This window comes from Macrosteles quadrilineatus, unplaced genomic scaffold (assembly GCF_028750875.1).
Source record: "Macrosteles quadrilineatus isolate MER2022 unplaced genomic scaffold, UCM_ALF_1.0 Scaffold_1__1_contigs__length_201487025, whole genome shotgun sequence".
NCBI lineage: Eukaryota > Metazoa > Arthropoda > Insecta > Hemiptera > Cicadellidae > Macrosteles > Macrosteles quadrilineatus.
In genome coordinates, this window is record NW_026542594.1 from 110,679,670 (window position 1) to 110,968,027 (window position 288,358).

Consider the following 288,358-nt stretch of genomic DNA (forward strand, 5'->3'; position numbering starts at 1 on the left):
AGCCTTAGTCCCTCCCGTGTGCCCATTCCGTCTTCCTTTTACGGGTCTGACTTAGGGGAGGTACGATTGGGGCATTAGTTCAAAATTCCTCCGTGAACAACGATATCACGGCCACCTTTAACTACAGGCCGCGGCCTGGTAGAATTGGCAACGTCGCAAGTGGTGTTGTTTAGTGACAAGACATCCCATAAGATAACATGGCAGACAGGTGACATATTGATTTAAACTTAAATTCATGAACATAAATTTATTAAAATATTGAAAATAAAACATACAGAATTGAAACCCGAAAGAATATGAATTAAAAATCTATATCTGTACATTTTAAGTGGAGTCAATATCGTCATAGTCCAGTAACCAATCTTTCGTAAATACAAAAATACCATTAGCTGCTTCCAAACAGCTGTTACAACACCACTTGCGACGTTGCCACTTCGAAGGCCGCGGCCTGGAGTTAAAGGCGGCCGTGGCGATAAATAGAAGAGAGCATTTTGGCAATGAATGTTTACTAATCGCAAAAATAGTTCTGTTCATAAAATGAAATTATAAATGCCTCAAATTCAATTTTATAATTTTGTATTATAAAACTACTATCATAACCTAACCGAACCAACCAAACTTTGCTGATAATGAAATAATATAAAAAAGTTTATTAATAGAAAAAATAATTCTGTTCATTAAATAAAACTAGAAATTGCTCAATTAAAATTTTTTAATGACTTAACTATAAAATTAAAATGTCATAACCAAACCAAACCAACCAAACTTGCTGATAATAAAAAATCTTAGTCAAAAAGTTAGTGTCATTAGCGGGATTCGAACCCGGAACTTTCAGCACATCAGCCACATCAGCCCGGCACGCTAATCCCTAGACCACCTAGGCCGATGGCTGCAATCCGTATTACGGTAGGGCCTAATGGTGGGGTACAGCTCACTTACTCTACAAATCATAGTCTATACGAGCTTTGTAAATAATGTTATAAATATTAATATGTAATTGAAGGTTCACTTGCACTACATAGAAAATATAACATAAATGAAGAGGGATTACTTACTCTACAGATCATAGTGCCTATGAGCCTCGCGTCATATATTAGCGAATTTCCCTATAGGGAAGTAGCTAATACCGTAGGTGGCACGGTAAGACCTAGACTCGGGACCGATTTACTTTTTCATTTTGATGTCCCCAGAGGCCAAAAACACCCTTCGTTCAAATTTTTATATATGTATATATATATATATATATAGATTTATATATATATATATACGTCCGTGAACGCGATAACTTGAGTAATTTTTGTCCGATTTTGATGAAATTTGGTTTAAAGGTGTAAAGCGGGATAAACTTGAATGAGTTCGCGAACCAGCACGATCGGACCATGGGAACGGGGCTTTACGGGGGGTTTTATGGGGTAAAAATTGGTTTTTCTCACTTTTGACCCTCAAAACACAAAATTTCCCAATTTATCTTTACACCTTTTTAAAGAGCTTAAAAAAACAAATAATTTAGTATATAAAAGTAATTTTGTTCGATTATTAGTAACGGAGAAAATTTTAAAAATTGTAAATTAAAAATTCCCATGTTATTCTCATGGAGAATATTGTCAAATGTTGTAGTTTGCTTGTTTATGGATATATTTTGATAAAACTTGGCAAATTTATTTATTTTGTACTAAGCTATCAATATTTTACTCAAAAACACACTTTATTAGTTTCCTTGTAGCAGCAAACCTAGGTACTCGTTAAACCTTATGTTATTAAAATATATTTAACTGAAAATAAATTCAGACAAATGGAAATTCACTTAGTCGGCAGGTTTGCTGCGGCGGGGGTATTTAAAAATACAGTAGGAAGGTTCACTTACTCTACAGATCATAGTGACTATGAACCACGAGCCTGCGGTAAAATATTAGATGGTTCACTTACACTACAGTTCATTTAGCTACACGTTGAGCGGTACTTGCGTTCGTGAAACTCTAGGCGCTATGCCCGGATTCGACTGCCTGCATAAGTGTATTGCATCACCTCAGTTATTTATAATCACGAAATAAATATGTAGGTCTACGCGCAAGCAAATTTATTACATTTTTGGACTGAATACTTTTAAAAATGGAGGGAGTGTGATTTGTATGTTAAATTGAATTAAACATTATAGAACACATTTTGAGAAATATTAGGTTATTAATATACACTTATGATCCAGATAAGATTAATATCATCTGGTAATTTTTCATTATCCATTGTACTGTGGATAATTAAGTTTGTTACGAAATGGATAGATAAACCGTTTAAAAAATACAAATATACGTATTTGTTGAATCTTTACTTTTACTTACTACTCACATAGTACCTACATAGATAAAACATACTCCCTATTTGAAATTATTGTTTTCGTCAAAATTTTCAAGTTTCAGTCATGGCGTAATAATTTTTGTTTTGGGCCCCCAGGGCACAATTTTTATTTCAGCTGCAGTTATTTTAATAACAATAAAATGAGAGCATTCTATTGGCTGAGGGAACACCATTAGCGCAATGAAACGATACGAAGCAATCGGCCTTGGTGGTCCAGTGGTTAGCGTGCTGGGCTATGAATCTTATGGTACCAGGTTCGAAACTCATAGGGGGCACAAACTTTTTGTCTAAGATTTTTGCATTATCAGCAAGTTTGGTTAGTTTTGTTAGGTTATAACAGTTAAATTTTATAATTAAAACATTATAAAATTGAATTTGAGCTATTTATAGTTTTATTTTATGAACAGAACTATTTTTTCGATTAGTAAACCTTCATTAAATTTTTTCATTATCAGCAAGTTTGGTTAGTTTGGTTAGGTTATGACAGTTTAATTTTATAATTAAAAAATATAAAATTTAATTTGAGGCATTTATAGTTTTATCTTATGAACAGAAATAGGTTTTCTATTAGTAAACCTTCATTCAATTTTGTCATTATCAGCAAGTTTGGTTGGTTAAGTTAGGTTATGACAGTTTAATTAAAAAAATAATTATATATTTTTTTTAGTTTTAGGCCTATGATAATTTTTTTAAAATTTCTAATTTTTAAACTCTCATTTTGTCCGTATTAAAAAACTGCAGCTGAAATAAAAATCGTGCGCCCCCAGGGCCCTATTGCATAAAACTACAATTTTACAATTTTACAAGTTTACAGCAGGGGCGGACTGGCCCGCCGGCCCACCGGCCGGTGGGCCGATACGCCTTCTCAACATTCCAATATTTGCGCCCTGGTTAAAGGAAAAATTCATAAAAAATTTTAAAAAATGAGTCGAGATGTGTTTTTAGAAATCAAGAGGAAAAACTTAGAGTAAAAGTTTCAGCAGTGAATAGCAAAACATAAAGTCGGGTGTGAGACCTGAATAGACACTGTCGACAAGCGAGAGCAAAGCAGCTCTTCTCTCTCGTACGTGTAAGCCTACTCCAAGTGGAAGGCACTTACTTTACTCTGTGGTCTGAGCTACTTAAAAACAGCTGTCCTCTTCCTGCGTCATTTTACGCCGAACCCGAAAAAAACTGCACTGCGACCACGAGTACTAGAAAAATGCCGGTATAATTCATAAACATAAACAAATGACGTTTTTGGCCCGAAAATAAACATTATTTAACATTGCTTAAATAATGGAACTGCCAAATCATATGTTCAATGCTCAGTATAGGATTCGGGCCAACAACGTCATTTGTTTATGTTTGTGATCCATACCGGTATTTTTCTAGTATTCGTGACTGCGACTGCATCCGACATCGGTCGGTGTCACGATGTCGTCTGTGGTAAACAACTAGTGAAGATAATTTAATATTATTCATATTTGTTATAATATTTAATTATTGCTCACACTATAACTATTTCAGTTTAAGTCACATTTAATTTTTATCAATGTCAACTCAACTCTCTTGTAAAATGGCGTTTGCCGTGCATGTAATAAATAAATAAAGAGTGTGAGCTGCCAATTAAAATGTGTCTCTCTTTAGTGAGTGTCTGATTTGTGTCTCTTTGTCGAAAGCTTCAATTTATTTTTATATTATTTACCTACACAGGAAACATGAACGAAAGCAGTATTGTAGAATCACTACTTTTACAAAATTTAAATTAGATTTAGTGACAGTGTATTTGTTAACTTAACCATTACACAGTAAAGGTTAAACAGTAAACATTATTTTAATACCGTATGTGGCTACCGCCTATTAATTAATTATTTCAATATGCACTATGGCACTAATTTGGTCAACTTTCCTATTTTACTTACAGATAGCCAGCTCAAAATACCTTCGTAGTTCTCTCTAGGCTATTTCGTTTGTAGAAATAGGTTAGGTAGGCCTACTTTAGGGTTACAGTTTTGACTTAATGTAATGCTAAAAAAGTTTAAGTCAATAAATTGGTTTTGTTCACAGTGAAAGCATATTGTTTGTGTTAAAATAATTTCATAAAAATCTAAAATATATAACTTCTGTTATTTACAGTGCCAAAAAATACAACAGTTGCAAGTTCAGGTTGTAAACAGGAAGCAAATGATTTATATTGTATGCATGCAGCCAAGTCATGCAAGGGAAAATAAAGAAAATACACAAATATAATACGAAAGAACCTAAGAAAATCATTTGTATTTTTATTTTTGTTAGGATATTTACTGTCAGAATAGCCCCAAGTCGTGTGGGTAAATAGTCTAAATTTTGTAAACCAAACATTGACCAATAGTGTCAGTTATCAGATTTCTGATTTTCCACTGTTAATGCCTCTAGATTGCCTAAAAATGCTAGTTTACAGGTATAATTTTTAAACAATTTCCCGGGGGAGGACCCCCGGACCCCCCTCTTTACAGGGGGGTATTCCATACCCCCCAGACCCCCCGGTTGGCGCCTTCGGGCTGGTCAAGGTTTACGCCCTAATAGAGTACCCAGTCCGCCCCTGGTTTACAGGCAAATTTCTGAAGAATTCTTCAGAAATTGTAATTACAGGTGTTGCAAGAACTACAAGTTACAGACTTGTAACAACTACTCAAAACCCCAAATTTACAGGCATTTTTTAACAATTTTACAGGTGTGTAAACTTGTATTTACAATAAAGTTATTACAATTTTACATATACCTGTAAAAATGTAAGAATTTTTTACCTAGCTTCTTTGGCTTGTAAAACTTTGTTGCTATCGTACAAGTTATTCTTTTTTAAGACAAAGATGTGGAATAGTGATGATTCTTCTGATCCACAACGCCGAAGGACCTTCAAACTGGAACTTAACACCTATAATATTTTTATAATGTTATAGTAAGTGAAGATGACATAGTCTAATAAGGAATATAGCATTGATCATCACTAAATTAATTAGTTAACTATTGATTAACATTAATTTAATAGACTATCCACTATCTATAAACACCCCCGCCGCAGCAACCCTGCCGACTAAGCGAATTTCCATTTGTCTGAATTGATTTTCAATTAACCTAAATCTATTTAAATAACATTTAAATAACGAGTACGTAGGTTTACAAGGCAACAAATAGTGTATTTTTCAGTAAAATAATAATAGCTTAGTATAAAATAAATAAATTTGCCAAGTTTGATCAAAATATATCAATAACCAAGCAAACTACAACATTTTACAATATTCTCCATAAGAATAACATGGGAGTTCGAAAAATTTACAGTTTTTTTTATTTTCTCCGTTACCAATAACTGTACAAAAATACTTTGATTTACTAAACTATTTGTTTTTTAATCTCTTTAAAAAGGTCTGAAGAGAAATTGGGAAATTTTGTGTTTTGAGGGTCAATAATTAGAAAACAATTTTTTACCCCATAAAACCCCGTTCCCTTGGTCCGATCATGCTGGTTCGCGAACTCGTACGGATAAACGTAGGTTACACGTTTGTACCAAATTTCATCAAAATCAAATCATTTTTGCTCAAGTTATCGCGCTAACGGACACACACACACACACACACACACACACACACACAAATATATACATATATGAATTTGGTCGGATGGTGTTTTTGGCATCAAATCGAAAAAGTAAATCGTTCCCGGGTCTAGGTCTTACCATAAGACCTGCGGTAATAGCTTATTCCCTATATGGGAAATTCGAAGACGTATGTGTAATTTTATTGTAAAATTATAATCAGCTGTTAACATTTTTTGTACTTGTTCTTACAAGTATACAAATTATTCTAGCAACACCTGTAACTGATAAATTGTAATTACAGGGACCTGTAAACTGTAAATATGTAAACTTGTACTTGTAGTTTTATGCAATAGGCCCCTGGACCCCTGGAAGTGGTTTTCGAAGTGATGACTGTGTGTGTGTCATAACAATTTCGGACTAGGCAAACCTTTTTCATAACAATTCATATTTGCCTAATCCGAAGATGACCCGAAATACTGTCGAAATGACGGCTCACTATATGAAATGAAGTACTAAATACGATTTAAATTGGCAATTTGTAACACACAGGCCACGAACTATTTATACATTAACAACGTAAAGCGTAAACAATTCACGATAGTTTGCTGTTTGCTCAACACATGTTTTACTCAAATGCGTTATCATTTTCTTAGCGTATACCACAAATACTAGGTTTTTTCTAGTATTCGTGGCATATAGTAACATTTTGGAATCCAGACAGAAAAAGCAAAACTTATACGGTAAGACATAAATTAAATTGAATATGACTGTAAGTTGCAACACCAACTATGACTTATTTGTAAAAATAGTAATGTGTTGGTACGTAAAAATTATTCTCGCTGCTACCACCGGTTCTAAGGAAAATAACCAGTACCAATAACCATCGTTAACAATTGAGAACTACAATAAAGACCAATTAAATGCGCTAATCAACTCCTGAGGTTATTAATCTCCCTTGGTTTTGGAATTACTCACAAAAAAGTCATCAGAATGTCGGAAATCAAAGTTATTTCCTATTAATTGCATTATTTGTAAACAACTCTTAATGTAAACATATCGGTGACAGTTTGAAATACCCCCGCCGCAGCAAATCTGCAGACTTAGCGAATTTCCATTTGCCTGTCTGGATTTACACTAAACTTTATCCTTAAAAATATCACATTTAATCCCTATTTTTAATAGAATAAGTTTAACGAGTACTTATCTGTGCTGCAGCAGGGAGTACAAGAAATTGTTTATTTGTTGTAATATGTTAATACTGTAGTTTAGTAAAAAAATGTATTTTCCAAATTTGATCAAAATATGTTCATAAACAAGCAAACTACAACGGTTGACTTATTCCCCATAAGAATAACATGGGAATTTTAAAATTACAATTTTTTGGAATTTCAAGTGGACGTCAAGTTGGAATCAAGTGTAACGTGCTGTGAAAGGAGGTAAGAAGGGCATGCTGAAATAAGAAGTCTTATTATTCCAGTAAAAATCCAATATAATGAAGCAAAATCTTAAAACTAACAAATGTTCAGTATGTTAAACCTTAGAAAATAAACCAAAACTATCTACTTCACATAAACTAAAATAAACTTTACAACCATTACTAACCCCCCTCCCCTTTTTATTTTACCCTCCCCTTTCTTTGATCGATCAAACCTTACATAAAAATTCCCCTAAAACTTCTTGTCCTCTCCAAAGTCCATACTTTTCTACTTTACAACTCATATATATAGGCCTAATCATAAAATTTGAAAATATTGATGTGTAACATGGTGAAGGGTACTCATCACTTCACGAACGCTGTCTTCAATCTTTGGTGGAGCTTCAGTGAGATGATCTGAGCCGGAGACAGTCTACTGGTGGGAAGACTTCCATGGTTTGCAAACAGATTGTCCACAGACGGTTGTCAGGCCTCCGAGAAGGTGATACTGGTCCCGACTCCTCCAGACAACAGATAGGCGATGGTGTACTCTCCGACGATGTTCAACTCTGGGACTTGAACCCTAGGACATGTTCCAAATTCGTACTATGGATCCCTTCTTTAATATCTTTATTTTAGTCTACTCACACATCTATCCAGCAAAGTCAATTTCCCCAAATTGTTCCTAAAGCCTAGTTTCTCCACAGTAAATTTAAACACAGAATACCAATAATTCTCATTCTGTTCTCATTGATAAACATTTGAAATAACCCCCTAAATAAAATCATTCGTAAGTACAAAATATAAAATATTTAAACATATTACCTCTTACTGAATTTACATAATAATAAAATTGACCACAAAGTAATTTTAAATCAGCTGTCTCAAACATGTGTTTAATACATCTTTATTCTTTAACGAATTACTAAATTTGTATACTGTGACATTTTAATAAAACACAAATAACCTCAATTAAACATATCCTTCTTCCATGTTGAAATAAATAACTGTTTAGACAAATCCTTAATAACTACCCCAAATTAAAACAATATTAAAATCCTGTCGGTTCAACTAGAACATGACTCTGAAACCAACCTAATTTTACCTTAAAAAAACAAATTTAATCGAAATATTCTCTCTGAACAGTTATTGATAGTTACAAAACTCATTTAGATTGACACAATGATATTTAAATTTAATCCCTTTTAAGATACAAAGCTAAAACAATTTTTTAACACTCGTTGAAACCTGAGCCAAAAACACGTGGTGTTCAATCTTCATGTCTATAAAAAATTAAGTAAAAATTATTAACTGGTTTACCAAAAAGCTTAGCTATATATTTACAAATTGAAGTTGTACTGATTTTTCCTGGAATAACCTTAAAACATAAATTGGTTAATTATTTGCATTACATACCTCCAAATCGAGGGAACAAGTTGACTGTCGGCCACAACTACGCAAAATGAGATTGAAACAACGTGGTTCTCTTCCAAACTATGAATCATCGCTACCCTAAGCATAGTCTCGAACACTTGCCACCAGACTGCGCGCTTGCAGTTATCAATGCTGGTATCGACTTGAACTAAGAAAACCGGTTTCTTCTAGTTTTCCAGGATTTGTATTAACATTCAATTCTATTTCCTTATAACATATGAAAATAAAATATAATTTCTGTCACAATCGTGACACACATACACACGGACGGGACGAAAACATTACGAAAAACGAATAATACTTTAAATAGGCCTATTAAATACACGGGCAGGACGCACGCACACCGTTGTCAAGGTCAGGATGCAGACTGGACTAGTTGTGTCGGTGTTGTCTTATCAGCTGATGTGGACTGCTGACCAATGGGCGTCGAACTCTGCCTTTGTTTTAATATGCTATTGAAAATGTGATGGGATTTGAATTTAAGTTTTTCGTTCAGAATTACGCTCTCAAAATTGTTGTTCTCATTAACCTGTGCCTTATAAATTTCGAATTCTTGGAGAGTGTTAAGTCTGCTTCCCTTTTGGCAAACATGTAGGATTTCAAGGCCTTTACTAATATCGTTCATATCATGGTTTTTATCGACCAAATGCTGAGCAAACGATGATTTTTGTTTTGTATTACGAGGATCTGGTCTATGCTCCTTGTATCTAGTATTGAAATCTCTACCTGTCTGCCCAGTATACGTGCTAGGACAACTGGCACAAGTTAATTTATATACCCCACATTTGTCAAATTTATCACCACATCTGGTTGAATTGTTTAAAATATTTACGGAACGATTAGTTGTTCTGAAGGATAGATTTATACCATGTTTTTTCAATTGTTTGGATAGGCCGTTATGCAGAATGTTACTGTATTCAACGCAAACATATTTCTCATTGTCCTTTCTTGTGAACTCAGATTTACTGGCTTTTGATATTGATAGTGACTCCTCCTGCTTCGTCCTTAAACTTTCCCAGGACTCTTGCGTTGCTTCCGTCATAGCAGATGTGATTGTTGGGGTAGTTGCTAGTGTCAAAGTCATCGAGGTGTTGTATCATGTCGCGGTAGACGTTTCTGGTACGGATAGCATAAATAATCCCATCAGTGTCAATATACGTCATTCGTATTCTATTCAATCCGTATCGTTCTACCATATCGTAGTGAAAACCGTACATCCATCTTTTACTATGGTCCAGAATAGACATTCCTGCATATACTGGCTTATTTAGTACAATTCGCACTTTTCCCATTTGCAGCAGGGCTAGGCTCTCGTTATACCAAACTCTGTCATTGAAATTTGCCTTGGCCACATACTTTGTGTAAATTTTGTGGGAGGCTACCAGTTTGAGATTTTGATGTTTCCTCACATTCTGGAGACTCATGCCGTAGACAGCGTTTACCATCAGCTTAAACATCTCAACTTCAAATTTATTGCTGGCACGCTGTCTGAGTTCAGTATTCAGTGTCACGTACGGTTTTAACCACGGCGACTGTTTGAATCGGAGTGCTCTGTGGGTATGACAAAGACGTAGTCCATTTTCCATAGCTTGTTGGAGGTAACGATAATGAATCACATATTCTTCCTTATCCGTTAGTGTGGCCATAAGTTTATTGGATCTTCCCGCACCGCTGTTGGTGATGTCATCCGATGAATATGGTAATTGATAAATTGGTGCCTTTCGCACCTCGGGACAGAATGGTAAGTCACGGTGCTTATCATGAATGGCATGATCCCTCGGGTCCACTTCCAGCACATAACCATACTCACCATCCGATGGAATTTCTGCAATGTTCAAGTCATCGCATTCCGCACGTGATAGCCACTCAAACTGGGCGTAAGGTAATGGCTGAGACATTGCCCATCCATACAAGTTATTGGCGTCATAGTACATTAAAAATGTATCATCATCATTCTCTTCATTATCTACTTCGCTTGTTGATGCACACTGACCGTTTCGATCACCTATTTTATTTTCCATTCTGGTAAACTTATTGTTTGCGGTGACGTGTCTAGTGACGCATTGGGTTAGTCCACCTCAAATACCCTTTTCAAAAAATAAATACTGATCTACATCTTGAAGAGTATCAAGTATCACGCCGGTCTTAAATAACATGACGTCCCACGCATATGAAGGTAATGTTAAATAATGTGCTGGGTCCAAGCCGTAGTGTGTTAAACACATCTCCCTGAACCCCTCAAACACATCTGCCAACAGTAGTACGTCTTTTTGTAGGTAGATGTCAGCATATTGTCCGAGTGTTGTGCAGTTGAACTTGGCCCAGACACGCTGAGCGTGCGCATAATCATCATCTGTCACATTATTTCCAAAAACCTGTTTTGGCGGTAGGACCTCTTCGTTCAGTACATCCTGTGATGAAATGTGCTCATAAGGGAAAATGCCTTTCCTACGTAGCATGTCAAACTCTTCTTGATCCGGGTAGCGAGCTCTTGTTATGCTCATTTTATCAGCTGGAAGAATTGATGCCAATATTGCTAATGATTTTGACATCAGTCGGTATGAATCGACAAACTGCAGTTTGATGCTTTTCCTCCGACCTGCTCCCGGATGTTTGAATCGCTTCGAAAAGGTAATGTATTTTTCCTCGGTGTTGGCGAGCACATCAATATCACCTTTATCCACTGCGAGCTCTCTGACAATGAAGTGTGCATCATAGTTGGATAGGTTATGCAGGTACATGTTCACTTGTTCTTGTTCCTTGTATCGGAGGTTACAAAACCGATGTGCCGCTCCTCGGAACCTGTACGGTGGTGAATGTTGATGATCCCTCATCTTATTGTCTTCATCAGCAGGGCCAAACTCTTTTTTGCAGATATGACATACTGTGGACTGCTGATATATCACCTGCTCTTGTGGTGTTAACTGTGGGGGATCATTTGGTATCCTATGTCCATAGAGGATGTCACCAATCTTCCGCACGTCATCCCGTACAGAGTTGATGAAGTGATTAGCGGCATCTTCACCTCGGTACAGTCGCAGCTTGGAGAAAGTAGTGCAGGCTGGGTCGTCATCATCTGCGTCACCATCGTTGACATCCCTCTGATCGTCATGAATGTAATAAGCATATGCGTACGGTGTATGGATATTCCTGACATTATTAGGCGCATTTGCATTTTGCTGACCCCCTCCTACTATTCTATTACCTGCTGGGTCCCAAGCAGGCGGTGCTATAGTCGGTGTAGGTTCGATAGGTTGGTCAGCTTCGTGTGGTACAAGTGCACACTCAAAGTCTGCGTATATCGTAAAACGACTACGCTGAGTTCGCTCATAGTTTTTAAATTTAATTTCCTTTTCTTCTGCAAGGTCAGTTCTCAGTGGTGTGTGTTTTGAGCAGTAGCGTTTATGTTCTTCTAATCGCTCCGCCCCTCTGAGCCCTAATTTAGTCGGTTGGTTGTCAAAATATGCAAAGCAGCGTTTACATATAAAAATCCTATGCTCACGACGAGTCAACTGATTAGTTACCAACCGCTCAAAATCCTTAATAAATGCAAAATGCGTTGTGCTTTGATTTGTCAGAAATAGTCAAATCAAATCAAATCAAATCATTTATTCAGCCAGAATTAACAATATACAATTTGTATTGGCTAAGTCAAAATCAAACAAAAGCTGGATTCATATACTCAAGAACTATTTACAAATCTAGGATGTACTGAACGACGAGGTCCTACCGCCAAAACAGGTTTTTGGAAATAATGTGACAGATGATGATTATGCGCACGCTCAGCGTGTCTGGGCCAAGTTCAACTGCACAACACTCGGACAATATGCTGACATCTAGGGTTCAAGTCCCAGAGTTGAACATCGTCGGAGAGTACACCATCGCCTATCTGTTGTCTGGAGGAGTCGGGACCAGTATCACCTTCTCGGAGGCCTGACAACCGTCTGTGGACAATCTGTTTGCAAACCATGGAAGTCTTCCCACCAGTAGACTGTCTCCGGCTTAGATCATCTCACTGAAGCTCCACCAAAGATTGAAGACAGCGTTCGTGAAGTGATGAGTACCCTTCACCATGTTACACATCAATATTTTCAAATTTTATGATTAGGCCTATATATATGAGTTGTAAAGTAGAAAAGTATGGACTTTGGAGAGGACAAGAAGTTTTAGGGGAATTTTTATGTAAGGTTTGATCGATCAAAGAAAGGGGAGGGTAAAATAAAAAGGGGAGGGGGGTTAGTAATGGTTGTAAAGTTTATTTTAGTTTATGTGAAGTAGATAGTTTTTGTTTATTTTCTAAGGTTTAACATACTGAACATTTGTTAGTTTTAAGATTTTGCTTCATTATATTGGATTTTTACTGGAATAATAAGACTTCTTATTTCAGCATGCCCTTCTTGCCTCCTTTCACAGCACGTTACACTTGATTTTAAATTTAAGACACTTAGGCGGGTCATGTGTTTGTGTATGTACTTTTAGTAGAATACAATGACAAGGATTTCACCATCCAACTGCGATGTTTTGACAATGGCCGATACAAGCCGAAACATGTAAACAACCTTCAATTAAAATGAGCTGTTTGTCGGATTTATAAGGTATGTAACCTATATATTATATTGAATACAACAGCTCAGGAGCTAGAATGGAAATGAATTTTGATTAAATTTAGATATTTGCATTCCTAAAATTCTATGGGAATGGAGGAAAACAGGTTTGCGACGTAGGAAGTGGTGAAAAATAGTCAAGGCGAGATGTCCGGAGTGTGGAAACGGTTTATGACTATTAGATTAAGGTATCTACAATCATAAAATGCTATGGGACATGAGGAAAACAGGTCCGCGATGTACGAAGTGGTGAAGGAAGTAGTCAAGGCGAGCTGTCCGGATTGTGGGATCTGTTTATGACCAATAGATAAAGGTATTTGCATCCCAATAATGCTAAGGGAAGGGAGGTAAACATGTCCGTCACGCAGGAAGAGATGAAGGAAGTAGTAAAGGCGAGTTTTTCGGAGTGTGGGAACTGTTTATGACGATTAGATTAAGGTATCTTGGTATCTACAATCTTAAAATTCAATGGGAAGAGAAGGAAACAGGTCTGCGACGTAAGAAGAGGTGAAGGAAGTAGGTACAGTAAGGTGAGCAGTGTGGAGTTTGGGAACTGGAAACCGTTTGTAGCAGTTAGATTAATGTATCTGCAATGCTGAAATGCTATGAGAAGGGATGGAAGCATGTCAACGACATATAAAATGGTGAAAGAAGTAGTAAAGGCTAGCAGTGCGGAGTGTGGCAATGTTTGTGGCAATTACTAAAAGGCTATGGAAAGTGATGAAAACAATTCCACGATGTAGGAAGTGGCTTAGGAAGTAGTAAAGTATGAACATATTGTGAGAACCGTCTGTGGCAGTTAGATTAATGTATCTTCAATCCTAAAATGCTATGAGAAGGGAAGGAATCAAGCCCCACGACGTAGGAAGTGGTGAAGGAAGTACAGTAGTAAAGGCTGGCAGTACAGAGTGAGGGAACCGTTTGGGCAGTTAGAAAAATGTATCTAATACTTAAATGCTATGAGAAGGGAAGGAAACAGGTCTATGACGTAGGAAATGGTGAAGGAAGTAGTAAGGCTTGCAGTGCAGAGTGTAGGAACTGTCTTTGGCAATTAAATTAATGTATCTGCAATCCAAAAATGCTATGGGAAGAGAGGGAAACAGCTCCACGACGTAGGGGGTGGTGAAGGAAGTAGTAAAGGTGGGCAGTGTTGAGTGTGGGAATGGATTAATGTATCTGCAATGCTGAAATGCTATGGGAAGAGACTGTAGACTGTAGGTTAAAATGATTTTGAAGCACGAATCGTTACATATTTTGATACGTATTCAATAGTTTACAATAGAAATTTACAACTCAGTTGACAACAGCTGAGTTTTACTCCATAGAGGCTAAAAACGAATTTTATCCCCTAAAGAGTAAAAATGCCACTTTAGACCAGCGAACACAGAATAAAAATAGCTTTAGACCCGCAACTAACACATGCACCAATGACGACTGTTTTTACTGCAGTATGACAAAAACAATATAATATGAACCCTTGATGACTTCGCTAAATTTTGTGGATGCATCTGCGAACGCCACCTAGTATATAATCACGGCCGCCTTTAACTACAGGCCGCGGCCTGGTAGAATTGGCAACATCGCAAGTGGTGTTGTTCGGTGACAGACGTCCCATAAGATAACATGGCAGACAGGTGACATCAGCTCATTAATTCACACTTTATTGATTTAATTTTTAATTTATGAACATAAGTTTATTAAAATATTGAAAATAAAACATACAGAATTGAAAACTGAAACAATATGAATTAAAATCTATATCTGTACATTTTTAAGCGGAGTCAATATTGTCATAGTCCAGTAACCAATCTTTCGTAAATACACAAATACCATTAGTTGCTTCCAAACAAAAACAGCTGTTACAACACCACTTGCGACGTTGCCAGTTCGAAGGCCGCGGCCTGGAGTTAAAGGCGGCCGTGATGATATAATTAGTGATGTGACGAGTCGGGTACTTTCCTGACTCGAGTGACTCGACTCGCCAACTGCCGTGAACTCGAGTTACGAGTCGAGTCAGACTCAACTCGAGACGTTCCGAGTTCGTGTGAGTTCGGCATTCTCCGTACGAGTTCGTTAGTTTTGCGAGTCGGCCGACTCGGTACCGGCCAATAGCGTGTCAGCTTTACGAGTCAACTCGACTCGACTTGAGACGTTCCGAGTTCGTGTGAGTTCGGCATTCTCCGTACGAGTTCGTTAGTTTTGCGAGTCGGCCGACTCGGTACCGGGAAATAGCGTTGAATCTATGCGAGTTGACTCGTAAAGCTGTGACGCTATTGGCCGAAAGCGAGTGCGAGTAAACTCGAGTCAACTCGTTACGTCCCGAGTTCGTTAAGGTTCGGCTTTCTCCGTATGAGTTCGGTTTCTTGACTCGGCTTTTGCGAGTCGGACTCGTAACGTTACGAGTTCGTGTAGATTCGGCAATCTCCGTACGAGTTCGTAAAAGAACTCGAGTTGGAATTGAGTTGACTCGAGTTGACTCGACTCGGGTCTTGACTCGACTCGGGTCTTGACTCGAGTCAACTCGACTCGCCAACTCAACTCGTCACATCACTAGATATAATACAACTATTTTAGAGATCTATCGGAGCTATACTCATGCCCTCCTTCCTTAAGTCTCCCTTCTCCTTCGATTTGGATTGGTTTGGTTTTGTGCCGTTCTTGTTCTTGTTTGCTTCGAGTTCGGTTTGGTCTTGGTGTTGGTTTGTTGAAGTGAAAGGTGGCGGTGGCGGTTCTGATTCTGACTCTGTTCTGGTCTGGCCTCTGGCTCTGGGACAGTCTCAGACCGCTCAGAAGCAGACCAGACCCAGTCAGGCTTGTGTTTTAGGCGTGTGTTGAAAAATCTAAAATCTTGTTGTTCTAATGTTCTGTTCAAGAAAAATGATAGGTGGTAGGGCCTAGGCCTAGATAAGTGTCCGTACGAAGATTTTATCAAGTTGGTCTATAAAAAGTCAACACTCAACAGGGCTTACCCTGAACGGCAATTACATTTTCACATAATTGCATTTACTAAGGTAGGCCTAAGTTAGCCATAACATAACTTAGTTATGTAGGCCTATTTATAAATCTTATCAAGGTTTTTAAGTGGCTTAGGCTGAGACACAATAAGGGTATAGCCTACACTAATTTCAACCTTGGAATATTAACTTAAATGTCTAAAGGTTTCATTGTGTGAAATCCAATAAAATAATTTAGGCAGCAAGTTTATTGTATACAAAATTTATTAAGGAATAGCCTATTGGGCCTAAGTTAATAGGCCTATGACGTTTAATATAGGTAGTGATGGGCGATACGGACGCGTATCGCGATACAGCGATACGATACGTATCGGAAAAAAATATCGTATCGCCGTATTGAATCGGGCGTCTGTATCGCGATACGCGAATCGTAGGTAAGTTATTGTCAAAAATATCGAAAAACGATACGTAGGCTATTGTATCGTTTCCCCCCTCCCCTACCTAACCTAGAAACGGCAAATTTATTTAAGTACCTGGGGACCGAGCTTTGCTAGAAGAAAATCATTAGTTTACTCTGAAAACAGTCTAAGTAAATATTGCAGATACATTAATCCATTCCCACACTGCTCGCCTTTACTACTTCCTTCACAACTCCCTACGTCTTGGACCTGTTTCCCTTTCCTTCCCATAGCATTTTAGGTAATGTAATGTAATTGCCACAGACAGTTGACAGTTCCCACACTCTGCACTGCACTGCTAGTGTTAGGCTAGATAGAACCATAGATAAAACGGTTAGTCTATGATAACGCTAGTGGAAATGGACTGGACTGGGATGGGACTGGTACATTATCATCAAGTAAAAACCAAAAATATAGACGCTAGATAGAACGCTAGTGAAAATGGACTGGAGGAGACTGGACTGGGATGGGACTGGTACATTATCAAGTAAAAACCAAAAATATAGACGTCACAAACTCCTATTTCAAACTACACATCCACAGAGTACAGATTTTGCAGTTTGCTCGGCCTGCGCAAAAAAAGCTTAAAAATATCGTTTTGACATGAATCGTATCGCTCTATGTGCCGATATAAATACAAATATCGTTTTAGGCGATACGATACGTATAGTTTTCTTAAATATCGTATCGTCCCTCGCGTATCGCGATATTCCGATACTATACGATACGTATCGCACATCACTATTTTAATACTTGGCACTCTCTTTTCAGCCTAACTTAAGTTTAGGTCTATCAGACTTTTTATCCTAGCCTAGGCTGTAATTTGTTGGAATTTCCAGCCTACCTAAATTTTGGGTTGTATGTGGGTAAGTTACACTTCCGCAGAGAACCTACAAGGTACCATTGCGACGAACGTGACCATGGGAACCTATATATAGATTTATATATCACCAGAAACTAGATTTTTAGCTGAAAATAACGGTGCAAAAATTTTTCTGCACTCACAAATATTAACGGAGTCATGGCTGCCTTAAGTTTTATTTACCTTTGTAAGTCTATTGACATGTCTATTTTAATTGACGATAAGCTAACTTATTTCGGGTACACTTCCATATCTGTTGGCACAAACAACCGAATGAAAATATTGATCGATATATTGATTATTCGATATATCGTTTGGTTAGTTAGGTACTGTCCGCGAGAGTAAAGAAGTCCCCTGAGCTCCGGCCTATTCGTAGTTTGAAGGCGTTACGCTTCAACATTTTGCGTGACAATTAGAGCCGTCTTCACTCTGCTCTGTTAGTTGTTAGGCTGTCCTAAGTATCATAATAGGCTACTACCGGTACATAATATAAATACCTACAAGAGTACAGCAGTTTTAATAGCATTCATAAATAAACAACTTATTATTAAAGTTCTTAATCCTATTACCATAAACCTAAGCAAACAATCAAGAAAACAATTTTCAATATAGTATTTTACTTACAAATGCTGATATTGTAAGAGTTTAAATGTAAAACCATTTAATTTTTACAGTGATCTTTGTCAAGAGCTTACCACGAATTTTAAAATATATTTAAGTATTGTATACACATTATTTAAAAACATTAAGTTTTATTCGTGATTAGTTCTTTCAAAATGTAAAATATTAAATAAAATAAGTAATTAATTAAAGAGTCCAGATAGAAAATTTCCCTTTTTTGTTCCCCTAGCTTTATTATCTCTCGCAAATACTTTAACGTCCAATTAAAAATGTCAGGCATTTCAAACAAACATTTTCTTTTGGAACTACATTTCTTATTTCTTACACTTGAACCACATATCTTTTAAGAGACGCTGAAGTGCCCATTCGCTCCATTTAAAATTTATTCTTTCTCTCAAAACAGGTAATAGGTAGTCTTTAACATGTAGGGACAATTTTTTTGTTCGTGTAAAAATCGCGTATTACATCTACGATTACACGCCTATCAAAGCTATTTGTTATTTATGGTGGTCAGACTTCTTGCGTTTTTTCCCCAGTGTACAGAGTTTTACATCCGGAGTTTGTTTGCCGGCTTTTCTAATTCGTTTAAATAGCTTGCGGCACGTTATGTTACCTTTTCTATCGGCACTAATAACTTTTTGTCTTTACATTCGTTGTCACAACACTCGATCACCCGTCTAATTAAATCCCTCTCTCCACTATGTATAGTAGCACCACGTTTTCTTAAATCAATAGCTACAAGGACCGTCCAAAACAAAACAGAACTCACGACGCAAACACACGAGACTACACTGAATCAAATGATGACGTGACCACATGATGATAATTAACTTACCAAAACAAAGATATGAGTAATTATGTTTACAACAGTTGTTTACAGACAGACATTGAGGCGGATGGGCGAGACGCTCAGATGCTTAGCGCCTGCCAATAGTGCGCGATACCCTCCGAACATAGCTGCGTATAGCTCTGCCTCAAGGGACTTTAGCGGACAGTAAGGTTAACCTAACCTAACTAACCAAACGATATATCAAATTAAACAATCGAAGGGTACAGTTTCTTAACTGGGCTATGCTAATATCGATTGGAACTATCGAATTGAAAATATTAATTAATAATTAATATTTTTCAATATATCTATTATAAAATTTAACTATCATAACCTAACCTAACCAACCAAACTTGCTGATGGTGAAAAAATCGCATGAAGGTTTACTAATCGAATCGATAGTTTCAATCGATATTAGCATAGCCCAGTTAAGAAACTGTACCCCAATCGAATAATCAATAATTACTCATTCGGTTGTTTGTGCCAACAGATATGGAAGTGCACCCCTTATTTCCTCACCAGAAACGGGATATAACTGTCAAATTTATGTAAATTGTAAGTGATTTTAAGTAAATATTAGACTCACACTAACAATTAATAAGTTAGGTTAATTAACGCAAACTTATTAATTTCAGCACAATGATCGTTCGGGAAACAAGATAGCTAACTTAAGTTAAACTTAAGCTGAACGCAGCTGGCGGCATGATAAATTTGACAAAATCCAGTTCCAGTAAGTTAATCCAATTCACTCCACAAAATAGGGCAACATTGTTACTTTAACCATTTACCTAGCTTTTATGTGTCACTTTTAAATCCTCATAGAACAATAAGGATTTTTACGTAAGCATAAGTTACTTCTTAAGCCTAATAACTACCTACTAAGTTATTAAACATACTTACACTAACCAACAAAGGTAGACCTCTCATTCCGTTCTAAAATCTGAAGTTTTTTCCATGTCTAACTTAGTTCATGTTGGTGACACTTGAGCGCTAGTTTAATAAAACTTTGTTAGGCTAAATATGGTTATATAACCAGGGGATGAGGGATTGTGTTATTGACTTAAATAAAAAGAAACAAAAATATAGTAAAAACATGCCCCTAAGTTAACAGCCCCGAACGTACTAAAATATTAAAGTTGCCTTCAGCCAGCTGATCCATAAAAATGACAAATGAATAAAGCTAGGCTAATTTTACGCAGGTTAAAAAATATGTACAATAATTATTAGTTACCTTATTGTTGAGGTGGATACAGCTTTGCTGCGGCGATCCAGAAGTGGTGGATTCTAACGTTTAAATTTGGGTATGTAGCCTTAAACAAATACTCTGCTAAACACCCCACAAAATGCACTCTCCGCCTTCCGTACCTTGGAATTCTGTCCTTCACACTCCTCCACGTTCTCTCAATAGTGTTGGTGTGGGCTTGATTGTGACTGTTGACAAACTCAATTGAATGGTTTACTGTTTCGTGAATATAGCCTTCGTGTTGCAAGCAATTATAAGAACGCCAACAGTCACTAATGATCTTTGTCACCGGTAATATGTGTTGTTTTATTACAGCCAACAGGGTGTCCCTCTCCCTGCTTTCAACTGGTACCAAAAATGTTTCTTTCGTTTCACGATCAATTCCACCAAACACCCACTGTCCCTCTACAAAACGCCCTCTATTATATTATCTCCTTCCGTACTTAGCCTCGTCAATCTCCACTATATGTCCAACACCACCAATTCGAATGTCTCGGTTCGCGACGTGGTTCATCGAAAACCTCCCTACAAAAAGAATACCAGTCTACTACTGTGTTTGAAGCTTCTAAGCCATAGTTTTGTTGAATAAAGTCTTGCGGCGGCAGGGGTTTGCAAAGCACGAGCTACAGAGTAAAATATGTCTGTTAAAGAAAGTATTGAATTTTCAAAAAACTTGCCTTTTTCCCCACTGGCGGTGAATCGACACTTAACCTTTTTTGCCCTTGCTCGTGGCTCATACCATTACCCGCACCTAAATATGAAATCTCCAAACTGGTCAATTAGCCTACAAGTTCATTGTTACACAAACGCTTACCACAACGTCTTGTACGTTGTGATAACTTGTGTTTGCAGCATTTTTGGAATCGTTATTTCGTTATGTTTAACACACTATTTTAATGGCACAACAACTGACTGTGTGTAATATAAATTATCAACTCGGTTCACTATATAACCTACACTGTACCTACCTAATCTTACATAACGTCAAAACACTTAATACAGCCACGAATCCGCATAAACCCGACTTGCCTTCCGCACATGTCTAAATAAAATAATTCTGAAATAAGTTATTCAGTGCCGTGTTGTTTCTTAGATGTTTGTAGCACATGTAGGTACTTTGAATGTCTTTGAAGGACTTATTTTTATTCTCTTCTCTTAAATTTCGTATTTTCATATCAGGTACAGTACAGTTCTATAAGTAACAGTTAGTCCGTAATTCCGTAATGCGGTAAGCAGTAGCAGACTAGAATAGAAGGTGGATAAAGGAAATCAAAACAACAAATTATCCTAAGTTACCTTAGTTAATATTCGTGGCCTCGGAGACATTTTTGCACTGTTATTTCCAGGTAAAAAGTGAGTCTTACTTTAATTACTTATAATTAACGTAATATATCAAGTACCTGGAGCGAAAATTTCGTAGGCTTACAAATAGGTCAGGTCAATAAAACAAAGTAGGCTAAATATAAAACTTAAAACAGCCGTAACTCCATTAATATTTGTGAGCGCGGAAAAATTTTTGCACCGTTATTTTCAGCAAAAAATCTAGTTTCTAGTGATATATAAATCTATAGGTTCCCATGGTCACGTTCGTCGCAATAAATACCAAATATTTATCTGGTTCGATATTAACATTGTCATTATTCAAATTTTACCATGATAAGTTATAGTTTACGTAAGCCTAACTTAACTAAAAATAATAACATTAATAAAGCTTTTTATTCCTTAGAACTTTAACACTTAAATATGTAGGTAATTATTGTGACAAACGTGACCATGGGAACCTAGGCTACACCATAGATTTATATATCAGCAGAAACTAGATTTTTTGCTGAAAATAACGGTGCAAAAATATTTTCGTGCCCTCAAATATTAACGGAGTTATGGCTGTTTTAAGTTTTATAAATTTACCTTTTTAAATTAACTGACTAGTCTATTTTAATTGACGATATTTCCTCACCAGAAACTTGATACAACTATTAAATTAATGTTAATTATTTAAGTGATTCTAAGTAAACCTATATATTAGACTCACACTAACAATTAATAGATAATTAAAGCAAACTTATTAATTTCAGCAAAATGATCGGTCAGAAAACAAGGTAGCTAAGCTGTACGCAGCTAACTAAAAGTGAGTGAACGAAAGTGGTTAGTTAGTGGCGGGGCAGCATGATGGATTTTGACAAAATCTAAGTTAGTTGCTAGTTCCAGTAATCAAAAACCCAATCCACTGGCACAACATAGGCATAGGCCTACATGGTTACTTTAACCAAGTAGCTTTTAATGCACTATTATAGGCTATCCTTTGTAGGATGTGTAATTATCACATGTGTTTACATACAGTATGTATGTATGTATGTAACAGTATGTAAACACATGTGATAATTTAGAGGTATTAATTTAGCTAATAGTAGGCCTAGGTGTTTGGATACATAACACATGGTTTATAAACAACTTGTATACAAATTCAAAAGTAAACAATGAGGATAATTTTGGAACATCTCACCTTTTAAAATAAGGGCAATTTTTACGATGTGAAAAGCATTAAAGTGAGATTTGCAGCCGATTCGCACAGACGCACACTGATTATAAGTAGCCTACAGTAGAGAGAGTAATAGTCAATTGAGAAGTGTATAGACCTAGTCAACGATACCACCTTCCATAGCATACCTGCCTCTTCCATAATTATTATCACCACAATTACAACAACTAAACACAATTTCCAGTAGGTCTGAATAGAAACGACCCAAAATAAAACGATAATATCCAATAAAATTCACAGTACACATAATTTAACTTTGGTGTCCTAACATATACAATATATTCATAGTTGAAATAAAAGTGATATTTTCATGTTTAGGGGTGCTGATATAGGCACCCCCAAACGTAACCGCAATTTAACACGATTTCATAAAAGGATGGTTTGTCTAATTGCAGTATCCTAGGTCATTGTTGGCGTTGTGTTCAATATGTGTCAACATTTATCTTTGTATAAAACCCGGCTGAGGTTGTGGTGGTAATTTAAAATCGTGATTCCTGATTGTTCTTGATCTTCTTTTTATGACATTAATATTTCCGGGCCTAATCCAAACAAAGTTAAAGCAGACAAACATTAATTGTAAACAAAAAGCTACCATGAAGAATTAAAATATGTAAACATTGTTATTTTTCTAATCTTTCCTTGAAAAGTGGAACGAAAAATAATTTGCATTTATCCTTTTTTATTAAGACTCGTGTACAGAGCCTCGATTTGTACTGTGGTTTAATTAATTTTGGTCTCAACTATTTTAAACTGTGGTCTAATTATCTCTACTAATCTTACTTATCCTTATATATAATACGTGAAGGCGATTTCTACAAAACACTACTCCTCCGTTAATAATGGACCGATTTTTACAAACGACGTGTCAAAATAAGGTATTTTTTGTGTAGACGCCCCCTTTCACCAATTCATGTAATAAAAATCCTCGGGCTTTGCCCCACAGGCCATCAAAGTTGGAGTTTCTCCCATAAGATTAACATGGGGGAATCCAAATATTTAATTGTCCCCACTTATTTGAGAGAACGGCTGGGCGTAGAAACTTGGTAGAGGTGTCCAAAGAAAGGTCTTGGTCTGTAGATGAGTTATCAAAAGAAAAACTAATCAAAATCCCTTAGGACTCTGCCCCAGAAGCCTTTAAAGATCCCTTTACAGAGTTGTTTACATTTTGGCCATGTGAATAATACTTTTTAATGAAACATCTGTTCATTTTTAAATTGTATTTCAAACAACACACATTTATTGGGAGTTACTGAATTCTACCAAATAAGTATTTGCAATGTTATTTTCTGATTGTAAAATTGATTTTCTTCTTTATCATGTCATGTTTTGCAATATAACGTTCCGTTACGTAAGCAGTGGAAAATCCTTTTATCACAGCAATTCTTAAATTATTTCTTATTGAATTATCTTATATCTATTGTACGGGTTGGTGTCTGCCTTTTTCACCACTTTTGCCTACATTTTATCATATTATTCTACACATATCAAATATTTATGAAGAAATATCTGCTCTTATCGTGTCTAATAAAATCCAAACATAGAAACTTTGTCTAAAATGGTACCCATCTTGACAAATTATTTGCACCTGCCTATATTACGGACTTTGGCACGGTTTGGTAACGTTATTGAAAATAACACGACATTTTGGCTGTAATGAATGAATGAATGAATTATGAATTTATTCCACCACATATATAAAAATTACACAACCAAATGTACAAAAGAAAAAAGTTCTTTATGCAAAACTAAACTAACTAACTATAACTAATTAACTATATACATGCGTAAAAGGTTGTTCCTATCTAATTAGTTCTGGAATTAGCAGACATAGGCTGTGCCTATGCGTCTGCTAAGTTGCTATAAAGCAAAAATTTACAGCAAAAAATTACCATTACCATTATTGTAAAAGATGGTACAGAGAGAAAATACGTTTTAAGCAGCTACTGTCATAACAGAAAGGTCATATTCCTTTTAAACTAGATCACATAATTCTTTATAAGATACGTTGATTAATGTTAATGGAGCACGTAGGTAAAAAGGTGTTTGCATCAATCCATTCACTTAAAAAGCTACAGAATTTCTTGCCTTTGCACATAAAGTTACACCTGGTTAAATCACTTTTTTCCCCACTTCACTTACTGCAGCTCTGTGATCAATGACATGACTGTAAACCTCGCTGATGCTCTCCAACGCGCTCAGAACTACACTGCCTAAGATTCATTTATGATCTAAGACGCAGTGAGCGCATCACACCTTTCTACATTCATTCTAAGTTATTAAAGCTATGTGACCTGAGATCAATCAAAATTCTTTCGCTAACCTATTCAATATTAAAAAACAATTTTCCAAAATATTTTGTAGATGATTTTAGGTTTGTAGCTGAAGAAAGTGTCAGATACTCACGCCATGCATCATTAACTTTGCGTATGCCTCACCATAGGACTGCAGTTTACGACAGAGCGTTTATTGTAACTGCTTGCCGTCTTTGGAACGATCTCCCCTTAGCTATTAAATCCCTCGATAGTCGTTCCCGGTTTGTGGCAGCACTAAAAAATCTCTATTTTGAACGTATGGCCATAGTAGGTTAGTCGTAGGGGCCTGTGCGCATGGCGGTCGCTGACTTGTACGTATGTGTGAGTGAGTGTGTGTGTGTGTAAGTATTTTTAAAATTTACTGATTTTTGATAAAAGTTTCTGTATCTATGATTTCTGTTTTGTTTTATTGTATAAGCTTATTATGTTAAAATATTTATATTATGTTTTAAAGTACAGGTTAAGTGTAAGAAAGGGCCATGTGGCCCTAACTTTGCCTGTATAAATAAATGATTTTTCATTTCATTTCATTTCATTTTGATTAACCATATGTAAACGTCAATATATACGGAACAGCCAATTTACAGTATTTTTGCTTTTTGGAAATGTTCCATTGCTATGTCATTTGCATTATTTGTTGCCTATGAAGCCGCACGACCATATAAACGAGGAGGCCCCTAACAGTACAAGAATAAAAGCCAACTTCACTTCAAGTATTCCACTAAATCAAACATTCCGTAGAGAGATTATATTGACAACTTTATGTTATTTATAAGGCTGAGACAACTAACTGACATCCCCCATGTCAAGGAATTCCAGCTTTAACAGTAACCCCACAATCAATAATTTAATTTCTCAAAACTATGCTAGAGGGTTCATTCATTGGCACAGGTACGATATGAACTGACGCGACGTGACGAAGGAAAAATCAAACTTACGCTGTAACGGATATAGGCACCTCCCTTTGAAGTTAGAATATGTCTTCCCAAAAAAAGTTTTCTTTTGAAATAAAATCATATTACACTGATGAAATCACGAAAGTGTTTAGCTACAAAAGATCCATCAATACGATATTAATACTATTAAAACGTTCTTCCAAAGGAAGATATACCATATAACATACTAATAATAACTCCGATGACGTACGGTATGGGGAATATTTTATTCATTGAATGATCAACCAAATTTGGCAACTAACGCAATTAATGTCATTATTGTTTTTACACTTATTGCTAAATGTTCAAAATATGTATATTCCACCCAATTTATCGCAGTTAGATGAATCAACGTAAGCCTTGAAAGTAACCGTCGATTTCGACGGGTTTCACCTAGTTTCCTATAATCAATGACAAAATAAGAGTAAATAAAATAACCTCATAGTTCCATAGTTTATATTTAACCAGCTGTTAGTTAAAACAAATTATAGGCCTATGCTCTAAAACAAATCGAAGATTACAAAGATTGCTTTAAAAAATAATTTGAACATCCTAGTATTTTATTATGTATATTTAATTAATCTGTCATCCTTTTGCAGAAGAATTGAACGTATCAATGATTAGCATTACCCATAGTATAAATAAGTCAACCCTAAGTATGTCTTTAAATTTTTATCCAAATGCTGAATTTGTGACACAAAAGCTAAATGTTTACAGCTGTTATGTTAAGCAAATTATTTTATGCCAAAAGCTAGTTTAGAATCTTAGCGTCGGCTGTTAGACTTTTTAAAAATTTAAACTTAATTTCTAAAAAAACTGGGACCCTTAACTAAAATTATGGCTTCGACATTCCCTAGTTCTCAAAATTATCTTTCTTTCAACACAAAAATCATGAAAATCCGTCGAGTGGTTGATTCAGAATCGTGAAATAAAAAAACACTGTTTCGTTTTAATATTATATAGATTATTAGTAGGCACTTCTAAAGCCTATAAACATATTACGCTAACCAATACAAGTAGCCAGACTTCTCATCCCATTCTAAAATCTGAAGTTTTTCCATGTCTAGTTCATGTTAGTGACACTTGAGCGCTAGTGTCGTAACATTATGTTAAATATTATATTGTCGTAAGGGTACTACAATCTCAAAGGCATTAGGCCTATACCAGTATAATGCCTTTGAGATTGTAGTACCCTTACGACAATATAATATTTATAACAGTTGTAATAAATTCTATAACACCTTTATGATAGCCTACGCTAAAACTAAGATATACCATAGCTAGATAACACGTTTATTAGTCTATGAATACATATCAGTTATAAAATTAATCTATTCTACACCAACCTAACCTAACCAAACTTGCTGTAACATAAAAAATAAGTACCGGTATGCTGTCAGAAAAGGCATGTGTGGAAGACAAGTCAGACTTTATGTGGATTTGTGACTGCATTAAGTCCTTTGAAGATAGGTTAGATTAGGTAAGTTAAAGGTGTTATAGGCCTAAACAACAAAATAACAATTTCAAAAATGTTTGCTTGCATTTTTGAAATTGTTATTTCGTTGTTTATAAGTTACACACTAGTTTAATAGCACAACAACTGCCTGTGTGTAATATAAATTATCAACCCAGTTTAGTATATAACCTACACACTTTACCTTCCTAATCTAACCTAACTTCAAAACACTTGCAGTCACAAATCCGCATAAAGCCAGGCTTGCCTTCCGCACATGCCTAAATAAAATGATTCTGAAATATTCAGTGCTGTGTTGTGTTTTAGATGTTTGTAACACATGTACTTTGAATGTCTTTGATTGACTTATTTTTATTCTCTTCTCTTCTTTTCTATTTTCATTTCAGTCAGTACAGTTACAGTACCGGTAGTTAAAGTTATTTATTTCGTAATGCGGCAACGGCAAGCAGTATAGCAGACTAGAATAGAAGGTAGAGAGATAAAGGAAATTAAAACGACAAACTATCTTAAATTACCTTATATGGCTTAACGAATAAAGATGTTGTTTCCTCTACTTGGGTTTTTATTAATAAATAGCCCATATTAAACACAAAGTAAATAAAATTTTAAACAGCCGTAACTCAGTTAATATTTGTGAGCGCGGAAAATTTTTGCACCGTTATATTTAGCTAAAAATCTAGTTTCTGGTGATATATAAATCTATATAGGTTCCCATGGTCAGGTTGGTCGCAATAAATACCAATATTTATTAAAAATGGAATAATAATGGTTTATACCTAGGCTTTTAAGCCCAATTGGTTTAAATAGTTTTTATATTAACCTAATTTTTTATAGGTGATAATCATGAATGCCAACAACCGTGGAGGAAATTTAAGAAATTCAACACCTTATTCTCGCCACAACCATGGTAATCAACATCCTGGTAGACCTAATCACCAAACCCGTTGGCAACCCCCTTTCAAAGATTATCAATGCCTCAGTCAAAAGTAAGTATATAGGCTATGTCTAAATTTAAATTTTAATATTAAGTTTAAGACCTTTTTCATTATACATTTAATTTTTTAACACGTTCGCTACTGAGCGTCGCATATATGCGACGCCGCGGTCAATACCACAGACCGAGGTATACATTTGAATCTTACACACAGACCGGCTGTCACTTGGATAACAGTACACACAGACCACGGGCGAATACCTGTAAAACAGTGATCATTTACATTGTAATACGCTACAATTGTGTTAGTAAATAATGTATTCTTGTTTTTTTGTATTATTAATAACCTTTTGTAATGTCGCATATTTGCGACGCCCGGTCTACAGCGAAGATAATAGTGAAAATTATCATAGTTTTCTTGAAATAGACCAAACGTCGCATATATGCGACAGTTATTTTTTTTGTGTTTTGAGGTGAAAGTAAGTAAAATAAAAAACAGATTTATCAAGAACAGTTTATAACTGAACAAATATAAAAGCTACATAGGATAATGCAGCATACATACTGCATACATACATACAGTGATGCAGAAAAGTAAAGACCAGTTTTTCCAACTATTATATGACGTCACCAATCATCATATCCACAGACCAAGCGACGCAGTTGTGCGTCAGACATCTCTGTAGACCACTGCAGGGAATTCAGTGCCTTCAAATAGACCGTTACAAAGATATAAGCATTTTAATAACATTAGAACCCCGACGCAAATATGCGACGGCAGTCTATTTTAATATGACTAGCCGACGCATATATGCGACGGCAGTCTATGGGTGGAAACCGGCTGTCGCATATGTGCGTCGCTGGTCCATGTGAATGAACAATTTCGTACTATTGCAGTAGTGAACGTGTTAAACTGAAATTTGCTCGAGGCTGCTACAAAGCAAGTGCTTGCTCACATAACTCCATTAGTCCTATATTGATTATTATTAGTAACTATTTTAAATAATTAAAGTAGGCTACAGTTTTTTGTGAGGGTAGTAAGTTAAGGCTTACCAGGTATGGGAAAGAGTCATAAGGTAAAAAGCCCCAATTCTGACAGGGCTCTTTAATAAGTTTGTTTTTAAAGGGAGAAGGCAATAACTTATCAGCATGGGACTGATTTTATACAAACCAACACATTTCTAGAAAAAAAAAACACTTTTGATCAAAATATTCCTTAAAATAAATTTTATATAAGAAATATACTTTAGGTACCTTATTTTACCTCCCTTGCCTAATTCCACCATGACATGACCCTAATTCCGGCATCCGCCGGCCTAATACTGGCACCCTGTATAGACTTTAAGTTAAGTGTATTTAACCATATCTAGGCCAGATAAATTATATAGATTGGCTAGCTTTTGATCAGATTATTAAATAGAACTCAAAACAAGTTTTTACAACTATTTCACACAATGACTCATGCATACATAACACCTGATCCCAGCTTAAGGTGGATGCCATTCTTAATCATTAGTGGAAATGCAATGACCTCATCCAAATATTCCACCTTACCCTAGCTTAGGGTGCAATCTACTCCTAAGTTAGTCATTGGTGGGAATGCAATGACCTCATGCAAACATTCCACCTACCCAGCTTAGGGTGCATGCCATTCCTCAACGGGATAGAGATGGAAATTATCGTTATATTTCTGTATTAGGTTATCACTAATACGTTATTTTGCGATAACAGGTTATCGTAACCATTTATTTCAATAACCTAATACGGGGATTCCATACCTATATCGATCAGTCCGGAATGAAACGACAACTCTCCGTTGCCGAGCTAAACTGTTATCCTAGCGCCGTTATTGAACTGACGTTATTCCCTGGCATTACCGAGCAGCCAGCTATTTCTCTACATGTTATCTGCGGAAATTATTTCTCCCCATGTTATCGTGTTTTAACTGTTATTCTAATTATTTCGTTATGAAATGCAAATTTTCCATTTCACCCTCATATGTAGGTCTATAACACGGTTATAGTTTTTGTTTAGTAACTAATGTTATCAGGAAGCTGTTGAAATGTTGAAACACTAAAATATCTTATTTTTGCATTTACCCTTAACTAAGGCTTACTTTAGTTATATATACATATGCACATGTCTATAGTTATGGTATACAAATTTCAACAAATATTACATTAGAACGCCGCTAGGCGATAACGGTCAAAGAAACGAGAAGTTGAAGTTATCAGAGGGACAGCGTTATCGCAGCAATAACTGCTCAGACTATTATTGGCAAAATTTGGTTCGTTCAGTGCCGGCCTCAAGATAATAGGGTTACAACGGCAACGTAGCAGCTGGCGTTAGCATATCCACTGAAACCGTTATTCAGATAACAGGGTTCTGGCAGTAACCTAATACCTTGATAACAGTTATTTGTTGATAACCCTGTTATTTTGACTAATACGTTATATAACGCCCATCTCTATGCGACACTACTTTCTCGCACTGGAAAAATAATACAAGTAAGTGCAGTCGCAAAAGTTTGCCGGGGATAGCTCAGCCTACAATGGCTGGGTAAAGTTCCAGGGTCTGCGATAAGGTCAGGGAAACCACTAGGCCAAAAGCCGGGTCTAACCGGTATAGGACTGGCTCATCAGTGCCGGATTTAGTATTTTGGCGCCTCTAGGCCCAAATAATTTTCCCGCCCCCTAGTCTGGTCACAGTTACTTTCCTACAAACCTTTATTAAAAACTATATCATGCATATAATAGGCCTATGTTAATTGCTTGAACACCATTCCAACCCTTGTCGGTCGGAATTTTATCATTGCAAGTTTTTTGAAGAATTGACTTGTTTAGCCTTAACAAAATGCCATCTTAAACACTTTTGGCAAATGCTCACGTTTGTGGGAGTGAAACAGAACAATCCAACGCACAGAGCATTCCTGAAGAAGAAAAAAAAACTATTGATTCCAATTTCAGTTTCCAAAACATGAACTTAATACAGTACGAGATCATAGATTAAACATATCCTACACCTTTAGTAGATTTGTCATCCTTAGGGATTAGCTAAAAACAATTCTTTTTATTTGAGTTATTTAAACCTAGTTTGTCCAAAATAAAACGATTTAATCATAAACAATAGGTCGTCCCCTGGTTATATTACAAGAAATTAAGTTCAAACACACGTCATAGAACCAACCCTAAAATAATAAAAACAAAATTACGCCAAAACTAACGTCCAGTGTCAGCAACATGAACTAGACATGAAACAATATTTATAATTGACAAGGATGTCGACTTGAGTTATGGTTTGGTTAATCTAGTCGGGACTGCCTATATTGTCTAAACCTATTGCAAACTCAGATTAATATTTTGTCCGTTGGTGAATTTTAAAGATAAACTCATTTTTTTATATTCAACAAAACGTATTATTATATTTTAACTTAATCCTGCAGGTTGTTGTAAACTGACCAAAAGATTAGTTAATAACTTTTGTTTTGTGAGGTGAGGGTGGTAACAGTGTCTAGCACGCATGCGCCCCTAACCACTTCCATCTTCCATACTTCCATCAGTAGCGCTGAGCCAGCTAAGTGGCAGGGCAGTGGCAATACGATGCGTACCGCTCGGGCGCTTGACAACGTCCCTACAGCCTACTCCCGTAACCAATGTTGTAACGAAATTGATGCGTAATTTTGAAAAATAGTAAATTTTTGAACAGTTATTTCTTCCAATGAACTTCAAAATCAGAATGCATATTATTTTCCAGTGTTTTTTTTTTAATAACTCGCAAAATATGTTAACTTATGATATTTATTTTTATTTTTAGATATAAAAAAAATAATTTTACTCTCAGCCATGCGCCCTAGGAGAGCTCGCGCCCATAGGCCTGGGCCTACCAGGCCTATTGGTAAATCCGGCCCTGTGGCTCATACACGGGCACTGTGAACAAGTCAAAAACAAGTCACCAAAACAAACGTGCAATAATCACTACCAGGCCTACGCCGATTCTCCACACTCCTGGGGGGTCGTTGCTGACTATGCAACTCGGGCTTCGTCCTAACTATCCAATAGTTAAACCCAGAGTGCCTAAAACACAGTGAGTTACACGACGACTTGCCAATAAAAACCACAACGCGAGTTATCACCAGGCGGGGTCTACCAGGCCACTATAATCCAATACACAACTCTGCTAAGAATCAAACAGTTCACCCAATAATAATACCATAGTACAAGTATACTATAGGCAGAGTGACTAAACCTCTAGTAGCTGGTCTCAATAAATACCAAGCCAAACAAGCAAAGCTAAATGTCAATTGCACTATTATTAAATTATTGAGCTACTTAGTAGCAGATAAATAAATATTAAATACGTTCCAAACACTAGATAAATATGTTATCTGATAGCCGCTACTCTGCTATCCAAGCAACCAAGATAACGTGTTGGATTACTGAACAAGCTGTTCAGGTTAAATTAAAATAATCAAATGATTAATCAATAACAACCCTACTGCTACTAGTACTACTGCTACTATATCATTGTTATATTACTTAGCTGGGCTTCTGTTACTAGGCTAATAAAATTAGCTACTAGCCTACTGGCCGCGTGCTTCCAACTACGCACGCCAAATCGTGCAGCCTGGGTTTGTCGGGCCTCAGAGTTATTAGTAATGTAACTAACTCTTGGTACAACGCAAAATAATATCTACCACAGTCAATAAATTATATTATTTGCGCTCTAGCGCCTGCCCAGAACCGTCAGGAATATACTTTAATATTATTCCTGACACCTGTAAATACTAACTACCAACAGGCTTTGACCAGCACGGTTACAACTCTATAACTCTCGCAATCAAATAAGAGATGAATATTTTTACTGTCAACTATCAACTCTTAAACCAAAATATAATAAAACGTCGTCCACTCACCACAAGTGGGTCACTACCCAACTTGAACGCCGACACTCATTGTCCACCAGTCCCACTGTACCGTACACCACCAACGTACACCAGTACACCAGTCGTCTCCACAAGACACACACTCGCTCTTCCTCACTGTACGGGATCCACGACTAGAATGTCCGTCCTATGCTATCCTGAAAATCTAGGATATCCCGGCACTGATAAGCCGGGTCAAAGGGCGCTCGCTAGCTTCGCTGCCGCCGCTTGCTCACCTCAACAATCGGTGCGCGGCCAAATAGCAAAATATACCCTCCTAGGGAAAATAACTCGTAATTCTAAAGCAAATGTAAATTCAGTTGTAAAAGGTGTTTTATTTCATTATCTGTGGTTTTCAATATTCCGTGATCTCCTTCCCCCCAATCATCCCCTGATAATCGAGGTTGTACTGTATTTAAATCATTTCCACTAATCTGAACAATCAGCTGATCCAAAAAGCAGTTGGTCCCAATTAGCTTGGATTAGCCGGACTCAAGTGTACTGTTATTCTCAACTATTGATCAGTGATTGCCTTAACCAATGTAATGACATTTGGTGGTTTTCAGTGATGGTGGATCACCAGGCAAGGAGCCTGTGTTCTACCCAAGACAAGGTCCAAGCCCTATCCACTATCCTCTACATCCAGGAGATCTCACCCCAGCAGACACTCCACTACTACGAGCACAGGTCTGTGGTATATTATATTCATATTCATATATTCTTTATTTAAGGTGGTATAATGAAGCTTGTCAATAAAAAATGAATACACTAACAATAGCCTTCAGTTAACAATTGTGACATACTTTTCCAAACTGTAGGCCTACCATATAACACTAGTTTACATGCCAGGTTCAAGTACCACGTGCTATTCAGCACACTTAGTTTCCGGATTGGCCTCAGTACGGAGATTTGGGCTGGCCTTCCAGGGTTTGCATCAAGATGTTACTTTCATACTCAACCGTGCCGTCACCTTGGCTGAGATTTAGAGTGTCGGCATTCTCGAGCATCTGGTTTTTCACACAGATTGCCGTGGTCCGGATCAATCCTCCTGGACCTGTCACTGCCCCTTCCACCGCAGTGAGACGTCTGGGCCTTCCATGAACATTAGTCGCCACCGCCGAAATTGTTTCCGTGTTCAGCACACGACATCCAACCAGGCGCTTGGGTATGACACATCAAACATGGGCTAACTCCTTCTGCCGCCATAGCCTGGGGTTCACGGTCGCCGGTCGGACGTCACAGCCGCAGGCTGAGGCTCATTCCACACCCCCCCATTCGTCGTTGCAGGCTGGGGTCTGCTGTAACGCCCACAGCTGCTGCTGGAGGCTCAAGTTACACTTCCCATTGGTCGTCAATGTCTTCTGGGCATCTGGTTTCTGACACAGATCCCTGTCAGTGCTTTCGTCTGGGAATCCGGCTCATCGTATGGACCCCTGTCACTGTTGTCGTATGGGTATCCCGCTCGTTGCAGGGTCGCCTGTCGTCTCAGTCGTTGGTGTGCCCTGCTTGTTGCACGGACACTTGTCGATGGTGTCGTATAGTGGGAATCCGGGTCATCGCACGGAACCCTGTCACTGCCCCTTCCACCGCGTGTGAGCCACGTGATGACCTTCGATTGTCGTTAGTCGTCATTCCCGAAAATTGTCTACAGGTCCACCTAGTCCTAGGAGAATCTGGTTTAGCACACAGATCCCAGTGTCGTCACGGTACCTGAGGAACTCCGCCTGCCGCTGTAGTCGGGGTTCTGATCACCCACCTAACGTCGCAGCTACTGCGTCTTCACTGCAGGCTGGGTCTCCATCGTGGCTACAATCGAGACTACTGCTGGGAGTCATTGGCCCCGTCGGTCTCCGCCGATGACGTTGCGGCTTTAATAGCTGCATGTAGCATTAAGCTCGCCCAGTTATGCATCTGATGATCGGTTCAATTTTTTATTTTTCTTTGGGGGAGGATTTTGAGAAGAGCCAAGGTTTCCATCGGGTCCGATTCTATGCATTGGTGATACGCCGGAACCTTACCCAGGGTAACCCATGGACTCTCACCTCCTCTTTCTCCACAGTCTGTTTGGGACCCACGTGCCTTCAGCTGTTTTTCTTTCTCTAACAGACAATCTATATTCAGTTCTGGTCATAACTGTAGAAACAGTCTCAGAGTCGGACGATGCATCTGCCCGTAAATCACTGGCGTTGCTGGTGTCTAGCTGCTTGTTTCGGTCCGCGTCTAACCTATGACAAAGCTCAAGGACATCAGTTGATTCAATTCAATTCAAAGACACTTTCTTCACAGATATACAAAAGTATACATGAATGGTGTTCAGAACAATACATCATACATTATATCGCCTAATAACTAGATAGAAAAGTGATACATTATACATATATATATAAAATAAATATTTATTTAAATGACCTTAAACAATAAAAAATTGTTTTGTCCAGTTAAGAGTGTGATCTAATTGTAGGCCCAAAAAAGTAGTATTATCAGAAAGTTGAAGCTGCGCACTATGTGAATGATTTAATTGAGAAATATCTTTACTCTTAAAATTGATTATCTTATCGTGGTTTTATTTTCATTCAATAGTAAGTTAAGATTACATAGTTCATTATTAACTTGATCAATTGCTTGGTGAGACTCTGCCAAGACACCATACCAACTTTTTCCACTGATAGTAAACCACATTTTTAATAAATGATGTAAGAGCTGAAACTGTAGATCTATTTTTCCTATACCCATGCTGTTCAAGATCTAATAAATTGTTTACTTCCAAATACTTTACTAGTTGAGATAACATACACTTTTCAAAGAGTTTAGAGAGAGTGGGCTGGATTGAAAGCGGCCTATAGATTGCAGAATCTTTACAATCACCTTTTTTAAACAAAAGAACAATTTTAGATATTTTTAGTTCTGGTGGATACACTCCTGATATTAAGGATGCTTTAATAACATGGAGTAACGGAGATAAAAGTACTGATTTTGCATCTTTAATAATCTTAATGGGAATTTCATCATAATCAGCAGACCATTTGGGTTTAAAGGAATCTATTATCTCTTTTAACTCTAGTTCTGTAATAGTTCGGGAATTAAACTTATTCTTAGGCAACAAATTTGTTGATATTTGAGAATTGTTAGGCATTTTTAAGTTTGGAAGAATTAAATTGTCAACTACATCTGTATTTGGGTGGAGTTCTTACTGTCAAGGAACTTTTCGAGAAGATCTAGTCATAGTCATAGTCATAGTCATAGTCAAAGTTCTTTATTCATTTTTTTGTACATAGTTTGTACAGTAAATAGCGTCATATATAATACAATACTAAATCTAATTAAAATCTACTATTTACAGTTAACCAAACAAAAATGAAAAGTAATATAAAAAATATTTATATCTACGGTAGGTTATATCTGGGAGGTGGAAAATTCTTCTATGGAGTAAGGGGCCAGTTGTATTAAATATTCTTTCAGCAATTTCCTGAACTTATTTAAATTATTTTCTCTTCTTATGTTTTCTGGAATATATTTAAGAAAAGTATATCCTGTGTAGGTTGGTTTCTTTTCAAAAAACTTTAATCTATGTGGCAGGATAACCTCATTTCTCTTTCTAGTATTATACGAATGAGCTGGGGACTTAAAATTGATAGTTGTACAATTCTTTGCAATGAGAGTAGTTTCAATAATATATTGCCCGTAAACAGTTAAAATATTTAGATTTTTGAAATGTTCTTTTGCTGGTGCATCATACTCTAACTTAAGCATGATCCTGATTGCTCGTTTTTGCTGTTTTAATATTTTTTCCAAATTTAAATTTTTTGTTGAACCATACAGCGCTATGCAGAACAATATATGAGAGTGAACATGGGCAAAATAAATATTTTTTAATGTTTTCAGATCACAGTAATAAGACATTTTAGATAATGCGTGAATTCCTGAATTAATTTTGCCCAAAATTTTATGCACATGTTCGTCCCAACTCAGATTTTGATCTACTGTCAGACCCAAAAAATTTATACTTTTTTCGTGTTCAATGTTATGGTTATCATGTATTATTAAAGGTTCTAGTAGTATTTTACTTTGAGCTGTCTTGAACATTACAAATTTAGTTTTTTGTGGATTTAAAAGTAAATTGTGATTTCTCAAATAGTTTCCAAGGTTTTCCAATTCAATGTAAGAACACACTTCAGTTTCTTCTTGTGAGGCAGTTGATAAAACGAGATTTGAATCATCAGCGTAATGACACAACTTACTATTAAGCTTATAGATTAATGCGCTGTTTACTCCTCTCAGGTAGCAAAGAAAAAGCAAAGGCCCTAGAATTGATCCTTGAGGTACTCCAAACCTGATTGGCTTACAATTTGGTATCTCTGGCGTCTACGCGATCTCCCCAGGTTCTGTCTCCATTGCGGTGTTCTGCACAGTAACATCATCATTGTTAAAAGTAAGCTGATTGTTGCCCTCCCCAGAATCCATGGGCATGTCCCCCAAAAAGGAGGAGTGGGAATCCCCACTTGAGCAGGTACCCACCTGGGGTAATGATTCCGTTTGTTTACGCTCAGCAATGATTATCAACAAGAAAAATAAAAGGTTAGCAGTTTAGCAGCCGAATCGTGACCCACTCACTACGCCTGCTAATGTCAGAGACTGGACCCTTTCGGAGTTGGTCCCCTCATCGTCTCCAGCTCAGTCCTGTCACAGCTGCACACATATCTGTAACAGTTGGTGGTTGCATTAGCTATGTGGGCCTTGGCCGGATGGGTGATTGTCACCTCCGCCGAAGGCCAGTATTAGAGCAGCCGCTCCCCTACCCTAGAGCTGTCTAGTCACGACACAGCAAGCGCTAGATCCGCTGCCTTCAGCGAGTGCAGAGGCACGTTCAGCAGGCTGTGCTGTGCTGAATTCATGTTTATAATGCTAGAGGTTTTAACCTTATTTATACCTGAGGAGTGTTTATTAGGAGTTTTATTTTTACTTGCATTTGAAAGCTTTGAAGAGTTTTTGCTGATTGATGCTTCTATCTCCTTAAGTGCTTTGTTAAATTTTTCATACCTAGTGTGTTTTACCATAGACAAATAGAATAAATATAGACTGCCAAATGAAGGTTCCGGCGCACATTGCTGCAGGCAAGGAGGGCAGGAGCCGTATGCTACCAGCAGACGCGGTCTATATTTATTCTATTTGTCTATGGTTTTACTCTGGATTGGCCATATTTGACTTATTTTCAATATATAGAGTAAACAAACTTCAGTCTGTTGTTTTCATCTCCATAAAACTTAACAACATATCTGATTCTTCTTTGGAGTAGGTATTATCAATGTCAATTATATACAGTACTAGTAGCACATTTATTCTGCGCGTAACGGGATGAGTGAACGTGAGCGCAACAATTGTCTTCCACCTAGCACCTAGCCTACTTCACAGCCTACTTACATTGTGTCACTGGTGAACACAATGTTATTTGTATGGGCAAATCAACCAAATCTCAGTCAACAACAATCCTAACTTCTCGTCCATTAATTAACCAAATTCATCGGTAATATACTGTTGTGTCAGTGTTGAATAGTTTTCATGTAGTTGTCTTTTATTCACAATTAGAATTAACACAAAAATCATAACAACAAATGTAAATAATAATTACTAACGTACCTGTTGCTCGAATTCGAGCAATTGCTAAGTATTACATGCGTTATTTTAAAACAAATAACAGTCATAATTTCTGATGACTTTAAAAGATTTGACTCAAAGATTATGGAAATACTCAAGATGTACATAAAGATCGATATAATCAACATTTCTTGTAAAAAGTGTTTTCTACAAATAGCCTTACTCATAGCCGCATTGGGTTTCCACCAACGATCACATAAGACCATTTTCCACACACATTATGTGTCCAAAAGCCTAACAGCATGACTCCCTTTTCCATACCGCCCTGAGCGATAGGGATAATAGAGATTCACTCTAACCTTTCCCCACCTCTTCATGGGTAAGTTTTCATTCCTTTTTAACCGACTTCCCCACTACCAACAAAAGGAGGAGGTTCTCAATTTGTTTGTGGCGATGTTTTTTTTTCTATGTATGTTCACCAGTTTCTCTGTGATTCTTTTACCGATCAGCGTGGTTCCACCACCAAAATAACCAGGAGAGTTTCTATTTGGTACCTTATATAGCATTATGTTTAAGAAAAATATTTTTTTTGTGAAAAATGCTGAAAACCTTAAATATTTAACATTTATTTGTTTACATTTTTGCAGAGAAGGCAATAAATAATAATAACATTCCTACAGCTGTTAGTTAAAACCATTTAAATGAAGCTACAGTCAGTTTCTCCATGAAACAGTTGCTTCATATTGATTAATAAATTATTTCTTGCCATGGAGCCTAAATAAGTTACATTGAAAAAATGCATTTTGTTTTGGTGACTATAAAAAAGGTATTTCAACGTTTGACCTGATTTGTGTATGATTCTGTTTTGAGTATTGAATGTTCTGACTTATAAAAACATAGCGAATAGCTGTATGATATTGACAATTTAAGGTGTATTGTGAAAACCAAAGCATTCGTAAAAGAGGTCTAAACATAAATTAGATGCAATTATTCCTTAAACAACATAAGAGGTGTGAGATTGCATAATCGTCAATCATCTTAAAAGTGTTAAATATTTTAATTACTAAACATGCATTTGAAGATGTGGAATGTTTATTAATATTCTTCACTGTCAATAATATTATGCCTGCTTCGGAAATGGGAAGCTGATTTGCAATTTCGATTACATCTTGAGCAAACAAAACCACCTACCCCTTACACCACTTTTAGCTGAACCAATCTTTCATATACATATTTTTCAAAGGTAATATAACTTACGTGATAACAACCAATTTTCTACTTTTAAGAGATTTTTTTGTGCTGGTGGCTGAGGAATAACTTTCTTATTGGTCCAAAAGGCTTGATACCTTACTGTATTTCGTTTTATAATGTAGAAGTACACCATTTGCAGGAAACAATGATGTCTGGCATTTCAATGTCTCTAGGAAAGACATTCTTTTTTCATTAGGCCTAATGTAATGGACAACTCTTTGTTTTTTTAAAGGACAATCTAAAATGTTAATTTTTATACCCATTGATTATGTAAACTGAACAGGTGACTCAAGCAGTTTAAAAATAATGATTGTTCTGTGGCACTTTTGATTCTTTCAAACAGTTTTGCTTATCAAAATACTTCAAGTAATTAATATATAACAAATTATACAGTCACTAAAAATCATGAAATAATTTCTTTTTGTAAAAAAATACGACCGACTTCAAAATGCTCTAAAAAGAATGAAATAATTTCAATAAAGTAAACTTTTTGTATTAGTCAAGCTCACGTATTTCAAGTCGGCGCGGCTCTAACTGCAAATATAAATAAAATAAGAAATATTGAGAGTGTATTTTGAAAATCAATAAATTGTAGCTGGATAACATAAATATATAAAAAAACATACTGAACTGTTTTTTTTTTTTTATATATAAGTAAGTATTTTCTTGTATTTTATGTTTACTTCAGAATGATCGCATAGTGAAAATAACACTCACAAATGTTCTATATGAATAGGAAAATAAATTATTTTGGTATTATGATAGGGAAAAGAAGCTTGTTTAAAATTAAAACGAAACGTTACTTTTCCAAGTTAGAAATATGTAAATACATTATAATCTTTTTAAAGATACTCGTTAATATCACTATAAGATTATAATCAAATAACCTTTAGTTATAGATAAGTCACCTGCAATGTGGACATCCTCTTTAAATTTTGTATCAAAAATCATCATAGAGCCGCGCCGACTTAAAATACGTGAGCTTGACTAATACAAAAAGTTTACTTTATTGGAATTATTTCATTCTTTTTAGAGCATTTTGAAGTCAGTCATATTTTTTTACAAAAAGAAATTATCTTTCTTAGTTTTTGTTTGTTTATTTTTTTTTTTTTAATTTAAAAGCCTGTATGTATCCCTGGTTTTTCCTATTTCCCTAGCTACTTTTCTAAACGTCTCAATGGTTTTCTTGTCACTCATCTTTTTTTTCTCATCTCTAGACCTATCTTATCCAAGACCTCTTCCTGTTCTCTCCTATTTGTCTCCTGAAGTGAACAATTTATAAATACTTGACTCGTGGTTTTTATTTCTCCACATCTACATACTTCCTCATCCACCAGGTGAAATCTCCACATATTCGCCTTAATATCCTGTCCATGTCCAAGTCCTGTGACAAACTGCGTTTCATAATGGCCCATCTCCCAATCTTGTTCCAGTCTCTTTCTGATGTTAGGTATATATTCTAACATTTACCTTTAAAACGTTAACATAAAACACTCTGCTCCCGACGCATTTGCCACTCATCTAATATCTCCTCTGTTTCCGATGTAGTCTTACCCGCCTCCTTGTCTTCCAAAATCAACTACTTATGCAGCGATTATCCAACTGTCCTAAATTGAATGTGAAATCTTCAGGCGACTGTTGGAGAGCACACTTAAGTTCAACACGGAAGGGTGCTTGCTGTATTCCGCTATCAATGGCAATAGTAATATTTGTATTTTGTTCGCGTCTACAAGTTAAATGTTCGTCGGCCTCCTCCTATTGGCCGTCCTGGTTGACGTCTTATAGTCTCCATTATGCCGAACGTTTTTTTGTTTATGTTTTGATTTTGTGCAAATAGAAACTGGTTTAAAACAGTGAAAAATCAATCTTTACAGCACATGTCTAAAATTTTAGTATAACCAGCTGTTTAAAATATTAGTGTCAATTTCAAAGTATTCATCTGTTCAAATGTAAACAAACATTTTCTCCCTAAGAATAACATAGGAACTTTGAAGGCCACTGGGGCAGAGCCCTGATGGAATTCTAAAGTTTTTTTGTTTGATGGCAAAACTACATGCTAAGACCTAATGACACCTTGGACATGGTGTTAGGTAGCAGCCCCCCTCCAAAACAATTATGACAAAAATATGCCTAGCGTATTAAATATATAGACATCTGAACTGAGACAGCTGACTATTAAGAAAGGTATATAGAAATCCTACAATCTCCCACGCTTGAAGGTTTGCCTAAAGGCAACATAATCTTTAAGTAGAACCTAACTTTTCTTGTTCCTGTTTGATCTCCGGGTACTGGTCTGTCTTGATGAATCTGGGTTTGTAGAGGATGAGTGTCTTGAAGATGATGGTGATTGATGGTGGTCGTCTATCGTATTATTTAAATGAGAGATTGTCTCAGCTGCATTATTTGAACCTTGATTAGAATGATAAGGATTTTTAAAAAGAACAATTTCACCTCTAGGTTCGGTTGATGATGGTTGTGCAATGGCATTCGTAGGTGGTGGTGACTTAGTAGGGGTTTACCATCTAGTTTGTACACGATCTCCCACACTTGAACTTCTTACTCGCATAATTAATTGGTATCCTCTTGAGATTCCGTTTTGGCTTGTAGTGGTATTTGTTCTTGAATTTTCTCTTGGTTTTCTGTGGTTTTAGGGAACAAGTGATTCTAGAAATGCATTCTGTCTTGAATATCTCAGCATGCCGGTACTTCTCTTCATCAATATTTTGAATTGCAATAATTTTGTTTGAACAAAATGTATCTTGAAGGTTGAATTACTGGTCGATCTGGCCAAGTTCTATGCCAAATTTTCTTATCCATGTACGACCAAAGATTGGGGAAAATCTATCAGGAGCTAAATAAAGTTCTTCTTTTGATGTTTGATTGTTGCATGTAACTTCAACTTCAGCTATGCCAAGTGGTTCAAATATTCCGGACGTGTAAGATCGGAAACGTATGGATGTTGGTCTTAGTTTGGCTTGCAAATGAAGTTTGTGAAAATCTTTATCAGGGAGTAATGTTAGTCCAGCTCCAGAATCAACTTCGAATCTTTGAATTTTCCCTTCTAACAATACGTTAATGTAATATTTTTGAGTAGGGGATTGACGACTTTCTGGTGTATTTATGTCAACAAAACAGACTTGATTTAATTGATAGAATTCATCAAGAAGGTTTGATTTGTCACACAGATATTTTGAACTAGGTTGTTTTTCAATGTACTTAATTTTTTGTTTCTTTTGAAGTAGAGTATTTATGCATACCTTTTGTACATGACCTTTACGATTACAGGACAAATATTTGAGGTCATTATAATTGGTACGACACGTTGAAGCTATATGATTGTTTCTGCCACATCGGAAGCAGAAGTATTCTATTCCTGAATCTTTAAAGTCTATTTTGCGTGTGTTTGAAGGCTTGTTAAATCTTCTATTCGAATTTGAACCACTGTAATTTTGTTTGTTGATGCATTTGGAAATGTAATTGACTTCATCTTGTTGGTGAAATTAAAGTTAATGAAAGAATAAAATTGTTGTAAACTCTTTTTATTGTCTTACAAACACAACACAGAATTATATTTAGTAAACAACTTCATATGTACAATGTAAAAACATATGATGATCCATCACTAATCCAGACTAGATGAGTTGGGTTGCAATATTCAACATCCCCCCTCACCAAACTTAGCTAGGTAAAAGTCCTAGGCACTTTTGAAATTTGTGATGTTTTGGTTCGCTTAATCCTTTAGTAAAAATATCAGCAACCATGTATTCTGTGGGTTGGTAGTTCAATTTTATTTCTCCATTTTGTACTTTTTCCCGTCTTCTATTGCCATGAAAAGCGACTCTGCCGTAAATACGGCAGAGTCGTGAGCCACTCTCACGACCATCGGTGGATGTCAGTACGGTGTACTTAAACATTGTTAAAAACGAACTAGAACAACTACGAGATAAGGCCAGGAGCGTGAATGGCTTATCAACAATGGACAATGCACCTACCCCCGCCCCCGCCCGTCCTCCTCCGGAATGGGCACACGGGAGGGACTAAGGCTAAAGGTGTAGTGACGTCATATCTCTAGTGGCTAATGTCTTCTCTTGAGGCAACACGATTACCGTAACGAAACGAGGTGATTTCAGCAGCGTTCGTGACATAGGTGGTAGCGTTTGGGATTGGTGTTCAAAAGGTCTCGGGTTCGAATCCCGCTGGCAGCACTAACTTTTTGTCAACAAATTTTTCATATCAGCAAGTTTGGTTGGTTAGGTTAGGTTATGACAGTTTAATTTTATAATATTAAATTTTAAAATTAATTTTATAATTAATTAAAAATTATAAGTAATCATTAATTAGATTTTTATCTTATACAGTTTTTATATTATCAGCAAGTCTGGTTGGTTAGGTTATGTTATGACAGTTTAATTTGAAAAATTAAAAAGTTAATTTTATAACTAAAAAAAATTAATTAAATTTTTTTCAACTTAGCAGTTCTAGCGGCGAACGCTGACACTACAAGATATGTTAGCCTTAGTCCCTCCCGTGTGCCCCACCGGTCCTCCTCCAAGCTCAGCTGATCCGGCAGTCGTGGTTAGGCGTTCGACCCGCGTGCGGGCTAAAAATAGTTTTTTAATACCCTGAAGAAGCGGAACGTTGTTTTCAGTTCCGCGAAACGTCGGACCTTGATGCCGTGGACGATTTTGTGTTGTATATATGTGTGTTTATGTGTTTTGACGAGTCCCGGACATCACAAACAAAAATAAAGGTGAGTGAAGCCCACAAAAATCTACATCAATTATACCACTTTCTTTCAAGAACTTGTCAAATTCACCATTACAATATTCTTTGCCGTTATCTGTTTGCAGAAACTTGATTTTATTTCCTGTTTGATTTTCCACCTCATATTTATATTCTTGGAAACGTTCAAAAATTTTGTCTTTATTTTTCAAAAAATATACATAGCAGTATCTTGAATGTTCATCAATGAATGTTCCAAAATACTTATTTCCTCCAGGTGTAGTTACTTTCATAGGACCTACAATGTCAGAATGTATAACTTCTAACAAGCCTACATTATTTGCAATCTTTCTTGATTGAAATGGTGTTTGTGTCAATTTTCCTTTAATACACGTTTCACATTCTCCAATTTTGTCTTTCATGTTGAAGGTTAATCCATTCAAAGATTCATTTTTTAAAGCTGTTTTTAAGTCAACCTCGTTTAGATGACCTAACTTCTTATGCCAATCTATGATCTCAGGTTCTTTTGTATAGTTTGATTTTTCATTTACCATTACAGATTTTGTACTTTTGACATAATAAAGACCACCCTGACGTTCAGCTGCCACAATTACATTTCCTCTTTGGTTTTGGACGACAGCTTTCTCCTTTTCAAAAATCATTTTAAATCCTTTGTCTGTTATTTTACTGACAGTCATTAGATTTGTTGCCAAGTCTGGTACAAACAGAGTGTTATTCAAATGTATGATTTCAGAATTTTTTAATTCCAGTGAAACCGTTCCTGTTCCAGAAACGTCAGATGTCTTTCCTTTAGAAGCAAGTTTCAAAATTCCGTTTGAATTTTTGATATCTCTGAACTGTGATTTTTCTTTCTCTCCACACATGTGCGATGTACATCCACTAACACCAATCAGATGAAGTAGAACCTAAAATGTTCAAATTTGAAGAGAAACATTCAGCCTCTGCTTAAAAACTATTTCCCATTTGTTTGGATCTACAGTTGTTGGCTTTGTGTCCGATTTTTCCACATCTAAAACATTTAACTTTGAAACCTACTTTTGTAGTGTTGTTCTCATCTGGTTTCTTATGACTATAAGTGTTGTGAATACCTTTCTTGGAGTTGAACTGCTTTGTTTTGCAATACAATGTATCTTCATTATTCGTACAAGTGTCTTTTGACCTAGCTTCACTCTCCTCAATTACTTTTATTTTTAAATCATTAGAAGAAGGTAAAGTGTCTCTAGACTCAATTGCTACACGGAAATTTTCAAATGATGATGATAAGCTGTAAAGTAGCATAATGCTAAGTAAGTCTGAATTGATAATGATGTCCATTTCTTGAAGTTTGTCAACAATCTCCATAAATTTGTTGACATGATCCCTAGCATCTTCTCCATCTTTCATTTTATGAACTATTAACTGCTTTAATAATGTGGCTTTCCTTGCAGGACCAGAACTTTGGTAATTGTTCTGCAGGCAATCCAATACTTCTTTGGAAGTTTTGCAGTTTTTTACTAATTTCAATTCACTAGGTGAAATTATCAATATTAGTTCTGATTTAGCTTTAAGATCTTTAACTATCCAGGCATTCTTACCAACTTCATCCTCAGGACATTTGTTCTCCCCAGATACATATTCCATTAGGTTTTGTTGGATTAATATAGCTTCAGCTTGAATTTTCCAAGTGTCATAATTATTTCGTTTCAAAGGTTCAATTCTATAGCCAAAACTCATTTTACTTATTTTTAAGCACAGAATACTGTCAAATGATTATTTTAATATTCCAAATGGCCCATAATCTTTGTTGGTGAAATTAAAGTTAATGAAAGATTAAAATTGTTGTAAACTCTTTTTATTGTCTTACAAACACAACACAGAATTATATTTAGTAAACAACTTCATATGTACAATGTAAAAACATATGATGGTCCATCACTAATCCAGACTAGGTGAGTTGGGTTGCAATATTCAACACATCTGAACATTCATACTGGCTTTTTCATGGAAATACTTCTTGAATCTACTTTAGATGCCTCCAGAGCTACGGATTTTTTTACCATTTGACTGAAATTCAGTTTCGGGCACATTAAAAGTTGTTCTCGTAGGCTATGTAGTTTTCTTTGATTCCTCAAATGAACTGTGATGCAAGAAATATTTCTTCTGTCGACTCGTTACATGAACATGTAAACGCACATGACATTGCAACCTTTCGAAGTTCAGTAATGTATTCTGACAAGCTCTGGAATTCTTTTTGGAAACAGCCAAGAAATGTATGACGTTCCACCATGACATTGGTGAAAGAAGAAGTAAAGGCTAGCAGTGAGGAGTGTGGGGAATGTTTGTGGCAATTAGATCAACGTATCTAAAAACTAAAATGCTATGGAGAGTGATGAAAACAGGTCCAGGATGTAGGAAGTGGCTTAGGAAGTAGTAAAGTATGAGCATAGTGTGAGAACCATCTGTGGCTGTTGGATTATTGTATCTTCAATCCTAAAATGCTATGAGAAGGGGAGGAAACAGGCCCCACGACGTAGGAAGTGGTGAAGGAAGTAGTAAAGGCTGGCAGTGCAGAGTGGGGGAACCGTTTGTGCAGTTAGATAAATGTATCTAATACTTAAATGCTATGAGAAGGGAAGGAAACAGGTCTATAATGTAGGAAATGGTGAAGGAAGTAGTGAGGCTTGCAGTGCAGAGTGTGGGAACTGTCTTTGGTAATTACATTAATGTATCTGCAATCCTAAAATGCTATGGAAAAAGAGGGAAACAGGTCCGTGACGTAGGAAGTGGTGAAGGAAGTAGTAAAGGCGAGTTGTTCGGATTGTGGGATCTGTTTATGACCAATAAATTAAAATATTTGCAATCCAACAATGCTAAGCGAAGGGAGGGAAACAGGTCCGTGATGTAGGAAGGGGTGAAGGAAGTAGTAAATGCGATCAGTCCGGAGTGTGGGAACTGTTTATGACAATTAGATTAAGGTATCTGCAATCCTAAAATGCTATGGAAAGGGAGAGAAACAGGTCTGTGACGTAGGAAGTGGTGAAGGAAGTAGTAAAGGCAAGCTGTCCGGAGTGTGGGTACTGTTTATGACGAGTATATTAAGGTATCTGCAATCCTAAAATGCTATGGAAAGGGAGGGAAACAGGTCCGTGACGTAGGAAGTGAGTGGTGAAGGAAGTAGTAAAGGCGGGCTGTCCGGAGTGTGGGAACTGTTTATGACGATCAGATTAAGGTATTTGAATCCTAAAATGCTATGGAAAGGGGGGGAAACAGGTCCGTGACGTAGGAAGTGGTGAAGGAAGTAGTAAAGGCGAGTTGTTCGGTGTGTGGGATCTGTTTGTGACCAATAGATTAAGGTATTTGCAATCCAATAATGCTAAGGGAAGGCAGGGAATCAGGTCGGAGCCGTAGGAAGTGGTGAAAGAAGTAGTCAAGGCGAGCTGTCCGGAGTGTGGGAACTGTTTATGACGATTCGATTAAGGTATCTACAATCTTAAAATTGTATGGGAAGAGAGGGAAAGAGGTCCGTGACAAAAATAAGGTAAGCAGTGTGGAGTGTGGGAACTGGAAACCGTTTGTAGCAGTTAGATTAATGTATCCGCAAAGCTGAAATGCTATGAGAAGGGATGGTAGCATTCCCACTACATAGAAAATGGTGAAAGAAGTAGTAAAGGCTAGCAGTGCGGAGTGTGGGGAATGTTTGTGGCAATTAGATCAACGTATCTCAAATACTAAAATGCTATGGAGAGTGATGAAAACAGGTCCACGATGTAGGTAGTGGCTTAGGAAGTAGTAAAGTATGAGCATAATGTGAGAACCGTCTGTGGCTGTTAGATTATTGTATCTTCAATCCTAAAATGCTATGAGAAGGGGAGGAAACAGGATCCACGATATAGGAAGTGGTGAAGGAAGTAGTAAAGGCTGGCAGTGCAGAGGGGGGGGGGAACCATTTGGGCAGTTAGATAAACGTATCTAATACTTAAATGCCATGAGAAGGGAAGGAAACAGGTCTATAACGTAGGAAATGGTGAAGGAAGTAGTAAGGCTTGCGGTGCAGAATGTGGGAACTGTCTTTGGCAATTACATTAATGTATCTGCAATCCTTAAATGCTATGGGAAGAGAGGGAAACAGGTCCACGATGTAGGGGGTGGTGAAGGAAGTAGTAAAGGTGTTGAGTGTGGGAATGGATTAATGTATCTGCAATGCTAAAATGCTATGGGAAGAGACTGTAGACTGTAGGTTAAAATGATTACGAAGCACAAATCGATACATATTTCGATACATGCAATCCTTTACAATAGAAATTACAACTGAGTTGACAACAGCTGATTTTTACTCCAAGAGGCTAAAAACAATTTTCACTCCCTAAAGAGTAAAAATGCTACTTTATACCCGCAACCACAGAAAACGTACTACTATAACCCAGAATGCCAACCGCATGGTAAAAAGCATTAAGCGGTTTGAGAGAGCTTTGCCTGTCAATCCGTAGGCAGCGCCACCAGCGTTGCTATGCTATTGCATGGCAACGCTGGTGGCGCTGCCTACGGATTGACAGGCAAAGCTCTCTCAAACCGCTTAATGCTTTTTACCATGCGGTTGGCATTCTGGGTATAGTAGTACGTTTTCTGTGCCGCAACGCATGCATTTAAAGCGACTGTTTTTTTTTCTCATTATGACAAAAACAATATAATATGAACCCTTGATGACTCCGCTCAATTTCGTGGATGCCTCTGCGAACGCCACCTAGTAATGTAAAGGTGAATTTTAACACTGAAAAGTTCAATTTATTATTCTGAAAGTTGTGAAATTATAATGATATACATTCAGAGACGCCAAACTGTTTACTCCATGAATGAAAGAGCTTAGAGTAAAATTTGTTCTCTCTATCTTAAGTAGACAACAAAATTGTTGGTTGCAAAACATAAACAAATAAAAAGAAGAAGAAGGTAGGTTCTAATGTTATTCTTATGGGACAAATTAAAAAATGTATTTTTAGGGTTTTATAATTACTACTGAGCGGAATTGTCCAGAACTTTAATGGTGTCTTCCTACTGGTGTCATAATTATTTGTGCAAAATTTGAACACTATAAGTGCAACGGTTCTTGAGTTTTTGATGCGAACACACGCACACACAAGTGGACAACTTTTCTTGGACTCCGCTATACACGATACATAGCGGTGTTCACTTCGTTCACTCATCTATTAAAATCCTTTTGTTGCAGAAAGACACATAATTTCATTGAACTTTTTAATGGAATATTTTTTTGCATTTAATACCAATAAATTCAATTATAAATTATACCTTTGTATTTTATGGCCTTAAAATGAACCTAAACATAGTCCATAAAACGACAGTATTTTGGTCTAAGACTCATTTTGTTAACAACACCAGCTGATATGGTCCGTGTGTTTGGCTATGATACTCAGCGGATAAGGAACCTTCTCGGAACTCGACTCACCCTCAGACCCGCTCGCCAGGCTGGCCATTGATAAAAAGTTTACCTACCTACGGTCACAGTCCTACAGATATGTAACTTTTTTTATTTTAAGTTAAAATAAATTGTTCTTTGTATATTTGAGTTCTTCATGAAATTCCAAAAGTAATGAGTCCAGAAACGATATGGATACTTAATATCTACGAGCTGAAAGCAATACAATTACTCTGTATTGTCAACAGCTTTGTAAAACTTTCAGATCTTTATTTTAACTTAAAACAAAAAAAAATTACAGAATTGTGGGACTGTGACAGTGGGTGATTAACTGTTTGTCTCCAGCCAGCACGACGAACGGGTCGAGAGGGTGAGTTGAGTTCCGAGAAGGCCCTAACCCGCTGGGTATCATAGCCAAACGGACAGACTATAGTTGTGATGCATGAATGGTCAATGGCCTGTGGCAAAGGTCAGTTGATGGCTAGAGGGAGTGGGGAAACTTCAAACAGGAAAAGACTGCTCAGGTCAAAGCCTTACTTTTCTAGTTTAACCATTAATCACTTTGTGTACTTATCTTTTAATGACAGTTAAATGAGTCTAAAATGTGCACAGGTTGTGAGTTATAAATCAAACTTAAATATTCTATGATTTGCAGTTCACAAGTTGTCTTAAGAATTGCTTAGAAGTGAAATGTAGACCTTGGAGCCTAGACGTTCTAACTCGTAAAACAATAAAAAAACTACAAAGAATATTTTTAATCTCACAGTTTACTAGACATTTAAATTACAATCATTCTGGTGTTTGAAAAAGTATTTTGAGATGGTTAATAACTCTTCAGCAGCTGTTCAAAATTATCCAAGATGGCTGCTAGCCTCCAAGGACTCTTAAAACATGTGGTTTTTAAACATATAAACATTCTACGCTTGTTTTTTGACAAACTCAACAGTGTTTCATACCTATCATAACTATTTAACTTATAACTAAGGTTAACTTTCCAACCTATAACCTTAGTTAGGGCTTGTAGGCTATGCCTAGGGTTAGGATAGCTACAACTAATAGGCTAGTTTTACCCCCCCTCAAAATCTGCACGTTATACAACTCATTATTATGTGTAACGTTTGAAAATTGTATAAATGACCAATAATGGTAATGATTCTCACTTTTAAATAATATAATAGTGTTCTGATGTTAACATTTTATTGTTATATACCTGAGAATGTGATTAGTATAGCATAACATTGATTGACAGGAGAATGGAATAGCAGTGCGAGGAGGTCCCCTTTTAAACATCAGTTCTGGGCTGCTAGGCTCTAGCCATCTGGACGTCACACCACGCCGAACACCTCATCCAGGTACATGGCTCATGCTAATGTTATTGTAGGCTACTGCCATCATCTTTATTTCACAATTCTGAATCAACCACTTTACAGATTTTCTTAATTTTTGTGCTGTAAGAAAGATAATTTTGAGATATAGGGAATGTCGAAGCCATAAAATTTTAGTTTAGGGTTTCAGTTTTTTAGAAATGAAGTTTTAATTTTTAAAAAGTCCAGCAGCCGATGCTAACATTCTAAACTAGCTTTTGGTATAATACCATTTGCTTAACGTAACAGCTGTAAACATTCAGCGTTTGTGACATAAATTCGGCATTTGGATAAAAATGAAATAACATACGTAGGGTTGACTTATTTATACTATGTGTAATGCTATAATCATTGACACTTTCATATAATTGGTAAGAGGATGAAAGATTATTTAAATATACATATAGTCCAGTCAATGAATGACCCAAAAGTGGGTGTAGAGTGTGTGAGCAGGTAACTAAACGATTCCTTCAGAGACTTGTTCAGGGGGCTTAGGATGTTAAAATACCAAAAGTCCTTACTCCTAGGTGGTGAGCCAAGGTACATATTTTGGGTTCTTTGATTATATCTCGAAAACTATCAACCTTTTGTATACTACTATACTAAATTATAAAATTGAAGAAGATGAAATTTTCTACAAGAAAAGTATATAATGTGTTTATTTTGGTTAAACAGATTACACCTAGGAGTCAGGACTTTTGGTATGTTAACACCCTAAGCCCCCTGAACAAGTTTCTGAAGGAATCGCTTAGTTACCTGCTCACACACTCTACACCTCATTCCTTGACTGGACTAATAGTAAAATACTAGATGTTCTAATTTAATTTTTAGAGTAGTCTTGGGTTCGTTTTAGTGCAATATAATTTGTTTGAACTAACAGCTGGATGGATATAAAATTACTCTTTAGAACTATAATGAGGTTATTTTTTTAGTCTATGATTTTGGCATTGATTATAGGAAATAAGTAAGATTAGTAGAAAGAGTATACCACAGAGATAAGTGTAAAACCATTGCTGTATACAAATCAAAGCTCTGCCCACGAGTCCCCAAAGATAAGCCTATGCAAATTATTTTACTGCTCGACTTTTTGAGGAATAGGCCAGTCAAAATTGGTTTTTGCCCGGAAATAATTCACAGAAAGCTAGAAACTGTTTTAATCCTTTTGTTTTATATAGAAGTAAAAGGATTTGAAGTTTGTCCCATTTTACCAGGTGAGTTTCTGACCTGGGACCACAAAAATTTTGAAATTTAGGGTTATTTTTTAGTTTTTGCTAAAACGTAAAACAACCAGCCAACAGAAAACACATCAAAAAGGAAATAGAGCATAAAATTCTGCATCCATTGAGTATCTGGTGATGAAAATCGATCCAATAATAAGTGATTTATAGTAATTTAAATAAAGTTATTTTATTAAGAAATTATTGAACATTGCATATTTAACATTTATATTAATTCTAGAAAATGGATTCCAACTACATTATAATTTACAAAGTAATTAATACCAATTACAAAAAACTGATCAGATTTTTTGTATCTTTTGAGGTGAGTCCAGAATTTTAGGTCTAACTTCCTCCTCATCTGTACGCACGTTGTAGCTTATATAAGGTTTGTATTTCTCTGGTGGATTGTCAAGAAACACCTTTACGGTGTTGTACATTTGACTCCGTTCTTCCTAAAAATGCAACCACTTTTACAACCGTTTGCACACTAAGGCCTGCCATACACGTTCCGTCCCGAGACCTCCCTACACACGCTCAGTCCGGAACTAAGCATAAATTAGAATATTATACAAAGAAAACCACTTATGCAGGATTAAAATTGTTACAATATTTACCAATAAGCATCCGGTAGGAGGCAAATTTCAAATAATTCAAAAACTTTCTTATTCATTACAAGAATTTGTTGATAAAAAAAATATTTCATTTGAATTTCCATTTACTTTTTGTAATGGATATTTGCGTAGATTTATGTTTTAATGTATATGATTTATATCTAGATTTTGACTCTATTCAGATAGATGTCTGTTTTATATATGTTATAACATTGAATAAAGTCTATTTGAATCTTGAATCTAGTCCCGGCTTTCGATCATTAGTCCCGGTGGGTTCACAAGTCAAGTCCGAGCCCAAAGAATGGTGTTTGGTCTCCAACTCAGACCTGTTAGGAGGCAGGTTTAAGGCCGGGCGCGCACTATCCCGACCACGACCACGACCACGACCAAACGCCCGACCAGTGGTTGTCATTCACCATGCGACCAGAGCACGACCCGACCACGACCCGACCAAGGCAACGAATGTTTTACAAACTTCATTGTCAAGATGATTGTTGAAGAAGTAGTTGTTATGGTGCATTTGTATTGTAAGTACGTTAAGCGGAAGAAGACACTATACTGGGTATATCCAATGTTAACTTTTAGGTCTGAAAGGGCATTTTGCAACATTTTATGAAGAGCTACGTCAATATGAAGACAGGTTTCAAAAGTGTCAAAATCCTGCGACATTTTTCCAAATGAGTCACTTCACAGACTGGCGCAAAAAACTAGTGCTCACCGTTTGATTAGTCTAGGAATACTGGGGGTTGAGTGGTGTACTGGTCGGGTCGGAGGCAAGTCGGGGGTAGTGCGCGTCGTCCCATTACATCGTGTGCTATTTTTGGCTGCAACGACCAGCGGGTCGGGCCCGACCAAACTGGATTTGGTCGTGCGACCAGGGTCCGACCAGTCGACCAGTGCGCGCTGTTCCATTTATTCCTATTATAAAACTGGTCGTATCCGACCAGTCGGAGTCGTGGTCGTGGTCGTGGTCGGGATAGTGCGCGCCGGCCCTAAGGTGACATCATGCCGGTTTTATCTGATTAGCTCCATTATTTTTATTATTTTTAAAAAACTAATATTTATATATGGTTTCTCATAAATTCCGAACAATTTCATTACCCACAACGCCATATTAAAAAAATATGTAAAAATGGTAAAAAGGCGCATAAAACATGAAAAAATCATCAAACAACTTAAAACAACAAATAAACTATGCACTTAACAAAGTAGTATCATAACAAAGATATGTTTACTGATAAACCCCATTTTATTACAGTTTTAATGATAAAATTATGCGTAAAATTAAACCACAGCTAAACCACCGTTATCTAACATAATTATCAGAAATAGTTTTAAGTGCCGTGGGAAACATCAAGCAAACCGAGTACGGTTCGCGGTGATATCACCGTCTTGTGTTGACTGTGTATATTGAATATGACAATGAAATCTCTTTATGTTGACTACTAATTGGTGGTACATAGACTACTATGTTGACTACTATGTAACACCACTCCACTACCTCGCATACGACCAGCTAGTTATCATGACTAAAACCCTTTTATGATTTGATGAATTGAAAGATAGATTTAGATGTCCCAAGGATGCCGTCAATGAGTCATTTGAGGCGTTCACTCCAAGGCACGGATTTCCCGAAAACAGAATCCATTACAGTATTCTAAATTGAAAAAAAATGTTAGTTGCACTAAGATTTTAGGCTGATGGCACTTTTCATAGAGAAACTGGTGATTTATTTGATGTTAGTTAAGCTTGGATGGTAGCTATGTGTTTGGTAATGAAAGCAGAATAAATCAAATTTTCAATTCGAAACTATGCCAAAAGAGTAAATAAACGGTATCAGCAATCTGACACATACTTTCTCCCATTAGCTTGTCAACAACCTTTATCATGGGTAAGGGATCAAGTAACTATGATATTATTTACAGTAGACTCCCTCTTATCCGGACACCTTTTAACCGGACTACACTCGGCGGAAACGACATCTCTTTAACCGGAAATTTTTGATCAGCACATCGGTTTAACCGGACTAGATCGGCAGGAAGTGGGCGGCACTGAAACAACTGTTCTCGTGGGATCGATATTAGACCAGCGATCACGTGTCTAAATACAATGCTCTCCTAAATTAAGTAAAATATTTGGGTTAGTGTTTGAGTGAATCCCGTGGTGTAAACATGTATCGCTAGTCGCGTTCATACCGTGTGTACAGTACCCTACACTAAATCATTGTGGTTGATGTGAATGTTTGTACCGATCGTTGAAGTACAATACAGTATATTACCGTGTACAGTATTGTCCAGTATACTGCTGCGTGCATTTTCTTTTTTGGACCTAGGCTAGTAGTTTTAACCCTAGAGCTGGCGATAGTGTAACGCTGAACTGGCATAGGGATATTATTGATTATGTAATATAATTTTTAAACCATTATAAAAATTAGAAATAGCAACATAACTATGGATTGTTATATATAATTTTGTTCAGAATAAGACAAAGAACAATAATATAGGTGGTTTACATGGTTAAAAAAAAAAAAAATTTTTAGTTTTTTTCAAATTGTAGGCATTATTAATTTTTTTATAAAATGTTTTTATATTCCGTCGTATAGCTAAGTAAATGTAAGACTTATCATCATAAGGTAAATTGTAAAGTTGGTGTAAATTTTGTGCTGATTCCAAAAACATATAGTTTATATAGCTTATTTTGTTTGATAGCCCTATTACTATGTCGATCGTATCCCCGCGCTAGTACCAAATAATCATCCAACCCAGGTCATGTACAAAACCGTACATCTTATATAATATATAATCCCAGGGTACTCTGGTTTGTATTATTTAACTTATTTATTACAACAGTAGCCCTAAATGTGAACAAACCTAAAAAAAAAAAAAAAAAAATATATTTAGGCCTACTGTTCACCTGCATTGGCGCCGTATATCAGGCGTTGCCATTTCGGCTGCGGCCGTTCGCGCCGTATATCCAGCGTTTGCCAGTGCTAGGGTTAATGTGATTACTGTATCCATATATTTAGTGCGTTTTCTTTAAGAGAATGAGTGACAAACGTAGGCGTAAAGTTGTGACAATTGAACAAAAGCTCAATGCAATTGAACGCCTAGATAAAGGAGAATCGGTAAAAATAATTTGCAATGAACTGAATGTAGGGAAGAGTACAGTTTACGTCTGGCAAAAAAACCAAAAATCGCTACAAGATTTTGTTACACAAGTGGAATCTAATAAAGCACTGACTTCACGATGCACACTGAGAAAACCAATTAACGAGGTCGTAGACGATGCATTGTGGTTGTGGTTTCAACAAGAACGTCGGAGGGGTACTCCACTTAGTGGACCTATTCTTAAGGAGAAAGCAAATTTACTTCATTCGAAAATTGAAAATGGGGGCCAATTTGTAGTGTAATGATGAGCAATAGTACCTTAATTATAATTGTATTTGAGTAACTTAATTATTATTTTTAATAATTCAAAATTGATTTTAATTTCAAAACTACCATAAGTATATTTGAGTTTTTCTTTGTTTTGACAAAATTATTAAAAGCCTAGATTCAGTTATCTCATGACACGCGCTAGTGCAGAGGAAGTCCAGTTTCCTGTGAGGCCTCCCCACTGTTTGGGAAAGCCATGACCAATCAGAGCAATCCTTTTCAAGGATTCTCCTTATAAGGCATATTTTATTAATAAAATAATTGTAGTGGGGGATCCCATCGACGGACTCTCCTAGATGAATCTTACATGTCATTCTCACATCAGACTTCGATCTAGTAAGTAGTTCTCTCTCCAAACTCTCCAATCATTCTCTCTCTTGTTTAATTTTGAGACTTGTAAAATTTCTATCCTTTTAGAGATGAATCCACTGGTATAAAATTAAATCTTAAGTTTTGGTAACTCAGTTTCTATTGCAATGTATTTGTCATATTTTATTTTGTGAACAATTAAAAGTATGTAAGAAAATTCTCGTTCTTTTCTATAAATCCTGATGTTCAGTTATCACACTATATATTCGGCCATGTCAGGCATAACAGTAGCTAGAGGAGGGTGGCTGACGAGGTGGAAGAAATGTCACGGAATCCATTTCATAGGCATATGTGGCAAAAAACTGTCAGCAGACACTATTGCATCAAGTGAATGTCCAATCAAATTTAAAGAATATCTAACCAAGGAAGGGTTACATCCTGAGAAGGTGTACAACATGGATGAACTTTAAAATGTTGCCACAAAGAACATTTGCGGGAAACCAAGAAAAGTCAGCTGCTGGCTTTAAAGTAAATAAAGAGAGACTGACTGGTGTTTGTGCTAATGCAATCGGAACACACAAACTTCCGCTTTTAGCGAATTTCCCATATAGGGAATAAGCTATTACCGTAGTACTCATGGTAAGACCTGGACCCGAGACAGATTTAATTTTTCATTTTGAGGTCCCTAGAGGCCAAAAACACCATCCGTTCAAATTCATATATATATATTTATATATATATTTATATATATATTTATATATATATTTATATATATATTTATATATATATTTATATATATATTTATATATATATTTATATATATATATATGTGTCCGTTAGCGCGATAACTCGAGCAAAAATGATCCGATTTTGATGAAATTTGGTACAAACGTGTAAACTTACGTTTATTCGAACGAGTTCGCGATCCAGCATAATCGGACCATGGGAACGGGGGATTATGGGGGGTTTTATGGGGTAAAAATGGGTTTTTCCCATTTTTGAACCTAAAAACAAAAAATTTTGCGATTTCTTTCTAAACCATTTTGTAGAGCTTAAAAAAAGAAATAATTTAGTATATTGAAGCGCTGTTGTATGCCTAACGGTCACGGAGAAAATTCAAAAATAGTGTAATTGAAAATTCCCATGTTATTCTTATGGAGAAAATGAAAATTGTTGTAGTTTACTTGTTTATGGGTATATATTGATAAAATTTGGCAAATTTATTTATTTCATCCTATACTATTGACGTATGGTCAAAAAACACTTTTTACCTTCCTCGTAGCAGCAAACCTAAGCTCTCGTTAAATCTAATGTTATTTAAATAGGGAATAATATGTCTTATTTATGGAAATATTTTAGTAAAAATGTAATCAGACGAGTTGAAATTCGCTTAGTCTGCAGGTTTGCTGCGGCGGGGGTATTTGTTATTGGAAAGGCCATGAAGCCACTTGCATTTAAAAATATAAACACGGCGTCTCTTCCTGTACACTATCGTGCGCAAAAGTCAGCATGGATGGATGCCTATTTATTCAAAGAGCGGTTTGTGTCTGAGTTCGTTCCTAGTGTTAAAAATCACCTCTTAAGTTTAAAAATGCCTATAAAGGCTGTTCTTGTACTTGACAACGCCCCTACACATCCAGAGGTAGAGCTACAGTGTGAGGGAGTAGAAGACATCAAGCTCTACTACTTACCTGCCCATACAACAAGTGTAATACAGCCAATGGACCAAGGAGTAATTGCAAGCCTTAAGCGGCGTTACAGACACAAACTTCTTTCCGAAATACTTTCAAAGTTGGATGAAAATGGAGACACTGGACTAATAACTGCTTTGAAGACCATAAATATCAAGGATGTGATTTACATGTTGGCTAAGGTCTACGAAGAAATGCCAAGCTTGACATTTACGAAGTCCTGGAGAAAACTCTTGCCAGACTCTGGATGCGATCGAGAACAATAAAGACAACAATCCTGCTGCCCCTGCCATCCAGACTGCAACAGAACCGAATGAACATGAACCCGACGATGACAACATGCTAAATGGTTTAAAAACCGTATCCCATTGCGATGCATTAACTTTTGAGGACTTAGAATGGATTACGGCCGATGACAAACTTGAAAATTAGTTTTTTACTGATGATGAAATAGTACAAGCGGTTGTTGCTGCAGAGGAAGATGTAAATGAAGAAGAAGAGGAAAATATTCAAGAGGAAAATGTTGAACGAGTTAATCACGCTGAAGCAAAAACAGCACTGGAACTAATCACATCTTACATTGAACAACAGGATGTATCTACTCTGGCAGATATAATGTTTATTGAGAAATGGCGTGATTACGCGTTCAAAGGAGCCGTGAACAGTGAAGAACACTAAGAAACAAAAGAAAATCGACGATTACTTCAAAAACTAAATCAAATCTCAAGTTAGCAAAACACGTACACCAGTATAAGACTATAGGTTGTTTTATAGCAAAATATGTGTTGTAATTACATAAAGCTGTGTGGTTTAATACAATAATAAATAAACAGTGAACAGTACAAAGGTTGAATTTTATTTACAGTACAGTACAGTATAATTTATGTAAAATAAATATACAGTACGGTACAGTATTGCATTAATATATCTACAGTATAGGAATTGGCTCAAATGTGTTTGTTTGTTTTCATGTTGTGTTAAATAAAACGTAAACAATATTTTCGTAAGGCAATGGGGTACAGTAGAATGGGCGAGACTGTAGTGGGAGAGGGTTCAATGACAGGGACACTGCTAGTCACGAGTGTTGGGGGAGAGGAAGCCAAAACAAACAATGGAAAGAGGGGGAGAGGGACAGATGTTGTTGACGACTTGGATTCTTGGAAGTCGGTCACTAGGAAATGCAATAAATAATACTACCATCTTGCACATATCATGAATTGTAATGGTTGTTTGTTTGTTAAATATTTAAAAGTTACCGCCTCAACATGTTTTCTAGAGTTTTTTTGTGTTTACAGTAGTTATCATTAAGTGTCTAGTTTTACTGTTCTTACGTAATAATCATTATTGGCTTATACGGTGTGCATTTAAACGGTCCGTTTTAACGAGTTTTTGGGGACGTCGGTTTAACCGGAAAAACCGTTATCCGGACTGGCCTCGGTCCCGAGGAGTCCGAATAAGAGGAAGTCTACTGTAATAGGTAAAATCACAAAAGTTTCATTAATTTTTGAACAGTAATTTTAACAGGAATGAAGGGATGCACTATTTTGTTTAGAGTTATAAGGACTATAATAAAAGAATTTAAATCAGAATCGGTTTTTTTTTCAAAAAATCAATTTTTCCATTTTTTAAATTGGTGTTTTACGGGAAAATAACATATGTTACAATAACATTTGAACCATAATTTTTACAGCAATGGGGGATTGCACTATGTTGTTTGGAATTATAAGGAATATCACATACGGTACTAATTTCAATCTAAGCTGGTTTTTTTTTTAAAAATACGATTTTCTTTTATTTTGTGGGGATTTTAATGGGAAAAACATAATTTACAATAACTTTTGAACCATATTTTTTTACAGAACTGGGAGTTTTACCATTTTGTTCAGAATTTAATGGGTTACAACATACTAAATTTTTATCAAAATCGTTCCGGCCGCTTTGGAGAAAACTCGATTTTTCCGTTATTTTATGGGTTTTTATAGAAAAATCCCCATTAAAAATCAAAATTTAAAAAAAATGAAATAAACGCCTGGAGATACCATGGAATAGTACCTACATATCAAATTTCACCAAAATAGGACTATAGGTGTGGTCTGTAGCTGTGTACACATCCACACACACACATATACAGAGTTTTACCGAATACTCGCAAACACCTAATTGTGGCATCTTTCAAACTGCGGCCACCAGTGGATGAAGGAAGGTGGTAGAACCATGTGTGCATCGATATTTTTAATGAACACTCCATTTTAACATCTAACATTCCAGTTTTTAATTGTGGCACCTTGCCACAAATCGGTATATATCAACAGTGTGTGGACAGGATGCCACTAATGCGTTGTAGCGCCTGAGCGGTGTGTTCACCCCCCCCCCCCCCCTACTTCTCGCGTGCGCTGTTGCCAGTTCTCCGTTCTAGTTCCTTCATTCCGTTCTGTATTCATGTGGCTATGCCCTAGCCGCTGTAGCTCATTGCCCGCGCTCATCACGTCGTCTTTTGTTAGTGTAACGATTTTTTTACACACAGTTTTTTCCAAGCTCCAATAATTTTGTCAATTATTGGATTTAAAGTCAATGGACCAAATAAAATGTCGTGAGGATTACGTAAAACTACATGTAATGTCGGTGATATTTTATCGTCACATTGTATGTATGGTTTACGAACTTAGATACTTGGATTAAAGGCCTTAATGTGCTGGGTAAATTATCAGTTTCATGGGAATATACAAGAAATTTACATTAAAAAAAATACACAATAAGTATGACTCCGTTTTTTCTGTATGCATATAATTAATTCATGGTAATGTAAAAGTATGCGTAACGAATTTTTCACCACACTATGATGTTTTTAGCTGTTTTACATATGTTAATTGGTGGCTGAAAGTTACGTTTTGCTGGCCATGCCAGCTGTCATCGTCATATGGGGACCGAGCAGGGGTTTACATCCATAGGGCCGCAAAATCACTTGTTTGCTTATTTACTTAAAACATTAATGTATATTAAATGCACAAGCTGTATCCATGGCATTGCAATAGACTTGTTTTTTTGTCACAGCTGCCTAGACAACTATTTATTATTATTTTTGATTTTGCTGATTCCTCAAAATATTTCACACAAATAAGAGGGACATTATATTGCATAACATACTTGGGTGAAAAATAGCGTTATACCACGAGCCAAAATGGGTTCTCGACTTCGTCTCGAACTTAAAACCCGATCTTGAGTCGGCAAAACCTCACTTTCGGCCCTAGGTACGAAATATACTATTCTTTTACGGTGGATTTAAAAAACCCAAAGATTCTCACCCCGTTGCGAAGCACGGGCAGAAACACTATACATGGTGTCTACTCTCCGGGAAATTCAGGAAAACTCCGGGAATTTTTTCTTACCTTGAAATGTCCTGGAAAACTCCAGGAATCCACCCAAACCTCCGGGAATCCAGAGCCCGGTCATCGGAATCGTTGGCAAACAGAAACACTACCGCTTGCTAACCCAATATAATATTGCAGTAAGGAGGGCCAAAAGGCTCTCCTGGAAACATTTCTGTAGCAAGCTAGAAAGTGTTAGAGATACATCTAGGATATACACTGTCCAAAGGACAACTCCTCCAAGCTAGGCCCCCTCAAGGAGCCTGGGGGAGATATGCTGTATGAACCTAAGGAAGTGCTAAAGCTCATGGCGGCCACCCACTTCCCTGATTGCATCATCCCAAGCGAGCCATTGGTGCCGGAGGATGAGGAACAAGCTGTCGCAAGGGCAAACAACACTCGGTGGAGGGTTGCGTGCCACATTGTGACACACAGTCGTGTGAGATGGGCCATAAGGTCACTCATCCTATACAAATCACCTGGACCTGTGAGGTAAGACCTGTCTGTCTCCAGCAAGGCATTGATATATTACTTCCGGCAATGAGCAAGTTGTTCAGGCCCCCGGCCTGGAGCATCTCAAGGGTGGTTTTCATCCCAAAACCTGGTAAGGCAAGTTACACGGATCCCAAGTCCTTCCGTCCCATCTCTCTGTCCTCATTCCTGTTGAAGACCCTAGAGAAACTGGTGCTGAGGTATGTGGGGGACACAGTCCTCAGAGTCAATCCCCTACATAGAAATCAGCACGCCTATACCCCAGGAAGAGCCTGTGACTCTGCCCTACATCACCTGGTAAGCAGAATCGACAAGGCGTTTGAGTTCAAGGAGATTGCCCTCGGGGCGTTCCTTGACATCCCTTTGACAACACTGAGACCCAGGCTGTCATCAATGCTGCCAGAGCTCATGGATTCCATGAAGTGGTGTGCAGGTGGGTAGAGTCTCTACTTAGGAGGAGGAAGGTAAGACTCTCTCTTCACAATGAGGTTCTGGAGGCCAGGACCACACGAGGGTGTCCACAGGGGGGTGTACTCTCTCCTCTTCTCTGGAACCTTGTTGTAGATTACTTAATTAGATCTCTCAGTGATGGTGGTGTATTCATTCAAGGATACGTGGACGACATTGTGATACTGGTTATGGGTAAATTCAACAACACAGTCTCCGACCTCATGAACACAGCCTTGAGGTCAGTTGGACAATGGTGCACAGAGGTAGGCCTTTCTATCAACCCCTCCAAAGTGGCGGTTATCCCCTTCACGAGGAGGCGCGATCTAAATGGCATAGGACCTCTGAGACTACAAGACACAGTGCTTGAAATGCAGAATCAGGTAAAGTACCTGGGGGTGGTATTGGACCGAAAGCTGCAATGGGGGCCACAACTCCAAAAGGTCATTGATCGAGTTAAGTGGTCACTCATGGCTTGCAGATGGATGGTGGGAGGATCCTGGGGGCTCAAGCCGGTGCTCATGCACTGGCTATTTGTCTCTGTGGTAAGGCCCGCCATGACATACGGCTCACTTGTGGGGTGGCCCAAGGTGGACTCAGTGTCGGCGGTGAGAGATCTGGCTGCCGTCCAAAGTAGAGGTGTGCGGATAGTGAAATTTCATTTCGGATCGGATTCAGATCGGATAGTTGAGGCTCGGTTCGGATCGGATCGGATATTGGGAGGTTCGGATTCGGATATTTTCGGATTCGGATAGTTCGGCGCGGTTAATAATAAGCTGCATATGTATTTTTAACCTTTAAAACAATGTAAAGCTGTGTAAATAAACTTAAATGATGATTTTGAATTATAGAATTTCAAATTAGCCAAGTCCACAGTTTTCTCTCTCTTGAAAATCACAATTCACAACATTTATTTTCAAAAGATGGTTGCTTGAATTAAGTACACTGGCAGCCGAAATCTTCACACAACACCTTAGCTCAGCAGGACTGATGTCAAACGTTTGGGCTTGTTTACTTGAGGTTATGTTTTATGTTGTTTCCTGGTTCTCACAAGACAAGGAGTTCGATCTCAAGTAAATTTTCACATTGTATTTCCTTACATTTTCAGAACGGATTATTGGCCTTAAGTGGCATTTTGCAGGTTTGCCAAGTTTAGAAAACATCACTAATGTCCTAAGCTGGGCTCTAGCTCACGATTTGATGTTGGGCAATTAGGCTTTATAACTCTGTAAAAGGTGTGTATCCCTGAATTTGTAAATTGCATTCTACACTTATTCACTGCCAAACATAATTCAGTAGAACCTTGATGAACCGAGAATTACACTAGCTTACATAACTTCATTACCCCAAGTAAAATACCAAGATAATTTTTATAATTGTATTTGAATCGTATAATCTTAGTTTGTTAAAAATGGATTGTATGTTCAACAATTAATTGCAGTCCATTATTGTTAAGCAGTATGGTCCCAAATTATTGTTTTTGATTTTGAAACATCACAGTTCATTTTACAAAATTATAGTTGAAGCAGCCCAATGTCAAGTCACGCTTGTGCAATAGTTTGTTTACAAGCTTTCTCCAGACCACTGGGGAGGGTCGGGTCTGATAAGCCGTTTATTGTTCACCCCCAAGAAGGTTCGACCCTCATTAGTGCCGCTCGGCTGCACTCAGTGGGGAACCCAATACCACAAATCAATCTTTTAAATGAATACAAATATTTGGTAATAATTGTTTTATTAATATTCACCTTGAAATTTCAATAAATTTGGTGTAAAATTTGACAAAAATTTGCCATTTTGACCGATTATTAATACAGTACCAAATACCAATAAAGTACATTCATTGGTAATTAAATAATAGGTAAAAATTTACCGATTTTTGTCAAGTTTTACCCCCTGCTGTGCGCTATGTCACAAAAGCTGATAACGACATGGGTGATTAGTAACCATGGCAACTTGTTGAATGCGTGATGAAGGGAAACCCAAGAAATAGAAGAACAAAGAGAAAGAATAATGGCGTTGTTATCTTTATACCCTTTTTACAATTTCTGTTATTGTTATCTTTATGTAAGATTTTATGATTTTGTTTTATGGGTTTATAAAATAATTCATTTTAACTACGGGAATATCAATTTATAATTTATCAACGTGCTTCTCTTCTGAAACAGCAATACCGGATGCATAATAAAGGTCAATGACCTAAAATATCACGATTGTGCAATATTGTATTTTGATGTTGAAATTAAAATCATGACAAAAGTTTGTATATATCCATGGTCCCTATCGTTTAATCATTTAATATGTACACAATCAATGCTAAATAATCGTGGTTAGTTCTAACTTTATTTTTTATTATTCAAAGTTTCTACACAGTAAGACAATCCAAAGTCAAACCGGGCAATGAATATCCAAAAAACAACGTATTTTGTCCTGTGATTGGAATACCACTCGCCGGGCAGTCCTAGGTTTAGGGAAGTAGTGCAAGTCTATATAGCTTCAAGGTCTTACCCACCCCTTCCCCCTCCAGTCCTACTTGACTCACTACCCGCGCTCCTTTCGAGGTCATTGCCCAACCCCTCCCACCCTCTATTGTGTTGCCTTTCTATTGATTCTATTCTGACTTTTTTTCGGGAAACATTAAATCTATTGTTTACGTAATATCACAGTAGTAGGCTAGATTTTTCTACTTTGAAACAGTACTATAAAAAAAAAACTATTACGCAGCGCCCCTAGTATCAGGAGCAAGACAAGCATGAGTTGACTTTCATTTGACCTTGGTAGTTCTTTTCTGCTTTATGTCTGTTCGTTCCAGATGAATCTAATCGTAAAGCAAAACAGCCGATAACGACTAAACTAGTTATCAGTATTGCATCATACGGCTTCTTTGTCGTTTGCTGTTAGGTCGTTGGAAACGTATTGCTGTAATTTTGTCCTGGGAAACTAATGATGGTTATGGAGATTTAGTTTTCTGTCCAAAACGTCAAAATATATTGTCTATCCGAAAAAGTTGGATATATAACGGATAGTGTCGGATATCGAATTTGGGCTCGGTTCGGATACAGATATCTGAACCGAACCGAATCCGACCCGATTTTTCGGATATCCGCACACCTCTAGTCCAAAGACTCGCCTGTCTCATCATCACGGACGCAATGAGCAGCTGTCTGGGAGCCTCACTGGACTGCCTTCTCAACCTCATTCCGATTGACCTGCATGTCAAGGTCACTGCGAGGAGGACTGCCTACAGACTTTAATGTGAAAACCTTTGGTTGGATGTTGGAGGATCCCGAGGTCACTCTCGGATCACTCAGCAGGTAAGAGGGGAGGTAATGGACATGCCCTCGGATCACATGCCGACTCGATTCTTCTTCGCCAGACCATTCACTGTCCTCCTTCCGTCCAGGGATGAGTGGATGTCCGGTGGGAATCCTCTTCCACAAGGCGACCTTGAATGGTATACTGATGGTTCAAAGGTAAGAAGTGGGACTGGGGCTGGAATTCATGGAGTGCAGAACGGGGTGGACATTTGTCTTCCTGTGGGCACTCACCCAACTGTGTTCCAGGCCGAAATGACTGTGATTATGTTATGTGCTAGGGAAAACCTGAGGCTAGGCTTCAGGGACATTTCCATTTTTACAGACAGCCAGGCTGCGCTCAAAGCGCTTGACTCCTATGAATTCAATTCTAAGGTGGTCTGGGACTGCCTTTCTGCGGTATGTGACCTGGGCAGGCGCAATAAGGTAACACTCTGTTGGTTTCCTGGGCACTCAGGGATAGAAGGGAATGAGGTGGCTGACAGGCTAGCAAATGTCGCGTCAGCCTCAGACTTCGTGGGACCACAGCCTTTCTGTGGCATGCATGTTACTCAGTCATGGCATGGGCTCAGGATGAACACAGGAAAAGATGGGTTAGGCTTCAGCACCACAGGGTAAGTAAGCTCATCCTCTTCTCCCCTTCCCAGACGGTCGCCTCCAATGCTCTACGTTTAGACAGGAGGCGACTCAGACAGATCACAGGAATGGTCACTGGACATGGCTTCCTGAAATTACACCTGCATCGCTTGAGGATCCACAATGGTGACACTGCGTGTAGGAAATGTGGGCAATCAGAGGAGACTGCTGATCACCTAATCTACGACTGCACAGCTCTGAATGAGGTAAGGGACAGTACTCTTGGTGCAATGACAAGGGGCAGACACCTTCCTCAGGAGGAGCTCATTGACAGGATGCTGGAGTTCATTAAGCAACTCAGGTTTGACGGACTCTGAAGTACCATGTGGGGAGCGCAAAAAGCCCATCAGTGGCTGACATGCAACAGGACAAGGTCCGCCCCTACAGAATCAATCAATCAATCACACTACCGCTTTTGTTGCCGAAATTGAAACGAGCATTGGAAGCATCGGAAACGATTATCGGTGTCGCCGAAACCGCAGGATATGCTCACGGGTATTGCCGCGATTGCGGTAGACGATTATCGGTGTCGCCCAAACCGCAAAATATGCACACGGGTGTTGCCGCTATCGTGGGAAACGATTCTTGGTGTCGCTGAAATAATAAAATATGCGAACCTGTTTTGCCGCGATCGGTTGCAGGTTTTGACGAGACTGTAAGATATGCTCACTGGTATTCCCACAATCTTGGGAGATGATAACTGGTGTCGCCTTACCTACCAGTTATACTGTTTTATAATGTTGTATAAAATATCATTCTTTGGAAAAGTTTAGTTTCAAATAAAAATAATTAATAATTATTAGCGGGTTGCGATTAGTTGAGCAGGTTCCGATAATAGCTCTTAAAATTCAGGAATTTGTCTTGAATTCTCCAGGAAAACTCCTTGAATTTTTCAAACCAGGTTTAGTAGACACCGTGCTATAGTTAATTATAAGATTATAAAGTCTTTACTATTTGCCATTGAAAAGTATGAGGGTGTCATCTACATATCTGCTATAGTGGATTATTTTATTGAGGTGTCGGTTGGAATCAGACCAAAGGTGTTCATTTTCTACATGGTTCAGGAAGTATGGTTCAAGTATTCTCGCAGAGTTATTCCTGAACCATGTAGAAAATGAACACCTTTGGTCTGATTCCATCCGACACCTCAATAAAATAATCCATTATAGCAGATATGTAGACGACACCCTCATACTTTTCAATGGCAACGAGAGACAAATCAGCTTACTCCAGGCATACTTGAATAGATTCCACAAAAACCTACAGTTTACCCTTGAAATTGAAGAAAATAAATCCATTAATTTCCTAGACGTCACCATTACCAGATACAACAGCCAATTGCAATTTAAAATCTACATAAAACCAACCACCACAGATCAGACGATTCATTCATTATCACATCATCCACATAACCATAAAACAGCTGCATACAATAGTTTTGTCCACCGCTTACTCTCCATCCCAATGAGTGCAACAGATTACAACCACGAAGTAAATACGTTAAAACATATAGCAGTCACCAATGGCTATAACAGTTCCCTGATCGACAAACTGATAAAAAAATGCAATAGAAATGATAATAAGCCACAAGATAAGAGTAAAATATACGTAAGTGCGAACTACGGTGTCGTACTGAACCACACCTTGACTAAAGAATTGGCTAAGAATGATGTGGTCGTATCTTTCAAAACTAACAATAAACTGTCTACCATCGTCAAAGAACGACAACAGTCTAGAACTAATACAATGGACAAAACAGGAATTTACAAACTAAAATGTGACGATTGTCCCAATTTTTACATAGGCCAAACATCAAGATCTTTTTCCATCAGGTTTAAGGAACATATGCCAAAGAAAAATTCCAAATCAGCGTATGCAAACCACTTAATTTTGTCCAACCATAATTACACAAATATTGACAATAATTTAGAAATAGTACAACTCTGCAATAAAGGACATGGATACAGTTGAGGAGTTTGAAATCTACAAGGCGTCAAAAGAACAACCACAGAATATATTAAATGAACAATTATCATTCAAATCAAACATCATCTACAACACCGCTATTCATATACACAATAAACAGAAAACAAAAGAACGAGATAAGGATAACATTGGAGTAGGGGTAGGGGTCAACGCCGATGGCACGTGATAGTCACGACTCACCCTCAACCGGCGCCGTATCACGTGTGTTCAGTGGCGTTGCTTGGTTAAATTCCAGGGGGGGGAGAAGCCTCAAATTTCCCAACTGCTTAACATAGATTTCCCAACTATTTTTTTTTAGAAATCAATTTCTGTACTATTTTTAAAAATCTACAAATTATTATACTACACTGCATTAACATTCAATTCAGTATTTATAAACTTGCATTAACAAAACATAGCTAGTTTTACATATATACAAAATTTCTAAAACTTCTACCAATTCATAATGAAATGTTATGACTTCAAAAAACTTGAACAAGTAATGTTTCAAAAAACTTTACAAACCATTGTGGTAGCAGACGTAGCAGTGTAAAATTTTAGGGATATAAAATGAGCCTCAGAGTACAAAGTAGTATAGAAAAAATATTTTATTACAAAATAATTAAACTAAAATACTTTTAGAAGTTAAAATCAACATTTTAACATTCATAAAACTTACAACTAGGGTAGGCCTAAACAAGTTTGTAATGATGAAATATTAATATCAGTGTTGTAAATAATATTATTCTAGTCTAGAAAAGAATAAACCTAAAATAAGACTCGACTCGTATAAAATAAAAACATTCAACTTGGTTGATAATAAACTTATACATACAATAAAAATGTTAACCTTCATCTTCATCAAACTAGAACTTAAACAAAAATCTAACTTAGAGTGAAAGTCAAACATCAAATTTTAGGCTATTTTTTGTCCACGTAGATCTGTTTCAGAGTAATTAGTTGATTCATTTTTGTAAATCCTTAATTAGGAATGATACATAACTTGTGTAGATTTTTTAAATATATTCAGATAATAAATATTGCATTTAGGTTATTAAAAAATAAGAGTTTTAAAGGTAATACAGATTCACAAAACCTATCTTTAATGTTATTTTAATCTGCTTATTAGCAAGTACTCCGGTCAGTTAGCCTGCTCCAAATACCACAAAAAGGGTATAAAATATATTTCATGTGACTGACGTGAAAAATATTTTTGAATTTCTTGTAAACACTAACAAACAACATAATTAAACAGAAGGGCTACATTGATTGCACTTTCAAAATTCAAACTCGCAGACGAATCATTCAGAATCATCAACACAGGACAGGATCAAGGTAGCCAACATAGTCCAATAAGGAACAAAAATTCTCGTATACGAAATTCCAACAAGCTATACCGCTATTTGATTATTGATTTCTTAAAATAAGGCGTGTTTAGCCATGGTTTAGCCTTGTTTAATCAAAGTTAAATTAAATCTAAGAAATGTCAAGTTTATTTGTCCAAGTATTTTGTCCAAGTCAAAAAATTTTTATCTTTGATGGATTTTTGCAAATATTTAATTTGTTTTTTCAGTTTAAAAATATATTTTTCTTGTATCTGACTTCCCAACTGTCCCAACTCGTGGCAAGGAAATTCCCAACTTTTCTCTTTCCCAGATTCTAGGGGGGGGAGGCTCCCCCCCCTACCCCCCCCAAGGCGACGCCCCTGCGTGTGTTGTTACCGTCGTCTGGTCGACCAATATTAAATGTTTCGTGTTTCCGTGTGTTATGTGTTTTGTTCTCTATTTATTATTAAACTTTTGACAAACTCCAATGCGAGGAATATGAAGACTACTTGACATTCTTCTGACCTGATGATGTGCTCCATTCGAAGCATGAAACAGCTATAGTCTTACTAACTGCAATGGAACGTTTTGACAGTAACAAGGTAATTTAAACCACTATATTGCCAAGTTTGATCAAAATATATCCATAAACAAGCAAACTACATCATTTTACAATATTCTCCATAAGAATAACATGGGAATTTTAAATTTACAATTTTTGAATTTGTCCTGTTACCAATAACCGTACAAAAACACTTTGATATACTAAATTATTTGGTTTTTTTTAAGCTATTTTAAAAGGTCTGGATATAAATTGGGAAATTTTGTATTTTGAGGGTAACGTTTTCTCCATTTCATATATCAGTAACAATATGTATAGTATCAAATTCAGTAATAGCATTGACTAACTGTATTTAAACCTTAACACAAGTGTTTATATAGTCAATGAGGCTACTGGTGCTACCGCTGATGGCTTATGCCTGTGTACGTTAGTAGCTAGCAGACAATTTGCCAACTAGGAAGATGAAATCAGCTGTTTCCCCGTCCTCACTGTCGTGGTTGCTCGCCTAGCATGTCAACAGCTGACTGCTGTCAAAATTGGATGAGGCGTATGACTTGCCATAGCGTAATATTATTTTATTCGTCGTGTTATTGCCCCACAAAGTTTATACAGGGTGTTCAAAAAGAAGGTTTGGGACATATTTTACCGAGTGGTTCCTTGGGTGAAAATAAAGAGAAAATGAGGAATAACATTTTTCCAAAATCGCTTCGTTAACCAGATATCCCCCACTTTGTATTTTTTACATAAACATTTTTATGTCGTAATATTTTCAACCGATCATTGAAACTTGGTATGTATGTTAAGGTAGAAGAGACCTGTAAAAAAAAATCATCTTGATTAAACCTAGAATTTGAAAATGGCGGAAATTTAAAATTGTAAACTTAAATTACTAAAAAATTGCTGTTTTTATGAAAAACAATTCAAGAACACTTTTATTTAGCATTTTAAATTATCTTTCAAACGATACTAGGTTCGAAAAGATCGAATAAGAAATAACTGATATACAGTCTAACCTTAATATAACAAATTTTTTTGAATCCCCTAGAACTCTCCATAAGACACGTTATGTTTTACCTCTACATAACGAACAACCCATATCAACGACCTTGATTTAACAAATTTGTCTTGATCCCGGCTAAAATAAGACACCCAGGCCTCCAAGTCGTCCTACTTTTCCTACTTTTTAGTAGGAAAGTAGGAAAAGTCCTACTTTTTACACATTTGTCCTACTTTCCTACTTTTTTATAAAAATTATGTAGATTTTGCGATATTTTATTACACTTATTATTAATGTTTACTTATCAATATTTCCCAATGAGAAGTTTTTTCCTAAAAAATATGACTGACTGAGATATTTTTTTTTTATAAAACAATCTGTTAATTGATTTTAAATTTTAATTTATAAGTTTAAGTACCGGTAGTATCTGTATGGTTAATCTTATCAACATTGTTATTGGGTGAAAACATTTTTTTTTTTTTCAAAGACATGGCAATACTATTGTGATAGAAAATAAAAATTGTGATTATTATCAGTGCTTACTATTCTGACATGTCTTTTAGATTCCCCAATGAAGTAAACTGAGGGGAAATCAATGCTCCTGGGGAGCCCTGGGATACTAGTTCAAAAGTAGTTAACTTTAGCACTTATCGGTCCAGTGTTTCCTTGATTAGCCTAAACATGATTTTTTGACATAACTGTATTCAAAATAAATTAAGGCTTAAGTTCAAGTTTAAATGTCCAAGTCTCACTGACTCAAATAGTTTTTACTCATTACAATTCAAACATTCCTACTACTTTTAAGATAGCTCTAATCTAACTAATTCAAAATACTTTTGGAACATATTTTTAGAATTTTATATTATATCTAGTTCCGTACTTTATAGGCCTACTTAAATAACTATTCATGCTTCTGTTTTCCACCCAAAAAAATTCATTTTACTTTTATATTAATTTTAGTTCTGAAATATTAAATAATATAAAAAAAGAACAAATTTCTTATTTACAGCACCATTTTAAACACAAATTAGGGCTGGTTAACGTTAGGAAAACATATTTATTTTTATCCTTTATTTAATGCTGCTTGTCCTAAATATTTTTTCGTGATGACTGTAGATAATGACTCCTTAACATTTTAATTTCTCTTGTGCGTTACTTCTGAATATTTGGTGTACAATCTCAGCTAAAACTTTATCCGGCCTTTTAGTTGAAGATTTTTTAAATAAAAATAATTAATTATTGATTTTAATTTTAAAATTTATATAGAATTATTTTAGTTATGTTTCCAAATTGTCTGGACATATTTTGTGGACTTCTTTCTTGGGCTAAAGCCGGGTTTTCCTAGGCGCGGAAGCGGAGAGCGGAGAGAGGAACGCGGAGAGCGGACTCCACTTGTCTTAGGTAATTTAATGTTTCTGTTTTCCTAGAAGCGGAGCGGAACACCATGTTAATTTCTTTTCCGATCTCCGCGTTCCTCTCTCCGCTCTCCGCTTCCGCGCCTAGGAAAACCCAGCTTAAGACAAATATAAAATTCCATATAAGTATGGGTCTAAAATGCCTAGATTTAAATTTGTCGGTCTGTTTGTGATTTTTAAGAATTATTTTATATCTTGGGCATTTTTCAAGATAGAACTTTTAAAATGGATATAAATGTGTATTTTAGAAGGTGATAAGAGCTTGCAAAGATTCGATCCAATATCTCAAGCCGTTTCAATACGGCAGCCATTTAAAGTATTTAATGCCAAATTTAATTTGAAACCGTAAATATTTAGAATATAGTTTCCTGTATCAAAAAGATAGAGAATTCAAATACAAATCAAATGAGACCTTGTTTTTTTAAAATCTGATGACAAACAACCAAATCAGTTTTTTTCTAAATTTGTTTACACAATTTAATAGGACTACCCATACTGCTCTGAAAAATAACAAATAAGAATACAGTTTGGTAGTGCTATTAAATTGTGTAACCGAATGTAAAAAAAAAACTTATTTATGGTTGTTTGTCATCCGATTTTACAAACAAGGTCTCATTTGATTTGGATTTGAATTCTCTATCTTTTTGATCCTGGAAACCATTTTCTAAATATTTACGGTTTTCATGAAATTTGGCATTAAAGATTTTAAATGGCTGCCATATTGAAACGGCTTTAGATATTGGATCGAAACTTTGCAAGCTCTTTTCACCTTCTAAAATACACATTTATAACCATTTTAAAAGTTCTATCTTGAAAAATGCCCAAGATATAAAATAATTTTTAAATGTCACAAACAGACCGACCAACAAAAGTTTAGGCATTTTAGACCCATGCATACTTATATGGAATTTTATGTTTGTCTTAGCCCCAGAAACAAGTCCACAAAATATGTCCAGACAATTTGGAAACACCCTGTATATTTATATACACTATTCTATTTGATAAACTATTGTGTATGCTAGTATTATTTGGTTTTTAATATATATTGTATCAGCAAAAAAGTTCGATTTGTATGTAAAATTAAGTCCTACTTTTCAGTAGAAAGTCCTACTTTTTGCTGAAAAAGTCCTACTTTTCCTACTTTTTTGAGGTAAAAAACCACTTGGGGGCCTGGACACCTCAATATAGCGAATTTATCATTGTCAGAACTTCTACATAGCGAATTTAACCTCTACTTAACGAATTGTCTGCATCTCTCCCTCGATACAACGAACCCCCCACCCCCAATTATTGTTTTTGAAAAATGAGTTTCTTCATCAAATGAAATGGAAAGGTGACGTCAACGCTTGCGCTAACATTCGTCTGCTCCGCTTACACATCCATGTCTGCTGTCGTCGCTGCATGCGCGCTATGTTACAACTGAGAACTGATTTCATTCACTGAGGACTGAGACGACGTAATGTTTAGTAAAATGTGATTGGGTGATAAGTAACTATGGTCATGGTGACTTGTAAAATTTTTGGATGAAGAGAAACGTTGAGAGAAACCTAAGAAAGAAAAAGAATAGAAGAACAAAGCAAAGATAAAGAATAGCAACATCGTTATCTTAACATTCCTTTTACGAGTGTTTTTATTATCTTTAAGTTGGCTATGATTATACACTTGTATAACGACTTATCTAATATTTTTATTATTTTCAATACGATTTTTTTAAACTAAGGCAACACCAATGCTATAGTTGATGATTATTACAGTATTGACATTCCTCTGTTGTGATTTAAAGCAGTACTGTAGCCTACCGGCCTATCACAAGCAGTAGCTTACAAAACTATTTACTGATTTGTTTTGTTCTTTGCGTGTTTTATTGCTATACAATACAGTGTTTGGCTAGGTTTTAGGTGGGTTAGAGTTAAGCTTTGATTTTAAACTTACAGTTTACACCTGTACCAAGGTCAATGACTAGAAATGTCATGATTGCGCAATATTAAAGATCCCTACCCTTTAGTACCCCAGATAATTGAGGTTCTACTTTACAATGTAAACACTGTACTATAAAGTATTGTAGCCTAGGCTACTTTAATTGTGTTTTAATGAGGTCAAATCCCGACCTATATTGACTGACTAGCAACAGTGCCCGTTGTGGTTAAATACAACGGTCTCTGGTAAAATAATGGTTATGAAATCCATACACCACTTTACTCACTAATATTAATGGTACAGTTTAAGCACATAACATTAGAATCACACATTTAACATAAGGAACACACTTTAAACATAAATGCAAATTGTTAACAACAACATTTAATCAAAGAAAAATTAATTAGATAACAATATAACAATAAGCTGTTGAATTATTAACACATGTTTCGTAAGATTAGATTATGCATACTGGTAAACCAATTATTGCCATCTATAAAAATAATTGGTTTTTCTTTTCCGAATCGGGTTAGCTCTTCTGCCCGACCGATTTTCATAATTTAGGCCTTAAACTAAAGGTATGGACGTACCGCAGATTTGCCATCAAGCATCGGCATTCATTTTGACGTATATTTCGAGTTATGCACAAACTGCCTCCCTGTATATTTCTTATGGAAGTTAAATTGGTTGTTTTTCGAATTCTATGTTCTCAGGCGAGCGATAGTTTACAGGAGGGCTCTTCTACCTGCCCGATTTTCATAATTTTGGTCTTAAAATAAAGCTATGCAAGCACATATTTGTCATCAAGCATAATCATTAATTCATCTAATGTATTACTCGACGAAAGAATTTTTTTCTCTTCAATTAAAGATGTATTCCAGCAGTTCTAATTACATTATACATTTTGGTCTACAAACCTTAAGTGAAATACCTGCTTTCATTTGAGCTATTGATTATTTAGATCGGACTACCTAAAACACACTGCTGAATCTCAAATCAACAATAATTACAATCGTTTTAGTACTTATCTGCAATCAATGATACGTAACTCTATTTTTATTTAAGTTATTTTATATGTCTTGGTCTTAAAATACTTCAAAGGCTTTCACTTGAGATATTGATAGTTTTAATCAGTTAAGTTCAAGATACTGTATCGCTCAATCAGAAAATATAAATTTGATTTTATCTTAGATATGGAATTTAGTTTTAGATACATTTACTTAGTTCTAGTTACGTTATTCTATTTGTTTTTACCTAAGAACCTTCATTGAAATACCAGCTTCCAGTTCATTAAAACACGCAGCTAAATCACAACCAACATATATTGTTCAAAAAATGGAGTTAATTATCATCGATTTACAGCCAAACGATCATGCTTGCAACATCAACAGTACTTTCATAATTATTTGCAAATCTTCACAAATTAGGCTATCCAATGACCTATTAATTAATAAAATCGGTTCAGTAGAACTGTAGATTTAATTGTATAAAGTTTAACAACAACATTTTTAATTCAGTATTTTCTCACTACTATAAACTGGAGGTTGCTTAACGTTTTTGCAAATAACTTTGAAACGGCTAGGAAATTGACCAAAGTGGAAGGTGATATTCTGAAAGAGAATAAAATTTCCTACAAATTACTATGAACACTTCTTGAATATACTTAATAAAGGCAGCCTAAAGTTGGCTACAAATATAAAATTGAAAATATAAACCTGGAATAAAAGGAGTTTTAAATGTATTATTTTTATTTTTTATTTTTCTACCTTAAATATCTAATAAAATCAAACTTTCATAATTATTTGCAAATCTACACAAATTAGACTTTCCAACGACCCATTAAGTAACAAAATCGGTCCAGTAGGAAGTCTAGATTTAGTTGTACAAAGTTTAACAAAAATATATCTAATTCAGTATTTTCTCACCACTATAAATTTGGAGATTACTTAGATTATTGCCAATATCTTTTAAATGGAGGGAAAATCGACCAAAGTGAATGTGATATTCTGAAAGAGAATAAAATTTACTACAAGTAACTACTATGCAATTCTTGAAAATACTTAATAAAGGCAGCCAAAAGCTGGCTACAAATAGAATCTTGAAAACAGAAACTTGAAAACCCCAGTTTTTAATGTTTTTTTGTTATTTTCAATTTTTCACCACAAATATTTAATAAAATCACAATTTTATAATTATTTGCAAATCTACATGAGTTAGGCTTTCTAATGACCCATTAATTAACAAAATCGGTCCAGTAGAAGTCCAGATTTAGTTGTACAAAGTTTAACAAAAATACCCCAAACTCAATATTTTCTCATTACTATAAATTCGGAGGTTGCTTAGCTTTTTTGCAAATAACTTTTAAATGGTGAGGAAATCGACCAAAGTGGAAGGTGACATTCTGAAAAAGAATAAAATTTCCTACAAATTGATACCATGCACTTCTTGGAAATATTAAAAAATGGCAGCTAAAAGTCGCGCCCAAATAAAAAGTATGAAAAACACCGTTTCCAATGTATTTCTTATGGAAAACACATTTTCTTTAATTTATAACCATAAATCATAACAAAAACAAACTTTCATAATTATTTGCAAATCTACACGACTTAAGCTTTCCAACGACCCATTACATAATAAAATCGGTCCAGTAGAACTCTAGCTAGTTGTACAAAGATTTTAAAAACTGAATTATATATAGAATAGATGCTGGTTCTGAACCTCGACTTAGCGGAATTCCTGCAAACCTAACCTCAATATAACGAACCTCGTTTTAACGAAATCCTTAATATAACGAATATTCAGTTCGGTCCCTTCAGATTCGTTATACCGAGGTTGGACTGTATTACGATTTTTAGTTGTAAACAGGGGGCAAAACTGACTGCCTTATTCTACACCTTTTTTCCCAGAAGGGTCTCGAACCTGATACCTTCCACTTATGAGAATCTTACTTTACCTCTGAGCTATCTGTGATTGTTGATATTAACAGTTTTCAAGTGGCGAAACAGTAGCAAAGGTCGCAATACTTAAAATATTTTTGACAAGTCAAGTAGTTGAAATTTTTTCTGGGAGTTGGAGAGGATACTCGTGTTTGAATATAGATTATTTAATTGCCATTATATTAGAACAGAAATGTTATTATAATTGATTGTTATATGCTTAATTAATCTTTCCCCTTAAAGTGTTCAACAAAATTGCTCAAATAAGTTAAAGAATATTAATAAAAAAATATATTTGCATTATTATAATTATTATGTGTTAAGTAGGTGTTCCACCACTGTTTCTAGTATCACAACGATCAAAAAATCATCTGACTGCATTTATTATGGATCAAATTTTCTCCAAAATCACCTTATATTCTGCTGCCATATCATTTATGTTGTTATAAAAAAAATCTATTTGTTAAAATGTGTTTTAGAATATTTTATACTTAAATCCAACAAAGGCCCAACGATTCTTTCCTTTGTAGGGCCAACAAATACAAGTTTCCGTTGGGCCAATGTTGGCAAGGCGTTAAAATTTCCGCCAACCATTTCCCAACGTTGGGCCAATGATGTGTGCTATTTGGGCTTCGTCGGCGGGCATGGTGTTGTCAATTAGGTACATACTTCGATAGCCTTAAGGGTAACTAAGCTCGAACCTGAACAAATAACATTGTTTGTCCCCACCAAATTTTGACCGATATCCTGCTTCTAGGTATCAGAGTATGTGGCCCCCAGCAATTAAACGTCCAATCATCAACTTAGTCGCTTGTCAACCGGATCGCTGGTTGATAAGCCTCCGGGTGTCCTAGTGTGTAGGGTTAATGGTGAAAAAGGTAATAATACACAAACACAGTTAGGCGCATCGGTGTTAACGACCGATTTAATATAAATACACGTTTGGGTGTCAGGGTGTCCACAGAAAAAATGCCATTAATTTCCATGACTATCCATGACCATTTACCATATTGATTTCCATGACTCAAAAACTTTACTCAAAAATTGTAATATATCAAACACACACACGAATAATACTGCCTGGACAAATTATTCCACAGAAAATGGGTACTGAACTATCTATTTTCTACAAAATTGAAGCTACGGCAATGAACTAAATAAAAACTCAAAACTCATAAACTAATAAAACTGTAATAAATTGAATTGTAGTACTTTTATGAAAAATCCTGAAAAATGCTATTACAATTAGTCTGAGATACGGCCTACCTAGAGCATTGTAAGGTCCCCTCAAACAGTGGCGGATCTAGAACCGTCATAAGGGAGGGCAAAAATTAGTGTAAACTAAGTCTCCAAAATGGCAGTTTTATACCATTTCTTTGTTCAAAGTTTGTGTGACAAATTATTTTAGGCAATGTGTATGCACTACTGTATTACACACAGTAAAAATATATATGTATGCCCAAGGGTCACCCCCGGTCACCTCCTTCGCCTCCCCCCACTCTGGATCCGCCACTGCCCTCAATTCGATCCATTATTGGGGATTTCCATGACTTTTTGCCTATTTCCATGACTTTAAATGACCAGACCAGAATTATTTTCCATGACTTTCCAGAATGTGGACACCCTGGCTGTAATATAAATGGGCGTATATGGGTGTGTGGATATAATTGGGTTTAATATGTAATATAAAGATACGTTTGCAGTCTTAGATAATAGTCTAGACTGTTCACTGTTCTTCTGTCTAGGCGGTCCATTCCACAAATTGTTGTCGTCGTTTTTTTTAGTAAGCCTATGTGTCTTGTGTAATGTGAAATCAAGGTGACTTTGTTTAAAAAAAAGATACAAGTTTGGACTTCCTTTAGTGAACTGAATTAGTTGCCTGTGCAGAACCTATTGTAATATTAAGAATCTATTGAAATTATAACATTTATCACCATTTTCAGGTAGTTTTATATTATAGTTTTTAAGGAAAGCCAAAATCATAACAGAGGTTTAGGGATGCTGCTAAACTCGCTTTTCCAATGTGCCACTTTTGCTTTTGACAGACCATTATTATTATTGACCGTTATTATTGCGCTGCCATCGCTGGACCGTACCACTAATAAAAGATGGGTCTATGGCCCATCTTCTATCGGTACGCAGACCTATCCAATTGTTCATAACCACAATTAATTAATTCGTCGTCAGGTTTTGGTGCCGGTACTTTTTCGCTAGAACCAGGGGTAGCGAGAATCATTTTTGGATACCAACACATCACTATTTACAACTTAGTTATCGTTGATTTTGCACCTTTCTTACTATCATATTAAATTTAATTGTAATTTAATGTCTTACTGTATAAGATTTGCGTTTTCTGTCTTTGTTCCACATCTTATGCGTTTATAATATGAATATTTTAACACATTTTAGCAAACCGTCATGAATTGTTACTTACCAACCTTTAGGGCCTAGTGGTGACATTGGTGGGTGGAAGTCTAATTTAGTACATTACAATTACGTCAATGACCTTGAGCTCTGCTACTAAGATGCCGTGGTATGGTGGCGTATCGGGGAGAAGGGTAAAGGGTTTAATTATTGTTCATGCTTACTCATTCGCTCTTACCCACAAACAAACTTATTTCAAGCCTAAAATGAAGAATGAAGATCTAACTTCTATACTCGTTTGGAAAACGTCAGTCTTAGAGGCAAGTCTAGACTGTTCCTCTTCCTGCGCGGTCCATTTCACAAGTTACTGTCTTCACTACTTTTTTTAGTAAGCCTATGTGTCGATTATGTATCTTGTGCAATGTAAAATCAAGATGACGTTGTTCAAACTAAGATATAAGTTTGGACTTCCTTGTGTGACCAAAATAGTAAAGGTTCTACAAAACAAAACATTGAATAGTAAAAATACATTTATATTTAAAGTAACAGATGGATTGACAAAATTGTAAAACTATTTTATAATATCAAACGATATAAAATTATTTACAGTATCACGGTTAAAACTTTAAAACTAATCTTGTTATGACTCAAAGTTAACATCTTCAGGACCTTTCATTTTATGCTTTTGTTAGTGGATACTGGTTAAAACACCACAGTAGGTTTTGCAAATATGATTGTGAGATGATATATAATCTGAACTAGTTTATGCATGTTGATAATAATATGTATTTTAATTTAAGTACTTTTATTGATTCGGTTATATGTTTACCTCATATAACATTTGAACATGGATTGAAATATTAGATGTCTTTGGAATACTCTGAGAGTGAGAAGCAAAACATAACTTTCAGCAATGATGCATCTAAATCTACCTTTACTGTGTGATTCAGAAATGTAATTGTAAAATATTTTGTCAACATGACTAGAATGTTAATAAAATAGAAGTATCAGCACGAAATAGTTTGTAAGATAAAAAATTGCAGCATAGGGCAAATTATATAGTGTTCTAACCTAAACCATTGTTATTGTTTCAATGTAAAAATGCAATTGGTACAAAGTAACTACGTTACCAACTTATGTTTGTAAATAAAAATATAAATTTTAAATGGTGGCATAAAAACAATTTAAATAATTATTTACTACACACATTATTTGTAATGTAAAACATCGTTCTCCCCTCGGAGCAAAAGTATATTATTTATGGACAATTGTTTTATAGTACGTGGCAGTACAGTATTATTAGTTTATTAGTTGCTTGTTGCACTTTTCTACACACTGCTCAAGTGCTAAAACTCATTAAGTGGCATCCTGTACACACACTGTTGATATATACTGAATTGCGGCATGGTGCCACAATTAAAAACTAGAGTGTAGGCTGTCGCGAGAATTGGCAACGCAGCATTAAGAAAGTTGTAGTTCCGGTGGACAACGCGAGGCGCGCTAGCTGCTGGCATGGTTTCGTGTTCCACAATTCGGCGTGTGCCTGCGCTACTTAAACACACATTGACGAGATGAAAAATACTATATTGTGGCATGTGATGTTTAAATGACGTAATAATGCTGGAAAACCCCAAAAATGATCAAATTAACTGTGTCATCCTGAAAAAGGTGCCACAATTTTTCAAGGTGCCACAGTACGGGCGTGTGCCTGTGAAGGATGCCACTATTCGGTGAATACAGACACACACACACACACACACACAGACATCACTTTGAAAACCACTTTTTTGGGTTCAGGGGGACCCAAAACGGATATCACTTACTTACTTACTTACTACCGTGGCTCTTGGTACCGAAGGAGGTACTTTGCCTCGCGAACACACTGCCTCCAGACTGCACGATCCACTGCTTCATCCTTCTTCCCATTCTTCTCAGGTCTCTTCTCACTTGATCTCTCCACCTCAACTTTGGCCTTCCAGGAGGTCTTCTACCCTCGGGGTTGTTGTTTAGGATGTTTCTCTCTAAGGAGCCCTCTTTCTTAACACATGGCCTGCCCACCTCAATCTTCTACTTCTCACCTCAGCCACAATATCCGGGTTCCTGTACAACTCTCTCAACTCCCTGTTGTGCTTAACTCTCCATTCTCCATTTTCAAAGGTTCCAAAGATTTTCCTTAGAATCTTGTTTTCGAACACTATAAGTCGTTTCTCGGTTCTCTTCCTTATCCTCCAATTCTCTGAGCTGTATAGGAATACTGGTCTTATTATAGTTTTGTATATACGGATTTTAGTTTTCTGTGAAAGTAGGCGAGAACTTAACAATTTTTGGCATGCCGATAAACTTTTATGTGCTGCATTTAATCTTTGCTGGATTTTTCATTATTATTTGTCAGCATTACTCCTAGGTAAGAGAAATTGTTTACTTTATAAAATTTGTGTCCTTCTATTTCTACATGATTTTTATTATTTAATTGGGTAGCTCTTCCACATTCCATTATCATGGTTTTGTCTTCATTGATATTTAAGCCTACTTTTTAGTATCGTTTATGAGTTTTGAGACCATAACTTTTAGTTCTTCTTCGTTTTTGTAAACAAGTGCCACATCATCTGCAAATGCCAGGATATTTATGTTGGTCCCCATAGTAATTCCAGCTTCTAGCTTTTGTAACTCTTGTAGAGAGTCTTCCAGAGCTAGGTTGAATAGCAATGGGGACAAACCATCTCCTTGTCCCACACCAGTATTTATATCAAAATCCTCTGAGACTTCTCCATTGACTTTAACTTTGCATTTAGATCCTGATACAGTTGACTTTGATAGATTTATTAACTTTTAGGTATTCCATACTTTTTTTTCCATTACGTTCCAAAGTTTTCTCCTAGTGATCGAGTCATACGCTTTGGAGAAGTCAATGAAAAGGCAGAGAAAGGATTTGTTGAATCCATAATATTTGGCAATTGCCTCTTTCAGTATAAAAATTTGGTCCGTGGTTGATCTTCCTCTTGTGAAGCCGGCTTGATGGTCTCCTATGATATTTGATGTAGATGTATATTCCTCTAGTCTTTTTTGTAAAATCTTTGATAGTACTTTGTAGGTGCAGTTGAATCCCCAAAACCCTATATCCACGACGGATAAGTTTCACGACAAAGATGGAGTAAAATTGACCCCTAGATATTTATAGTTGTTTACTACCTCTATTGTTTTGCCTTTGTACCACCATTAACAATTTGTTCCAAGCCTCCCTCCTTTCCTAAATACCATGACTTTTGATTTATTTAAATTGAGATTGAGGTTCCATATTTCACAGTTATTTTCTAGCTTATTTATCATGTGCTGCAGACCTGTAGCTGTCGGAGATATAATCACTATATCGTCTGCATACATCAGCATATTGACTCTCTGACCACCAAAGTTGCACCCACCTTCTAACACTTCTGGCAGATCAATAATGAATGATGAAAAATTAATAGGGCTGATTAGACATCCCTGTCTTAAACCCATGGAGGTGTTGAAGCTGTTGGTTATTTCTCCAGGAACCCATATTGACGCCGTGGTTCCTGAGTAATTGTTCTTCAATATAGTTAGTAATTTTGTTAATAAGCCTAAATATGATAATTTGAACATTCATTCATAACATTCAAATTCATATATTTATATATATATATATATATGTGTCCGTTAGCATAATAACCCGAGCCACAATGATCCCATTTTGATGAAATTTGGTACAAACGTGTAAACCTACATTTATTCAAACGTGTTAGCAAACCAGCATGATCGGACTATGGAAACAGGTTTAGGGGGAGTTTTATAGGGTAAAAATTGGTTTTCCCATTTTTGACCCTAAAAACATAAAATTTAACCATTTCTTTCCAAACCATTTTGTAGAGCTTAAAAAAAAAAACAAATAATTATTAATATGTTTATGCATTATCATGCGCCTAATAGTTACAAGGGAAATTAAAAAACAAATTAGGCTAAATTCTAAATTCCCATGTTATTCTTATGGAGAAAAAGTAAACTGTTGTAGTTTACTTGTTAATGAACATATGTTGATGAAATTTGGAAAATGCATTTCTTTCATACTAAACTATTAACATAAAAAAAAAACTTTTTTACTCTTCTATTGCACCAAACCTAAGTACTCGTTAACTAATGCTATTTAAATAGGGGATAAATGTGATATTTTAAGGAGACATTTTAGTGGAAATCCAATTAAGCAAATGGAAATTGGCTTACTCTGCAGGTTTGCTGCAGTGGGGGTATTTTTATATAAAACAGATTATAAAATATTGAATTAACAGGAATAATAATAAATTTAACTCTTGAATATGTAACATTCATGTTGTTAAATAACCTATATTTTTCAGATCTGAGGCTGAGTCCCATTCAAATACCTCACTCTCCTCTTTTCTTCAGAAGTGGAGGTCAGGATGATGGGCGGAAAGTAAGTTATCAATTCTATTATAAGACTTTACTTCCAATCAAATTTAATGATTCAAATATAGAAGCCCCATTTAAAACCGTCACCAATTATTTAATACGAGGACCCTACTATGTGCGTATTTTAACCAAAATATGAGTGAAGGGTGAGTATAGGATGAGTGGCTCGATCTTGTAGTCTTGTTAGTGACAAAGGCCGACTAAGGGACCTACAGTTTATAGTGGAATCCGAACCAGATTTTTTCCTTGTGATTAATGAATTAGTCTAATTATCATTATAGCACTGCGTATAGTCGTAGTACTCACTAGTGCGGACGTTAATCCACAACAGGGAGCATCGCATCCACAGTGCATACCTATAAATATCCACAATTCGCGACCTCATAGTGCTGGATTACAGGACGACGCCACCGTCCCAGTCTAGTAAAACTACAACTTCTTCATTGCTTCTTAGCTAAAATTCAAACCTTCAGAAAATATTGTAAACCTGCAACCAACTGTTTTGTATAGTGGCAAGAAAGAAAGAGGCCCACTTACAGTATATCAAATTTAGTCTTCTTAAATATGAATTTACAGTAGAGAGTTGATTATCCAAAACAATAGGCATTAGATGTTTCTGGATTACTGATTTTTCGGATAATCTGACATTAACAGGAAAAATTATATACATTTTTTTTACTTTGTAAAACTTGTTAAAATTTTTATGTCATACCATTCTTTGTTCTACAGCAGACTACAATGTGTAGTAAGATGTACATTTTTTAAATAAATTTGAATTTATATAGCAACCAAATTTATTGGTATACGTTTTGATGTATTTTTTGACTTTTTTTTGCCATTTCCATGTATTTTCTATGTACCAACTTCCACTTTCACTGTCAAGCACAATTGTTTTATAGCTTTGAGATTCTTTTTAACCCTCGAGCTGGCATGCGCCCGATATCGGGTGATTTACGCCGTGGCCGAAATGGCAGCGCCCGATATCGGGCGCATTTACAACATCACGGAAATCGCCAACTTTAGCATGAAAATGAAACTAATATCACTTAATATGAAATCGTCAATATGCGTGATTCAATCAACTCGATATCATAGACGATCAGTAAATATAAAATATCAGAAATGACAAAAATAAATGTGAACAAAAACCAAACCACATTCTTTATTTTTCATACATCAAACAACACACTAAAACTATTATTTGTTTTTAACCAAAAACAATTTAAAAACATCTGACTGTTTATTTATCTATATAAGAAAACAGTCTTTTGGCAATCAAATAAGAATATTATATTGAGGTGTTTTCTTTGTAAATGATTTATCATCGTACGTCAATCATCCCCCCCCCCCCCCCAAAACCCTCAATATATTTTAAATCTTCCTCTTTCTAGACCTTAAGTTATACACAGGTAATGCATCGTTATGGTCTTCTGCTTCTAGTTCATCATCTTCGGCTTGAGTTGCTTCACGGAGAGTTTGCGGGAGTATTTTCAACTCCGACATGTGTACCTTAATTGGTGGATCAGACCTCAAGAGGTACACTCCCTTCCCTAGCTTGTGTTCCACCTCAAAAGGTCCAAGCCATTTCCGTGCCATCCCTGCATGCACATTTTTAAGCTTACTACTCAAGGGATGGTTTCGCTGAAGAACCAACGTACCCGGTTTCAGGTCCTGCTCTTCAGGTACATCGTTTCTCTCAGCTTCCCTCCTCGAACTCTCTTCAGCTTGTTGATTCATATGTTTGATTTGTTTCACGTTTTCTTCATGCCATGCAGTCAAATTCATAGTTTCAGGAGACTTTTCATGCATGAAGTTCCAATCACCAGTTCTTTTTATTTCCCGACCAAGAAAAAGTTCTGCTGGGGAGAAGCCTGTCACGCGATTCACTCGCTGTCTGATGGCAAGGAGAGACTCATGCAAGTGTTGATCCCATTTGGTATGTTCTTTGTCAAACAAATGAATCCTGAACAGCTTCTTAAGCTCGTGATTTCTCCGTTCAGTAGGATTTGCCTGAGGATGGTAGATTGGTGTTGTCCAGTGTTCAATAGCCCATTCAGTTAAAGTCCGCAACCATTGTTTTGACGTGAACGGACTGCCATTGTCCGTGAGAAGACATCGTAGATAACCATAACGACTAAAGACCTCTGTTCGTAGGATCTGTAGAATTCTTCCCGACGTAGCTTCAGGAACGGCAAATGCTTCGACCAACCTGGTAAAAAGGTCTGTCACCACCAAAATTCCAGTCTTCCCTCGAGATGTTCTGGGATATGGTCCCATAAGATCTAGAGCAACAACCTCCCACGGCTGGTGTGACCGACGTACTCTCATGCTTGTACTAGCTTTTTGGTTGTTAGCCTTGGTACAGGCACAGATAGTGCAGGATTGGACGTAGTTCTTGATGTCCCGATGCATATTTACCCAGAAGAAACGACGCCGAATCGAAGTGTAGGTGTCGTCTTGTCCTGGATGGCCAGCTTCAGGGCTGTCGTGGTACTTCTCTAGAATCCTTACAGCCTGACACTTCGGAACTAAAATCACAGGAGAAGATTCTGATAGATGAGATTTGTACATAAGTAAACTGTCTTCCAAGCGAAGGTTCTTATAGCATGTCTTGAACTGGAATGGGACAGCTTCGGAATTAGTGTAACGTTTGGTTATCCAGGATTTCATTCTACTACAAGCTGCATCTTCATTCTGCCATTTCTTTATCAGTTCCAAGTCAATGTCACAATTTTCCCGTTGTGCCACCATAAGAACAGGCTCAATCCGTCTTAACTTCATTGGGACTGGAACTTCCCTCTCCATGAGTTCTTTGGATATCTCACCACTGTCTACCGGATTTCTTGACAAGCTATCAGCGGCTTGATTTAACTCTCCTGGGACGTGATTTATTTCAAAGTCAAAATCAGCCAAAATTAAAGACCATCGCATCAGTTTTGACTTGGTCCCAGATACTTTGTTTAACCACTGTAGCGATGAATTATCAGTGAATAATTTAAATTTTCTTCCCTCGAGATACCCCCTGAATTTCCCTACTGCCCACACTACCGCTAGAGCCTCCTTTTCAGCTGTACAATAGTTTTTCTCAGAAAGGGAAAGTTTCCTGCTTGCATATTCAATGATATCCTTGCCTCCTTCTATCCGCTCTTGAAAGAGAACAGCCCCAAGACCTACATTACTGGCATCTGTCTGTAAGCATATTTCCCGACTGGGGTCCAAATAAGCTAATCCCGGAGAGTCACAGATGGATCTCTTTATCTCCCTGAAAGCTTTCTCTTCCGTCTCGGTCCATTTAAAAGGTTTATTTTTAATGAAAAAAGTCAGTTAGAGATGAAACCATGGATTCAAAATGAGGTACCAACCGCACAGGCCCAAAAACTGTCAAACTTTACGCTTCATACCAGGTCTTTCGTACTCTTCAATAGCCTTGTTTTTCTCAGTTTGCCTCTCTAATCCTTTAAATAAATAAATAAAAATGCCTTTATTTATCAAGCGTTTCTCAGTACAAATACTGCTTCTCAGAACAACTTTTGCCTGTTAACACATGACCCAAATATTCTACTGAGTTTGACGTAAAGTGACATTTCTTCACCTGACAGGTAAGTCCATGAATTTTCAATCTTTCTAATACTCTAGCCAAATGTTCCAAATGATCAGAAAATGTTTTGCTGTAAACTAGTATATCGTCCAAATAAACTTGACAAAATTCACCAACATAACCTGACAAAACTTTGTCCATCAGACGCATGAATGTTGCTGGAGCATTTTTCAATCCAAAGGGCATAACACGGAATTGATATAGTCCCCTTGGTGTTGAAAAGGCAGTCATAGGCCGAGATGATTCTTCTACCTCTATTTGCCAATAGCCAGAATTCAAATCTAAAGTGCAAAATACTTTGGCCCCACTAACTTGCTTAATCAGATGTCGTAGATCAGGCATTGGGTAAGCATCAGCAATAGTTTTATTGTTGACTTGACTTAAATCCACACAAAGTCAGTCTCCGTTCTTCTTTTTGGGTAGTACTATTGGTGAAGCCCATCCTGAAGGTGACGGTTCAATTAGTCCTTGATTTTCCATTTCCTTTACTTTTTCTATGACAAACTTCCGTTTGTCAGGGTTAAGAGGGTAAGGTTTCTGTTTGACAGGTGTTTTATCTTTACAAGAGATCATATGTTTTACCGTAGTAGTGAACCCAATTCTGTCTGTAATTACCTCTGGAAAGATACTGAGTAAATTAATCAAGTCTGTTCTTTGATTGAGATCCAAAATTCCCATTTTCAGTTCATCCAAAACGTTGTTTTCTAATTCTGCTCCCAAATCAAAGTGTTTGTCCTCTAACCATCCCAATCTAACTAGATTTTTAATGCCAAAAATTATTTAATTTGCTGTGTAATCTATCAACACACCGTATTTAACAAGGAAATCATGCCCTAGTATGATTTCCGGGATTAAATCCTTAATCACTTTTATGAAATGAAAATGAAATGAAATGAAATGAAATGAAAATGAAATGAAATGAAATGAAAATGAAATGAAATGAAATGAAAATACTTTTTTATTGAGGCGAACATTAGGACCACATGGTCCTTTCTTACAGTTAACCTCTTATGTACTAAATATATACTAAACAATGTATTTTTACAAAACTTTTAAAACTATAAACAAAATAATAAGTAAAAACTAAAGTTTTACTGGAATGTGAATAGATTCTTGAGAACATTTGGCTTCAAGAAAAGTAAATCCTTCGATTTTGTAATTTATATCTTGTACTGCACCTTTGACAACAGTTACACCGTCTGGACAAACAGGTTTTAACAATTTAGCCACTGTCATGCCAATAAACGAATGTGATGCTTGAGTATCAAGGGCTGCAGTATAATATTTGTCACCAATCTGTAAACTAATTGCCGGACGGGGATTACCCACACACTCACTAGAAATTTGACCAATATAAGTTTTTTCTGACTGGTAGTTTTGGGACTTAAAAACTCTTCTAGAACCATTCTCGTCCCTATTAGAACGGTTCTGGTCTAGTTTTCCGGACAACGGGCCTTCACATGCCCAGTTTGCCCACATTGATAACATTTAAAGGAGTTATCAGGGTTCGAAGTTCTGGTTTTTGAGGAATAAAAGCTTACCTCTTCGTTCGAAGTTCTGGTTTTTGAGGAATAAAAGCTTACCTCTTCGTCTAGCTTTGCTACTATGCTCCTGAGTTCGTCAAATTATTTTGGTTGAGCTACCTTAACTAGAGACCTAATCTTATCATGTAAAAGTTCCATAACATAAGTAACACTCTCGTCAATACTCCCACCATCATTCATTCTCTTAAACAACTGTAACTTTTGAATAACAAATGCCCCAGCTCTCATGCCACTAGGTTGAACATCCGTCAAGAATTTCTTAGTGATTAATGCTTTGACAGCCTCTGAATTAAATCTCTGCATAAACTCATGTTTGAATGTGTCCCATTCTAGACTTAGACCCTTAATGTTTTACCACCAAGTACCTGCCGAACCTCTCAACTGTTGGCTCACAATCTGCAGATATATTTCTGACGGTATAAACGTCCGTTTTAACAAAGACTCGCTAGTAGCTAAAAACGCTGTGGGACATTCCTCTAACCTGCCGTGAAATTCCGGTAAGCTGTCTTTTATAATTTTGGGATCCACAGTAGGCATGAATGATGGTTGGTACTCTGGATTATTCCAAGTAATTGTCTTTTCCTGTGAGGATATCTGTGTTCCAATAGCTTGAATTTTATTGTGAAATTTAGTTTCCCTGTTATCAATTTTAGTTTCCAATTCATTTAATTTATCAGATTTACCATCAAAATCCATATACAGGGTGAATTTTAAATGAGTTCCCCCCCTACTTTTTTCTACATTTCTTAAGATATCATCTCGGACCACGTCAGATCATTGTTGAGTAGTAAGTACTTCATTTTGACTAGGTATACATTTTTGGCCGCCATCTTGGATCCGCCATATTGGATACAAAGTTTTTTTTTCAAATGTAAAGGTAGGGTTGTGACCCATTATTTCAAACTAGAATTTTACGCTAATTACAATGCCGCAATTAGTTTTTAAAAGTCTTGATTCGTTCTAAAGTTATGAGGACTTTTTATAACTTTATTTTTAGCCCATTTTAACATTGTGTATTAACAAACTAAGACCAAAATCTCAAAATAGTGCTAGATAAAGATAAGTATACACCACCATTCATTGTCGACATATTTTCACTTGGTTATGACGGATGTAGTTTTTTCAGCCGCCATCTTGGAGCCGCCATTTTGAAATGTGATCAATTAATTTAAATATGAAGGTGGTGTTGTGACCCATCATTCTGAACTACTTTTTTATACTGGACTCAATGCTGCAATCCGTTTTTGGTTATCAAGCTTTCCTGATGAAATATTAAAATACTCTTATTTAAAATTTCAATATTTCAAAATCCAAAGATGCAAATGAAAAACGGATTGCGGCATTGAGTTCAGCATAAAAAAGTAACTTAAAATGATGGGTCACAACACCACCTTCATATTTAAATTAATTGATCACATTTCAAAATGGCGGATCCAAGATGGCGGCTGAAAAAACTACATCCATCATAACCAAGTGAAAATATGTCGACAATGAATGGTGGTGTATACTTATCTTTATCTAGCACTATTTTGAGATTATGGTCTTAGTTTGTAAATGCACAATGTTAAAATGCGCTAAAAATAAAGTTATAAAAAGTCCTCATAACTTTAGAACGAATCAAGATTTTTAAAAACTAATTGCGGCATTGTAATCAGCGTAAAGTTCTAGTTTGAAATAATGGGTCACAACCCTACCTTTACATAAAAAAAAAAGACTTTGTATCCAATATGGCGGATCCAAGATGGCGGCCAAAAATGTATACCCAGTCAAAATGAAGTACTTACTACTAAACAATGATCTGACATGCTCCGGAGTTGCTATCTTAAGAAATGTATAAAAAAGTAGGGGGGGAACTCATTTAAAATTCACCCTGTATATAATACGTGAAGGCGATTTCTACAAAACACTACTCCTCCGTTAATAATGGACGGATTTTTACAAACGAAGTGTCAAAATAAAGTATTTTTTGCGTAGATGCCCCCTTTCACCAATTCATGTAATAAAAACTCTCGGGCTTTGCCCCACAGGCCATCAAAGTTGGAGTTTCTCCCATAAGATTAACATGGGGGAATCTAAATATTTAATTGGAATCTTTTTCCCCACTAATTTGAGAGAACGGATGGGCGTAGAAACTTGGTAGAGGTGTCCAAAGAAAGGTCTTGGTCTGTAGACGAGTTATCAAAAGAAAAACTAAGCAAAATCCCGTAGGACTCTGTCCCAGAAGCCTTTGAAGATCCCTCCCCAGAGTTGTTTACATTTTGGACATGTGAATAATACTTTTTAATGAAACAGCTGTTCATTTTAAATTGTATTTCAAACAACACACATTTATTGGGAGTTACTGAATTCTCCCAAATAAGTATTTGCAATGTTATTTTGGATTTTAAAATTAGTTTTCTCCTTTATAATGTCATGTTTTGCAATATAACGTTACATTACGAAATCAGTGGAAAATCCTTTTATCACAGCAATTCTTAAATTATTTCTTAATGAATTATCTTATATCTATTGTAATGTTGTCTGTCTTTTTCACCACTTTTGCCTTCATTTTAGTATTATTCTACACATATCAAATATTTATGTAGAAATATCTGCTCTTATCATGTCTAATAAAATCCAAACATAGAAACCTAGCCTAAAATGGTACCCATATTGAGAAATTATTTGCACCTGCCTATATTACAGACTTTGGTGCACTGGTTTGGTAACATTATTGAAAATAACACGACATTTTGGCTGTAAAATATGGTACAAAGAGAAAATAGTATTTAAGCAGCTACTGTCATGACAGAAAGGACATATTCCTTTTAAACTAGATCACATAACCCTTTATAAGATAGGTTGATTAACAATATGTAAACGTCAATATATACGTAACAGCCAATTTACAGTATTTTTGCTTTTTGGAAATGTCCCATTGCTATGTCATCTGCATTATTTGTTGCCAATGAAGACGCAGGACCATATAAATGAGGAGGTCCCCAACCGTTCAAGAATAAAAGCCACCTTTACTTCAAGTATATTCCAATACACTTAACATTCCGTAGAGAGATTATATTGACAACTTTTTGTAATTGATAAGGCTAAGACAACTAACTGACATCCCCCCCGCGTTAAGGAATTCTAGCTTTAACAGTAACCCCACAACCAATTTCTCAAAACTGTGCTAGAGGGTTATTCATTGGCACAGAAGTACGATATGAACTGACGCGACTTGACGAAGGAAAAATCAAACTTACACTGTAACGTTTATACCTCCCTTTGAAGTTAGAACGTGTCTTCCCAACAAACAGATATTTTTTTTTCAAATAAAATTATAGATTAATCTGCATTACACTGATGAAATCACGGAAGTGTTTAGCTACAAAAGATCCACCAATACGATTTTAATACTATTTAAAGATTCTTCCAAAGGAAGAGATGCCAGATAACATACGATTGACCTACGGTATGAGAAATATTTTATTCATTGAATGATCAACCATATTTGGTAACTAACGTAATTAATATCATTATTTTTTTACTTATTACTCTTTAAACAATGCTATAAATGCTCAAAATATGTATATTTTTACTTAATTTATTGCAGTTAAATGAATTGGCGTAAGGCTTGAAAGTAACCGTCGACCTATTTTTTTCTAATTTTGTAATTTTATCAATGGTCACGACAACATCTGACTCCAATGATTCGATTCTTTTGTCTAATTTCGAATAGTTGTGAGAAATTTGTTCCATAAATGATGACATTTTACTATTAATATCTGCTTACTGTGTGTCAAGTTTCTCAGATTGGATATCTAGTTCCTCCGAAATTTTGGACAGTAGAGTACTCACCGGGTCAGGTTGTGGTATTTGTTCTGCCAACTGGGTATTTCGTCCTACCCGTGGTCGAAGCTCGTAGGCTTTGCTTCCTGTCTCCTTCTTCCAGGCCTTTCTCTAGCATTTCAGTTGTCAAATCTTCAACTCCTAATTTTGTCATTTCTTAATTAAAAGTCCAGTTACGGTCGCCAATTGAAATCGTCAATATGCGTGATTCAATCAACTCGATATCACGGACGATAAGTTAATATAAAATATCAGAAATGACAAAAATAAATGTGAACAAAAACCAAACCATATTCTTTATTTTTCATACATCAAACAACACACTAAAACTATTATTTGTTTTTAACCAAAAACAATTTAAAAACATCTGACTGTTTATTTATCTATATAAGAAAACAGTCTTTTGGTAAACAAATAAGAATATTATATTGAGGTGTTTTCTTTGTAAATGATTTATCATCGTACGTCAAATATAGTATTTATTCAGTTCAGAAATGAATAATCTATCGATTGATGTGCATTTCAACTATTTGGTTGCCTTTGGGAAAACTTAAAACTCTATGAAAATAACGCATCAGCTGACGACATTGTCGTAATGTCATGATGACGCAATCGCTTGTTGTTGTTACCGGCGTCTGTTGTTGTTTATTTTGCGTTGTGTTTGGTTAGTTTCGGTGTTATTAGTTTAATTTTTTATTGAAATGTGAGTTTATTTCACTTCAAGATGTCTGATCGTAACTACCGTGACCGATCTAGTGAATTACGAGAGTTGATCTATGACCCAATTCTAAGAGGCGAGGAGACTAGTGATAGTGAATCTGACGAAAATACTCCAAGTGACAATCCCCTAACTTCTAGTGATGATGAACATAGCTTAACCGACTTTTCTTCTGGTAGCTCGGATAACTATGTGCCCAATGAGGAGGAAATATCAGATTGGACTAGAGAACATGATACAGATTTCGAACCTCAGGTAAGAAATGAAGAGCCAGTTAGGCCTGACTCACCTATTGTGCCTGGGCCTAGGCCTAATGAACTTGCTGTGCCTGCTGACAATATGTTGCCTAATATTCCTAGGCCTTTACCAATTTCTAATGACCCAAGATGAGTGTTAGTTTACCCCCCAGAAGAAGAAAAGGTTGCAGACTTTTTGGTAAGGGAGGGATGCACTGGAATTCAGAACTGTCCCCCGCGTAACTCTCCACCTTTAGCTTATTTATTTTTATTTTTTACTCCGACCATATGGAGGATGATTGTACGTGAAACTAATAAGTATGCTGCAATAAACATTGAAAATGCTAATGATTCAGGAAGGATGCGTAGGCACAGTCGATTGAGATCTTGGTTTGACGTCACGGTGAAAGAAATGAAAAAGTTCATTGCAATTATGCTGAATATGGGTTTAATCCATAAGCAAAATATTGAATCCTATTGGGACACTTCTAAAACTCAAAGAACACCTTTCTTTCCTGAGACGATGTCATTGAAAAGATTCCAGCTCATCAGTTCTATGCTGCATTGCAACTGTGAACCAGCGATTCCTCGCGGACAACCTGATTTCGACCCTTGGCACAAAATTAGGCCATATATAGACAAATTAAATGGTAAGTTTAAGCAATTTTTTGTGCCAAAACAGCCTATTTGCATAGATGAAAGCATGGTGGGGATGAAGAACAGATGTATTTATATACAATATATGCCTAACAAGAGGCACAACAGGTGTGGCATAAAGAAATTCGAAATTTGTGACAGTGAAACCTCTTACGTCCTCCATTCGGAACTGTACAGCGGTAAGGACTTTATGTCAGATGGAGATGACCCCTTAGCTCAGAAGGTGGTTTTGGATTTACTTACAAAATGTAATCTCCTCGGTAAAGAGTACCATTTATTTACCGATAATTGGTACACTAAAATCCCTCTGGCACAAGCACTTTTAGATCAAAACACCTACCTGACAGGCACTGTTAGAAAGAAATCAAAGGGCTTACCTAAAAATCTGCTGCAGAGGAAACTTCAAGTAGGAGAGACTGTCTACTTTAGGAAAAATAACATCCTTCTTGTTGGATTGAAAGGAAAGAAAACCCGTAAACCAGTTTATTGTCTGACAACGGCGTGTCATGCCGAAAACAAGCTTGTCAGGAGCAAAGGTGGAAGAGAGGCTATAAAGCCTGTACTTATTGCCAAGTACAATGCTCACATGGGAGGGGTTGATACCAAGGATAAGACCATGTATCACTACTCTTGTGACAGGCCAACTAGACGCTACTGGAAAAAAGTGTTCACAAATTTTCTAGATATGGCGCTTCACAATGCGTACATTTTGTACAAAGCCAACACCGACCGAGAACAGATGAAAAATCACAGGGACTTTCTGATGAACATCATAGAGGATTTGTCCACTGACCAAGCCCAGCCTGATAATGTACCAGGTCCAGGTGGTGATGTCCTTGGACCTCGAGACATGAGTTGACCAAACTACCTGGAGAGAACAATCGCCTGTGTGTGGTGTGTCTGGACAAAAATATGAAAAGAAAGACCACCTATTGGTGTCCTGGCTGTAATGGGGGAATTCACCAGAATTGTTATCGCCTTCTAGACCACTATTACAGGCCTACAAAAAAGGGCAGGAAGTGAAGGCATTCTAATGATTTGGAGTGAAGAGAGTGATGAGTGACGTAACTGATACGTGTACATATGTAAATAAACTTATGTAAATAGTGTGTATATGAAATTCCAAAAACAAACAGTGGCTTTTCTACAGGCAACCATTCCTGGGATTATCTAGGTATGTAATATAACTTGAGTATTTTATAAATTATTTCTTGTATGAAGTTAGACCTGAACGTTTTGCTTCAAGTATTCGTGTAGGTTGTACAACGAATGTGTATATAGAAATAAAAACCGTTATAAGTATTTTTTTTTTTAGGAACAAGGTACATGTATTATATATCATTCTTTTCCTCATGAAATTGTGCACAATTTGTATATTTTGAAAAATTATTTTGATTTCATTGGTTTGAGTTATACAACAGAATATATATGCATATAAATATAAAAAAAATTCTGCTAAGTAAATATAATTTTTTTTATGTAAATCAAAATTTCATATATAAAATTTATATAATATTATTCCTTGTTTTATGCTGAAAAAAAAAATAGGGTACACTTCCATATCTGTTGGCACAAACAACCGAATGAAAATATTGATCGATATATCGATTGCTCGATATATCGTTCTGTTAGTTATGTAAGGTTAACCTAACGTAACTAATAAATAATGGTTTGAATACCTTATACTGTCAAAAGTGATCCTTTGTAGTCTATGTAGGCTACTGCAGTTTCATTCCCGGGGGAACTTCATCAGGCTTGTAATGACATCAAAACTTCATTCCATAGGAAGTCGTCATGGTAAAAATCCATCAAGGTCATATATACATAAAACACGGACGAACACACGAACATAATACATAAACATTACGAAACACGGTACAGGGAAGCACGTTACGCACGGAGGGCAGGTCTAGACTGATGCGTTATCTTGATCTCCAAGTGTATTTCCTCCCCCTCCTACTTGCTTATCACGAGTTGACCAATGTTTTGTTTGCGACTCACCTATTCTTATTGCCCATTCATAAATAATATTAGACTTGAAACCTCTTTGTTCATTTAGGACATTGTGTGGTTCTTTTTTTTTTTTTTTTTTTTTTTGCACAGCCTTATAAATCTCGTACTCTTCCATTGTGTCCATGAAACGGCCGCTTTTACATTTATGCAGAATTTTGAGGTTGTCGTTAATTTTTGAGTAATTATGTCTATTATTAATTAAGTGATTGGCGTACGAGGTTGTATGATTAGTAGTGGGTTTGCCTGGTAAATGTTCTTTGAATCTGATGTTGAATGATCTAGCTGTTTGGCCGATGTAATAACTAGGACAATCGTTACAGTTTAGTTTGTAAATACCCGTGCCGTTCATGTTATTTTCATCAGTTTTGGGAGTTGCATTTTTCTTAATGATATTGCCTAATTTATTTGACGTTTTGAAAGATATTGTAGTGTTATTTTTGCCCATATGAGTTTTAATTGTGTTGTTGAGTAGAGTGCCATATTCCAAAGAAACATATTGTTTGGCCGGTTTTGGATCATTATTTATTTTATTTGAATGTTTGTGAACTAGCCTGTCTATTATATCACTCTTGTACCCGTTATATTATATATTATACGTTATATTATACTAACGTAACTAACCAAACGATATATCGAATTAAACAATCGAATAATCAATATTACTCATTCGTTTGTTTGTGCCAACAGATATGGAAGTGTATCCAAGATATATAATATAATATATTTACAGACTTATTTACTGTTTAAAAAATGTGTTATAAAAAATGTTGCGCGACCCATTAAAAACCCTTGCCACCACAGCATAAAAAGACCGCCAGCTCGAGGGTTAATGTCATATATAATTTCATAATCAATTCCCTAAAAATAATAATTTTATATACTAAAAAACTTTTGCAAAACTTGTGACAGCTAGCCTGACCATACCACTGGACCAGATTACAAGTGGTTGGTACCAAATGAGAGATATTTAACTGTAGATGTGCAGAATCCCTTTATTGAATTAGGCTCACAAATAAACACGAAAAATGAATTTGAAATCTTTAAAAAATAACATGGGTCTTATGGGTTGCCATGGTGATGACAAAATAACAACAAAATATAAACAGAAAATAAAAACAAATGGAAGATATTCCAATCGCACTAGGTGAAACCCGTCAAAATCGACGGTTACTTTCAAAGTTTACGCTAATTCATCTAACTGCGATAAATTGTGTGAATAGCATTGTTTAAAGAGTAATAAGTGTAAAAACAATAATGATATTAATTGATTTAGTTACCAAATATGGTTGATCATTCAATGAATAAAATATTTCCCATACCTTACGTCATCGGAGTCATTATTAGTATGTTAACTTGTATCTCTTATTTTGGAAGAACCTTTAAATAGTATTAAAATTGTATTGGTGAATCTTTTGTAGTTAAACACTTCCGCGATTTCATCAGTGTAATGCAGATTAATCTATGATTTTATTTGAGAAAAAATACCTGCTTGTTGAGAAGACACGTTCTAACTTCAAAGGGAGTTATATCCGTTACAGTGTAAGTTTGATTTTTCCTTCGTCACATCGCGTCAGTTCTTATCGTACTTCTGTTCAATGAATAACCCTCTAGCATAGTTTAGAGAAATTGGTTGCGGGTTACTGTTAAAGCTGTGATTCCTTGACATGGGGGATGTCAGTTCTCAGCCTTATCAATTACATAAATTACATAATTACATTGTTTACAGCCAAAATGTCGTGTTATTTTCAATGATGTTACCAACCCAGTAGGCTACGGTCCGTAATATAGGCCACACTGCAAATAATTTGTCAAGATAGGTACAATTTTAGGCAAGGTTTCTGTGTCTTGAATGAATACATCGAAGTAATCTCTCTGAAAAGTCTGCAGTAAATTACAGTTTTCGGCTTAATAACTTTCTAAATCATGCACATATTTCTACATAAGTATTGAAAAATGTTTATCCAGTTGCTCTAAACTACTATTAATTTAACAAAATATGGACATGGCTCATATGGGCAACGTGCCCTTCTGCACTTGTATTATTTTGTATTGTATTACACAATCGAGGATTTTTCCAATGATTGAAAACATGTATGACAATAATCTCATGAACCTATGATGATCTGTCTATAATAATATGATAAACTATAGGTAGGCAAAAGTGGTGAAAAAGGCAGACACCAACCCGTAAAATAGATATAAGTTAGTTCAATCAGAAATATTTGTAAGAGTTACTGTGATTAAAGGATTTTCCACTGATTTCTTATGGAACGTTATATTGCAAAACATGACATGATTCAGAAGAAAATCAATTTTAAAATCAGAAAATAACATTGCAAATACTTCTTTTGGACAATTCAGTAACTTCCAATAAATGTGTGTTGTTTTAAAAATTAACAGCTGTTTAATAAGTACTATCCACATGGCCAAAATGTAAACAAATCTGTGGAGGGATCTTTAAAGGCTACTGGGGCAGAGCCCTAAGAGAATTTACCTCGTTTTTCTTTTGATAATAACTCATCTACAGATCAAGACCTTTCTTTGGACACCTCTACCAAGTTTCTACGCCCAGCCGTTCTCTCAAATTAGTGGACACAAAGTTTCCAATTATATATATTTAGATTCCCCCATGTTAATCTTATGGGAGAAAACCCAACTTTGATGGAAAATCCTGCCCAAACTAATAAAGATTTCAAAAATTTAAAAACACTTTGCAAAACTACAGATCAGGGCAATTTTTTTGACACTTAAATCATCAAAATCGGTCCAAAAATGATGGAGGAGTTCTTTTTACAAAAATCGGCTTAGCGTATTATATATATAGATGTTTTATTTAGAGTGTGTGGGGAAAATAGAGAAGTCTGTACGTTACATATTTTTGGTTGGGTTTTCAACCACGGGGCGACCTCTAGGAACATATTATATAAAAATACTGATGGAGATTTAACATGGGACAAAATTTTAAAGCTTACGACAGCTAGCCTGACCATATTACTGGACCAAATTACACGCGGTTGGTACCAAATGTAATTGTCTCTATATTTGTCCATTTTGCTTCGATTTCAGATATTACTTAACTAAACGTTACAAAAACAGAAATTAAAAGATCCATTCACAATTTAACGTGGGGTTGAATATTAAGTCTAATAGGAGTGAGATCTGGAGATCTATTGGACAGATTTACATGCATGTTGTGTTAAATTAAATGTTTCCCATGTGCCTGAAAAGTTTATTATTCCTTTAGTGAATCTATATATTAAAAAGCTTTTGGAAAACTTATGACAATTAGCCTGACCATGTTACTGGGCCGATTTACACGCGCGTTGTACCATAAGAAGGTTATGGAAGAAATTCTAATCGCATGTTTTATTTACAGCGTGGGGTTAAAATAGAGAAGTTTGCACAATACATACTTTTGGTAAAGTTTTTGACCACGGGACGAGCTCTCGTTTATTCCTAAAATTTATTTGAAAGACCATAATTAAATATTAATTAATACATTTTCAATTTCTCAATATCTTTATCAATTCATTCACAATTTTTGTTTTTGGTGCAAATTACTGTTACATTTCTGAGCACCTTTGGATATTTAAGAACCTAAAAAAGAGGGCTATACTGAAGTGAAGTAGTCTGTCAAGCAAATAGAACTCATACACCAGAGTCCCAAACCATATTTTAGGAAAAAAAGGTTTCTGCGGCTCTATTTTTGAGCCGAAATGAGCTTACTACCAACTAAGAAAAACACAAAGCTGGGATTGGTATTTAATTTAATAACAATGTTATGTGTCCTGAAATACTATCCAGCCGACCGGGAAATTGGGAATTGTATATGCATTTTGTATTATAATTGTTGCTGTTATCGAGTTTGATAATCACAAATATTTCCGAGATCACGGATGATGATCATAATAAAACGAAAAAGGATGAATGGACACCGTCATGACGTTAAAACCAACAAAGAAAAACCCATAGCACAACAAGCCCTAACCCACAACCTCCAATTTGACAGTTGCTACACCACAAAAGCTGTAAAGTCCCTACCAAATAACCAATGCATTAGCTCCATGCTTAGAAGATGGGAATTGGCCTATCAATTTGTTACAAATTCACGAGCTCCACCCAACTTAAACATAAGATGAACCCAAATTCCTTCCAAAAATTCTTACCCACACAACTAACTACAGTAGTACAGTAAAATCAATTGTGTAAATATATATGTGTAGGTATATACAATTTATAATTTTTAGTTTATACAAGTTAAGTGTTGGCAAGCCTGTCAGACATTTAAAACAGTGCGAGAACTGTAACTGCCAATCTACCTTAATATCAGTTTTATAATGTGTACTTTTTATGTGTTCTATTGACCTCCTGAGACTTCTTTATTCAGGTGAGTTAGTTGTGTATCCTCCCTTTCTCCTCAATAATTGAGCGGAGCGAGCGAAGCTCTTTGAGATCGGACCTTATGCAAACTATGTAATCGATTAACTCAATAATAGCTGAACATATTAAATCCAAACTTACCAGGGGTATTTCGAGAAATATTTTTGATGTTTCGATACAAACAAATTTCAATTAGTTAATACCTGTACACTTTTAGACTGACATAAAATTTGCAATGTTTAACATGAGTCTTATGGGTTGCCATGATGGTTACGAGATAAGAACGTAGATGTAAACAAAGAATCGTAGCGTAGGCGACTCGACATTGTGTACGCACGGGCACCTCAGCTTGCACATGTACATATGGCCTATTAACAAAAGACAGTAAAAAAAGAAAAGGTGTACAATGAATACCATTAAGCGTTGATTAATAATGCATTGATTCGCATAATTTCTGGCGGCCTTACTGAACTATTCCGAGCAGATAATTTCTTTTGATTGTTGTTATTGCTATTGGTTGTGTGGTAAATATTAGTCCGAAGTGTGGTAACTTTTTATGGCAATTAGATTAAGGTATCTGTTATCCTAAAATGCTATGGGAAGGGAGGGAAACATGTCCGCGACGTAGGAAGTCGTGAAGGAAGCAGTAAAGGCGAGCGGTCCGGAGTGTGGGAACTGTTAATGACGATTAGATTAAGGTATCTGTTATCCTAAAATGCCATGGGAAGGAAAGGAAACAGGTCCGCGACTTAGGAGAGTTAAGGAAGTAGTAAAGGTGAGTAGTCCAGAGTGTGGGAACTGTTTATATGACGATTAAATTAAGGTATCTTCAATCATAAAATGCAATGGGAAGGGAGGGAAACAGGTCCGCGACGAAGGAAATGGTGAAGGAAGTAGTAAAAGTGAGTAGTCCGGAGTGTGGGAACTGTTTATATGACGATTAAATTAAGGTATCTTCAATCATAAAATGCAATGGGAAGGGAGGGAAACAGGTCCGCGACGTAGGAGAGTTAAGGAAGTAGTAAAGGTGAGTAGTCCGGAGTGTGGGAACTGTTTATGACAATTAGATTAAGGTATCTACAATCCTAAAATGCTATGGGAAGGGAGGGAAACAGGTCCGCGACGAAGGAAATGGTGAAGGAAGCAGTAAAGGTGAGTAGTCCGGAGTGTGGGAACTGTTTATGACAATTAGATTAAGGTATCTACAATCCTAAAATGCTATGGGAAGGAAGGGAAACAGGTCCGCGACGAAGGAAATGGTGAAGGAAGTAGTAAAAGTGAGTAGTCCGGAGTGTGGGAACTGTTTATATGACGATTAAATTAAGGTATCTTCAATCATAAAATGCAATGGGAAGGGAGGGAAACAGGTCCGCGGCGTAGGAAGTGGTGAAGGAAGTAGTAAAGGCGAGTAGTCCGGAGTGTGGGAACTGTTAATGACGATTAGATTAAGGTATCTGTTATCCTAAAATGCTATGGGAAGGGAGGAAATAGGTCTGTGACGTAGGAAGTCGTGAAGGAAGCAGTAAAGGTGAGCGGTCCGGAGTGTGGGAACTGTTTATGACGATTAGATTAAGGTATCTACAATTTTAAAATGCTATGGGAAGGGAGGGAAACAGGTCCGCGGCGTAGGAAGTGGTGATGGAAGTAGTAAAGGCAAGTAGTCCGGAGTGTGGGAACTGTTAATGACGATTAGATTAAGGTATATAATCTTAAAATATAATTTTGTTGTACAGTAGTTTATTATGCATATACAGTATTTTACTTAATCATGCTGTAATTTATCATGAGGAATAAATATATTCTTGTTTAATTCATCAATTCTCTATCCAGTGCCGTCTTTAAAATCTAATCTATTTATTGAGTAGAGTATATATTACCTATATTTTGGCCTATATTTTGGCAATGGGGCGGAGCTAGCGCAAACGTCACCAATTCAATGCCAATAGCGTCGCGGCAACCACCATCTTTTTCAGGGTATGGGTATCATCAGCTCGTGAAATTAGCCACGCCTTATTTCCTGTGGTGACCATTGACTATGGTATTGCTATATATAGTCACCTTCTTCTGTCATTATGTTCGCTGAGCAAAGTTGACTAATTGGCTATATGTTTTAGTTGGAGAAAATGAGAAGGAAGCCTAAGGTCTATTACGTAAATGGGAGCTAAACAAACATAAGGATATTGACAAAATAATACTTATCTTTATGCTATTACAAACACACGGTTTTACTATTACTCATATATACAAGTAAAAATCAATGACCTAATCGAAACAGCTGACTGGATTCATATTTCCTTCAACTCTTCCAACCAACCACGAGAATTCAATTGGATTGTTGCTATGGTGACGTCATCATGTATTCAATTTGAATCATGAAAACAAATTAAAGTTATTTGTTTATATCAAAGCTTGCTTACTCCGCTCAATTGGCGGACCTGAGGCCGCATGCCTAGTTATTATTCCAAAGCCAAGTTGATTTTTTCCTTAAAAAAACGTAAATGCTTTATAGTTACTGTAGAAAAAATATAATGTGTAAAACGAGTGCAAAGTGCCTTTGCTGCTTTTGAGAAATTTTCCTCACTCACCTGCGGCTTGTGCGTAAACATTTCTCTCATTTGCAGTAAGGTGCCACTTCGCACACTAGTTACACAAATAACTAGGGATTGTTTTATTTTTCAATGCAATTTTCATGCATTTCCAGCTGATCCGAGCAATTTAATAATCCAATCAAGATCTGGTCCAGAAAAACCACATATTAGCAAGACTGTATGTTAAAACTAAAACTGATACAGTAGACTCTCGCTCATCCGTACTAATGGGACGTCCGGTCCGAATTATGAAAAATCTGGACTATCGAGAGTCGAGCAAATACAGTATACTGTATATAGCCGTTTTTTCAATTTTGTTACAGGTCCACAGTATTGATAGCCAAGCAAATTCAGTTCCGGTAATAATTTTTACCCCTGTGTTCCCCTCAGATTTTGATTATCCGAGGTAGTCTCGGTCCCGTTTAGCTCGGATAATCAGACTTCAACTGTACTGTGCCGCTAAAAAATCCTGATTGCCGATCCAGACTAGCGGGAGTCCGGACGAGACTGATCCGGATGAGCGAGAGCCTACTGTATATTGCAGTATCAGGAGTGAAATATATTGGAACATTGACAATTTTGCTTATGTACTGTTTAAATGTACATTGTCTCAATATCATATGTTCTACTTTTTATATTAAGCTGTGTTCATGTTTATGTTTGTGTGATCAAAATAAAAGTGTGAATTCCTTTCTTTAATATAATTTGTTGTCCAAATCAAGAGAAAGAATGCCTTGGACAAGTACGTATCAATAGGTTATGGGCTATTCTACAAACAAGGTATTTTTTAAAATTACTTTTAAAGAAGCTATATAATATTTTTCTTCATTGTTTTGCCATTGTAATTGTTGACTTTTTTTCTTGGAACAAGTATACAATTGGTTAGACATTATGGCAAATTCAAATGAAAAGATATGTATAGAGAAACTTTTGGGTGCAAGTAATTGGACTAAATGGAAGATGCTTATCCATTTGTTGTTAAGACAACAAGGCTTGTTGAGTTTCATAATGGGATCTGAAGTAAGACCTATTACTAACATCTCTGGATCTGAGCAAAATGCTAGTGCAGATTGGGACAGAAAAGGGATGCATTGCACGACGTCCAAGTGCCACGACGTCCAATAATATTTATTCAGTGCCACGACGTCCAAAACATAATTTTTGAGTTGTTGCACGACGTCCAAGTGCCACGACGTCCAAAAGTACAGTAACTGCCAAAAATATAGTCTTTCTACAAGCTTTGGACGTCGTGGCACTTGGACGTCGTGAAACAGCGCACTATAGAATTGTAAATAGTAACATTTGCACGACATCCAAAGTCGCTGCCAGTTGCATGACGTCCAAATGCCACGACGTCCAATAAATATTTGACTGTTGCACGACGTCCAAGCTCCTTCATGATGACCGGTTACGATGACCGGCTACTTGCCGAACAGTGTTCTCTCGTGTAAATGCTTATGGAACCTTTATTAGTTATATAACCATGGGTATATGTTCTTGTTCAGAAATATATATACTATGAATATTTGTACCATTAATTGAAACATCGTAAAGTAAAAAAAAAAAAACATAAAAAGAAAAAATAAACAAGGCGACAGTTGGAAAACTATAAGGTTTACATGGTTTGAAAAATGATGACATTTTGTTAACAACCGATAAACTTCATTATGTTTGGAGTAAGCTTTTAAATACTTATTTTTCAAGACTAGATGAATGTACATTGATCAACATTATCTTTGAAAACTATTTTTTATACCCTCATTTTAATTTTTTACTAGTATAAAGAATAGAATTCCTTTTTCAAACGGTTTTTAGGCTTCAATTAAATGTTCTTATGTCGCAAATATATTTAGGGATTAATATTATTCACTTAACATTGACTTAATTTTATTTCAATAAATTTTGTGTTTGTGGTTTGTTACACCACTGCAAAAAAAAAAAAATTAAATTTATTTTATTTAAATTGCAACCAATGAGAATATCATATAAATAAGTTGTACACAGGGTTCTTTTGTTTCCCCAACTCTAAAATACAACGCACATGAATTGAAAATGTTATAGGTTTTAATAGTACTGTAGCAAATCGAATATCAATAAAGTTAACGTATAACAATAAATTTACATATTCCTAGATTATAATTGAATGTGTTTACGAAGGAACACCACAGCCTCAAAATTCAACATTACAGTATATTTACTCAAATTTTTTGTTTTCATACAGCACAGTTGATGTTGCCAACTAGCGTGGGAGCGGAAGTAAGGGCTGATAAAGGCTGGTTCTCGGAAAAGTAATAAACTTGTAGTTTGAATGATTTTTTTTTATTTTGTACAGGATTCATGGGATCCTCAGCATAAAGTACAAACCACATACAAACTGCAAAATGTGTGTCGAAGGTCTGATTAGACCTTCTGAGATTTAGACCTTCAGCAACTGATCCGTTTTTTACCTTCCTTTAATTTATTCTTTTTCATGTTGTGCTTCATGTAACATACATAGACTAGAGGGCCGCTCATGCCCTTGACAAATAAATTAACATTTTCGCACAAATACAAATCAATATCGTCATTAGACAAGAATTAAAAAATAAAATTTATAAACAAAACCTACCACGGCATATTCTTGAACAAGTATGCCTACAAACCTACGATAAGCATGTTTGTTATTATTATACTTAACCTACAAATGCTATGACTTAGGGCATACCTGCTTTCCTAGATAAAATATCCGAACTAATTGCGAGTGCAACGTGAACTTAGAAAAAGACTAGTAAGAATTTACAACTGTGAATTTCTCAGAATTGATTGACAGTTCAGACGAACCTATGGCCACAGACTACGGAAACCTACAGTATTATTGTATTAGTATACTGTATTTGTATTATTGTGTTACTAGCAGAGTACCCGTCCTTCGTACGGGGTTGGCGTATATAAATGCTTATTGCAGTTATGGGAGAGGACACGATTTGAAAAAAAAAATGGTCTTTTAATTTATACGGTATCCTATAGTGTAGCACACATCTACCATAGTCCTGATGTTCTACCACTGCACCTAAACCATGGAAAAAAGTAAAGTTCTCATTGTGTACCACAACTTTTTTTGCTAGTTGTTTAAAATTAGCTGTGGTCATTAATGCAAACAAACAACATAATAGTGCTGCACCCTGTTTGGCAAGCCCTATAACTTTTTAATGATGTTTAATATCATAGAACCAACTTGTACAGTTGAAACGACTGACGAAATTCTTTAATTTCTTTAAATATGAATACTCATAAGGTTAACATGAGAAAGTCCAGAGCCAGAGCCACCGGGGCGGAGACTGAAAGAATTTTTGAGGTAAGAATATGTTAATCGGGGATGTCATCTATCATCATACCAAATTTCAACCTTGTCGGTTTAGTATTTTTCGCGTTTGCTTGTCACAAACATCCATCCATCCATACATTCATGGTTTGCACTGTAAACATAAAGTTATCACATTAGTTCCAAACCGATAAATAGAAAAATAGGAAAATATAAATAAAAAATATAAATAAATATGGAAAATAGGGTAGTTTTCTAACATATTTTAGTGAAATTATATAATCAGGCAAATGGAAATTCAGTCTACAGATTTGCTGTGGCAGGGGGATTATATTACGGTTTACACAAAAATAAATCAAAACATAAACCTCATAACACTCAGGAAAAGGGCCTAGGTTGATAGGGCAACGATTATAGAATCTTAATTATTTCCTATATCCATGATGAATGATTTCTTTTAAAACGAATTATTCCCAGTAAAATATTATTACAGCATTTCACAAAAATAGAACAGACTCAGTATAATAGATCATAAACATAAACAAATGAAGTAACTGAAAGAATACTGTAGTAAGAAAGAAACGGCGGGTCTATGTGTCTGTTTGCTGATGATTGTAATGTGCTGGTTCCGGGAAGATCAAAAGAACAGATTGAAACGTTTTCTCAGGAGAGTCTTTTATCCACTAAAGAATTCCTTGACCGAAAAAATCTGCTTATTAACACAGAAAAATCCAATTTTATATCATTTTCCACTAAACAACGTAGACAAAATTTTGAACCAAACATTTGCATAAAATCAGAAAGAATAAACCAAGTAAAGCAAAAAAAATTTCTTGGTCTAATTATCGATAAACATCTATCTTAGGAGGGCCATGTGAATTATGTGGTTAAAAAGGTATCTTCCGGTATCCATGCTCTGCGACAGATGTTCAGAGTATGCAGTTTAGACACTCTAAGAGTTGTTTATTTCTCATTAATACATTCACATATTTCATATGGAATTGTTCTATACGGGGCAACAACAAAAACTAATTTAGATAAAGTACTAATTAAGCAGAAAAAAGCTATCAGGGTGATGAAAAATCTTAAAAAGAAAGAGCCTGTCAAGAGCATCTTTCGTGAATTACAAATATTAACAGTTTATAGTCTTTATATTTATGAAACAATAATTTATGCAAAACAGATCCAACTATCATCCAGCTCAACAGAACAATTAGTATATAACACCAGATTAAAAATTAACCTACCTCGGCATAATCTTGAATTTTACACTAAAAAGACATCTTACATAGGGCTAAAATTTCTCCAGTCTATACCAGCTCACATCCGAAAAGAAACCAAATTTAATAAATTCAAGCAGCTCTTAAAGGAATATTTTTTAAGAACTCCCTGCTACTCAGTAACAGAATTCTTTAGTATTAGTAAAAAACAGTTAGGCCTAACTTAATTTGAATTCCAAATACTGTAATCCTTAAAGTCATGGTTTTGTTAAAAGTTAAAGTCAAGTAATTTTAGTACTCTTTTTATGTATTTAATTAGCAGTAAGCAATTTTGAATTTAGCTCATGACTCTATTCAAGTTCATGTAATGTGAAACTATAATGAATAAAGAATGTTTTGACTTTGACTTTGAATCATACTAATTAAATTACATTAACATATGGTTTGACAGCTACATTTAAGTAATGTAAAATAATGTTTACAATCGGGCTGGTAACATCATTATTTTAAATTTATAATCCTTACCCTCTCTGTTCTAATATTCGTGCATTATTTAATATGTTTGAACCAGCTGTGTGGAATTGTGAAATCAAAATTCATTCGACAGTTAGTTCAGGTTGTTTACATTTTTAAATTTAAATAAGTTGAACCGACATATTGGCCCTCTGATCGTCAAAAAATACCAGACCTTCTTGATTTTTTTGTTACGAAAGGTGTATCCCGAGATTGTGTGACAATCGAGCAATCTCTGGACCTTTCCTCAGACCACTCACCTGTAATTTTAACGATCGCTTCAACTGTTATATTCAAACCTATTCCACCACATTTATGTAACAAAAATACAGATTGGAATTATTTTCGTGAATTAATGGATCAAAATTTAAAGATTTCTGTGTGTTTGAAGAGCGAAGAAGATTTGAATCTTGCTGTTGAACATTTCAACAAAACAGTTCAAGACTCCGCTTGGAGAGCAACTCCAGACCAGAATAAACTTAATATAAAATCAGGAATAAGCTATCCAATTGAAATTAATAGGAAAATTTCCGAAAAACGCCGACTCCGTAGAATATGGCAAAACTCTAGAGATCAGACGGATAAAAGAAATCTAAACAGGGCCACTCAACAACTAAAAAGGTTACTGTTTAAATTAAACAATGACAGATTTCAAGATTTCACATCAAACCTTTCTCCATCTGAAGCTAGTGACTACTCCCTTTGGAAAGTTACAAAAAACTTTAAACGTCCACAAATTTGCATTCCACCTATTCTAAAAGAAGATGGTTCTTGGGTCAAAAGCAACATCGAGAAAGCAGATGTCTTTGCTTCATACTTCAAAGAAGTGTTCAAACTATATAATATAAATTCAAACGTTGAACAAGAAATTTTGGAATTCCTCGATTCTCCAAATCAACTTGATTTACCGATAAAATTGTTTACACCATCCGAAGTAGCTAAAGTAATAAAAGACGATTTAAACGGCAAAAAAGCCCCCGGTTATGATCTGATAACAGGTAAAGTGTTGAAAGAGCTGCCTAGAAAAGGAATAGTATTCACTACAGTACTTTTCAATGCAGTTTTACGCCTCGAATACTTCCCAATACAGTGGAAGGTTTCACAAATTGTTGTTATTCCGAAACCTGGTAAACCTTTAAAATCAAGCATCCTCGTATCGGCCTATATCTCTTCTTCCCGTGGTTTAAAAAGTTGTTGAAAAACTTTTTTTTAAAAGACTCCAAATTATAATTGACGAAAAAGAATTGTTGCCTTCCCATCAGTTTGGATTCCGCCGAAAGCATTCCACCATTGAGCAAGTGCATACAGTAGAATAGTGAATGTAATCAAGGAAGATCTTGAAAATAAACGTTTTTGTTCATCTGCTTTTTGGACGTAGCCCAGGCGTTTGATAAAGTCTGGCACACAGGACTATTGTTCAAAATTAAAACTTTGCTGCCCCGTACACATGGAGTGTTGAACTCGTATTTGTCCAAACGCTTTTTTCAAATTAAATATCAAGATGTAGTTACAGATGTGCATGAAATTGAATCAGGTGTACCACAAGGCAGTGTTCTTGGACCTGTTTTGTATATTTTGTTCACGTATGACCTTCCAAGTACAATACTTTCCACCTTGTTTTGCTTCTGACCTTCCAAGTACAATACTTTCCACCTTGTTTTGCTTCTGACCTTCCAAAAGCAAAACAAGGTGGAAAGATCATAAAAGAAATGTTGTTTGATAACGGGTCTGAATTCCTATCAAAGGAAACTACGAAAATCATTAAGGAGTATGGTATTAAGATACGTACAACTTCTCCCTACTGCCCTGAACAGAATGGTTCTGTTGAGAGGGATAATCGAACGATTGTGGAGTCTGCTCGTTCTATGCTTCAGAGGAAAGGCTTGCCGAAGTTTCTTTGGGGTGAGGCTTGTAATACTGCAGTTTACCTCCTTAATCTTACAGGACCAAGTCCTGTAGATGGCAAATCACCACTGCAATTGTGGTCGGGTAAGAGTGTTCCAGGTCTGCAACACCTCAGAGTATTTGGAACTAACTGCTTTGTAGTATTGTCTCAAAATGAAACCACGGAAGTGGAAACTGATGAAGTGGCAACTCCTATTGTTTTGGATGGAGGTGAGCAAGACGAGTGTGTTGTATTGTCTAAAAATGAAACCACAAAAGATGTGTTGCGACAAGGAAAACGAGTGAAAAGTGTACCAAGTTGGATGAGCAGTGGAAATTTTGATCTGATGCTGGTTCAATCAGAAACACAGATGTTTCCAAGGTCTTACAAGGAAGCAATGGTGTTAGATGATGCATCTGACTGGAAGGCTGCTATGGACGATGAAATAAAATCCATCCATGAAAATAAAACTTGGATTTTGGTGGATAAACCAGAAGGAGCTCGTGTCCTGGGATGTCGTTGGGTACTTCGAACCAAACCTAATTCTGATGGTTCTCATGAAAAATACAAAGCTCGACTAGTAGCCAAGGGATATGCACAACGTGAAGGAATTGACTATAATGAACTGTTTAGTCCTGTGGCACGTTATGACACCATTAGATCTGTGCTAAGTACGGCTTCCGTTGAAAATCTGGAATTGCGTCAGTTTGACGTGAAGACTGCCTTTTTATATGGTGATCTTTCAGAGGAAGTTTACATGTAGCAACCTGAAGGTTATTCTGATGGAACTGGACGTGTGTGTAAACTACAAAAGTCATTATATGGTCTGAAACAATCTCCTCGTTGTTGGAGCTTGAAACTTACAAAGTTTCTTGAATCTCAAGGTCTTAAGAGAAGTAACTCGGATCCCTGTCTCTTTTATAAAAACAATCACGGGAAGAAGCTACTTGTACTTATTTATGTAGATGATGGATTAGTAGCTGGGACCGACAATAGCATCATTGATGACTTCATGAAAAGCTTATCCAAAGTTTTTAAAATCAAATCTGGTGAACTTGACAGTTATTTAGGATTACAGATCAAGAAAAGTTCAAGTGGAATATGGATTGGTCAATCAGCCTATACTAAACGCATATTACAACGTTTTGGTATGAGTGACTCGAATTCCATTTCTACACCATGTGAAAGACCTGTAAACAATGGTCCAGTGGAGTCTGTCAGTGAAAAAGTTCCATATCGTGAAGCTGTTGGAAGCTTGATGCATTTAAGTTGTGTATCAAGACCTGATATTTCCTTTGCTGTGGGATTGGCTGCGAGGAATATGGAACATCCTACTCAAGCTGATTGGTTGAGTGTCAAAAGGATATTTAGATATCTTCGAGGAACCATAAATGTTGGTATCTTGTACAAGTCCTCACCGTGCAGTAATCTGGATGTTTTCACTGATTCTGATATTGCTGGAGAGGAAAGTACTCGGAAATAAACGTATGGGTTTATCAGTTGTTATGCTGGAGGTCCAGTGAGCTGGCGAAGCGAGAAACAGCGTTCTGTAGCACTGTCTACGACAGAAGCCGAGTTTGTGGCTGCATGTGAAGGAGCTAAGGAAGCAATATGGCTCAAACGTCTGTTTGAAGAAATAAGTTGTCACTCACAATTGACACCTGTTCTGAAAATTAACAATGGCAGTGCTGTGAAACTCATAAAGAACCCTGAGTTTCATCGCAGAACCAAGCATATCGAAGTTAAGTATTACTTCGTCAGAGAAAAATTCTTGGAAGGACTTGTTGATGTTGAACATGTATCTACAACATATCAACTTGCCGACATCCTTACTAAACCTCTCAATCGAGTAAGGTTTACACAGCTTAAAGTAAACATTGGACTTTGTGACATATAGTTTCAAAATTGTGAAGGGAGTATTGGAACATTGACAATTTTGCTTATGTACTGTTTAAATGTACATTGTCTCAAGATCATATGTTCTACTTTTTATATTAAGCTGTGTTCATGTTTATGTTTGTGTGATCAAAATAAAAGTGTGAATTCCTTTCTTTAATATAATTTGTTTCTCATTAATTTAAAAGTTTATTCTTATAAGTAATCAAGAGAAAGAATGCCTTGGACAAGTACGTATCAATAAAATACTTCACTCTGAAATTGGTATTTTGCATTTCAGAGTGAGAGCCCAAGCAGAAAGAGGCGACGCTTGTCCCACCATCAAATAGTGGACTTGGCTACAACACCTCCACCTCATCCCCATCCGCACCCACACCCTCATCCTCACCCTCACTCTCACCCGCACCCGCACCCGCACGCTCATCCACACCCACATCCTAGCTGGGACAGACATCAGCGTTCACGTCACCAACAGCCCACACGCAGTAGGGGCAGGTGAGTCCACACTTTAAACATTGGTAGAATCTATATACTTATTACAGTAAGGGTTTTATGAGTAACATCCCTCTTAAAAAATTTTTACGATTTAGGTGTTATTTTAAAGCTTTTTATTTGTTGGTGGGACGAATGGTAACTAAAAAGGAGATTTCATTTAGAGCTTTGCCCCCTAGCAATTGATATATTTCTTGAGTTCACTTTTAAAAATCTAGTGAGCTTTCTTTATGAAAGTTTAAATGTGAATTGTAATTTAATAACATCTGATCCTGCAGTTGAATGATTAACCACAGTCAGATAGTAAAATACCCCCGCCACAGCAAACCTGCAGACTAAGCGAATTTTGATTTGCCAGATTTTTTTGATCTTCAGTTAAATCTATTCAAATAACATTAGGTTTAACAAGTACCTAGGTTTGCTGCCTACAGGGAGGGTAATAAAATGGTTTTTTAGTAAAATATTATTAGCTTAGTACAAAATAAATAGATTTGCCAGGGTTGATCCAAATATATCCATAAACAAACAAACTACAACAGTTTACTTATTATCCATAAGAATAACAAGGGAATTTTTATTTTACAATTTTCTCCATAAACAATAATCATACAGAAACACTTCAATGTTTTCAATTATTTGTTTTTTTTAAGCCCCTCAAAATGGTCTAGATAAAATTGGGAATATTTAAGTTTTGAGGGTCAAAAACGAGAAAACCCAATTTTTACCCCATAAATCTCAACATTAAACCCTGTTTCCTTGGTCCGATCATGCTGGTTCGCGAATTTGTTTCAATAAACGTAGGTTTACACGTTGGTACCAAATTTCATCACAATCGGATCATTTTTGCTTGAGTTACCGTGCTAACGGACACAATACGGGGTTAGGCAAAAGTCTGGAACCTCCCAGTTAACTTTGTAATGCGTTGCAGTAGGAAAACCAAACTCGGCATATATTTACAAAATAAGAAATTGAACTTTTTCATCGAAGCTAAAACTTTGCCCCAGCCCCCAAAATGGGGTATTTTGGGGGCAGCCCCAAATTTTTAAAAGTAAACACCTATCATGTGACCCCTCATTTTAAAGGGGTTATCAAGAGAAATTTAATGGCGCAAACCAGAGGTCAATATTGCACCCCTAATCAAAATGGCAGTCTAATTTAAGATGAGCAAGCTGTGAACAATATGGTGACACCAGTTGTCATCACAGCCATCTTAGACCATGATGCACAGCACATAAACGTACATGATTGCTCTCCTGCAACTAATCCTTCCTCTATTTTTATGAGGGAAAGACTGCCAACTCCTCAACAATTAAATCCCTTAAAGCCAGTTTAAAAAATGAGCAATAAAACCATTTATTTACCAGGGTTAACATTTACCAAAACAGATGTTAGCTTATTTTGCATTGAGCTTCATTGTGAATTTAGCTGTACCAAAATAATTGATTACTATCTTATAGTTTTAAGTGTTTACAGATCTCCTAATGGTGATATTGGTTTGTTTCTGGAACATTTTGAGCTTGCTGTGAAAAAGCTGTTAAAGTCATTTATGTAGCGAGAGTTATAACACTGATATATGTGTCCTTTAATTTTGGCAATTTTTTAAAATATAGATTTTTTCAATTTTCGTAAAGTTTGGAGCATAATATCTCTGATGGGACATGGGATAAAATTTTGATTTTTTCACAGGATGTTCTTCTGTATATGAGGAAACTACAGTAATAAATTTATCATTGATATTTTACTGTGGTTAAAGTTATGAATTTTTGGAAACAGTAAGAAAACGCATATTGTTTAGTGTATTAGCGACTTGTCTACAGGTTAAATAGTGCTCTTTATTAGTTCAAAAGGCAGACAATTTACCACTTTTAAATAGATAACAAATACTTTACACCTTTAACAATAATATTTTAAATATAACAAATATTATTAGAAATTTTATTTGTTTAAAAAATTTATAATCTTATAAATGGTAAGTATAACACCACTTTCATTGACAGTATTAATCATATCAATACTTTGGTAAAAACTATTCATTTTGAAAGGCCTTTAAAGATTCATAATTGTATTGTGCTTCAGTAATTGAATGTTTTTAACTGTAGGCTTACAAGTAGGGCTTAAATATTGCTGGCTAATATTAAATAAACTTGTACTAATATTATAAACTTGCCTAGAGTTGAAAAGGTTATTTACTTTTCTGACGGAAGTGTTTCCCAATGTAAAAATAAGAAAACCTTTTTAAATCTCTGCAACCACAAAAGGGACTTTAATTAGATGCTGAGTGGCACTTTTTGCCTCCTGCCATGGCAAAAATGCATGCGATGGAATTGGGGGAACAACAAAACGTGAAGTTAGTAAGGCCAGTTTACAAAGAACCTTAACAGATCAGATTCTAAGTGTAGAGAAATGTACGAATTTTGCAAACATAACATCAAAGGGATAACCTAATTTCTTGTCCGGAAGGAAGAAATTCTGACTCACGTCGAAGAACTTAAAACCAGATTTGAAAACTGTGTACAAGTCAAGGGAACAAGGAGTTAATTGGGTAAATTTTATGGGGTTTCAGAAAACACAATAAGGTGCTTTATAAAATCAAAAAGTGACATTTATGAAGACCATTGCATATGCAAAATTTTACAATTGACCCTAGAAACTTACGACTTGGTGGCTTGTGTATATGATGGGCAGTGGAGGTCGGCACAAATTGAACAATTAAGTTTGGAAAATAGTGATGTGTATATGCACTTTTACCATCCTGCTGGACCAAGAACAACTTTTAGAAAGTCTGACAGTGACAAAGTGTGTGTACCGATTAACAACATTTAAAAAAAAACTGTCATTTCAAGAACTCAAAACGGCAACTGGAAGAGTATACAATATATCACAAAAACTGTCAGATGAAATAAGTATTCTTCTTAATGCTCATTCCAACTAGGAAAACATGAAATAAATATAAGTTTTTTTCATTTTTTTATGATTAGTTTGTCGTAACACATAACACATAATAAAATTGTTGTTCTATTATTTTGTGGGTTTCTTTACATTTTAAAACCAAATGTTTAGCCTAATTATATAATATTAGCCAGCAATATTTTAAGCCCTACTTGTAGGCCTACAGTTAAAAACATTCAATTACTGAAGCACAATACAATTATGAATTTTTAAAGGCCTTTCAAAATGAAAAGTTTTTACCAAAGTATTGATATGATTAATACCGTCACTGAAAGTGGTGTTATACTTAACATTTATACGATTTTAATTTTGTTAAACAAATAAAATTTCTAATAATATTTGTTATTTTTAAAATATTATAGTTAAAGGTGTAAAGTATTTGTTATCTATTTAAAAGTAGTAAATTGTCTGCATTTTGAACTAATAAAGAGCACTATTTAACCTGTAGAAAAGTCGCTACTACACTAAACAATATGCGTTTTCTTACTGTTTCCAAAAATTCATAACTTTTACCACAGTAAAATATCAATGATAAATTTTTTACTGTGGTTTTCTCATATACAGAAGAACATCCTGTGAAAAAATCAAATTTTTATCCCATGTCCCATCAGAGATATTAAGCTCCAAACTTTACGAAAATTGAAAAATCTATATTTTCAAAAAATTGTCAAAATTAGGGTAAAGGACACATATCAGTGTTATAACTCTAGCTACATAGAGTATACTAGTATATGTAGTTGAATAAAAAATATCTATATATCTAATTCCGTAAGCCCAAAATTTTACAATGAAATTGTGAGTGAACGGGAGGCCGTAAAAAGCTGGGAGAGGTCTTATTTTAAAGGCCTGGGCATGAAATTTTGGGGAAAAATATTCATTTTTCTTAATTATGTACCAAAAGGTTGCTACAGATTAAAATAATTCACATTTGAATAGCATTGGAATCTAATGTTATGTCTTTTTATTAAGTGTAAACACAGCTGTGATTATATAAATTTAAAAAAATATAACCACCCCTGAATGTGCATTATTTTGTTATTGTAAAATTGTTAGTGAAGTAGTAAACAACACAAAGTGAAAATTAGATAAAATCTGTTGAACAAACAATTTGATGCTTTTAAACTGAATACTTTACAATGGATTGTTCTTTTGCACAGTAATAATGTATAATGTCGGAAGACTACCACTCAGAGGTATTGTTCCTCAAAATGAGAACAGGCGCCAGATTTGGCACGATATTAATGGAAGAAGAATAAATGAGCATCGAATGAACATGAATTTATTCCTGTGTATAGATTACCACTTTTAAATGAGATTGCATTACACAGCGTAGAACCAATGGACGAAGGGTGCATTCATTGTGGTACATTGCGCAATTTGATTTGGTGAAATTGTGGCGCAAGGCCGAACCTTCACAAAAGTTGGCATTTATTTGAAAAAAACCAGTGTTCAACCATGGTCAACTTATGTTGCTTTTTGATTTGCAAAGAGGCCAGATGATGTTAATAGTACTAGAACCAAATAAAGACCAAGGAATAGACCAAAATGGATACTATACGACAAATGTTGTTTCAGAGAGATTTTGTTATAGCATTTTACAATTTGGATGATGACATTATCTCTATGTGTTTTTCTAAGTGGATTTGTCTATATTTAAAGAAATCTATATATATATTTAATTAATAGTCATGAAGACAATTATTGGAAAATGTTCCATAGTTGTATTATGATTAGAAAGTATATATTATAAACACACCGCATGTCCTTTGGAATTTTTCTTTTAAACAGAGTAGACATCAAAATGCATTACTTATGCAGGTAATTAAATGCATTACTTATGCATTACTTATGATATGTGTAATAACTATTATACATATCATAATATGCAAAAATGTTAAATTAAAATTCAAGGTAGGGTAACCCATGAGGCTTATAATTTGTACCAAATATTTACTAGAATATAGGGGCTATTGCCCCTACAAGCCACTAGTTATCAGTAATTTACAAATCCTTCATGGAAAAAATAGGCTTCAAAAAGTGAAATTTACTTGTTTCCGTTGCTTGTTTTTAAACATTTTTTTCACCCATGTGGGTACAAATTAGGCTGATTATGATCATAACCAAAATTAAAGATGGGAAAATTATGAACAAAATGAATTTGGTTGCATTTGTGTAACATAAGTAGAAAAAAATATATGTTTGTTTACGTTAACGTCTACAAACTCAAAAATAACCGTGCGCTGCAAGACAAAAATGGCCGCTACAAAAAAATTGGAAGGGATGAAAATTTAATAAAATCATTTTTGAACTTCCAAAACATGAGGGAACAATATATAAAAAAAAAAATATATTAAAAATGGTTAAGCAACCAATTTATTTTTTATTGGATCACTTGATATAGATTGACCCCCATACCAATCCCTCAGGCCAACTGTTGGCCAGCGGGGACCTGCAGCCCCCTAGTAAATTTGGCAAACAGGAATCAGAACCTGAAAACCAGAATTTGCTACTGGGAAAACAAGAAAAATGAATATATATTTTCCGAGTCGTGTGGCCACCCTGTTTGTGTGTGTCTGTATGGAGCATTAGCAACATCCTTCATAGTTTTTCTATGGCAGATTTATCATCAAGATAAATATACATTAACGTAGAACTTTCTTATAAGACCAAAGGCCAAGTGGTGGGATCAAGTCTGGAAAGATATGGAAATAACGAGACTTTTAAAGGGAGATTCGAGGGTCCGAGAGAATTGGCGACAACAAGTTGGTGAAGCCAAGTATCAGCTTGGATACAAGTGGCCAAGGCAGTAAACAAGTAAGTAAGGACAAGTTGCTCAAGTCTGAAGGATGACATGGATTTTTGGTTTGTTTTAGCCCACCTATAAGACGTCACTGCTTTCGTGATTGGAACTCTGATGGTTTCCAGCTGAATCACCACAGTTTTCTGGCCAATCATCAGCCTCAGCCCCAGCCTGCCATGGTCATGGATGTTACCCAGGTAACTATGAAATAAAACAAAATTTAAAAAAAAACCCTTACATGAATTGTGTCAACAATTCATCATAATATTATTATTTAATTTGACTCAAAAGGAACGTATAACTTACGTCATGCCCAACAGTTTGCTACATAGAGTCAGTAAGTTTATTGGATTTTCATCTGAAATCCCAGTTGAAATCGTAGAAGTTCCTCAACAACCGAACAACGGGGATTGCAGTGTGTAAATTGGTAATATTTATAGAGACCTTGTTGCAAGGAATAAAAAATAATTTATAAATAAAAAACTTTTTAAAAATAAAACATTTTTAAACACACTAAAAATTAGAAAATAATTTATAAATATGTGGAGAGTATAAATACTTGTAAGTAAAACGTGGGGTGCATGCAATAGATAATTTACAATTACCTTCACCTATGAACTAATGTATTATTATCAACTAGGTGAAACCCGTCGAAATCGACGGTTGCTTTAAAGGCTTACGACAATTCTTCTAAGTGCGACAAAAAGAGTTAAAATATACAAAAATGTGAGCATTTTAGCATTGTCTAATGAGTAATAAATAGGTGTAGAAACAATAATGACTTTTGTGTTAGTTACAAAATATGGTTGATCATTCAATAAATAACATATTTCTTATTCCCTTCCGTCATTGTTAACTGGTTTATCTTCTTTTTGATGAATATAATATAAAGAATGCTTTTGGAAGAATCTTAAATAGTATTAAGCATAACTTTGATTCCATGACATGCGGATGTCAGTTGTCTCAGCCTTATCAATTGCATAAAGTGTTCAATATAATTTATCTTCGGAATGTTAGGTGTAGTGGAATATACTTGTAGTGAAGCTGGCTTTTATTCTTGAAATGATCAGGGACCTTGTTCATATGGTCATGCGGCTTCATTTGCAACAAATAATGCAAATGAAAAAGCAATGCTGCATTTCCAAAGAGCAAATACTGTAAATTGTTACGCAAATAGTGACGTTTACATGCATTGTTGTTAATCAACGCATCTTAGAAAGGATGAGGATATTTAGTTGAAAAGGAACACGACCTTTGTTGTAACAGTAACTGCTTAAATGGTAATTACTCTTTGTGAAATTTGTTTTACAGTCAAAGTGTAGTGTTATTTTCACAAATCTCACTTAAGGCCAACCAAGTGGGACACGGTCCGTAATAGGCCACTGCAAAACATCTGTCAAGATATAGGTACTATTTTAGGCAATGTTTCTGTGTTTGGATGTTATTAGACACAATAAGAGCACAATGAACTTCTTCTGCAGATGAATAATCCGTTGGTTAAGAGAAATATAAGCCGAATTAATAAATGTCACAATCAAATATTGTTGATAATGTCACAATACAGGTGTTAATTTTATTAGCATGTGATTGAATTTAGTTGTTGTTGGTTTTTCTAACACTTATAGTTCTGTTAAATATAGGATTAGTGTGACCTGTCAGAATTGACGTAAACGTTCAGAACAAAATGCTTAACTTTGAAGTTGACACTGGCGCTTCAGTTAGTGTTATTAGTGAAAATTGTTATGATGAGTATTTCAAAGGTCAAGAGCTTGTGCTGAGTGATTTATCACTCCGATCTTACACTAATGCACCTATTGAACCTGTAGGTAAAATTAAGGTAAATGTATTTTACGAGGGAATTAATGTTAATGACCTTGATTTGTATGTAATTAAAAATGTTTCACATCCATTGATGGGGCGAGACTGGTTATCCGCTCTTAATGTTGAAATCTCTTTTTTAATCAAACAACTTGTATGTCACTAAATGCGACAATGAATCTGGTCAGAAGCAAAACTTTGAGAAACAAGTAAACCAGTTAGTTAAGGAATTTCCAGAGGTGTTCACAGACAAAATGGGTGAATGTCAAAGAGCATTGTGCTCCTAAGTATTGTAAACCTAGACCTCTACCTTTCACTTTAAAGTCAAAAGTCGAACAAGAGCTTTCTAGGTTGATTGATGAAGATATTTTGTACCCAGTTAAAAGTTCAGAGTGGGCTACACCTATTGTACCTATTTTAAAGAAAGATGGTAGCTTAAGAATTTGTGGTGACTTTAAAGTTACACTAAATCCCTACTTAGAGATTGATCGCTACTCCCTCCCTAGAATCGAAGATTTGTTTAATGAATTCCAAAAGGGTGATTTTTATAGTAAGATGGATCTTAGTCAGGCGTACATGCGATTAAGATTGGATGAGGAGGCGCAGAAGCTCTATACAATTAGCACGCACAAGGGTTTATTTTCATATAATCGTATGCCATATGGTATTGCGTCAGCACCCGGTATTTTTCAGAGAAAAATTGAACAGGTATTGCAGGGACTACCAAGTGTGGCCAATTTTCTCGATGATATCCTTGTCTCTAATTGTGACAACGTTTCTCATTTGAATACAGTGAAAGAAGTATATACATCAATACATCAAAGATTAGGGCTATTGTGAATGCACCAGTACCACAAAATGTCACAGAAGTCAAGTCATTTATTGGCCTAATTAACTACTATGGTAGATTTGTGTCCAACTTGTCAAGTATTTTAAGCCCTTTGTATAATCATAATCTATTGAGAAAAGATGTAGCTTTTAAATTTGATGATAAATGCATGCAAGCATTTAATGAGGTAAAACTATTGCTTAGTTCAGCGCCTGTGTTAGCGCATTATGATACCCAAGCGCCGACTGTGCCGACAGTCGATGCGAGCAGTACTGGTATAGGCTGTGTATTGAGCATAATTGATAAAGATGGCGTGGAGAAACCAGTATCGTTTAGTTCTCGGACTCTATCCGCAGCTGAGAAAAACTATAGTCAGATTGATAAGGAAGCCCTAGCAGTTGTTTACGGTGTACGTAAATACCACCAGTATCTGTTTGGTAAACACTTTACATTGAAATGTGATCACAAACCGTTAGTTAGTATATTTGGACCTAAGAAGGGACTTCCTGTTTTTGCTGCTAGCAGACTTCAAAGGTATGCGTTGTTTTTATCAGGATATAGTTATGACATTAAGTATGTGAGATCTAATGCAAATAGCGCAGACGCGTTATCTAGGTTACCGTTAGATATTAAACACCCTAGTGAAGACCAATTACTATGGGTTGGTACCTATTTACAGTGCATTGAGGAGAGTTCTTTCCCTGTAACGTGGGAGGATGTAAGGCTAGAAACGCAAAAAGACCCAATTTTGACTAAAGTTTTAGGCTATGTGATGTACGGTTGGCCTAACATTCTTCCTGATGACAGTAGACAGTTATTACCTTATTTTCAGAGGAAGGTAGAGCTAGCTGTTGAGCAAGGAATGTTAATGTGGGGATATAAAGTAGTAATTCCTGCTAAGTTACGTGCTTATGTTTTGAAAGAATTGCATTCGAGTCATATGGGGATAGTAAAGATGAAAAGCGTTGCCAGATCATACATGTGGTGGCCTAACATTGATCATGATATAGAAGCACTTGCTAATAGCTGCTCTCCCTGTCTCTTGGAAAGAGCGAATCCATCCAAAGTCAAACTACATAACTGGCATTATCCCAACAGACCATGGGAGCGGTTACATTTAGATTATTTGGGACCTTTCAAGGGTAAAATGTACCTTGTTGTTGTTGATGCGTACACTAAGTGGCTGGAAGTTTTTGAAACAAGTTCAACTTCGGCTGGATTAGCTATAGATAACCTAAGAAGCCTTTTTTGCTAGATTTGGATTATCCGTTACAGTACACAGTGATAATGGACCTCCATTTACTTCAGTTGAATTTGGAAACTTTCTTAAGTGTAATGGTATCAAACACACCATTTCAGCCCCATATCACCCCCAATCAAATGGACAGGCTGAAAACTCGGTAAGGTACGCTAAGAATAAATCAAAGTGTGCTTTTCGTGAAAATGTTTATGTATCCCTAGCTTTAAGCAGAATTCTGTTTGATTACCGTAACTCAGTTCATTTAACAACTAACGAGACACCAGCTAAGCTTATGTTTAGTCGTAACTTGAGAACACGATTAGATCTTTTACGACCTGATCTAGGTAGGCATGTAGAGGAACAGCAAAACAAACAAAAGATGTATGCCCGAGGTAGTAAAACTAAATGTTTATTTACCAATCAGTTAGTTCTAGTAAGAGACTATAGAGCTAGAGACAAATGGATAGAGGGAACCATATTGCAGCAGATAAGTCCAACAATGTATACTGTTAGACTAAATTCAGGCATTGTTTGGAAACGCCACACAGATCAGCTGATCCCTGTTGATACCCCAGTATCAATACCAACAGTAGCAGACAGCCAAGCCGTAGCAGTGGCAACTCCAATAGGTGAGTCACGTGGTGTATCCAGCCCCAGGAGCCCGATGCAGCCACAGCTGATGGAAGCCGACGTCACGAGGCAGGACGCTGGCGGGACGTCCCCCCTCCTCACACGTCATACCCCTCCGTCACGTCACTCCTTACCCAGGATGCCCAGTCCAGCTGTTCATTCTCCCTCTCCCACCAGACCCAGAGCAGCTCAGCCTATTGTTAAGCGTTATCCGGAAAGAGATAGAAAACCTACAACGGGGTTGGATTTGTAAATATTGTACAGATTCTTTCACAACGAATATTTTAGTCATGCTTTCATTTTTATTTAGTAGTTTGTGTTGTCATTGTTTATGTAACTCTATTGTGTGAAACTATTGTTGTTCCGATCAAATATTCTTTAACTTATTTAATTAATTTCATAGAAAATTATATCCATAAAAATATCATTTTAATTTCAAAGATCATATTATGATTATGAGTCAAGATATTTAGAAGGGAGGTGTTATATATGTCGTTATATATTGATTGTAGTGTATACAATAATGTACCATAATGTTGCTATTTTTACAATATTTAGATTTGAGTTATAAAGAGTTGGCAATATGTTTTGCATTTGTGTCCTGACTGCGACCAGGCGACTGTGACGTCAAATCGTATGTTTCAAATAAAGCTCCCGGATTGGCTACAACCCATCACGCCACTTTTCCCTCAACGTTTAACCGCCGATCCAAAAGTTTCCTTACTCGCCAGTCCTCGATATTCCAGCAAACCGCAATCATGTAGTCGGCCGGATTTTATTTCACTCCCAAATGTAGTTTTTATTTAAATCATTACACCCCCAAACGTCTCAGCTACAACCATAGACTAACCAACACAAGCTACAACCCATTTAAAAAATGTGATACATACTTTCGATACATGTGATTGCATACAATTGAAGCTTACAACTGAATTTAAATCAGCTGATTTTCACTTCCTAGGGAGAAATGACCTACTTTAGGCTGTTTAAATACGGCTGTTTTTCCTGCAGTATGACTCAGTTCAGTGTTTTAATAAATATTTAATAGTTAATTTGTCAATAGTGTAATGCACGTCAATCTTATATAATTCATTACAAGGACCAGCCACTAAACCAAGCGTTAATGGTGGCAAAGGAAGCAAGATACAGGATTAATTATAGTTTATAGATAACCTTTTGGTTACTTTTACCAAAAATAATTAGGCTATTGTAAGAAATTTATTGTACCAATTTTGTACATACCCTTTATAGTACTTAGAGAAAACACATTAATCCCTCATGATACTGGCTGATGATTCTCCTTATTTTTGCCAGATTAAAACGTTTCTTGAAGTTGAGGGTTGAGTAAACAGTTGAGAAACCCTGCATTTTGGATATTTTAATACAATAACTCAGTGACCGCAGGGAACCAAAAAAATATTCATAGGCCAATGGGTTAACTAAAAGTACAATCCCTATCATCCTAAAATAATGAAACAAAAAATAACGAGTAGTTATTTATCTTACAATATTAAGAAAATTTGAAGAAACCTTTGAAATGATGTGAAAGTTGCTTAAGATGTTTATTTTCTGACCACATCTGACTATTATGTTGATTGTTACTACAGGTTCCTGTGACATTACCTCTGTCCCTGTACTCCACTCCATTGAGCGTGTGTCAAGCTGGAGCGACTGCGCCCTCCCCCTGTATTTACAACCCTTGTCAGGTAACAAAACATTAATATTCAATAGGGGTCGGTACAGTACAGTTCTAGCCTAATTACCATCATTGATTCGTTATATGGCATTTTTCTCGATACCAATTCAGTTCAGTACAGCCTAAAATAATTAGTTGTTTTAAATTTACCATTGTAGTAAAAATGTAGTTTTGCTCAAATTAAACAGTAATACTAATGAGACAAGTGAGATGGTGCACAATAGTTACGTTGGTGCAATGTGAGCAGGTTATGTTCAGACGTGATGTAAGCAAGTTGTTAGAGTGGGATAACATATTCATATTATCATTATATATGCTGTTTTATTATTTTTCTCTTGTCCCTTTGTTGTGATTTTGTTTGTATGTGAATTAAAGCATCGTTAAACATAAAAATAAAACACATAACTAGAATAAGAAACAGGTAAACAATAAGTTTGTAGTTAAGCGTTAATAAGAAAAACCACATTAGCCTTGCATCCGACAGAGGCAACTGCGACCTTACTACTCCAATACGTTTCACTTAACCCTCGAGGAGGCGCTTTACCAGTAAAACGGGAGCGGGCGCATGCGGAGTTTTATTCCGCAACACTAAATAGCATAAATTTTACCCATTTTACTTGTTATAACGAAATATTATATGTAAGAGTTGAACAACCTAATCAGAAACCTAATTTCTTTGTTAATAACATTATTTGTTTAACTTAGTATGAGTAACATTTCAAATAAACATATTGAGCAATTTTCTAGTATAAAGGTATGTTAAGAGGCTTGTGGAGTTTTGTTCCGCAATAATGCAGTTATACATTTACATGCAAACAAAATATATTTGATAATAATAATTATAAATGAAATAATACATTTAAACAAGTTTATAATGTTGTATGTATAAAATATACACGCAGTTTGACAAGAGTGCATGAGGAAATAAACTCTGCGCTAAGGACTTACACGATAGGGCGCACGTGGAGTAAACCTCCGCAAATTGACACCGCGTCACTGAATTGCAGCTGACAACCAAATGAGGAGGAATTCGGGGGTAAAAATAGCTTAGGAGCATTCCCAGGATGAGGTGCGTGAAGTGTAGAGCTGGACACGACTGCCGACACCCATTATGCATATTTATATTAACAAACACTACAAGTGCGGAGGAAAACTCCGCAGGCGCCCGCTGGAGGGTTAACAGTACTCAAGAATGAGTGTCTTATTTGTCATAATCTAGGGATGGACGGGATTGAATTTTTAGTTCGGGACGGGACGGGACGAGATTTTTATTTCCTTCCCGATTTTCGGGACGGGACGGGACGGGATTTTTTTCGTGCATAAAAAGAAAGTCTTATTGCAGTTACCAAAAAAGGCATACAAAATCAATCTTTACCGTTTGTGGCACTGATCTATAAAAACCAAAAAATGGGTAACAATTTACAGGTACCTGTAGAAACTTGTGACTCGCGGTCGAAATGACTCGCGGTCACGGTGCTATCGTCAAAATTACGGCGGTCACGGGGTGATCGTCGGTATGACTCACAGTCACGTCGTGATCGTCGGTATGACTCGCGGTCACGGCGCGATCGTCAGTATGACTCCGCGGTTGCGGCGTGATTGTCGGTATGACTGGCGGTCACGGCATGATCGTCGGTATGACTCGCGATCACGGCGCGATTGTTGGTATGACTCACGGTCACAGCGTGATTGTCGGTATGACTCCGCGGTCACGTCGTGGTCGTCGGTATGACTCGCGGTCACGGCATGATCGTCGTTCTGACTCCGCGGTCACGGCGCAATCGTCGAAACAACTTCGTCTCCTGCGTTCGCAATAGCGGCGTCATCAGCACTCGCGAAGCGGCAAAATCGCCGGCGATCGGACCAAATCCCGTCCCGAAAAATTCCCGAATCAAATGTAATCCCGCCCCGATAATCGGGAATATTTTTTTCCTGAAAAATTCCCGAAATTTCGGGACCCGTCCATCCCTATCATAATCCCATTCCTTATCATTCTTATTACAGTAGAACCTCGATTTTCCAGGGTAATGGGGGGGGGGACCACGAATAACTTAAACCATGATTGATCCAATATGACATAAAAAACCCCATTAAAAATCCTATAACTGTATACAGTATAACCACTCATATCCGGCCACCAAGGGACCAAGCCCCTGGCCGGATAACGATTTGGCCAGATAAACCAACCTACTTTGAAAATGACACTTCATACCTAATAATTATATGTAAACAATATATGCAGTCAAAAGAATCATTCAAGTCTGTTGTGGAATTATTTTTAGAAAAATAAGCATGTTTGTAAAAAGAAACAAAATATTTGTAGATTAAAGTTGTTAAGTAACTGGATATAAAATTATTATGATTCCAGATTGCAGGTACCAAACAAAAACATTTTACAAATAATGAAGGTAAAAATGACAGTAAATTGGCCTTGAAGATCGTTAGGACTTAAATGGTACATACATTTCTACTCAACTTTCTTATCCATTTTGTGAAATTCAACAATCAATTTAGGCTTCTGTACTAACCCTGCTTTGGAAATAATCAACCAACTGTTCAGAGGTTAGGCCAACTAGCTCAACCAAGCAGTGACTCAGTAAAATGTATAAACAAACAGTTAAATAGTGAGAAGGCTCAAGCTCAAAGACTAGTGCTTGTATCTACACCGTCTGTAAGCTGTGAGAAAAACATTTTGATATTGGCTTCATAGAATGGACCGGTTAAACAGAGGACCGGTAAAACCAAAGGCTGGATATCAGGAGGTCTACTGTAAATGGACGTTAATGTGATAATTCGCATATTACATCATCAAAATATAAAAAAGTAGGCTATTGCGCAATCATGATATGTTAAGTCATTAACCTTGGTTCAGTAGTAATAAAAACTGTAACATTTAAAATCACTCAAACTTTTACTCAAATAAAAAAATTCCAAACTCTGTACAGCAATAAATCACGTAAAGAACAGATTTAACACGTTCACTGCGGACGTATCCGATCGGATACGGCCCGAGCGGTGTTCAGGTGCTGCCGTAACCGATCAGATACGCTCGGCAATGCCTTTCGTATATCTTTGTTTTTCCTCTAGCGTCGGTCAAAGGCGGTGTAGTGGGTGACTTGCTTTTGTTGTGTATTTTATTTAGTTCAGCTCTTTATTATAATTTTCTTGTGACAGTGGGGTATTTAAGAGGCTAAATAAATCATTGAATTAAAAGCTGATCTTTTCTGTTCTGGAGGGTGATCAGGGCCGGATTTCCCAATAGGCCCGGTAGGCCCGGGCCTATGGGCGCAAGCTCCCAGAGGGCGCACGGCCGAGAGGAAAAATATTTTTTAAATATCTAAAAGTAAAATAAATAGCCATAGCTTAACATAGTTTGTGAGTTGATAAAAAAAAAAACTCTTGCCAATAAAGCATTATAATTTTTAAATTAATTAAAAGAAATAACCGTTAGAAAATATAAACAGTTTTTCAACATTATGCATCAATTTATTTACAACATTGATAACGAACATTGGTTATACGGGAGTAGGCTGTAGGGATGTTGTCGAGCGCCCGAGCGGTACGCATCCCGCATCGTATTGCCAGTTGCCACTGTACTCTTTGCACTGCCACTATGCTGGCTCGGCGCCACTGATCTGAGTGATTGGGGGCGTATGCGTGTTAGACACCGTTACCACCCTTACTTAACAAAAAGAAAATGTATTAACTAATCTTTTAATCAGTTTACAGCAACCTGCACTGCAGGGTCAAGTTAAAATATATAATACGTTTTGAATATTAAAAATACAATAAGTTTATCTTTAAAATTCAATAACAAAAAAAATATCTGAGTTTGCAACAGGTTTTAGAAAAATTAAATCCCCTCCAAAGCACCATTTGATGTCATTTCCTCCTCAGCTCAGACCTGAGGATAATTATGGTTGGCCGGACTATTGCTTTGCAAATATAATCAGAATGCTGTACCACCATAGATTAACCATAAACTCAAGTCGACCTGTTATCATATTGTCAATCCTAAATATACTTTTTCATGTCTAGTTTATATATGTTGGTCACACTGGAAGTTAGTTTTGACGTAATTTTGTTTCTATTATTCTATGTTGTCGTTGTGAGGGTTTTAGTTATAACCAGAATAACGATAAGATAAGATAAGTATAAGATTTAATATAACCAGGGGACGACCTATTGTTTATGATTAGATCGTTTTATTTTGGACAAACTAGGTTTAAATAACATATAACTTAAATAAAAAGAATTGTTTTCAGCTAATCCCTAAGGATGACAAATCTACTAAAGGCCTATGGTAATCTATGGTATCACGTACTGTTATGAAGTTCATGTTTTGGGGCCTGAAATTGGAATTAGTGGACATGCTTTTTTTGCAGAAATGCTCTGTGGGTTGGATTGTTTTGTTTCAGTCCCATAAGCGTGAGCATTTGCTAAAAGCATAAAATTGCCAAAAGTGTTTAAGACGGCATTTTGTTGAGGCTAAACAAGATAATTCTTAAAAAAACTTGCAATGGTAACATTCCGACGGGGAGTGGTGTTCAAGCAATTAACATAGGCCTTTAGGCATGATATAGTTTTTAATAAAGGTTTGTAGGAAAGAAACTGTGACCAGAACAGGGGGCGGAAAAATTATTTGGGCCTAGGGGCGCCAAAATGCTAAATCCGGCCCTGAGGGTGATGAGAATCTTGAGTGATAAACCTATTGGCGTGGGTTGGTTTTCTGTTAATATCAAACTAAAAATTTTCATCAATCCGTAGGATTATTACATCTAGAAATGAGATCTTCTTATCATTTTCTACCTCATATGTGAATTTTATTGACAGATAAAAAAAAGAGTTCAATTTGTTGACAAAGTCATTAAGGTTTTCTTTCTGATCAAAAACTGCAAATATGTCGTCCGTACCTTAACCAGGTTCTTGGAAAATATGCCATTACTTCTTTTGCTTTTGTTTCAAAATGACTCATAAATTTATTTGCTATAAAACATGATAGTGGATTTCCCATAGCCGTTCCTTCAGTTTGGGTATAAAAATTATTATTATATTTAAATGTGTTTTGGGACGTACATAGATTTGTCATAATTACATATTCATTAATTATTTCTTTTGGTAGATTTAATGAAATGAGCCATTTTCTTAACAAGTGTCTCGTAATGGGTATTGGGACACTTAGATAACGGGATACAACATCAAAAGAGACTAAATATTCATCTTTTTGTAGCTTCAAATCTTTAATTTTATCTATAAACTCGTATCTATTTTTTATAGCAAATGACGGGAATGATTCCAATTTTTGTAGCTTTTCTACTAACCATTTAGAGAGAAGATAAGTTAGAGAATTAATGCATGAAACAATTGGTCTCATTCCGTCTCCTGGTTTGTGAACTTTGGGTAAACAATATAGACGAGGTTAAATTGGATTTGAAACATGTAGTTTTCTGTATGTGTCGTTACTTATTAAGATTTTGCACTGTTTAAGAGTTGATGTTACGGCGGTTGAAAACTTTTGAAGAGGATCTTTTGCACATAATACATATGATCCAGAAGACAGCATATTATTTACTCTTCTATCATATTCATCTTTGTCCAAAATTGCGATACTATTGCTTTTATTAGCTTTGTGACGTAATTTTCCTGACCGGCGCAACGTGGGAAATTACGCCACCTATACGATAAACGAGATCCCAGGAGTCGCACAAGTCTGGTCGCGGGGATTTTCCCAGGAGTCTATAGTGATTTGGATAGCCTAAATTTGATAGCCCTGGTTATCAGAGCTCGAGACGAACGTTGCGGGTTACCAAACACCACACTTGAAATCACCACTTTAGTCTGGGTCTTGTGGGGGAAATTGATAATTTTAACTTGACTCTGTGGGCAAATACCTAAGTGACACTCTACTAGCTAACTTAAACAAGACAACTAATAAGCTAAGCAGTCACCCCGCTTACCTACGGAGTTAAGACGTCAACCTGCAACAAACGAGGTTAGTATAAAATAGGCCTAACCTAGCCTAATTCCCACAGAGTCCGAATTTATTAAACAAGAAAAAAAAACACAAGATGGCTTAAGTTGCCCAGGTGAGACACGAAAGGAGAGAAACTGAAACTAAAAAAAAAAATAAAACTGCGTGGAGGAACAACAAACCGGAAAGATCAAATGTCGCACAACACTTGTTACAAAATGGCCACTCACTAGGAAAAATGGAGGATAGTCTAGATATTTTAAAGAATTGTAAGATAGGATATGTAATGAATGCTTGGGAAGAATTGTATATTTATAAGGAAAAATGTCAAAATAGAAATAAGTTGATTAACCCTTCCCGGACGGGTGACGGATATATCCGCATAAGTCATTAGCGATTAAGGACGGGTGACGGATATATCAGCCTATGGTTTTTTATGTTCCGGACGGGAAGCGGTTATATCCGCCTTCTTTTCAGACAGACTGGCAGGTACTTAAACAGTAACCAGATGTTTTGCGGTACCAAGGCGCCACTTTCCTGCTCTATCCATGGCTGCGCTCTCTCTCGCACTCCCCCTCTCTCAGGCGCTGCCCCTCTCTCCCGCGCTGCCCCTCTCTCCCGCGCTGCCCCTCTCTCCCGCGCCGCCCCTTTCTCCCTCACACCAACCACCTCTCCTACACCCCCCACGACGTTTCGCGCTCAAAACCACGTTGTCTGTGTGTTGGCGCCAAACGTTACAGTTGTCTGTCTAGCAGAATGAGATAGTGATGCACGATGGCTTATAACGTAAATAGTACTAGTTTTTCTGGTGATATTATTGAGTTATTGAACAAGAGTTTTTCGGAGGGTGATGTTGCTGTTGATGGGATGGAATTGGACGAAGATGACAACATATCTGTGCGTAGTTGTGATGTAAATAATGCAAATATCGATGGAAATGATATTGATATAGTAAATGGTTTTGTATCCGAAAACGACAAAGACGCTGATGTTCCTCAAGATGAATGTAATGTGGTTCAAGTGGAAAGTATTAGTGATGAACAAGTTAGTGAGGACGATATTGGGAATGCCTCAAGTTTTATTGACTCGGAAAAAGAAAGCCTTCATAGTTCAACCAATGAATCTACAATGGCGTCCAAAAAGTCATTTGCAAAGAACTCTAAAAAGCCATCTAAAAAGAGGTCTACAGAGGCACAACAACCAAATCTAACTAAAGCTAAACTCCTTCGTATGAAGTGGGATAAGGAGTATGCTTTTGTGACCGACAGTGACAGTGGACCTGTAAGTACTATTCCTATTTATAACTGCAATTACGGTCGTAATCTGCCTACAGAATTTGATCTCACTTCAAAACCAATTGATTTCTTTTCACTTTACTTTCATAGTAATCTAATACAATTGATTTGTGATGAAACCAACCTATATGCTCAAAGTTTGCCTATTCAAAACCAAAGGAAACAAAAGGTTTGGGCTGATACAACAACCACAGAGATCCGAGCTCTTCTCGGGGTTGTACTGAATATGGGACTTCACCCGTTGCCTGATATAAAGGACTACTTTTCATTGTCCTGGGTAAACAAGATGCCCTTTTTTTCCGATGTTTTTACTCGAGATAGGTTTTTGATGCTGTTTTGGAGATTACACTTTAGTCATGAACAGGGAAGCGCACGTGACCTCAAAATAAGAAATATTGTGAACACAATTCAAGAGCAATGTAAACTATTCTATACGCCAAGCTCGTATGTGTCAGTGGATGAGAGCACTATTTCATTCAAGGGCAAGATTTCATTCAGAGTTTACAACCCCGACAAGCCTGTAAAATTTGGGCTAAAAGTGTTTGTTCTTTCTGATGCTCTGAATGGGTATATTTACAGTTTTAGCCCATATTACGGTAAAAGTGATGGTAACGAGGATGAGCTTTTGAAAACAACAAATACTGTTCTACAACTCTGCGATTCTTTAGTAAAAGATCCCCTGGACCCTCCATCTGGTCACCATGTATACGTCGACCGTTACTACAATAGCCCTGAACTGGCTAAAGAGTTGCTGAAGAAAAATATGTTTGTTACGGGAACGGTTATGAATAATAGAAAGGAAATGCCAACACTAAGCAAACCGCTCAATTGTGGTGATGTAGAAGCACGAAGAAACAAAGACTTGGGTGTTATTTATTGGAAGGACAAAAGAGTGGTAACTATGCTTACAACCAAACACAAAATAAGCCGGAATGAGATGACAGAGAAGCCCAGCAAGTGGCCAAATAAACCTCCTGTTCTAAAGCCTGATGTTGTCTTAGATTACACTAAACACATGGGTGGAGTTGATCGTGCTGACCACGTGATATCTAGTTATCAGTTTATGAGGCGTACTAAAAAATGGTATCGCAAACTTTTCTTTTGGCTCCTTGAAGTGTCTACGATAAACTCTTACATTCTATATAAATCCTTGCAAGAAGACAACAACAGAGTGGCAATGTCTCACAAACAGTTTAGACTTAGCCTTGTGGAAGATTTAGTAAGAGACTACGTTCAGGAGACCTGCAATTTTACAAGAAGACGACCAGGACGACCGAAAAATGATATTCAACGGCTGAACGGAAAACTCCATGTTATGGGCAAATCACCGAAGGGGTCCTTCAGATGTCATGTTTGTGCAAAGAACAAAGTTCGTAAGGAAACTGTGTACTTTTGTAAAACATGTGACGAAAAACCGTACTTACATCCAGACACATGTTTTGAGGTGTACCACACCCAAAAAGACTATTTTTAGAAGAATGGACTATTTACAGCGTAAAATGATTTTGTAACCTTTTGAAAACTGAAATTATTGTTATTTTTTCTTGTTTTATAAGAATGGACTATTTACAGGCACCTTGTAAACCCCGTAAAATGATTTTGTAACTTTTTGAAAACTGAAATTGTAGTTCAACTTTTTCTTGAAGTGTTATTTTCTTGAAACAGTTTTATATAATAAACAACGCAACAACATATTGTTCTTTATTTATTACCTAACGTTGTCATAGTCATATCTTCAAAGACGGGTGGCGGATATATCCGCAGCTTTTCTACTCATCTGCGGACGGGGAGCGGATATATCCGCATAATTTTTTTTCAAATAAAAACGAGTAAAAAATTATTTGGACAGTATGAAGTGTTCCATTGTGTTTATTTTATGTATATTCGTATAATAATACACAAAAAAGGAAAATTAATTTTTATTTTTTCCTATGATTTTTGCCCGTCCTATGTCACGATTTCGCCCGTCCGGGAAGGGTAATGAACAAATACATTTTGATTCCAGTTGTACTTATAAAATTGTACTGGCCGGTGCTTCCGGTAGCCAATAGGGTATAAGTAGGGACGCCATTAAGATTCTTGTCATTCGCCTATTGGGTCTGATGATGATTGGAGTGTCCAATCGAAATCGATCACCACTTACCCTCTTTTTAGCGAATTTCCCATATAGGGAATAAGCTATTACCGTAGTACTCATGGTAAGACCTGGACGCGGGACCGATTTTTTTTTTCATTTTGAGGTCCCTAGAGGCCAAAAACACCATCCGTTCAAATTCATATATATATATATATATATATATTTATATATATATATATATATATATATATATGTGTCCGTTAGCACGATAACTCGAGCAAAAATGATCCGATTTTGATGAAATTTGGTACAAACGTGTAAACCTACGTTTGTTCGAACGAGTTCGCGATCCAGCATGATCGGACCATGGGAACGGGGGTTTACGGGGGGTTTTATGGGGTAAAAATAGGTTTTTCCCATTTTTGACCCAAAAAACATAAAATTTAGCAATTTCTTTCCAAACCATTTTGTAGAGCTTAAAAAAACAAATAATTTAGTATATTGAAGCGTTATTATGCGCCTAATGGTTACGGAGAAAATTCCAAAAAATTGTAAATTTAAAATTCCCATGTTATTCTTATGGAGAATAAGTAAATTGTTGTAGTTTGCTTGTTTATGAACATATTTTGATCAAATTTGGAAAATGTTTTTATTTCTTACTAACTATTAACGTTTTACAAAAAAAAAAACAGTTTTACCCTCCCTGATGCAGCAAACCTAAGTACTAGTTATACTAATTCTTTTTAAATAGAGAATAAATGTTATATTTTTTAGTAGACATTTCAGTGTAAATCCAATCAGTCAAATGGAAATTCGCTTAGTCTGCAGGTTTGCTGCAGCGGGGGTATTTGTATATTTACCGTCTTGTGAGTAACAGTATAAGCGTAAATATATGTTTTAAGTGTTATAAGACGTTTCTTTTATTTACTTTCCGTAAATTTAATAACACGTACAATGCTGATCAAGAAGTTATTTATTATTTAATTAATAATTCCTATAAATAATATTACAATTAATAATAAAGTTTAACAACTATTAATCAATTATATTTTATTTCTTTATTTAAAATGATGTTACTGATGATCAAATAAAAACCTACATCAGAACAGAATAAGTTCCGAAGTGGGATGTCTTATCAGAGAAGCTGCCTGTCCACACCCAAGTAGTGGAGAGATGCGTGAAGTTGGTGACCGAAGCTTCTGCAAAGGTCTGTGGAGCTAAAGCTCGAGATGGCTTTATAAGAACTATACTCTCAGGTCAAGATCGACGATGCCAGCATTTGATAATATGAAAACAGTTTGAAATGTTCTAACTACTAGTCATGTAATGTGTTCACATGTCACATATCTACTTTGTATTCAATTAATAAAATAACAATGTAAATGTTAAAGCTACTTTACACTTTTTTACCTTTGCTAACTTTTTCAGGTTTTTAACAAATTTTCAAAATATTTGCAGCCGATGCGCGACCGGAAGATGTTAACATACGATACTGTTATTTAAATAGCAATTTCTTAGTTTCTACACTCATCTCCATTCATACTGGGCTTAAAATACCTAATTTATATGGTCACCATTTCATTGAAAAGTATTAAAGTAGATCTTGTAGATGACAATTTCAATTATTACATATTAAAAATTTAAAAATTGCCAACAAAAATGTATTTTTTCATTTTAGCGAATTTTCTATATAGGGAATAAGCTATTACCGTAGGTCTCATGGTAAGACCTCGACCCGGGACTGATTTACTTTTTCGTTTTGAGGTCCCCAGAGACCAAAAACACCATCCGTTCAAATTCATATATATATATATATCAATATTTATATATAAATATATATGTGTGTCCATTAGCACGATAACTCGAACAAAAATCATCTGATTTTGATGAAATTTTGTATAAATGTGTAAACCTACATTTATTCGAACGAGTTCGCGAATCAGCATAATCGGACCAACATAAAATTTTGGAATTTCTTTCCCAACCATTATGTAGAGCTTAAAAAAAGAAATAATTTAGTATATTGAAGCATCGTTGTATGCCTAATGGTTACGGAGAAAATTCAAAAAAATGCAAATTTAAAATTTCCATGTTATTCTTATGGAGAAAATTAAAACTGTTGTAGTGTTGTGTTAGTTGTTAGTTAGTTTTGTTGTATTTTTTGTTGTCGATCAAATTTAGCAAATTTATTTATTTCATCCTATACTATTGACGTTTGGTCAAAAAACACTGTTTACCTTCCCTGTAGCAGCAAACCTAAGCACTCGTTAAATCTAATGTTATTTAAATTGGGAATAAATATGTCTTATTTATGGAAATATTTTAGTAAATATGTAACCAGACAAGTTGAAATTCGCTTAGTCTGCAGGTTTGCTGCGGCGGGGGTATGTTCTTCATAATTTATAGCACATGCGCGACCGGAAGATAACAATCAATATTTTGTTATATTTATACCCTGTTTTTGTCTTACAATTTAGCAACTTTTCTGAGGTATTAAGACTCGAAAAACAAATTGATTTATTCAACCCACCCTAATGTATACTGGTATCTGAGGTTTGTTCTGCTTGTGGTTGCAGGTGCCTTCTCCGTTTGGCAATTGTCTGCCTCACCACCATCATCATCACCACCCCAGCTACACCACTCCACCACCACTGGCCACTGTACCTCCTTACCTGGTGCCACCTCGGGCTGACCACACACCGCTCATCCCGTCTTCTCCACCTTCCATCTTCATCTCTGATGTGAGTAACTTAAATAATGGATTCTAAAGCTCTTCATACATTAGGTGATCGATTGGCGATCAGATTGCCAGCAACCATATTAGTACAGTAAAAATATGTTTTGACCCAAAAAAAATTAGCACAACCGGGGAATTTGGTACAGATGTTGGGTGTACCTTCCTTTTGAACATACTAAAAGTCCCCTAAAATTGAAGCTGTGCTACGGCCGCCATATTGGAAAATGGCGGCATATTTATGTATTTTTCGCTATAGTTACTTTATTATTAGAGATACAGGAAAAAGCTAAACGTACAAAATGTAGGTCATCTAAAAATACACATTTTTTGTATTTACCATCTTCCTCTAAACCCAACGGTTTTTGAGTTATTTGTTATTAAGTATATTTAGTTTTTTCTATTTATCAAAAATAGGTGAAACACATGGAAATTGACCGTTACTTTCAAGGATTATGATAATTTATCCTATTTAGTTAAATAGTGTGATAATATAAAATCTAAAAATTTAAGCTTATTTTATGAGTAAAACAACTCCGTCACAGCAAACCTGCAGACTCAGCAAATTTCCATTTGATTAGATGTTTTATTAAAAAATGTATATAAATAAATTAGGTTCAACAGGTACCTAGGTTTGCTGCTACAGGTAGGTTATAGTGTGTGTTTTTTTTATGTAAAATATCAATACCTTACTATAAAATAACTAATTTTCCAAGTTTGATCAAAATATATCTATAAACAAGCAAACTGCAACAGTTAACTAATTCATAAGAATAGCATGGGAGTTTTAAATTTACAATAAACAAATTTGAATATACAAATTTTGGTTGTGTTTACCAAAAAGATGGCGATTATTCGTCACGATTAGAATATTATAACCAAATGGGTTTTCAAAAGGGAAATGGAGCCTGTTATTTAAGTAGTATTAATTCGTACCAAGCACCGAAAATATTGTATGTAGTAAGGTAATCTACCATATTTTGTAAAGTACGCAATAGTCATATTAATATTTTATCTTCATTTTTTACCCATTTAATAGTTAACATTTTAGTATTTTGATGGCACCACCACACTAACTAACTATACTTGACATCCCATTGTAAATTTGGAAGGGTGTTTTTCGTGTCTAGCTCATGTTGGTGACTAATTAAGTATGGTATAGTATAGTTAGTTTTATTTATCAAAAATCGGTGAAACCCATCGCAATCGACGGTTACTTTCAAGGTTTACGACAATTATTCATCCCACTTAGTTGATATCAGAGTGATAGTGGTAGTGCCACTAATTGTTAATGTTAATTGTGTAAATGTTAATTTATTTATTGGGTAAAAATGAGTATACAATATTAATATGACTATTGCGTAGTTTACAAAATATGGTTGATTACCTCACTGCATACAATATTTCCGATACTTGGTACGAGTTAATATTACAGTACTTAAATTACTTGCTTCATCTCCTTTTGAAAACCCCTTTGGTTAGTATTCGAAACGTGGTGAATAATCGCCATATTTTTAGTAAACACAACCAAAATTTGTATATTTAAATTTGTAAATTGTAAATCTTAAGCTACCATGCTATTATTATGAATTAGTTAACTGTTGCAGTTTGTTTGTTTATAGATTTATTGTGATCAAACTTGGAAAATTAATTATTTTATACTAAGTTATTGATATTTTACTAAAAGAAAACACGCTAAAATAACCTACCTGTAGCAGCAAACCTAGGTACCTGTTGAATCTAATTTTTTTTTTAAATACAATTAATAAAACATCAAATCAAATGGAAATTTGCTGAGTCTGCAGGTTTGCTTTGGCAGAGTTGTTTTACTCATAAAATAAGCTAAAATTTTAAGATTTTATAGTATGACACTATTTAACTAAATGGGATAAATTATCATAATCCTTGAAAGTAACGGTAAATTTCCATGTGTTTCACCTATTTTTTATAAATAGAAAAAACTAAATATACTTAATAACAAATAACTCAAAAACCGTTGGGTTTAGAGAAAGATGGTAAATACAAAAAATGTGTATTTTTAGATGACCTACATTTTGTACATTTAGCTTTTTCCTGTATCTCTAATAATAAAGTAACTATAGCGAAAAATACATAAATATGCCGCCATTTTCCAATATGGCGGCCGTAGCACAGCTTCAATTTTAGGGGACTTTTAGTATGTTCAAAAGGAAGGTACACCCAACATCTGTACCAAATTCCCCGGTTGTGCTAATTTTTTTTAGGTTTATGGAATTTTTCTCTTATTTTTACTGCACTATATTGCCTAAATATTGCCCAATGTATGTGTGGGGGGGTTTTTCAATCGGAGTGCCGGTGATTTTGACATTGCCCAGCCTGATTGCTTGATTATCCCTGGCAATCCACCAAACCGCCACCGATTGGAAGAGGTTTTGTACAGCACTTTCACAATGTCATTAAGATTCAAGATTCAAATAGGGTCAAGTGGGGTAATTGGGAGCAAGGGACTATTGGAATCACGGGTTGCAGTGATCTTATTTTTGCTCCAAAAATTACACATGTTGAATTTTATAACACCTCATATGTTTTTTTTTCAGTTACCACTAATTTTTTTGATAAAAATTTCACTTTTTTTTTGCTAAATGCTCGCATTTACACTTGTCACACAAATTTGATTATGATTTTTTGGATTTTTTTCTGATTTTTTCCTGGAAGTGTTGAAATGATAAGAAGACTTGAAATGTACTTATTTTTCATCAAGGAATCCATAAAAAATATCAACAATAAATCATAAATCATAAATCTTTATTGGTCATTAAATAACAGATGTTATAATAGACCTCGTTAACAAAAAAAGGTGCCAAAAAGGGCCATAGATTCTAGATAGTATAACATGGTCTATAACATGGAATCTTCACTAAATATAACAAAGACAACAAGAAAATAAATAGTTAAAAATCATTTGAAAAACACAGAACTATATACAGAAACAAAAGGGTGAGGTACTTAAACAAAGTGTTTGAAAGACTAGGTAACAGTTGACTAGGGACTAAGTAAGAACAAGATAACGATAACAATTTTACCATTACAGTTGTGTTTTGCAAAAAATTCATCCAAACTGTAAAAAGGGTGGTCAGCAAGCCAAACTATCAACTTTTGTTTTAGCCAAGTACAAGGAATGTCAAGTATTTCACTTCCAAAACAATTTACTATTTTTACTGGATACTAGCAAAACTTTGCTGTACTGTTGTTAGTCTGGTGTAGTGTAGGGCCTATCCAAAGCAGATCTTCCCCTTGTGCAATAAGAGTGAAAATTATTTCTAGAGCTAAAATAATTAGGATTTTGTTTTACAAAAATAACACACTCTAATATATAGAAATTTACAGTTGTCAGAATATCTGTTGCTTTGAAAAGAGGTTTACAATGGTCCCTTAACCCTGAATTGGTCAACAGTCTTACAGCCTTTTTTGAAGCTTTAAAATTATTAGAATGTGGGTGGAGTTACCCCACAGTAACAGACCATACTTTAACAGACTTTGAAAAAAAGCAAAATACGCAGATCTAACATACAAAGGAGGAACAAAATCTCTTAGACGTCTAATTAAAAATAAAACTCTTGACAATTTCTTACTTAAGTTATATAAATGGGTTGACCAGCTTAAGTCACTATCCAAATCTATGCCTAATAAATTTACACTTGACAAAAAATTCTTTTCTTCCTCAGGTGTGCGACCTAACTTAAAAACAGTAGTTTGAGTCTTTTCAGGATTCATAAAAAACCCATTGACACTGAACCAGTTCCTAGTTTCATTGAGGGAAAGTTTGGACAGCACCATGAGTTCACTAAAGGTACCTTGACTATTTAATAGGGGTGTGCGATGCATCGAAAATGCATCGAAATTTCGATTCGATTCGATTCGATGCATCGAATCGCGATTCGATTCAGTGGTGGTCAAAAAACGATTCGATTCACGAGGGAGTCAGTATCCATATACGAAAAACGCCTGCAGAAAGTCAATGCAATACCCGCAATACAGGAGCGCGTTGCTGTTGCGTTTCCTTTACGAAGGCGTTCTTATTTAATACATTCTTTGCATTAAATATAGCTTTAATTGTTTTATATTTTTTTGTTTTGACATTGCAAATGATTAGAGGTTTTGTTTTTTGTCTTGATGTAAGCAGTGTGTGAAATATTTTACTACTGTGAACCTAGCCAAAACAAGGTAGGTTACTCCAAAATCATTTTAAAATCTATTACAGAGGAATTAAAATGTTCAAATGAGAATTAAAAATTAAGTTGGCTCACGACCTTTAAGAATAAAGACACAACAGAGCAATTGCCGCACTGCCACTAGCCAGAGCCAGGTCTAGTCATCTACTGATAAGAGTAACAAGACAAAAGCCGTGACGCAACACTAACAGTGCAAAGAAAACAAAGTCAAAAGAATAGAAAGACTATTTATCCAGACATACTAGTATAATCATTTATTGTTCATTCAATACCTAATTAAAAATATATTTTAGTATTTTACATAATAAATTATAAACAAAAGAAATATCTGATATAGTGAACAGATCTGTATCTTGGTTAAATAGGGTTAAAAAAATATATTTCTAAGATCCAATACAATATTTACAACTCACAAATTACATTGAATTAATTTCTTTGAAAATAATCTCTAACAGTTTTGTGTTTTTGAATAAAGAAATATATTTCTTTGTCTCTACTTCCTTGTTTCATCACTTGCATTTTGTCAGCAATTGAAGCAACTGGGTAGCAACCGGGTGGTGTAAGAGGGGAGGGGGAGGGTCTATGACCTTGAATTCACACATCGTTGCCCGGGCCTGGCTGGTGAGACTGATTCATTGTTTTTGTTGACATACTACTACCCTTCCTTAAGAGAAAAAGGCCCTGCTGTTCCAAAAACATTGAGGGTAGTTTAAAAACATTGACCTGTGTTGCCAAGGGCACTAGAAGATAGCATTTAACTTTCTTGTCTCTTGATTTAATATTATTTTAATCTTCTATATATTATTTAAGAGTTACTTTTCGGGTACCTAATTAGTTGTCATATTGTTTAGCTTCATTTTATGGATTTTTAATTCTTTTCATTCATTAGCTATCAAAATCAGTTGTTTTAGGATTTTAATCTCTTGCAGTACCGGTAGGTCTATACTACTGTATGACATGATATGCATTTTTTAGTCCTTATTAATTATACCATAAACAATGTTTGTATGTTATTTACTGTTTTTGAGTTTTATAGGAAATTAGTTTACACAATATCTTTTCTTCAATGAGTTCTCCACTTGACATGTTGCTTCTAGCATATTACTATTTTAGGCCCTATAAAAATAATGCCTATGTAAAGCTGTAGGCCTACTGATGCCAATAATAATTCTTTATTTATGATGATGTAACAAATAATGTAAGTGTGAGGTTATTATACTAAGGAGGTTAGGAGGCAGGGAATGAATGATACATGTTGCATCCGGTGGAAACATATTATTTTTATTTTCTTCTTGCTTGCAGTCCTGAAGCCGGTCCACAGGCCCTAAACTTGTGATATGTAAATTTATTTCTTAATGGTCTTTTTATATTAAGTTCCATTCAAATTTGTTGTAATTTAGCTACCGGTACCTATTTAGTTATTTAAACAGTTATTAAAATGAGAATGAATGTCTTGATAAAAAAAATATTTTCTTCTTTCTTGCAGTTGAGCCAATTCCAAGTAAAAATTATGAAATAGGCAAGTAAAGCAGCTCACTGGTATTTCCAGCAGTTATTCTAATACATATGATTGAAAATAAATATTTTTTCACCTAAAATTCATATGTAAGTATGAATAGGCCTAATACCACATCAACAAAAATTTGTATTACACAAATGTGATAAATTTTAATTATTGTTAATCCACTCAATTGACAATTATGAATAGAAAAATACCGTATTGCTTCGAATCGAGTTGCATCGAATCGAATCGAAAATCTTTTGAATCGAATCGTTGCTTCGAATCGAAAATTTTTTGCTGCTTCGCACACCCCTACTATTTAAGAAAGAGGAGTCATCCGCATAAATCACAGAGGTACTGGACATACATTTATCCAAATCATTAATCATTATAAGGAAAAGAACAGGGCCTAACACCGAGCCCTGGGGCACTCCGCAAAAAAACCTCACTCTCATTTGACAATATACCCGCAACATCAACTGCTGCCTGTGGTCTGATAAGTAAGACTTAAAAAGATTGAGTTCTGTGCCACGGATACCGTAGTACTCAAGTTTATTCAAAAGTAAACCATGGGGAACACAATCAAACGCTTTACTCAGGTCAACTAGAGTTGCCTGGGTAAGAGAGGCGTTTTCATAAGAATTTAGCACATGCTGCACCAAGCGCATTACCGCATCCGTGGAACATCTACCCGTTCGAAACCCAAATTGATAGGTGAAAAACTACAATGTTTGCAGTGTCTGTAGGTCAAAAATCCCAATGAGTCAAATAATACATTATCAGTATTTTTACCTTTTTGGTAGCCTAAGGTGTCCAAAATTCTTATCTCGTGCGAGACGCGTTTCGCATTAATTACAATGCATCTTCAGTCGCTGTCACAGGTCTCAACATTGCCCACAGAAGTGGTTGTCACAATTTACAAATTAATGCGAAACTCGTCTCGCAGGAGATAAGAATTTTGGACACCTTAGGCTACCAAAAAGGTAAAAATACTGATAATAAATAGGTGTCTAGGCTAATATCTACAAATAATACAGTCCGTGCTAATAACGTAGTCTATGTTAAAGCGATTGACACATTGGGAATTTGACCTAATGCAACAGCAGTTTTAATATGACGAAATACGATAAAATACAAGTTCAGTTTCGCTGAGTCAACAGTGCCGGAAGGTCAAAAGCAATTAAAAGTAACGTCGATTCAGTGTAAAGTAGACCTCCTGCAACGCTCCCAACCAACAAAATGCGCTTTTAGTTACTTCGTGTTTGTCATAATTAGAATAAAGCTAAAATTATCATATTTGGTACATAGCTTATCTATTAATGCTTCTTGCCAACTGTTTGGTCAAAACTGTAAATAGGTATAGTTTATTTTTCGAATATAAGGTAATGAAAAGCCTTTTGTCAAAATTTGTGGCATGAAATAGTTAGTAAGCGCGGAATCAGTTTACGTATTGGTCAGAGATGTTTTGTCTATGGAAAAATTGATGCTAATAATTATATGCTACACATACGTTTTTGGAAAAATGTTTGGTACACTCTGGTTCGAGAGATATTTCACCTAAGAAGAGGTAACAATAACCTTGACGCTGCAAACAGGACGATCTAAAGATTTCTGGTTATTATATACCTACGTTTGTAAAAGGAGATCCATTTAACTTTAGAACTATATTACGAGTTATAATGTACACATACATATATTAAGCTTCGGAAGGGTTGAAACCTGTCCAAACTATCATCTATATATTAATAGGCAAGCATGTTTCTTTAAAACCTTTTTTCTCAGCTCGTGTGCATCGTAGGGAAAATCTACGCATACCGTTGGAAAGCTATTTTCCTGTAGGTGTGCAGAATCCCTTTATAAATTTAAATAGGCTCAAAGATAAGCACAAAAAATGAGTTTAAAAATTTGAAAAAATTAACATGGATCTTATGCGTTGCTATGCTGGTTACGAAATAACAACGAAATATAAACAGAAAATCAAAACAAATGGAGGAAACTCCAATCACATGTTTTATTTACAGTGTGGGGTGAAAATAGATAAGTGAGTACAGTACATTAGATATTTTTGGTCGAGTTTCGACCACTGGACGACCTCTCGTATATATTAACACGTAAAAGGGTGTTATTGTTTCACGATTCTAAATCAACCAGTCGACGGATTTTCATGATTTTTGTGTTGAAAGAAAGATAATTTTGAGAACTAGGGAGTGTCAAAGCCATAATTGTAAATTAGGGTCCCATTTTTTTTTTTTTAGAAATTAAGTTTTAATTTTTAAAAAGTCTAGCAGCCGACGCTAACCTTCTAAGCTAGCTTTTAGTACAATATAATTTGCTTAACAGAGGGTTGGCAACACTGAGCCAATGAGTAGACAGCGGCTTCAGACGCTCCGTATTTAAGTTAATATTTACACTGTTTAAGTTTACATTAGCGTGGTAAATTTTGTGTTAACGGTTAGAGACTAGTATCAAGATCAGGCGGTTAAGTTTGTTTTTGTCCTTGATAATTACCCAAGACTTGTTATCAACAGTATCAGTGCCAGTCGTCAACGTGGTCGTAACGCCGCGTATAGCTCCGGTCCGTGCGTGCACGGATTTCGTGTTCAGTGTCAGTGTTGTTACTATACACGTGTAGTGACAGTTTATATGGGTGATAGGAAGATCAACGATTTCTTCAACACTGTGACACCTAGATCTACCAAACGTCAGCGTGCATCGTCATCACCCGACGTGACAATATCCCCCACCGGCGAGATCATGGACACAGAGAAGGTAGGCCAACTTACACAGGGGCAGCTTATGGCCTGTCTTAGTTCACTGTTGGACGAGAAGATGTCTAAGTTAGCTACAAAAGAAGACTTGGTTGGTTTAACCAAGAAAGTTGAAGCTCTGCAGGAGGAGAACGAAGCCCTAAGGTGTGAAATAGCATCAATTAAGAAGCAAGAAAGTCTGATGTTCGGCAAGATAGTGGACCTAGAGGCTAGATCTAGGCGCAACAATTTAATCTTTAGAGGCCTAAAAGTACCAGAAGGCACTACGAACTACAGCATGTGCATCAGAAGGTTTTGTAAGGAGGTTTTGGACACGGATGACAATCTGTACGTAAATAGAGCGCACCCTTTAGGCAAAGATCGTAGCACCATCATCGCACACCTGCCCCACGATCAAGACATTCAGTACATCATGTCACGAGTCAATACGCTGAAGAACACAGGCTACGTGGTTCACCGAGACCTTCCACGGGAAATCCGGGAAAAAAGAGCCTACCTGGCGAAGGTGCGTGCGGAGGTGACGAGAGCAACGGGCAGCAAGAAGAAGATGCCATTGACACATGACAGCCTTGTCATTGAAGATAGCCGCTTCACCTGGGAAGGTAAACTCAGATCTGGGGACATGGACGGAGGTGAGCATCTCAGACAGCTGACTGGCCATGACTTCACTGACTTCCTAACTAAGCTACAGCAGCAAGGACCCCGGTACCGGGGAGATGACAGCGGGATACCCACAACTGCATCTACTAAGGATGCTGTAAGGACAACTGCGCCAGTCGTCAGCGGCCACTGAGGATCTTCCGCTGATCCTGACGATTACCATGGACAACGGACCAGCAGAAGTCAAGGCCAACGAGATGTTTTAACGGACTATCTACGAATTCTTACACAATTCTTAGACAACCAACAGAATGTAAACAACATAATTGGATGTATCGTCGACTCAGCAAGCGTAAAGCCGGCTATAGTAAATAGCGATGGTAGCACTAAAATTAATAATAAACAACCTTGGTTTGATTATGAATGTCTTACGTCGCGAAAACGGTTATTCAGGCTATTAAATTTATTTAGGAATACTAGTTCCAAGGAAATTAAGGATAGATATCTAGAATTGAATAAGAGCTACAAAAAGCTATGCAGTAAGAAAAAAATGATGTATTCCCAGAAAATAATAAACGACTTAGAACAAACCTCAGATAGTAGGGCATTGTGGAAAGCAATCAATCGATTTAAATGTAATAAAAGGCAGACTATAGGAGATATACTGACAAATGAATGGGTAAGACATTTTGAAAAGCTGTTAAACCCTGCCCTGACGTTTACAACAATTAATTTCGCCTTGCCTGAGATTGTGATTGAAGATTTAGATAGAGAGTTTACTATAGCTGAGATAAAACATGTGTTAAAAAAACTAAGGCAGAAAAGACCTTAAAAAAACTCCAAGTGTAATCCTGGCTATGACAGAGTACCCTACGAATTCTTTAAGAACGCCCCAATCAACCTCTTAGAAAAATTAATGATAGTATATAACAAAATTTTAATTGACGAAACGGTTCCGAACTCTTTTAAAAGCTCCATTGTATTCCCGCTATTTAAGAAAGGAGATAAGGATAATGTAAACAACTACAGAGGGTTATCATTTATAGATTGTGTGTGTAAGATATTTACAGGGCTGATAAACAACAGACTATATACATGGGCGGTAGAACACAATAAATTGACAGAGTTTCAGGCTGGTTTTAGAAAAGATTATTCAACTACGGACAATATATTTAATTTATCATCAATGATCGAAATTAGTATTAATAGAAACGAAAAACTGTTTTGTTTTTTTGTGGATTTTTCCTCTGCCTTCGACACAATTGACAGAAAGTCGCTGATTTATAAATTATCATGTTTGGGAGTGTCGACAAAAATGTTAAACATTTTATCAGATTATTACGATGGCACGGTGGCGGGTGTGTGGTGCAAGGGCGGTGTCACTGAGTTGTTTGCTACTACAGCCGGTTTAAGACAAGGATGTATTCTGAGCCCTCTTATGTTCTCAATGTTCATAAATGATCTGCCAGATATCTTGGAAGGGGGGTGTAGTTTTGGTGGGTCCAGAGTTAATATCCTCATGTATGCAGACGATATTGTTCTCATGTCACCTACAGCCCAAGGACTACAGCACATGATTAAAAGACTCGAAAACTATTGTGACATGTGGAACCTGGTCGTAAACCTGAACAAATCCAAGGTCATGGTGTTTAGAAAAGGTGGCAGGCTAAGTGGAAACAATATATGGTGGTATAAAGGAGACCGTATAGAAGTAGTCAATCAATACAAATATCTAGGCATAACGTTTACATCTACATTATCATGGGAACATCATTTTAAAGAGAAAGCCAGGACTGCCAATTTAGCGTTAAATGTTGTGTGGGGGAACCTGATCACCAACAAAATGTTACCAATTAACACTAAATATATTGTCTTCAACTCCATTATAAAATCAATTGTATGCTACGGAGCACAGGTATGGGGCTTTAAGGAGAGTAAATATGTCGAATCAATACATAAACAATTTATCAGGAAGTTGTTCCGTTTGCCCCACAATACACCAAATTATGTGATTTATTTAGAGACCCTATCAGAAAAAATATACTTTTACACCATGAGTCAAAATTTAAACTACATTTTAAAGAATCTATCATCACAACCAAACCGCCTTACAAAAATCTTAGCCGAACAAATTATAGACAAAAATATAGGCTGGAGCAGAGAATGGAGAGAGTTAGGCCTCAGTTGTGGGATTTTTATAGATTTTAGAATAGACAGGTTGGACAGACTGCAGTCACAGCTGATGAGTGTGGTTGAGGGGGTGAGGGGGAGGTGGCGGGCAGACTGTCTAGGCAGAGCCCGTACATCACTCTATCACCAACAATATCTGACCCTCGACCTTGACCTCGGCGACAGACATGTATTGTGCCAAACATCTGATATTAGCGTAATATCCTGGAGTATTAAAGCGAGAGCAGAACTTGTTGACCTTAATTTTAAACCTTGGATGACTAATAAAATCTACACATGTTCATTGTGCAATCTGAATGAAATAGAATCCGTTTTTCACTTTGTGTCCGTTTGCCCAATATTAGGTAATATAAGGAAAAAATATTTTAATACACTTCTTTTAAGCAAATCTGATTTTGAAGAATATTTGAATGGTAGGGATTGGCGGATATTGGCGGGTTTCTTAAGAGAAGCCTGGCAGTACAGATGGGCACTGGTAGAAGAATATAATTTTTAAATCAAACATTTCTCTTGTCTAAAAGTGCCTAAAATTAGTTGTATATTTCTTTCCTTTAAAAAAAGAGTAAATAAAATAGTAATCTATTTGTTTTATTTTTTTTTATTCCGTAAATTTAACTGTATTGTTGTTGTTCAAGTAGCTTATTATTATTTTCTCAGTGTCTATCGTATTATTTTGATTATTTGTTAGGTATATATATGTTGTGGTTGTTTTTAAGTGTTATTGTAACTTTGCTGTGTTGCCAACCTGGCCGACGGCCCTTCCGGCCAATGCCTAAAGTGTTTATTTTAGCAGATGCCCTGCGTGGTATCTGGAAATGTAAATAAAAGCCATGTAAATAAATATGTTGAAGATGGCCACCAAACTCTGTAATACAAGCATCTGGCTCTGTACACTACCATACCGACATGACATTCCGAGTAACAGTGAACTTCACTACAAAATATTTTTGATAAATAACTACATATGGAGACTCTCTGAAGAAAGCAGCAACATTGATATCATTGACATGTACTTAATAGAAAACAAATACTTCACTGAACATGGATTGCATCTATCAAACAAGGGGAAATCATTTTTGGGCAAGAGCCTCAAGAGACTCATTTGCTCCCCCATGGGGTGTGTGAGAGATAACATTTCACTCAACATTTTTGCCAATAATATTGTCAATTTTCAACGCTTGACCGGAGCCTCTGTGAATGTAATAGCTTTTCACGAAAAATCATCACGACCTCTGTGGAGCGGACAGACTTTTCCACTGTTTCTTAAAGCTTTGTGTTCTGCTATCTCAACAGCTGAGCGGAAATCAGAAGAACAGACGAGAGAAAACCTAGATGTAAACAACTGTGGAAATAAAATAACTACAGAATCTGCAAAAAGTTCTCCAACAGGTAACAAAGAATCCCAGACATGTACCATCACAACACCTTCTACAAACTCTCCTGGATTTAAAGGTAGGGAAACTCCCAACTCAATAAAAAGCATCGAGCTAAGCAATTTTTTAAGCAAACTTTCTACTAGTCCCAGCAATATCAACAACACAACAGAATCAAATGACATTCCTAAGGACCTGGTAACAACAGACAATTCACCACCTGCATCTGCTCAACCACCCTTGAGACGCTCTAAAAGAACCGGCATCAACAAAACGTTTGGTGTAAAAAGTCTGCAAAATTGTAAAAATAATACTGAGTTAGCATGTAAGCAAAATAGTTTTTTAGGCTGACTTCAGACACATCAGGACAAAGAAATAGTGAAATTGTAATTCTATCTTTAAATATTCAATCATTAAGGAACAAATTAAACCATCTTGAAATCATTCTTAACCAAACCCTGTCAAATATAGTATGCTTAAGTGAGCACTGGCTTAGTAATGAAGAAATTAACTTTTATGTCCCAGAAAATTTTGAATTAGGTACAAATTATTGTCGTCAATTTCCACTGATTCATGGAGGTACTGCAATTTATGTCAAACGTGTAAATTATGAAAAAATAGATTTGTCTGATTTTAGCTTTAACTTTTTACTTGAGGTATGTGCTGTTAGATTGTTAGATTATGACTTATTAGTTTTATCTATTTATCGTACCCCTGATTCAAGCTTTACAGAGTTCTGTAGAAAATTGGAAGATCTTCTATTGTTTGTTTCATCTAAACCTAAACTTTTCAAGTACATCGCCCTGGCTGGTGATTTCAATATAAACATCTTAAACCATAATGATAAAGAGGGAAAGTATTTTTTGAATTTGCTTAGGTCATTTGATTTGTTCCCAACCAATGTCAAACCAACCAGACAAACTGCTTGTTTAGACAATATTTTCACTAATGTCAATAATCAAGCCTTGCTTCACTGTTTTATTACTGGGGAGGGAATAATATCGGATCATGCTGGAGTGGTTTCAAAATTCTTGATTGGTAAAAATAAGAATAACAGTTGCTTAGTTAACAAAGAGGATTCTTACTATAGGAAACGCCTTGTATCATCAACAAGACTTGAAAATTTTGTCAATAGGTTAAGTAATATCGATTGGTGTACCTTGTATTCTATTAATGACATAAACTTAGCTTTTACATATTTTCTTAGGGTTTTAATTTCAGATTTTAATTTATGCTGTCCTGTTGTAAATGTGAAAAGTAATATTAAGATGAATAATAGATGTAATAGTTGGTTTACTACAGAATTGGAGTCAATGCGTAAATATTTATTGTTATTGTATGACAAATGGAAATATAGCAAGAATGTAAATGATAGGAACAATTTTAAAAGGTACAAAAGCATGTATACAAACAAGATAAGAGAAGCCAAAATCACTGCTAATGACAAACTAATTGTTCAATCCAAAAATACATGTAAAAAAGCTTGGAAAATAATCAGAAAAGAATCAGGACAGATTAAAACATTTTCCAAAACAACTTTAACACCTAACACTCTCAACAATTTCTTTACTTCTGTTTCAAACAACACACAAAATAAACTCTATAATGATGATAATGTAATTACTCATCTTGAATTGTTGAGTAACTGCCCTAAGCCTTATTCTAATACTCCTGACATACAGATATTTAAATGGACCCTTGTTGATAAACATAAAGTGCGTTCTTTGGTCTGTAAACTCAGTGGTTCCCGTAGTGAAGATTTGTTTGGACTCTCCAATTTTACTCTTAAATACATAGTTAATTTTATCCTAGAACCTTTAACATATCTTATAAATTTCGCTTTAATTGAAGGAAAGTTTCCTGATTGTTTAAAAACCTCCAGAGTAACGCCAATTCACAAGAAAGGCGACAAGAATGTCCCATCAAACTATCGTCCAATAGCTTTGGTTCCAATTTTAGGAAAAATAATTGAATCATGTATGCTTGAGCAGCTTCAACACTTTTTTACTGTTAATAACCTTTTATATAAAGGTCAATACGGCTTTAGAGCCAACTGTTCAACCACAATGGCTGTAGAAGAATTAATTAACCAAGTTTTGCAAGGGTTTGAAGACAAGTTGGTGACAGGTACATGCCTTATTGATTTGACCAAGGCCTTCGACACAATCTCCCATCCCATTCTTCTTGATAAACTATATTACTATGGCGTTAGGAACCGTGAACTCAACATCATTCAATCCTACCTGGAAAACCGTAAACAGCAGGTCGTGATAGGAGATGATTATTCTGATATTTTGGAATTGAATGCTGGTGTTCCGCAGGGGTCCATTTTAGGACCTTTCCTGTTTTTGATTTTTATTAACAACTTTAGTTTTAATATCCCTACTCAATCAATACTTTATGCTGATGATACTACCCTGTTCTGTAAAGATGATAATGTTTTAACAGTTGAGTACGATCTTAATCATGCCCTAAACTGTGCTAAATTCTGGTATAAAATCAATAATTTGGCTATCAATGAGGAAAAAACAGAATACATCTACTTTTCACTAAAAAAAGATCAACCCACTGATGCTTATAAAACAGTCAAACTCTTAGGCATCCATCTTAACAACAGACTAAGCTGGGATAACCACATTACACAAATTTGTAAAAGATTGGCTAGAATAACCTGTCTCTTGAGAAAACTTAGATCATGTGTGAGTTTTAACACTCTAAAAATGACTTACTACGGTTTGTTTCACTCACAGCTGCTTTATGGTTTGCGTCTCTGGGGTGGTTCACACTTAGCTCAGAAAGCATTTGTTTGGCAAAAGAAAGCTCTTAGAGCCATGCTAGGATTGCAAGATCATGAATCCTGTAGGAAAATAACAACTAGCTTATTATTATTTTCAACAATAGGCTATAACTACATTTTAAATATTCAAAATCCATATTGTTGCATATATGGTTTCCACTTTTCCAATTTAAATTTGCTTACACTGCCATCTATGTACATTCTTTGTAATTTAATTCATATAAAAAACAACCCCTTAAAATTTTCTAGCTATTCTCATCCATACAACACGAGGCACAAAAACAACCTAGTCACACCTCAAATCAGACTTTCAAAAACTTTAAATAGCCATTTTTACATCCAACATATTTTCTTCAACAAGCTACCCACTTGTTTTCGTGAACTACCTCTAAACCAATTTAAAAGAAAAATTACTGAGTTTTTAAAATCAAAAGCATTCTACACGCAGGAAGAATTTTTAAATAGTGACATATCATGTTTAGATTCTAAATAGGATATTGTATGTATTGAAATTTGTAATTGATGTATGATCTATTTTTAAGTACTATTGTAACAATGCCTATTACAAAATGTTATGTTTAATGGCTGCAATAAATCTTATTGAATCTTATTGAATCTTCTATAGAACTATTAGGTTTTTGGCGAATTTCCCATATAGGGAATAAGCTATTACCGTAGTACTCATGGTAACACCTGGACCCGGGACCGATTTAATTTTTTGTTTTGAGGTGGCCAAAAACACCATCTGTTCAAATTCATATATATATATATATATATTGTTATATACAGGGTGAACAACTTAACTGTGCCACCATTGGTATCTCAGAAACTATTAGTTTTAGAGAGAACATTAAATGGGGAACTTCAACTAGTTTTTAATGATATTAAAAAATATGAATTCCAATGTTTCAAAAATGGCCGCCATTTTCCAATATGGTGGCTAACTTTGAAATTTCTTATGGAACACCCTATATTGTATCATGTTTTCGGATAGAACATGCAATTTAAAAACCTTTTTATTCCCGACATTTTTTCGATAAACTCACTCAAACCCACTCGTTTAGGAGTTACAGCCTATGGAAAAATGACTTCTGGTGTACATTTTACATCATGTAGCTCCTAAACAAGTAGGTTTACAGCGAAAATGTGAAGAGTAAATAAGCCAAATAAGTCTTAAAATTGCATCCACATTCCATAAAGGCCATAAAATACACAGTTTTCCACTTTTCAAGTTTGCCGCCATAAAAAAAAATGGAATTAATATTTTTAACGAATTTTATGGTCTTTTTGGAATGTGGATGCAATATTAAGACTTATTTAAACTTTGCATTTTCGCTATAAACCTACTTGTTTATACTTGTTTTTGAATTTGAACGGATGGTGTTTTTGGCCTCTAGGGACCTCAAAACGAAAAAAAAAAATCGGTCCCGCGTCCAGGTCTTACCATGAGTATTACGGTAATAGCTTATTCCCTATATGGGAAATTCGCTAAAAGAGAAAGGAAATTTAACATTCAAATTCAACTGTAGCCTACAACAAACACATTGGACTTCATTTTTCACCCGTACAATTGGTTAAAGTATTTAAGTATAAAAAAACAGTCACTATTAAAAAACGAGTATTGTATAACAACAGGAGAGGGAATTTGACATTTAAATTCAACTGTGCAACATAAACATTGGTCTTCATTTCAACCCTTGCAATCGGTTAAACTCAGCTTTCTTTGCTGGAAATAATTTATGATTGTTAATACCAAGTATTCTTGATGGAGGATATGATTGTAATGTAACTGGAATGTAGGTCTTCTGCCATTATTAGGACGATTTAGCGACGGCATTTTAATACTGGCCTTAATAATACCATTGGCCATTGGATACAGAAGATTTTGATGAAAAAGCTGGCTACAAATTTAACATGGGGATGGAATGTCTAGTTGTATTGATAGTCAAAGATAAAACATAGGCCTACAAAAAATGTAGGGCTATTTTAATGTAAGACTCAAATGTAAAACACCTTTAAAAGACTAAAATGAACTGAATCATCAGTCATGTATTTCAATGTGTAAAAACGTAAAAACTGCAAAAAGACTACTTATTGAACAATAAAATAAGATGGCTGAAATGTAGGCCTAAACATAAGTAATAAGTAAACATCGCATTCAGCTGATTTAAGTGAAAACAGAATAATAATAAGGAGGGAAGACATGCCTTAAGTATACAATGTAGATAATATAATTAAAAATTAGTAGCCTACTTCTGGACAGGCCTAGACCATTATCCATACCGTGGTTAAAAGTGTACTTCTATAAGCCCAGGTTTACTTATTACGGTTGTAACTGGACGTATGTATAGTCCGTGGCTTGGCAATTAAATAACAGTATTTATATAGGATAGGCTACTGTTATCAACATTTGAAATTACTGAATTATTACCAAATTACTGTTTCACAAAATGAAGATTCCATTTTCAGCCGAGCCATTGAAATGAGGATTTGCCGAACAATTATTAATATTACAGAATAGTATTTAATGATATACAACTTTTCACATTTCATAAATTATATGTTAGTTTTGCTATGGTCAAAAGGTACAAATCCAAATTTTTTTTTCATTTGGTTTTTATGTAGTAATTTGCTAGAATCATTGACTTTATATAAAGTCAATGCTATAATACTGTAGATGGTTTGTTAAGACCATATGCAAGCATTTTTGAAATCGTTTCCCCGTTTAACCAACCATTCCAAAAGATAAAAATTATATGGTGTAACACAAATTAACAACCCGATCACCTACTTATAACCTACACTTTACCTTCCTAATCTAACCTTACTTCAAAACACTTAATGTAGTCACGAATACTCATAAACCCCGACCTACCTTCCCCACATGCCTAAATTAGATCAGTGTTCAATCTGCGTTTTATTTAAGTGTTATAACTTACTGCACCGTCGATGTAATTCAACATAATATAACCTGTGAGGTATTCGGTATTATCGGATTAAATATCGATTTCGATGCGGTTTCTAACATTGGTTGTTTCTAATCAGCTGGCAACACATATAGGTTCCCAAGAAAGTAGTCACGTCCGTATCCCTCCGCTCCTTGTTTATGCTCCGTGCATTGAGAAAGTAGTTCCGTATATTTTCTCGATTTGCAGTGAATTCCGCGCCTTGAAAAAATGTTTTAACGGTATTTTCTTGTTTATTAAGATCATAGGAATGGCTTAAAAACGTTTAAAAGAAAAGTCTAGAAAGTTCAGAAATACCTTATGGTTCTCTTGTTTACATTTTTCTTGTAAACAAAAAACCTGTCATGGCTACTCTAGTCCCATAAGCCTAATGTTTAAAATTTGAAATTTTAAGTTCGTTTTAAATTGCATTAGCGTTATCTAATTTAAATTTGTTTGTTTAAAAACCATCTCACTTTTAGTCTAAGTAATTTTGTTAAGTTTGGCTGAAATGCGTTCAGCCGTTATTGAGTGATGTTTCTCTATTTGTTGCATTGAAGTTGATCCCAAAGAGCTTCGCTCACTTCGCTCGCTCCGCTCGCTCCGCTCAATAAATTTTCATGCATATACAGGGTGTTCCGTAAGTAAACAGCAAAATTGCAGGAAATGGTTCTATGGGTCAAAAAAGGTGAAAATAAAGAATAACATTTTTTCTAAAATCACTTTGTTAAACAGATATCCGCCATTTTGTATTTTTTGAAAAACATTTTTCTCTTTTGCGTTTTTTAATCGATTTTTATGAAACTTTGTATGTACGTTAAGGTATACTAGACCAGTGTTATAAAAAAAAATCATCTTGATTTAAATGAAAATTTCAAAATGGCGTCCATTTAAATTTTTAAAACTTAAATTACTCAAAAACGGCAAATTTTATGAAAAGATGTCAAGAACACTTTTACTTGGTATTTTTAATTCCCTACCAAACGATACCAAGTTAAAAAAGATCGAATGATAAATAGCTGAAATATTACGATTTTTAGGTGTAAAATGGGGTAAAATAAGGCTAAAATAGTCCTGTTTACCCCCTTTTACAACTAAAAATCTTAATATTTCAGCTAATCTTAATACTAGACTCAAAAACGGCTGATTTTATGAAAAAAGGTCAAGAACACTTTTAAATAGGGGTTTTAATTCCCTATGAAACGGTTTCAAGTTCAAAAAGATCGAAAAAGAAATTGCTGAAATATTAAGATTTTTAGTTGTAAAATGGGATAAAAAAAGGGTAATCTAGTCAGTTTTGCCCCCTTTTACAGCTAAAATCGTAATATTTCAGCCATTTATTATTTTGGTCTTTTTTAACTTGGTATCGTTTGATAGGGAATTAACAATGCTAAATTAAAGTGTTTTCATAAAATCAGCAGTTATAGAGTAGTTTAGGTTTGAGAAATTGAAATGGCAGCCATTTTGAAATTTTAAGGTGAATCGAGATTAATCTTTTTTTTAATATGCGTCTTTCCTACCTTAACATACATACCAAGTTTCATAAACATCGGTTGGAAAGTCTAAAGATAAATATTTGTATGTAAAAAATACAAAATGGCGGATATCTGGAACAAAGAGATTTTGGAAAAAATGTTATTTTTGATTTTCTGTTTATTTTGACCCAAGGAATCACTAGGTAAAATAAGTCCCCTCCTTTTTTAAACACACTGTATATGATGTATTCTTATGAATTTAAGTGAAAAATGTAAGCTGGTAATAAAGAAAGATGTTTTTTAAATAATATAAATGTACTGATGATTTGTATATCCATCTTTTTCTTGTCCTTAGAACTGTAAAGTAAACGTCTACTCAGCAGGCGCATCGTACGATATAGTTTCTTTCCATGCGTTGCGAAATGCTAAATTTCCCTTCCTCGTCAATCCAAGTTATCTATTGAACCACTGATTGTAAAAAATTAAAAAAATTCTATTTTACGCATCAAACTTTTGGCTACAACTTTGCCACAGACAAAACCTCTCTAACCAAAAAATAAAAAAAATTCTCGCAAGCTAACTTTTTCTTGTTACAAATTACGATTTAAAACTATTTCACCATACATATAAATTTTTATTAATTAGATCGGTAAATAGTTTGAAGTTCCAACAAAACGGTCATCAAGTAGGACTAACCAAGCAGCTCTGTGCCAATTTTCAAAATTTTAGCACAAATTTAAGTACACCAAAACACAAAATTATTGAAGTCATGCGTCGAGAGGACTATCGATAATCTATCGATACTTTTTGGAAATGTAGCATTGCTTTGTAATTTGCATTATTTGCTACTAGGGGTCTGCGGTACAGAAAATTTAAGGTCGGTACGGTTTGGTACGGTACAATATTTTGTACCTCGGTTCTCGGTACAAAATCGGTATGGTACGCGGTTACCCGTATTATTGCGGTTTTATTATCAGAACTGTATCCAAACCATTATTTTTAACTTTAATACATTGACATTACTATGAAAATGGATAGTATCCTACATTCATGGTTTTCTAACAACAATTACTGTACCACACATTATTAAAACAAAACCTTTTACTATTAGGAGGATTGTGTCAAGAAAAATCACAGTTAAGATAAAGGCTTTACCTATTTTACTCTGAGATACTTTGAATAGCCATCATAAAGTGGTTTAAAAATAGGATAAGAGTTTTTATGAATAAACATGTTTGAAACATTTATTGACAAGATAATTTCACAAAACTGGTAAATTAATATTTAAACACCCCCGCCGCAGCAAACCTGCCGACTAAGCGAATTTCCATTTGTCTGAATTGATTTTCAATTAAATATATTTTAATAACATTAGGTTTAACGAGTACCTAGGTTTGCTGCTACAAGGAACCTAATAAAGTGTGTTTTTGAGTAAAATATTGATAGCTTAGTACAAAATAAATAAATTTGCCAAGTTTGATCAAAATATATCCATAAACAAGCAAATTACAACATTTGACAATATTCTCCATAAGAATAACATGGGAATTTTAAATTTACAATTTTTTAAATTTTCTCCGTTACTAATAATCGAACAAAAATACTTTTATATACTAAATTATTTGTTTTTTTAAGGTCTTTAAAAAGGTCTAAAAAGAAATTGGGAAATTTTGTGTTTTGAGGGTCAAAAGTGAGAAAAACCAATTTTTACCCCATAAAACTCCCCCTAAAGCCCCGTTCCCATGGTCCGATCATGCTGGTTCGCGAACTCATTCAAGTTTATCTCGCTTTACACCTTTAAACCAAATTTCATCAAAATCGGACCAAAATTACTCAAGTTATCGCGTTCACGGACGTATATATATATATATATATATATATATATATACACATATATAAAAATTTGAACGAATGGTGTTTTTGGCCTCTGGGGACATCAAAATGAAAAAGTAAATCGGTCCCAGGTCTAGGTCTTACCGTGCCACCTACGGTAATAGCTACTTCCCTATAGGGAAATTCGCTAAAACTTATAAAAGCATTCAGTACGAAGACAGTGTAGTTTTGCCAGCTGTTCACAGCAAACGACAATGAAAAACTGGAGGTTATGATGAAGTAATGGCAAAGAGCATCTTTTTTTTATCAGCTTCAAAACTAGTTATAAGATCGATACAACTCTTGCAAAGTTTTTTTCTGAAACTAAAATTTGGATTATCACAGAGTAAGATTATTGTCCTTTCATTTACAAAGTTAACAACCACAATATCAATCATATCAATCATTAGTTTATCTCAGGCTCAATCCAATTTTCTTTGTATATTTTAAAGCTCTTCCAAAGAATCAAAAGACCCAGGCCTAGACCTAATTATTTAGGAGGGCCTATATATAAATTGATTAGGTTACAATGAGGGTAGCAAAATCACTATCTAGTTCATAAGATTTAGATTGCATAAAGTACCTTTAACACAATAAAAGATACAGGAAACTAAAAAACATGTAAGCCTTAAACAGCCACATCTAACAATATAAGACAAGATACAGAACATGCAATGACATCATTTGAGACCGAGTAGGCTTGCATAACGAAAAAAATATGCAAACAACAACAACCATGCTTGTGGTTTCGTCAATAGAAAGATAAAATATCTATAACAAATATTTTAACTTATAAAATAAGATTGTAGATTAGTTACAAGTTTAATATGTAGCTGTTGGACTTTCACTCATGATCTGCATATAAGTTAGCATGTGACTATTAATTTTATTTAAGTCATATGTTTATGTTTTTATATTTGATTATTGTCTTTGTGTTTTTCCTTGATTCAATTAAACACTAGTTTTCTATTCTGTCTAAATTTAATTTTATATTCATGAGTTTTAGAGTCAATTCCACATTTAATATGCTCTCCCCTTTAGTAGCCACAAACAGTTTTGAAAATACTAACTGAGTTAGAGATAACATTTAACAGTCATCATAAAACTATTATTTTTATCATAAAACAGAATTAGGGAAAGTCGTAAAGAAATAAAAGTGATAAAACTCAACAGTTCTTGGAAGTACTTGAATACAACAATTATTGTCGTGATAAAATGTTAATGGATTTGGGACTGCTAATGGGGTTTTTATTGCATCATCACCCTAGTAATAAATTATGAAGATGTAAACAAACATCTGATAAGACTTTTATGTGCTTTGAACCAACTGCCGTTGACTACGATAGTAAACTGAAAGTAATTTATTATTATAATAGGCTGTACCGACCGATGACGGTAATTAAGCTTATACCGTACCGACTTTTTCGGTGCACCGCAGACCCCTATTTGCTACCAATGAAGCCGCAAGATACCCGAATAAAAGCCAGCTTCACTACAAGTAAATTCTACTACACCTAACTTTCCAAAGAGAGATTATATTGACAACGTTATGTAATTGATAAGGCTGAGACAACTGACATCCGCATGTCCAGGAATTCCAGCTTTAACAGTAACCTCACGACCAATTTCTCAAAACTATGCTAGAGCATTATTCATTGGCACAGTAATACGCTAAGATGACCGATGTGATGAAGGTAAAAATCAAACTTACACAGCTTAAGGTTGGACCTCCCTTTGAAGTAAGAACGTGCCTTCTCAACAAACAGATATTTCTTTCTCAAATAAAAGCATTGATTTGATCTTCTTTACACTGATGAAATCGCGGAAGCGTTTATCACAAAAGATTCACCAATATGATTTTAATACTATTTAAAGGTTCTTCCAAAGAAAGGAATAGAAACTAGTTAACATAGTAATAATAACTCCGATAACGTGCGGTATGGGAAATATGTTGTCACTAACGCAATAGTCATTATTGTTTTTACACTTATAGCTCATTAAACAATACTAAATGCTCGAAATTTTTTAAATGTTATTCTATTTATCGCAGTTAGATGTATTAGCTCAATCCTTGAAAGTAACCGTCGATTTCGACGGGTTTCACCTAGTAATAAGCAGATGTTTAGTTTCACCAACTGTTTTGTTGATAGCACGCACGGTTATTATTAACTTAATAATTTATGTTAGATTGTGTGGGTATTGAACACAAGATAAAATTATTAAGGCATTGCCATCTCAAAAACGTGATTGGCGTCTTACGGCATTACGGAAAAATCATAAATATCTCCCGCCGCCATGTAGACATCATAATCGTCGCCCGCGGTCACGTAAACGTGATTGTCGTCTTACATGATAGCAGCAAAATTATGAACATCCCCCGTGGTCGTGTAAACGTCCTCTCCGTCTCCCGTGGTCTCAAAAACGTGATCGTCATCTTCCACGATAACGGCAAAATCATGAATATCTCCCACGGCCATGTAGACATCATCATCGTCTCCCGCAGTCACGTAAACGTGATTGTAATTTTGCGCGATAGCGGAAAAATCATTAACATCGCCCTTGGCCGTGTAAACGTCATCATCGTCTCCCGTGGTCTCAAAAACGTGATCGTCGTCTTGTGCAATAGTGTCAAAATCATGAATATCTCCTGCGGCCATGTAAATATGTCATCTTCGTCTACTGCAATCTCAAAAACGTGATCGTCATTTTACGCGACAGCGGCAGAATCATGAACAAAAATGACCATCTCCTGCGGCCGTGTAAATGTCATCTTCGTCTACTGCAATCTCGAAAACGCGTTCGTCATCTTACGCGATAGCGGCAAAATCATGAACTAAAATCAACTTCTCCCGTGGCCGTGTAAATGTCATCTTCGTCTACTGCAATCTCGAAAATGTGATCGTCGTCTTGCGCGATAGCGGCAAAATCATAAACATCTCCCGCGCCATGTAGACATCATCATCATCATCTCGTCTCCCATGGTTGCGACCAAGAAAAAAAAATTGAGACCCCCAAGTGAGGCTCCTTCCTAGGCCGAGGCCCCCGGCAACTGCCGTGTCCACCCTAAGGGAAATTGGCATTATTGTGCTGTATGCTTTAAGCAATCTAAATCTTATGAACTAGAATGATGATAATGACTTTGCTGCTATTATAACCTCATTGTTTGTTACTCAGTTTATAGGCCCTCCTAAATAATTACGTCTAGGCCTGGGTATTTTGATTCTTTCAAAAAGCTGAAAAAATATACTAAGAAAATGTTATTGAGCCCAAGATAAACTAATGATGTATATGTGTCGATGTTAACTTTGCAAATGAAAAGACAATAATCTTACTCTGTGCTTACTGGTAGCCGCTTACCATACCAATTTTGTACCGAGAACCAAGGTACAATATATGTATTAAGGATTTTTTTCCAAAAGTAGTCGAGAACTTAACGCTATGCTAGAGCGAATCATGCCAAACTAATCCACCTAGAGCTGATATCATATCATAATGTTTCCGTGACCGATGGAGTTATTTAGGAAAATATATTCGGTAATCGCACCAAAAGAGGTTATGACAAAGTGTCCTTAAATGTACAGGAATTGTCCATGAATTTTTTATCCAGAATTTAGTAGACACCCTGTATAAGCTTTTAAGTTTTTTAAGCTCGGCTCGAGCTCGATTCTCCGACTTTGAGCTTGATTTTTCAAGCTTGTAGGATCACTTGCATGCCTCTACTTTTTTGTACTAAGTTGAATTTGATACAACTCAGTAACTCAGACCAGTTATTAAAGAATGTCATTGCATTTTCCCACCAACTTTTTATCACTGCAAATTATTAGACTGTTAAAAAAAACAATAATTTTTTAATTTACCTGTAAATAATAAAGATTTTTCTTCCTTTTACAGTGTCATTGATGTAATTGAATTTAATCTTATTGAACGAAAGATATATCTTCCTTTTAAATTGTCATTGATATAATTGAATTTTATCTTATTGAACGAAAGATATATCTTCCTTTTACATTGTCATTGATATAATTGAATTTTATCTTATTGAACAAAAGATATATCTTTCTTGTACATTGTCATTGATATAATTGAATTTAATCTTATTGAACAAAAGATATATCTTCCTTTTACATTGTCATTGATATAATTGAATTTTATCTTATTGAATGTTCAGGTGCGAGGAGCCCCATTAGATGTCCGCCGCACCAACCTCCCTCGTCGCAACACATCACGACGCTGGCGGCCCCCAATGCAGCCCTCAGCCGCGTACCAGGCTCCTTGGCTGCACTTCTTATACGCTGAACCACCATTCGGCAATATCAGGTTCATAATTAATTATTTATCAACAAAAATGGTTGTGAGGGAAGCAGGGTTAACTGAATGGCACAGTTGACACGAGAAACACAAAACTACACACTATACACAAGACATTTGAATATTTTACTGTCAGCATTTTCAACCAAGGGAGATAAAGAAGAAAGAAGGGTAGTTGAAGAGAAAAGTAATTCAGGTAAGCCTGCTATCCTCACAAAAACCCGATGATGATTTTCATTTTAAAGCTTTTACGAATCAGTACTTCAATACGAACAATGTCTATATAGGTACTACATCAAACAACATTTATAACGAAGAGTACCTTTTCTTAGCATCATATAAAATGAGTTTTTATAAACCTTATCTGATAATGCACTCGTGCTGTTCCTGGCTGAAATGTGTTGCTGTATTCCTAATTAATTTTAAGATCATTCTGTCTTTGCTTTAAAAACTCAGAAATACGTTGAAAATGGAGTTTATTTACAACTAAAATTAACTTTTACCTCTCATGTTTATTGTTGTTTCACTAAATGCGATGGATTTGATACATTTTTGTTGAAATAGTGTCTATAACGTGGTGCAGTAGGCAATGATAGTCTAAAATCACCAAAGACCAATACAGGAATCCCGCCAAACATTGATTTCTCAAACTCTTGGGGGTCTTAATAGTCATGCAGCCTGTCAATGTTAACATTTAAATTCCTTCAATGGTTAATAATGAGTATTTTTTAAGCAGTTTACTTCATAAGTGTTTGCTGATACTGAAGACTCATACACAAGGATGGGTTTACCTATTTATACACTCTGTTACACTTCAAAATAAAACATAAACAAATTTAAAAAACCTTTAAGTAAAATAATTTTATGAAAACCCCTTTAAAATTGTGTATATTAGTGTTAGTTATATTACTGATCGCCTAACCCAACGAACTAACTTTGTTTAGAAGTTTGATGAATCAATTGCAAAAATAAACAAATTAGGAATCAAATGTTAAAATACTTACTATGTTAAAATACTTCAAATAGAAAATAAACAAATGAACAGCTCATTTCAATATCATTATTCCATAAGGTTAACACGGCAACTATGAGGGCCACTAAGGCAAAGCCCTTACCAGACATTGAGCCCATTTTATAGTTGGCAAAACTTTAGTGAGCTCTTTAAAATGACACCAAAAACGTCAAAATCTGTTAAAAACTCTAGGAGGAGTTTTGTTAACCCCTTCCGAATTAATTATATATATCTATATAAATAAAATTACAGTTTTGTCTGTACATTGCTTAGAATCATGCAGTTTTTGGTTATTTTTACGTTTCATAGCCTAAGAAAGCCGAAACGAGTCTTATCTCAATTTCTGTCTGTATGTCTGTTTGTCGTTTGTCCATTCTGTGACTCCGTCTGTAACGTCAAAATGTCATTTTACATGGCCTACTCCTTGAAAACTAGAGTACAGATCAAGATTCCAATTATTTTTCTGTATTCACTGGATTGGCGAGAGTGTCTTTGGCTATTAAAATATGGCCTAACTACTTCAGAAAAAATATAACGAACCATCAAAAACACAATTTTGTTCGATTTTTGTCAAGTTTTCTCCTAATGTTTACTATTACATTTTATGAAATAACGAACAGCTGTTTGGATCAATTCTCACTTCTAGCTGTCACTGATATTTTTAATTGTTTACATTACATTTTGTTTACCAATACTGCAACATTTCCAATCACATTTTGTACGCAAATCGAAACCCATTCATTGAGGAACCAAGTACGTTAATTGACCTTTTGACTTGCATAACGGATTATTACATTTTATGAAATAATGATCAGCTGTTTGGATTAGTTCTCACTTCTAGCTAGCTGTCACTGATATGTTTACATTAAATACTGTTTACAAATACCGCAACCATTTCTGATCAAGTTTTATAAGCACATCTAAACCAAGTGAGATTAAAAACGTTGTGCCCAGTTTAATTCATTGTAAGTTCAAAGATTGTTCTTGGGTTTTGATAATTAGGGAAAAGGCCGTGAATTAGTGTTGTACAATGCTAGGAAACTTAAATTTTTTAATCATCGTTACCAATAGCTTATAAAAAAGGTTTCCACTTATTAACGGCGCTTCAAGGACAGTTGTGTAAAGTGCAAAGTAAAAAATAACAACTGCAGTGGGTGATCGTGGATGTTGCTGCGACCTTGGAAGATCTCTCTGATTTCGCTGTGATCGTAACAGAGGTTTATTACAGATGTAGCTAAACTCGCTTTTCAAATGTGTCACTTTTTGTTTCTACTTACTTACATTTCGACAACGATATCGGTATTTTACCTACTTAGGAAGTAAAACTACAAATGTCCAAAACCCCAGAACTGTGCGTTTTTTGTTACATTTCCTCCAACTGTTTGCTAGATATATGTACCGATTATCGTTTAGAGATTACGCAATCTTTTAAATAAGAAACCTTTGTTTGGATATAGATGGTTTCTTCAAACTGACATTAATATGTTAACATTAATAGTTGCTTACAAATAATGCTATTAATGGGAAATAACTTTGATTTTCGAAAACTTAAAAAAGATTTAAACCAAAGGAGATTAATAACTTCAGTACTGCACCACATCAAGTGAAAGCTTTTTGAGCAAACCATAGTGAGTTTTTAAAGCTTTACGTTGTTAACGTTACATGTTACATGTTTTGTGGCCTGTGTATTTATTTATTTATATATTTGCCAACGGATTAACACCTATAATACAGTTTGATTAGAAGGACAGTTTGAATTGGTCGAAAGTACTATAGTTTTTTTCTTAAATGTAAACGTTGGTTTTTGGTACTGCTACTCCTTAGAACCGGTGGTAGCAGTAAGAATCATTTTTAACTATTTACAACTACAGTTATTGTTAGTGCTACACCTTATTTCTTATAAAATTTAATTGATGTCTTACTATATAATTTTTGCGTTTTCTGTCTCTACTCCAAAATGTTAGTTTATGCTATAAAAATGATAAAACATTAGTGAAAGATGATTTGAGCTTAACGAATTTTTTAAGTTTGGCGTTGTTAACGTATACATTTTTTCTGGACTGTGTATTTATTTGCTTATTTATATATTTGCCAACGGATTTACACCAATTTTACAGTTTGATTAGGCCTAAAAACGATTATCATAAAATTGGATGGCACTATTAAAACTATCAAATAATAATTTTGTTTGTAATTCGCTTTGGTTAAAGCGTAGCAAATCCCCTAATTCAATTCTGTTTTGTGTGTGTATGGCTGTTAGTAACGCCCTAATGTCCTAACTTCTCAGCGTCTTGTGGAAAAGACAGGAGCACCTTTGTTAATGAAAATTTCAACCCGAATAAAGTGTGCAGTAGTGAGGTCGAGGAAGTATTTTATCTACTTTTATTCAGAGTGAAAAGTAACTTTAAATTACAGGCCTACCTATAGGCTATGCCTCATAGATCTATAAAGCAATTCCTTTTATCATTAGATATAAAATATGGACTAACACGATCGGGTGGCATTTAATTGTGAAGCATTCGTTTTGGCTTTGAAACTGTCAGATATTGTATTTGCGAAGGTTTATATGTATTCCTATACAGTAATAGTTTTGCCAACTTTATCAGGAAAAATGCACACTAAATATGCAAACCAACTCCTGTTCTGAATATAAGGTTTCAACTTACTGCAAGATTCCCGTACGTAGAATGGGCAAACAGCTAGTATAGAATATAGATGAAGATTTATTATTAATTGTGTGAAAAATGTAAGCTGGTAATACTAAAACATATTTTATAAGTAATATAAACGTAGGCCTACTGCTGATGATAAATTAATTTTTTTCTTGTCCTTGAACTGTAAACATCAGTCAACATGGCGCGTCGTATGAAATAGTTTCTTTCCATGCGTTGCGAAATGCTAAATTTCACTTCCTCTTCAACTCGAGTTAAGTACTGAGCGTAAATATTTACGAATCAAAAACTATTGGCTACATTTTTGCCTCAGATGAAACCTCTCTGCCCAAAAAATAAAAAAAAAACGTCCTCGCATGCTACTGTTTCATGTTTCAAATCACAATTTAAAACAAGTTTTACCCTACATATAATTTTTTTATTAATAAGGTCAAGGTCGATAAATTGTTTTAGATTCCAACCAAACAGTCAGCAAGTAGTATTTTATTCAGCATTGCCTCCAGGATTGATTTAAGACAGTATAAAATAGGTATAATATAGGTACCTTGCGTTGTCAATCCTTGAATAGTCTTACAAGCGGCTGGTTTTGAAACTGGCATTTCATTTTCAAGCTTTGTCGTCTAACATAAAATTATTGGAACATGATGTAGTCGTCAAACGAGACGACAAAGCTTGAAAATGAAACGCCAGTTTCAAAACTAGTCGCTTGTAAGACTATTCAAGGATTGACGACGTAAGGTACGTAAACCTATTTTATACAGCAAGTAGTACTAACCAAGAACGTCTGTACCGATCTTTTATATATATAAAACAACGTCGTGTTAGTTACACCCCTTATAACTCAAGAATGGCAGGACCGATTTTAATGATTTCGTTGGATTCGTCTTTGTCTTGATTAACATATAGGCATATTCAGTTTTACATTTAACATTTAACCTTAGGGCTTAGCCCCACTGGCCTGCAAAAGTTTGTATGTTAGGCTTATGGAGCTATTGGAAGAATGTAAATAAACAAATATTTTATTGAAGTCACCTGTAAATGTTGAATATTCCGAGAATATAGAATTAATTTCTAATTAGAGAAAAAAGTCATTGAACAAAAATCTGAATGATTTTGTTCATTCAAAATTAAACTTTAACACAAACAAATCATCTGTTAATAAACAATAATCTATCTCTATATATAAATGTGAAATTCCATCAACGCACAGGCCAAACCATAGCAGCTAGAAGTATAAGATTTTCCATACATATTCCTCTCATAGCGTAGGCAGACAATAAGAAGCGCTTTTACAAAATTCCCAATGGGCCCGCCGCACAGAAGGTCAAAGTTAGAATGGAGTTCGTACAGGAAGAAACATTTGTTTGGGGTTTTTGTTTACATTTGTCTGCAATTTATTTAATCATCAGCTGTTAGAGTAAAAATTAAGTTTACTAAGGTTATTTCATACCATAAACATCATAGTTGTGTGTCAGTGAAATAAACCTAATTTATTGTGGCATTTTAGTTTTATCCACTTCTAATATTTGTGATTAGTGTTAAAGAAAGTAGAATTGAACTTAGTTTTTTATTGCATTTTAATTTTAAGATCTTATGATACAGTTCTGTTAATATTTTTTTAGTTGTTTAAACCGTTTCATAGTATGGACAAAGGACACTGAGGTTTTAAATGTTAATGACGAGTTCGTTCCACACAATATCATTCACATCAGAGGAGATGGTGCGAGTTAACTGTGAACGAAGCAATTGTTGAACATGTTCCGTTGTGAGGAACTGGGGCTACTTTTCAGTCTTATCCCACGACATTGACGGGAATAATTACCTTAATTCCAGGGAATACTTCAATGAGATGCCTAAGCCGTTTACCTTTGGTGGGTTGTGTGAACTGGTTGCGGCTTCACAAATATTCATATTTGTTTTCGAGGTTTATCGGAATGGTGAATTATATGTAAAGTTTGGTGATGAACGTAATCCCGTGAAAAGACTCGGATTCACACAATCCCTGTCTAGCGGGCACTTTGACGTTTTAGTGTCACAAAAAGAACCCGTTTCTCCTAATTGTCAGCCGATCCCGGAATCTCAACAAAATAAATCAAGGTGTGAATGGCATAGCAGTTGCACAGACAGAAGAGAAAAGGCAGTTAAGAGATAAGGCAGAAAAGGAGTTGAAAAGGCAGGCGAAGAATGCAAGGAAAAAGTATGAACGAATTCATCCTGAAAGACAATCCCAAAGATTCAATGGATGGTGAAAAATCTATCAGCAATTACATATAATCCAAAAATAGACAATGAAGGAGATAGCTCGGTGGCGATGGACACCATGACGTTCAAATGTAAGTACTGTATTGCGAGGCCTTAAAATGGAAAGAAGAAACACTGGGCATTTGCTGCAATGGTGGTAAAGTGCAGCTGCTACCTATGCAGCACCTACCTGAACCTTTATGCAGTCTGGTCATTGGCAACCACCATGAGCATACACAAAGAACCAAAACACTTTAATCACAGACAATATAATACTTTAATGCAGACGGTCAGCTGGATCTGCGCTAGGCGCTGTTTCATGATGCGGCTGCATTGCCGCGCCACTGTAGCGGAAGACGCGAAGCGTTTCCTCCTCGAGTGGCGCCGTGGGATTCTATTTGAATTTGAATGAACGCGCTTTTAATGAGATATTTCTCAAAAACTATTTAAGATATCTTTATGAAACTTGGTATACAGTTTTAATACGTCATAATGTATTTAAGGAAAAATAATCATTAAAAAATATGATCCTGTTTCAAAATTGCTGTGTTTTAGCGAATTTCCCATACATAGAATAAGCTATTACCGTAGTACTTATCATAAGACCTGGACCTGGGACCGATTTATTTTTCGTTTTGAGGTCCCTAGAGTCAAAAATCACCAACCGTTCAAATTCATATAAAGTGTGTAAATAAAGTCTTGAAATAGATCTGTATTTTTTAAACCGAAATAGATTAAAATATCATGTTTTTGGCATTAAATGTTAACAAAGGTTCCGTTTTTTACATCAAAAATATTGTTAACCCCCCTAACAGGGTAGGCGGGGGTGGGGGTGACTTATTGTTTTCAAATAGCAACCCCTAATGAGTGACCCCTCATTTTGAAGGATTTTTAAAAGAAACATATTGACGCAAAACCTTTGGTGGATATCTCACCCCTAGCCAAAATGACAGGTATTTCAAAATGCGATTTAATATATGTGAAAAAGCACAAATTTCAAAAATATAAAAACAAATCTGTATTTGTAAAACCGAAATGATAGAAATATTCTGTTTGTCAATTTAATTGTTAACATAGGTTCCACAATTTTTTTACATCAACCATATTTTTTAGGGTGGGGGATCGAAAACTATTTAAGATATAAATTTGAAATAAAAACTTCACTAATATTTCTGAATTTATTGGTGAAGTTTTTATTTCAAATTTATATTAATTCCAATATTACCAGTTCTTCTTGAATATATTTAAGATATGTTTATGAATCTTGGTATACAGTTTTAATACGTTATAATGTAGGCTATTTAAGAAAAAATAATCATTGAAAATATGTTTCTGTTTCAAAATACGGGTATTTTAAACTTTATATCTTTAACTAGCTGTACCCGCGGGCTTTGCCCCGTTTAACTTCATATGTGAGCTCGTTCGCATGGCTCAATCACGTCCTAGGTTGAAGTTCGTTCGCTACGCTCACTCACCTTTAGGTTGGAGCTCGTTCGCTGCGCTCAAGGAGCTCGTTCGCTGCGCTCACTTGCCTTAAGGTTAGCTTGTTCGCTACGCTAACTCGCCTCCGGATTGAAATTCGTTCGCTACGCTCACTCACTTTTGGTTTAAAGTTAGCTGTTGTAAAATATTTAAAAAAATAATAGTGCTGCACTCTGTTGGTAATCCTTGTAACTTTAATGCTATTTAACATCATAGAACAGAACCAACTTGCTTAATTGAAACAGCTGTTAAGATTCATTAATTCCATTTAAATATGAGTACTCATTAGGTTAACATGGGAAACTCCAGAGCCACTGGGGCGGCGAAACGGCACACGGAAGATTTCTCAGGTGCCGTTTGACGTCACTAACTGCTGATGTCACTTTGAGGGAACACCAATACCGCAACGATATGGTATGAGCCATCGGCCTCGGTGGTGTAGTGGATAGCGTGTCGGGCTGATAATCCTACTGTACCGGGTTCGAATCCCGCTGGTAGCATCGACTTTTTGACAACAATTTTTTCATATTAGCAAGTTTGGTTAGTTTGGTTAGGTTATGACAGTTTAATTTTATAATTAAAAAATTATAAAATTCAATTTTAGGCATTTATAATTGCATTTTATGAACAAAACTATTTTTTAGATTAGTAAACCTTTATTCGATTTTTCCATTATCGGCACGTTTTTTTAGTTTGGTTAGGTTATGACAGTTTAATTTAATAATAGAAAAATTATAAAATTGTCTGTTTCTTCAGACGCAGCAGTTAGTGACGTCAGCAGTTAGTGACGTCAAACGGTACCTGAGAAATCTTCCGTGTGCCCCACCGACTGGGGCGGAGCCCGAGAGTCTGATCAGAATAAAAACCACTTAGTTTTCCTATTTAATGCCTAAAGAATCAGTGTACCAAATTTCAGCCTTCTAGGTAAGTGGGAAGTGGGAGAATTAGTGATGAGTGAGTCAGTCAGTCAGTCAGTGAGGGCTTTGCCTTTTATATATATAGATGACAAATAACCTGCTGATTTTATGAAAAAAAGCCATGGACACTTTTATTTAGCATTTAAAATACCCTATCAAACGCCACCAAGTTTTAAACGATCCCATTACAAACAGCTGAGAAATGAGGATATTTAGTTGAACAGGTCAGGTACCTGTTTCATAATAAACACCGCACTACAAGACTACAGGTTAAAAGTTGTGACTTGTAATTTCCATTATATTTGCAATTTTGAGGTGTGAAAAAGTGTCAACAAGTCTGGACTTAGAAAATTTTCTTGGTAACTGTTGTTTGTACCCATATAAAATAATGTTATTTTTTTAATTTTTTGATTATTTTATGTTGTAATATTGTTCATAATCAAAAGTTGACACCCACGTAGTGTGCCAGAATTTAGACAGTGTTGCCATATCTCAAGCCGTTTTCGAGATATAAGTGTTTTTAAACAGTTTAATGGGCTCAGAAAATTTTGAGGTGTGGAAAAATATACGTTATTGGAAAAATGTTATCTGTCTGTCTGTAACACTCAAGATAGCATTTTACGCCATCTTATCCAGGAAAACGAGAGTACCTATCAAGATCCAAGTCATTTTAATGTATTCACTGGATTGGCGAGAGTGTCTTTAGCCATTAAAATATGGCCTCACTACTTAGTAAATAAAATTACGGACGATCATATTTTCATCGCTAAAGACACTCTCGCCAATCCAGTGAAAACATTAAAATGACTTGGATTTTGATAGGTACTCTCGTTTTCCTGGAGAATATTGCGTATAATGCCATCCTGAATGTTACAGACAGACAGACAGGCAGACAGGCAGACAGAAATAGAGATAAGACTTGTTTCAGCTTCTTTAATGTATAAAACGTAAAAATAACCTAAAAATATATAATTCTGAGCAATGTACAGACAAAACTCTAATTTTATGTATATAGAAGATTAATCATCTATGATATAACGAACAGCTGTTCAGATCAAGATTATTTTTTCTAGCTGTCACTGATATGTTTGCAAATATGATGTTTACAAATACCGCAACCATTTTTGATCACGTTTTGAAAGCAAATCCCAACCAAGTGGGATTAAAAACGTTTTACTTACATAACGGATTTAATTAATTGCAAGTGCAATGTAAATTAAATTAAATAACTGGGCATCATCCAGGTCAGGAATCAGAGATTCTTTGTGTATAAAATTGTTCTTGAGTTTTGGTAACCAGAAAGAAGACCTTAAATCAGTGTTGTATACGGCTGGGAAACTTAAATTTATTAATGATCGTCACCAATAGCTTAGAAACAAGGTTTCCAGTCATTGACGGCGCTTCAATGGCGGTTGTGTAAAGTGTTAAGTAAAAAATCACCATTGCAGTGGGTGATTGTAACAGATGTTTACGGATGATGCTAAACTCGCTTTTCCAATGTGTCACTTTCTGTTCCTACCATTGACTATATGTACAGGGTTAGTAAAAAAACTGGAGACTCCCTGTCAATTTTTTAACGGCCCATACTAGAAAAACCAAACTCGGCACACCTTTATGGCATGTTATGAAGTACTTTTTGGGTATAACCACTACTTGGTGTACATCCCCAAAATGGGGGATTTTGGGGGAAACTCAGGAATTTCAAAAGGTAAGACCCATCAATTGACCCATCATTTATAATGTCCTGGTAAGACAAAACCAACAACGCAAATTAGAGGTCTCTATCTCAATCCAGTTCAAAATGGCAGCCATTTGAAATTCTCAGAAGTTAAATTTAACTTACAGTTTTTCAAGTCTGGAGACCCCCTGTAAATTTTGTAACGGCTCACACTAGGAAAAATAAACTCTACACACCTTTATAGCATGTTATGAAGTACTTTTTGAGCCTAATTGCTACTTGGTGTACATCCCCAAAATGGGGGATTTTAGAGGAAAATAAAAAATTTCAAATGTTAAGCCCCATCGAGTGACCCCTCATTTTGAAGGTCGTGATAAAAGAAAACTAACAACGCAAACTAGAGGTCTCTATCTCAATCCAGTAAAAATGGAAGCTGGTTGAAATCTTTAGAAATCAGAATAACTTGGAATTTTATATTCAATTGGCTGCCATATTTTACTGTGTTAAGATAGAGACCTCTAGTTTGCGTTATTAGTTTTATTTTATCACGACCTTCAAAATGAGACGTCACTCGATGGGGCTTAACATTTGAATTTTTTTTATTTTTCCCCAAAAGCCCCCATTTTGGGGATGTACATCAAGTAGCAATTAAGAATTTTATGGAGAATATTGTAAAATGTTGTAGTTTGCTTGTTTATGGATATATTTTGATCAAACTTGGTAAATTTATTTATTTTGTGCTAAGTTATTAATATTTTACAAAAAATACACTTTTTACCCTCCCTGTACCAGCAAGCCTATGTACTCATAAAACCTAATATTAATTCAATATATTTAATTGAAAATCAATTCAGGCAACTGGAAATTCACTTAGTCGGCAGGTTTGCTGTGGCGGGAGTATTATTTTTTAGGAAACTGTGATGAATAAAATGCTAGATCAAAACTAATGCGGTTGTAACTAAATGTGATATTAGGAGTAGTGAAATATGTGCCCTGGATCTGCCCTTCCTGTATGAAGCCATTCAATGATTAAGCAATGTGAGCTTAAGAATATGATGCTGGTGAAAAAAGGCACCTCTCTCGCCCCAGATTGGAGTTACAAAAATTCATAAAATGCACCTATTCCATCAGTGGTAGTTACCAAATGGTGACGTAAATGTAAACTTACGACTGTCCGTACCATATTGATCAGTGGTCATCACCTGTCAACCTATCATCAGAATGTTTATCCTTTGTACTGTGTTTAGGTCATATTTTAACTTGATTTCAAACATATGCTATGATTCTTTGTTTTGTTTACATATACGTCGTTATTTTATAACCATCATGGCAACCTATATGAAACATTATGAATTATGAAACGAAGTACAAAAGAAGATTTAGATGGGTAATAATGTACAATAATTATTCACTTCAAATATTTATCATTGCCATATTATTTTTGTTTTCACGAAAATATTCATCATGGTTATTGTTATCTTTATTATTTATTATTTCCTAGATTGGTCAATGTGACATTTATTGTATACATATTTTCATTATTGTTGTTATTTAACCAACTTGTGTATTTACTTCTCGTTACTCTTAGTTCTTTCTTTGTCCAAGTATTTGCATGTACTGTATTATTATTATTGTTACTTTTGATATTCGTTTTATTTATAGGCTATTTAGTCATATTGAGCAATTCACAACTTGTAATCCAACTGTAAAATTTGTGTGAATCCGTTGGCAAATATATAAATAAGTAAATAAATAAATGGACACAAAAAATTGATACGTTAACAACGTAAAGCTTTAAAAATTCATGATGGTTTGTTAAAAAAAAATCTTTCACTCAATGTTTGATCTTTTTCATTGTAAAAACTAACATTTTGGAGTCCATACAGAATGACACAATGACAGACAAACAGACAGACAGACAGAAATTGAGAAGACTCGTTTCGGCTTTCTTAGGCTATGAAACGTAAAATTAACCAAACACTGCATGATTCTACGCAATGTACAGACAAAACTGTAATTTTATTTATATAGATTATCAAAAATTTAAATTGTTTGGTCTTAAATCTTCTGAATTTCTATTTGTGGAAACAAAGCATCTTGGAAAGTTTGGCTAAAATAAGTTAAGCCATTTTGAGTGATTTGTGTTTTTGTTTTGTGTTTATGGAAGTTTGTATTGAAGCCGATCCCAACAAGCTTCGCTTCGCTCCTCTCTATTACAGTACTACAGACTGAATAACATTTATTGCTAAAACTTTTATTGCTGAAATAGGGTAGAATAAGGCAGAAGATAGTCAGGTTTGCCCCTTTTACAACTAATGAATTGTTTGTCTCTTTTTCACTTTTGCTAGCAACCATGTAGATTTTAAATTTTTGTTTGAAAAACGACCAATTTTCTGACATATTACCTGACCATGTCAATTCTGATGGTGGGCGTATTGAAGGTGTAGTCGAACTTTGCACGACAATGGACGTTTTTTCCTCCTCTTCTCCTGCTTTCGGCATGATTATAAAGCTTCAACGTCTTGTCTCAATAATTAAAAAATAACTGTGTTAAATTCAAACATACTTTTAAGACTCACATTATTAAATTTTACCGACTGCGCCATGTGATATGGATCGCAGGTCGAGGTTCGTTAAATGATAAACATGTTAACGTTGGCATGGGTTTATTCAAAGTGACCGAGCACTCCATCTAGGTCTAACGGTACAGTTCAAACTCAGTACAGTCCAAGTACAACAATAGTACAGTCTGGGCGAATGATATAAAACTAACATGATATATATAAAAGAACATATTATGACAGCACTGAAATGTTTTGAAAAGACATTCACCTGGCCGGCTAAAAACTAGCGATGACATTGCCATGTGCTCCGGCCAAGTCAGTGGAGTAGGGCGGGGTCTGAATCTTAATTCGCCAAAGTTTGCCTTGAGGAATATTAAAGCTACCCAAAATTCTATGCTTATCTGTTGAGTTGGTTTTAAAAGGGCGCCACCCCATTAATCATACCCTTGAGTTCATGTGATGGCAATGGGGAATCCATCCAGTTGGGTCAGTTCATCAGATAACAAGATAATAATGCAGATAATTACTTTTAAGATAAAAAAAGTTTGACTGTTCATGCAATCTTATAACTATACAGTGAATATGTACACTCAAAATATACCAAAATAACTGATTAAAATTCAAAAGACTTGATTTCAATTGTTTTGTAAATTCACACTAATTACTAATTACTTTGTGTCCAGACAGGCAAATAGATGATAACCAGTTAGCAGACACAATATTTATTCAGCTGTCAGATCATTACATGCAAAATACATCATTTCAATGCGGCTCCAATTTGTATATTCAACCCTCAATGTCACTTGAGCCACAAAATATGTAATAATAAAGTATTTCAAAAATTTACATAAATAAATCTGATAATGTCTGCTCAAGATAAACTTTAGTACCTATATGTTTCACCAAAAGCAATATATTCAGCAAATAATACTACAACATGAAATTAATTACTCAATTGAGTGCAACTGCAGGTGGCCACCATGCTGAAAAGACATTTTAAATACATATAAATTCATAAATACATACACATAACCATAAACATATCATCAAACAAGAACATGCACAATACTTAAATCTAACAAGGCTAAATAAATTATCCTTATATATAATACGTGAAGGCGATTTCTTGAAAACACTACTCCTCCGTTAATAATGGACAGATTTTTACAAACGACGTGTCAAAATAAAGTATTTTTTGTGTAGACGCCCCCTTTCACCAATTCATGTAATAAAAATCCTCGGGCTTTGCCCCACAGGCCATCAAAGTTGGATTTTCTCCCATAAGATTAACATGGGGGAATTTAAATATTTAATTGGAAACTTTGTCCCCACTAATTTGAGAGAACGGCTGGGCGTAGAGACTTGGTAGAGGTGTCCAAAGAAAGGTCTTGGTCTGTAGATGAGATATCAAAAGAAAAACTAAGCAAAATCCCTTAGGGCTCTGCCCCAGAAGCCTTTAAAGATCCCTCCACAGAGTTGTTTACATTTTGGCCATGTGAATAATACTTTTTAATAAAACAGCTGTTCATTTTTAAATTGTATTTCAAACCACACATATTTATTGGGTTACTGAATTGTACCAAATAAGTATTTGCAATGTTATTTTCTGATTTTAAAATTAATTTTCCTCTTTATCATGTCATGTTTTGCAATATAACTTTCTATTACGAAATCAGTGGAAAATCCTTTGATAACAGAAACTCTTAAATTATTTCTTATTGAACTATCTTATATCTATTGTACGGGTTGGTGTCTGCCTTTTTCACCACTTTTGCCTAAATTTTATCATATTATTCTACACATATCAAATATTCATGTAGAAATATCTGCTCTTATCGTGTCTAATAAAATCCAAACATAGAAACATTGCCTAAAATGGTACCCATCTTGACAAATAATTTGCACCTGCCTACATTACAGACTTTGGCGCACTGGGTCGGTAACATTATTGAAAATAACACGACATTTTGGCTGTAAAATATGGTACAAAGAGAAAATACTATTTTAGCAGCTACTGTCATGACAGAAAGGTCATATTCCTTTTAAACTAGACCTCATAATCCTTTATAAGATACGTTGATTTACAATATGTAAACGTCAATATATACGCAACAGCCAATTTACAGTATTTTTTCTTTTTGGAAATGTCCCATTGCTATGTCATTTGCATTATTTGTTGCCAATGAAGCCGCAAGACCATATAAACTAGGAGGTCCCTAACAGTTTAAGAATAAAAGCCAACTTCCCTTCAAGTATTCCACTACACCTATCATTCCGTAGAGAGATTATATTGACAACTTTATGTTATTGATAAGGCTGAGACAACTAACTGACATCCCCCATGTCAAGGAATTCCAGCTTTAACAGTAACCCCACAATAAATTTCTCATAACTATGCTAGAGGGTTCATTCATGGCACAGAAGTACAATATGAACTGACGCGACGTGACGAAGGAAAAATCAAACTTACACTGTAACGGACATACCTCCCTTTGAAGTTAGAACATTTCTTCCCAAAAAATATTTTCATTTCAAATAAAATCATATTACACTGATGAAATCACAGAAGTGTTTAACTACAAAAGACCCACCAATACGATTTTAATACTATTTAAAGGTTCTTCCAAAGGAAGAGATATCATATAACATACTAATAATAACTCCGATGAGTCAAATGACGTACGGTATGGGAAATATTTTAATCATTGAATGATCAACCAAATTTGGCAACTAACGCAATTAAAATCATTATTGTTTTCACACTTACTACCCTTTAAACAATGCTAAATGCTCAAAATATGTATATTTCACCCAATTTATCGCAGTTAGATGAATTAGTTTCAAAATATCCCTGTGGTGAATGCAACATCGGTGTAAAATACTCCAGTATAAAATGTACTGGTCCCTGCAACTCCTGGTTTCATGGTGGATGTGTCAATATCACAGAAAAACAATTAAAAAACCTTTCTAAAGAAGACATTTTCCTATGGAGGTGTAACAATTGTAGTGATCTTTCCCTCACCTCTGGAAAGCCAGCGTTACAACTAAAAGAAGACCAAACTCCCACACCCACAAATCAAATATCCTCTGAAAGTCAGGGTAACAAAATGGGCGAGGTAGAAAACAAAATTCTAGAACTAGAAAACTCAGAAGATCCCGATTTAGAAACTTCTCTAACACTTGCAGCAGAAGTTGGAAACGCACTTCTAGCACAAAATAGCAAACTAAGAGAAGAAGTACTCAACCTGACTCAACAAAACTCGAGTCTGGCCCAGAAACTAACAAACATACAAACCATCGACATCATGAACTACCACGCTCAAATTGAACAACTAGAAGATGAGAAAAATACTATTCTAATTAGAAACAACGACCTAATCGAAACAATAACTGAACTAGAACACCAATTGGAAAAGGAAGTAAGCCTGAGAAACACTCTCGCAAAAACATTTGAAGATTATGACAAAGACAGGGAAGAAACTTTTAATAGCTTCAACACAAAAATAAAGGACATGGAGAATGAAATTAAATGCCTTAGGCAAAAAAATACATGCAGCAGAATAAACACCGGAGAAGAATCTACAAAATCATTCAGAGAGACAAGCACACAGACAACCACTACAGAGGCGAAGGACCTCACAAACAAAACCACAGTTTCAGACAACAAAAATCCAGAAGCATCAAACACAGAAACACTAATTCTACTTGAACTAAAGGCCCTAAAAGAAAAACAGAATAATATGGAGTCAAAAATGAAGAAATTAGAAGATAAAATAACAGTAGAAGATTCCCAGCAATTAATAACTGAGAAAAAGGAGACTCCTTGCAAGCCAATTAACACACCAAGACGAGTTTCATATAATAAAAACAAATTGGCAACTACTAAGAAAACCCATTTCAGTGTTTCCTTGCAAATAGCAAAAAGCAAGTTGAGGAAAGAAGCACCAGAACACCAAAGTCAACCACAACAAACAAAAAAACAAAATATTAAAAAACCCAAGGCCATCAAAATTCCAAAAGGAGTTTGCTCTACTTTCAAGGGCACTATATCTCCCCCAAACAAATCAACTAAACCAAAGAACACAGGGAAACCCCCGATCACCGCCAAGCTTCTTAAGCCGGGAGAGACCATTGAAGACTTCTTTTGGAAAAATATAGACCTATATAAAAAGAATATTCTGTCACACACCAAGCGACTAAACATGACCGAGATGGACTGCCTCTCTTCTCAAGGAGAACAGAAACATGAGCAGCTGCAAGAACCCAATTCAAGTCAACAATCTAATCACTCTACAGTGCCCCATACTATAACCCCTTTTTTAGAAACAAACAGCCTGAAAAAAGCAAAAGAAAAATCTGCAAATCTCCAAATAATTCTTGTGTAGCAATAATGCACCAAAATATTAGAGGACTTGCTACAAAGACGAACAGACTACACCATATTCTCAATGACACAAAACCAAGCATTCTAGTCTTGACTGAACACGGACTGAAAAAAACAGAGCTAGAAGCTACAAAAATTCCCGGCTACTCTTTAATTACCCACTTTAGTAGAGAAGAACATAAACTTGGAGGTGTTGCAATATATTCCAAGGAATCCCTTGCTGATACAGTATCAGCTATTAACATATCAAACACATGCCAGGAGTTAATTTTCGAAGCAGCAATGATTCGCATGCAGACAACAAAGAAAAAGGATATCTACATTCTGGGAATCTATAGACCACCAATCGAAAATGCAAGAATTGCCCTTGACCTCCTATCAGACACGCTAGAACTACAAGAAATACACAAGAAAAACCTAATACTTATCGGTGACATAAATATCGACAGGCTCACCCAAGATTCCAAAAACACCATGCTGGAAGAAGAGTTAACCACACAAAACATCTGGAGATTTCCTCTAGAGGCCACCAGAATAACCCATGACACAGCCACTTCAATAGACTGTATATGCTCAAACATACCATGTGCGTATATTACTGGACAAGTTGTGCATACTGGTCTATCTGACCACACTGCGCAGCTGTGCCTGCTGAAAACACACCAAGAAGACACTTCCCAAAGATTTGTAATGAAAAGAAGCCTAAACAACACAAACCTAAACAATCTGAAGGCCCACCTCCATCTACAAAATTGGGAACATGTTTACTCTTCACCCAATCTTGAAACCTCCTACAACAAATTTCATAATATTCTTCAAACAGCACTGGATTATACATGCCCATTAAAGAAAACTAAAATTATTAAAAACAAAAAACATATGAAGTACTACGATCCTGAAGCAAAATACCTTAAAGAGAACTTTTTGAAAGCTCTGCAAAAGTTTGAGTTAACGAACAGAAATGAAGACAAATTAGAAATGATTAATAGAAAAAGGATATACGACATGAAACTAAGAAACCTAAAAATGTCCTCAACAGCTAGCTTCATAGAACAAGCTGACAACAAACCAAAAGCACTATGGCAAGTTATAAACAAGGAAAGGAAAGGAAAATGTGAAGAGAAAACCCTTGCAGAATTAGAAATAAATGGCAAACTCACAAACAACACAAAAGAAATGGCCGAACACTTCAACACATTCTTCTCAAATATAGCAGAAAATACCCTTGACCAAAACAGAGCAATCGTTATAGACCCTGAAACAGTGCTGAGTGGAGAGGAACCAGTCTGCCCAATACACCTTACCCTAACTTCAACATCCTATAAAGAAGTTAAAACGATAATAAACTCCCTAAAAGCCAAAACATCAAGTGGAATAGATGAGTTTTCCTCTAAGATGATAAAGCACTGCTCTCAAGAACTCATCTCTCCTCTGGTTTATCTTATAAATAAATCATTTAAAGAAGGCAAATTCCCATCCGCCATAAAAGTCAGTAAAATATACCCCAAACATAAAAAAGGACCAACTGAAAATGCTCAAAACTACAGGCCCATCTCTCTCATCTCCAGTTTCTCTAAAATCATAGAAAAAATTGCTCTGGCTAGATTAATGGCACATCTTAATCATAACAAACTCTTAACTGACAACCAACATGGCTTTCGGAAGAATAAATCTACATCCTCAGCTATAACAGCACTAATTGAGTACGTCATAGACCAGATAGAAAACGAACAATACATTTCCGCCATCTTCCTTGATTACAGTAAGGCTTTTGACTGCCTGGGCCACGACCTGATATGCAAGAAACTTGAAAGACTCGGCATAAGAAACTCTGCGCTAGAATGGTTCAAAAGCTACCTAACGGGACGTTCACAAGTCGTGGAACTGAAAAACTCATCAAATGAAGTCACAGAAAGTTTCAATCTTCAAAAAGCAAGCTGACGAGAGGAGTTCCACAAGGCTCTGTATTAGGCCCGATTCTATTCATCTTATTGACTAATGACTTCCCCAAACAAATTGAGAGTGAAAATGCTGTTGCAATCATGTATGCAGATGACACAACCATTTTGATCAAGGACAACACAGCCCAAAGCCTATACCTTAATTCAAAATCGATCTTAAATAAAGCTATCCTCTACTCAAAGAACAATGACTTAGCAATAAACCCCACAAAAACTACAACTCTGAATTTCAGTAAGAAAAAAGACATAGTCCCTCAATTAGAGGATGTAACAATAGAAAACTACACAAAATTTCTCGGTGTTATCCTTGATAACAAACTAACATGGAAAGAGCACATCAACCACCTAAGCAAAAAAATCAGTACTGGAATATATGTCGTCAGAAGGATAAACTACATAGGCGGACTCTCTGTGGCCAAAACAGCTTACTTCGCACTGGTAGAGTCGCATCTTAGATATGGCTTGACAGTGTGGGGAGGAACTTCAACAAAAAATATGAATCGAATTCTTGTCCTTCAAAAGAAAGCCATAAGAGCCCTCGCCAACCTTGTACCACCACAGACTTGCAGACTAGCATTCGTAAACCTAGGAATCCTCACAGTGGTGTCTCTCTACATACTTGAAACCATTAAGTATGTGAATGAAATAAACCCCCCAAGAAACCAAGACCTGCACCACTACAACACCCGTCATGGCTCCAAATTTGCACTACCAGTTCACCGAACAACTCTTTGGGAGAAAAAACCTTCCTACACCGGCTGCAAGCTGAGGAACCATCTACCTGACTACCTGAGAGACCTGACTGGCAACAAGCTACACCAGGAGCTGAAGAAGTGGCTAATCGCAAGACCCTTCTACTCAATAAAGGAATTTTATGAAAATTAACATGTACAATTTACTATTGTATTGACACTATTGTAATTCTTGAAGAATTAACAATAAAGAATATTGTATTGTATTGTATTGTATTGTATTAACGTAAGCCTTGAAAGTAACCGTCGATTTCGACGGGTTTCCCCTAGTAATAAATATTCTCCGATGTGGCGGGTCGACATCCAGGCACTCAAATATTCCTGTGGCACTTAATAGTCTCACACACACCTAGAGGTGGGGCACTCAAGCACCAAGTGTCCACAATGTCTGGCTAGCCAAAGGTTTATTTGTTTAATCCGGGATAAGCTGTGAGATCAGATGGTAAGATATTTTGGACTAAAGAATAAGATGTCTGACTTATCGGTTGAAGACAGATGATCTTGGGCTCAGTCTGAAGTAGGTAGGTCCACAGCATCAGTGGTGATTGACCAGTCAGGCAGTCCAGGTCCACATGTCCAGGAACATAGTAGTGGGTAGACCAAGTGCGGTAGAGTACGAAGCAGTGACCAGAGTGTCCAGGCTGTTGGATCAAATCCCAGCAGCAGTAGCCAAAAAACCCTACAAAATTCCTTACTGAATAGTACATGATCTCACCATAAACATAATAGATATGTATTTAACCAAACAAGTTCTAGTGCCACACTTTTAAGCCAAAACATAACTTTTGAATGTGATTGTAATGAATTATGCTCTTGCAACCAGATTTGAATATAAAATGAGTTGTGTTGTAAACCAAAACATTAAATAAATGCAATAGTTGTTCCCTGTTTAAATAAATAATTCAACCAATTTGTTCTAGTGAGTATTACAAATAACAATCCTACATAAATATAAATATTTAAATTTTACCAAATATTTCCACCAAAGATAATCACCCTAGTTCAAAGATAACGAGAGGTCGTCCAGTGGTCGAAACTCGACCAAAAATATGTAATGTACTCACTTATCTATTTTCACCCCACACTGTAAATAAAACATGTGATTGGAGTTTCCTCCATTTGTTTTGATTTTCTGTTTATATTTCGTTGTTATTTCGTAACCAGCATAGCAACGCATAAGATCCATGTTAATTTTTTCAAATTTTTAAACTCATTTTTTGTGCTTATCTTTGAGCCTATTTAAATTTATAAAGGGATTCTGCACACCTACAGGAAAATAGCTTTCCAACGGTATGCGTAGAATTTCCCTACGATGCACACGAGCTGAGAAAAAAGGTTTTAAAGAAACATGCTTGCCTATTAATATATAGATAGATAGATAAAAATATGCAACTTTGTAAACAACTTCTTGTGATAATGCAAGGTCCTGGATATTATCTGCAGAATAATCTGTTTGATCTGTATTCCAAATAATATGCTACAATTGTAACTGCCCAAAAGCTTATACAGTATGAATAACACATTGTATCACACCTACTATGATGCATTGAAATCATGCAATAATTATTTTAACCTCAAGAAACTATTACATATTAAATTATACATCAAACAATGAGAACACTAATTATGATTTTTGACCCAGTTAAAATTGACAAAATGGAACATAAAATATGTACAATTAAATAAGTTTGACCTAGACAAGGTAGCTACATAAAATGTTGATTATTCCAAATATAATATTTACAAATTTACTAATGTTTGAGATATTATTTACAGATATTATTTACAGTTTTCAGCAAAACCAAGTAATTAATTTAATAAAATACTACTGGCTTTTTAATATTTTAACATTTACAGCCCAACAATGATTGTAATTTACTTCACTCAATATTCACAAAATTTTATGTACAACAATAGTTAGCTTTAAATTTCAAGTTATGCTTGATATAAAATTAACACCCATAACGTTTATTTTACTTTGATTTTCAGCAAAAATTCCTTATAAAATATTATTTTACCTATTTTCAAAGTTTTTGAAACATGTGCTTTTTGAGATTGTCTATGCATGAAAAGTCAATGTTAGAATTTTATAATTCCAACAATATTAATCATTCAAGGCAACAAAACTACTTATACTTTGATTTTGAAACATAAAATTTACAAATAAAATATCTGCATTACCTCTTGAAATAATATCCTCAATAAAATATTCCTGAAGAGAAGAGGGTCTTGTCCTGGATATCCACAATCAGTCAGGTCGGCTTCCACACCATAAATGCACAGTTTTCCTTATCCATCAGCTGGGCTTATCAGTACTCATGCACAAACCTGAGGGCTACTGATGGTCGGCACGTGTAGCACCCTTGGCTACAGATTGAATTTCCCTTGCTCCTTCAGTGGCGAGGCGGCAATTGCAAGACCTACTAGCAATATTATGTATTGGGGCAGTTGAAGGCGTCCCTCCAAACAGCAATAATTCCTATCGGGTGATCAGTCCGATTTCCCCTTGTTTCAAACATTACTAGCAACGTTACAACATAGTCGAAGAAATCCGACAATTCTGCATCAGAAGCCCGAAAAATCGATTGTCCGACGAAGTCTTCAGTTCAACGAACCTAAATTGGTCACTTTATGATGTTATCTATAAAATATGGTCTTTGTGCCGAAAAAGATTCAGTTAAGACATCAGCCAGTTTTACGCTCATGTAAGATTAATTCAAATTTGAACTTTAATCAATCATTCCGGATTGTATGAAAGAATGAGAAAAAAACTTTATTCTTTTCCCTTCAATTTGACGTTTAAATCGTTTAATTATCTTGAATAGTCCCCAAGCAACGACCGTTTGAAATCCCGGCATTCTTTTAAAAACACCCTGTATATAGGATACTACAATCTACACAACTTATTTTTGTAACATAGTCTTTACGGTAATCTGAGGGTTTCTGAGAGCAGGTATTGTGGCCATAGGGGTTCTATGCTCTCATCAGCTGGTAGTCTGACTAATTCTTGAACTTGTTGTCCCAGAAGTATGGGAACTTGCATAGGAACTGTTGACGTGGAATGATGAGAACTTGATTAGGTACTTCTTTACATTAATTAAAACGAACCTTCGGTTTTTCGGACTTGGTCTAATAATTGTTGATCGAAAAACATAAATGTTGGTTACCATAAATTTTCATAGTAATGTCAATTTATCAAAATTAAAAACAAATGTTTAAATTCAGTACAATACTAAGAAGGTAACAGCAAAAATTCTGGTAACCACATACTGTACCGATTTTGTACCAAGAACTGAGGAACTTATTTTCTTGCGATGCTACTGGCAAGGTGGTAGGGGAGCGAGCTGGTCTAGTTGGTTAGAGCGCGGGACGTCAGTCCCTGAGGTCCCGGGTTCAAATCCCCAATGGATTTTATCTAAGTGATAATGCCGCAACCCCTAGGTCTAGCCTGAAGTATTGTGAAAAACAAACCCAGGCTCGTGCCTAGCCCTTCAGGAAAAAAAACTGGCCAGGTGATAGTGTGATTGGTGATGTTGCAGGGCGATGTTCTCCAATCCACCGTTGTCTCCATTTAGTCAGAATGAGCTGAGCTCTCCAGACTCTACTGAGACAGAGAACTACGAGGCACTGTTGAGTCTAGCCGAGCGGCTCGGGGAGGCCAAGCCTCGAGGTCTTCACCGCACTGAAATAGAACAACTCCCGTCTTTCAAGTGAGTGGAAAATAAAAAGTTATACATATCAGTTAGAATTGAACAGTGAATAACTGAATTTTTTTGATGGAAAGTATTGTCTTTTATGCTACAACTAGCTGTACCCACGGGCTTTGCCCCGTTTAACTTCATAAGTATTCGCATGGCTCAATCACGTCCCGGTTGAAGTTCGTTCGCTACGCTAACTCGCCTCCAGGTTGATGTTCGTTCGCTACGCTCACTCACCTTTTGGTTGCAAATTAGCTGTTATCATAAATTTTAAAAAGTCATCCCTTTTATTGTTTATAATACTTTGATAAAGGTTTTTATGTTTTAATGTTTAACATTGGAGAATTTAAACGTTGTTAAGTGCACAGGTGTGCTGCGATTGGGGTTTAATACATTTGGACTTATTCAAAAGTAAAATAGTTTTCTATTTTACTGCACTCTGTAGAAACACTGTGGCACTATTTCAAATCACGACTAATGCTAATACAGAATATTGTAATTATTCAAACCTACAAAACAGTTGGTGAAAGTAAACATCTGCTTTTAAATCATATTTATTTGTAAACATTGTAGACCAAAAAGTCTGACATTGGCCCACTTAAAACCATACTTGGGAATAACGAATAGAAATTATATCGAATAGCACTATTAGCTAGTTTTTTTTGCTAACTTCTATTTTATTCGTTTGTTTTTAAATTAACTAACTTATAACTTCTATCAGTTACTTTTTACGGGACTAACTAATAACTTCTAACTAGTTAGAATTTTCAACTAACTTTCCCAATTATGCGGAAGCATCTCAAATACGGGTTATTTATTTCACGTGATCAGTGAGGGTTGCGTGTGGCCGTGAGAGGTCAGCGCCCTTGTAGACAAACAACGCGGGGGGTGGGGAAAGAGAAAGTCAAAGTCCAGTTGCTTTGGAATGCAGTGGGCCTGTGGAAGGGTAGTGACGGCCATTATCAACACCCCAAGCACTGATGGGTGGGAAGGGGAAATGTTTGTTTGGTGATTGATATATCATCTCAAGTGTCAAAACATTGTCTTTAGTTGATGTTCATTATGTGACAAGTTTTATGTCATTTGTTTATGATGTAGTAATGTAAAATGTGACAATGTTTGATTAAAACACAAGTACCAGGGGACCGATCTTGCTCGAGGTGTTTGATTTGTTCAAGAGGTAAAAAATAGAGCTTATAAGCCAACAAATATTTTCAGTTTTACTACGATTAATTAAGTAGTAAAGTCAATTCGTTTTTGTTAGACATCCACTTATCCTCAATTTAGTCTACAAAACTTTTTAATCTGGACGATCAATCTATAAAATGTCCACAATAAGCTTCAATCAATATAAAACTCATGATACATAACATCTGTTATCTGACGACGGTTATTGCATTAAGTCACTGGGATCGTGGAACGTTGCAACTATAATTACGGGATGGTGTAATAACGCATCAATTCGTGCGGTGCATCGTCGAAAAATACAAATCTCCTTGGCCTTTCCTTTAGATTTTTAGTTCAATGTCAGTGTATATTGTTTTGCAGTAAAACACTTAATGTTTTTGAACAGTCGTAATTATCCCTTTGGTTAGTAAGACATCATACAATGCAAATGTATTATACAAGCAATTTTCAATAGCATTGAAATCGGAGGAAATCGTAGGAGCCATTTTTTAAAATCATATCGTGCACAATCTTTACTCATATTATAGTATACGAGGTGTTAGCCCGTCCTACGTACGGGAATTTAGTAGTCAGTTAAAACCGTGTACAATTCAGATAGTTTACACATATAAAGACAAAGTTTCTTGCAGTTTTAATGTGAAAAATCATCTTGTAAACATATGTTGTGTGACAAAATATGTGTTATTCCATTATAGGCCTATACGATAGGTATGCATTTCAAATCCGATAATTTTACAATAAAACAGTAATTCTGCAATTTTTACGATGTGAAAAGCATTGAAGTGAGATTGGCAGACGATTCGCACAGACGCACACTGATTATAAGTAGCCTACAGTAGAGAGAGTAATAGTCAATTGAGAAGTGTATAGTTGTGTAGACCTAGTCAACGATACCACCTTCTATAGCATACCTGCCTCTTCCATAATTATTATCCCCACAACACAACTACTATACACAATTTCCAGTAGGTCTGAATAGAAACGACCTAAAATAAAAAGATACTATCCAATAAAATTCACAGTAAACATAATTTAACTTTGGTGTCCTAACATCAAAACTAATCGTCACACCTATCCTTTATATAAATTTCACTGCATTCATTGCTAAATAAATAAGTGTAAACAAAGAAAAGCAAAAACAATAACAGTTTGTTTTGAAACAGCTGTTTGGTTCAAATAACATTCATTTGAACATTCATTTGGTCACATGTAGCAGGAATATAAAAAGTAAACACGCTAGTAAAGCTAATGACGTAATTGTCAATGTTTATTATCCATACCATTGTCAGTTCTATCCTTGATAATTACCTACCCTCATTGAATAAATGTACATCATAATTTCCCATATATTAGTTAATTTAAACTACAATATATTCATAGTTGAATAATAATTCATAGTTAGATAAAAGTTATATTTTCACGTTTGGGGGCGCTGATATAGGCACCCCCAAACGTAACCACAACTGAACATGATTTCATAAAAGGATGTTTTGTCTAATTGCAGTATCCTAGGTCAATGTTGACGTTGTGTTCAATCTATGTCATTCATCTGTTTATCTTTGTACGTATAAAACCCGGCAGAGGTTGATGTGGTGGTAATTTAAAATCGTGATTCCTGATTATTCTTGATCTTTTTTTTATGACATCAATATTTCCGGGCCTAATCCAAACAAACTTAAAGCAGACAAACATGAATTGTAAACAAAAAGCTACAATGAAGAATTTAAAACATGTAAACAGTGTTATTTTTCTATTCTTTCCTTGAAAAGTAGAACAGTAAAATAATTTGCATTTGTCCTTTTTTATTAAGACTCAAGTACAGAACCTCGATTTGTACTGTGGTTTAATTAATTTTGGTCTATAGTATTTTAAACTGTGTTCTACTAATCTTACTTATTTCCTATAATCAATGACAAAATAAGAGTAAATAAAATAACCTAATAGTTCCATAGTTTATATTTAACCAGCTGTTAGTTAAAACAAATTATATTTTTCTAAAACAAATCGAAGATTACAAAGATTGCTTTAAAAATGATTTGAACATCGTAGTATTTTACTATGTATATTTAATTAATCTGTCATCCTCTTACAGAAGAATTGAACGTAATAATGATTAGCATTACACATAGTATAAATAAGTCAACCCTAAGTATGTCTTTACATTTTTATCCAAATGCTGAATTTGTGACACAAATGCTGAATGTTTACAGCTGTTATGTTAAGCAAATTATTTTATGCCAAAAGCTAGTTTAGAATCTTAGCGTCGGCTGCTAGACTTTTTTAAAATTAAAACTTAATTTCTAAAAAACTGGGACCCTAAACTAAAATTATGGCTTCGACATTCCCTAGTTCTCAAAATTATCTTTCTTTCAACACAAAAATCATGAAAATCCGTCGAGTGGTTGATTCAGAATCGTGAAATAAAAAAACACTGTTTCGTTTTAACATTATAGATATTAGTAACCAAGATGTGACATTAAAAAATACTTTAAAACAACTGCCCAACAAACAACTAATTTCTACTAAAACTAACTTTATTTTCTATCAGTTAGTTTTTCAACTAACTAATAACTTCTATCAGTTACTTTTTAAACTAACTAACTTATAACTTCTATCAGTTACTTTTTACAGGACTAGCTTATAACTTCTAACTAGTTAGAATTTTTGACTAACTTTCCCAACTATGCTTAAAACCCTTTGGGGCAGAGCCCTTTTGACAGATATGCACCAAACTTCACTTGAACCATCCTTGAAAGATGCTTAATAATGCCTGAAAGTTTCATTACAATCTGTCGAGCAGTTTCGGAGTCCATAACGTATATATATATATACACACATCACAGTTGGGAAAGTTAGTCAAAATTTCTAACTAGTTAGAAGTTAGAAGTTAGTCCCATAAAAAGTAACTGATAGAAGTTAATAGTTAGTTAGTTTAAAAAGTAACTGATAGAAGTTATAAGTTAGTTGAAAAACTAACTGATAGAAAATAAAGTTAGTTTTCGACATTTGTAGAAGATAGCTGTTTGTTGGACGGTTGTTTTAAAGGATTTCATATGTAATGAAATAATGACACATCTTGGTTACTAATTATTGTGTTTTAATTAAATATAAATTAAACATCGTCACATTTACATTACATGTAATGTAAAAACATTCATTACTACAACAAAATTTACTTTAAATGCCAATTAAACTTTAAAAGAAGTTGTTTTTCAAAATTGGTGTCGCTGATTCTTCCTCGTCTGTTACTCTGTTAGTAATGACTAGGCTTGCCGCTCTGAACAGGCGTTTGCAGTGGACAAAGGTGTTTTTTAATTTGTAGATTTATATCTATCTTATTATAATGTATTTGTTTCATGACTAGTGAATATTTTGTTAGTAAATTTATGTTAATTTATAACTAAATAATTATTTACACATTAGTTTGCCGTGAGTGAATACTAAAGCAATGTTAGTGTGGTAGCCAGGTACACATCGGCAACGTTGCAGATTTGCAGTGTGCTCCCGCCCGGCTGGGAAATATCGTACAAACACCCGGCGGCCCGCTATCAGTCACAGGAGAAATTTTTGTCTACAAATATAAATCTGTTTAAAAACCAACTTTGTTCGCATTATAAAATCTGTCATATTGGTGTTATTTCTTGTGTCACGGCAAACACGATGGTATTTTGAACAAAATTTTCAGTGTCTTATTAACGATGTTAGCATACGTTTTAAAAATTAACAGCAGCATAAACACTATTGTGAATAAAATTTTTAAAATGCATGGAAATGTTAAAAATGAACCTACCAATAAGCCATAACAATTTCAGAAAGATTGGCTCTGTTTGTTTACAAATAAATTTTAAACTTCAGTGTTAGTGCAGAGTTTCTTAAAAACCGGTATTTTTTAGGATCTTTCAACTATATAAATTTTTCTGGTAAACGGAAATTTTTTTAATTGACACCACGTAAAAGGTATTTAAAACAGCTTATATTAAATTTTTGTTTCAACAAAATCGAATAATTCATCTCAGATATATTTAGGCTCAAACTCGAGTGCACATATTTATTTCCCCGACAAAGGTGATACAAAAACTTGTCATCACTCTGTTTTCAATAGTTCAAAAGACAAAAACAAATAGTGATCATCTCACCTTTCCTGACATAAACATTACTTTCGATACACAAACATAAGTTACAACTGAAAAACTGTGTTTTGAGCTAACCGGGAACTTTAGACTGAAGTTCCCGGTTAGCTCAAGAAGAATTGGGTTGATGTTCAATTAGCTGAATCTTACACTAAAATTTATTGTACAACAATTAATGGACAGCAATTAATGGATTAGGAAATATCAGATAATTTTTTGAAGTCTGATGAAGTATTTTTTCCAGTGTGATAAAAGTATAGTTTACTACTAAATTTAAAAGTGACCTATTTGTGGCGAGATAAAGTTTAAAAGAGCATGGGAAACACATTGAGAAATACACTATAGCTGTACTAAAAAATAAAAATTATATTAATTAAAAAATATATGTAGGCCTATTCCACTTCAAGTTAAATCGAGACCATCATACTTTTTCTCCACTTACCTCGAAGCACTTGTGATAGATGCTTTAATTATTTTTGTTTTGGGTCCAAACACAATAAACATTTTAACGCGTTCCCACCCTTTTAATTTTTTCAACTTGTTGAAATATGTCACTTAAGATTGGTCACTTGATATCACACTCGTCCGGCATTGTAAACAAATATTATTAATCTACTCATACTTAATTAAAACTGTTCACCTTAATAACTTATGTATTTAAAATATTTAACTATCACTAAAATATATATAACTACAAGACAACTAAGAAACTAACAAAAAATTAACACCTGTCACGGTCAGATATTGAACATCGACTGAAGTGAAGACATTGTTTTGACACTTGAGATAACAGTACATATTAATCGCCAAACAAACATTCCTCCTTCCCACCCTTCGGTGCTTGGGGTGTTGTTATTGGCTGCCATTAGCTCGCCCCCGGGTCCGCTGCATACCAAAGCCACTGGACTTTGACTTTCTCTTTCCCCACCCCCCACGTTGTTTGTCACAAGGGCGCTGACCTCTCACACACTCAACACGCAACCCTCACTGAACACGTAAAATAAATAACCCGTACTGGAAATACTTTCGCCTGACCAGAAAAGCTAACGATTTAAAACTAGTGAATATATTATCTATTCGTTGTCTATTAAACTAACGGAGTAGAAGTTATTTCTAGCTCTTTTTAAAAACCAACGAATAAAATAGAAGTTAGCCAAAAAACCGAACGAATAGCGCTATTCGTTAGAATTTCTATTCGTTATTCCCAAGTATGACACACACATACATAGTTCCTCTTTTATAGATATAGATGATGTAGCACCAATATAATATACGTCTTTTACATGAAGAAACTCGACAATTAAAATGTATGTTTTGTTATAAACCTAACTAAATAAAAACAATGATATAAAAGTATAATAATGTGCAGACTACCGTATGTTGGGATAATTCAAGGTTTGCTGTGTGCTTGCCAAGTTTAACTAAAGCACATATATCTCCAGATTCAACGCAGAGACTCACCAGGGAGACCAGACGTCCTGTGTGGTGTGTATGTGCGACTTTGAGCCCCGTCAGATCTTGCGAGGTCTGCCTTGCTCACACGAGTTCCACGCCAAGTGTGTCGACAAGTGGCTAAAAGTGAGTACAACAACCCACTACAAGCCCCAATTCTTGTTACGTCAATTTTTAATAACTGGGAAATATTTTTTTTTGTCATAAAGTGATGTAAGAAAATGACTAAAGCAATATTTTAAATTAATTTGACCAGAGATGTTACACCGAGAAAATATTCATGAATTGTACATAAATTTTGTAAGGGACAGGAAAATTTGAATTTTTGAATAATCACTGAAAACCACCCAAAAAAACTGATTTTACTCGTGTTGCGTCATTGAAAATCACGAATTTGGGAAACTATCACGATCCATGTCACTTATCCATGTGATTTAACAGTAAGTTCTGTTGTATTTTATCACATTTGAACTTGTGTTCTTGGTTTGTGACGATGTTTTTAGGATTATGATTTCAGTTTCAGATTTCAAATCCCTGACTTTTACTAATATCTGTGGTTATCATAGTTAACCAAAACCAAAAACCAAGTTAAAATCTGAATTATTTTAATGAATAAGAATGCAAACATTAAAGAACAATGGCATTCAACAAGGCTAAACGTGAATATTTTTTGTTATCGGATACATCTACATATATAATACGCTAAGCCGATTTTTGTAAACAGAACTCCTCCCTCATTTATGGACCGATTTTGAAGATTAAAGTGTCAAAAGAATGGCCCTGATCTGTAGTTTAACAAAGTGTTTTTAGTTTTTTGAAATCTGTATTAGTTTGGGCAGGATCTTCCATCAAAGTTAGATTTTCACCCATAAGATTAACATAGGGGAATCTAAATATTTAATTGGAAACTTTGTCTACACTAATTTGAGAGAACGGCTGGACGTAGAAACTTGGTAGAGGTCTCCAAAGAAAGGCCTTGGTCTGTAGGTGATTTATCAAAAGAAACACAAAGTAATGTCCCTCAGGGCTCTGCCCTAGAAGCCTTTAAAGATCCCTCGACACATTTGTTTACATTTTGGCCATGTGGATAATACTTTTTAATGAAACAGCTGTTAGTTTTTAAAATGTGCTTTAAACAACACATATTATTGGGAGTATCTGAGTTCTCCAAAAGATGTATTTGCAATGTTATTTTCTGATTTTAAAATTGATATAACGTTATATTACGAAATCAGGGTAAATTCCTTTTATCACAGAACTCTTACAATAATTTCTTATTTAACTATCTAATATCTGTTGTACGGGTTAATGTCTGCCTTTTTTCACCACTTTTGCCTACATTTTATCATATTATTCTACTGATCATCATAGGTTCATGTCTTCAATCATTGGAAAAATCTTCGATTGTGTAATACAATACAAAATAATACAAGTGCAGAAGGGCACGTTGCCCATTTGAGCCGTGTCTATATTTTGTTAAATTAATAGTAGTTTACAGCAACCGGATAAAACATTTTACAATATTTATTTAGAAATATGTGCATGATTTAGAAAGTCATTAAGCTGTATAACTGAAATTTACTACAGACCTTTCAGAGAGGTTACTTCGATGTATTCATTCAGCATAGTGAACACATAATATAGATATGTATGCAAACAATAATTTGAACTCTTAGAAAGCCATTGAATGTTATTAGAATAACAAAATGGGTTGTGCATGTTTACAAGCGCTACTCAGCAACAAAAACCGTTTAATTTATCTCTAAAAAATATATTCTTAAAGTGAACTGGAAAAAATACTAAAAGCAGCTTAAAAAATACTATGTAACTTACCCATATAGTTACAAAATGCTCGAACTCGCATTGTAGCATTTATAATTCGGCTTATATTTCTCCAGCAGATTATTTATTTGCAGAAGAAGTTTATTGTGCTCTTATCGTATCTAATAACATCCAAAGACAGAAACCTTGTCTAAAATGGTAGGCCTCCCTATCTTGACAAATTATTTGCGGTGGCCTATATTACGAACCGTGGCCCACTGGGTTGTTAACATGATTGAAAATAACACGAGAGTTTGGCTGTAAAAAAGGCACAAAGAGTAAATACTATTTAACCAGCTACTGTCATGACAGAAAGGTCATATTCCTTTCAAACTAGATCACTCCATCTTTTATAAGATACGTTGTTTAACAATGCATGTAAACGTCAATATTTACGTAACAGCCAATTTACAGTATTTTTTTCTATTTTGGAAATGCCGCAATGCTATGTCGTTTGCATTATTTGTTGCCAACGAAGGAGCACAACCATATAAACGAGGAGGTCCTTAACAGTCCAAGAATAAAAGCCAACTTCACTTCAAGTATATTCCACTACATCTAACTTTCTGTTAGGCGCTCACTTGCCTTTAGGTTGGAGCTCGTTCGCTACGCTAACTCGCCTCCAGGTTAGCTCGTTCGCTACGCTCACTCGCCTCCAGGTTGAAGTTCGTTCGCTACGCTCACTCACCTTTTGGTTGCAAATTAGCTGTTGTCATAAATGTGAAAGAAATAATAGTGCTGCACCCTGTTGGTAATCCTTGTAACTTTAATGCTATTGAACATCATAGAACAGAACCAACTTGTTTAATTGAAACAGCTGTTAAGATTCATTAATTCCATTTCTCATAAGGTTAACATGGGAAACTCCAGAGCCACTGGGGCGGAGCCCTTTTAAGAATTTCGAAACGGGAAATAGTTTACGTCCGATTCGCATACCTACAGAATTTACACACCAAATTTCATAACGATCGGTGAAGTCGTTCCGGAGGAGTTTGCAGACAAACACTGTGACACGAGAATTTTATATATTAGATATATATCTATATCTATAAAAGAGGATGTTTGTATATATATTTGTTTGTTTGTTTGTTTGGGGGTGATAAACTCGGACACCGCTGAACCGATTGCCACGAAACTTGGTACATACGTGTAGAATGTCATGAAATAGGTTTATACACCATCAATTTCGTGATCCGTCCAATAGGCTCCGCCCCAGTGGCTCTGGAGTTTCCCATGTTAACCTTATGAGAAATGGAATTAATGAATCTTAACAGCTGTTTCAATTAAACAAGTTGGTTCTGTTCTATGATGTTCAATAGCATTAAAGTTACAAGGATTACCAACAGGGTGCAGCACTATTATTTCTTTTACATTTATGACAACAGCTAATTTGCAACCAAAAAGGTGAGTGAGCGTAGCGAACGAGCTAACCTGAAGGCAAGTGAGCGTAGCGAACGAGCTAACCTGAAGGCAAGTGAGCGCAGCGAACGAGCTCCAACCTAAAGGTGAGTGAGCGTAGCGAACGAGCTCCAACCTAAAGGTGAGTGAGCGTAGCGAACGAACTTCAACCAGGACGTGATTGAGCCATGCGAACGAGATCATCTTGAAAATTAAGAAGTTAAACGGGGCAAAGCCCGCGGGTTACAGCTAGTATATATATATATATATATATATATATGTCCGTTAGCACGATAACTCGAGCAAAAATGATCCGATTTTGATGAAATTTGGTACAAACGTGTAAACCTACGTTTATTTGAACGAGTTCGCGATCCAGCATGATCGGACCATGGGAACGGGGGTTTATGGGGGGTTTTATGGGGTAAAAATAGGTTTTTCCCATTTTTGACTCAAAAAACATAAAATTTTGCAATTTCTTTCTAAACCATTTTGTAGAGCTTAAAAAAACAAATAATTTAGTATATTGAAGCGTTATTATGCGCCTAATTGTTACGGAGAAAATTTCAAAAAATTGTAAATTTAAAATTCCCATGTTATTCTTATGGAGAATAAATAAACTGTTGTAGTTTGCTTGTTTATGAACATATTTTGATCAAATTTGGAAAATTTTTTATTTCTTACTAACTATTAACATTTTACAAAAAAAAAACAGTTTTACCCTCCCTTATGCAGCAAACCTAAGTACTTTTTAAACTAATTCTATTTCAATCGGGAATAAATGTTATATTTTTAAGTAGACATTTCAGTGTAAATCCAATCAGTCAAATGGAAATTCGCTTAGTCTGCAGGTTTGCTGCGGCGGGGGTATTCTTTTTAATTCTTATACTTGATGTTGCCATTTAAATTTTGTTTTTAGAATTTTGGTAGTTTTTACTAGAGGTGTGCGGATATCCGAAAAATCGGGTCGGATTCGGTTCGGTTCGGATATCCGTATCCAAACCGAGCCTAAATTTGATATCCGACACTATCCGTTATATCCGACTTTTTCGGATAGACAACATATTTTGACGTTTTGGACAGAAATCTAAATCTCCATAACCATCATTAGTTTCCCAGGACAAAATTACAGCAATACGTTTCCAACGACAACGTAACAGCAAAGGACAAAGAAGCCATGACGCAATACCGATGTCTAGTTTATAGTCGTTATCGGCTGTTTTGCTTTACGATTAGATTCGTCTGGAATGAACAGACAAGCAGAAAAGAACTACCATGGTCAACTCGTGCTTGTCTCCTGATACTAGGGGCGCTATGCGTAGTATTTTTTTTTTTTTACAGTACTGTTTTAAAGTATAAAAATCTAGCCTACTTCTGTGCTGTTACGTAAACAATAGATTTAATGTTTCCCGAAAAAAGTCAGAATAGAAACAATAGAAAGGCAACACAATAGAAGGGTGGGAGGGGTTGGGCAATGACCTCGAAAGGAGCCCGGGTAATGGGTAGCAACAGTGAGTCCAGTAGGCCTTGAGGGGGGAAGGGGTGGGTATGACCTTGAAGCAACATATAGACTTGCACTACTTCCCTAAATCTAAAGGACTGGCGAGTGGTATTCTAATCACAGGACAAGATACGTTGTTTTTCGGGTATTCATTGCCCGGTTTGACTTTGGATTGTCTTATTGTGTAGGCTAGAAACTTTGAACAGGGTGTCTAGTAGTCGGGAAAATCGGGAAAGTCGGGAATTAGTATTGAATTTCAAAATGGTCTTGAAAAGTCGGGATTTAGTCTTAAATTTGATTTCAAAGTCGGGAATTTTCATGATTTTGCCGCGATCGTCGTCTTTCGTTTACGTAACTGCGTAAGCCAATGATGATGATATCTGCTCGGCCGCGGGAAATGTTCATGATTTTGTCGCGATCGCGGGAGATGACGATGACGTTTCCGTGACCGCGGGAGATGACGATGATGTGACCGCGGGAGACGACGATGATATCTGCTCGGCCGTGGGAAATGTTCATGATTTTGTCGCGATCGCGGATGACGACGATGACGTTTCCGTGACCGCGGGAGATGACGATGACGTTTCCGTGACCGTGGGAGACGACGATGATGTCTACACGGCCGCGGGAAATGTTAATGATTTTGCCGTGATTGCGGACGACGACGATGACGTTTCCGCGACCGCGGGAGATGATGATGACGTTTCCGTGACCACGGGAGACGACGATGACGTTTCCGTGACCACGGGAGACGACGATGACGTTTCCGTGACCGCGGGAGACGACGTTGACGTTTCCGTGACCGCGGGAGACGACGATGATGTCTACACGGCCGCGGGAAATGTTAATTATTTGGCCGTGATTGCGGACGTCGACGATAACGTTTCCGTGACCGCGGGAGATGACGGTGATGTCTAAACAGCCGCGGGAATTGTTCATGATTTTGCCGCGATCGCGGACGATGACGATGACGTTTCTGAGACCGCGGGAGACGACGATGATGTCATTGATGTCTACAAGGCCGCGGGAAATGTTCATGATTTTGCCGTGATTGCGGACGTCGACAATAACGTTTCCGTGACCGCGGGAGATGACGTTGATGTCTAAACAGCCGCGGGAATTGTTCATGATTTTGCCGCGATCGCGGACGATGACGTTTCCGTGACCGCGGGGGATGACGGTGATGTCTATAAGGCCGCGGGAAATGTTCATGACTGCCGTGATCGCGGACGACGACGATCACGTTTCTGTAGCCGCTGCAATCAATGATGATGTCTAAACGTAGGTACACGGAAGATTTCATGATAAAAAAAAAAAAACAAATTTGCTTGTTAGAATTTTTTATTGCTGCATTATTTCTTTACTTGAAAACACAACATTATCATAATACTACTTTATGACAAAGACAGGGGTTGGTGTAGTATTATTTAGAAAATTTGGATAAGCTCTATAAAAATTGGTATCGGTATCAAGAATCGAGAATTGATACATTTTGGTATCAACACCCACTAATTGTTGAAAAAACTAGTCTTGAAAAATCTGGAATTAGTCTTGAAAAGTCTGGAATTAGTCTTGAATTTTGTAATGGAAATAAACTAGACACCCTGTTTGAATAATCAAAAATAAAATTAGAACTAACCACGATTATTTAGCATTGATTGTGTATATTAAATGATTAAATGATAGGGACCCGGGGAAATATACAAACTTTTGTCATGATTTGAATTTCAACATCAAAATACAATATTGCATAATCATGATATTTTAGGTCATTGACATTTATTATGCATCCGGTATTGCTGTTTCAGAAGAGAAGCACGTTGATAAATTGTAAATTGATATTCCCGTGGTTAAAAAAATTATTTTATAAACCTATAAAACAAAATCATAAAATCTTACATAAAGATAATAACAATAACAGCGATTGTAAAAAGAAAAAGACCCTGTCTTTACCAAAAAGACAGGAAAAACCGTTGAGGAAGGTTCAAGAACAACGCACCATTTGAGAGAAACGAGCTGTAATAACCACTTAAAAACAGCGACAAGCATTAACAACAATACATGTAAAATATTCTCAAAAACTTCAACTAATTTTCAATTACCCATCTAGCCTACTAACTTACAGTAAATTCTTTAATCATCAAAATATATCAGTAAAATAAATTTAATAGAATTTAACCTTTAAAATAAAATGATAAATAAAAATAAATGCATTTTATCTGTGTAATATTAACCTTTTAGGGTCCCCATTTGAATAAATTAAAAGTTAATAAAAGGCTATTGAATAAAATTTGAAAACACAATAACAATAGATAAGCTTTAAATCTCCAACAGTGAAATAAATATCTATATATGTAATAACAATAAATAACAATAGCAGTGAACAGGAACTTGCGGTAGGTAGTGCGGTTTCAGTAGTTTGGCGGGTCAGGCGTATGACACCGTAGGCCATGAAGCTGGGCGGAGAAGAGGGATTTTAACTATAAACCTCCTTTTATACCACAATATATTGCAATATATTGTATTTATTATACTATTTATGACCTCTACTACAGCCTCTGTAGAGGGGTGGGGTGGGGGGCTGAGGGTTGTTGGAAGACACTAACAATTATTTTTAACAAAGGTTACTTGTACAAATATGCATTGGATTTCATAACTATGTTTACTAAAGAATCTGTGTAATACCGTCATGGGTATTTATTTGCATGTTTTTAGTTACTAATAACTTAAATTTATAAAACTAATGCTAAAACCATGAGGTCAACGAAAATGATGATGACTTGTTTCTTGTGTAAAATGTTACGCTCTTTATTTCATGTCTCCTCACAAAAATCTCTAAAACCAACAGTTTTCAAGTATTTAGAGAAAAAATTATTTTGGCTACCATTTTTCCAATATGTCGGCGTTTGCCCAAGGGTGTCAAAGTGGCACCCGGCATATTCGTAATCAGTCAAAAAACCTTTGTCCACCCAAATTTCCAGGTCCCCCTAGCTGACGGCCAGACTAATAGGTAAAGATAATGAGTAACTAAAAATACTTAAAATGTGCTTTAGGTAGTAGATAAAAAATGCCACAAACTGTTGAAAATGAGTTTAACATTAAATATTTGTGTTAAAAAGGAGTAAAAAAAGTGAATAAAAACATGTTTAATAATTTAAACCTTAAAACACGTCAAATATGTCTTCTTAAATAGTTTTACTTATTTATAAACATAGAAATTTAAAAAATGTAAATTCATTAACCAAACTGTACTTATACCAGTGTGAAGTGTTACTTTGAACCCTTTACACTGGTGCCGTAATGGAACGGCATTAACTGTTTCATAATAATTTGCCATACCACTTAAAGGAATAAAATGTTTCATACTATTCTTGCATCTGAGTTATTTTTGGTCCTTAAAGGGATTTTTATGTCCTAGTTGGTATAATTAAGTAAGTTATGCTGGCACGTTTTGTCTTGGAAATTTTGAATTTTAAACTTGTAAACCTGGAATTGTCCTGGAATTTAATTTTGAAGGTGTGCTGGTTAGAGCCTTTTAAATTTGGTACAAAATTCAGTTGGTGTTTTTAGGCAGGATTTAAATAATTTTGGGATCTTTCAATCAGAAAATGATATCTTGTTGCCGTGCAATTCTATGGCATAAACAGTTAAACGATTACCAATAAGTTTTAGAATGAATCATAAAGATAAATAAACATGAGAAACATTATAAAAGTTAGAATTGTTATTTTATGATAGTTTAAATTTGATAGCTTATGGAAGTTGTTCTTGGATTTGAGATTAGATTTGTTGTGATTCAGATTCAAGATTTGAGATAGTTAGCTGATTATATTGACAGCAACAACTTTTCTTAACAACACTTATTTTTCAGTCTAATCGCACTTGTCCCATTTGCCGAGGTGATGCTTCAGGTTACTTCAGTTCTTCAGAGTGAGTTTTCTTTCAAGACATCAATTTATTATCTTCTAACCTTCAAGTATTTATTACAACTCAATTCCTTGGAGGAGATTAGATTAGCGATTGATAAAATCACAAGTAATTGCATTACTTTCCAAGCACTAATAACATGTTAGTGTTTGACGTTAACATTTAAGTTTTATGTTAATTCCTTAGTTGAGCAAACATTTTTATTACTTTTATATGTGCCTTCTTATTGTTGTAATTTCTGTTATAAAGCTTTGGGGTGTTATTTGTATTTGTATGTTAAATTTTTTCGTGCAATGACTTTTTTTCATTAACTATCTTTCAATTTTGTGATATTACGTTTCAACTTTCTTAATACTTAATATCTGTTCTAGTTCTAAATACCTACTGTATATTCTCAAAATCAGCTTCTTAAACACATAAACTGAAGTATATGTCATAAGCTGTGGTGTTATGTTAGTGACAATATGAACATTATTAATTGTGGCAGCATTGAACGTATTACTGTGCCTACAGCAGTTACTATTCAACATTATCTGGTCATAAGGACTTGTTTAAAAATTTTTTTACAAACCACGGCACACGGTCAAAAGGAAAAAATATTTGTAAAAACATATAGAAATTTAACACTAGCATCAGGGCTTAGTGACAACACTAAGACAGGGTGCACGCTGGAGAAATCCGTTTCAGGAAACCGATTTCATGAAACGAGAAACTTTAGTTGCTCGCAACAGGATGCATTAGTTTAACACAGGGCAGTGCACACTGCGTTGCATGAAACTGTAATTTCATTTGTTTCTTGCAACTGGTTTACATGAAATCCAAAAAACAGATTTCGTATAGGCTTCAGTTTCACGTTTCTTTTGGTTTTATTGTTTCATTGACTTAACTCATTGTATTGTTATTTTTCCTCAGCACTCAGAGCTAATCTCCGGTTGGTGTCCTTCTTTGTTATTATTGGGCTAAGTGATTCCACCAAACGTTCAAAAAGAGGCTTTGGCATTCTAATAAAATCAAATAATTTGACAGGATCACTGCATAATCAACGAGCTACAATGTAAGTAGCCTACTGTGTTGACCATCCCGAATCAACGGGTGGACCCAATACTTCCTTCTTTTCGTTTTATTTAGCCACCACCATCATCATAATCCAAATTCATATCACAAAACTGATGGAATCCCGTTTCTTCTGTGTGCATTTGTTAAAGAAATGATTTCCTTGAAACCAATTTGATGAAACCAGTTTCCTGAAACGCGTTTCTCCAGTGTGCACCCTGCCTTAAACACGTGTTGTCAAGTAGCTGATGAGTTATTTATGGTCCAAAAATATTTTTTCAAACAAAGTGATTATAATTGAAATATGTAGTAAACTGTGATAATAGAAATGTTCTTAGTTCTTAGTAGTTAGTAAAATTCTTATTTGCCCGCCATAAGAGCAATGTTAATCTCGTTTTTCAAACAGCCACTAAAGAGCTATTTACCATCTCAAAATATTTTTTCAAACACCCAAGTGATTGTTATTTAAATATCTAGTAGTAGTAGTATTTAAATATCTGGTATACTGTGGGATTAGAAATTTTCTTTGTGGTTTTAAAATTGTTTTACAAGTTAAAACGTCTAGGCTCCAATCAGAACCACATTGTGGAGGGGGTGTTAAGCAAATTATAATAATAGGCCTGATATAATTTTTTGAAAAAGGTTTGTTGGAAAATAACTTTAACCAGACTAGGGGGCAGAAACATTATTGGGCCTAGGGGCGCCAAAATGCTAAATCCGGTCCTGTCCTCAGCAGGTGCTAACTAGTTTCGTTAGAAATGCAACATTGTCAAAGTGTGTAACTTGTCAAAGCATCAGAATAAATAAATACATAAAACACAACACAAAACTCGAACATAACATAAAACTTAACGAATATAGTTCTATCATACCAGTAGGCCTAACTGATCAGACCCAGTGACAGAAGTAGTCTCAGTCTATACACTTACAGTCTATGCACTTACTGGTATGATAGCTCTATCCTCGTTGTCAAGTGTTATGTCCCAGTTTTCTGATATGTTTTATGTATTTATTTATTCTGATGTTTTGAAGTTTTGCATGCTTTGGCAATGTTTTGTTTGCAACAAAACTCGTCAGCATCTGCTGGTAAAAAATGTTGAACTACAGGCGGAGGTAAGATAGCCTATTCATCAAAATTTTCTTTTGTTAAGTCAGGAATTAAATACAAGTTGAAATGGTTTGGTTTAAATTTTTGGCTTTTACTAGTATTATTTAATTGTTTTTTTTTTATATTTCAAGCTTATAAGGTTATTATTTTTACTACACAACTCTACCATTTTAAAATGCATCATTGTACCCATTAAAGGCCCGTCCAAACCGAAGCGGGAAAGCGGCGGGAGCGGGAAGGTGGCGGGACGAGTTCCCGTGCGGGATTTTAAAACACATGGTGTTAGATGTGAGCACCCACACTAGAGCGGTACCGCTCCCGCCGTCCCGCAGCGTTGTTCGATCGTCCCGCCGGTTTGAAACATGTTGGATTTTCCCGCTCGTACCGCTGCAGGAACACATGGGTACATGACTTATTTGGTGCCGAGACGTTTGAGAAGATGGCTGAGGATTATTCCAGTGCGTTGTTCATTGAACAGTTCATCAAAACACGCGATGGTCATCCTAAAATAAATTAAATATAAAACCACCTTTCGTCTTTCTTTTGATCCGGCATAAGGGTATGGTACTCGCCAAATAAATGTCCATTTAGATTGATTTCATGAACCTAAACAGATCGCCGTCTTGCAGCTTCATCTTATCTTCAGCTGTTGCTAGCAAAAGCAAAGCTTCTTCTTCTTGTACATTACGATTCATGACATGAACGCATAAAATACAAACATTCACTTAACACAACCGAACACTCTGTAGCTAAGATGGAAATGAACTGCTTCCCGCTGCCTGCAGCTTTGGTGTGGGCTACCTCTTTCCCGCCACGTATCGCTGCCGCTGGTTCCCGCCGGTCATTCGCCCCCTTCCCGCTCCCGCACCGCCCCCACCACTTTCCCGCTTCGGTTTGGACGAGCCTTTAATGTGCAATTTTCCATCGATTAATTAATTTTATATGTGCCAATCCACATGTTAATTAATTAATGTAAGAGATGTTCCATGATTAATTTCTTACCTCACATTACATTTTCATTCATATTTTTTTGTTTTAAGACTTCTTCTTAGTGGTTGTATACGATTATGAACACCGGTGGCTTAACATATTGAAAAATCATCCAGATGAGTATGAAACAAGTTAGAGCAATTGTGATTATCTCTCATTCTTATTTACCTGATCCAAATCTGAATCAACACTGGTTTTGAGAGTAAACAAAAAAAAAAAACAAAAAAAAAACAAAACACACAAAACAATGGTTTATTTATTTAGCACGATCAAGGCGAAATAACCTTATATTCAAGGGATTGCAGTGGAGAGGGAAAAATCCGGACTTTCGGGAGATAATCAGAGATTTTTGTAAAGATGTTTTGGGGATAGATAGGGTGTGGGTCAACAGGGCCCATCCTCTGGGAAAAGATAGCAAGGCACTCATAGCACATATTCCTGAAGATTCCGACATTACATACATCCTTAGCCAGACTAGGAGACTGAGTGGAACTGGGTACATTATACATAGGGACTTTCCTCGTGAGATTAGGGACAAACGGTCTTACCTTGTATCAGTGCGGGCTGAAATACAACGAGTGGTGGGTGACGACAAGGTGAAGATGCAGCTAGTTCATGATCATCTGTATGTGAAGGGACACAAGTTTACGTGGGAAGAGGGCTGTCTAAGATCTGGTCCAACCAATGGCGCAAACATCCTTAAAGAGCTTTTTCGACACGATTTTTCCGACTTTATTGCCAAACTACCGAGCGAGAAGGCAAACAGGCGCAATGAAACTTCAACTGTGAGACAGACACCGACGCCATCTCAGACCTACGCAGGGGCAGCTTCCAAGGAGCCTTCGCGGATGGCAGAGAACAAGAAATCTTCCTCAGCTTCCTCGGGTCCATCCCAAGCAGACGACATCATCAAACCCCCACCTCAGGCCGAGGTGTGAGAGGGCTACGCCAATCCTCCACAAGACCAAAGGCAAGAAATTGATCTTTATCAGGGACTTTTTAGGGCTTTGGTTTATAATGTTTGTGGGCTCAAAAGCAAGGTTAGTGATACCAATTTTTTAAATGTTTTAAAAAGTTATGATTGTATATTTTTTTTGGAAACCTTTATATCAGAGAGTGATGTAGTTTTTATTTCAGCTCAGCTGAAGAATTTCAATTTGTTTTTTAAGTTAGCCGTCAGGACCGGAAATGTAGGGAGGTATAGTGGTGGAGAGATTATAGCAATTAATAAATCATCTCCTTTTATTGACAGCTTGACTTGTGTCGAAGAACATAATTTTAACATTGTAAAAGTGAGTTTCATGAATACACAAAGCTTTCTTTATTTTTTGCCTCTTTATTTAAATTGTAACAACTGGGAACAAGACTTCGAAAATCTAGTTACATTACTTAATAGCAGTGAGAAAGAAAATTGGGTTTTATTAGGGGATTTAAATTGTAGGACAGGGGATGAACAGGGATTTTTAGACGGAGAAGTTAGCAATATAACAAAAAAACTCAGCGATTTTCGGAAATCAAAAGACAAAATCATTAACAGTAGAGGGCGCAAAATTTTAGAGTGTTTTGACAACACAGGTCTTATTATTTTGAATGGGAGATCTGAGAGCGATAAGGAAGGGGAATTTACTTTTATAGGGTCATTGGGTTCATCAGTCATTGATTACGCGGCGGTGTCAGTAAATTCTTTACATCTAATCAATGATTTCAAAGTAGTGCCGTACCCAGGCTCAGATCATCTTCCATGTGAAATTAGGTTAAATGTTGCAAGTCCTAGGGTCGCTGGAGGGGAGTGTGGTAAAATCTTACCTTTACTTCCTAAGCTAAAATGGACCGCCAGTGACACTTTAAACTATCATAAACGTACTAATTTAAATTTAGAGTTAGTTACAATTTCTGATGATAACCAAGAAAATATTAATCAGGTAATTAAGTGTGTTTACGAATCTGCTGAACAGAAACCAAACAGTGTTGCTAAAGGTAATAAAATAATAAACAGAAATCCTTGGTTTGACTTTCAATGTTTAGCTGAAAGGAAAAAAATGTTTAGGCTTTTAAATTTATACAGGAAAACCAATTCAGAGGAAGTAAAGAAAAGCTATCTCACACAATTCAATAACTATAAAAAACTGTGTACTTGTAAAAAGAAATCTTACTACGATAAAATTATATCAGATCTAAATGATAGCAAAAGTGATAGCAAGTCATTCTGGCGGGCCATTAACACCTTCAAAAGGAAAAATGACAATATTGTGGGAGATATATCTGCAACTAATTGGTTAAATCATTTTAAGAATTTATTGAATCCACCACTTCTGACAGGGTCGATAAGTTATGCAGAACCGCTAATAGATAACGACCAGCTGGATAATCCTTTCACTTTCGGTGAATTGAGGAATGTTTTGAAATCAGTGAAATCCGATAAAGCACCTGGACCAGACAGAATACCTTATGAATTTTTCAAAAATGCCTCAGATGAATTTTTAAATATGTTACTAACGGTATACAATAACATTTTTATTAGTGAAACAGTACCAAAAACATTTAAAGAATCGATTATTTTTCCTTTACACAAAAAAGGCGATGTTAATTTAGCTGATAACTACCGAGGTTTGTCTTTTATTAATAGCATTACGAAAATATTCACGAGCCTTATAAATATTAGATTACAAACGTGGATGTGCGAGAACGAAGTACTAACAGAATTTCAGGCAGGTTTCAGAAGAGGATACGCCACCATCGATAACATATTTAATCTGACATGTATAATTAATTTACGTCTATTACAAAAGGGACAAAAGCTTTATGCATTCTTTGTAGATTTTAGCTCGGCTTTCGACACAATTGATCGGAGAGCATTGCTTTTCAAATTGGCAAATTTAGGTGTCTCCACGCGAATGCGGAATGTTTTAAAGAGTTATTACAGTGAAACAAGTTCTAGTGTGTGGTGTGGAGGCGGAATAACTAGTTATTTTCAAACTAATACAGGTTTAAGACAAGGATGTAATCTGTCACCGACTTTATTCAGCCTATTTATAAATGATCTGCCAGAAGTGGTGGAAGGGGGGTGTAACATCAATGGGGTTAAAATAAATGTGCTACTTTATGCAGACGATATTATTCTCCTTTCCCCAACGAGCACTGGGCTGCAGCATATGATTAAAAAATTAGAAAACTATTGTGACACTTGGAATCTAACTGTCAATCTAAATAAATCTAAGATAATGGTGTTCAGAAAGGGTGGAAGACTAAAGGCAGGTGATAAGTGGAGGTATAAAGGAAACGTTATCGAGGTGGTAAATCAGTATAAGTATTTAGGGGTTACATTTACAAGCAACCTGTCATGGAACAGCCATTTTAAGGAAAAAGCCAGAGTAGGAAAATTTGTTATCAATTCTGTATGGAATTCTTTATTTAAAAACAATAAAGTGCCAATGATTTCCAAAATATCGTGTTTCGAGGCTGTTGTGCGATCGACAATCTGTTATGGAGCACAGACCTGGGGTTTCATAGAAAGTGAAATAATAGAATCAGTACAAACTTTTTTTCTAAAAAGAATATTTGCACTGCCTTATAATACGCCAAAATATGTATTGTACCTTGAAACATACTTCGATAAACTTTATTTTTACACTATAAATTTAAATATTAACTATATTTTGAGATGTTTAACTTTGCCACCAAAAAGATTGCCAAACTTTTTAGCAAAACAAATAATCGAGAAAAAAACATCTTGGTGTAGAGAATGGGAGTATTTGGGACAAAAATGCAATATTGAGTTTAGTTTCCAAGATCTCGATCCAGAGGGGTTGGGCCTCCAGCTGAGGACGGTGGCGGAAGTGTTGCGTGGCAGGTGGAGGGAGGAGTGTGTAGGCCGAGCGCGGACCTCTGTCCACCACAGGCAATTACTGACGCTCGACCTTGAACTTGGCGATAGGAGCCCAATAATGCTCAACAATACGCATATCGCTTCTTGGGCTATTAAAGCTAGAGCAGAACTGATAAATCTAAACTACAAGCCGTGGTCTGAACAAAATTATCTTTGCACTCTCTGTAATCTTCAACAAAATGAAACTGCATATCATTTTATTGCAATTTGCCCTATTTTAAAACATATCAGACGTCTTTGGCTTGGAAAAAATACTTTAAACGAAACAGAATATGAGTGTTTTTTAAATGGGTGGAATTGGCGAGCTTTAGCCCAGTATTTAAGTAAGGCATGGAAATATAGGTGGGACATAATTAATGAGTTCAATTTATAGCTAAAATTTCTTTCTTTATTTATTTCTCTTCAATTATAATTAAAAATCATGAGACTCGCTTGGAACCATATTTTTAAACGAATTAATGTTGCTTTTATTTTATGTTTTTTACGAGCTGTATTACATAAATTTAAAAATAATTATAAATGTACTTTTTTATATAAGTATACCTAGTTAAATAGTTACTTACATGTTAAAGTTTTAAAATATGTTATTTTACAGCATGGTTTTGAGAGTATACAGTATGTAAAATTAATAACCACTATATATTTTTTTCTATCATGGTAGATTCTTTTCTTTTAAATGATTGATGTAGATGTGCTTCGCTTTTTTAGGAATGGCCTTATTTACAAATTGGACCATCATTAGGATGTTTTACATAACTTGCTTTTTTATGTATGAGCAGAAAATGTGAAACCCTCTGGTAAAACAATAGATTGTTAAGCGCGCTCAATAATATACCAAATATGTCTTATGATTTAAATTTTGGCTGTAGCCATAATCAATTTTTATGTTATATTTAGCATCATAGTGTAGCCTTCTGTCTTATATATAACTACTGAAAATAAATAGCAGAACTAAAGTAGAGTTTAAAACTACAGAAGGTCATAGTAGATTATAACTGTGCTATAACTATAAACTAAGATTGTGCAGCAATCATTTTTATTTCAATAAGAGTTATTGGGTGTAAAAGTTAATAGTTGTATTTAAATCTTAACTTTCAAACCACTTTTGCAGACTTTAAAAGTACTATAGTTTAATATTAATACATGTTTTTGTAGTTTAGTACATCAAGGTTATGTACTTAATTGCAAATTCCAGTTCTTTTCCGTTAATTCACTACCACTACTTTTTGTTATTGTAATTCCGATATTTTTAACAGTTAGCCTAGTCTATGAATATATCAATTATAAAAGAAACTATTCTAAACTAACCTAACCAAAGAACTTGCTGATTGTGAAAAAAATCTGAAAGTGAATAAATGGAATTGCAATAAAAAAGTAGTGGTAGTGAATTAACGGAAAATGACCCTAATTCCTCCTATTGTGAACAAATCATGATAGTCTGCAATGGAAGATCTGAAGTTATTCCAAATCAGAGTTAATCTTAAATGAAAACTCTAATAATTAAAATTAATAATTATTGTTTGTGTATTAATTTGTTTAAACATGTGTCAATTCAAATAGAAATCTTCACATTTATTTGGTAGGTGTGATCTAAAATTTGGTTCACTCTCTACTTCACTGTACTGTTCATGCTTTTTCAAAGAATCACTTTCTTCTAATCCCATCCCATTTAGTATCCACTCAGACCCCTAAAACATTCAACATAATATAAATAAATATACAAGACTCAAGAGAGGGTCTTACTTTTAAACTCCTTTATGGTGAACAAATTGCGTAACTAACTAGGAAAAATGTCAGCAGCTTATTCACTGTAATTTTTATATTTTATAGAAATCTTGTGTTAAATTGTTCTTTGGTATTGGTTATAGCAAGCAAACGCTAAGATATTAGCCTACCTTATTTACAAGAGTAATCAAAGTACAAGTTACATAAATATTTGGTTTATATAGTTGATAAAACACAAAAGTGGCTTGTTGTACCTGCTATTTCAATATCAAAAGTTAAATGATGAAATGTAAATTGAATTAAGTTGTAGAATAATATGAATATCCAACCTTATATAATATATCTATATAAATAAAATTAGTTTTTAATGAATTTAACTTGCAATCTACTTAAGTTTGACTCAATTTTAAGAGTTTTTAGGGTTTGATTTGGGTGTTTGTTAAAGATTCCCAGATTCAAGAATCTACAACCTCGTCCATTTGTCTCTATATCAATAGATTGACTTTAATGATTTAGAAAGAGTGATATTTCTTCCATTTTGATAAGCAGATGACGCTCTAATTCACAGAAAGTGAGTGATCTATGTTGTTGGTTTATTTTGTGAGATAAACAACAATGTAAGAGTATAATGAATTAATCTTGTACGATTTCCTAGGCTCACACTTGAAAACTTTACAAAGATTCTATTGATATTCTAGTCTCAGCTGCAATGGTTGTTAAAATACATGCTGTCTTTCAGGCTATGAACAGTATAACTAGTTATATTTCAAATAATATAAATCAGTGTGGTTATGACATTTTTAGTGAATATACATTTTTATTTAAAGCTTTAAAAAGTAACAAGTTGTCATTTTATTAATTATTATATTTTTTATGTAGTTTACTTTATAGAAAATACTTTAGGCTTAAGTTGAGTATCTCTACTAACCTCGATAAACTAATAACTACTATAGCAATACATACAATACGGTATATTATTTGGTCTCAGTAGGTTAGTATTTGTACAATCATTACTATAAGTATCGTGTTCGGCTTGTGAGTGCCTACTTGTACTACTGTATATCATATCTAGTCCCATCATCATACCTCTGTTGTCATAGTACAAACATTTGTTGCAGTTATTAGACCTAGGTGATCGCTTTTTCATTCAGCTCTAGATTAATAGTTTTCTTTTACTGTAATTTTTGTGTAAGTCTTAGGAAACTTAATTATTCGTCATATTCATTCCTTGTTTAATGTACGTGAAGTCAGTTTGTGTGTGATTTGTTATTAAGGAACTGAAGGGTGTATTTTACAGTTCATCTGCCAATAAACTGGCTTGAGATACTGTTTGTATGAATTAAATAAGATTCACCAGTATTTTTTTAAAGTTTTACTTAAATGACTATTTTTTTTACAGGGTGCGGCAAAAAAAACAATCTATTTTCTGCAGAACACTGATCAGGGACAGATCGTCTGAGAGTGGTGGGAGTAGGCTCGTTGGAAAGCCTACACAATGCAATTTTTTGTAGTCATAGAGCAGTGGTCGCCTGAGCTACGTGCAGTTGTTATGGAGTCGTTTTTAAAAAGTATTGAATTCATTCATTGCAACTCAGTGGCAGTTTTATGCATTCTTTCAATTAAGGCGACATGGAGACGTTCCGTTGCGTAGCACAATAATGTGGTGGGCTACTAACTTTAGAATAACAGCTTTTGCGTTGAAAAGGGAGCTGACAGGCCATCCAAAGTCAGATTGGACACCAGGCAAATAACATTCAATAGAGTTCGTGCTGCTGTGGAAAACAGTCCTCGTAGGCCTGCCCTGGAACATGTCTTGACCGCTCAGTTAAACGAATTCCGAGGTTAATTTCCATCCCTACAGATTAATTAGAATAATAATCTGTTTCATTTTGTTAATTATCCATACAGATAATCACGACAGAACCTCTCCATGTCATGTTAACCGAAGAGAATAAAAGCACGGAACTGCTTCTGAGTTGCAATGACTGATTCATCACTTTTTAAAAATGACTTGATAACAACCACACATAGCTCATATGACCACTGCTCTATGACTACAAAAAATGGCATTGTATAGGCTTTCCAACGAGCATACCCTGATTGTATAGGCTCATTTCCCTGAGACTAAACAGTCACTAAACAGTGTGCTGAAGAAAATAGATTGTTTTTTTTGCCGCACCCTGTATTAAAGAAATAAGATTCATAGTAAAACAATGCTGTAAATGCAACCAAATGTTTCATCTTAGTTGATTTTTTCAGAATCGTGCTTAACAGTATTTAGTAGTACAGTACTGTGTTTATTTTTTTTAACTCTTTTTATATTCCTTTGTTTGTATAGGTTATAATTTTATATAACCTCTAAGTTAAACACTGTATTTTCATCCCCTATTCCAAAAAACTGAAATACACCTTCCATTTTCATATTTTTGGTATATTTTTAGTTTGTCATGGTGGTTATTGGAGTAATTTTCTTTTTTACAGCAAAACTGAACTATACAACATCTTTATTATTTACTCTGATTTTTTTCAAGTAAGTGGTAAGAACTGTTAATAAAAATCCTGCTCCATTAAATTTTGTCAATCTTTTTTTTAAGTAAATTTAAAACAAAATTATGCTTTCAAATTGTTGGTAATAATGATTTTAAATAATAAAGGGGTTTTTACCAACATTGACCATATATGGTTTTTAATTATAAACAATAAATAATATCTGACCATCGTTACTAGTAACCACCACTGGATCAAACCTTTTGAATTGTGACTTAGTACTGAATTGTAAGGTTGTTGTGCTGTTCACATAGTATAGAAATTAAAGTCATAAAAATCATTTGGGTGAGTTTTAATTATTCTTTACATCTCTTTTTGTCGTACAGTAATTAAATTTACCTTAAAAGAAACTTCAACAAATTAAAACTGCAACTTAAATAGATTTTCAAATTAGATGATTACAAATTAAATGGAAAATATATACAGTCCAACCTCAGTATAACGAATCTGAAGGGACCGAACTGAATATTCGTTATATCAAGGATTTCGTTAAAACGAGGTTCGTTATATAGAGGTTAGGTTTGCAGGAATTTCGCTAAGTCGAGGTTCAGAACCAGCGTCGGTCAATATAGGTCGGGATTTGACCTCATTAAAATACAGTACAATTAAAGTAGCATGGGCTACAATACTTTACAGTACAGTGTTTTCATTGTACAGTAGAACCTAAATTATCCGGCATAATAAAGGGGAGGAATCTTGAATATTGTGCAATCATGACAACGGCATTGACCTTGGTACAGGTTAAAAACTGTAAGTTTAAAATCACAGCTTGTTCTAACCCTCCTAAAACCTAGCCAAACACTGTATTGCGTAGTCATAAACCAGAACAAAACAAAACAGTAGAAAGTTTTGTAAGCTACTGCTCGCGATAGGCCGGTAGGCTACTTACAGTACAGTACTGATTTATCACAACAGAGGAATGTCAATAACAATCATTAACTATAGCATTGGTGTTGCTAGTTGAAACAAATCGTATTGAAAACAATAAATTATTAGATAAGTCACTATAAAAGTGTATAATCATAGCCAACTTAAGGATAATAAAAACACTCGTAAAAGGAATGTTAAAATAACGATGTTGCTATTCTTTCTCTTTGGTTTTGTTTTTATATTCTTTCTTAGGTTTCTCTTTATCCAAAAATTTTACAATTCACCATAGTTATCCCATATCGGTCAATCACAGCTTACGTCAGTCCTCAGTGAATGAAATCAGTTCTCAGTTGCAACATAGCGCGCGCAGCGACAGCAGACAATATATGTAAAACGGAGCTGAGCAGACGAATGTTAGTGCAAGCGATGACGTGACCTTTCCATTTCATTTGATAGAGAAACAGATTTTCCCAAAACAATAATTGGGTGGGGGATTTGTTATATCGAGGGAAAGACGTAGACACTTCGTTATGCAAAGGTTAAATTCGCAATGTAGAGGTTCTGATAATGATAAATTAGTTATATTGAGGTGTCTTATTTTAGCCGAAATCACGAAAAATTCGTTAAATCAAGGTCGTTGTTATGGTTTGTTCGTTATGTAGAGGTAAAATATACATTGTGTCTTATGGAGAGTTCTAGGGGATTTAAAAAAAATTCGTTATATCAAGGAATTCGTTATATCGAGGTTCGTTATATCAAGGTTAGACTGTAGTAATATTTCCATGGGCGTACCCAGGGAGCCCTGCCCCCCTCCCAGACTTTTTAAACATACATATTTTTTGGTCCCCCCAAAGGATGTGATCCTCCACCAGCTAGTTGCCCCCCCCCCCTCAAACTCATCCCTGGATACGCCACTGAATACTTTGCCAAAATGACTTAATGAACCTATGTTTTTAACCTGTATAGATTACATAAACCTGTTTCTTGTGGAATCTGAGTTATTGTATATAGCATGATCTACGAGGGGGTACCCAAAAGATCCCAGAATAGCTCTGCCGTGGGCGGAGCTTGCGTAGTACAAATTCTCGCCGCTTAGCTCATGTAGCGCTGCTTATAGCCAGTTTAGTGCCGACTGTTGCGTTGACCTGACGTGTTCTGTCCCCGTGCAGTAATAGTTTTTGCTAGTGCTGTTTTGTGATTTTGTCGTTTTTTACAATGACAAGTTTAAGTGAACAGCGTGCAGCTGTGAAATTTTGTTTTCTACTTGGCAAAAACGCCGCTGAAACAGTTGAAATGTTGAAGACAGCCTACAAAGACGACGCTATGGGGAAAACCCAAGTGTACGAGTGGTTTTCTCGGTATATAAATGGTGACATGTCAATTCAGGACAAACCTCGTTCTGGACGACCATCGACTTCACGAACAGACGAAAATCTTGTGAAAGTGAAAGAATTTGTGCTTGCAGACCGACGACAGACTATCGAGCAAATATCAGAGGCTAGTGGGCTATCATGGAGCTCAATTCAACGGATTTTAACCGAAGATTTGAACATGAAAAGGGTTGCCGCCAAGTTTGTGCCTCGTGCTCTCACTGACTTTCAAAAGGAACGTCGAATTGAAGCCTGCCGTGATTTGAAACAGCAACTTGAAGCCAATCCAGATTTGTTGTCCAAAATAATTACAGGTGACAAATCTTGGTGCTATGGGTACGACCCAGTACCCAGTAGTATTACTTTTCAAAATTAGTCCAAAGAAAATCAAAATTACTGTGGCAAGTGTCATTTATGTGAATTAACCAGCTGTACCTCATTTCAATAATGGACATGGACTTCCAGAGCTTCAACCATTGCTTCTCCCCAGATCCTGCCAACTCTTCACAGTGTTAACATCACTTTATAGAACATTGGGTCTAAATTAAATTCATCCCAAAGTGTAATCTAAATTTTAATTTGTTTTAAATCAAAAGTATTATGGACAAGTGTCTTGAAAAGTACCAAATTTTACCCAACCCCTATTTTATTTATTGCATGTGGTACAAAGGTGAAGACAGAGACTCCAAATTGGTAACCATCATCCATCTTATTAAGTATCTATGGACAAATTTTCATTGGACATTTTAAATGAGCATAGCCTAATAGGCCCAATTATAACTGAAATTCATCAAGATCTACATATTTCAAATTGAACATTTATTCCAAATTTAATCTTCAAATCTTATTTTATTCCATTAAATTCAGTGAAACCATTTGACATCTTTCTTTGGACATTGACATATTACAATATAGCATCATAAACCTAGCCTATTTCAGAACAATAATTAAATTATCTGCATTTTAAAGTTAAGAGCCTAAGTTAATATATCATTCGAACCGGCACGATCACCCCTCCCTGAGATCAAGAGTTGTTAATCACCTCAGAAGAAACCAACCCAATGTAACTAGTATAGCCTAGATTTGTTTTATCCACTTTGAAGCCCCACCATTTTTGTAAATTTACCCTATAGAATCCAAACAATATCTTATATTTGTAATCCGCTAATAAATTTCATATAGTAACTTACCAAACCTTTTTATTCTTAAAGTAATTCATAAATTATAAGATTAAGATAAATACTTACCTCATTAGACATAAATAACACACAAGTTAGGATAATGATCTTTATTAAGAAATGACTTTGAGTTCAATGTGGACTAAATTAATAGCCAAAGGAATTTCGTAAGCTAATAAATGGACCTGTTCGGTACTTATTTAAAGTCCCTAGATTGGTGCTACCCTAACCTTGCCCAACGTTATCTACGGCGAATCGTCCCCACTCCGACTACTGAAAACGCTCCTCACTAGCATTGCCGACGGCGTCATGGGCAGACGTCGCTACGTTTTCCTACATTTTGCATAGACTCTTTAATTCTCATTAATTCACAAATAACTTCATTTTGTCAGTTTTAAGTTTTGTTCAATATACCAGTCATTTTTAACTTCACCAGTGCTAGTCATTTCCCTTGTTGTTGCCCCCGCACCTTTGGTCTACACCGCTTCCATCGCCTGGACTACCCACTACATTGGACGAGACGGACATCATCCACCTTCAAGACATCCGACAAGGTAACGGTAGCACCAGAATTAATTTTGTTTTGTTCAAACCGCCGTACGGCTTTCCGCTAAAGACCGTACATAGACCTATAGAATAGAAAGCTTTATTGTGCGTACCAAATTTAATTATCCCCACAGAAATCTGTATGCTATGAAATGGAATACAGATTTCGACAAAATATGAAATGGAATCATAATAATACAACATACAGGATAATACAACAAAATTATAATCTAAATTAACAAATGTGTAGGCAATAACATTAAAATGGGGAATATAGAATAGAGTGTTCATGGCCTGTCATGGGAAGAAAGCGATATTATGACTGTAGTTTCATACTGTTCAATATCAGATAACTTAATTGTTTCTTTGTTATCGAGAAGATCACAGTTTATTAGTTAGTGAGTATTGTTTATAACTTTATCACCTGTGTATTAGTTTATGGTAATCACAATTTACGGGGTCACACACTCGCGATTAAGGTCCATGGCACAATTTGATTAGAGATGATGATGCAAAAAAGTCTATTGATGGATGAAACACATTATGAAATTTATTGATATACAATGTCTTCAAAGGTAGGGTCATCATTATCTATCTCGTCGATCACAGCTTCTATTGCTCGGGTTGGTTCCAAGTATTTCTTGAGGGCTGATATATGGTACTGCCCTGCTAAGCACAGTTGTGGTAACTGACATCTGGATAAAATTGAGAAAATAAGGGTAGTATATTTAAAACTATGCCCTACAGTCAAAAATTGACTTAAAACAATTTTTTTGGTCACATCTCATGTATTTTTTAACGCTAAATCTTTTTCCAAAATTATTTTTAACATGAAAACATTCTAAATACTTAAGAAATTAGATAATGCTTTAGTTTTTATCAATTACAATCAAATAAACTTGGCCATATAGTGGCAACTTAATTTTCCTAAGCCAATATGTTGTATCTCTGCAGATGCCACAAACTGGTCAAGCAAAATCATGGTTATTGTTTCAAATGCAACAAAATATAAGGTTCCCAAAATAAACAAAATTTCTGGATTGAAATATTTTTGATACTATGATTCTGTTTTGGCAACAAGTTGTTGAATTGTTTTTTATGGGGGGTTGGAGAGGATACTGGTATTTAAATATATATGAATTATACCATTAGTGATGTTATTATAATTGTTATATGAGTAATTAATCTTCCCCCTCAAATTGTCCAACTACCTACTGAAACTTTTCTCAAATAAGTTAGAAAATTGAAATATAAAAAAATATTTGTATTTATTATTAATTATTATATGTTAAGCAGGTGTTCCACCACTGTATCTAGTATCGCAACTATCACAACGTTATCGGTAACTTATCACAAAAGTTGATAACTTATGCATTATGAATTTACCTATTTCAATAATTATTTATAATATAGAAGCACACGACACTACATATATGTATGTTAATTCATGTAGGTTCGTACATAACTGGTATAAAACTGTAAACAATTGTATTATATTTTCCAAAAAAATTCTTTATAAGAAGAATTAATTAATTACCATGCTTTAACTGTACAATAATGATAAACATATTTTATTTTATTTTAATACTTTTCCAATTACTTCATTACATTTTAAAACAAAAAGTTTAAGCATTATAAGCTGTTAATAAACATGAATGATAAAACATATTTAGCTAGTATATATAATCCAAATTAAATGCATGCGACTTAAAAAATGGCCAAAACAGGGATAAAACCCATTAGTTAAGATTAAACATATCATATTTAATCAAACATCAATAATCAAACAAATTAAACATTTATTTCAACATTGTTGAAACTTGTTTTTTAAGAACTACACAAACTATTGTCTTATAGTTTTGTAAACAATTTAAATTTGTGAAAAAATTGATTTTAAAATTGTTGAAATTTGTTTTTCAGAACTAGACCTACACAAACAATTGTTAAATACTTTTGTAAACAATGTAAATATTGTTTGGAAAATTGTTTTAACATTCTTTATAACAAAACTAAGAATAAAACAATTTTAAAATTGTTTTAAAATAGTTACAACTTGTATTAAAACTTTTTTTGTATACTGCAAAAAACTGATTGTTAAACAATTTAAAGATAATTTCAATCTTATATTAAAGTTGTTGTAATGTGAAGTTTAAATCAAAATGCGTTTTAATGGTTGTAAAACAATTATTGTAATACAACTTTTGAAATTTTTTTTAACAATTTGTATGGTCATTGGGGATCAGCAATCGACGATCTGTCAATCTTGTTATGGGGCATCCTTTATTCCTATCAGGTTTTGGTGAGACACCATTTTCCTTAGACATATCTTGAATAATCCTATCATTGGTTTTGTTATAGCACAAGGTTGTAAAAAAAATGTTACCAACTTTTTGAGACGTTTTTGTTATGAGTAATTTTCATAAGTAGGTACATCTTCATTAAGATCATCAGATTGACCTGTTAAAATCTTAATTTTATTTATCAAGCCTACATTATCTGAACCAGAAACCCCTTCACTCAAGTCATAATTTATTTCATCAGATTGTCCTGTAAAAACTTAACTTACAGTTTAATTTTTTATGCTTACATTATTGGCAGAATAAATGACCTCTTCTAAAGAAAGGCCCATCATTTAATAGGCCTACAAGATACTCTGTAAAAATTTTGCCGTCAAAAATGATACTATTATCAATATCACCAAGTGGAATGTCAATATAAAGGAAATTAAATTCATTATATGATAATAATATAGGTCGCCTCAATTCAAAGAGACAAAACCTTTGATCCCAACAACACGGCACTTATATAGGAATACTCGGCCAATAATGGGAATGATGCTAAACTAAATTGCCGTAACTGATGGATTGCTAAAGCATTTTGTTGTTAACATATCATTCCTAAGGGAAATCGTTGTATCTGTTGTTGGATACAACTTAAATACCCTAGTAAATGCAAGTTACAACAACTGCGCTTGGTAAAACACTCCTAAACTGCAGATACGGCAAAGAAAATAAGCATTTTATAAATAAATACAACAACATATACGACATTTAAGGCTATTTATATGATCCTAAGTATGTGTAGAATCACATGAAAACCATATCTCATTTTCCCCAAAAATGTCAGTTACCACAACTGTGCTTAGCAGGGCAGGGTAGGGGCCATATAAAACATCTTCATCTTCTTTAGCTGATATTTATTTAACAAACTGCTCAATTTTTCACGCTCTTCTGCGGTTATGTGCATATTTGTTGCTAGGGAAATATCTATTTCTTCCTAAGGTAATGTTTCGTCTTCGGTTGGATCTGTTTTTCTATTTTTTGCAGTTATTTATTGTGCGATTATATTTATTATATATTGGATCATCGTGATATACATCAAACGTTTCATCATTAAAATATTCATTATTTGGCCTATGGCTATCATTAATTATTAAGTGACTTATTTGTCCCTCACACAAGGTAAGGAATCTAACAAATGTAAGGAACAAATTTTCGAAGAAACCAATGTCTCTTTTTTTCATAGACCTAGAGCCTAGCGACAATAATAAGGAAATATTTCAATTACAATTAATTTTAAATGCTAAGGTTTTATTTGAACCACCTCAGAAAAAGAAAGAAATTGTCCAATGTAAACGCTGCCAGCAGTATGGGAACACTAAATCTTACTGTCACAACAAGTATCGTTGTGTTAAATGCACACAGGAACATGATACCAAAGACTGCAAACCACCTGATGTACCCCCGTCTTGTGTGTTGTGCTCAGGAAAGCACTTTGCAAATTACAAAGGTTGCCCTGTTCATAGAGATATACAAAATAAGCAGTTCCCCCCTCTCAGAAAAAAGACTCTTGGTAATAATCAAAGCAATCTGGGTCTTCAGAGTCTTACACAAGACAATTCTAATACCAGTAATACCTTGCCTAAAATAGTCCAGGATCTGAAGGGGGTTGAGCATGCATGAAAAGGGTGACGCAATTTTATTTCTGATTGTTGTTATAGGCACTATAGTGATCACGAAAACGCATGTCGTCGCCCCCCAGCGTGGTCGACAACCCGGGGGGGAGGGGGGCAATATGGCGGGGGGCGCCGTTTACTAAAACGCCTATAACTCGAGAACTATTCTAGGTAGAACATTGCAATAAACGTCAATTTACTCAAAAAATTATGATCTTTAAAAATGTTAATGTAGTGAAATTCGTATCTTTGATGGTTTTTTAGTTATTTTATATTGAAGCTAAAAATCAATATGGGGTTATGGGGTTAAAATAGGTTTTTCCCATTTTTTACCCTAATAACCAAACAAATTGCAATTTATTTCTTAACCCATTTTGTAGAGCTTAAAAAAAGAAATAATTTAGTATAGCAAAGGGCTGTTGTATGCCTAACGGTTATGGATATAGTTAAAAAAACTTAAATTCAAAATGCCCATGTTATTCTTACGGAGAATCAAAAAAACTGTTGTAGTTTGCTTATATATGGATATATTATAATCAAATTTGGCAATTTTGTTTATTTCATACTAAGCTATCAACATTTCAATATAAAACTCACCTCAATACCTTCCCTGTAGCAGCAAACCTAGGTACTCATTATAATTCATTTTATTTCAATAGGAAATAAAGCTGACAGTTTTCAGGGAATATTTTAGTATAATATAATATTGAGTCTGCAGGTTTACTGCGGCAGGGGTACTTTTTAAAGCAACCGAAATTACAAGTACCAAGAGACACCTTTTAAGGATAAACATAGCTTTTATGTTTGTAGATCTATGAATAAAAAAAATTTATGAAAGACCAGGAAACAATTAATTATAGGAAAAACTGTTCTTTACTTAAGGTCCGTGAAGTTGGCGTACCCATATTAGCGTATCCACTTTTGATCATACCAATCGTTAGTTCATCGTTAGTTCTCGATAGTTCCCAAATGTTTTCGTTAGTTCTCAAAAAATAAAAAAGTTATAGCCGATAATAAGTGAGTACGCTAACTTCACACTTCTGGGTTCTAGCGCGCGCCGTTTTCTGATGAGAAATGTTTACATCTATATATCAATCGTTAGTTCTTCGTTAGTCCTCGACAGTTCCCAAATTTTTTCGTTAGTTCTCAAAAAATAAAAAGTTACGAGGCATACAAAGTGGGCACGCTAACTTCACAATTATTGTACAATTTCCAGCGGGTTAAATTAGTTTATCTATTCATTATGGGCAGGGCTATACGTCTATTTATTTATTTATTTATTTATTAGTGACAAAAAAATTGTATAACTATCGAGCAGAGATAACGACTGGTAAATAGATATAGGCGTTTTTCTTCATATGACAGGACGCGCTAGAAATCGGAAGTATCATTAATATAACCACTTTATCAGCCATAACTTTGTTTTAATTATTAGAACTAAAGAAAATCCTGGAGAACTATCTAGAAGTAACGATTAATATTTATTTTATTTTATTTTATTTTGCATTCCAACAGATAGCTCCATTTTAATATTTGGTACAATTATACATGAAATAACATAGAATACTTGCTTACTACACTAGCCTAGTTATGCAATAGTTTACTGAAAACAATGTAAATGAATTAGTTAATAAGGAAAACGAAAAGGAGAAACGGCAAAAAGATGGCAAAAATGACAGTGGCAAGCAACAAAACGAGTGGAAAACATAACAATAACAGCATAGCTAATAAAAAATAATAATAAAAAGAATTTTTTCGTCAGATGAAGTTGCACGCTAGAATTTCTGTAGGTGTGAAATTAGCGTCCTTATTCAGCTTCAACTCATCAGGTGCAATTTTTAAATTTTGTTAGAACTAACAAAATAAATCGGTGAGCTATTAAGTACTTACGATTAATATTAAGATATAGGCACTTTTAGTCAGACAAGGGTGCACACTAGGAATGATTTGGGTGTGAGGTTGGCATAACCACGTTTAAGACCTTATTGGCTTTTTAATTTTTAAGAACAAGCAATAATATTGGGGAACTAACAAGAAATAACGAAGAACTAAAAATTGGTATATAGATATAAGCGTTTTTAGTCAGAAAACGGTGCCCGCTGGAAATTTTATAATTTTGAAGTCAGTGTACTCACTTTGTATGCTTCGTAAAATTTTTATTTTTTGAGAACTAACGTAAATATTGGAGAACTATCGAGAACTAACGAAGAACTAACGATTGGTATGATCAAAAGTGGATACGCTAATATGGGTACGCCAACTTCACGGACCTTAAGTAAAGAACAGTTTTTCCTATAATTAATTTTTTCCTGGTCTTTCATGAATTTTTTTTATTCATAGATCTACAAACATAAAAGCTATGTTTATCCTTAAAAGGTGTCTCTTGGTACTTGTAATTTCGGTTGCTTTAAAAAGTACCCCTGCCGCAGTAAACCTGCAGACTCAATATTATACAGGGTGTCTCAGACCACCCGGCCGGCTTGTATAGCTCCATTATGAAAGCAAATGGAAACCTAATTGCAACTGGAACCCCCTATTTTGACCCCAAGGAATTCAGCTAAATTATTTTCAACCCCAAAAAAGCACACCAAAGGGCAGATTTTGGGGGGTGGGGGTGGTTTTTGGGAATTTTTCAAATGTAAAGGGGGGTCGTGTTATAGCTCTTTTTAAAGGTCCTTTAGTCCTGAGTATTTTAGTGGAAAAAGATTTAAATTATCTTCATCCCTATTTACAGGGTGTTCATAAAAGTACAAAAAATAGACCTTTGAACTACTTTCACTGTAAAGAGGTGGAATTTCGTGGGGGGTTCAAATTTTGATAACACTTTAATTAATAAATGATCTTTCAAAAAACTCTGGTTTTAACCCTTTTGCTATCTTTTTACTTATGTTACGCATTTTCAAACTTTTTTAAGTTTCAAAAGCTGTTATCTTAAAAATTTCAAATGGCAACATGGGTTTCATTACAAACCACATTGTAGCCCTTAAAATTTGCTATAATTTTTGTATTTAATGTTTTTTTTTGTATCTTCATTGGTTAAAGAGATATAACGAAATTAGTGTATTTTAATGTTTTATTAAATTGTATTCAAAGTGTTTGCTGTTGCAAATGTACACCTCTAGGTCTCAATTAAAACAAATCTTGTCTAAAAAATAAAATAGTACTCAGATTGTTGATCTTGGAAGATTGATAAAGGAAAGAACACAACTCCAAATATTCTTAGTTATTTTCCAATTCCATGGCTCTAATAGTGCTTTGAATGAATAATTTGTTTGAATCAGCATTAATAGCCTACATAACGATGGTCTTCTACAAATGCTTAAATTGCCTTCCATTTTGTTCCATGCAAACCCCAACTCTGTTTATGCACGTAGTACTTCTTCTCCACTATTATGGTACTGTATTGCTATTTTACTACCGCAGGTGCATTCACCTCTCGTACAGATCCAGTAAGTTCCTTATAATTTGTTTTATTTGATCAAACGTGACCAGTTTCACGTACACGCTCATTGATTTCATGATGATTTTTTTTATTTACCAGTAGCATTTATAGACAGTATTCATTCAAAGCACTATTAGAACTTTGTAATTGTAAAATAGCTAAGCATATTTGCAGTTGTGTTTTTTTCCTTTATTAATCCTCCAAGTTTAACAATCTGGGTAGTATTTTAATTTTGTAACATAATTAGTTTTAATTGAGGCCTAGACGTGTACATTTACAACAGCAAACATTTTGAATACCATTTAATAAAACATTAAAATACACTCATTTCGCTATATCTCTTTAACCAATGAAGATACCAAAAAACATTAAATACAAAAATTATAGCAAATTTCAAGGGCTACAATGTGATTTGTAATGAAACCCATGTTGCCATTTGAAATTGTTAAGATAACAGCTTTTGAAACTTCAAAAGGTTTGAAAATGCGTAACATAAGTAAAAAGATAGCAAAAGGGTTAAAACCAGAGTTTTTTGAAAGCTCATTTATTAATTAAAGTGTTATCAAAATTTGAACCCCCCACGAAATTCCACCTCTTTACAGTGAAATTAGTTCAAAGGTCTATTTTTTGTACTTTTTTGAACACCCTGTAAATAGGGATGAAGATAATTTAAATCTTTTTCCACTAAAATACTCAGGACTAAAGGATCTTTAAAAAGAGGTATAACACGACCCCCTTTACTTTAGAAAATTTCCCAAAAACCACCCCCACCCCCCAAAATCTGCCCTTTGGGGTGCTTTTTTGGGGTTGAAAATAATTTAGCTGAATTCCTTGGGGTCAAAATAGGGGGTTCCAGTTGCAATTAGGTTTCCATTTGCTTTCATAATGGAGCTATACAAGCCGGCCGGGTGGTCCGAGACACCCTGTATTATACTCAAATATTCCCTGAAAACTGTCAGCTTTATTTCCTATTGAAATAAAATGAATTATAATGAGTACCTAGGTTTGCTGCTACAGGGAAGGTATTGAGGTGATTTTTATATTGAAATGTTGATAGCTTAGTATGAAATAAACAAAATTGCCAAATTTGATTATAATATATCCATATATAAGCAAACTACATCAGTTTTTTTGATTCTCCGTAAGAATAACATGGGCATTTTGAATTTAAGTTTTTTTAACTATATCCATAACCGTTAGGCATACAACAGCCCTTTGCTATACTAAATGATTTCTTTTTTTAAGCTCTACAAAATGGGTTAAGAAATAAATTGCAATTTGTTTGGTTATTAGGGTCAAAAATGGGAAAAACCTATTTTAACCCCATAACCCCATATTGATTTTTAGCTTCAATATAAAATAACTAAAAAACCATCAAAGATACGAATTTCACTACATTAACATTTTTAAAGATCATAATTTTTTGAGTAAATTGACATTTATTGCAATGTTCTACCTAGAATAGTTCTCGAGTTATAGGCGTTTTAGTAAACGGCGCCCCCCGCCATATTGCCCCCCTCCCCCCCGGGTTGTCGACCACGCTGGGGGGCGACGACATGCGTTTTCGTGATCACTATAGTGCCTATAACAACAAACAGAAATAAAATTGCGTCACCCTTTTCATGCATGCTCAACCCCCTTCAGATACTGGACTAAAAGTTCATTAGTAAACTAAATGACTAACTAAATGATGACTAAATGATAACATTTGCTCAAACTGCGCGGAATCTATATATTTAATACACAGTTGTAACACTGTTTTCTCAGTAATTACTGGACCGATCTACAAGATTTATGTTTCAAATTAAAGGGGATAGTGTGTAGATTTGCCGAACTTCCTTAGAATTTACGTTTTTTCTAAGGGCTAAGACCTACAGCCCTTTAAAGGTCGAGTCAATACAATTCTTATTGAATAATATAATAAACAGTTTATAAATTATTCGTCAGCTGTTTAATGTTTGTCAGACATTTGTTATTATTTTTATAACCTCACTTTCAGTATGCCGTTATTAAACTTGGAGTTTCTGTTTATAAACACACGATTTTGATCAAGGAAAGTGTATTTGTTAACTTATTTTTGAAATGTTTTAGTTTTCCTGCAAAGTGATCTGAAGGAAAGTGGTAATTGAGTTTAAGTTTGAGTATGGAATGTAAAAAAAAATACCCATAGTAGGGAACGGAAACTTATTGTTTTGATCAATATAATTTATTCTCTACGACCACCAGAATAATCATGGGGAAATCCGCTTGCAAGTTGTACATATAATTGCTAATGAGTGGGAAACATACAAACATTTTATAGTAGGTGACGAATCTTACTCAAGATCAGTGTTAGACGTTCAGTGGTACCAAACTTTACCTTCTCGGCTTCTCGAGATGGCGAGTACGCTGGGATACGTGGAACTACAATATATCAGTGATTTTTTTTTTCAAGTACACAGGGAAGTTGCTTGAGAAACTGTGAGAAACTGTTCTTCGGTTCTGGCGAAGAAGTATGTGACTTGATGTTTAATGGCAATGTTGACTCGGGTCATTATAGCGTTATAAAACTTTATCATTAACCCCAGGGTGTGAAAAGTACAAAAAGAAAAAGAAAAGGTAATCATTAACCGGGCGTAAAGAGACATACCGAACGAAAAAAAATGTAGAGAACCATCGAACTAAAAAGGTAAAGAGCAGTGTTGGTGTTAAATGTGCTCTGGAAATCCCTACAAAAAATACCCAACTCTTGAATTGGGGTCGTTGGATTGGATTTGTCACTACTTCAAATCTATGAATTTCGAGTCAGAACAGACTAACTGGGACACAAACATGTTTTAGTTTTCCTGCAAAGTGATCTGAAGGAAAGTGGTAATTGAGTTTAAGTTTGAGTATGGAATGTCAAATAATACCCATAGTAGGGGACGGAAACTTATTGTTTTGATCAATATAATTTATTCTCTATAGCCACCAGAACAATCATAGAGAAATCCGCTTGCAAGTTGTACAGATAATTGCTAATGATTGGTAAACATACATACATTTTATCGTAAGTGATTAATCTTACTCAAGGTCAGTGTTCGACGTCCAAATTTTACCTTCTCGAGATGGCGAGTACGCGCTGGGATATTTGGAACTACAATTTATCAGTGAACTATACCCTAACTATATTTTTTCGAGTAGGCCTACACAGGGAAGTTGCTTGAGAAACTGTGACTTACGATTTGGGTTCTGGCGAGGAAGTATCTGACTTTATGTTTAATGGCAATGTTGACTCGGGTCATTATAGCGTTATAAAACTTTATCATTAACCCCAGGATGTGAAAAGTACAAAAAGAAAAAAGAAAAGGTAATCATTAACCGGGCGTAAAGAGACATACAGAACGAAAAAAACATGTAGAGAACCATCGAACTAAAAAGGGAAAGAGCAGTGATGGTGTTAAATGTGCTCTGGAAGTCCCTTCTAAAAAATACCAATTTTTTGAATTGGGGTCGTTAGATTGGATTTGTCAGTATTGAAAATCTATGAATTTTGAGTCAGAACAGACTAACTGGGACACAAATATTTTTTCCTTATGTTGTCACAAGGGGAAGGTAAAATTAACTCCTTATCAACATTTTGAGTTTATGGAAAATCTTATCATCAGCGACTATAAAAAAAGTATTAAGGGTCAAAAGAGACAAAAAACTATTTGAGTATATAATACAAATCTGCATTTGAAATGGCCAAGTTCTAAGTCTCACTTGAATCAACATCTTTCTGGTAGTGGTAGTCTACATACAGTAGTTTTAAAATCCACGACTCCTTTTCCATCAAATTGGACCGTTAATACCCTCTAACATTGAACAAAGTATGTCCAACTTCATATATACAACGTAAACACAGCTTTTACTCACAGTATGGGTCAAAGATTCGTGAAATGCGACCAACTGCTGATGCGTGATTTACATGTAGGCTAAGTGACTATCTTTATTCCATACAACAAATGTAATGAAAAAAAAAACGACGAATATAGGAATATACTTGAGCAAATTATCTAAATATCATAAATAGCTGCTTATTAGGTTATCAGCATTGCCCAGTTCGTATACTATTTATTTTTCAAATGAAACTCGAATTAATATAAAACATTCATTTGGTTAAAATAGTATATCGGTTTGATTAACATAAAATAGTTTATACAGGCAAACTATCAGTTCTATTTCGTGTAAAAAATCAAACAACCCCTAAATAAAATACTAAGATAAACAGTATTTGTTAATTATTATTTCTTTTATTGCTGACAATATTCCCGTGGCGGAGCACGGGCGGTTAACTAGTGGTAGTGAAGTTGGCCACACCAGTAATCATCATGTTAGTGAACAAACCACAGAATCTCACAATCTGTCTGAGACTATAAAAAATTGTTTCTCACACTTTGAGAGCATATTATCTAAACAAGCAGAACAGATTAATACCTTACTTAATCTTCTTACCACCGTCATTGCCCGCCTAAAATGAATATTCTCCTTAAAGTGGCATTGGAATGCTAATGGCTTGGCTCAGCATAGCCAAGAGGTTCAATTATTCACCCAACACAAATTAGATGTATTGCTTATTTCGGAAACTCATTTTACTGATAGAACCTATATCAAAATTCCATATTACAAATTGTACTACACTAATCATCCTGACAACACTGCACATGGAGGAACTGCAATCCTAGTTCGGGACACGATTAAACACTATGAACTACCTACCATGTTTTAAGGAAGATTATCTTCAAGCTTCTACCATTGTTTTAGAAGATTATTGGCTTAGTCCTATTACAATTTCAGCGGTGCACTGACATTGACTTTGTGTAGAGATATAAAGTCAATGATATTATCAAATTGAACTTTGTTTGTTTCGAGACAACAAAAATATTTCTCGAAATACCCCTAGTAAGTTTGGATTCAATGTGTTCAGCCGTTATTGAGTTAATTGATTACATAGTTTGCATAAGGTCCGATCTCAAAGAGCTTCGCTCAATAATAATTTAGGCCTACTCTACTCATTTAAAAATCTTAAAACCATATCTGTAGCCATATATCTTTAAATTTGAAATAGTCATGAATTAATTGTCTACGTAGGTTATGGTTTGCTATTTCTTATTTTATTTTCAGTTCAGTTTATTTTAGGTTATGTTTGACAAACGTCAAACAAGGATATTTGTCATTGCCGTCTGCCGAACGTAATCAGTCAGCCAACAAGAGCCAATCAAAATCAAGCTATTATTATTCTCTTCTGGTTTAACCCATAGATCGCCAGTTAAACCAGCCAACCCGGAGGGTTAACTCAAACCTAGTTTAAACCGAGAAATTAATTTGGGGAAAGTGGATCTGAGGTTAAACTAGAGTTTAAACCGCGATCAGAGTTAAACTTGTTTGGGGAAAGCGGCCCTCAGTAGAACAGATAACGGTGTTGAAAATAAACATAGAAGAATTATGTCTCTAGCTTACTAAAAGCTTACCAAATACACAATTATATTTTATATAATATGGTGTTTTGGCCGATAAGGACATTCAAACGAATAAGTTGAGTGGTCCCGGGTCTAGGTCTTACTGTGAGAACTACGTAATAGCCCTTTACGGTAAATTTGCTAAAACGTAATTTAGTTAAAATATAAATAAATGGATCAGTAATTAATCAATCTTTCTGTCAACGTGCCGTGTCATGTGGCAGCGCCCCAGCCGCGGTGACAAAGACACCTCAAGTGTTTTGCGGAGAGCTAATGTGGCAGAATGATCCTCTTCAGAACCGCTGCCACAACCACAATAATGGGGCTTTATCGAAACTGAACATCCCGGTCCCCAACAACCCGCAACCACTGTGCAGGCAGCCTTACGGCCAAAGCTTAATATATAAAAGAAAGTTGTGTTAGTTACAGCGTTTATAACTAGAAAAAGATTGCACATAAGCGAAATAAGCTCGCTTTACGTCATCCTCATCTAAAATTTCACTCAATTGGTTAAAAGCATAGATATATTTACGAATCTTTTTCTTCAAGAAATCTACATGCTCTGTCCATTTCATTCGGTAGTCAAAATAAACACCCAAATATTTATAATAATCTACCCTTTCAATGTACTCACAATTACAAGATAAGCTGTTATGGTTGCCGCAACAATGAATCTTCAAATTGTCTAGATTATAATCAGTGCTGATACTGAGTGATATGGGAAGGAATTTAGTCTTGGTTACATTAAGTGAGAGCGAATTGAGAGATCACCAAGAGCTTTGGACCTAACATCCTCCCATGAACAACCTTTTATCAAAACTAAAGTGTCGTCAGCAAATAAAAACAGTTCACCATTTAGGTTGAGTTTAGAAATGTTGTTTATATAAATTAGAAAAAGTATAGGCCCCAGAGTACTTCCCTGAATAACCCCATACTCAATTGAATTTGCATCACTATTCACATTACAGATAGAAACCACTTGATGTCTGTCAGATAAATAGTTTTTGAACCATGTGAGAGCAGTGCCTCTGACACCGATCTGTTCCAATTTTGTTAGCAATAAATTTCTGTCAATTGAGTCGAATGCTTTTTTTAGATCTAAAAACATTAACATAGATCGATTGTTATTAATCATTGAATTACTTATAGATTTACAAACTTCAAATAGTGCATCAGAGATGTTTTTATCTTTTCTGAACCCAAATTGTGAATTAGATAGTATATTGTTACTTTGAAGGTACTCCACTAGCTGTTCTTTAACAATACGCTCCAAAACCTTGGAAAATACGCTTAACAATGAGATTGGCCTGAAGTTGTTTTTATCTTTTGGGTCACCTGATTTGAATAAAGGAATAACTTTTGCTGTCTTAAATTGAGCCGGGAATATACCAGTCAGTAGAGATAAATTTATTATGTGTAGCAGAGGAATGTAAATTAAGAGTGCGTTTTGTTTGAGTAAATTAGCCGAGACCTCGTCCAGACCGGGAGCTGAGCCACCACGCAGCCCATAGATATGTCGTAGTACGTCTTGTGAAGAAACAGTTTTCCATGTAAAAGTAGAGTCCAGTCCCAGTCTGTAGTCAGAGTCAACAACCACCGGGGTCCCGCCCGCATCTATCTGATTTGCTAAATTTTCTCCAACAGAAGCAAAGAAGTTGTTAAAATCATTTGCAATCACATGTGTTGTAGCTTGCGTATGATCAGACGTGTTAGGAATGAACTTTTCAATTGGAAATGAGTTTTTCTTACTTAATCTGCCAGCAAGATCATTGATCAATCCCCAAAATAATTTGGGATTTTGACTGTACTGGTTGAGTCTTTCCCTGTAAAAATCTCTTTTGGCTCTCTTTAATAGACTGCCCAGGTTTTGTCTATAATTCCGGTAATAAGTTTGTAGATTATCATTAAATGGTTGACGGCGTGCAGATTTACTTAATTTATCTCTAGTGCGTATTGATTTGACCAAACTGTCTGTAATCCATGGTTTAATTCTCTTACGTCTAGATGATCTTGTAGTTATTGTTTTTTTTTGCATTTTTTATAGAAAATTCAAGGTTTTTGTAAAAGAGTTCGGAGCACAGATTGACATCTGGACAGATTAGGATAGGTCCCCAGTCGGTCTGAGAAAGATTTTGAGTGAGTAGGGTGTGATCAAGGTAAGTTTGAGGAGGTCCGGTTGCAGTGTGAATATTGAGTGTGTGTGCGTGAGTGTATACAGAGTCATGTATAGTGAGGGCGGTGGCATAGTGGTCGGTGAGGCTATAGCAGTACAGCAGCGCGCACAGCAGTCATGTCACAGTACCGTACAAATATGTGATCAATGCAGGATGCAGTGTCCTGTGTAACTCTAGTCGGTCTGTCCACACACTGTACAAGGCCGGAGCCAAGTAGACTGTTTAAGTAGAGGTCAATTAGTATATCCTTGCTCATAAGGTTTAAATTCATGTCACCCATAAAAATGCACATTTTGTTTCTATCTAAGTTCTGATAGTAAGTCTCAAGTTCACTAGTGAATTGTACTGGATTGCTGTCAAATGTTCTGTAAATTGCTAGTAAATTGAAGTTCTTGTTGCAGTACACAAAGTCCAGTGATAACCCATGAACGTCCCCCAGAGTGATTTGTCGTGCAGTAGCTGATAGTGATTTGTTAGTAAACACAATGATACCATCATTGCGGTTACGTTGAGTGGTAGTCATGTGAGTGTCAAACCCGTCGATGTTCGCCCCCACCTCACCTCTCCTCTGCCAAGCCAGCATTCAGAAAAAATTATAACGTCTAGACTGGTATTAAAGGAATCTAAGTAAACTAAAAACTCATCAAAATTTTTGGAAAAGCTTCTAATGTTATTGTGAAATATTTTCAGGCTCTTTAAATGAGAATTAAAAAAATTAATGTATTGATCTGTGGAATGTAGCTCAAGACAATGGAAGTCGCCGTCGCCGTCATCATCACAGTTATTAAAAAATTGCATCGGCCAAGCCCCAGTCACCTGCCCAGTCAACCGTTGATACAACTATAACACTATACCACTAAAAACTAGCATGAGAATCTATTATTCTAATTCCGTAAGGAATTTCTTGTGCACAGCAAAACTCTTTTATTTATTAACCGATTTTAATGATTGATGTGTCAAATTAAAGGGAATTACCTGCATAAGTCATGGAATAATTTTTGTCACCCTCAGTTCAATGTGCTTCGTCCCATTGGAATTTAAAGTTGCCATGTATTTTTAAATATAATTGAAAATTTTGTTAGTTTTATCAAACATATGATTAATTTCTTAAAAAAATTTGACACATCAATCATTAAAATCGGTTAATAAATAAAAGAGTTTTGCTGTGCACAAGAAATTCCTTACGGAATTAGAATAATAGATTACCTGCATAAGTCATGGAATAATTTTTGTCACTCTCAGTTCAATGTGCTTCGCCCCATTGGAATATAAAGTTGCCATGTATTTTTAAATATAAGTGAAAATTTTGTTAATTTTATCAAACATATGATTCATTTCTTAAAAAAAACATCTGTCTTCATAAAAATAACCTCTTTCCCTTATTTCATTTTAATATTTACTATTTCTGTTTATTTATCAGTTTACTTTCAAATACAATGATGACTGATGAAATTGGTTAGTTTATTTGTGCAGTTTCATTCAGAGTGTTAGGGAGTAAAAATTTATTTTAATTAAGTAATTCTATTTTATTTTATGTGATTTTATTTTTTTCAGATGTGGTGTGTTTAACGTTATTATAGCTATTTTTATGTGTTGTGTTTTCAATTTTTAATTTTGATTAAGCTATCATAAAATTCCACCCAGAAGAAACAATACAGTGTTTGCAGATAGGTGGCGTATTAACAACAGAAATCGTATGAGAAGAAATTGTGTAAATGTCGTCGTGCCGGTTTTGACATCCAAAGAAATTTCATTTGACCCCGTGATTATTTCAATATTGCACGGATAGATGCTGTCACAGCAGACTATAGTGACTTGGGAAATCTTACCAAGGAGTGTGCTTACTGCAATGCCAAACCGTTTATTTGAAAACATCCCTGTGTTGCCATAATGGAAGTGTTAAAATTGAGACACCACATTGTCATCCTAATTTATAGAACTCAATTGTATTTCGTAACTAACATTACATAGACAATGAGAAATTACAACAGTGTCTTTCGCCTCCTTTGGAGCAAACATGGCTCTTCCACCTCGGCAAGGTCCTTACTGCTTCAGAATACATGGTGCAGTTTACCATCGAATGAGTGCTTTAGATGCAGATCCTGGTAGTACACCAGCGTTTGGCCAATTATATACAGGGTGTTCATTTGAAAACTTTCCATATCTGTTGTGTGCAAAGGTAAGGCTTTTAAAACTTGTTTGTTCTCATTTCCCCCTAATTTGGACATGCCAAATCCAATAAAATTATTTTCAATTTCGAAAAATGCCCCAAAAGGGCCCAATTTGGAGGGTAGGGGTGCTTTTTGAGAAATTTTCAAATGTAAACATGGGTTGTGTGATACATCAATTTAAAGGTCTAATCATCCCGACTATTTTGGTGCAATAAAAATGTAATTATCTTTAACCGTATTTACAGGGTGGGTCAAAACGTTTTAAAAAAGGACTTTGAGGTTATGTACCGTATTACCCAAACTACTAAACGTAACAGCGCCAAATTTATTTCCAAGCTTATTCTTGATCTACTCTTTAAGATAACTTGTAATAAGGGCATTTTCCATGTTATTTTCTAATTTTAAAAAAATCTAAAAATTGAAGAATAAAAGAAAGCTGAAAACTCAAAATTCTTAAATAGCAAGGTATAACAAATTTCATACCACGTGAAAGGTCCTTTTTTAACAAACATTTTACGTATTTAAGTTTTCTTTCTAGGGTAAGCGGGGGGAATTGGGTGGGTGGGGTAATTGGGTGGTAAAATTTTTAACAATTTTTATATTTTTTAATTATTGATATTTTAACATTTAACATGATATGTATGGACAGCCAATTTCTTCAAGAATAAGCCATAACCTTTTCAGATTTGTACCTTTAAACATTTAAAGGAGGGAAATAGTTTTAGGGACCCTTGTCATTTCGCGATTCTAAAAGTGGTATGCAAACTTTTTCAATCTTTCATATAAAATGCATTAAAATTTTCATACATGTGAAATTACATTATTTTTCACCATAAAATGAATAAAAATATACCAAAGAACATGCCCAATACTTATTTTCATAATAAAACTACTTCTAATTTTTTTTTTTTTTTTCAAAAATGTTACCACCCAATTACCCCCTTACGGGAAATTGGGTGGTAAATTTTAAAACTGAGCTAATACTGTTTCCTTGGCTTAATTTAATTAAAAAAGGCAATAATAATAATATTTTGTGAATATAATTCACACTAGAGTTTTTGTTTTGGTATTTCACCACTACCACCCAATTACCCCTATGCCAATACCATTAACCCTATACCACCCATTACCCGTGAGTTCACGTCACATTGGACTGAACCTAGAAGACCTAAAAAAGTCACAAAATTGTATTATAGTTACTTAAATAGGCATAAAGACTGCAGTAGTGACTGAGCTGATGTAGTAAACTAGTGCATTAGGCCTACAGTACATTAGTTTATACAGCCTCCCTTGTTTTATATCGTGCGAAGGACTGGAAAATCGTGCCTCATTTTGTAAAGTTTCGAGACCATATTACATAATTTAAACCTTATTAGAGAAACATTTGTCCCTATTTTCCTGTTAATATTATTAATGTACTCTTTATATTATGAATTTAAAAACTGTAGGCCATAATATTTAATTGTGGTAAAAGATTTTTTTTATGTGCGTAGTTTAGGAAAAATATGTTTGTCACCACAAAATTTATGGTAAATTTTGTTTGTTTTTTATTAAACCTAGTTAAAAATGTTGCTTTTAGTTTCCTTTATAACACCCAATTTCCCAACTTTAATTAGCATTTAGTGTTTATGGATTGTTGACCTACCACCCAATTACCCCCATGGGGGTAATTGGGTGGTAAAACACATTTAAATTTTTTTAATTTTTTTGGGGAATTGCGGTAAAAAAATAAAACATGAAAAAGATAGCTTTTTGTATTATAAAATTAATTAAGTAGGCATTTAACAACAAAAATAGGAAAAGTGGCCTAACCAGATACATTTGTAAAACATACCTCCCAATTCCCCCCGCTTACCCTATCTCCTACCGTTTAAAAATTGCAGCAGAAAAACTGAATTTTCTATGGTAAAATTATAACTAGTTTTCTAACAAAACACATTGCACTTTGCTCAACGATGTATTATGATTAATTACAAATTGATCAACTACTTTTACTTGTGTCAGTACATCTTGGACCCTTCATCCTGTTCTTTTCTCATTGGTAACTGAGCCAGTTTCAGAAATTTCTTAACTAAATCATTTACAGCTTTATGACTTGAGGTCTTACCTGGATATTTATTGTTAAACACTTTGCAGTTATCCTGAAACACTTTTGTTCTGCCCAATAAGTAAAAATAAAGTCTATTTTTTTAAGTGTACACCATATTTGATTAGTACAGAAAATAGTACTTTTTAAAATTAGTACTACCATTGACTAGTCAATGGTACTACAGAAAGCGGCCCACATGTAGGTTGTCCTCATCAGCTATAAGACTTGTTTTTCACAAATTAAAACGTAATGACTTGTTTGTCAATCAGGGTATCAATAATTATGAATTGTTTCCTTCAGTTAATGCACCATTAAATGTGTCTAGAGACGAATTTTGGCTGTTTTATTAGAAAACTAGTTACAATATTACTATGGAAAATTCAGTTTTTCTACTGCAATTTTTATACGGTAAGAGATAGAAAGAAAACTTAAATACGTAAAATGTTTGTTAAAAAAGGACCTTTCACGTGGTATGAAATTTGTTATACCTTGCTATTTAAGAATTTTGAGTTTTCAGCTTTCTTTTATTCTTAAAATTTGAGATTTTTTAAAAATTAGAAGATAACATGGAAAATGCCCTTTTTACAAGTTATCTTAAAGAGTAGATCAAGAATAAGGTTGGAAAGAAATTTGGCGCTGCTCCGTTCAGTAGTTCGGGTAATACGGTACTTAACTTCAAAGTCCTTTTTTAAAACGTTTTGACCCACCCTGTAAATACGGTTAAAGATAATTACATTTTTAGTGCACCAAAATAGTCGGGGTGATTAGACCTTTAAATTGATGTATCACATAACCCATGTTTACATTTGAAAATTTCTCAAAAAGCACCCCTACCCCCCAAATTGGGCCCTTTTGGGGCATTTTTCGAAATTGAAAATAATTTTATTGGATTTGGCATGTCCAAATTAGGGGGAAATGAGAACAAACAAGTGTAAAAAGCCTCACCTTTGCACACAACAGATATGGAAAGTTTTCAAATGAACACCCTGTATAATGGACACTGCAGAAGCCAATAAGTTTAGGATGAATCATTTCACTAACAGACAACTAAGAATTGAAGTGTTAGAATCACTTAACCAGACACTATATGATTGTAACAACCCTTATTTACATTCATTTAAACAAATAAGGGAAGGTGAAGAAGAGCTACAAGAAAATGGCGATGGCATTTCTAATCTTTGCATGGTTTTCCACGACGTACCTGGAGCTGATTTGAGACGCTACAATCCTGCACGTGTGTCAGAGGTAGCGCGGTATTGGTTGCAGACGACGATGGTGCACCACCGAGCAATCGCAGTATTCAAGTTTACAAAAGAGGAAGAGGAAACGTAAACATCCCAAAATCTCTCCAGCATTTGCCAATCACTAGCGAACATTTTTTTGTCTTTTTTTGTCCTAGGGCCCTAGGCTTGAGCCTGGGATTGTTTTTCACATTACTTCAGGCTAGACCTAGGGGTTGCGGCATTATCACTTAGATAAAATCCATTGGTGACTTGGCGGGGATCGAACCCGGTACCTCAGGGACTGAAGTCCCGTGCTCTTACCACTATGCCAGCTCGCTCCCCACTAGCGAACATATTGACCCGTTTGTGTTCCCACTCCTGTTTCCTGGTACAAATCTCTTCCTGTTATAAAAACAACCACTACAAGACAAAATGTATTAATGTAAGAATTGATCAGCATCGTTTTGCTCAGCATACAATAAAATGAGTCCTCAGAATCCAGAATAAAAGCCAATATTAACGAAGCTAAATATATCAGGAATTGTAAAGTAATATTATGGGATGAAGCTCCTTGCTTCTAATAAGTATGCTTTATCGTCTGTAGAAAGATTACTGCGAGATATTGCCAGAAGAGAAGAGAAGGCCTTTTGGTGGACATTGTACGTAGCAATGTCAAGATGCAGCGCTTTTGATTATCTCAAAATAATGGTTAAAGAACAACAAAACCAAGGTCATGTGGCTAAAGAAGTTAGAGTGTTTACGAGAAACATATTATGGGAAGAGTTTCTTATTTAACATTTTAAAAGTAAGATGACCATTTTAACTGGTCTGTAAGTTAGTATTCTAAGGCCCGATTTCACCAAACTTTTAAACCGCCGTTAAGCCTTGCTCTAACTGCAGTTAGCTCTTAACTGACGAAATCGGATTTCACCACTCGCCGTTAGCGCTAGTTTAGACTAAACCGTCGTTAGATAATTAACTGCCCAATTTTGACCGGTTAGCTTCTTTAATCTTTCGTTAAGTAAATATCAGCTGGCTTTAAGTTTAAAGTTTATATGGAAAGGCGAAATGGTAGAAGAGAATACGGTACGAATTAGCTTTTGAAAGTAAGTGATGGCAATGAAGAGTAGCCTATGTTGTTCTACCAACTAGGTGGATAAGAGAAAGGGTTAATGATTTAAATAACAAACATGAAATTGATTTTATTATTAGATATGAGCTATCAAAACGTTTAGCCTTTTTTTAGGGAATGAATACAAACCACTGTAGTATTTGTGTTTAGGCTATCCCACATAGTGCATTGCTTGCTTTAGGTTATCCCACAAGGTTTTTAGTTAAGGCGTAGGCCTATATCTGTGATCAGCGACCGCATTGAACCACAGTCTAACAATAAATAATTTATACAGACTTTATTTATATTAGACTGTGATTGAACTGATTGGCGATCAAGAGCCGTACTCTTTTATCCCGGCTCTTCTACCAACATTATCAAATTTATTATTTCATTGTTCGAAAAAATAGGCTCCCTTTTCCTTCTCCCGGCTTTGGGTAACCCTAACCCAACGTTCAAACAATTGTTTTGCGTTCGGTCAGACGTAAGTAAACCAAAGTTGTCATTATTCTGCTAGTATTTTATAGAAAATAATTATTTTGGTGTTATCTACATTGTGTCTCGTTCTTGTAATTCTTTTGACTCCAGTTTTTTCACTACTTCAAATGTACCAAACTGGTTAGTGAACAAACAGAATATTGAACATCCCTGTAAAAAGTTGGATTTTGAGTCTTGACTCGACCGCAAAACTCAACCAATTAGTTCCTCGAATATGTTTGATCAACATTGCTTTGCCTTTATTTACTTATGTTAATTGTTTTGGTATTTTATCTTGCTTTTTGTTGTTATTTTGCTCAGAATCTATTGTATTCCTGTAAGCTTGCTGTCTCCAGTTTTGTTTTCACTACCTCATAAACACTGATTTATTTTCTAGGTTATGTTTACTTGCTCCCGTAACAGCCCGGTATTATGACAGTTCACTGCCACTGCCACCTGGATTTTACTCTAAACTCTCGTTTATAAAACCAGCGTTAGTTTTGACGCGTTTTCGTTGGTGAAACCAGATTTCCTTAACTGTGGTTTAAATCATCGGTTAGTTTTAACCGAAGTTTAATTAAACCATCGTTAGCGAGAATTTGGTGAAATCGGGCCTAAGCCTACTCTGTAAGAATCTTTTAAAACAGTATTGAGCTTAACATTTGTATTTATTATTAATTAAAAGTTAGTCTCTTAAAAGTTCTTTATTTTTTTCGTAGTGATAAGTTAAAAGGTTATTAAAATGTTTTAATAATATTAAAATATAGTTAATATTATTAATTGGAAACAACTAGTAAAATATTAAGTTGCTGTTTCAAAATAAAGAAGCCTTATCAAAAACAAAACAAAACCTTCACTGTAATAAAATTTTACAAGTACAATGATAGATAACTTCAAAATTGAAAATATAGGAGAAAAAATTGATTAAAAGGAGCAAAATTACTTTAGTATAACAACTTCCACAATTTCAAAGATTTCAAAAATTGTACTATGGACTAAATTTATCTTAGAACATTTATCATAATAATAATTAATTAATACTGCAAAATGAGTTGTATGATTACAGGATAAAAATTATTGAAAGGAGAAAAAATACTCTTAATGAAATTTTAATATTTTCAATCGGCCTAGTTAGATAGTTTATAAAATTCCAATCAAGAATACAATAGAAGATTATTACAAATAGGTACATACTTCGTAGGAAAAATATTTAACTTGACTACAAATAACTGGAACTTTAGATGATAACTGCAATTAACATTAGAGGAAGAAAAATAATGAAATAAACTATTTCTCTTGTAATGTAAAAACAATTTTTTTTTGTTATTTGGCTATTAAAATATGAAATTATAAATTTCAAATGGATAAGTGTAACCATACCTGCAATGTTGGAACATAACTACGCTATACTACATTACTTAGCTATTAATGTGTATTTTGTATTATAAGCAATATTTGATTCGAGTAATTAGTTTATGCAGAAGCTCTTAAATAAACTTTTGGATAATTTCTATGCAAGAACATTAAGTTATTACAATTTTAAAGCTACAAAAGGTTTACGATTTAAATTTCACTGTTTTAAGTTTTAGTAAAAAATTTAAAGAATTACATAATTAACTAAATTTAAATAATTGTGAATATACGTGTGTTGGCATGAGAGAACAAATCAATTGAAAGATAAAAATGTGTAACATAGAAAATTCATAATTATACTGATTTAATATATTTAGAACCTTTTATATTTTCGGATGCTGATAACAATGTCACAAAAATATAATGGTTATAGAAAAATGTAATTGAAAAAATTGTAAACTATCTATTGTAGAGGAGAAATAATGTTACAACATACATATTAGTTGATGGCGGAAACTGTAGAGGTGGAGAGTCACTGCTTGGTTTGCGTAGGCGAGGGCGTAGACTTGGTGTCATCATCGATCCCTAGATGGGTGTCATACACGTCCAGGTCAGTCATCTAAAACACCCTGGTGGCGGCGTCTTCTTCACCAGCACCTTGCCATTGAAGTATCCGGCGGAGCTCAGCTTCTTCTCTCGCAGGAGACGTCTGGCGCGTCCCAGGAGTTTTTTATTGAAGCTCGTGAGATGATCGTTAACATACACTGGGCCTGGACGTAGTGCAGTAGATAACTCAGTGGTGTCAATTCCCTTCTTCTTCCTCGCTGCGATTAGCCACTTCTCCCTGACCGTGCAAGAAATTAACTGGACTATTATTGGTGGCTCACTAAGTTTGTCCGAATACAGTCTGAGTCTGTGGGCTACAGAGATGTCCTCAGGTGTGAAGGGAAGCTGGAGCACAGCAGCCAATCGCCCCAGTACCACCATGATGTCCTCTCGAGGTGTTACAGGTACCCCCTGTATCTCCAAATTAGCCGCGCGCGAGAGTTGGTCGTTGTCGCGTATTTGTTGCTGCAGGTCGCGGACTATGCCACACAGCTCAGGCCCCTTTTATTCACCGCGGTTGCCCGCCAGCGGGCACCCGCCGCGGGCGCCCGATGCACCAATGTGTCACCTGCGATCGACCGCTCTCACGTGGATAGTGTAACAGTGCTGCCAACCCAACCAACCAGTGCTTCCGAATGACTAGACCACGTGTAGTAAGTGACACTGGTGACTTGGGTTGGCAGCAATGCTAGAGCGACGGCGGGCTCCCGCGTTGAATAAACGATCCCATATAACACAATGCATATACGAACCGCTACCCGCCGGCGGTTTCTAAGTGCACGCGGGTGAATTTACAAACCGCAGCGGGTACCCGCAACTTCTGAGACCGCTCCTATTTGAATAAAAGCACCTATTTACGGCAATGCATTTATAAAACCGCGGCGGGTGCCCGCTGGCGGGCAACCGCGGTGAATAAAAGGGGCCTCAGAGTTAGACTTCTCTAAAGATTCGCACTTCCTCTTCAATACTGCCTGTTCATCCTCCACGGTGTCGAGTCGAGCATTATTCTTTATGCACTCTTCCTTCAGTGCTCTGAGTTCAGTGCGAAACTCGCCAATAATTTCCGTCTTCATGGACTGAAGTAGTTGTGCGATATTTTTATTTGTGTCCGTAGCAACGTCGCTGTGCGTTGAGATGGATTCTCCGAGACACAGTTCACACTTCCATGTTCTATTGCGCACTTTACTAGAACTCCCGGCACCGGCACACGCGCCATGTCGCTGCACGTTGCATTCTGCACATTTAGCGATGATGGATTTGGAGTTTGACAAATCACCACCGCACTTATCACAATTTACAGGCATGTCCAATAACACGTCCGCCACAAAAATATAGTTGAGCGGAGCGAGCGAAGCGAGCGAAGCTCTTATACTACACTCCTGCTTTTTTATTACAAATACTCCTCCTGAACGGCTGAAGCGATCTGCATGAAATTTAACACAGTCATAGTAACCAACCATGGGAAGGTATAAATCTGAAACGGTACAAATCGGACCATAGGACTTTTCTCTACATGAATGCAAACTTTTGGAAATTTAACATGGGCCTTATGGGTTAATTGGTCGCCATGTCATTTATTTGCGAGTAAACACTAAAAAGTAAACAAGAGCCTCAACATTAGTCAACAAATCTACCACATGATAAATACAGTACAAAAGAAAAAAATGGATAATACTAAAGAGCATATTATAGTATATTGTATGTAATACGAAATGATTAACAATCAGTTCTATATTGAGTGATTAAACTCCATGCCGTTTATATTTAATTGTAAAATGGTTCTGTTCTTTTTAACAACAATGAATAGTTAACTAATTAGGCCTAAGTTTATGTTGCTTGGAGAAGGAGAAGATAAAACGAGGTCATTAAAAAAACACTACAACATAATTATACCAACAAAAATCACACCGCCCTTGATTTGCAAGAAACTTTGTAAAAAATGTTCTTGTAGCTAAAAATACAAAATCGTTTTACGAAATGAAATCACAACCACGTGGTTTACAGGTAAGGTTTAAGACTAAATGGTGTAACTTAGACAATAAAATAGTTGTATTGATAAATTTTATTGCACAATAGGGAAATTTTGAAAGTGGTTGACGACAATTTCTTACTTTTAACTGCTAAAATAAAACTAGACCTAAGTTATAGGCCTATACTAAGTGAGGCTAACCCCAATCCCTCACAACAATAATACTGGTAAACAGTTATTGAGGTAATTGAATTGGTGAGTTTTATGAATGTTCAATGCAAATAAGTCTTCTGTACAAATAAATGATTCTTTTTTTAATAATGAAGAAAGAAGACATTGAAAAAAAAAGAAAAGCAAATTCTACATACAATGGGTAATAATAATATAATAATAATCGTTATTGCCTTTTAATAATACAGGTATTGCTTAGGCCTACCATGATTCATTTGCAGTATCGAAATTATTGAGCGGAGTGAAGCGAAGCTCTTATACTACACTCACTGCCTTTGTTTTACAAATACAGGTCAGGCTCCACCTGACAAGCTTAAGCGATCTGCAGGAAATTTGGCACAGTCATGTAACCAACACCATATGGGAAGGTATAAATCTGAAATGGTAATATTCCGACCACAGGACTTAAACCAATAATAAGGGTTGCCGGAATTAGGCTGATGCACCATATTGCGTTTGGAATCTGTAAATAACTTTACAGCATTTTATGTGAGCAAGACGTGCAATTAATGTAGACTTTGAATATCTATCTGATTGGAACATGTTCAATTCCTATTTGCAGTCTACAAATAGGAATTCCACTAATGTGAACCAAATATAACACAATTCGTTGACTTGAACCCGACGTATCATTGACTTTGAATACTGCACATATACATCCCATATAAGTGAAGCAGAAGTAGGCCTAAGCCTACCATTGACTTCGGATACTGCAATTAGGCATTTTATTTATGTGAACAAAATAAATGGACCATTGATTTATTGAGGATACTGCAAGTAGACTATTCATTTACATGTACCATTGGGTTTGGATACTACAAGTAAACAATCCGTCTACGTGAACCATACGTACTATTGACTTTAGAATCTGTAAATAGGCATTCCATTTATGCGAACCAAATATATCATTGGCATTGGATACTGCAAGTAGACATTTAATTTATGAGAACCAGATGAAACATAGAATACGGTTCCTGCAAGTAGACGATTCATTCACTTAATCCTGACTTATGATTGACTTTGGATACCTCTGCAAATAGGCATTTATTACTTATTTAATACGCAAGCAGGTTTTTTGTGACAATTACTCCTCCAAAACTACTGAACCGATTTACACGTTCTTGGTGTCATTGGAAAGAATGTACAATGTAGTTGTGCAGGAAACTTTCTGTTTAGGTAAATAATTAGAGGGTGAGTCCCTGGGGCCCTTTAAAGTTTCATATTTCACCATAAGATTAACATGGGAAACAAATACTGTTATGAAACTCCAGCTGTTGTCAGAAATTAAAAGTGAGAAGAAGGACATATGTTAATTGTAAACACAGTCAATAAGTTTGCTACAAACATTTACTGATTTGGTTGAAATGAAATATTTGGCTATTTGAATTTGGGTTGGCGTAAATATTACAATGGAAAAAACGAGAGAGCCTGGATAAATTGTTATACTAAAAAGAAAACTGAAATAACACTGTACTGCATTTCTTAGTAATCATTGAAAGAGCCGATTTGCAAACTATGAAAACATTAAAAAAGTCATAGAACACCACCAAGGAGAATAAATAGAAATAATGTGTTTTTTTTTTATATAATCGTTATTATGGACAACCTAATGCGGCTATGAGTAAGGCTATTTGTAGAAAACACTAAAAAATCAGTTTTTGAAAAATGTTAAGATATTTACAAGAAATGTTGATTATATCGATCTGTTATGTACATCTTGAGTATTCCATTATCTTTGAGTCGAATCTTTTAAAGTCATCAAAAATTATTACTGTTATTTGTTTTAAAATAACGCCTGTAATACTTAGCAATTGCTCGATTTCGAGCAACAGGGACACTAGTTCTATTTGAAATGCAAAAAAATCATTGATATTGAATATGCTGGCTCCGCTCAATATTGCAAGCAGACAACTGCATTGTACACCTAGTTAAACTAGCTGTGTGCCCGTTCTACGCACGGGGGTCTTATCATAGTCAGTTAAAACCTTCTTATATAAAGCACAGCAGTTGGTTTGCATACTTTCAGATATGCTGACAAGACTATTCCTTCGCAAATACAGTATCTGACAGTTTCAAGCCAAAACTAATGCTTCGCAATTAAATGTCACCCGGATCTTGTTGGTCCATATGTTATATCCAATGATTAAACTAAATAAACGGTATCAGCATTCTGACACATACTTTCTCCCATAAGTTTGTCAACAACCTTTATCATGTGTAAGCGGTGAGAGTAAATAAACGGAAATGGGATTTGTACAATTTTGTTCAGAATTTAAAGGACTATAACATAATGGTTAAAAGTATTTAAGGTACTACCTCAACCTCTTAATTTAACACTTTATTCGGGTTGACATTTTCATTATCAAGGTGCTCTTGTCCTTTCCGTGAAACATTGAGAAACAAGGACATTAATGCGTTACCATCATACATACACACAAAAATACCAAACTTAATTAGGGAATCTGCTACGCTTTAAGCATAAAAAGTACATATAAAATTAGTACTTGAAATCTTTGTTAATACCATAAAATTTGATCATAACAATTTATATTTGCTTGGACCGGAGATGACTCGAAATTATGTCGAAATGCTATCTGAATCGGTTTGCTATATGAAATGAAGTACAGTAGGCCTACTATAGACGATTTAGATTGGTAATTTGTACTAAAAATTACCAAAATAGGCCACGAACTATTGATACTTAAACAACGTTCAAAGTGTTTGAACAATTCATGATGGTTTGCTGAATAAATGTTTTACTAAAATGCGTTATAGTTTTCTTAGCATAACATTTTGGAATCCAGACAGAAAAAGCAAAAATTATACTATTCTTGAGTAGGAACTATTCTTTATATAGTCTTTATATAGTCAATGGTAGGAACAGAAAGTGACACATTGGAAAATCGAGTTCAGCATCATCCGTAAACCTCTGTTACAATCATCCACTGCAGTTGTAATTTTTTGCTTTCCACTTTACACAACCGCCATTGAAGAGCCGTCAATGAGTGGAACATTGTTTCTAAGCTATTGGCGACGGTCATTAGTAAATTTAAGTTTCCCAGCCATATACAACACTGATTCAATCTTGATTCAATGTCTTCTTTCTGGTTATCAAAACTCCAAAACAATTTTATACACATATTTCTGGTTCCTGACCTGGATGATGACTAGTTATTTAATTTACGGTTACACTATATTATTCCACTTGCGATTAATTAAATCCTTTATGTAATAAAAACGTTTTTAATCTCACTTGGATGGGATTTGCCTTCAAAACGTGATCGGAAATGGTTGTAATGTTTGTAAACAACATTTGTAAACATTTCAGTGACAGCTAGAAAAATAATCTTGATCCGAACAGCTGTTCGTTGTTTCATAGATGATTATGTGATACAAATTGGAAGAAAACTTGACAAAAATCGCACAAAACTGCATTTTTGAACGTCCGTAATTACAAAGTAGTGAGACCATATTTTAATGGCTAAAGACACTCTCGCCAATCCAGTGAATACATTAAAATGACTTGGGTCTTGATAGGTACTCTCGTTTTCCTGGAGAAGATTGCGTAAAATGCCATCTTGAGTGTGTCAGACAGACAGACAGACAGAAATTTAGATGAGACTTGTTTCGGCTTCTTTAATGTATAAAACGTAAAAATAACCTAAAAATGTATGATTCTGAGCAATGTACAGACAAAACTCTAATTTTATTTATATAGAAGAAAAAGTAAAAAGTTTATATGAAGTATAGTAAAGTAATGAAAGTTAAATAAGTAGTCAGGCTAACTGGGCAGGCTAAAGCCGGCAATTAGATAAGGAAGCTCACTGAAGATAAGACAACCTTCCTCATCGGCGGACCGATAACAACTGAACAATATAAATATTAAGCTTAATATTTCTTTAACACTACTTTTAACCAGTTTGTCTAAGTCAGTTAAAAATGCTACTAGTAATTTATGGAGTGGAGCATTTTGAAATGGATATATTAACGTTGGCCATATACATTGATTAATTATATTAAACTTTTGGCTTGACAAAAGTAATGTAGTCGATGTTAGTCTTTCTAATTGGGATTTGAATTGTTTAATTATTCTCTCTTTATTAAAAACGATCCCTTGGGAAAAGTTAACACCTAAATACTGTATGTTTTCACTATCTGAAATACTTTTTATGAATAAGTTTTCATCTAACCAGATATTACTCTCAACTAGAAGCCCTTTTTCAATCACGATAGACTGACATTTGTTGGGGTTTATTTCTAGTCCTATCGAATTAAGTAAATTAATGGCCATTGAAGTAAGGGTTGCAACACTTTGTTTGTCTTTACCAATAATAACTAAATCATCAGCAAATCCCATTATGGTTAGTCTATCTAAATCCGGCAGAAGTTCGTATCCGTAAGCCATTTCAACTTCTTTTTCACTTAGTTCATTTAAAATGAAATCTGTGCACAAATTATACAGCGTAGGGGACAAAGGTGCTCCTTGTAGTAACCCTCGTTTGAAGGGAATCGCTTTTGTTTTACTTCCACCAGTTTCAATAATAGTTTAGTTGTCTAACTGAAGATTTGCTATCAAAGTTTTTAACTTCCTAGGAATGTTATGTGATTCTAGCGTTTTAACTAGGTGTTCGTGCCCAACACAATCATAAGCTTTGTTAATATCTAAAAAAACCAATGAAACTTCTTTTTCCTCTGTTTTAGCTTTTGTTAAAATTGAGTTCACTATTTCTACATTGATTGTTGTTCCTGGTGTACTAGTAAAACCTCTTTGGTTTGGGTTAAAACGTATATGACCTCTCAGTCATTTGTCTAGAACTCTGTCAACACTTCTTCGTAAGACAGAGCAAATAGATATAGGTCTCCAGTTTTTAGCATCTTTAACGTCACCTCCTTTGTAAATTAAAACTGTTATTGCAAGTTTAAAACAATCAGGGACCCAACCTTTTAGCATCATGATTGTACATATCTTTGCCAAAATAACCGACACTTTCTTACATTTTATAACTCTCATTAACACTTTGTCTACACCAGGAGAAGTGTCAACAGCAATTGATTTCATAGCATTCATCATTTCTTCAGCAGTGACAATTATTTCTTCAAAGTCTTCTTCTTCATTAAAAGTAGTGGAATGTGTGTTTTCGTAGTGATCTCTAACTGATGTATTTTGCTTAGCAAAACGATTGTGGAACTCCTTGTACAAATCATTTGTAGATATCTTACAAGATACATCGCCAGATCCCATAACCATCCTGCAAGCTTTTCGCCTTTGATTATAATACAGATATTGTGCTTTTTCGTACAAATATTTTTCTTTTCTTTTAGACTTTTCTCTTTTTGAAGCTCGCATTGGATTACTTGAGGTTTTATAGGTTTTACCATTATTCAAACTTAGGTTTGATTTTCTTAAGTTGTAATACTTCATAGCAGGGTGTTTAGGTCCAGGCAAATAGTTTACAGCTGAAGATAAAAATGTAGTAAACTCGTTATTTTTTTTATTCAACTGTTCAATGTTATCTAGATCTGTTATTTTATCGAATTTTTCTTCCCAATCACACAACATTTTTTGAAAGTTAGTGTCTTTTGATTTGGTTTCAACTTTGTGGGTAACATTTTCTTGTAAGTCATCAACGTATTTTTCAATTATTTTATCTCTATGTACTGTTGCACGGGCTCTGCTTATGTGAATAACTAGACTTTTTACCGATTTTCCACAATGGGGGCATGTTATACTTTCCTTTTTACTTGGAACAATGTCAGTATTTTTTGCAAAGTTTTCAATGCTTTTCATTCCATTTATATTATTTGTATTGTTAAGGTTATCGGTCAATTGGTTATTAGGTTTGAATGACGTGTGAAAATCTGACTCTGAGTCACTATCATTATCATCGTAATATTTCAAACAAGGTCTGGTGTACTTAGGATCACGCGAAGGAGGTATCACTACAGCAAATTCATTTGTAGATGAAGGGCCAGATTCTTGACTGTAACTGTAAGTGACTTTTTGTATAGACCCATTTTGCAAAGATACCTTTGATTTGTCAGTTGATGCTTGGTCCTTATGTGAGGCTTTAATGTGTGAGTCTAATCTAGTAAATGATTTAAGACAGAAAGGACATTGTTCTTTTGTAATATTTTCTCCTGTAGGACCTGGATTTTAGTGTATATCACCACATAAAGCATAAGAAGCACAATTGTGTTGACTAAGTGTATTGCTTCAAATGATTCGTTCTTAAGCAGCAATGTCCAGTACTTTTTATTTGTTTTGTACTAAGTTTACTGGGGTAGCGGATTTCTACCCCCGGATATTTACCCCCATGAAAAAACGCCTACGTCATTTTGACGTCACGAGGGGCGGGGCCTATACACGGTCGAGAAACTGCCCGCGACTGGAAATTTACCCCCAATATATTATTAAATAATCAACATGTAATTGTTTGATTATAAAGTGATTTGCCATAGCACGGAAATCTAACCCCGGACATCTACTCCCGGACATTTACCCCCGGATATCTACCCCCAGACATTTACCCACGGATATCTACCCCCGGACATCTACCCCCGGATATCTACACCCGGAAATCTACCCCCGGACATCTACCCCCGGACATCTACCCCCAGTGGTTAAATCATAAATATTTGACCCCGGAATTCTACCCTCGGAAATCAACGGCTCTTCGGTTAATCATTGTCTTGTAATATCCACTATAAAGCATGCGATATGTCATTGTCTTGTTTAACATTATCTATCTTCCTAATTCAATAAGCTGTAACCAGTCCTTATTCACCCGACCTACTTCGCCGATTGTTACGATTGAGGTGTCATTTTAAAGCTTAAGATCTTGCGCAGAGCAAAACTTTTAATTACTATTTGCGTTGCACTGAATCTTAAGCTTAAAAATGACACCTAAATCAGTTACAGCTTAATGAATTGGGAAGATAGATGACATTAAACAAGACAACGACATATCACATGCTTAATACTAGATATTAGAGGGTAATTTTTAAACGAAGAGCCATTGATTATTTTTATAAACCAATTACTAAAATCAACTACAACAATGAATATCGGCCGATACGTAGTGTAGCACGGGGGGTAGATTTCCGGGGGTAGATGTCTGGGGGTAGATATCCGGGGGTAGATGTCCGGGGGTACATGTCTGGGGGTAGAAGTCCAGGGGGAGATGTCCGGGGGTAGATGTCCGGGGGTAGATGTCCGGGGGTAGATGTCTGGGGGTAGATTTCCGAAGGGGAAAATTAAGGGGGAAATTTACCCCCATACATGTGACGTCAAAGTGACGTAGGCGTTTTTTCATGGGGGTAGAAATCCGGCGACCCAGTAAACTGGTAGCTGAATTTTAGTTTTTGATTTTGTTTGTGTATAGATAAAGGAAAGATAGTTAAACGTTACTCTATCCATTTCAAAGATATGATGATCCATTGCTTGCTTTTTCAGAAATTTTCTTCTTGTTTGACAAACCAGGGTAATTTTTAGCAATAAAAACATTAATAATATTGAAATGATACTTTTTTGTTTCATTTTATATTTTACTAGCTGAACCCGGCAGACGTTGTCTTGCCTTTGACTATTTATAATTTAAGTACTGTACCATATGTACAATAAGATGCCAATTTTTCCTGTTAGTTTAGCTTCAGTCATTCATGTAAAAGACAAAGCAACGCTCAACAACCAATCAGATGTCTAGTTAGTTTCTTGCACAGATTTGTTTAAACCAAGGTTATATAAGGCCCTCTGCCACGTGCTGCTGTCTCTTTTACAGTCAGTTTTTCATAAGTAAAGTTGTTTTAAATTCAGTGCTTAACCCCGTTTTGGGTAAGTTTTTCTTTTTTCTAAATTTAGTTTAGTTTTGTAGAAGTCTCCAAATTAAATAAATGCCTTGCTTTCTCTTATTTAAATTCACATATTAAAATTATAAATTTTGTTAAATTCCAATTTAAAATCAGTAGAAATCCATCAGTAGACAAAGAACTAAAAGATTGTTTTATTTTCAGGGTTTTTGATAATGTTCACTAAAACATAAATGATAATTGAAGAATGAGAAATTTTGTTAGAACAATGTCAAGTAAAATATAATTATTTAATACACAAGATCGAAGCAAGATGTTGATTTACTTGTTTATTCCTTATAGCTAAATTGTGCCTATTTATGAAATTTAAAATTAAAGGGTACAATAAACGTAACGTAACGTTTAATTGTCTTGTTGTATATGAAGAGTGCTTATAACTAAATTAAAATACGTACGACAACTAATGAAACACATATAGTACAAAGGATAACCGATTTTTTATTATTGCTCTTATATTAATGCTAGTGGGTAGACAATAATTTTGGTCTTTCTATTCGGCTCAATCACGTCCTGGTTGAAGTTCGTTCGCTACGCTCACTCACCTTTAGGTTGGAGCTCGTTCGCTGCGCTCACTTGCCTTCAGGTTAGCTCGTTCGCTACGCTCACTTGTCTTCAGGTTAGCTCGTTCGCTACGCTAACTCGCATCCAGGTTGAAGTTCGTTCGCTACGCTCACTCACCTTTTGGTTGCAAATTAGCTGTTGTCATAAATGTAAAAGAAATAATAGTGCTGCACCCTGTTGGTAATTCTTTTAACTTTAATGCTATTGAACATCATAGAACAGAACCAACTTGTTTAATTGAAATAGCTGTTAAGATTCATTGATTTCATTCCTCATAAGGTTAACATGGGAAACTCCAGAGCCACTGGGGCGGAGCCGATTGGACGGATAACGAAATTGATGGTGTATAAACCTATTCCATGAAATTCTACACGTATGAACCAAGTTTCGTGGCAATCGGTTAAGCGTGTCTGAGTTTATCACTGCCAAACAAATATATATATATACAAACATCCTCTTTTATACTTATAGATTACAGACTGTTAGTTCAGGCAACACTTCGTTCACACCCTTTGTATAATATGAGTAGGTAAACGGAAAGTATAGACAACAGAAAGCATCCTAGACTGTGGGATGTATAATCCTTGTATTGTATATATAAATTTGCTGCAACTCGAATATTGAATGGTAGCCTAATTACCAAGCAGTAAAAAATAACAATTAATGTGTGAATAATAAAACACTGTGGTAAAAAATTACTATTATTTTTTTTATTTCACAAACAAAATTTGAACTAATTACTTAGTTAAAGCTAGATTTTTATTAATGTGTTTGTTAAAAATACTTAAATGTAGACTTTCATAGAATGAAAAAAAAAATTACAGAAACTAAAGGAGAATACTTAGATAAACAACAAAGTAATGCAGTAGATAAATAAAGATTTATTATAAAAATTATCATTTACACAGACTACAATAATCTCCTCTTGTTTTTATTTGCCATTCTTGTTCCATCTTGTGTAAACCACTCTCTTACTCTTCCTTCATAAACTTTGTTAGAAAAGGTGTTTGGACATGCAGCTAGTAAACCTGAAAAAGGTTTGCTGTTTATAAAAAGCAATTCCCTTATCTTAAAAACATTTGGTAGGTACTTTGGTATTATCCGGAGGCCACCCTTATGCAGCACACTTTTGCGGTTATGTTAGGTTGGGTTATCATAAATATGTTTGTAGGACTTTCTTTGTTTCGCTATGAATCGAACCATACCAGATGAGTCATACTTTCGCCTGCTAAATCCTCCAAGTAGGCCAAGGTCAGGATGTTGAAATGAGCGTGCGCATCACCTATCACCGCCTGTATCTCTGGTATCGTTACTCATCTGGAACCAATTGATTAATAACAAAACGAGTAAAGTCCTACAAACATATTTATGACAACCCAACCTAACATAACCGCCGCAGCGCACTATATACCTACTTGGTGGAGTACGTGTAGCAGCTAGGGGCGGCAATGCATTCAGGCAATCCTCGCCGACATCGCTGCCTTTTGGGAGACAGAACTCTAAGGCTGCTAATCGTAATGATGTAAAATTTGGACAGTATGTGAATTAAAGTATGTTCTTTCCAATTGCGTAGTTATTTTTGGCCTCCAGTAAAAGATCCCTCTAAAAATAAGTGGTTTACTGATAATACCAAAGCACCAAACATTTAGCTATACTGTACTCAGCCTACCTAAACAAATTATTATATTTATACAGTTTATAATGAAACAAAGTAAGAGTGTTTTGCAGAATCTGTCAGGCATTAGGGCCTAATTTCAATAGTATTGTGATCGCAAGATGCATCTGCAGGAATTGTGTGATTAAAAATTCATGGTATTCCCACAACGCAGGAGTTGTTAACACAAATTGTTAGAAACAAGTTTTTAGACCTACCTACCAACAAAAGTAACAATCTCAAGTGTAAACACCGCTTTAAACAGCGGTGTTACACGCTAAAGCCTCATTTGACAATTTCATAACAATGACTGAGTGACTTGCTAACCGAGTCGATATTGGCAACGTATTTTCTTCAATGATATATTTGACTCAGGCAAAACACACAATCAGAAGTTTCAATGTGATAAACTCATGTAGGCCTAGATTTTTGTGTGAAAATTTGGTTATGCTTAAGTAGCACTGGTATTTCTTTACCTATTTAATTGGTTCGTTTTTTATGTTTGATTGACTATTAAGTCTCTTGAAATTGCGTTTTGATACGAGATTGATACAGACAATGCATGCATGCAATCGAGTACCGGTACAACATATACAATCGCGATACTTAGCCTATATAAAATCATTTTGACCGATCCTGGCCTTGTAGGATCGACTGTAAGTGGTAGACCTACTTTACTAGTGATTGTGATAAAGAAGGATTTTCATTTCATTTAGTTAGGTAATGCGATTTCAGTATGCCAATGGGTTGAGTTCCTAACCATTGTTTTGTTTTTACCGTAAATTGTAAGCAAATTGGAATTTCCAAAAGAGAAATTCATTATTAATGTTTCTAATTGAAGTAGAAACTTGGTAAAAAGGCTAAAAATAGGTTTTTAAGATCATCCTCAATATTTAATTAGTCCTAGAACTTGTATAATTTAAACATTGGTAGGCCTACAGTAGAACCTCTATCAACCATCACACTCGGGACCAGGTGCTTGAATGTTGTTAAACTAATATAATAGACGGATGACAGAAATCCTGTTATAATCCTGTAGGCTACAGTAAGTTAGTTTTAAAGGTTTGGGAAGAAATCAAACCCTATACAGATTGTGACACATAAGCTGACACTTGGCCTATTGCGGCAGTATTGGCGGGAGGAGGGTGGAGGTGAGGAAAAGACTGGGTTGCAAATATTTACGCTGGCTCACGGGGTTGACTCCCCGTGTATTCTGTACTAGTGCGTCTTCACATGGGTTGTGATGACAGTTAACACAACACGCATGACAACACATAATGTTTTTGAACTAGCTAGTAGAGATCAGTCAAGTGCCAGCTTAGCTGTCACGAGCTGTACAAGTAAATAATACATTTATATTTTAATTACTTACATGTAACAGTAATACAATCTACCCCCGGACATCTACCCCCAGTGGTTAAATCTTAAATATCTGACCTCAGATGTCTACCCTCGGAAATCAACGGCTCTTCGGTTAATCATTGTCTTGTAATATCCAGTATAAAGCATGCGATATGTCATTGTCTTGTTTAAAACTATCTATCTTCCTAATTCAATAAGCTGTAACAGTCCTTTTTCACCCGACCTACTTCGCCGATTGTTACGATTGAGGTGTCATTTTAAAGCTTAAGATCTTGCGCAGAGCAAAATAGTAATTAAAAAGGATATTTTGATTAGGGCTTCAAAAGGTTGACCCCTAAGCCTTTCATGTTAATTTTCTATTAGAAATACGTTAAAAACTATCTTTTTGATTGAATATCCACCATTTTTGAGCGGAGCGAGCGAAGCGAGGTAGCTCTTTGGGATCAACTTCAATGCAAACAATATAACACCATCACTCAATAACGGCTGAACACATTTCAGCCAAACTTAACAAGACTACTTAGACTAATAATGAGATGGTTTGTAAACAAACAAATTTCAATTAGATAATGCTAATGCAATTTAAAACAAACTTAAAATTTCAAATTTTTAACATTAGGCTTATGGGACTTAAGTAGCTATGACAGTTTTTTTGTTTACAAGAAAAATGTAAACAAGAGAATCATAAGGTATCTCTGAACTTTCTATACTTTTCTTTTCAACGTTTTTAAACCATTCCTCTGATTTTAATAAACAAGAAAATTCCGTTAAAACATTTTTTTAAGGCGCGGAATTCACTGAAAATCGAGAAAATATACGGAACTACTTTCTCAATGTGCGGAGCATAAACAAGGAGCTGAGGGATATGGACCGGTGACTACTTTCTTGGGAACCTATTTGTGTTGCCAGCTGAGTAGAAACAGCCAATGTTAGAAATCAGGATTTAATAAGCGATATATCGAACCGCATCGAAATCGGTATTTAATCCGATAATACCTCATAGGTTATATTATGTTGAATTACATCGACGGTACAGTAAGTTATTTATTACACTTATTGATCAAACGCAGATTGAACACTGATCTAATTTAGGCATGTGGGGAGGTAGGTCGGGGTTTATGAGTATTCTGACTACATTAAGTGTTTTGAAGTAAGGTTAGATTAGGAAGGTAAAGTGTAGGTTATAGGTAGGTGATCGGGTTGTTTATTTGTGTTGCACCATATAATTTTTATCTATTGGAATGGAATAGTTGGTTAAGGTTAAACGGGGAAACGATTTCAAAAATGCTTGCATATGGTCTTAACTTAACAAACCATCTACAGTATTCTAGCTTTGACTTTATATAAAGTCAATGATTCTAGATAATTATTACATACTGACCAAAAGAAAAGAGAACATTTGGGTTTGGACCTTTGACCATAGCAAAACTAACATATAATTTATGGAATGTGAAAAATTGTATATCATTATATACTATTCTGTAATATTAATAATTGTTCGGCAAATCCTCATTTTAATGGCTCGGCTGAAAATGGAATCTGCATTTTGTGAAACAGTAATTTGGTAACAAATTCAGTCATTTCAAATGTTGATAACAGTAGCCTATCCTATATAAATACTGTTATTTGATTGCCAAGCCACGGACTATACATACGTCCAGTTACAACCGTAATAAGTAAACCTGGGCTTATAGAAGTACACTTTTAACCACGGTATGGATAATTGTCTAGGCCTGTCCAGAAGTAGGCTACTAATTTCTAATTATATTATCTACATTGTATATTTAAGGCATGTCTTCCCTACTTATTATATTATTCTGTTTTCACTTAAATCAGCTGAATGCGATGTTTACTTATTACTTATGTTTATGCCTACATTTCAGCCATCTTATTTTATTGTTCAATAAGTAATCTTTTTGCAGTTTTTACGTTTTAACATATTGAAATACATGACTGATAATTCAGTTTATTTTAGTCTTTTAAAGGCGTTTTACATTTGAGTCTTACATTTAAAATAGCCCTTTATTTTTCGTAGGCCTATGTTTTATCTTTGACTATCAATACAACTAGACATTTCATCCCCATGTTGAATTTGTAGCCAGCATTTTCATCAAAATCTACTGTATTCAATGGCCAATGGTATTATTAAGGCCAGTATTAAAATGCCGTCGCTAAATCGTCCTAATAATGGCAGAAGACCTACATTCCAGTTACATTACAATCATATCCTCCATCAAGAATACTTGGTATTGACAATCATAAATTATTTCCAGAAAAGAAAGCAGAGTTTAACCGATGTTTATGCTGCACAGTTGAATTTAAATGTCACATTTCCTCTCCTGTTGTTATACAATACTCGTTTTTTAATAGGCACTGTTTTTTTATACTTAAATACTTTAACCAATTGTAAGGGTGAAAAATCAAGTCCAATGTTTTTGTTGTAGGCTAGAGTTGAATTTGAATGTTAAATTTCCTTTCTCTTTTTTATACTTTAATGCCCTTTTTGGATGTTAATATCAGATTCCAACTACTGTAATATTTTCCTGGTCAAAACTACCACATTGCACTTCTCGAAGAGGTAAATTTGAATTATTATAATTTTAATCTTTAAAACCAGCATTAGTAAATAAATCTATTGACCTTTTTACATTTAGTTACTTATACAAATATCAAATCACGTTAGTTCCGCTCAACTCGCTTTCACCTCTCTGAAAGCAACCCTAGTTAATTTTTCAACTTTTCATCTTTCACTGCTGTTCGTTATTTCATAGATGTCGTATTCTCCAAAGAAATTATTAGTATTTCATAAATTACTGGTAAACATTAGGAGTAAACTTGACAAAAATGTAAAAAATTGTGGGTTTGAACAAAATTTATTTTAATTCAAAAGTAGTGAGGCCATATTTTAATGGCTTAAGACACTCGTGTCAATCCACCGAATTCAAAAAGACTATTTAAATCGAATCACGATCGATGATCTAGTTTTTTAGGAGAAGGCCACGTAAAATGCCTTCTGGGCCTGATTACCACTAGTAATCAGGAAATAACCTCCTTCAGTGTTATGTTTAAAATTTCACGATCTGCGCTCGTACTAGCTATTAGTGTATGTGAAAATTGGTCAACCATTTAAATCACTGTCTGAAAATAAATCAAATGCTTATGGGTTTAACTTTTGAAACCCTTTATCAAAATATCCTTTTTAGTTACCATTTGCGTTGCACTGAATCTTAAGCTTAAAAATGACGCCTAAATCAGTTACAGCTTAATGAATTGGGAAGATAGATGACATTAAACAAGACAACGACATATCACATGCTTAATACTAGATATTTGAGGGTAATTACTAAACGAAGAGCCATTGATTATTTTTATAAACCAATTACTAAAATCAACTACAACAATGAATATTGGCCGATACGTAGTGTAGCACGGGGGGTAGATTTCCGGGGGTAGAATTCCGGGGTCAGACATTTATGATTTGACCACTGGGGGTACATTTCTGGGGGTAGATTTCCGGGGGTAGATGTCTGGGGGTAGATCTGGGGGTAGATATCCGGGGGTAGATGTCCGGGGGTACATGTCTGGGGGTAGATGTCTGGGGGTAGATATCCGGGGGTAGATGTCCGGGGGTACATGTCTGGGGGTAGATGTCTGGGGGTAAATATCCGGGGGTAGATGTCCGGGGGTACATGTCTGGGGGTAGATGTCCTGGGGTACATGTCCGGGGGTAGATGTCCTGGGGTAGATGTCCGGGGGTACATGTCCGGGGGTACATGTCTGGGGGTAGATGTCTGGGGGTAAATATCCGGGGGTAGATGTCTGGGGGTAGATGTCCGGGGGTAGATGTCTGGGGGTAGATGTCCGGGGGTAGATGTCCGGGGGTACACGTCCGGGGGTACATGTCTGGGGGTAGATGTCTGGGGGTAAATATCCGGGGGTAGATGTCTGGGGGTAGATGTCCGGGGGCAGATGTCCGGGGGTACATGTCTGGGGGTAGATGTCTGGGGGTAAATATCCGGGGGTAGATGTCCGGGGGTACATGTCTGGGGGTAGATGTCCTGGGGTACATGTCCGGGGGTAGATGTCCTGGGGTAGATGTCCGGGGGTAGATGTCCGGGGGTAGGTGTCCGGGGGTACATGTCTGGGGGTAGATGTCTGGGGGTAAATATCCAGGGGTAGATGTCCGGGGGTAGATGTCCGGGGGTAGATGTCCTGGGGTAGATGTCCGGGGGTAGATGTCCTGGGGTTGATGTCCGGGGGTAGATGTCCTGGGGTACATGTCTGGGGGTAGATGTCCAGGGGTAGATGTCCGGGGGTAGATGTCCGGGGGTAGATGTCTGGGGGTAGATTTCCGGGGGTAAAGTTCCGGTGTCAGGTTTATTAGCATTTTGATTAATTACAACTGTTAAGTAAACCGTGAAATGCGAGTTGATTGAATAAATAATAATTTATCCATCCTAAAAGTTCGCGGCCGGAAATTTACCCCCATACATGTGACGTCAAATTGACGTAGGCGTTTTTTCATGGGGGTAAATATCCGCGGGTAGAAATCCGGCGACCCGATGAAACATAGAATATGGTTCCTTCAAGTAGACGATTCATTCACTTAATCCTGACTTATGATTGACTTTGGATACCCACTGCAAATAGGCATTCTATTTAAAATACGAACCAAATATATAATTGACATTGAATTAATATGCTAGCTCCGCTCAATATTGCAAGCAGAAAACTGCATTTTGTACACCTAGTATATACATTCTCAAATCGTAAAATTACTAAGCTAATTAATTGTATCCTGGAACCATTATGACCCTAGTCAGGAGTCTAACCACAGCTTGGTCCTAGGTATTTTTTATTTGGTTTGTTCTACTACCAAGTGTGTGTGGTCCGACTCGTGTAGGTTGTTGTTATTGTTATTGTTAACTGCCGACTCCGATCATCCCCGCTCGACTGGCCCAAGCAAACTCCGCTTTGTTAAAAGTTGAAACCCACCCACCTCCACTCAATGTCAGTCATCTAATACTATGCCGTCAAATATTGACACTAGATCAAAAGCTAAAATAAAATAAAATAAAATAATTTAATTTGAGCATCGCATTTTGTAATCTTGTTCAGTTTACGTGTATCGATCACAGATCTGTAACTGGACCATCTCCATTACTAAGATTCATCTTCCAACTTCTTTTCGTCTGAGATTCAGTTTAAATCGTTTTGGAAAAATATATATTAAGTTAATGGCATGCAATGTAATGTTTTTAGCTTATCCGATGAATATAGCTAGTTGTTATGCCAAAGTGTACTGATATATTATGCGACTTAAAAACATCCTCAAATACTATCACCTAATACCACAATGGGATCTACCAAAAGTTGAATCTAGTCAATGATTAAAATGAATACTCATGCATGCCTTCGTCACAACCCTGAGCCACGCCTGAAAATTGAAACTGAAGTTTCAGTATACGCATAGTATTATTTAAAAACCCACAGGTATATCAACCTTGTTAATCTTATATATTAAAAAATTGGTTTTTCTTTTCCGAGTTCGTTTGGCTCTTCTCCCCGACCGATTTTCATGATTGAGGTCTCAAATTGAAGGTATGCACGCACAGATATGCCATCAAGCATCGGCATATAATTATCTATAGTATTACTCGTATTATTTATACGTAAACGAAATTTGCTCCCAATGTATTTCTTATGGGAGTTAAATTTGGTTTTTCTTTGCCGAGTTCGTTTGGCTCTTCTACCCGACCGATTTTCATGATTGAGGTCTCAAATTGAAGGTATGCACGCAGAGATTCGCCATCAATCATCTACAAATATTTACCTACAGTATTACACGACCAGAACACATCATTTGATTGATTTTATAATTAAAATATGGTTAAAAATCAATAGCTCCAGTATTGTTCATGTTTTTCTATATGTTTTAGACACAAACTTATCAGTAAATTATAGGATTTAATTTGAGATATTGATCGTATGAATCAGTTATAATCAAGATACTGTATTACTCAATCAAAAATTATAAATTTGATTATTTCTCGGATATAATAATTATTTTAACGCTGCGCAGCAGCATGTGTCCTCTAGTAACCTTTTAATAACATTTCGTTTCCAGTTGTTTTTCTGCCAATCATGTGCCGTAGTGCCGATGAAACGAATAATAATAAGAAAAGGTCTTTATTAGCAAGCGTTTTTCAGAGGAATACATTCTGTTTTTTAAAACAACTTTTGTCCTTAATCCTAATAAACTACACATATAAAACAAACTATAAAACAATCTATCTATCCTTATAGGCTATATAATACGTGAAGGCGATTTCTACAAAACACTACTCCTCCGTTAATAATGGACGGATTTTTACAAACGACGCGTCAAAATAAAGTATTTTTTGTGTAGACGCCCCCTTTCACCAATTCCTGTAATAAAAATCCTCGGGCTTTGCCTTGCCCCACTGGATATCAAAGTTGGAGGTTCTCCCATAAGATTAACATGGGGAAATCTAAATATTTAATTGGAAACTTTGTCCCCACTTATTTGAGAGAACCTTATGAGTACTCATATTTAAATGGAATTAAAGAATCTTAACCGCTGGTTCAGCTAAACAATTTGATTCTGTGATGTTCAATAGCATTAAAAAGTTAATAGGTTTACCAACAGGGTGCATCACTATCATTTTTTTATTTATGACAACAAAATCATATTACACTGATGAAATCATGGAAGTCTTAAACTACAAAAGATCCACCAATACGATTTTAATACTATTTAAAGGTTCTCCCAAAGGAAGAGATACCAGATAACATACTAATAATAACTCCGATGACGTACGGTATGGGGAATATTTTATTCGTTGAATGATCAACCAAATTTGGCAAATAACGCAATTAATGTCATTATTGTTTTTATACTGTAGTAGAAGTCATTATAGTTTCATATATGAACAGTCATAATTATTAGTAACGGAAGAGTTATTATGTTTTGCGGGGTGGCTGCACTGTGCACTGGGCCCTGAAGTGGGATGATTCGTCACGGCTCCTTCTTCTATGTTCACCCGATGTTCACCAACGATCGTAAGTGGTTCTCTCATAATTATTGTCCACTTTTCTAGCGTAACGGTTAGGTTACGACATTTTGGCGCAGTCGGTAATAAACCTTTTTATCATAGTTAGGGTAGTACGCGATAACAGTTGTTGTTTTAGTGCGTTATTAGAGTTGAGATGATTAAAAATGGCGAGTATTAGTGTTGGCAGGATTTCGGAATTTAATCCAAGTGAGGAGGACATTGTGCCCTATTTGTTGCGCCTGAAACATTTCTTCAAAGCGAACAATGTTAAGAAAGAGAACGAGGTGTCGGTTTTAATTACAGTTATTGGTCCCAGGATTTTATCGGTACTTTCCGATTTATTATCACCGGTAGAGGTAGATTCCAAGACCTATGATGAACTTGCAGGGTTGTTGAAATTACATTATGCGCCCAAGAAGTTGGTTGTGGCGGAGCGATATGTATTCTACTCTCGTGTGCAAAAGCCGGGCGAAAGCATAGCAGAGTTTGTGGTTTCAATAAAACATTTGGCTAGTTCGTGTAAATTTAGTACCTTTTTGAAAGACGCTTTGAGGTACAAGGTGATTTCCGGCATTTCTAATGAAAATATCCGGCAAAAATTGTTGTCGGAGGAATTAGACTTTGATGAAATCTATGCGTTGGCGCTCAGGCTGGAACAGGCCGAATCGCAGTCAAGCCTATTTGGGCAACCTCGTGGGGACATTGCGAAAATCAATGTGAAAAGTCAAAATAGGCCTAAAACTTTCGTGCATAGGAGTAGTGAAAATCAAAATTCTAGAAACTCTTGTTGGAGGTGTGGTTCTGCGGGTCATTGGCCTAGTGCGTGTGCGTTCGCCAATTACAAGTGTCACGGTTGTCAGAGAGTAGGTCATCTCAAGAAAGTGTGTAAAGCCAAGAAATCTTCTAGTTTCCATGGTAAAAAGTCGACACCTAGGATGGGGGTCCATCAAGTGGAGGAAGAGGTTGGCCTAGGCCTAGAAGTTCCAATGGCAGAGATAGGTTTGTACAACCCTTTAATCAGGATCAGACAACGGCTATAAGGTAGGCCTAGTGGCTAATGATGTATATTTAGAAATGATTCTAGATACAGGCAGTGCCTTGACTATATGTCCTTCTGAGATATTTTATGAAAAATTTTCTAACCTCAAACTTAGGCCAGCAAATGTGAAACTTACTACTTATTCAGGTCATGATGTACCTGTTCTGGGACAAGTGAATGTCGATGTTAAATATAATAATCAGCAGGCGAGTTTGCCTTTGACAGTAGTTAGTTTAGAAAGTAAGAGTCAACCGATTCTGTTGGGCCGAAACTGGTTAGGTCAGTTGAGGTTAGATTGGCAAAACGTGTTTTCATGTAAAGCCACTGTGGATCATAGTTCTGATGTGGATATTGCTAAGTTGAAGAGTAAATTTAGGTCAGTTTTTCAGCCTGGAACGGGCGAAATTAAAGGTGTTAAGGCTCACATTGTTTTGAAGGAAGGGACAGTCCCTAAGTTCTGTAAGGCGAGACCAGTGCCTTTTGCGTTAAGGGAGAAAGTTGAGAGTGAGTTGGACCGAATGGTTCAAGAGGATGTTGCGTACAGAGTTACTAATTCACAGTGGAGCACTCCACTTGTGGTTGTCCCTAAGCCTAATGGTGTTCGAGTAAACCAACAAAAGTGTAAGTTTTTGCAATCTTCAATAGAGTATTTAGGACATGTGATTACCCGAGATGGTCTCCGTCCACAAGAAAGCTTGTTAACTGCGCTGCGTAAAGCGCATGAGCCTAGTACTAAGGAAGAGTTAAGAGCCTATATTGGTCTAATAAATTATTATCATGCATTTATACCTAACTTGTCTGCTAGAATAAGCTGTTTTTATGACTTATTACATAAGGACCATCCATGGGTGTGGTCGGATGTGTGTTCTAAGACCTTTCAGGAGAGTAAATCATGGGTGTTGGACTCAAGTTTGTTAGTTCACAATGATGTAAAAAAGCCCATAGTTTTGACGTGTGATGCGAGTCCCAGAGGGGTGGCTGCAATTCTATCTCATCTCATCGATGGTCAGGAAAGGCCAATTGCCTTCGCATCGAAAACGCTAAGTTCCAGTGAACGGAATTATTCTCAGTTACATCGGGAGGCTCTGGCTTTGATCTTTGGAGTCAAAAAGTTTCATAAGTATATATATGGACGACATTGTATTTTACAGACTGATCATCAGCCGTTGACGGCTATTTTTGGCTCTAAAAAGGGCGTTCCTAGTATGTCGGCAGCTAGGCTGCAGAGATGGGCCTTGATTCTATCAGCATATGATTTGGAGGTTAGGTACTGGAAGGGAGTGGATGTCCCTCATGCTGATGCGTTGTCTAGGCTACCCTTAGCAGAAGCGGAACCTATACAGCTGGATGCTAATTTTGTTTCACATGTAGATGTGTGTACAGAAGTGATGAACAATTTCTGTGTTGTCAAGGACATTGCACCTATTACTGCCTTGCATATAGGTAAAATGACGGATAAGGATCCGATTCTTTCGAAGGTCCGAGATTTTGTGATGTACGGTTGGACGAGCTCGGTTGAGCCGGAACTAGCTATTTTTCTAAGGAAGAAGGACGAGTTGTCCGTGGAACAAGGTTGTTTGCTGTGGGGTTCTCGTGTAGTGATTCCAAAGAAACTGTATTCATCTGTGCTTCAAATGTTGCATGATCAACACCCGGGAGTTACACGCATGAAGATGCTGGCGAGAAGTTATGTCTGGTGGCCAGGCATGGAGAAGTCGATTGAAGACGTGGTGGCCTCTTGTTCTGCTTGTCAGTTAACTAGGAATTCGATACCTAAAGTACCGTTGCAGCAATGGCCTACAACATCAACCCGATGGCAGAGGATACACATTGACTTTGCGGAGGATCCAGAGTCGAGACAGCAACTTTTAGTTTTGATTGACACATACTCTAAATGGTTAGAGGTATTTATCATGAGTTCCATGAATTCTTCCAAGGTTATTGAGAAACTCCGTACCTTGTTTTCATCGTATGGATTGCCTGTCGAACTGGTGTCGGACAACGGAAGATCTTTTACTAGTCAAGAGTTCAAAACCTTTTTGCATAACAACAATGTGAAGTTTACATTAACTCCCCCGTATCATGCTGCTTCAAATGGATCTGCAGAGAGAAGTGTTCAGGAGGTCAAGAAAAACCTTTTGCGTCAAGTGATTGAGGAACATCAGTGTTCTCAGCATACCACTCTTCAAATGAAATTAAATAATTTCTTGTTTGCGTACCGCAACACTCCAAATACAGTTGCTGGCTTAACCCCTGCAGAAATGTTCCTGTCTTGGAAGCCTCGTACACAGTTGGTTATGTTAAAACCCAATCTCCAGTCATCCATTGATCAAAAACACAGGGAACAAAAAGATGCAGCTGATAGGCTTAGGGGAAGAAGTAGATTTTTCTCAGAAGGTCAGGCAGTCTATGTCAAAACTGTCCGAAATGAAAAGATTTCTTGGGTTCCTGGCAAAATAATTCTACAGAGAAGTCCGGTCACCTATCTTGTGAGTGTCATTGGTGGAAAACCCCGATTTTGTCATGCAGACCACTTGAGAGCTCGGTATGCAGAAGAGGAGGAGATTTTTGTATCACCCAAGGATCCCGTTGTATCACCCCAAGTACCCAAGAATTCATCCCCACCGGAGGATCGACCAACTAGTCCCCTGATGATGTCACCTGTACCTAGGCCTACTACCAGTCCCAGGGAGAGCCTAGGGCAAGCCCAGCCTCAGCCAACTCCTGCGTCGCCGCTAGCACAGTGCAGCCCACCACCCTCGCTGAGGAAGTCTGGACGGACTGTGCGAAAGCCTCACAGGCTGGACTTGTAAAATTATTAATGAATAATGGGAAGAAGAAATTTTGGTTGCATTTTATTGAAAGTGGATTTATTTTATTTTGAAAGTTGAGTTTTGGAAAGCCTGATTTGTGTAAATTTGCAAATAATTATAAAAGTTTGATTTTTTAAAATTTACTAGGTGAAACCCGTCAAAGTCGACAGTTACTGTTGAGGTTGCAAGCAAGATCGTTTGTCTATAAATCGACGATAAATAACTCCATTTTTTTTTAACAATTTGTGTTATTCGTGCTTTAGCTGTGTGCTTTAGGTACGTCCGATCTTAATAATCAATAAATCAAATGGAAGCTGGTATTTCACTGAAGGTTCTTAGGTCAAAACAAAAAGAATAACGTAATTAGAATTAAGTAAATATATCTAAAACAAAATTCCATATCCAAGATATAATCAAACTTACAACAATCCAACATTATTAGGCAATAATTGTTGTTGGATTTGTGAGACTTGATGGCTTGTGGCTTCATATAGTAGAGATCTACTTGATTATTGCCTAAAATCCCCCATTTTGACAGTTCCGTGGCAGCAAACCTGCATACTCACTTCCCATGTTATTCTTATGGTCAATAGTTTTGCATGCTTGTTTATGAACATACGTTGAGAAATGTTGATGTGTGGCTCCAATGTTAAGTATTTGTTGAAGCATTTGAAATTCTCTGAGTATTTTCTGATTGAGCGATACTGTGATACAGTATCTAACTACAGTACTAAACTGATTAAAACTATCAATATCTCAAGTGAAAGCCTTTGAAGTATTTTAAGACCAAGACCTCACAACATTAAATAACTTAATATTTAATAAATAACATTAAATAACTGAAATAAAAATAGGTTTACGTATCATTGATTGCAGATAAGTACTAAAACGATTGTAATTATTGTTGATTCGTGATTCAGCAGTGTGCTTTAGGTAGTCCGACCTTAATAATCAATAGCTCAAATGAAAGCTGGGTTTTCACTAAAGGTTTTTAGACCAAAACATATAGGGTAATGTAATTGGAACTGCTGGAATACATCTTTAATTGAAGTGAGAATAAAAAAATCTAATTTAAATTCTTTCGTCGAGTAATATATTAGATAAATTAATGATGATGCTTGATGAGAAATAGCCTGTGCTTGCATAGCTTTATTTTAAAACCAAAATTATGAAAATCGGGCGGGTAGAAGAGCCAAACGAACTAAAAAAAAACAACCATATTTAACTCCCATAAGAAATGTACAGGGAGGCAGTTTGTGCATAACTCGAAATACATGTCAAAATGAAAGCCGATGCTTGATGGCAAATCTGTGGTACGTCCATACCTTTAGTTTAAGGCCAAAATTATGAAAATCGGTCGGATAGAAGAGCTAACCTGACTCGGAAAAGAATAACCAATAATTTGTATAGATGGCAATAATTGGTTTACCAGTATGCATAATCTAATCATACGATACATGTGTTAATAATAACAGCTTATTGTTATGACGTTATCTAATTAATTTTTCTTTGATTAAATGTTGTTGTTAACCATTTGGATTTGTGTTTAAAGTGTGTTTCTTATGTTAAGTGTGTGATTCTAATGTTATGTGCTTAATCTGTACACTTTATATTAGTGAGAAAAGTGATGTATGGATTTAATAACCATTATTTTACTAGAGACCGTTATTTAACCACAACGGGCACTGTTGCTATTATCTGAATAAAAAGTGGTATGTGGCTTCATATAGTAGAGATCTACTTGATTATTGCCTAAAATCCCCCATTTTGACAGTTCCGTGGCAGCAAACCTGCATACTCACTTCCCATGTTATTCTTATGGTCAATAGTTTTGCATGCTTGTTTATGAACATACGTTGAGAAATGTTGATGTGTGGCTCCAATTTTAAGTATTTGTTGAAGCATTTGAAATTCTCTGAGTAAACAGGTCTACTGATACGGAGGTATTTTAGCTATAAACAAATCTCACAAATTACAGGTAGAAAAAAATAAAATATTATATAGTTGTGAGACATATGTAATTTTGTGGGATTTTGAATGAAGCAATTGTATGATTGGTGGCGATAGATAGGCAATGACATATAGAATCGTGTACTACCGGGTGTTTTGTCTGAAAGAGTGGCCTAGCTGGTGTTTTCGGCCGCCATCTTGGATCCGCCATATTGAATGTTAATAAAATCTTTTAATGCAATGTTAGTGTTGTGACACGTCATTATGAACTAGATTTTCACGCAGATTTCAATTCTGAAAACATTTTTTAAACATCTTTTTTTCGTTTGGAAGATATATTCAAATGAAAACTCTCCCCCATACATTTCTTACGGTCGTTTCGTACTTTAAACATTTTTAAAGATTATTTTTCTTATATCTCCAGTTCTTATTAACGCTTGCAGTTCGTTCTAGTCTTAAAATATTCAGTGATGTATGAGCTTTCATTTGAGCTATTGATCATCAAAGTTGGACGAGTTAGAGTCGAGCTACGGACCCTAACACAATAAAATTTAACTTATTACAAATAAGTTGTTATTAAAAGATTTATATCTCGGGTTGTTAATACGTCACTAAGTTCTTTCTGGTCTCAAATTACTCGGCAAATGTTTGTTTTTAAATTTTATAAATCACTAAATGAAATATGACTATTTTAAAATTAGTCATGAACCTTCATTTAACTTTAAATTATTTTTATGTCAACAAATTTGTCTTTGGTTAAAGACATACAAGGCTGTTCATTACCACAATTCCAACAATTTTTAGACGTGGAACCTCTTAATTTATAAGCATCATCACACATAATTTACTTTGTACTTACACCAAACAAATCTTGTAACCCTGACGACCAGCCCTGTATGACTTTAATTTCTTACTGTGGTTTGGGTAGGCTGTAGTTCATACGTGTCAAATTTTGCGGTTAAATCAAAACAATCAAACTGGCATATATTTTTGATTCCCATTGACAATAGTTAAATACTTTAAACTTACTCTAGCCTGTTGGCCATTTATAGAATATTGACTTTGAAATATAGGCTATACGTGATTCCTAATTCCAAATAAACTAATGAATAAGTTGTTATTTGATTGCTGTCTCCAAATTATAAGTGATGGTTGCTTTGAAAATAATTAATTATAAGTATGAACAAATATTAAAATATTGAATCTTCTTGCAACATTAATGTCGATTAATAGAATAATGTTTTTTGATGTGACTTGGATACACATAAAATAACTGTTGCGACATACATTAATGATGATTTACGTTTCGTTTAGAAATCATATAAATAATATACCCGCCTTTTGGGTTTCAAGTTAGTGGCCAGAATTAAATACTCTCGAGATGACGAGATAACCCTTTATAGATTATCGTTTTGACCCATTGAAATTATAATTAACAGCTAATTGTATTGCTAATAATTCATTAATGCAATCAGTTAAGTTCAACACGTACAAACAGGATAACGTTATGCGATAGGCCAAGAAAGCAATATACGATGTTTGGTTTATAAAATGCAGCAGCCTAAATACTGAATGTTTGATAATAAATTAGACAATAAAATATACTAAATTAATTCATTTTATCCTGTTACGTATGAGTGTATTATTTATTTTAAATTGAATATTACAAGTGAATGTTCATAGGTAAATTACGAAGGAACACCACAAATTAAATTGTGGAAATAATAAGAAACTAGAAAACATGTCCCTTTAAAAACTCCAGTGCAGACGTAGGGGGAAAGATGGCGTATTTGAACTTCAGATTTAGTGTCGGCGCTGTGACGAACCCTTGGTAGTTGGATGTTGGATGAGACGATTTTCGCTCTTCTTTCTGCTTGAAGGCTTGATGTTCGCACGTAACGCTAAGTCTTTTATTGTTGGTGGCCACTTAAATTACGCGGAAGTCGCGACACCGCACAGGACACTGATTACTCGATGGTGCATGATTCGTGAGTTAATAAAACACAAATAAAATAAAACAACAAAATAACGAATTTAAGATTGGGCAATATCAATTGCAATAAAAATGATAAAATAATGAAACAACTTGATCAAATGGCAATGAGATTAAAAGAGGTGGCCGGTACTAGAACATATTAATAGGTCCGTGGACAGAGAGAGAATGACCAGGTTACTTGTCTGTGGCGAACGACAAGCTATAAGGAGGACAATATACAAGAATAGAGCGATAAGGTTGTTGTCTGAAGATTAAGTGGACTTGGGTTCTGTGGCTTTGGTGTTTGGCATTACCATTTGTTATTAAAATAAAATAAATATTCTTCTTTAGAATTAATATTTAAAGTTAGTAGTGGCAATATGATGGTCCTATGACACTTTAGGCACGTTTTCCCCATAAGAATAACATGGTGAGCTTTTTTTGACCACTTTTTTAAAAATCCAGCTCTCGGCCTATACAAGCCTATATAAATGATCAATACCATTGTATAACTTCATTACTATTTCAAATCCACATCCATTCACAAAATCGAGCGAGGTTTGTATGCGAACTTGGGCGCGCTCCCGGCTCATGGCGCGCTCCCTTGGACATCCTTAGTGGAAATCCATGAATTCTGGCTACTTGGGAACCCAAGCCATTTGACATATAATAAATCACCTTTTCTCCTAATAACCTTTTCTATCAAATACATGTCTTTATATTTGGTCTTTAACAATTCCTCTGTATAGAAGCCTCCCCTGATTATATTACCATTTTCATCTTTCAAGATATAAGTCACAGGCTTTGTATTCTTTACTTCTGCTATTGTAAATAGCTCCCCTGTCCAATTCGGGGTATATCCTTTACTAAAAACATGTTTATACTTGGAAATTCTCACACTATCACCTACCTTATATCTTGGCTTTTTAACTTGCACTACTTTAGAAGTCAACCTCTCATGCACATATTTACTGTTCTTAATATTCACTTGGTTAGGCTTCATTCCTATAGATCTATGCACCTTATTATTATATTTTCGAATTAACTTTGGAAGTAAATCCAACCATTTATAACTCCCCTGAGCACTAAATTCCCTATATAACCAATTCTTTAAAGTTCTCTGAAACCTCTCCACAATTGCAGCCTTAGTTGTAGAAAATGTGTGATAGTGATTAATATTTAATTGTTTCATTAGTTTGCTAAAATATTGATTAAAAAATTCTTTTCCATTGTCAGATTGAATGTTTTTAACCCCCTTTGGTAGAATGGTTTTAATGGCTTCTGTAACCACCAAACCCGTCTTATTCTTTAGCGGAGCAGCATAAGCTTTTTTAGAAAATGTATCTATTAAAGTTAAAATATATTTATTGCCAGAATTCTCTCTAGCATAGTTTTGCATATCAATTAAATCTATTTGTACAGTTTCGTTTATACCTAATACTTTAAAAGACCTTCTAATGAAATTCTTTCTTGCAGGCTTATGAAGTTCGTATGCAATTTCATTCATTTTTTATAACATCACTCTTTCCTTGTACTGTAAATATATTACCATTAGCCCCAATCAATAGATTATCTTCCATTCTTTTAAATACATAGTTTTCTGGTATATATGGTCTATTATCTATATACTTAAATCCACTCAAAGATGTGGGGTCGGCAACTAATAAATCAGGATTGTATTCCATCAAATTAAATTTTCTTCCTCCATATACAAATTTTGATCCATCATAATACATAGCTTGTGACATTAAACAAATATCATCTAAATATTCCCCCATTGGCAGATTTCTTATATATTGTTTTTTGGCATCCCAACATTTTTCTTTTTTATCAAAAGTTATAGTCTGTTCTTTTGTAACACAGTCAGTGTCATCAACGGCAGGTTTAACACGTACTAACCTTTTATTATTAAAATCCCAATAGCCTGCTTCCATTTTTGGAACTTGTGAAACATTCACAGCATCCTTACTATCTGTACCTTCTATCAAATTGCTAAGTTTCTGTTTCTTAGCATTCCAAACACCATTCTCTGATTCTAAAAATTCATAATTATTATCGTCTTGTACAAATTTACCATCTTCTTTTCGTATTAAAGTCTGTTGTAAAGTGGGCACATCATTTAAACTTTCACCCTTTTCTACATTAGTAATTTTCCGTTTCTTAGCATTCCAAACACCATTCTCTGATTCTAAAAATTCATAATTTTTATTGTCTTGTACAAATGTACCACCATCTGTTCGTATTAAAGTCTGTTGTAAAGTGGGCACATCATCTAAACTTTCACCCTTTTCCACATTAGTAATTTTCTGTTTTTTAGCATTCCAATTTTTATTCTTAGATTCTAAAAACTCATATTTAGTTTTACCTTGTAAAAATACATCACCTTTTCTAGTTAATGTCTGACCCAAAGTTGATACATCATCTACAAACTCCCCATCTTTAACATTACCAATTTTACGGTTTAAACAATTCCAACTATCGTCTTGTAAATTTAAAGTAGGTTCATTACTAGCCCTGGGTTCTGTAGGCTTATTATATGGATTATATAAACGATAAAATTTATCTATAAACATATTTTTATTTAATAAATAATTCCACTTTCTCTTAATTCCTCAATAATGGAATCTATTTCATTATCCACTCCTGAGTTACCGGCTTGGCGACTTAGCCAAAGAAGTCTTAACCTATCTACAAGCTCATTAGGATCATCCCAATAAATATAGTCTATTTTATTACCAGTCACTTGTCTCAAACCTTCACCAACAGATTTAAAAAGAGGTTTAATTATATTAAGATATTTAGTATGTCTATTACTTGAAATTGGTGCACCATCTTTGTAACTCTTTAAATGTCCATTTGTGGCTTCCAAAATCTCTTTATAATTTTGCAAATCAACCTGAGTATAATCCTCAGGTTCTTTTAAAGTTAACAACTGCCACAAGCCTTTTGTCCCCTTGTAGGTTTTATTTGCAACTGTGACATCATCATTGGCAATATCAACTTCCTTATTTCCAATAAAAAATTTATTTGCTTCTCGTCTAATACCATATGTAGTGTCTGTCATACTACTTTTACTGAGGTAATTTCCTAAATAGTCTGATGCTAAAAGACCAAAATCTAATTTCTGTGGAGTGGATTGCTGTAATGGTTGTAATGGTTGTAATCTTGGTATCATTGATATTCTAGATGGAGTCATTGGGAGTATCTCCATTTGAGGCCTCTCTGTTTTGCCAATAGCTGTGATTTTTTTTAATTCTTGTAATGGCTCTATTAAAGGTTGGAATGTTTGGAACCTCTCTTCAGCCTCTAGAAACTTGCCACGTTTTAAAGCTCTATATTTCTCTCGTATTTGATTTGCAGAGTCAACCAATTCTTGTTGAATGTTTTTCATCTTTTATTTACATTTTATTTATCTCATTTGACAAAGGATTGTACTCAAACACTTTATCATGTATTATCAAACAATATGCAGATGTATTTGCTGGCACATTTTCTGCAGTTTCAATCTCTAATTTAATATCAACAATTCCTTCCTTCACTGTTTCATTCTGTCTAGAACAGTCTATTATAATTAGTGGATATTTCTTCATAAACTCAGCCCTACTAATCATAGGATCTGGGATAGTATTATAGTAAGTCTCTCTAAACCTCATAAACATCTCATAAGCTTTAGAGACATCTCCATTTTCAAAGTCAAGATTTAAATCACTATAAGGATAATATTCAGAGTTTAGAAATACTTTGAGATTTTTTAATTTACAGTGATCAAATTCGTCAGTTCTTTTTCGTGCACTATTATCCCTAGCTGTTTGGAAACCAAATATAATATACCTAGGCTTCTCCAAACTTGAAGATGTCTTTACTGACCATATATGTCTTGTGGTATTGGGATATGATGGAAGTTCATGCAGCTCTAAACTTCTAAATGCAATTTGCAAATTTTTATTTTGCAATAACATCTTTTGTAATTGTAACTTCTCCCCATCTGATGGTATCACATGTGGCATGACCCATTGAATAGAGTTAAGTGTAATTTTGGGAATTGTATCAGCAGTGCCACTGGCTGGAGCACTAGTGGTTGTTAATATACAATTCAAATCATTTTTGGATCTTTTCAACACCAATTCTTGTTTGACATTTACTAATACCTTATTAAAATCCTCGAATACACCCATTAACAACTCTAATGGCAAACAAGTACTGAACTTGCCACCTTTATGGAACTCTTTTAAATTCGTGTCAGAATCAAATGCTACATTTGACAATTTAGTAGTTTTATTGTAAGAGCTCAATATTTTCATAAGACTAGAAATTCCTGGGTTTCTTACAATGTCTATTTCTTTACCTGCAACTTCGTATCTAATTTCATCAAATAAGAACGCAAATACATTATTTATAAAATGACCTTTATCATGATTTTCAATTTCTCCCTTAATATACAGATAACTCCTACATGGGAGAGTTAGCAAATCTTGATTATTAATACATATTCGAATTTCATCAGAATTATTTATTGCCAAAGTGTTGTGGGGAACATAGGAGTGATTTGTAATTTTAACCACACTATCGTCGAATTGGGATTTCCCTGTAACGTCTAGAAAATCTTCCATTTTTATTAATAGAAAATTTTAACTTTAGTCCTATTGACTTTAGGAACCTAGCATTTTGTACACTTATAGATAAATTCTTATAAATTCTCATATCTTTTTTATATGACAAGTAATTGTAGTTTCTTCTCCGTTAAAGTCAATTGCCTTGTCATGTTGATCGGCAAATGTAATACTGACAACATCTAAACTTCTCTTATTTACAGGAAAATATATAATATTTCTTGGAACTTCAATAATTTTGTAGCCAGGAGGAGCTTCTGGATAAAAGCTATGTATGGTGTGTGATTTGTTGCCATTTAAATAGGACCCGTTTGCAATATTACATTTTACTCTAATCACATTTACATTATTAATGTTTATTTTATTTGTAGATTCAAACTGAACACCAGGAGTAGAAACACCTTTAAATCCCAATAAGACAGACCCTAAACATGGTTTTATAAAATCAAACACATGGCTAGAAAGTAATGTCGCTTTCATAGTTTTATTATTAGCTGTAAGGAAAAAGTCTGGGATTTGCTTTTGAATTTCCTTTGCAAGCTCAACCACCTCATATGTTCCTTCAGAAATTTCTATTGTAACTGGAGCATTGTGATCATAATAGAAAACATCATCACCTTCTCCAATGGTTAATTTGTTGCCTTTAAGTTGATTTAATTTTGGAATAAGCCCTTTGAATAAAAGTTTGGATTTAGTATTAATTAATGCGTCTCCATTTTTATCTATTATAACTTTAAGTTTACCATCTAATAACTGGTTTAAATCATCAACTAAGATATCTCCTTTTGGTAATGTTTTTTTCTCTACTTTATAATATGTTAAAGTATTTAGAGGTTTTTTAACATTAAATATAGAATTATAACTTTGAAAATCTACTAATCCAATTACATAATCATCATTTAATTCTATGGGAGGAAAGAACACTGACTTAAGCTCTGGCTCTGTACCCGAAAATGTTATAGTAAATGAATCCATTTTTATAAACAAAAATTTTTTATGAATGATAAACATAAAATTCCACAAATAGAACTATTTAAATCTTGTATTTGATCGGTTGTATAGAAGATTTTATATCCCTCAAAATATTTAATTACTTCTTTTGGAGGTTGGATTCCAAATGGGTCAAAATAAATTACAATATCTTTCTTTTTACGATATGCTGTCCAATGTGTGCCAGATGAGCTATCTAAATTAACTATTCCGCATTCTTTTACTCTTGGTTTTAGATTTTTTAGCTCGTTTTTTAGGTACACCCCCCTGAAGTGAGGCACGTCTTTTGCGGCCTCTAACAGCTGGTAGTTGTCCATCTTTTTTATTAAATTTTAATCCCATTCCCATTTTTGCTTTTGCCTTCATCAAATTTGTCACGGCATAAGCAGCAGCTTTTTCAGCAAGACTTGCGTCCTTGGCCGTAACTCTAGTCCAAGCTAAGTCTGCTAATCTCATGTCTGCTTTGTTCCGAGCAGCGGTATCGGGATTATTCATGTAGAATATGTCATGCTCTTTACAATAAGAGTCTAGTTTATTTTTTGGAGGTACATTTTTGGCTAGATTCCCACGTATATTCGTTCCAGGTCCACAGTACTGATATGATGGTATGTGAAGTGGGAATGGAAGGTTATTTATAAGAGTATTCAATAACCCTCGACCCCTGTAAGGCTTTAGGAATAAACCTTTGCCCTTTTTACATGTTTTCTTATTATCATTTTTTACCATTTTTATTATATAAAAAATGTCTTTTATTCAACAAAAACATAAATTTAAAATAGTACATACTAAGGAAAATATACCAAAGAAGTTGGGTCTATTTCCTACCAATATTCGATGTGTTATTTGTGGTCCAAGTGGAAGTGGGAAGACGGTTGTAATTTACAATTTAATTGTAAGAAAGGAAGGATTAAAATTTACAAACTTATATTTAATATCTAAATCTTTAGAACAAGAAAAATATAAAAAAATAATTGAAATATTTAGTTTGTGTGACGAAGTGAAATTACACACGTTTACTGACTGTGAAATCACGCCAAATGATGTAAAATCACAGTCAGTTGTTGTATTTGATGACATAAATAGTCCAAATATTACACAATTTTTCTCAATGGGTCGACACAAAAATATTAACTGTTTTTACTTGTGTCAATCTTACAGCAAAGTACACAAACATTTACGTGATAATGTAAATTTCCTAATATTATTCAAACAAGATGATTTAAATTTAAAACATGTATATCACAATCATGTTGGTAATGACTTTTCATTTGACCAATTTAAAAATCTCTGTCATCAATGTTGGGATAAAACTAAATATGGCTTGTTCATAATAGACAAAGAAAGGTCAAAGAATAATGGCAAATATAGATTTATGTTTGACCAATTCTATCAAGAGGATGGTAAGGGTAAATAAATAAAAGACTTTTTTTAACATTTGCATTTATTTTATATCTACACATACAATTTATGTTTGATCAATTTTATAATGACCAAGAGCAAGAGTATTGATGCCATCTTCCAGAATAAACCTCTTGTCATCGTCAAATGATAGTACTTTCTTGTTCATGGTCAAGGTTTGAAGATGATGATTTGTAGATTTAATTCTTGTCACATTCTCGTAGTAATCTTGCCCAGTTGCAAGACAGTTCAAATAATGTTGATGTCTAAGGAGATGTTTAACTGTAGCACCATCAGCTCCTTTAGCTTTCTTCACCTCTAAAGCTTGCTTGTCTTCTTCATATAACCATTTTAGAGGAATATAAGAATATAACTTTGGTCTTAAACCACAATATTCATACATAATATGACCACCTAATTCATCTTTAAACTTTCCAGTGACTTTTTTATTTTTATCAGAGTATAAGAAATGGTCTTTACTATATCCAGAGGTATCAAAATAGTGCAAGTCACATTCTATTTCCTTGTAAAAGTCCTCTGTAACTATAGCATACATTAATGAATCTGTATCTGTCATTAGAAATCTTTTATTCTTAAATTTTGACATATAATTATAGTGGAAATCATACATTATTACTTTACTAATATCCAAAATTGTCATTCCTAAATATATTGGTTTATTAAACTTTACAACTAATTTATTTAAATGTATAGCATGTAAATTGTTATCGAACTTTTTGCTACAGTCAAACCTTGGATTAGTGACATATTTTGTTAATAGTGACTCATCCTTGAGATATATGTCACGGAACTTTCGTTGATTCATAATTGTTCGACCAAAGAGACTATTATTTAACAATTTGTAAAAGTCTTTTTCGAAATCATTATTAGCACTTTTTCGTTTTTCAATATTAAAATTAATATAGGGTGCAAGCCATTTTGATTGTCTAAATTTTAAAATTCTATGGTATTTTGTAACAACCAACCCCAATTCCTCATATTTTTGTAATGCTTTATAATGTAAAATATATTTAGTTTTGTCATTTAAATTTGGTATTAATTTCCCATTCATTTTCTCTGGTGCCAATGGATAGTCATTATGTAAATCATGTAAGCTTTTATCATATTTTAAATCAACTTCTAAAATGTAACCAAACTCATAATTTTGATTGTATTTGTAGTCTATCTCATTAGTCCAACGGAATTCATCCACAGGCAGTGGCTCGCACATTGCTGTAGAGTATAGCGAGTTACAATCTAAATATATTAAATACACACTCTCTTGATTGGGATCATAGTGTTCACCCATATATCTATTATTGGCTTTAGCATAACGTGTGGAAATCATACTGACTCCTCCTCTGATTGCACTTTCTATGAACAAATGCATGTCAATATCTTGAAATAATTGTAATTTTATACCAGTCATTCTAAGACAGGCCTCCCATGTTAATCCAGGAAGTGAATACATATGTACGGGGTCAAGTTTATAATCCTTTAAACACAGGTCTCTAAAAGTCTCAAAGACATCAGCCAGTAGCAATACATCTGTTTTAAGATATAAATCATGATATTCTTGTAAATTATTTATATTAAAATGGGTCCAGACATTTTTAGCATGTTCATATTCAATGGGAGAGATATGTTCTTTAGTTAGAGTACTGTAAAATGCTTCAATTGGGGGTAGAGACTCTGCAAACTTATCTGGTCCCGTCATATATTCATAGGGAAATACGCCTTTACGCTGTAGTAGAGGATTGTCTATGAATCTAAATGTATTTAAATTGGAAGCCAATTTATATAATGGAAGTGACAGAAAGTTATAGGAATCTAAAAATATTAAATCATCAACAGAGAATGAAATGTACTTTTCCATATCTTTGGCTATGCAATTTAATTTACGATCATATTTTCCCAAGTGTTGCATTATTAAATGTCCATCGTAATTTTTCAAGTTATGGAAGAATACTGGGATTTTCTTTGTTACTTTATAGTTTAAATTACAATCATTGTGGGCAGCTCCACGGTATCGGCCAGATGAATGACAATGATCTCGCACCCTATCAAAATATAGGGGTTTTTCACAAATATGACAATGCGTTGAGTTTTGGAAAGATGCCTCTTGTTCAGGAGTCATTACAAGAGGAATATATATCGACATTTGACGTTTAATGAAGTCATAAGTCTCAAATAACCTTTTGAAAAATACATCCATAACATTTGCACCACTATATAACTCTTCAGAAATAATCTTAGAATCTCTCACTACAACAAATGCAAATCCAGATGGAATATGGTTGTTAGAGTTTATAAAGCACTCAAAATCAGCATAAATTACAAATGGGGCTTTAAGTTGATATTTATAATTTTTAAATTGTAATGTATCTTGTTTCGACATTTCTACTCGTTGGGCATCAAAGTTTTTACAATATGTTATATGACGTTCTAATTTATCATTAGTGTAAAAATGTTGCAAACACAACTTGCAAAAATGTTTCTTATTCATATGTTTTGTAGAGTGGAACATTAACTTATTAAAATCACAAATTAAACAGTAATGTGATTTACGACCTTCTTGTAATAATAATAAATCTACATGAGTATTACTATTTAGTTTGGTCGTTCTTAATGGATATATACATTTCTGGTCTTCAACTCCAAATACATTAACACTTATATTATTCTGTCTTTCGAATTTATCTATATCAGATATTTTTACGGGATATTTTATATTTGTCATATTCAACTGTGTTTCATAGGGTGCATAGCTAGAGACTCTTTTAACATTTTGATGTGTATTATTCATTGGATATAAAGCTGCTAAAATTGACCAAAGGAAGCATTTATTGTCTGAATTTTTTATATTTAGAACTGCTTTTGTCAATTTAATACTTTCTGGTGTGGGGATATATGACTTTGGAGTTAGGGGCTTATACTTATAAACATGCAGTTGCCAATATTTAGTATGATCATATATCCATCCACTGCCTTGGGCTTGATATTTGTGCATGGATGCATCAATCTTTAAAAGTGCATTTTCAATTTGGTGTATTAAATCTCTTTTCTCAATAGTTAAGGTGGTAAGGCTTCTAAAATCTGCAATACATTCTTTTTCATTAACTAATTGCCCATTTTGATCCATTGAATATTTTATAAATTTAATTCTCCTTACTAAAGTCCATTTTATCGGAAGAGGACAAGACTGAAGAGTATTTTTAAGTTCAGTTCTAATCGATTCACCAACAAATTCAATCATTGTATATGGACAATTATTGCAAGAATTGACATGTCTTTTAAAATGACCAACCACATTTTTCTTACAAAAATTACAATTCTTATGACTTTGTAATATATGCGATTTTAGAACCACATTATCATCACAGATTAAATCACATACCTTGCACAGTTTCACCTTCATTTGATGTACTAGCTTGTAGTGGCGGACCAAATTGCTCTTCTTGGACAGCGAGGCGGAGCAGTGTTGACAGGTCGGCATCACGCACGAGAATGAAATATCACCCGGATGCCACTTCTATATATAGGCTCGTCCCCGGTGACGTCACACGCCTGGGGATTCCCCAGTCGCATGACCGCTTCACTTGGCCCTTGTGACAGTGCCCATAAAACTATCTAAAAACGCTTATATCTCGAAAACGGCTTGAGATACGGCAAAACGGTTGAAATTCTGGCAAACGTAGTGGGTGTCAACTTTTGATTATAAACAATATTACAACATAAAAAAATCAAAAAGTAAGAAAAAAATTTAACATTATTTTATATGGGTAGGAATAAAATTTACCATGAAAAATCGTCTAAGTCCGTAAAACTATCTAAAAACGCTTATATCTCGAAAACGGCTTGAGATACGGCAAAACGGTTGAAATTCTGGCAAACGTAGTGGGTGTCAACTTTTGATTATAAACAATATTACAACATAAAAAAATCAAAAAGTAAGAAAAAAATTTAACATTATTTTATATGGGTACAAATAAAATTTACCATGAAAAATCGTCTAAGTCCGTAAAACTATCTAAAAACGCTTATATCTCGAAAACGGCTTGAGATACGGCAAAACGGTTGAAATTCTGGCAAACGTAGTGGGTGTCAACTTTTGATTATAAACAATATTACAACATAAAAAAATCAAAAAGTAAGAAAAAAATTTAACATTATTTTATATGGGTACAAATAAAATTTACCATGAAAAATCGTCTAAGTCCGTAAAACTATCTAAAAACGCTTATATCTCGAAAATGGCTTGAGATACAGCAAAACGGTTGAAATTCTGGCAAACGTAGTGGGTGTCAACTTTTGATTATAAACAATATTACAACATAAAAAAATCAAAAAGTAAGAAAAAAATTTAACATTATTTTATATGGGTACAAATAAAATTTACCATGAAAAATCGTCTAAGTCCGTAAAAACTATCTAAAAACGCTTATATCTCGAAAACGGCTTGAGATACGGCAAAACGGTTGAAATTCTGGCAAACGTAGTGGGTGTCAACTTTTGATTATAAACAATATTACAACATAAAAAAATCAAAAAGTAAGAAAAAAATTTAACATTATTTTATATGGGTAGGAATAAAATTTACCATGAAAAATCGTCTAAGTCCGTAAAAACTATCTAAAAACGCTTATATCTCGAAAACGGCTTGAGATACGGCAAAACGGTTGAAATTCTGGCAAACGTAGTGGGTGTCAACTTTTGTTTATAAACAATATTACAACATAAAAAAATCAAAAAGTAAGAAAAAAATTTAACATTATTTTATATGGGTAGGAATAAAATTTACCATGAAAAATCGTCTAAGTCCGTAAAAACTATCTAAAAACGCTTATATCTCGAAAACGGCTTGAGATACGGCAAAATGGTTGAAATTCTGGCAAACGTAGTGGGTGTCAACTTTTGATTATAAACAATATTACAACATAAAAAAATCAAAAAGTAAGAAAAAAATTTAACATTATTTTATATGGGTAGCATGCATTTTATATGTGGGAGCACGCACGAGTTCGCGTGCAAACCTCACACTGTCAAGTTGATGATTTTGTGAATGGATGTGGATTTGAAATAGTAATGAAGTTATACAATGGTATTGATCATTTATATAGGCTTGTATTGGTCGAGAGCTGGATTTTTAAAAAAGTGGTCAAAAAAAGCTCACCATGTTATTCTTATGGGGAAAACGTGCCTAAAGTGTCATAGGACCATCATATTGCCACTACTAAAGTTAATAGTTCTTTTTCCTTCTAAATACTAAACATATCCTAAATTAGCATATTTTGAAAAGTAATACAACATGGTCCGTAAATGCCTAATTGACCAACATGCCAGTTTGTTTGTTTTGATTTGACACGTATGAACACATGATCCCACTACAGCCAAATAGGTTCATCTTCAAAGATATTCCACCACACCTTAACAGCTTCTAGCTAAAAAAACCTACTAGTTCATTACATATTTTTGGTCGAGTTTTCGACCACTGGACGACTTATAGTCTATATATTAATGGGCAATGATGTTTCTTTAAAACCTTTTTTCTCAGCTCGTGTGCATCGCAGGGGAAATCTACGCATACTGTTATAAATATATTTTCCTGTAGATGTGCACAATCCCTTTTTAAACTAAAGTAGGCTCAAAAATAAGAACAAAAAAATGAATTTGATATTTAAAAAATTAACATGGGCCTAATGGGGTTGCCATGCTGGTAACGAAATAATAACAAAATATAAACGGAAAATCAAAAGAAATGGAAGACATTACAATCACATTTTAAATTTACAGCGTGGAGAATATAAAAGAGAAGCCTGTACATTACATATTTTTGGTCAGACTTTCGACCACTGGACGTCCACTAGTCACAATAAATTATTACAAACACAAACATCAGCTGTAAACTTGACAAAAACGTATTATAAACTTTAGACATATTGTTTTGCCTTATCAATAGTGTTTTGAAATATATTAAAGAAATTATATTTATACTATATAAAATAGGGAATTATTAATTTATCACGTATGAGTGTATGTAATGCCAATTAGAATTTATTTTTAAATTAAATAATGAAAAAAATTTCATCTCTGTATCTGTCACAAATGATGAAGATAGTTCCTACCAAGTTGCAGTTTTATTGAATCTGATAGGCGACAGGGCCTTAACATTTTTTAACAACTTCACTTATTACTCGACTGAGTCGAAAGACAGTATCAAAGATGTGCTCAATAAATTTGATGGTTATTTCTTACATAAATTTTTCTTGCGTGAGCAAAAATGTGATGAAACTATCGATCACTACGTCACTGATCTCAGGGACTTGAGTGCTACGTGCAACTTTGGAACCATCACAGATGATATGATTCGTGATAAAATCATTCTAGGTATTAGAGATGTAAATATTAAGGATAGGCTACTTCGGACCAAGGACTTAGACCTGAACAAAGCGGTTGAGATTTGTAGAGCAGCGGAGAGAACTAGATCGCAGCTAGCCGGCATATGTCCAGGTGAGTCTGGTAAGAGTGAAGAGATAAATAAAATTAATGCGGTTAAAGGTAAAAAACATTATGAAAACAAGCAGAGTAGTCCTATTCCTCGAGTGCTGAGGTCGGACGGTACCGGTAACAAAATATCAAGCTCTTTTCAGCCTAGGCCTAGACAGTTTAATAATGTGTGCAGTAAATGTGGCTATAATCACCCTATGTTTCGGTGTCCTGCTTATGGCAAAAGATGTAATCTGTGTAAAAAACTTAATCATTTTGCGACTCAGTGCAAGGGTGCCGATAGAAAGGGGTTTAACAAGAAAGTTAATGTGGTGGAGAGTAATGAGGAATTTTTTCTTGGGTCAATTGATGCGTTGATGGAGGGATCGGCAGTTAATGGAAACAAAGATTGGACTGTCCAGCTACAAGTAAATGGCCAGTTTGTCGACCTCAAGGTAGATACGGGGGCTCAAGTTAATCTTCTAACTTTGAATGTGATCAAGCATTAGGTAATGATGTGTACAACTTGATACTATCCAACTGTAGGCTTACATCTTATTCTGGTGAGCTAATTAAGGTTGTTGGTAAATGTAGCTTGCCTTGTTTGTTTAATAGGTACATTATTGAATTTTTTGTAGTTGATATTAACTCATCTTGTATTTTAGCCTAGATTCATGTAAAAACTTGAATATTGTTGCAAGAGTTGACCAGTGTTCTGTTAAGCCTACTGTTAGTGAAAAACAAAATGTCCAAACAGAATGTAGTGGATCAGATATTTTGTGTGAATTTAAAGATGTAACTCAAGGTATTGGGTGTATTAAGCATGAAATCAAATTAAAATCCAATTATGTACCTAAGATACACGCTTTAAGGAAAGTGCCTATTGCACTTAAACCCCTACTAAAAAAAAGCTGGATGAACTTGTTAATTCAAACATCATTGCTAAAGTAGAAAACCCAACTGAATGGGTTAATGCATTAAAATAGTTCACAAGAGTGATAACGATTTGAGGATTTGCTTAGATAATACTGCTTTGAATGACGCTATCATGCGGCATCATTTTCAGATTCCCTCATTTGATGAAATCATGTGTAAACTTGCTGGTTCCAAAATATTTAGTACACTAGATGTTAAGAATGCTTTTTGGCCCATTCAATTGTCCGAAAAAAGTAGTGATTTATGTACTTTCATAACTCCTTTTGGGAGGTACAAATTCTTAAGGTCTATGCTCATCGAGCGAGATCTTCAGTCAAAAATTGACACAGATTTTAGAAAATATAGAAGGGGTAGCAGTATATGTAGACGATATCATAGTTTGTGGTAAAGACAAAAAGGAACATGATCAAAGGCTTAAGTTAGTCTTAGAAAAGTTGAGAACCGAAAATGTGAAACTTAATCTAAAAAAAGTGTAAAGTAGGGGTAAAACACTCAAATATTTGGATCATGTAGTAAGTGAAAATGGGATATCAGTTGATCCAGAGAGGGCAAAAGCCATTGTGAATATGAATGCTCCACATGACCGAAAATCATTGGAGAGATGTCTAGGTATGATAACATATGTGTCCAGATTTGTTCCTAACGCATCTAACCTAACTGCCCCACTACGCAGTCCCTTAAAGAAAGATATTGAATTTCTTTGGTCATTTGAACATGACCGAGCTTTTGAAAAAATAAAATTGTTTTTGTCTAATACGCCTGTACTGCAATTTTTTGATGAGAAAAAACCAGTTGTTTTGTCAGTAGATGTGGCTAAAGATGGGTGCGGTAGCACTGCAGGATGGTCTGCCCGTAGCATACGCGTCAAAAGCATTACGTTCCACACAACAATCTTATGCTCAGATTGAGAAAGAGTTGGTAGCGGTAGTGTATGGTTGTGAACAATTTAACCAGTTTGTTTATGGTACTCATTTTACTGTAGAATCTGACCATCTTTCTCTTATTAGTATTGTGAAGAAAAGTATTGAATCGTGCTCTCCACGTCTTCAGCGTATGTTGATCAAGTTACAGAAATATGATTTTGAATTGATTTACAAAAAGGGTAAAGAATTGTATATTGCTGATGCGCTCTCAAGAGCACCTGATAAAACAGACACCAATGATGTAAGTATTGATGATAATGATTTTGAAGCTCATATTAATGTAGTCATAAATTCTGTAAATATTTCTGAACCGCAGTTAGTTAAGATTGTCAATTGTACTACAAATGATTCTGAGTTGAATTTACTTAAAGGTTATGTGTTGAATGGTTGGCCTAATCACAAAAACGAGTTGCCGTTAGATATAAGAGCATATTGGAATGTTCGAGGTGAAATATCGTTTGTAAAAGGTATATTTTTTAAAGGTTCAGCTATAATTGTCCCTAAGTCCATGAGATACGAGATGTTGGAACGGTTACACTATTCCCATAGTGGCATTGTTAAGTTAAAACTAAAGGTCAAAGATGTAATCTACTGGCCTAACATAAATTGTCAAAATGAAGACATGGTAGCTAAATGTGAAGAATGTACTAAATATGCTAAGGAGTATCAAAAAGAGGTATTGTTGCCTCATCAGGTACCATTACTATCTTGGGAGAAGTACTATCTTGGGAGGTACCATTACTATATTGGGAATAATGGTTGGAGTAGATCTATTTCAGATTGGTGATAAGTATTTCATGTTGGTAATAGATTATTACTCTAAGTATCCTGAATTGATTAAGTTGCAAAGTACCACTAGTGAAACTATCATTTTGCATTTAAAAGAAGTGTTTTGTAGGCATGGTATTCCAAAAGTAATGTTTTCTGACAACGCCACTCAGTTTACGAGTGACATTTTTAAAGCGTTTGCAAGTAAATGGGAGTTTGAACACCAAACTTCATCGCCACACTTTCCACAATCAAATGGTATGGTGGAACGTGCGATCCAGTCAATAAAATCGTTGTTGAAAAAGTGTAAATATGACGGGAGAGATCCATATTTGGCATTGTTGGAGTTTCGTAATACTCCGGTATCAGATAAACTACCATCGCCTGCAGAAATACTTTTCAGCAGAAGGTTGAGGGGTATTATTCCATCTAAAAATGTTAAGTTTAAGCCTAAAGTGAATCTTGGTGTCAGAAATGAACTTGTAAATAGACAAAATGTGCAAAAAAGGTATTTTGATCGTAAATCAAAAAACTTGTCAAAACTAGGTAAGAATCAACCTTGTCTCATTAAACATGGGAATACTTGGATCAGATCAAAAGTGTTCTCTAAAAGTGACAAGCCTAGGTCATACTTAGTAAAATCACCTGTTGACCGATCTAATTTAGTTAGAAATAGGTCACATATAAGACCACTGTATGGTAACATGATGAGTAGGCCTAATGGAGTAGGCTATGATGATTATTTTGTTGAACATAATGAATCTAACAACAAAGTAGATAAGAAATGTAGTCCAAGGCGTTCGCCAAGTAGTTCTCCTCAATTTGTTGGTAAAGATCAAAGCAATCTTACGCAAGTTGATAGGTCATATCAAAGCATTGCTCCTGGCAACAGTCCTAAGAGTGCTAGACCAATGTACACAACTAGGTATGGTATGGTTGTAAGACTACCTGAGAAATTGAAAGATTTTAACGTAGATTGAATGTTTTGAGTTATTTGGAAGGTAATACCAGTAGGCCAATTGATTTATTATGTTAGGTTAAGATGTTCTGATTTGGTAAAAGGTGATAAAAGCAATTGATTTATTATGTTAGGTTAAGATGTTCTGATTTGGTAAAAGGTGATAAAAGTGATTGATTTATTATGTTAGGTTAAGTTGTATTGATATTGAAAAGGGCAATGATTTAATTGAATTAATTGCACTATGTTAGGTTAAGTTTTTTAAATTTTCTATAAAAAAGGGGAAAATATTGTAGGATATATTTTTGTTATGTAATATGAAATAATTTTATGTTGTAGTAATTGAAATTTATAAAAAAAGAAGTGATAGATCAAGTTTTATTTATAAGAGAAATCTGTTTTAAAAGTTTATAGGCCTAGTTCTTTTATAATTGCAAAGATGTGTAAAATCTTGTATTGCATTTAGTTTTGATTTATATTTTAACATTTGAATTTGTATCA

At 35.2% G+C, this 288,358-nt stretch overlaps 3 protein-coding genes across 4 annotated transcripts; all 3 read left to right on the plus strand.

The window, feature by feature from the left end:
- Positions 1–16,199: 16,199 nt before the first annotated feature.
- LOC128983245 (E3 ubiquitin-protein ligase RNF38) lies at positions 16,200–203,171 on the plus strand. 2 transcript variants are annotated; one of them, XM_054402489.1, is made up of 14 exons: positions 16,200–16,371; positions 19,720–19,814; positions 28,422–28,573; positions 34,009–34,129; positions 51,685–51,787; positions 85,164–85,240; positions 113,891–114,105; positions 119,925–120,048; positions 125,976–126,074; positions 137,984–138,148; positions 164,042–164,190; positions 187,384–187,554; positions 194,303–194,438; positions 202,904–203,171. In XM_054402489.1, the coding sequence occupies exons 3-14, from the start codon at positions 28,431–28,433 to the stop codon at positions 202,964–202,966; spliced, it is 1,566 nt and encodes a 521-aa protein (XP_054258464.1). In that variant the 5' UTR covers positions 16,200–16,371; positions 19,720–19,814; positions 28,422–28,430; the 3' UTR covers positions 202,967–203,171. The 2 variants fall into 2 exon arrangements, with proteins under 2 accessions (XP_054258464.1, XP_054258457.1); XM_054402482.1 differs by lacking the exon at positions 19,720–19,814.
- Positions 203,172–216,353: 13,182 nt separating this feature from the next.
- Positions 216,354–216,884, plus strand: LOC128999842 (protein GVQW3-like). The gene has a single exon (XM_054426552.1). The coding sequence runs from the start codon at positions 216,354–216,356 to the stop codon at positions 216,882–216,884; it is 531 nt and encodes a 176-aa protein (XP_054282527.1).
- Positions 216,885–264,085: 47,201 nt separating this feature from the next.
- On the plus strand, positions 264,086–266,863 carry LOC128999851 (uncharacterized protein K02A2.6-like). The gene has a single exon (XM_054426565.1). It carries the CDS (start codon positions 264,086–264,088, stop codon positions 266,861–266,863), a length of 2,778 nt encoding a protein of 925 aa, XP_054282540.1.
- Positions 266,864–288,358: the final 21,495 nt, after the last annotated feature.

Excerpts from the sequence above, each read along its gene's own strand:
- LOC128983245 (XM_054402489.1), top strand. The coding sequence starts at position 28,431 with ATGAATGCCAACAACCGTGGAGGAAATTTAAGAAATTCAACACCTTAT. Across the intron at positions 34,130-51,684 it reads CTCCACTACTACGAGCACAG|GAGAATGGAATAGCAGTGCG; the intron begins GTCTGTGGTATA and ends ATTGATTGACAG. Across the intron at positions 138,149-164,041 it reads CTTCCATCTTCATCTCTGAT|GTGCGAGGAGCCCCATTAGA; the intron begins GTGAGTAACTTA and ends TTGAATGTTCAG.
- LOC128999842 (XM_054426552.1), top strand. The coding sequence starts at position 216,354 with ATGACAAGTTTAAGTGAACAGCGTGCAGCTGTGAAATTTTGTTTTCTA.
- LOC128999851 (XM_054426565.1), top strand. The coding sequence starts at position 264,086 with ATGATTCTAGATACAGGCAGTGCCTTGACTATATGTCCTTCTGAGATA.